The sequence below is a fragment of the Lemur catta genome, chromosome 10 (genome assembly GCF_020740605.2).
Source record: "Lemur catta isolate mLemCat1 chromosome 10, mLemCat1.pri, whole genome shotgun sequence".
Lineage (NCBI taxonomy): Eukaryota > Metazoa > Chordata > Mammalia > Primates > Lemuridae > Lemur > Lemur catta.
In genome coordinates, this window is record NC_059137.1 from 59605962 (window position 1) to 59838144 (window position 232183).

At 37.7% G+C, this 232183-nt stretch overlaps 4 protein-coding genes and 2 pseudogenes across 12 annotated transcripts; 3 read left to right on the plus strand and 3 right to left on the minus strand.

Annotated features, from left to right (window-relative positions):
- Positions 1 to 17275: 17275 nt before the first annotated feature.
- Positions 17276 to 18808, minus strand: LOC123645693 (annotated as a pseudogene).
- Positions 18809 to 69376: 50568 nt separating this feature from the next.
- LOC123646655 lies at positions 69377 to 69627 on the plus strand (annotated as a pseudogene).
- Positions 69628 to 76070: 6443 nt separating this feature from the next.
- On the minus strand, positions 76071 to 76943 carry LOC123646656 (eukaryotic initiation factor 4A-I-like). Its single transcript, XM_045563860.1, has one exon. The coding sequence runs from the start codon at positions 76917 to 76919 to the stop codon at positions 76230 to 76232; it is 690 nt and encodes a 229-aa protein (XP_045419816.1). The 5' UTR covers positions 76920 to 76943; the 3' UTR covers positions 76071 to 76229.
- A 5372-nt stretch (positions 76944 to 82315) lies between these two features.
- Positions 82316 to 114076, plus strand: RANBP6 (RAN binding protein 6). Of its 8 annotated transcripts, none has more exons than XM_045563869.1 (5): positions 93542 to 93639; positions 93907 to 94150; positions 101233 to 101337; positions 108623 to 109608; positions 110724 to 114076. In XM_045563869.1, exons 4-5 carry the CDS (start codon positions 109594 to 109596, stop codon positions 112788 to 112790), a joined length of 2082 nt encoding a protein of 693 aa, XP_045419825.1. In that variant the 5' UTR covers positions 93542 to 93639; positions 93907 to 94150; positions 101233 to 101337; positions 108623 to 109593; the 3' UTR covers positions 112791 to 114076. The 8 variants fall into 8 exon arrangements, with proteins under 8 accessions (XP_045419818.1, XP_045419825.1, XP_045419819.1 ...); XM_045563863.1 differs by having other exon boundaries at positions 93907 to 93961; positions 94052 to 94150; positions 108623 to 114076; XM_045563861.1 differs by having other exon boundaries at positions 93907 to 93961; positions 94056 to 94150; positions 108623 to 114076.
- Positions 114077 to 116330: 2254 nt separating this feature from the next.
- KIAA2026 (KIAA2026 ortholog) lies at positions 116331 to 207109 on the plus strand. 2 transcript variants are annotated; one of them, XM_045563870.1, is made up of 8 exons: positions 116331 to 117279; positions 143472 to 143672; positions 161840 to 163257; positions 174428 to 174507; positions 183044 to 183133; positions 198259 to 198374; positions 201398 to 201585; positions 202807 to 207109. In XM_045563870.1, exons 1-8 carry the CDS (start codon positions 116684 to 116686, stop codon positions 206442 to 206444), a joined length of 6327 nt encoding a protein of 2108 aa, XP_045419826.1. In that variant the 5' UTR covers positions 116331 to 116683; the 3' UTR covers positions 206445 to 207109. The 2 variants fall into 2 exon arrangements, with proteins under 2 accessions (XP_045419826.1, XP_045419827.1); XM_045563871.1 differs by lacking the exon at positions 183044 to 183133.
- A 5538-nt stretch (positions 207110 to 212647) lies between these two features.
- MLANA (melan-A) lies at positions 212648 to 226356 on the minus strand. Its single transcript, XM_045563872.1, has 5 exons — positions 226222 to 226356; positions 224250 to 224351; positions 219358 to 219454; positions 214257 to 214370; positions 212648 to 212948 (listed from the first exon to the last, which is right to left on the minus strand). The coding sequence occupies exons 2-5, from the start codon at positions 224324 to 224326 to the stop codon at positions 212880 to 212882; spliced, it is 357 nt and encodes a 118-aa protein (XP_045419828.1). The 5' UTR covers positions 224327 to 224351; positions 226222 to 226356; the 3' UTR covers positions 212648 to 212879.
- Between the last annotated feature and the right edge of the window lie 5827 nt (positions 226357 to 232183).

Here is a 232183-nt window from a genome sequence, read left to right on the forward strand (position 1 = left end):
TCCATCTTTTTCTGGCATCGGCTGATCTGACGGATCCATCCTGCCTAGAATACAGGCTCTAGAGCCTGTAAACAGTCAAAGGCAAAAGGGTAGCAGGATTGAGAATAGACACAGTCTTTAATAACAATTTATCAAGGAGGCCATCTTCTGATAATATTGTTCAATGGCTTTAACATGTGACTGGTCTTGGGATGTCTCTCAGCATCTATACTAAGATTCTAAGGCCTATTCCCTGTTTTTCATATTATTTACAAGTCAGGCAAACTCAGAATAGCGCAGTAATAAGCTGTTCTCTTAAGGGCCTCATACAAGGGCTTTACCATCAGTCTAAAGTCTGGGATCCAGACACCCTTCCTAGGAACCCCAGATAAGTTAACATAAGTTTACAAATCTGTCGGATTGCAGGTCCACAGATGCCCTGCTATGCTTTCATCAAACAGGGCAGGAGAGCCCTTTTAAAAACTCCTAATACAGTCTAACAGTACTTTGAAGCCATTGCAGTCCCAGGATCTTGCAGTACCATTCAGGTTCTTCAGCTGCAGCTTGTGTATAGCTGCCTCACTGCTGTTTGGCCACTCACCCACTGCTCTCTGCCTGGCTCCCCCAGGCACGGCTGGTGTCTTGGGGCTGTGTCCAGGGGAAAAGGTTCCCCCATTGGACTATTTCTGCCCATGCAGGTGGGCACCAATTGAATACCCACTCTCAATTTCTCCCAGGGCTCCTGTGGGGATGTTTGGATGCAGGGGCTCTGGGCCCACTCCCCACACACCGTCTGAGTCCTAGACTTAAAAAAACCTTGTCTCTCCTGGGGGCATCTTACTATCTGGATGCCTTTGTAACTTTTGGGTAAAGTTCTTTCAAATGTCCTTTCTTTTTACAAAAAGCATACATTTGTCTCCTTCTGATTATGGAACATCCCCTGGCCAAATTGAGTTTTCTGCTTAGAGGAAGACACCGTTTCTGCCCCAGTGAGTTTCCTTGATTCCACCTTCATTATGTTGGACACATGGACCTGGCAGCAGCACATAGATAAAAAATTTTCTTTCTTAAGCACCCTGCTCCTGTTCTAGGCAAACAACAAAGGCAGATAGGAATTCTTTCAGGCATAATGCCATGTGCCCAGCAGGGGCATGGGCTGTAGGCGGTTTTTTTTTTTTTTTTTTTCCCTCTGCTCTACTCCATTCCCCTCCCTCAGCTTGAAAATGGCTGTGACCAATGTTAGTTGCCCCAGGTCAACCCTGAGTTGGGCTATTTCTCCAGCTGGCTGCCAGTCTCTGGCATGGGGTAGATCAGAGCCTGTGGTGCCTTCCCGCAGACCAGCTGTGAGCACTGTGGCCGCCGCTCCGACACCCTCCCAGGTAGTCAGCGTCCCTGGGTATGGGGGCAACAGGCAGTCTCTCCTCCAGCCCCCTCAACATGTGGTGTTCTGCCACCAGGGAAATTCAGTTGTTAAAAGCATTAACTTTATCACAGGCCTTTAAGATCACATTAGGTCATTAAACATGAAATATCCAACCTCAAATAAATCAGACATTTCCTACCCAATAAGCCAACACATATAGGATCTTGTCCTATTTATCTGACCTTTTACAAAATAATTTCAGTTACAAGACAGTAAGATCTAAAGTTTCATTTAACAGCCACTTTTCCTCACACTCCAGCACATACTTTGGATCACAATAAAACTATTTTCCTAGGTTTGCAGCTATAAGTTTACCATTCAGCCAAAATTTTTCCCAAGGGACTTTTAGATGGAACTTTCCTATGTTGTAACAAAAATTTACAAACAAACACAGACAATACAGAGAATTCTCAATACAAAATGCCAGGGTTATCAAACAAATAGGAATCCAAAGGAGACAAAGCCACCCAAATTGCACTTCCACAGTGCCCCAGATGCCCTGCCATAGGGTTGGAAGGTTCAAACCTTCCCCAAATGGTGGCCCAGTCTCCCCAATTCCCTGGGAACCACAAAAGAGCTCCAAGTCCCCCACCCCACTAAACCACTACATTTCCACCCACAAACAGTGCCTCTGAACCAACAGGGAGGTCTTAACCTCCCCATCCAACAGGTGAAAACAGAGTCTTGGCATCCTGGGCGGCTTTACTTACAAATGGTCATGGCTGTCATGATGCTTCCCAAATCTATGTCCTTCCTTAAATCAGTTCGGGTTGGTTGGAGCTGCGTCCATTTGGGCAGAAAGACATGGGGATCCTCAGAACTAATTGCACCCTGACACATGCTAGGAATCCATTTCTTTCTTACCTGAAAAAGTGATGCTCCCACCCATGGCTTGACATGGAGCTGCTCCCTGCCTCTTTCAGCAGTCTCAGGGTGCCATCCTACCAGGAAGCCAATGGGTCCACAGAGGAATGGCAAAATCTGTTACCGAAAACTCGGCCACTTGTCCATGAGGCCAAATCAGAAGAACAAGGACAAGTGGTTTGGGCAGAAAGGACAGAGTTTACTCTGCAAAGGAGAAAAAAATGGTAGACTTTCTCATCTCAAAATCCAAATTTCCTGAAATAGGCAGAAATACAGAGCTCTTAAAGGGAGAGTTCTCAGCTTCAGGTGATTACTGTGGTTGACTATTCTAATCTCTCATCTCTGCCAAAGACAAAGCCTGTGAACTCCACCAGCTGCCCACCTGGGGGGCTGGCACCACCTGGGAGTTTTAATAAAAGACTTAACCTGCCTCAGGGATGCAGGCCAGGCTGCAGTTCCCAAAAAAGAATGGGGGAAGTTTTAAAGAGACAGAAAATCTTTTTGCCATTTTTTTTTCAGGCCATTCCCTCTGTTACAGTTTTATTTTTACTTCCACCTCACATCGGAATTATCTCCCATGCAACCCTCTTCCCCTGTCCATCTCCAAGTCCCCACTCTTCCTCTGCCCCCACACTTTACATCTTGGCTCTCTTTAGAATCGAACTCCTAAACATTAAATTCAGCACTGTTCATTGCCATTGTGAATGAAAATAAAATCTTAAGGCTCCCCCACAACACACACTGGCTGACTGAAGGACCCCCTCTTAGACAAGAGGATTACCCTAAAACTGAGTTGATGGCCATGAGAAGAGAGGTCAAACATGGCTCATCATGCCCCCCTCCCTTCATGTAAATATCCTTTATAACTCATTGACAGGCCTAAGGCTGTATAGGACAAACATGCAGGTCCTCCATTTACACAATAAATGTATGGCCAGTAGCTTGTCTCTGATTAACAGACTTTTTTATCATAATTTAAAACATTCCAAGCCTTTAGACAAAGCTTCATTTCTTTAACCAAGTCAAAGAGTCTTTAAACCCACCTATAACCTGTAAGGCCCTGGTTTGAGATGTCCCATCTTTTCAGGCCAAACCAACATATGCCTTCTATGTGTTGATTTATGACTTTACCTGTAATTCCTGTCTCCCTAAATTGTATAAAACCAAAGTGTAAGCCAACCACAGCGAGTCTGCTTGCTCAAGACTTCTTGGGCATGGCTCAGGGGCATGGTCCTCAAATTTAGCTCAGAATAAACCTCTAAATTATTTTACAGAGTTTTGCTTCTTTTTTCATTGACACCATTTATATTTTCACTTTTGGCTATTGGCTTCTTAATTTACAGCCTTCAGTAAGAGGGTAGTTTATTGTTACAAATTCCTTTGTAATAGGAATTTGCAATCCCCTATTCTGTATCAGTAATATGTAGTTCATCTGCAAATAAAAGCTCTCAGATGCTCTGTACATCTCAGCATACCCGATCTGGAAAGATTGTTATCCGTCTTTCCATTCTTCTCAGAAATCTCACAGAAGATACTTCTTTTATTGCAAAAGCAAATTCTGCACTGTAGATTGCATTTCTTGTTACCTCATGATAAATTTTGTCCCTACTCACGCTCTGTCCATTTATTTTGGCATCTGTAATAAATATAACTGTAGCAGAAAATAAAGGGTGGAGGAGATAAGAAGATGGTGGACTAGAAGCAGTCCACAAGCACACTGCTCTTAAGGAAAGGAGTGTAAATTGCAGGCAGATGCCTACCTACAGATAGATCTCAGAAGGAACATCATGAGATCACAGAGAAGCAACATGGGACACTCAGTGTGAAAAAGAAGGTGATGGGGCCATACATTCTACAAAAAGGGATCTATGGGCAGGCATCTACATGTGGGTAAGATTAGGAGGATAGAGTGCTGGGGTGCTCTTCTCACCCTGCAGGCATTGTGCCCCGGTTGTAAGAGGGCTCTCTCCACCGCCATGTGCCTCTGCACAGACGGAGCAGGGAGAGGCATTTCACTGGACAACAGGTACAATAAGGATCTGGCAGTGGCTGATCCCAGGTTTGTACAGCTGATGGCATCCTGTGCTCTCAGGTGCGTGATACCAGGTCAGCATGGACTCAGCTTTGGAGCAGTAGCATTTATATCACTTCCACTGGGCTTGGGAAGGAGCAGAATAAGTGGAGGTTCCTCTGAGCCATAACCTGTGACTGGAAGCCAAGGTCCCCTCCCCTCCAGCACAACAGGTTCTGAGCAGAGGAGCTGCCTGGGGTGCTACAGGCTCTGACCTGCTTCAGCAGGTCTTGGGAGGGCAAGGAGAACTCCATGGTCCCTGGGCCACTGGAACTGACCCCCACCTGCATGACTTGGCATCTGTAGTCCCTGAGACAGTGGAATAGCTAGCCACGTGTGTGGACCTGGATCTGTGCTCCAGGTCAGAGCAGCCCACTGCCAGCTTCACTCTGCCTTTGTAACAGAGAGGATGGCCTGAAAAATAGGAAAAAAAATGTGTTTTCTGTCTCTCACTAGAACCAGCTTCCCTGCCCAAGGCCAGCAGCTGGGAGGGCCAGGGGAGTATTTTCTTTGTTCTTTGCATTGCAAGAGATGAGGAGGACCAGGAGGCAGTCCCAGGAGATCCTGGGCAGCTCCAGCCTGGCTCCAGACCAGTGTGTGGGAGGGTCCCAACAGATTCTGGAGATGAAAGGATCAGAACCATCAACTGTAGTTAACAACAATACCCTGAACCTGAGAACTCTCCCCTTAAAAGCTCTGTATTTTCCTTTAGCGGGGAGGAAAATTGGATTTGGGGACAATAGTCTACATTTTTCCTCCTTGATTGGCAAAGTAATAAATAATCTCTTTCCTTCTCTTCAACTACTTGTCCTCATTCTTCTGATTCAGCCTTGTGAACAAGTGCCAAGCTTTCAGTCATATCTCTGCCCTTGTGGTCCAAATAGCCCACTGCCTGCTCAGTACTGCCTCTGCCCTCCAGGTGGAAATAGGCTGCTGCCTGCTTGGACCTGACTCCACCCTCCAGGTCAGAACAGCTGCCACCTGCACGGCCCTGCTCAGAAGACCTGCTTCTGGCTACTCCCCAGTCCTGGCTCTCAGGCTCTTATGCCAGAGCCCAAGGCTCTGCCCCTGTGGCTCCAGAGCTCCCACGAGCCCTGGGACACCACACCTGAGACTCCAACGCTGCACCTGGACTTCAAGACCGCACCCCTGAGTCTCCATCACTGACAGCTACAGGGCCAATGGAACTGCTCCAAGGTTCAACACCCCACCAGAGAATCCCCCAGCCTCAAGCCACCATTACCCCGGGACCTGATTCAAATAAACAGCCACACCCTGGGAACCCATGACCTCTGCCTAGATATCCTCATCCAGCCGCAACTGTCACCTCTGTGGGGTGGTCCCAGGAAGAGGAATCCCCACAATGCCAGTCTCTGGGGAGAGGGCCTTACCCAGCCCCAACTTGAACTTCCTACAACTATCTGGGGAACAATCCAACACCCAGCACAAAGATCATCCAGCACAGGCTTAAACGGTGGCAATCACAGGTGAGCATGACTAATCATGCTGCATTATAGGCTTTTAGTGTACAAGCCCCACGCCTGCTGCATTACCATTCAAGAGTAGTGGAAAAAAACACTACCTAGGGACCTCCCTTCTAATTAAATAGGAGAGTTCCCAGAAAAAAACAGGTGCCCTGCAAACCTATCAGCCCTGAGTTGAGAAAAGAGGGTTCAGATGAGAAGAAATGTGCAAAAGAACCCTGGCAACATGAAAAAGTAAAATAGTTCAACATCCCCAAGGGATCACAATGGAGCTATAGTAGTGGAATTCAACCACAAGGAAATTGCTGAAATGACAGAAATGGAGTTCAGAATACAGATGGCAAATAAGATGAATGAAATTGAAGAGAAAGTTAAAAACCAAAACAAAAAAAACAAAAAACAAAAACAAAAAAAAACAAGAAGACAAAAAAATATTTCAGGAAATTAATGAAAAAGTCACTAAAGAGCTAGACAACATAAGAAAGAATGTAATAGAACTTAAAGAATTGAAAGAGTCATTTAGGAAATTTCAAAACACAGCAGAAAGCTTTAGCACCAGACTAAATCAAGGAGAAGAAAGAATCTCAGAGCTTGAAGACAAGGCTTGTGAGCTAACCCAGTCATTTAAAGAGGCAGAGAAGAGAATAAAAAAAGGCTGAGCAATCACTTAGATATGGACTATATGAAGCAAATTGACAGAAATTATAGGTAACCCTGGAGGAGAAGAAGAAAGAGCTAAAAGCATGAATAATCTGTTTGAGGGAATTATTAAGGAAAACTTTCCTGATATCACCAGAGATCCAGACATCCAGATACAAGATGATCATCAAACACCAGGAAGATTCATAGCAAATAGGATGCCTCCAAAACACATAGTAATCAACCTGGCCAAAGTCAAAATGAAGGAGAAAATTCTACAAGCAGCTAGATGTAAGCAACAACTTACCTACAAAGGAAAAACCATCAGGCTAACAGCAAACTTCTCAGTGGAAACCTTATAAGCCAGAAGAGAATGGGGGGACCCATCTTAAATCTTCTTAATTAGAATAACTGCCAGCCTAGAATTTTGTATCCTGCAAAACTAAGTTTCACAATTGATGGGGAAGTTAAGTCATGACCATAATTTGTCATGACCAGACCTGCCCTGGAGGAAATAGTCAGAACTGCTTTATACATGAATCAACACAATAGATACCCATCAGTGTAAAATCACTCAAAAAGGTTCAGCTCAAACTCTTGTAAAACAATACCACAAGAGGGAAAACAAAGCAATAAGGTACTACCGAACATGATGAACAGAACAGCATCCCACATATCAATTCTGTCTCTCAATGTGAACAGTTTGAATGCGCCACTCAAAAGACAAAGGCTGGCTGAGTGGATTAGAAAAAACACCCAAGTATCTGCCACCTCCAGGAAACACATATAAACCACAAGACACACAGGCTCAATGTGAAAGGAGGGAAAAAAAATATTTCACGCACATGGAAACCAAAAGAGAGCAGGTATAGCTATTCTTATATCAGATAAAATTGAGTTTAAGTCAATAATGATAAAGAAAGAAAAAGATGGTCATTATATAAATGTATAGGGAGCAATTCAACAAGAAGATATAACAATGCTAAATATATATGCACCTAACACATGAACTCCCAGATACATTAAAAAATTCTACTAGAGACAAGCAAATCAATAAGTAGTAGCATCGTAATTGCTGAGGACTTCAGCACCCCACTGCCAGAGCTGGACAAATCATCAAAGCAGAAAATAAATAAATAAGCACTGGATTTAATGGGACCCTAAAACAAATGGACCTAACAGACATTTATAGAACATTCTAATCCCAAAACTACTGAATATACATTCTTCTCATCAGCACATCTGACATTCTCAAAGATTGATCATATTGTAGGCCACAAAATATATCTCAAAAAATTTAAAAAAATCAAAATCATACCATGTATCTTCTCAGACCTAGAAATCAATTCCAAGAGAAACACTCAAATCTACACAACGTCATGGAAATTAAACAACAGGCTACTGAACGATTATTGGACCAATAATGAAATTAAGATGAAAATCAAAAGATTCTTTGAACTGAACAACAAAGGGGACACAAGCTATTAAAATCTATGGGGCTCAGTAAAAGCATCCCTAAGGGGAAATTTCATAGCCCACATCAAAAAGACAGGAAGATCACAAATTGGGAACTTAATATCACATCTCAAGGAACTAGAAAAGTAAGAGCAAACCAAACCCAAAGCCAGCGGAAGAAACAAATAACAAAAATCAGAGCAGAACTAAATAAAATGGAAAATAAAACAAAACAAAAATACAAAGCATCAATACAAAAAGTTTGTTCTTTGAAAAGATAAACAAAATTGATAGACCTCTTACTAGATTAACCAGGAATAGAAGAGAAAGGACCAAAATAAGCTCAATCAGAAATGAAAAAGGGGGCTGGATATGGTGGCTCACGCCTGTAATCTTAGCACTCTGGGAGGCCAAGGCAGGATTGCCTGAGATCGGGAGTTCGAGAGCAGCCTGAGCAAGAGTGAGACCCTGTCTCTAAAAAAAAAAGAAAAAAAAATGATAAAAGAGATAGTACAACTGTGAGCACAGAAATATAAAACATCATCTGTGAATACTATGAAAATCTCTATGCACATAAACTAGAAAAGTAGAGGAACTGGACAAATTCCTGGAAACACACAACCTCCAAGACTCAATCAGGAAGAAATAGAAGAGACCAATAATGAGCAACGAGGTTCAAGAAGTAATAAAAAATCTTCCAACAACAACAAAAGCCTGGGACCAGATAGATTCACAGATGAATTTTACCAGACCTACCCATACTGCAGAAATTCTTCCATTATTTCCCAAGGGGGAATACTCCCCAACACATTCTATGAAGCCAGTATCACCTTCATACCAAAGCCAGGAAAGGGCACAACAAAAAAAGAAAACTATAGACCAATATCCCTTATGAATACAGATATAAAATCCTCAATAAAATACTAGCAAAGGGAATTCAACAGCACATAAGAAAAATAATCTGCCGTGAAGGAAGACTGCGGTTGTACTTAGAAGGATATTGTAGAAGGGACTCTTTTTGTAAGTCCCCACAATCTCCAACCCATAAGATTAGAAGGGTGAGCTTGAAACAAAGGGGCAGAAAAATGTTCTGTAAAATAAAATAATTGGAAGTTTTTAGTTTTCTTCTTGGTATGATGAGGGATAGATAGAACATTATGGTTGTTAAATCCAGGGGAAAGAGATAATGAGATAACAACAGGTGGCTGATCAGGGCTTGGGAAAGGTATGACTGTGATGAAATGCCTTTTGGAAAAAACAACCAAGGAACTGAGGAAAATTGAGGTCTTTTACATAGTTTTAAGTTATTTCCTTTTTTGTGCTGTAATGCCCTTTCAGTATCCCCAAACCTGAGCAATCATCTGCTACAAGCTACAGTTTTGTGTTTGTGTGGAAAGAAGGAAGATGGCTGTGTCCACCCTTTGGATAAAGCCCTGAAGAAGCAATTCAAGCAGGCAGGATGCTGAAATGACCAGAGCTAATCAGGAATTGAGCTGTGTGCAGCAGAGGAGCTCAGGAAATTTCACCCCAAAATATGGCTTCTAGGTATAATGAATATTTTTAATTTAAGGCCTGTAGAGATCATCAGGCATTGGAAGGGGCTTTCCCTCTATCTGCATACAACCAGATGGGTCCATCAAAAATAACAGTTGATTTCTCTTCCCCTTCCTATTATCTCAATATATTACAGGAAAGAAGATCCAGAATGCAACTAGACCTGGCTTAGATCATTTTAAATATATTACCTGTCTCTCAGATTAATTTAATTTCCAAAGAGAGTAATTTATGAGCCAATCTATTTCCCCCATCCATTCATTCTCCCAAGTATCTATTCATTCTCCCTAGTAACCATTTATTGCCTCTAAACACAATTACCTATATTCCTCATCTCCCTCTCCCATTTAAAATGAGAGTATATAAATTTCTAGACCCCACTGGGATATTGGGTAATCACTCTGTGAGTCTCCCCATACACATAGAAAATAAATCTCTTTCTCTTATTAATCTGCTGTATTGTGAGTTGATCTTCCAGCGAACCCTTCCAGGACTGAAGGAAGTTTCCCTCACTGGCACAGCAATAAATGGGAGGGAGAGGTGATAAGTAAAGATCAAGGGGGTATTAGCATGCCCTACTGAGGATTCTTACAAATACTAGGGAGATTACAAGGGATGGATACTGTGTCTTTATGATGTATATTGAACCCTTCATTATTACAAAATGTCTCTCTTTAGTTATGCTTCATGTCTTAAAGTCTACTTTGTCCATTATTAGCAGAGCTCTACAGACATACTTTGGTTAATGTATCTGCATAATGTATCTCTTTTCATCCTTGTTCTTTCAAACTTTCTTTCTATTTAAGATATGTTGCTTATATACAGCATATAGTTATGTCTTGTGGTTTTTTTTTGTTTTGTTTTGTTTTTGCCAGTTTGGTAATCATTTGTCTTTGAACTGGAACATTTAGTCTCTTTATATGTCCTATAATTATTGATATTTTTGGATTTACTTCTACTATCTTCATTTATTTTTTCCTATTTTGTCCCTCTGGTTTATGCTTCATTTTCTCTCTTTTCTTCTGTCTTTTGTATGAATTCTTTTTTAAAAAAATTATTTAATTTTCCCATAGCTCCATCATAAACTATAACTGTTATCTCCTCAGTAGAGTAAGACTGCCAAAAAAAATCTAAAACAAAAAAGTGAAAACTTACTAAAACTTCAGCTCTGCTTTTAAGAGGATTGCTGGATTTTGTTTTTGTTTTTCTTTTGTTTTTTTTGTCTCTTCCCCCATCCAAATATATAATTTGGCAAATGTTTTGAGGAAAACACTCATTATATGCAGGTTTAGTGTTCCAGCTCTCTGTTCTCACTGGGATCTTGGCCCTTTGAGTCTCCAATTTTGTCTCTCCAGCCTTGCAACTCCATCAGAGTCTTTTCCAAATTCTTTGTCTCCTAGCAGCAGCCTTCTGCCCAGGCAAAATCTAAATTCCCTGACTCCTGCTGCACACACAGTTGGCAGGCGCCCTTTTAAGTATAATGAAAAGTAGGTATAACTGATAGCTAATCTCTCCTTGGAATCTTAGCCCCTCATCCTCAGTTCTACAGTAGCTTTCTCCTTTTCTGCCCTTTCTGGCTATTCTCAGTGGTAACACTGGACTGCCACAGCTACTCCATTCCACTCAGAAGTGAAAATCTTTAGCTATTTGAGCGGAATACAGATGAAAGTGTGGCTCCAGAAGGCAGGAGAACTAAGGGTTGTGTCATACAGACTTTATTCAAGTGGCCACATAATTTATTACCTGAACTGCAAAACTTCTGAGAATGAAAAAATACTATTATTACTAATTAAGCCAGAATAATAAGTGAACACTGAAATATGGTCACTGTTGGGGTGGAAAGCCTGCTATGTGTTCATGGCATGAGTGGAGAAAGATTTCTCATCCAGAGATTAAGTTATAAAAGTAAAACAGTTTATTTTATCCTTTAGAAGGAAAGAGAGAGAGAGAGAGAAGTGGTAGGGAGAAGAGAGCAGGGAGATGGCATGACATTCCAAAGAAAGAGAAGGGAGATGCCAGCAGAGAAGCCAAGTGGCTCACTGATTTTAAGGGGGACGAAGAGAGAAAAAAATAGTGATGGCTGTCAGTTGATAACAAATGTGGCAGCAGATAGATAACAAATACTGCGAGGATGTCAAAGTCTGAAAGTTGGTTTCCTGCCTTTCCTCGGAGAAGGGATTATCACAGGAGATATGACTCTGTCCTTGAGATTTGGTTAAGCCTGTAGCTAATTCTTCTGCTATGTACTCAAGAAATCTGTAAAAGCAGATTCTCAAAAAAAAAAAAAAAAAATTGAAAGAGATTTACATCTCTTTTCCATCCATTCAGCTTTCTTCAGAATTCATGCAAAACAGAACTCCTGCAGAGTACATTTTAGTGAAAGAACTCATAGGATTGATCTTTAACTATTACTGGGGAAATAGTGAGATTAGGTATTTTCCTGTTATTTTTGCAAGGCTGCCCCTTTTAGTCACCCAGGTTTCATGATCTTTATAGTTCTTCCTCTCTGATTCCCCTGCTACTTCCCAAATCCCAAATATGCCTCACTAACTCCCGCCTTTCAGGGTAGATGCAAGGTATACAAGTGACTACGTAAAATTTTGCTAAGCCATAGGCGGATACTAGATCTGGTGGTGTTATTATATTCCTAAAAGAATAAAGATAAAACTGAAGGTTTGCTACCAATAAACTTTGAAAAAAATGAAACTTTAAAGGATATACTTCACATAGAGGAAGATGAGCCCAAATGGTAGGTCAGAGATATAAGCAGAATTGAAGTGCAAAAAGTATTATAACTATTGAGGTAATGCTAAACAAATATTGACAGCAAATAATGATAACATCGTGTTAAAAAAAAATAAACTAGGGCCGGGCATGGTGGCTCACGCCTGTAATCCTAGCACTCTGGGAGGCTGAGGCGGGAAGATCATTTGAGCTCAGGAGTTCGAGACCAACCTGAGCAAGAGCAAGACCCCGTCTCTACTAAAAAAAAAAGAAAGAAATTAGCTGGACAACTAAAAATATATAAAAAAAAAATTAGCCAGGTATGGTGGCACATGCATGTAGTCCCAGCTACTTGGGAGGCTGAAGCAGGAGGATTGCTTGAGCCCCGGAGTTTGAGGTTGCTGTGAGCTAGGCTGATGCCACGGCACTCTAGCCCGGGCAACGGAGTGAGACTCTGTCTCTAAATAAATAAATAAATAAATAAACAAACAAACTAGAACTAAATACATGACAAAAATAGCCTATAAGTCTGGAGAAATGGTGACTTCCCAAGGACCTTGTATTGGTCAGGAATGGGGTAAAAACATTGCTGAATTTTAGGCTTTGATACAGTGAGTATGTATATTAAAATTTCTAGGAAGAATTTCCGAATAATAGAAACTGAGCACATAACTAACTTCTGAACTATTGGAGGCAAAAAATAGGATGAGAAAAAGTAGCAGTCTATCCAATAGAAATCAAGAAAGGAGGATGAACAAAGCATAGGAAAGGCAATACAAGGAGAAGAAATAAAATGTAAGAGATTTAACACAAATATATCAACAATCTCATTACATGGATTAAATTTTCCAGTCAAAAAAACTAATATCATTAGACTTGAAAAGAAAAGATCCACCTGTATGCTTTTTTAAAAAGACATATACTAAAGATAAAAAAGTTACCAAGTAATGATAAAATATTAAATTCATTGGGAAGAAATAAATATAAGCTAAAAAACACCTATTAACACAATCCTAAGTACATAAAATAAAGATAGTTACAGGGGGAAATACGCATATCTATCATCCCAGTGAGAGATTTAATACATATACATAACCGATAGTTGTCAAGCAGAAAAAACATTTGTAAGAATATAGAAATTTTGGTTGACACAGTTAATGAGCTGGGTCAAGTGGATATATAAATAACACTTAATCCAACAAGTGGAGAATACATACTTCTTTCAAGTACACATAAAACATTTATAAAATTAAACACATTCTTGTCCATCAAGTAAGTTGGACTTTCAATTGATGTCACCAAAAATGGCAAAGTAGAAAACTCCAGAGTTCCATCTCTTCACAAAAGCAACTAATATGCTGGCAAAAAAGCCATCAGAATCAACTTTCACAGAACTCTGCAATCAAGTCAAAAGCTTATACAACCATGGAAAGCCTAATGAAGAAAGGAGAAGCTGATGCATTGCAGTAAGAGAGCACTGTGGCATTTTACATTGCCTACTTGCCATTCTCCATCTCCCATCCCCCAGATCAATGACAGTTATGAAGATGGGAGCCCACATTCCTGGTGCAAGTTGCTACTGCCACAGGAAGCAATATTGAAGATTTGAGCAGTGAGAATCAGTGATAAGTCAATTGGGATTGTCCAGTCTGAGGAGCAGAAAGAGAAAAGAATGAAAAATAAAAATGAACAGAGCCTAAAACTCCTGTAGGACACTATCAGTCATACTAAGATATGTATAATGGGGGTCCTGTAGAGAAAGGAGAGAGAGAATGGAACAGATAGAATTTTCGACAAAATAGTGTTCAAAAACATTCTAAATTTGATGAAAAACAAGATTCTAAACATACAAGATACTCAACTCTAAGCAGGTTAACTCAAAAAGAGCCATATTATAGCCAAACTGTCAAAAGCCAAAGAGAATCTTGAAAGCATTAAGAGGGAAGTTTCTCACCATGTAAAGGGATCTTCATGTATAAGATTACTAGCCAGTTTCTCTTCAGAAACCACGGAGGCCAGAAGTCAGTGGAATGACATTTAAAGGGCTGAAAGAAAAACATTGTCAACCAACAATTTTATATCTGACAAAACTATTTTTTCAAAAATGGTGAAATTAAGACATTAAGAAATTAAAACATTACCAGATAAATAAAAACAGGGGGTTTATCACTAATAGACCTGCTCTATAAGAAATGCTAAAGTGAATCCTTCAGTCTCAAATTAACACTAGACAGTTGACTTCAAACCATATGAAGAAATAAAGAACAATGGTAAAAGTGGCTACATTAGTAAATATAAAAGTGGATATTATAGTATTTTTGAATTGCAACTCTTCTTTTTTTCCTATATGATTTAAAAGACCACTGCATAAAACAATAATTGAAAATCTATGCTGATGGACGCATAATGTATAAATATGTAATTTGTGACAAAAACATCAGAAAGTCAGGGGATGGAGCTATAACGGAGCAGAGTTTTTATATACTATTAAAAATAACTTGGTATTAATTCACAATTGATTATTACAAAGTTAAAATTTTAATTGTAATCCTGAGGGTAATCATCAGGAATAAAACAAAAACATTCAGAAAAAGAAATGAGAAGGGAATAAAAATGGTAACTAGAAAAAAACAATCAAAAAAGAAGATGGTAATGGAAAAATTGAGGGACAAAAAATATATAATACATATAGAAAATAAGTAGTAAAATGGCAGAAGTATGCCCTTCCTTCTGAGTAAATGGGTTAAGTCTTCCCAATGCAAAGGCAGAGATTGGCAAAATGGATAAAAACATGATCCAACTATATATTGTTATATGAAACTCACTTTAGATCCAGTGACACAAATAGATTGAATGTGAAAGGATAGTAACAGATATTCAATGCAAATAGTAATCAAAACAGAACTGGTGTGGCTGCACTAATATCAGATAAAATAGACTTTAAAACAAAATTTTTGTTTACAAGAGACAAAGGACATATAAAGGTGTAAATCCATTAAAAGAATTTAACAATTATAAACATGTATACAACTAACAACATAGCCCCAAAATACACAAAATAAAAACAGACAGAATTGAAGAAAGAAATAGACAATTCAACAATAGTTGGAGACTTCAATATTCCACTTTTAATAATATTTGGAACAACAAGACATCAGTAAGGAAATAGAGGACTTAAAAAACTCTATAAACCAACTAGACCTAACAGGCATATATAGAACATTCCACCCAACAATAGCAAAATACACATTTTTCTCAAGTGTACATGCAGCAGTCTCCAGGAGTGACTACATGTTAGGCTACAAAGCAAATCTTAATAAATAAAAAAAAAAGGATTAAAATCTTCCAAAATATCTTCTTTGAGCACAATGAAATGAAATTAGAAATCAATAACAAAAGGGCAACTGAAAAATTTTAAAATATAAGGAAATTAACACACTTTTAAACAACCAATGAGTCAAAGAAGAAATTATAAGTGAAATTAGGAAATAATTTGAGATGAATGAAAATTAAACACAAAATATCGATACTATGGAATATGGCAAATGCAGTTTTTAGAGGAAAATGTATAGCTGTCAATGCCCACATTAAAAAGGAAGAAATATCCCAAACCAATAACCTAACTTTAAACCATGAGACCCACCCAACTCTTTTCCACTATGGCAGTTTGTCCATCTCACTCCCCTATGCAGAGGCATTTCCCAGTCAGGCTGTCCCTCTAGGATCACATTAATTTTTTCTTGTACACAAGGGTTTATTGTTTGACTGATTCACCAGTGAGTTCCACCCCAGTGTAGGTGATGTTTCAGAGTCTGCAAATTTCCTTGTTTCCTAGATAAATAGTCTTATCTTGAGCAATGTTGTTCACAATCTCAGGGAGAGTAGTTTAGGCAGGAAGTGTTTTTAAGCAAGTGCTAAATTACTTGACAGAATCAGTGGTTGCTTTCTTTTTAGATTCAGGTATCACAGGAGCATGCCTCCCAAGGCTCAAGATTTCCTCCACTTCCTAAAAACAGGATAGAGAGTGTATTACTTTTCTATGGCTACCATAATAAATTACCACAAACCTAGTGGCTCAAAACAATACAAATTTGTAATCTTCCAGTTCTGTAGGTCAGAAGTCCAATGCCAGGCCCACCAGACTAAGATCGTGGTTTTGGCAGGGCTGCATTTCTTTCAAGGATGGTGCTGCATCCTGGAACCAAAGGTTAAGGAAAGGGAGCAGGGGCTGGGCCCAGAGAGCATAGCTCCAGGAAGGGACTATCAGGCAGCTGCTAAGGATTCCATTCAGGGAATCTGCCAACCCACAGAAATCTGGTAAGGAGGAAGCTCAGGAAAGAAAAGCCCTGACCTCAGTGTCCTCCAGTATGCCCCAGTAGTGATTCTTTCATGGGGGGGTCCCTGGATGAGAAGACAGACGTGTGGAACAGATCTGCAGTGTCCCCACACCTGCTGCTGAGCTGTGGAGCCACAGGTGTGCTTCTGACCCTCAGCCCTTGTGTAACACGAGACAGAAAGAGATATTTGTTGTAATAATTTGGGTTTGTTGGCTATGCAGCATCACTTGGTGAAAACTCACTAAATCCCACCACCTTGACAGAGTGCAAGTTTGCCTGGTGGAACAGCCTATAAAGTCAGCCTCTGTGGTCACAAAGCAGGCTTATAGGAGGTGGAGAGTGGGCCTGGAGGGGCACACAGAAGGCATCCAGCCCAAAAGCCAGGGGTTCCCTTCTTTAAGCTATTACCCTCAGCAGTCATGTCTCTCTGAGGGCCAGGAGCCCTTGAATCGGAGCTTGAATCAGAGATGGCAGCATAATCCCAGAGTCACTGGGTGTCTTCCCAGAGTGACATTTCCTCTTGGAGGAAACCTCTGATGATGTCTCATTTTTATTTTTGTATCCTCTGTGCCTAGCACTGCTCATCAGAGGTATAATAAAGATGTAGGTTTTGACCAAGTATAGATGGAAATACTTATTTGTTGTTACTGTTTTGCATCAGTGATTTTCATAAAGAAAATATGCTTCTGAGAGAAAATATGTAAGCTCATTGGTTTGTAGTCCTTTAAACAAAACAATGTGATATTTAGTTGAGGGTAAGTATTGCAACTGTTAAGTGCATCTTCTCTAATACAGTTTAGCAACTCCCCATTTTTAGGCAAAGATGCCTTGCTCTTGTTTCATTTTAGAAGGGATATGTTCACTGAGACTAGAGACCAAACTTTTTCACAAGATGGCTTTGAGTTTCATTTTCTTCTTGTCAGAATCATGCACAATGGCATGCCTAGTGAGACTTTGCTTCATTATTTTGCCTCAGCCAGCATAGTCACACACAAATGGGTGTTTTTCCTCGTGAAAAGAGAGAATGTAGCTCTGGAGATTAAACACAGCCTTCTCTTGGGCATTGACATACATCCATTTGTTGGGCATGAGTTTTCATATGTTGCTTAAGATAATTTTTGCATTTAAATTTTTTTTTACATACTTCCCATGGTATTTCCTCTTCATGGGTTTCTCCCACATTTCTGAAGTTCTGTCCATGTTTTGCCACAGAGGAATCACCCTTTTGACATATACAGGCCTCCTGGACCTGCCCATGTCATTTCAGCCTGAGTGAGGCAAAGTGTTTCCCACATCCTTCCTGGATGCACTTGAATAGTGGTTCCTTGCTATGCTGGCATTGATGGATTTTCAGGTGCTGTTTCTTAAAGATCTTAAAATTTTCAAAATTGCCTATATTACTGTTTTTGCTGAATTTCATGTTTGAGTTCAAAATGTTTCAAGTTTCATTTTGTGTTGAATTTTTGATGACAGCCACTAACTGCACAAACGACTTTTCTCCAGTATGAATTAGGATGTAGCGACTCAGATGGTAAGTCACTGATGGAGGCCTTGTATGTAGAGCACCCTCGACATAAGTGACTCCATCTTAGAAAAAGATTCCGTCTTATATTTCAAAAGGCATCATGCCAGCAGGGACCAGATGTAAGCCTAATCAATAAAGACTACACCCAGCCAGATAAGGGCATAGCCCTTTACTAGTAGTCCTCACTAGAGAACTCAAAGGCCATAAAAGATCAGGATTTCACCAGCTAGACAGGACTGTCTCCATAGATACCGTTTTATTGTCACTTAAGACAGCACCTGGCATCTGCCCTGGAAGGTTCTGCCCAAATCAAGTACTCTGCTTTGCAAAATGTTGACAACAGTCTGAATCAGCCCAGCATACTCATATCCGTGTTGCTCTCCTTGGATTGGTTCGCTAACCCATTTTCCCATCCCCTTTTCCCTTGATGTTAAATGTTACTCTGATGTGGAAATTTTAATTTTATAACATTTATATATTTATTAAGTATACTACTAGTATGGTTTGAAATACAGACTGGCTTGTGGATTGGCTTGAGTCTGTGTATCCTCCTTTGCTCAGTGAATGAGTAGTAGTAAGAATTGCTTCCTTGGGAACTACAGGTAGCACCTGGCTTTTATGATTGAAATAACATCAGTAAAACTCTGACCTTGTGGAAAGACACAAACGTGCGAGGACCTGGTTATGTCTGACCTTGCGCCACTCACAACACCTTGCCACACCTTCATAGTCACAAATGGTCTCGCCCCACATGCTTGCACCGGTGCGCGTGGAGTTTCCAGGCTTTGTTGTACTTTCTAATTGGCTAAAGGGCCCCGCAGTCCCCGAGCAGCAGACGACCTCCCAAGGAGCGCGGGGGGACGGGGCTGGGCTCCCGCTGGCTGCGCTTCAGCGTGGCAGGAGGGCGACAGCGACACGGCCTCGTGTGCAGGAGCCTCAGAGCAGGCGCGCCGCCACGCTGAGCCTCGTAGGGAGCAGGCCCACGCGGCCCACGGCCCCAGGCGGCCCCAAAGCGCGACCCCGGTGCGCTTCCTGGAGCGCGGGCACCACGTCCCCCTCCCGGAAACGCGTTTCTGACCCACTGATTTCACAGGATCATCATATTACACAGTTTTCCTCTTCCTTTAACACCTCATACATACACCTGGGGTTAATCTCTTTGAAAGATTAACTCGAAGAGGCTCTTTTCCCCGTTGTCAAAATAATTTCTTGACCAGAATGACTTGAACAATGTGCTTACTCAGATATCTATTGGAAATGTTTATCTTGAGTCTCCAGCTCTTAGAGTTTATTTTCCTCTAATACCACAGAAACTAGGATTGTTAAAGATCTGTCTTCTTTTAGTGTAAAACAATAGAAACCAAATATCCTGGGTTGAGCCAGCATTGAAAAGTCTGCAGTTTAACTCTGCTAATCTGTATCAGGTGTCACTTTTTCTTTCTTCCAATTTTCTCTTGGCTTAAAGCTGCTGTTGGGTAATCCGACCCTGCATACGGGCTCCCAGATGAAATTGTGGAAGTGGCAAAATGCAAAAACTTACAGGTATGCCCTCCTAAAAGACATTTTAGTAAACAAATGGGGTGGCTTTTATGACCTTTCATTATTGGGGCTGGGCCTTCCTGCTCCCATCGGTACTTCGGTGAAGTACAATGTTTGGTTTCTATTTCATCTCCAAGCTGTAAACTCTTTGGTGGACCTCATCATACTCAAACTCCTATTTCTGTGCCCGACTTAGGCCCTGAACATAGGAGGGCTCATTTCCCTTCAGACTGGGAGAACTTACTTCAAGTTGTTACCACAGATGGTAACATCTCAGTTATGAATTCTCTCAGTTTTCGTTCTCTGAAAATCTTACTTTGCTTTCATTCATGAAAGATATTTTCACAGCATACGGAATTCTGAGTTGACAAATTTCTCCCCCTGTACTTTAAAGATATTATTTTACTGTCTTCTGGCCCCATTGCTTCTTATGAGAAAGCAGCCATCATTTAAATTGTTTCCCATATGCAATATGTCATTTTTATTTGGCTGCCTGCAAATATTTTTCTCTCATAGCTTGACTAGGATGTAAATGAGCATGTTTTTTTCTACTTATTTATCCCTTTTTAGGCCTCACTAGGTACGCTTCATAAATTTGTAAATTTATGTCTTATGCTAAATTTAGGGAATTTGGGCCATTATTTTCCCTCTTAATTTTTTCTCTCTTCTTCTTTCAGGTCTCCAATTACATGCATGTTAAAAATTTTGATATTGTTCCACAGATCCATAAGGCTATGTTAATTAAAAAATTTTTTTCTCTGTGTTCTTCAAACTAGATAATTTCTATTGATCTATTTTCAAGCTTATTGCTTCTTTCCTAAGTCATTCCATTTTATTCTTAAGCTTACTCAGTGAATTTTTTATTTCAGCTATTTTGTTTTTCAGTTCTAGAATTTCTATTTGGGCTTTTAAAAAATAATCTCTTTTCTTCTGCTGAAATTTCCTACCTTTTATTAATCATGAGTATATATTCCTTTATATCACCAAGGATAGTTTTAATATAAGCTTTAAAATAATTGTTGATTGATTCTAACATCTGAGTCATCCCACATTGTTTTCTGTTGATTTTTTGCCTATGAATTGAGCATGTTTTCCTACTTCTTTAAATGTTGTATGATTTTGGATTGTATCTTCAACATTGTGAATGACATGTTGTAGAAGCTCTGGAATCTGAGTGTTCTTCTGAAGAATATTGATTCTTTAAAAGCGTATATTTAACTTTATGGAATCAAACTATAATATTATGTCTCCTCTCTGATGAATATAGCTGAAATTTTAGTTCAGTTCTTTTAGCCTCCACTGATATGCTTTGAGTCTTTCCCCAATATGCATGTTCAAGGGTCAGTCAAAAATGTGGGCAAATTTTATACCCAGAATTTGAGGCTTCCATTCTTTTGCTGTCTTCTTTTCTGGGATTCCCCCTCTCACTTTTGAGTGGATGTGGTGCCTCAAACCCAAATCCTCTTTTGTGATTCTTAAAGCCAGTAAGACTAGGATTTTCTATCAGAGCTTTATCCACCCCACATGGCCAAAAGCCACCCACACAAAATGAGAAATTGACCATTGTTCTCTTCTGCAGAGTGTTGATGTCCCTCACTATCTGTTTTGTTCACTATTCAGTACATTCCAGTATTTGTTTTGGCAGAAGAAAGAATCAGTGAACTTGAAGATAGATTGATAGAGATTATGCTATCTCAAGAACAGAAATAAAAATAATGGGAAAAAATGGCAGAGCCTCAGGGAAATGTGAGACACCATTAAGTGTGGAAACATAAGTGTATTAGGAGTACTAAAAGGAGAGGAGGCAGAAAATGGAGCAGAAAAAATATTCAAAGAATTAATGGTCAAAGACTTCCCAAATTTCATGAAAAGCATTAATGCACACATCCAAGAAGCTCAATGAACTCCAAGTGGGATAAATGCAAAGATATCCATACACAACACATTATAATAAAACTGTTGAAAGACAAAGCAAAAATCTTGAAGGCATGAGAGCTTTCAACGCTAGTCATGTACAATGGAATGCCAATGTTTACAGCGAAATTCTCATCAGAAACAATGAAGGCTAGAGGCAGTAAGAACATTTTTAAGGTACTGGAAGAAAAAAAAAACTTGTCGATCAAGAAATTTATGTCCAGCAAAACTATCTTTTTTAAAAAAGCAATTTCTCAAAGAAAATATACAAATGTACAAATGGGAAATAATACACAAAAAGACTCAACATCATTATCTATCAGGAGATGCAAATCAAAATCACAAGGAGATACAACTTCATACGAATAAGATGGTTAAAATATAAAAGAGACATAATAACAAGTATTGAAAAGGATGTGGAGAGTCAAAGCCCTTAGATCCTGCTGATGGGAACGTGAAATGGTGCAGGCACTTTGGAAAGCAGGCTGGAAGTTCCTTGAAAGGTTAAACACAGAGTTCCAGATGACTCAGCAATTCCACTCCTAGGTAAACACACAAGAGAAATAAAAACAATACATCCATGCAAAAACTTGTACATGAAATTTCACAGCACCATTATTCATGACAGCAAAAAAAAGGGGAAATGACCTGAATGTCCACCAAGTGGTAAATGGAAAAAAAAAATGTGGTCTATCTATACAATGGAGTATTATTTGACAATATAAAAGTAATGAAGTACTGGTATGTACTGTAACATGAATGAACCTGGAAAACATTATGTTGAGTGAAAGAAGCAAGATACAAAAGACTACATATAAATTATCTTTTGCGTGTGAGTCCATTCATCTGAAAGGTCCAGAATAGGCAAATGCAAATAGATAGAAAGTAGATTAATGGTTGCCAGAGTCTGGGGTGGGATGAGGGAAGGAAAAGGGAATAACTGCTAATGTATATGAGTTTCATCTGAGGTCAGGAAAATGTTCTTGAATTGTGATGGTTACCCAACTCAGTGAATATAGTAAAAACTATTGAGCTGTACACTTTTAAGTGGGTGAATTGTGTGTATGTGAATTATATTTAAATAAAGCTGTTATTTAAAAAAACAAAACCCAAAACTAGTGGCTAAAAACAACCACCATCCACAATGTCTGATTTCTTAAGTGCTGGTGCTGTGACTCTTCCTTCATTCTCCTTGGCTTAGGTCCTGTGAAAATGACCTCTCAGCAGCATTTGTCATCGTATTCAGTGGGAACAGTGAGAGCTAAGTTTATTTTTCTGGTTATCTTTTATCTCTCAAATTGCCACAGTTATATTTCAATCTCTCCAGAAATGGTGATTCAATGATAACTTAATAACCATTAGTGCAAAATTAAAGCATTCGCCTTAAATCCTTCTGCTGTGCCTGCTAGAAATTTCGACTACTTATTACAACTCTCTTTTAAAGGGAGAATAAAATCTGCTTATCAGATCCATGTAGGGCACCATATTTTAATACCTTTGAATACTACTGTTAGTTATTTGGGGGAAACTGGAAAGAACACTGGACTGGATATCAAGAAATGTGCTTCCTGAGCCAATCTCTATCTCTTGCTAGGACAGACGGGAGCAATCATTCTTCATTTTATGTATCAATACATTCTTCAAAAGTGGGGACTTCTGATAATTTGTATAATAGTTATGACAGTTGTTAAGATTGTGATGAAAATATATTGGAGGAGATATGTGAAAGCAAGTGTCCATTTACTCCATGCTAGATTGAAACATCAATGGCCATACTCAGAGGGTGGCATATTTATATGTGGGGGGCTTCCTGACTAGCCAGTGCCACAGACTCCCCACTGACCTGGCTCCATCCTCTAGCCCCATTCTTAGAAGAAAAAGACTCTGGCCAGGGCCCTCCCAGAAGGATAGCACCTTTTGGGGGCCTCTCTCCCAGATATAGGAAACCTGGTTACATTTCTGCCTCCAAACCTTTGTGTAATTTAGGAACCATCCCCTCCTCCGAACTTAGGTTTTCTCACCTAAAAAGGATAAGATAGTTGGAGGTGAGAGTCTTTAAAGCATCATCCAATACTAGTATCCTATAATTCCATTTCAGTCTAAACATCTTTAATCATTAATCTTTTCTCATGAAGACACTGTCATGATCTCTTAGTCATTTTTATTTCTCTCCTTTGGATTCCAAATACTTCATTTTAGAGATCCAGTGCTGTGAAAGGTCAAAGGGGCATCTTGTGAAAAGACATATTTTCTCTCTCAACATCCACCATGACTTATCCTGAATCACAGGAAATATGAAATTTCTATACAGACAGATCAAAACAATCTACTCCGTCTTCCAAGTGAATTGTGAAAGTTATGCACAGCAGGATCAACAGCCCATTTCTCTCTTCCAAAGGAATATCTAATTCCCATGCTTAGGTAGAAACTTTTTTTTTTTTTTTTTTTTTTTTGAGAAAGAGTCGCACTCTCTTGCCCAGGCCAGAGTGCTGTGGTGTCAGCCTAGCTTATAGCAACCTCAAACTCCTGGGCTCAAGCGATCCTCCCACCTCAGCCTCCCAAGTAGTTGGGACTATAGTCGTGTGCCACCAAGCCCACCTAATTTCTATTTTTAGTAGAGATGGGATCTTGCCCTTGCTCAGGTTAGTCTCAAACTCCTGAGCTCAAGTGATCCTCCTGCCTTGGCCTCCCAGAGTGCTAGGATTATAGGCATGAAGGAATATCTTTTCTCTGAGTACAGATCTGTATGTATGATTTGAATTAGGTTGTCTCTAAGTGAAAGTTTTTAAAATTTTTTGTATTGTATTTGTCTTCCGGGAAGTATTCTTTCTAGAAATCCCACATAACACTCCCTGTCAACAACTGCTTAACTTCCTCTCCATATCTGACTTCCTTTTTTAATGCATTTCTATTGTACCCTAGTTCCTGAGATAAGCTTGACTGACACACAAATGTCTGGAATGTGTCTATGTCAGCAGTTCCCAAACTTTTTGGCACCAGGGACCATTTTCATGGAAGACAATTTTTCCATGGACTGGTGAGGGATGGAAGTGATGGTTTTGGGATGATTCGAAAGTATTACATTTATTGTAGACTTTATTTCTATTATTGTTACATTGTAATATATAATGAAATAATTATACAACTCACCAGAGGTTTGGGACCCCTGGTATGTTCATGCCCCCAAAGCATAATCAGGCAAGTGCTGGGAGAAGATGTTGGAAACTAAAATTTGTTGAATGCCCATTAAGTGCTGGGTACTCTATGTACATTACATCATTATATATACAACATATGTTATTTAATCTACATGATGTCCATATGAGGGATTATATCATCCTTATTTTAGAAATAAGGAAACTTGAGAATTGGTTAAGGTATTTCCCAAGATAACTTTGCTAGTAGGTGGTGGAGCCAGGTTTAAACACAAGTCTTTCCAACTGCACTACATCTTACTGATTCTGCTCATGTGTTAACACTCTCACTAAAAGTTTAATAGTAAATCACTCTCAGTTATTGGTTAATACCCAATTAGGAAAGCAGAATTACTGCAGGCATTCAAATGGAATAAAATCCAAGAGGGCCAAATGGGGCCGATGATGGCACCCAGAATTCACAAAAGCTGTGGTGATGAAGCTGCCAGGGCCCTTTTGAGGTTGCTGCTGCTACTATTGGAACCACTGCTGCTGTAATCTTCCAGGAGGCTGAGAATCTTCGCTCTTACTGACATTGCAAGAACTTGGGAGCCCACAGTGCCACTGATGCTGTTGGACTCACTGCCAATATACTTCCAGAGCCTGTGGTTGCCTGCTGCTACTGCCATATCCAAAGGCAGAAAATGGGACAATGTGGCTTCCCTTTTCCACCTTCCTTCTGGCATTTTCCCAAGACCTGCCTTTGGCATAATCTGACTGGAAACCACCTAGCAAGGAAACAGAAGAATCTAGTTTGCAAATTTTTAGCATCCTGCAATATAGAGAAGAATGTTGAAGGGCAGGAATGCAGCTAAAAACCAGCTTTCCCAGGAAGCAGTATTGTAATATTGACTGTCATCATGCCCTTGATTTTAGAGGCCTCCTTTCATATAAACTGTGTTGGGATTTAGTGTCCCAGGAATGAGCGACTGGGTCTACATCTCTGACTGACTTAAACAGAAAAGGATTTATTGGAAGGATCCTTTTCTGTTTAAGTCAGTCAGAGATGGAGACCCATCGAGTGACTTGCAGAATTGCAGGAAACCTGGAGAATCCAGTGTAAGAAACAATAGGATCTGGGAACCAGGAACTCATGAGGTAGGGGCTCCTCAAAGCACTCCTGCTCAGAGGAATTCACTCTAAACATTTTTTCACTTTTAAATCTCTACTGAGGATTCAAAGTCCAAAGGAAGAGAACCGAATTGGTCAACCTTAGGAAGGCCTGTGCCTTCACCAGGAAAGGCAATTTTTGCAAAGTAAAATAGAGATCTGTCACCCAAAGATATGGAAATGGTTCTTAGGCATTAAACAAACATACATCCACAAACAAAACCAGCTACCTCTGCAGTCCTATTGCCAGGCCTTGTTCTCTAGTTTCCTGACTATTCCTCTCCCTGAGTCTATTCTATATTCCTCTGGGATAATGGTATCCATTCTTTCTTTTTGGGAATTGTAGCTCCATCTCTCTTTCCTAACATGGTAGCCTGGAATTTGGTGACCCACGCTGGACATATTACCTAGAAACCACTTGTCCCCTGGATAGGTCTTCTGAGCCTCAGACCTGGGATCTACATACTAGTCGAATCATTTAGTTGCTTTAGCTTATAACTTTTGAGAAGGATCCTTGAATGTAAATAGAAGTTTAAATGAAATTTTGCTTCTCATCTTCAATCTGAGAAACATTTCTTGACATCCTTCGCATCCTTGGCAGCTCCCCAGTTGACCCTCTGGTACTCATTATGCCTTCTAATCTGCCTGAAAAGTGAATTAAAAGCTATGAAATTATCTTCCTATCCTTCTTTCCCTCTTTATTCCTTTCAAGGAATGTTTTCTGGCATGCTTCATTCTCCTGACTGGTCTAAGCTCCATAATAAATCTCATCATGGCTACCATTTATTAAGCATCTACTACATGCCTGGGGCTTTATACAGATTATTTTATTTAATCCATACCAGAACTCCAATGAAGTTATCATTACAAAGATAGAAAAATTAAGGCTCAGAGAGATTAAATGGCTGATCCAAGATCACTTATCTGGTTAGTGGTGAAGCTCATATTTGAGCCCAAATCAGCCTAATTTTTAAATTTCCATTGTTTTCATAGACATATAGAATCTGCTCTGCCCCTGTATGGGTACAAGAGATGGAAAAGTGGTCAGAGAGTCTACTCAGACTTTTTGCCAGGTCTTTGTTTCAAAATAATATTTTACACAAATGACAGGATGTGAAAATATAAGCAATTAGAAAAGCAGGAAATCCCCATCTCTATGATGGCTTTAATCAGCAACTCAGGATGAGGTTACACACAGCAACCCCCATATTTCTGGATTTCTTTGGAATTTAGCCACTGCTCAATTTTTCCAATGAAAAATTAAAATTAAAAAGTCTTAAGAAATTACTCTGCAGTTTGACTCAGAGGCATGATACCTTCTCCTTGAGTAAGGGCCAGAGTTAGGTTTGGTTTAGAGGTGATATCCTTTGCTGTTTAGGAGAAATAATTTGTTAACCAAAGGAAATAATCCTTCACAAAATTGCTCTAAATATACAAAACTCATTATTCCAAGAAATAGAGCAACTGCAAGTGTGATGACAGCTGCTTTCATTTAGACAGAGCTTTGCCACTAGCCAGGCACCTTCATTAACTCTTAGGATTCTTAACACAACCTTGAGAGATATACAGAAAGAAAGGATATTCACATTTACTGATCATGTACTATGTTCCAAGCTCTTTCATGGGCACTTTAATTTATCTACATTTTCCCATTTAATACAGCAATGTTATAAGTGCTAATACTATTCCTGTTTTCATGTAAAGTAAAGCTCGAAGAGTTGAACTCAGTGCATCCTGACTCTAAATTTTGGCTCTCCATTATAACCAACTGCCTCTGCTTTATTCATTAAGTTTAAGAAAGGTTTTTATAGAGCCATAGAAAAATATATCATTGAGGACTTATCCAGAGAACCCCAAGAAGTCATCTTTAAGAAGAGACCAGGCCGGGCGCGGTGGCTCACGCCTGTAATCCTAGCCCTCTGGGAGGCCGAGGTGGGTGGATTGCTCAAGGTCAGGAGTTTGAGACCAGCCTGAGCGAGACCTCATCTCTACTAAAAATAGAAATAAATTATCTGGACAACTAAAAGTATATATAGAAAAAATTAGCCGGGCATGGTGGTGCCTGCCTGTAGTCCCAGCTACTCGGGAGGCTGAGGCAGTAGGATTGCTTAAGCCCAGGAGTTTGAGGTTGCTGTGAGCTAGGCTGACACCACGGCACTCACTCTAGCCCGGGCAACAAAGTGAGACTCTGTCTCAAAAAAAAAAAGAGACCATAGTGGACCTCAGTCTCAAGTCATCTTTTCTTCTCATTTTATATATTCTCCCAGAGCCATTTTATCCATGCCCAGATCTACAGTTACGTTTTATAAATTAATGATTCTTAAATCAATATCACAATCCACATGTCTCCTCTACATTCCTTTTCACATATCCAATTGTCTTCTGAATATCTGACTTGGATGATCCACAGGCATCTCTAAAGTATTATGCCCCAAATGAAAGTATTTTCCTGCCCCTCTGCTCCTGCTCTATGTTTCATGTTCCAGTGAATGGCACCACCATCCACTCCAATGCTCAAATAAAACACCTAGGCAGTTTCCTACGCTTCTTACCTTCCCTCACTATTCTCCATCCCACCTTAACCCCCCAGTCTAATCAATGGCCAAATCCAATCAACTCTACTTCCAAATATTTCTGGAATCCACATGCCTCTCTCTCTTAGGAATTCAGCTGAACTTTCAGATATTGGAATAGCTGATTAAAAATTAGCCAAAATGGAAGACCTAGGTCTTTAAAATTTTACTGTGATAGTACAAAGAAAAGGCTAAAATCAGAGGAAATGCCAACTCCCCTTTTCACTTTCCCCCATGAAACAGTGTGCTGGTGCAGTCGACTCACCAACCAGTGAGCCCCAGGCCAGAGGTGAGGAAGAAGGGGAGGGCTAGAAGTAGAAAAATACTGAGTACTAAGTCAGAATGTAAAAAATGTCTTCAAGGTCCCCTGATAAGGAAAAGACCTCCAAATGGAGGTGCCTGAGCTAAAAGTGCAGAAATGTGTAAGAGCATGGCTAGCCAGGAAGGCCTGAGTCCTTGACTGCAGCTCTCTTCAGAGACTGCAATGCCCTGGCTGTACACCACTCTGGTGTGGGGAGGGCTGCTTTTCCTATGAGGCATTCCAGGTAAAGCCTTTGTAATTATCTGTGGCTGGCAATTACATATCTGGACTCCTCACTCCTGAGCCCTTCTTCTGCTACCTGAGCCCAGGCTGCCATCCTCTCTTACCTCCAGAATTGCAACAGCCTCCTCACTGGTCTTCCTGGAGCCAGTCTTGCCATCCTCCAATCGTTTTCCATAAAGCAGCCAAAGGGATCTTTGTAAAGCACAAATATGGCCTAATCATGCCTGTATCAGTCAGGGGCCCAAAAGGAAACAGACTTTAATTCAGATTGTTCAAATGAAAAGCTTTGATGAAGGGGCTACTTACAGAGGTGTGGGCAGGATTAAAAAGACTAGAAATAAGGGAAGTCATATCCATCTGTAGGCTCGAAAGGACAAGAAATAGTTACTCAGTGAAAGCTGCAGTCGCAAAAGGGTCTGCAGTCAAGGAGGGATACACCCACTGTCAGAGATAGAAACTGAAGCAAGGGGGAATGGGGCATAGACACCCCATTGTAGGCAAAGGAGACAGGGTGACAGACCCTGTGGGGATCAGGTTTCCAAGGCAGGAGAAGAGAAGGGCAGGAAATGGATCTGGAGGTATGAGAAACAGAGTAACCAGCACAATGCTTTTGCTTCTCACATTGCATAGAGGCTAAAGTCCAAGCTCCTAGATGTGGCTTCCAGATCCTCCCTGATCTGCTGAGCCTTCCTCACCAGTTTTATCACATACTTCACCCCCCTCTCACTCTATACTTCAGCCACACTCGGTTTACTTTGGTTGTACTTTAGGCCTTTGTAAAGGTTATTCTCTCTCCTAGACATATTTTCTCCAATCACCCTCCCTTTAACCTAAAGACATATTACTGGCAATTTAACTGTCACTCTCTGAAGGAGTTCTGTTATCACATGGCCTTGACTGGGCTTAGTGTTTTCTCATGGGCTCCCATACCCTCCTTCAACATCAAAACTTTCAATATATCGCCTGTCACTCCTACTGTACTGTAAGCTTTGAAGAGCACAGATTCTATCTATCACATTCACTATTGTATCACCAGAGTGTGCCTGGTACTAGTAAGTACTTAAACATTTATTGAATGAATGAAAATTTACTAGATTTCATGAGCTTGTCATTTATTGTCTTTTTCATTGATATCCTTCTATTTCCATTCTATGTAGAGATTATATTAGGTGAGGCTGCTGAATTTTACCAATACATTTTCAGTAAGGATTGATATGATCATGTGTGTTTTTTTTCCTTTAATTTGCCATCATAATGAATGATGTTAAATGATTGATTTTTGACCATATATTTGCACTCCTAAAATATACCACTTAGTAATAATATAGATTGTTCATTGTATTAGATGCTATATTTTATTTATCAGTAATTAATTTATATTTTTTATCTAGATTTATTTGTAAGAGTTTTACATTTTTATACTCTTCATCTGGTTTTGGTAACAGGATTATGCCAACTTTGTAAAATAAATAAAGGAGCTTAAATAGCATCAGATCTATCTGTTATTTACGAGTTAGAGACAGAACAGTTATGAAATATCTGGTCCTGGCACCTTGTTTTAAAGATAGATCTATATTCACCTATATTAGTTTCCTATTGCTGCTGTAACATATTGCCACAAATTAAGTGGTTTAAAACAACACAGATTTATTCTCATATGGTTCTGAAGGTCAGAAGTACAAAATCACTCAGAAGGCTGAGGCAAGAGGATCGCTTGAGCCCAGGAGTTGAAGGTTGCAGTGAGCTCTGATGATGCCACTGCACTGTAGCCCAGGTGACAGAGCAAGACTCTGTCTCAAAAAAAAAAAAAAAAAAAGCTTCACTAGGCTGATGTCAATGTGTTAGCAGGACTGTACTTTCTCTGAAGGCTGTAGAGAAGAATCCATTTCCTTGTCTTTTCCACCTTCTAAGGGCCACCAGAATTACTTGGCCCATGCCCCCTTCCTCCATCTTCAAAGCTAGCAGTGTAGCCTTTGCTTCCATGGTCACATCGCCCTCTTCTGTAGTCAAATCTCCCTGTTATAAACACACCTGTGATTACGTTTAGGGCTCACACACATAATTCAGGATAATGTCTTCATCTAAAAATTCCTAATATAATCACATCTGCAAAATCCTTATACCTGCCATATAAGGTAATATTCACAGGTTCCAAGGATTAGGACTTGAATTTATTTGGGAGCCATTATTCAGCGTGTCACATTCCCTCTATTTATGAGGACCCTTGTGATTACATCATTGGACCTACCTGGATAATGCAGGGTAATCATCCTATCTCCAGATTCTTGTCATAATCACATCTGTAAAGTCCCCTTTGCCATATGAAACAGTGTATGTGTTGACATATTCTGGGGATTCAGACATGGACATCTTTGGATAGCCATAATTCAGCCTACCACACCACCTTTCAAACTTATTCTACAGAAATTGGTATTTTAATGTTTTCTACTGCTTGGGTCAATTTTAGACATTTATATTTTGCTAGAAAATTATCAGTGTCCTCCTAGTTTTCAAATTTTTGCTATAGCTTTGAATATAATTTTCTCATAATTTTTATTTCATTATTTCTTTGATAGATATCCTTTTTCATTCCTAATCATGTGAATTTCTTCTTGTGCATATTTTATTTTTTGCCATAATCAGGCTCATGAAAATTTTTTTATTGGTCTTCTCAAAGGAACAGCTTTTAAGTTGATGTATTCTTTCTGCACTTAAAAATTTTTCTATTTTATCAATTTTAGCTTTCATTTTCTTAGTCTGAGTTTTTGTTTGCTTTTTTTAGTTTTTAAGATCATCATTATGTTATATGTTTCTTTTGTTAAATAGAAATTTATTTTTTCTTTCATGTGTATATAGGTAGTACAGGAGTGTTATGGCAACTCCACAGTCATTGGGACTTAGGGGCTGCTTTTTTTTTTTTTTTTTGATTTCTTATAGTTATTTTTTCTTGACATATAATAGTTGTACATATTTTTTGGTACATGTGATATTTTGATACCTTTGTACAATGTGTAATGATCAAATCAGGGTAATTGGGACATCTATCAACTCAAACATTTATTTATCTTTTCTTTGTGTTGGGAACACTATAAATCTCTTGTAATGGAGGGAATGGCCTAAAAAAAAGGCAAAAATATCTCTTTAAAATGTCTCCCCACTCTTTTTAGCCTATATCCCTGCCTCAGGCCAGTGGTAGGGAGGAGCAGGGAGAAGGTCTTTTGTTCTTATCCCAAGGGGCACCAGCCCCCCCATGTGGGCAGCTGGCAGAGTTCACGGGCTTTGTCTTTGGCAGAGATGGGATGATTAGAATGGTTAACCATGGTAATTGCCTGAAACTGAGAACCCATCCATTAAAAGCCCTGTATTTCTGCCTATGTGCCAGAAATTTGGGTTTTGAGACTAGAAGGTCTACCATTTTTCCTCCTTTGCTAGCAAAGTAAAATCTCTTTCCTCATCCCCCAAACACTTGTCCTTGTTCTTCTGATTCAGCCTCATGGATAAGTGCTGAGTTTTCAGTAACAGATTTTGGTATCACTGGGTGGGCCCATTGGCTCCCTGGTAGACTGGCACCCTGCGACTGGTGGAAGAGGCAGGGAGCAGCTCCAGGACAAGCCATGGGTAGGGGCATTGCCTCTTTGGGTAAGAAAGAAAAGGATTTCCAGCAGCTGCTGGGGCTTTCACTCCAGGAAGTCTGTCTCTTTCTTTGCAGATGAAGGGAGCTCCAACCAACCTGAACTGATTTGGGCAGGAGAAAACAGATTTGGGAAATGTTGCAACAGCCATGGCCATTTGTAAATAAAGCCCTCTGCAACACCAAGACACTGTTTCCATCCATGGGTCGGGGGCGGGGGGGGGGGGAGCGGTTCAGACCTCCCTGTTGGTTTAGAGACAGTTTGTAGGTGGAAATGTTGTGGTTTAGAGGGATGGGGAAGCTGGATTGAATTTGGAGCTCTTTTGTGGTTCCCAGGGAATGGGGGAGACTAGGCCACCATTTGGAGAAGGTTTCTCAGGGAATGGGGGAATTATTTTTCCCCTCTGGATTCCCATTTGTGAAACTTCCACCCTATGGCAGGGCATCTGGGGCATTGTGGAAGTGCAATTTGGGTGGCTTTGTCTCCTTTGGATTCTCATTTGTTTGATAGCCCTGGCATTTTGTCTTGAGAATTCTCTGTATTGACTGTGTGTTTCTTTGCAAAATTTTGTTGCAACATAGGAAAATTCCATCTAAAATTCCCTTAGGAAAAATCTTGGCTGGATGGTAAACTTATAGCTGTGAGCCTACATCTAAGGAAAATGGTTTTATCGTAATCCAGTGTATCTGCTGGAGTGTGAGGAAAAGTGGCTGTTAAATGAAATTTTAGAACTTACTGTCTTATAACTGAAATTATTTTGTCAAATGTCAAGTAAATGGGACAAGATCCCATATCTGTTGGCTTATTGGATAGGAAATGTCTGATTTATTTGAGGTTGGACATTTCATGTTTAATGACCTAATGTGATCTTAAAAGCCTGTGATAACGTTAATTGTTTACTTAAACAGTTGAACTTCCCCTGCGGAAGAGGGGACCAGTAGGCCCAGCCCGCTGCCAGGTGGTTAGGGGATTGGGGAAGACAGTGCCTGTTGCCCCCACCCCCAGGCATGTGTGCCACAGGGCAGGTCAGGGAGGTGTGCGAACTCCCCCAGAGGGGGCCAGGAGAGCGGCTGAGGTGCCTGTGGCCAGATCTGCAGGAAGGTGCTGCAGGCTCTGATCTACCTCTGGCTAGAAACAGCCGAGGCAGGGTCGGGCCTGGGGCAACTAACTGCGGCCACAGCCTTCCGCCTGATCACCCCACCCCTGCCGGGTGCACGCACGCACTAGCAACTCTGTAATATGCTCTACAGAATTCCTATTTGCCTTTGGTGTTTGCCTAGAACAGAAACATGATACTTAAGAAAATTTCTCCTTATTTACATGCTACCACCAGCTCCATGCAGGCCACCTGTAGCTGACATAAAGAAGACATGCTCAGGGTATCAGGGACCGCCCGCCATCCCCCCACCTTGCTTTCTGTGCTTGTTCTGGCCCGTGCAAGTGGTAAAAGCAGCCTGTGTGTAACCCTAGGAGAGCTGTTAGCTCATTGTTGTATGGGAGAAGGGTGGACAGCCTAAACTCCGGCCTGTTGAGCACCCACTGCTGCTATGTGGGGCGGCGGAGATCATGGTGAAACTCTTAAGTCACATGCCCACTAAATTATCACTCAGGATAGGAAAAGTCTCTTCCTCTAAGACCAGACAGAAAACTCAATTTGGTCAAGACAAGTTCTGTTATCAGAAGGGGACAAATTAAAAAGAAAGGACATTAAAAAAGGGTATTGCCCCCAAATTACAAAGACTTCACATTGTAAGAAGCTCCCAGGAGAGAAAAAAGGTTTTAAGTTCAGGACTCAGATGGTGAAGGAGGGGGCCAGAGCCCCCTGCCTCCAAATATCCCCACAAGAGCTCTGAGAGGAATTGAGAGTTGGGATTCAATTGGTGCCCACCTGCATGGGTAGAAGTGGGGTGGGGGACCTGTCTCCAGCACAGTCCCTGGCACCAGCCTTGCCCAGCACTCAGAGAGCCAGGCAGAGGGCAGTGGGGGAGGGGCCAAAACAGCAGTGAAGCAGCTATACACAAGCTGCAACTGAAGCACTTGAATGGTATTACAGGATCCTGGGACTGGAATGGATTTACAGTACTGTTAGACTGTGTTAGCGTTATATTTGTTTCAGGTGGGAACCCAAAAATATGTATAGGACAGAATGTGGTTAAGGCAAAACTTAGTCTTGTAAAACAATAGCTGCAGGAGTCTGGAGAGTCCCCGGACTTTGTAAATCTAACAGACAGCTGCAACCCGCATTCCTCTCCCCTCCCTCCTAGTTAGAGATGAAGGCTATCCCTCCCTAGCTATCCTGATAAGGATGAAGCCAGAGCAGAAGGATGGATGAAACTGGGGCAAGGGTCCTAGAAGTTGGTTATTTGAAGAAAAATTTATTACAAGCAGCTGTTCTGGCCCACTTACTTACCCCCCCCCCAAAAAAAACCCCTCTATAAAACCCAAGGGTCTCCCCTTTTCTATGGTTGATGCTTTTTCGACTCCACCCATCTGCACCCAGATGCACAAAATAAACAGCATTTACACATGCAGCTTCATGTGTCACTTGGCTCCTAACAGACCTAACAATTAGGAGTTCTTAAAATGGCTCTCCTGCCCTGTTTGATGAAAGCATAGCAGGGCATCTGTGGACCTGCAATCGGACAGATTTGTAAACTTGTATTAACTTATCTGGGGTTCCTAGGAAGGGTGTCTGGATCCCAGACTTTAGACTGATGGTAAAGCCCTTGTATGAGGCCCTTAAGAGAACAGCTTATTACTACCCCATTCTGAGTTAGCCTGATTGTAAATAGTATAAAAACAGGGAATGAGCCTTAGAATCTTAGTACAGATGCTGAGAGACATCCCAAGACCAGTGACATGTTAAAGTCACTGAACAATATTGTCAGAAGATGGCCTCCACGGTAAATTGTTATTAAAGACTGTGTCTATTCGCAATCCTGCTGCCCTTTTGCCTTTGACTGTTTACAGGCTCTAGAGCCTGTATTCTAGGCAGGATGGATCCGTCAGATCAGCCGATGCCAGAAAAAGATGGATTTTCTCACTGGAGGAACAGCTTTATGAACAATGAGGGACTGGATGTGCAGTGAGCACAGCAGAGGCACTGCCACCTGGGACTTCAGCCCAGGGAGCTGAGTTGCAGTTATCAAGGAGGAAAAGGTAAACATTTATATGCTTTTATGATTGTACATGTTCATAGTGCCATTTGAAAAGTGTTTACTGACGGCAGGAGATAAGAATATTAAGTGTGGCTCTGAAATAATGGCCTTGATGCAGGCCATGGCTGAGCCCAAGCAGCTGCCCAACATGGCAAAAAGCAATCAGGCCACTGACAGAGCTGCTAAGAAGGCTACTGGGGGCGATCTGTCTCTGAAAGCCACTGGAGGTGATCTGTTTTCTGGGGCCTTGATCCCCCAGCTAGACTTAGATCCCCTTTAAGGCTAATGACTGGGACTCTGTGACATTTGGGATGGCACAGGTATGTAGAGACAAATTTCTCATGGACTTGCTTTCCTACTTGAAACTTTGGTCCAGCCTCTTTTGAGACACCTACACACATATGAGGTGTGATGCCTTAATGGATTTGGGGGACCTCATTTGGGAAAACCCCATTTACAATGGACTCTTCACATGCTTGCCTTAATGGATTTGGTGAGACTTCATTTGGGAAGATCCTGTGTGCAACAAACTGTTTATATGCTTGAGGTGGTCCAAGGACAGAAAGGTGACCCACTGCACAGGAAGCCCAACATGTAGGGGGCCCAACCCTTTCGATGATTGATAGTTTCACTTGGTATTAATAGGTATTTTTTTCAGGCTGGGAATGGAGAGAGCATCTAAAGCTCCAAGATATACTTTTTCCTGTGCAATTCTTTTAATCTTAAATTTCACTCTAGTTAATATTAATATTGACATTCCTGCTTTCTTTTTTGCTTGAATTTACCTAGTGTTTTGTTGTCCACCCATTTATATTTGAAGTTTATAATTTTGTTTTAAATGTCAATTGTAAGCACAATTAACATTGTGTATCTGGGTTTGAATGTATATCTGTTTTTTTTTTCTTTTATCCAATCTAGTTTTTAATAGAAGATTCACATTAGGTCTAACAATTGATATACATAACTTTATTCTTTCCACTTTATTTTTATTGTATTTTATTTTATGATATTTATTTACCTTGTTTCACCTTTTCCCTTTTTCTTGCCTTTCTTGCTGTCGTTACATTTGTTGTTTGTTTGTTTTTACTGGTTGGTTTGTTTTTATTGGTCTAGTTCCTTCCTTTCCCCTTTTCTCCCTTGATTATGGTATTCCTAACATACCTTTCATTTTACTAGCCATCATCCACTCTTTTATGATACTCATAATCCAAAACATATCTCTATTATTATATGAGAGCAAAATACCAAAAATTTCCACATACCTCACTCCTTCCCTTTATAAGATGAGACCTTTAAAGAGTTGTACTTTCTCATTTCCTCCTCAGATGAGACCCTTAGGATGCTTTTACTTCCTACTGTCTATTTGCCACTTCCTACAACCAAATTTTAGGGTTTTTAAAAAATTGTCATATTTTAAAATCCAAACTGTCAAAATATTTAGCTAAGACCCAAATATTTTAATATTTTCCCTTGGAATATGTAGTTTTTGTTTCAAAAATACTTATTTAGCCCCAAAATTACACTTTCCTGTTTACTGTGTAAATAGGCTAAGAGACGTGAAAAGATTTCAGGAGTTTTGCAGGGCTTTGCCTTGAAGGTGTCTGTGGACATGTTAGTTCACAGAATAGAAGCTGCTTCCAACAAGGGGGCATTTTCAGAGGACGTTTGCAAAGCAATGTTTCTTCTTTGCTGCTGGCCATAGCCTTGAGCTTTTTTGCAAGGGAGAAGCTCAGTTTGGGTCCTTGGTGGAGAAGCTGATTAAAATGCCTGCCCAAGGCCGGGCGTGGTGGCTCACGCCTGTAATCCTAGCTCTGGGAGGCCGAGGCGGGTGGATTGCTCAAGGTCAGGAGTTCGAGACCAGCCTGAGCAAGTTTGAGACCCCGTCTCTACTAAAAATAGAAAGAAATTATCTGGCCAACTAAAAATATATATACAAAAAATTAGCCGGGCATGGTGGCTCATGCCTGTAGTCCCAGCTACTCGGGAGGCTGAGGCAGTAGCATCGCTTAAGCCCAGCAGTTTGAGGTTGCTGTGAGCTAGGCTGACGCCACGGCACTCACTCTAGCCCGGGCAACAGAGTGAGACTCTGTCTCAAAAAAAAAAAAAAAATGCCTGCCCAGCAGATAACGTGCAGCTGGAACTATCCTAGACTTCAAGGCTATTCCTGCTTCACTCCTGACTACATGTCTCTGGGTTTAGAAGAAGTAGATTAGAGTAGTAGTACACAGACTCAGTGTTCTCATTTTATACATTTTATCTTTAATTTGTATGCTCAGCTAGTTCTGTTTCTAACTTAGGGCTTAACATGCTTATCTTAGAAAAATGGTGTAACCGTCTATTCTTGTAGACAGAATTAGGTAAGGTTCCCCTGGAAACCTCAAAAAATGAACTGTACACATAATTCTCTACCAAAAGATAACCATTTGCTGTAACAATAAATACTGGTGCAGGACTTTACTTGTGGTCTCACAGTTCACGGGAATACTGGAGACCCCCTAACTCCCCCATCATTTAAACTGCACTTTGTCTCCATCTCAATCATTTCTCTGTCTACATTATTTCTTTCCTTATTTCCTATTATTTCCAAATCCCTTGCAACGTTCCTGCCTTGGGAACTGTTTTGCTGGGAGAGTAGCTAACTCCCAGCAAGTATTCACTTACGTTATTCTACATATAGAGCCAGATGTGTTGCTCATTACTTTTCCTCTCCCCTCACCTTGAAACCTCTATTCTAACACTTGTCATTTGGTAGTGTTCTTCTCAAATGAAGTATGTGATTAATGCTCTTTGAATTCCTGAGTTTCTGAGCTTTTTTTTTTTTTTAATTTTGATTAGGCTAGACATTGAATTATTGGGTTTCAGTCCATTTTTGGATATTGCCTAGAGGAATGATGTAATTAGTTTTTAGATTCCATGGTGCAGTTGGGAAATCTGATGCCAGTCCAATTCTTTTTTGTCTCTTATTTCCTGCATTACTCTCTTCATTCATGTTTAGTTGGTTTTTTAGTACTGAAATTTAAAAATTTCTTTTTTATTTTATTTCATATACATTCTATAGCTATTTTCTTTATGGTTATCATGGCAATTACATTTAACACCCTAAAGTTATAACACTCTAATTAGAATTTATACCAGCTTAACTTCAATAGCATACAAAAACTCTGCCCTTTTAGAGACCTATGGCCACCTGTTTTTTTTTACCTCAGTTGTTACTGTCATAAAATTATATCTTTATACATTTTGTACCCCAAAACATAAATTAATAATTAATTTAAATGTATTAGTCTGTTAAATTATGTACAAAATAAAATGTGGAGTGATAACCTACAGGTCACATTTGGCAGTTTACTTTAAATGTAAACAGTCTTCCTAAATTAAATAACCTTCGGGAGGTCTTGTGATCTATGGTGACACCTTGTAAGAATCATATCTGAATTCCTCAAATTGTTGATATAATGATCAATGCACAATCTACTGACATTGCAAAGGATGCTGATTTGTTTCTGAATCGTGATGGTTTACTGATTGTCTTGCACATAGACATTTTAGCCTATATGTTACAATCTTAGCCAATGATTGTAACTTCTGTATTGTACCCACCAATGAGAAAAGACAGCTCAGATATGAGGAATCTCTTTCCCTTCTAAACTTTCTTAAAAACCTTCTAACTTGTAACAGAATCTGGAACACTTCATCAAATTATTTCTGCCTCAAAAGCCTCAACTTTGGTCAACAGGAATTATGAACCAAAGTTATAGCACTACTGGCTTTTAGACTAATAATTCTTTAACCTATTAATTTCAAATCAGGTAGAAAACAAAAAGTGGAGTTACAAAACATTTCTACGTAATACTAGCTTCTATAATTGCCCATGTATTTATCTTCACTGACATCTTCATTTCTTCATATGGCTTCAAGTTACTGTCTAGTGTTCTTTTTGGTATTTATTTATTTATTTGTTTGTTTGTTTATTTATTTATAGGCAGGGTGTTGCTCTGTCACCCAGGCTGGAGTGCAGTGGTGTGATTACAGCTCACTGTAACTTTGAACTCCTGGGCTTAAGCAATCCTCCTGGCTCAGCCTCCCGAATAACTTGGACTACAAGTGTGCACCACCCTGCCTAGATAATTTTTTAAAATTAATTTTTGTTGAGATGAGGTCTTGCTTTGTTGCCCAGCTGGTCTTGTTTCTAGGTATGTTTGCAAGAATGTTTCCAGAAGAGATTAGTATTTGAATCAGTAGATTGAGTAAAGATCACCCTCACTAACATAAGCAGACATCATCCAATTTGTTCAAGGCATACATAGAATAAAAAGGCAGAGGAAGAGTAAACTTACTCTCTCTTTCTGTTTGTACTGGGATATCCTTCTCCTGCCCACATTGGTTCTTGGGTTTTCAGACTCAGACTGAATTATACTACCAGCTTTCCAGCAGGATTGCAGACAGCAGATTGTGGGACTTTTCAACCTCTATAAATCTAATTTCCATAATAAATTTATTGTTATTTAATTATATTATTATTTAATTGTATTTATTATTATTTAATTATATTATAATTGGTTCTCTGGAGAATCCTGAGTCATGGAGATTTTTGAATCAAGAGTGATTCTAGAGGAACCAAACTTTAAGGATGAGTTTTATAAATTGGTTCTGTGGTTTCTGGAATTGGCTCTCTAATCTAATTAGATTTAAGGACACTAATTACTCTATTTCCGGTAGTAAAAAGAGCACTGACAGTCCATGGTATGAACTATTTATAGAGATACACTAAATATCTGCATTGGATATGCCTAATCAACCACTTATAAAAGGCAAAGAGCTAAGTAACTCTGTATATGATACTTTCAAACATTTTTGGAAAACTAGGAAACATAATGACATTGGTTGGTTGCTCCTAATGTTGCTGCATAAAGTGGTGAAAGAAAAGGATGAGCTCAGAGATTTGAATTCCAAAGTTAAACACTGCACAAATGACCTAAATCCTCAGAGCTTCTAGGTGTACCCTCAAGGAGAGCCTTTTCTCTTGTAGTCACAGGGCTGAAATTGCTCGAAAAGCAAGTGCAGAACCTCATGCTGTGATTGGCTGAATTCAAATGCAAGTTGAACTCCCAGCATCACAGGGTATCTACTATTAAAGTGAAGGCATTGATTGGGAAACAATAGGGTCCTGTAAGTTAGGATGGGGACATATGGGAATACCCTGATGAAGCTGGGCAATCAGACCCCTAAATTGTAATGAGTCTTCTTTGCCAGTGAGAGAGGTCTCCCACCTCCAGTAGAAATGGCCTCCCTAACCCCAGTAGTATCAGTCGTTCTAAAAGTCTTTCTGCCTCCATCTGAGGAGATTAACCCTGTATTGCTTTAGTAAATGGTAATGGCCTCCCCTGAGGAGTTGCCATACAAGACAATATTGATTCTCCTCAGTACCCATCCCTACCTTCCCTCTTTGCTTCTAGAACTATAACTAGACTCAAGTCCCAGCAGGCTCTTAAAGTGAAGTACAAAAAGTGACCCATGAGGAGGTATACTAAACTCCAAAAGAACTATTTAAGTTTTCTAATTTATAAAAGCAGAAGTCTGGGGAAAGCATGGGAATGGATATTGACAATGTGGGATAATGGTAGAAGGAACATACACTTGTGTCAGGCTGAATTTGCTAATATGAGCTCACGAAGCAGAGATTCTATATTTAATGTTGATGTTTGGGAAGTTAGAAGGGACTCTATTTGTTTAGGTGGTTGGCTAAAACATGGATCAAAAGATGGCCCACCATGAACAAATTGGAAATGCCTGACCTCCCTTTGGTTTAATGTAGAAGAAGATTCAGTGCCTTAGGGTGTCTTAGTCTGTCTTCTGTTGCTGTAGCAGAACACTACAGATTGGGTAATTTATAAAGAAAAGAACTTTAATTAGCACAGTTTAATTAGCTCACAGCTCTAGAGGCTTGGAAGCCCAACAGCATGTTACCAGCATCTGGTAAGGATTTTCTTGCTGTGTCATAACAAAGTATCACATGAAATGTTAGAATGGATTTGTCATTTAAGACTTATTCACCCACACTGTTAGGATCCAGAAGATATACCTTTCACCAGGACTGTGAGTAGCAAATTTACGAGAGTAGCCCCATCATCCTTGAAGAGTTTTGTGATTGCTCTCCTCTGTAGGCCAGACCTTAGAGTGGGAAGGTCATTCAATTGGAAAACCTAAATGAAATGGGAATAATTTAGATCCCAGGGTGGCAGGGGTTAAATGATGGCACTCAACTGCCAAAAGCAAGGGGGGGTGTAGTTACTATAATGGACAGCAAAGTCAAAGCAGCGATCATAATAGTCTGACTGTGCAGGCCTATGGCACTGGCTACTTAATCATGGCATTCCTAGAAGTGAAATAGATACTAAATTCTTACTTGATCTTATATATATCTTATACCTGAAGTGGACTGAATGTTTATGTTTATATCTATGTCTCGCCAAGATACATATGTTAAAATTCTAACCTAAGGTATTAGAGGATGGATCCTTTGGGAGGTAGTTAGGTCATGAGGGCAGGGATTAGTGTCCTTCTGGAAAAGGACCCCAGAGAGATCCCTTGCCCCTTCCGCCATGTGAGGTTATAGCAAAAGACCACTGTCTTGGGACCAGGCCCTCACTAGACACTGAATCTGTCAATGCCTTGATCTTGGGCTTCCTAGCCTCCAGAACTGTGAGAAACAGATTTCTATTGTTTACAAGCCACCCAGAATATGGTATTTTGTTATAGCAGCCCAAATGGACTAAGACACTAATTGTGAGTAGCAAACTGTTTTTTCAATGGTAATTGTCTCTTGATGTTGTCCTCACCACACCTGAATAATAATAACTAGATTTTAAAACATTTGGTCTTTGGTAAAGTTTTATGACAATCTGCTTAAGTTTTAATTTTTTATGTATTTTATGCTACTTGGGGTTCATAGAGCTTTTTGAAACTGTGTCATGATATTTTTTGTCAGTGTGATTGACTGTGTAATTGTTCTCAATCATTCATCAATGTATCTGTACTCTTTGCTAACTGACTTTACAGTTCCCCCCACTAGAGACAGAGTGTACTTACCTGCCCCTTTGACTTTGAACGTAGCTATGTGACTTGCTCTAGCCCATTAGATGTTAGAAGACATGATATAAGCAGAGACCAGAAATGTAGTTGTGCAACTAGGCTTGCCCTTTAGCACTTCTGCCATTGCCATGAAAAAAAGTCATATGCTGGATAGCCTGCTAGACCTACCTGCAGCTTGGAATCAAGCCCAGCTAGGCCCCACTAAGCATAGAACGTAGAAGGTAGTTAATATCTGTTGAATGAATAAATCAGTGAGTGAAAAAATGAAATTAGACTGGAAAAGTAAAAAGAAGATTCTGAACCTGTATCTGTTTTCTCACTATTCCTATCCATGAGTGGGCAATTGGGGGTAGTGGGAAAACAATATGAAAAATTATAAAAGTTTATTTTCTTCCTTAGATTAGCATGGCCTCAACATGACCAACATTCTTGAGCTCAATATGAAAAGTCTTGTCTTTACTGCTGAAAGGATGAAAGTTCATATTTGTTCCTGTATCACATATTGATTTAATAGTTGCCAAGTACAACCACAAGTTGTGAAAGCAGGAAATACCCTGCCATAGATATGACCACAATACAAATTTGTGCACAATTTAGGCAGGGTGAAGTGAGCAGAGGAGGTTGTGGAATGAAGGAATTCTCCTGCTTTAGATGTGACCATAATACAAAAGGCTTGAAATCACCTGTTAAAAGGATTAAAGGTTCATATTTGTTTCTGAATCATGTACTAATGGACTAACTGCCAAGGAAAGTAGACAGCTTAGAAAGAAGGAAATACCCCAACCACTTTACAGCAAAGAGCCCCAACTTGAGATCCCTATTCCCTGAAGTCATGGAGGCTATACTCTGCTTGCACAAGACAGGCCTGAAATGTCACTGTTCCTACTCCCCTTCCCACACCCTCTCTCAATCCTCTAGGCAGCACTGTAGTAACTGAGCCCCTTGCATTTGATGGAAGAACTGACCATTTGGAAGAGTTTCTTCTAGGTCTTGTGAGCATTCTTAATGGTCGTGGGGGAGGGAGGAAATAAATGGGGAAAGAGAATATGATAGCAATGGTGTAGTCAAATTGACAGGGCCATGGGGCATTAGTTGGCAAAGTGGACTTTTTAAGACATCAGATGCAAGTCAAGCCCTCACCTTGCATCACTATGTTTTCTAAGCAACTAATTGAGGGTTTGCTAAGTCCTAGCTGTGGCCACAGCCCAGCCTGTGAGAGAAGGGAATCCTTTGACCTGGGAATTCCATTCAGTACTTTGATTGATTTGCCTAGATCTTATGATTTTAAATGGAAAATAAGCAAATGTGGAGAAAATTTTGGGGTCATTTCGAACTGCTACCATCATTGCACCTATTCCTTTACTCATGCATTTATTTTTTCTTTCTTTCTTCTTTTTTTTTTTTAACCAAGTGCCAGGCATTGTGCTGACCCTGGGGAGTTATAAATGAATAAGACATAGTACCCAGAAACAAAAATTCAGTTCAAGTTCAAAATAAGCAGGCTGGAATGTGAGACTTATTCAAGAAAAGCAGGTTCTCTGTGACTTATTAATGGCAGATAATTGGGCAAGTTATTAAACTCTCCATGCTTCAGTTGACCCACCTGGAAAATGGGCATCACAATAATTACCTCCCCATAAAGTTGTTTCAGGAATCAAATGAGTTAAATTAATACTTGTGAATCATTTAAATGATGCCTGACAGATCCTAACCACTCAACAAATGTTAGTTATTACTACTCACTCTCTGAATCATCCAAGCCAGTTTCTTAAAGCCCAGTGCCTCAGTGGGTTTCACCATTTGGTTAGTTTCTCTACTTAGGAAGGGGAGGAGGAAAGAAGAGATTTGATTCAGGTAAGAGACACATACTTGCTCTCTGAGAAGCCTTTTTGATTTTGAAGAGCTCTGTCTATTAGTCGTTCTTCTTGATACTACCTTAATCAAAAACCAACTCAAAGTATCTCAGTCCCAATTCCAAACTCAGGGAGAGAATTGACTGGACCAGGTTTGGCCAACCATGGCTAGGGGAGCAAGGTTATAGCTTGGTTGCTGGTGAAAAGGTGGGCCACTGAAGTCCTCTGAGGAATGTTCCTGGGGAAGTCATTGGCTTGTGAACTTGGCAGACAGCTTAAACATAATACCATTTAACCTCTTATTCCTTCCACCCCTGCAAATATACCCAAGTCTTCTTTTAGGTTAAATGTCCTAGTTTATTGTATAACATGATCACAAATCCTCTCATCACTGAGAGAGTTAGTTTGGGGGTATACTCAAGTTTGGCAAAGTGCTCCAGGTGTGGTCTGCTAGCTCCACGTCAACAGAAAAATTACTGCACTTGTTATGGAGGCAATATAGTTTTAGGGGAAGTGGTTAACTCCAGACAGGCTGTATTTCTTTAGTGCTCTATTGTTATAGTCCACTAAAGCCCTGGGATTTGTTATTGCTGCCTATTTATAGTTTTCCATTCTTCATTCTAGCAGTTTCCAATCCATAGATTGGTACAGACCCAAGATAATGCTCTTACTGGTCTAGGACAAAATGAGAAAAGTGAGGACAATGCAAGATACATATGTGAGTGGAAAGTGGCCACCTATCCCCTTTTGGGCAATACTGACCTTTGTTATGATATTATTCCATTCCTATTCAATTGTTAAAAAAGATGTTTGCAACCCTATGTCAGTCCTCCAAACCTAACAACAACAACAAAATTATAGTTCTGTGAAATCCAGAAATATGACAACAAAAAATTATCTCTAATTAACAAAATTATATCAGTTATTTAAGGGGCCATTAGCAGTGTGTGTTTACTATCTGAATAAGAACCTTCATGATGTCCAGGGAGAATGCCAGTGGGCCTCAAGATTTCTTCCTTTGCCATGGCTAAGAGTACATACTGAGTGGGACCTTACCTACCTGAAGAATAAGGTTCTTTCAAGACAAGGAGAACCCTCCCCTTAGAAAAAGCTATAAGGAAAGGAAGAACAAAGGAATTGATCCACTGGCCTCTTTTTCTGGAAAAAATTCTAGCTTTCATCCCTGACCTTAAAGTAACCTGGTTCTCTGCCTCATTACACTAGATTTCCTGTATTTCAACCAGGACTCCTTGATTAAGCAATAACTGATTCTGTGTCTTTTATGGCATCTATGTCTGACATCATTAGCCAGACATACTAACCGTTCCTGACCACATCCTGCCCTACCCTGCCAGCTTCTCCTCCCCACTAGGAATCCCAATTTTTTCTGTGAGCCAGTCCCAATCTCTGATACCCGTACACTTTTCCTACTTAGTGCTGTGACAGAGAGGAAGAGTGGCTAAAGCCACACTAATGTCAGTGGCCAGATGACAGTCACACATACTAAAAAGTATACATCCAGTTGCCCTGGGGCAGAGAACAAGCATTGTTAATGGTTGGTGAGGATACTTATGAAATATCTTTGGGGGCACCCTGAGAAAATGAGGCGTACTCAGGAACAAAGACAATAAACATGGTGATCACTCCACTAACTTTAACCAGAAGCCACTCTGGCAAAATGTTTTAAAATTTTTACCTAGCTTCTTCTTTCCTTTTGATATCCTCCCAACCCCCATCTTCCTCCTTCCCCTACTACCACCCTCCACCCGCCGCACCTTTTCCACACTTACTTTAAGGAGACTACATTTTGCTTTGGTTTCTAACAACTCAAAGTCTGAAAAGAAAGCAAAATGTTTAGAGAAAACAGCAAAATTAATAGAGAGAGAGATTTCTCCTTAGAGACTAGAAAAAGGAAGCCCCAGGGAAGGTAGGAGAAGGTAGGGTTGCTGTTAAAATAAAATAAATGCAAAGTGTTTAGATAAAGCCTAGCACATAGTAAGGACCATGAAAAGATAAGCTGTTATTATCATCTCAACAGCAGTGTTTTTGGTCCAACAGCCGATTGAGCTTCCGGATGCCTCCAAAGCTATCAGGGAGGCACAGACTGAGAACCAAGTGTACCCACTCCATCCCCCATGTCATTGAACTATATAAGCTTCAGGAATTTTGATACAGCCTCAGAAAAAGAAGAGGAGAATCTCCAATTTGCCAAAACCTTGTTTCTGCTGCTACAATGAAATAAACACTTCAAATAAGAATGAGGCTGAATAAGAGAAAAATAAAACAAATTTTGTTTCTTACACACTCACCTTTATGCACTGGGGTTTGTATATACCCTTGTCTGTCCCCCTGACTAGGTTGTGAGCACCTTGCAGACTGGGACCATTTGTCTTTCATGTGTGTAGTGCCTAGAACACGAGAGGTACTCAGTGGACATTAGGTGAATGAGAGAATGTGGCTACTTTTAATTTTTGTGGTGAAATTCATGTCATGTAGAATTAATCTTTTAAATTTTTTAAAACATTTTTATTTATTAATTTGTTTTTTACAGTTGTAGTAGATGTGGTAAAATACACATAATATGAAATGTACCATCTTAGCCACTTTTAAGTGTACAGTTCAGTGGCATTAAGTACATTCACATTGTTGTGCAACTACTGTTTCTATGTAGTCCCAAAGCATCTTCCCAGAGGAAATTCCACACTCATTGTTACTCCTCACTCCCCTTCCCTTATCCCCTGGCAGCCACCAATCTGCTTTCTGTCTCTATGGCTTGACTTATTCCGGATATTTTATATAAATGGAATCATACAATGTGTGACCCCTTGTGTCTAGTTTCTTTCACTTAGTGCGTAATGTTTTCAAGGTTCCTTCATGTTGTAGCAAGTATTAGTACTTCATTTTTATACGTGGCCAAATAACTTTCCACTGTGTGCATACACACACACACACACACACACACACACACACATATGCAACACCATTTGTTTATTCTTTCATCTTCTGATAGATATTTGGGTCGCTTCCACCTTTTGGCTACTATGAATAATGCTGCTATGAACATGTATTTGTCTAAGTACCTATTTTCTTTTCTTTAGGAGAATTGCTAGATAATGTGGTAATTCTATGTTTGACTTTTTGAGGAACCGCCAAACTGTTTGCTCAGCAGGAATGTGCTTATTGATGAAATCCAAAGCCTTATCACATTGTCCTTCTTAACACCTTATGAGGCCAGGCACCATCTGTGCAATTTCCCTCTAGCCCAATGCTTCCCAGAATTCCTCTATTCTTCTCCATGATCAGCCTGAGCCAGCAAGCAGCTGGGAGAACTGTTTGCTGGAAGAATCCTTGGAACATGATGCCTCTGTCCACCCTGCTCTTCTGGAACTGATTCTTGGCTCTGACCCCCTGGGCAAACCCGATTCTACCATAACCTTCTTCAGACTTAACTATTCTTAGGTATGTTTTGTTGTTAAAATAACACATATACAGAAAAAGGCATAAAACAAATGTACCACTTAATGAATTATTATAAAGCAAGCATTCTTTTAACTACCACCCATAAAAGGAGACAGAATACTGCCAGCCATCCTGGAAGCTCTCCACGAGCTCCCTCCCAAACACAACCCCCTACATCCCACTAAGAGTCCAAACCTTTGGGGACTTGCTTCCTTACTTTTATTTATAGCTTTATCACCCAAATATACATGTAAATCTCTGTCCTCTGTATTTCCTACAAATTGGTAGTTGGATCTAAAGGGTAAACAGAATCAAGGTTGATATATTTAGAATGAGGACTGCTTCACAGATGATATTGAGCTGTTCACCAAGAGGCACATACTGTCTAGTTTGCATTGTCAACAGTCATGGATGCTCAATATTTATGCCCTTAATGTATTAGATATTATAAATTGTTGGTATTCCAATTCTATCCTCTCTCCATTTATTTTTGGCGTATTACATCAAGAGAAACTTCCCCTCATCTGCTATTTAGTTATCCAGAAGTACAGTTCGTATCGTAAAGGAAGGATAAATACTTGAGCTTTGCACTTCACTTACTGATTTTCAAAATAAAATCAGAAAAAGTGATTTCCTGATCCACCTGTAAGTCTCACCCCTCCCCTCTGCCTCCCTCCAGCTCACATGGTGTTATGAGCCAAGCAGAACCTGCAACCCAATGCAGGGGCAAAGGAAAGATGAGGTGCTCTCACTCTGGGCAGGTGAGCAGGAATGTGTGTGGTTCTTGTGCCTTCAGAGGCCTCCTTTTCCTCTCTAGTTTTCCACCCTGCCACAGACACTTACATCTCCAAAGGACATGTCCCAGCTTAGCTAAACCCCCTTCTCCTGATTAAAGGAAAAATAAAGGGACCCATCTCTGGACTCATAAAGATGGAAACCAAAGTGAGGTATCTCTGAGACCTTTACTGGGACACATCCACTCAAAAGAGGTATGCAGTGGTTAAAAAGATAAGGTAAAATTTTATGTATTGACTTGGAAATACAGGTGTCCCAAAAGTCTTAGTGAAGTTGTAAGCTTTATCTCAGAAGTATAAATGCTAAAAATTTGAAAGTTTAATTACTTATATTTCTTTTATACTTAGTTTTGTAAATTTTGAATTCATGACTTTTAAATTTTTTGTTTTAGTCAATGGTTGCTAATTTCAATCAGAGGCACTGCAGCAAAAAATTTAAATTGTTTTTTAAAATTTGTAAAACTATAGAAGTTGACAAGTTAAAATAGTCAAATTTTCAAATGATGCTTTTGGGATTATCTCTGGGGCATAAGATTATGAAGACACTTTTACTTATCTGCACTTTTTAAATCATTTAAAAAATCAATATATATTTTATTTGTAAGAAAAATAAATTTATATTTTGAAATAAAAAGATTTAAAAGGAGAAGGAACAAATTTTGGATATAAAATGGTGGACTCTGTATAATTTACATACCCAGAAGTAAGAATAATAAATTTCTAGTAAGAATAATAAATTGTCTTAATATTTTTCATTCAAGAGCACTATGGGCCATTGGATGTGATTAGAAGTCAAGGGAGGGATATTATAAAACAGAGAAAGTACAGTGATCACAGCCTTTAGGAGTTTACAACCTAATTTTAAAAATAATATAGGAGAAAATTCATGAGTTTTAGAAAACATGGAGCCTGGGTTTAAATCACTGTATGACCAACCACTAGCTTTGACCTTAGGCAAGTCAATTTTTTTTTAAGTCTTTGTTTCCTCAACTATACAATAGAGATTATATCTTCTTCATAGAAGTAGTATTAGAATTAAGTAAAACAATTCAAATAAAGCTTCAAGCAGAGTGCCTAATCAATTCTCAAAGCTCCATATATCTGAAGATGTTTATTTCACCTTCAAAAAAAACTTTGGTAAATTATACAGATCATGAAATTTACCCTTTTAACCATTTTAAGTGTATAATCAGGAGCATTAAGTACATTTACAATGTTGTGTGGTCATTACCACTGCCCATTTCCAGAACTTTTTCATCATCCCATTAAACAATAACTCTCCATTTTCCCTCTTCCCCAGCCCCTGGTAATCTCTATTATATTTTCTATGTCTAGGAATTTAACTATTCTGGGTAGCTCATATAAGTGGAATCATAAAATATTTGTCTTTTTGTGTCTGGTTTATTTCATTTAGCATAATGTTTTAAAGGTTCATTCATCTCATAGCATGTATCCAGAACCTCATTCCTTTTTAAGGCTAAATAATAAATATTCTATTGTACATCTATACCACATTTTCTTTATCTACTTATCTGTTGATGAACATTTGGGTTGTTTACACATTTTGGCTATTGTGAATAATATACTGTGAACATAGGTGTGAAAGTATTTTTCTGACTCCTTACTTTCAATAATTTTGTATATATATCTAGAAGTGGAATTGCTGGATCACATTGTATTTCTTTGTCAAACTTTTTGAGGAACTACCATGCTGTTTTCCATAGTGACTACCCCGCTTTACATTACTGCCAGCAATACACTGGGGTTTCAATTTCTCTACATCCTCACAAACACTTGATTTTCCATTTTTCTGATAATAGCCATACTAATGGGTATGCAGTGGTTTGGACTTACATTTTCCTAGTGATTAGTGATGCTGAGCAGCTTTTCATATGCTTATTGGCCATTTTTGTATCTTCTTTGGAGAAATGTCTGTGCAAGTTTATGCTCTTGTTTGAATTGGGTTGTTTGTTTTGTTGTTGTTGAATTATACGAATACTTTTCATATTTTGGATATTAATCCTTTATCAGATATGATTTGGAAATATTCCCCCTTTTCTATGGGTTGTCTTTTTACTCTCTTGATGGTGTTCTTTGATGCACAAAATTTTTAATTTTGATGAAGTTCACTTTATCTTTTCTTTTGTTGCCTGTGCTTTTGGTGTCATATCCAAGACATCATCACCAAATCCAATGACATTGAATATTTTCCTCTATGTTTTCTTCTAAGAGTGTTACACTTTTAGCTCTTATGTTTAGAGCTTTGATGCATTTTGAGCTAATTTTTGTATATGGTGTAAAGTAAAGGTCTTCATTTTACTAATTTATTACCAGTGTTCAAAGATGTTAAGTGACTTTCCCAAGTCAGCCTTCAAAATATATTCAGAATTCTATCCTTTGTCACCACTTCCACTGCTCTTACCTGGTCCAAGTCACCATCACCTTTTACCAGGATTACTGCTACAGCCTCTTCTCTGGTCTCCCTGCTTCTACCCCAGTTCTCTACAGTTCAGTTAATGCCACTCCTTTCCTTAAACGCCTACAGTGGCTCCTTATTTCTCTTTGAGATAAAACCAAGTTCTTTCATTAGCCTTTAAAGCCCTACCTAACATATCCCAGTTACCTCTCTATGCTTACCGTGTTTCTGTCTACCCTCCCCCTTGCTCAGAATAATGGCCTTCTTGCTATTTCTCAAACGTGCCAGACACATTCTAGCTTTGCGGCCTTTGTCCCAGCTGTTTCCTCAGACTGGAACACTCTTCTCCCAGGTACCTGGATGGCTAACTCTCCATGTCCTTCAAGAATTTGCTTAAATGACACCTTCTCAATGAGGCATATCCTTATCTTCCCATGTTAAATTGCAACCCACTCCTCCATCCCTCTGCATTTACCAACTTCCCTTACTTTTTCTACTCTGTCCTGTTTCCATAGCATTTATGTTCTCATATACTATACATAATGTATTTATTGTGTTTATTTTTTTCTATCACTCCTCCCTCCCCCTACACTAGAATATGAGCTCCACAAGGCCTGGAAATTTTGTTTATGTCATTATCTGACATGGCTTAAGTATTTAGAACAGTGCCTGGCACATAGTGGAAGCTCAAAAAATATTCCATGAATGAACAAATGAAGTCACAGGGCAACAATAAGATAGAACCCAGATAGAAACCCAGATGTAACTAACAAAGTCAGTACTGTCACATACTAGCAGTGTGCAGCATATGTGTTTAGACCACCTGTCACTATGAACCACTTCCTGTCCCATCACCAGCCTCATCCTTTTCCATTGGTCACAGTATTCCCAGGCTTTCCACTCTGTGTGGTGGGAAAGAGTTATGGATATGAAGACATACAATTTCCTCAGGCTCTTCAGGGGCCAGAATCCCCAGGTCAGTCTGGATTGGATATGCCTCTTCTGCTTATCCCAGCAGGCTGTACAAATGTTATCATTTTCTATGGGAGCTGGTCAGTGAGCAGCTTGGCAAGCACTGCTTTATGCAATGAGGCACGTAATTTAGCTTCTCAGGTTCCTTACTGTTAAGCAAGTCAAGAAGGCTACACAAAAGAGGAGTTAAACACTAAAAAGATGTTTTTAAAGTCTCAGAGAAGGCTGGGCGTGGTGGCTCATACTTGTAATCCTAGCACTATGGGAGACCAAGGCGGGAGGACTGGTTGAACTCAGGAGTTCAAGACCAGCCTGAGCAAGAACGGCACCCTGTCTCTACTAAAAATAGAAAAATTAGCCAGGCGTGGTGGCATGTGCCTGTAGTCCCAGCTACTCAGGAGGCTGAGGCAAGAAGATCGCTTGAGCTCAGGAGTTTGAGGTTGCAGTGAGATATGAGGACACCACTGCATTCTACCCAGGGCGACCGAGCAAGACTCTGTCTCAAAAAAAAAAAAAAAAAAGATAAAGTTCAAAAAAAAGAAGTCTCAGAGAAATAGATAGTCTTAGGTATGAAATGGATTGAATATTTAGTTACATCCACAGCAAAAAAATTTAACAAAGCTATAATAATTAAAACAATGTGTATAGTATCTACTTCATAGAGTTATTGTGGGATTTAAGGAGAGAGTATAGGTAAGGTGCTTAGTATGGTGCATGGCTTAAAGTGAGCAATAGGACATGAGAGCAATGTGTTAACTAAAAGAATTCAGAAAATCTTCACCCATTCATTTATGCACTCAGAAAATAATTACTGGAATAAGTATTTGTATTGAGAATACAGGTACAAATCCATGTGGGTTAAGGTTGAGGCTCCTTGGGGAAGCCTTTTGGATAAGACTGAGACCATTACATCTCTTTGCAGTACAATTTAATTCATCTTTGTGCATCTATATAGGAACAGATTACTCAACAACAGCTTTAAGTCAGGAGGAGACTGCAAGAGAGAATTAGTGATATCTGATAATGGCATTTCATGGGTAACTTTAGATCTTTCTATCCTGACCAACCCCAAGACTTTTAGATTACGTCATTTACTAGTAGAAAACAAACTTTAAACAATCTTGGCTTCCATGGAGTTGGAAGAGACTGAGAATGAATAGCTGCAGATTCAATATGAAGCATTCACAATAACTATTTGAGCAAGCACATTGTCCAAGTCACACCATGCTCTGCTAAACAAACATTTTGACAAAGGAGGAAAAAGTCTTTTCAAATTTTTATAAGATTATCCAGTGGGTCTTGGGTGACACGGTCCTCTGAAACGAGTGTGGCAGAAATAAGGGGTTCTATGCATACTCAGCATCTATATATTACATCTCCATGAGCAGGTGCTGAGAACAGAGGGTACAAAAAAGAATTAGGCACGCTTAGGAATTCTTCTAGAAGAAGGGTCAATCTGGGAAGATACCCAGTGACCTAGGGACCATGTGGCTTGCTCTGCCGCAGGCTGGATCTCTGGCCCTCAGCCCTTTGGGCTGGATGCCTTCTGTGTGCCCCTCCAGACTCACTGTCCACTCACCTCAACCCTGCTCTGTGACCACAGAGGCTGACTTTATAGGCTGCCCCATGGGACAAACTTCCATCAGTCAAGTGGTGGGATTTAGTGAGCTTTCATGGAATGAACCAATAACCTCAGATTATTACAACAAATTTCTCTCTCTGGTTCATGTTACCCAAGGGCTGAGGGTCAGCAGCACATCTGTGGCTCTGCAGCTCAGTGGCAGCTGTGGGGACACCGCTGGTCTGTTTCCTATGTCTGTCTTCCCATGCAGGGACCCTCCCGCTAAAGGATTAGTGGCTTTTAGGGCATATTGGAGGGCAGTGAGGTTGGAGCTTTTCTTTCCTGAGCTCCGCCTTTACCAGATCTCTACAAGTTGACCAATTCCCTCTACTGAATGTCCAGTTGCTACCTGACAAACCCTTTTCTTAATCCTGCTCAATTTCCCTGTTTGAGGTACCATGGTTTTCCTGCCAGGACCTGTCTGATTGAACTTTGATATAAAAGCTGGAAACTGTGTCAATACAGCTGTTCTTAATGGGTGAATCAGGACACAGGAGAGGTGTGGTGCCTGGGGCAACAGAACCTGAAGCCTGAGCCAGAAGTCAGCCTTGCCACAGTGCAGCCTGCAAGGCTGCAGCTTTTCCCTTTTTCCTTGTTCCCAGCAGCCCTGGTGCCTGCCCTGCATTGGAACTTCTTCCTCTCCTCTGCTTCGCCTGGACATGTCCAGGTTCTTTACCTGACTGTCCCTCCACTTTGCAGAACACCCAAAGATATAAAGCAAATATTAATAGATCTACAGAGAGAGACAGACTGCAATACAATTGTAATAGGAAACTTCAGCACCCCACTTCCAGTAATGAACAGATCATCCAGACAGAAAATCAACAAAGAAACATTGGATTTAAACTATACTGTAAACCAAATGGACCTAACTGACATTTACGGAACATTTCACCTAACTGCCACAAAACACACACTCTTCTCATCAGCACATGAAGCATTCTCCAAGATAGATCATATGTTAGGCTACAAAGCAAGTCTCAACAAATTCAAAATAGTTGAATTCATATCAGATATCTTTTCTAACCACAATGGAATAAAACTAAAAGTTAGTAACAAGAGGAACTTTGGAAACTGTACAAATACATGAAAATTAAATGTGCTCCTAAATGATCAATGGGTCAATGAAGAAATTAAGAAAAAGACTGAAAATTTTCTTGAAATAAGTGAAAATGGAAAGACAATATACCAAAACCTATGGGATACAGAAAAAGCAGTAATAAAGGGGAAGTTATAGCAATAAACACCTACATCTAAAACATATAGGCTTACACCTGTAATCCCAGTGCTTTGGGAGGCTGAGGTGAGAGGATTGTTTGAGGCTAGGAGTTTGAGAACAGCCTGAGCAACATGGCAAGACCCATCTCTACAAAACAGTTTTTTTAAATACCCAGGCTTAATGGTGCATGCCTATAGTGCTACCTACTTGGACGGTTGAGGAAGTAGGATCGCTTGAGCCTAGGAGTTCAAGCTATAGTAAGCTATGATCATGCCACTGCACTCCAGCCTGGGCAACAGAGTGAGACTTTGTCTCTAAAATAAATAAACAAATAAAAATAATAAATAAATAAAGCACAAATACTTCAAATAAAAAAACCCAACAATACATATAAGGGAAGTAGAAAAGCAAAAACAAACCAAACTTAAAATTAGTAGAAGGAAAAAATAGATCAGAGCAGAGATAAATGAAACTGAAACTAAAAAAAAACAATTAAAAAGGTCAACAAAACAAAAAGTTAGTTTTTTTTAAAAGATAAACAATATCAACAAATCTTTAGCTAGAATAAGAAAAAAAGAGAAAAAACCCAAATAAATAAATCAGAAATGAAAAAGACATTACACCTGATACCACAGAAATACCAAGTATCATTAGAGATTATTATGAATAAATATATGGTAACAAATTGAAAACCTAAAAGAAATGGATAAATTCATGGAAACATACAACCTATGGTTCTATTTCTTCTTGTACCATGAAGAAATATAAAACCTGAGCAGATCAATAACAAGTAATGATATTGAAGCAGTAATAAAAGGTCTCCCATCAAAGAAAAGCTCAGAACCTGATAGCTTCACTGCTGAATTCCACCAAACATTTAAAGAAGAACTAATATCAATTCTACTCAAAATATCCCCAAAAATGGAAGAGAAGGGAATGTTTACAACTTATTCTATGAAGACAGCATCACCCTGATATCAAAACCGGATAGTACACAACAAAAAAAGAAAACTATAGGCCAACATCTCTGATGAACATAGATGCAGAAATCCTCAACAAAATCCTAGCAAACCAAATTCAACAACACATTAAAAAGATCATTCACCATGATTAAGTGGGATTCATCCCACGGATGCAAGAATGGCTCAACATAGGCAAATCAATAAACAAGATAAATCATGTTAACAGAATCAAGGACAAAGATTATATGATTATTTCAATAGATGTTGAAAAAGCATTTGATAAAATTCTACATCCCTTCATGATAAAACTTTCAACAAACTGGATATAGAAGGAACATACCTTAAAACAATAAAAGCCATTTATGATAAGCCTACAGCTAATATCACACTGAATGGGGAAAAATTGAAAACCTTTCCTCCAAGGATCTGGAACAAGACAAGGATGTCTACTTTTACCACTTTTATTCAACATAGTACTGGAGTTCTTAGTCAGAGCAATTAGGCAAGAGAGAGAAATAAAGGGCAGCTGAATTGGAAAGAAAGAAGTCAAATTATTCTTGTTTGCAAATGACAAATAAGATATTTTCTCATATTTAGAAAAACCTTCCAACTTCACAAAAAAACTGTTAGAACTGATTAATGAATTCAGTAAAGTTGCAGGATACAAAATCAACATACAAAAAATAGTATTTATATATGAAAACAGCAAATAATCTGAAAAAGAAATTAAGAAAATAATACCATTTACAATAGCTACCAAAAAAAAAAAACCCCTAGGAATAAGTTTAATCAAAGAAGTAAAAGATCTCTACAAAGGAATTTATAAAACACTAGTAAAAAAAATTGAAGAAGACACAAACAAATGGAAAGATATCCCATGCTAATGAATCAAAATAAGTAATAATTTTAAAATATCCTTACAACCCAAAGCAACCTACAGATTTAATGTAATCCCTATCAAAATACCAATGACATTCTTCACAGAAATGGAAAAACAATTCCAAAATGTATATGGAACCATGAAAGACCCCTCCCCCAAATAGCCAAAGCAATCCTGAACATAAAGAACAAAGTTGGATTATATACTACTAAACTTCAAAATATACTACAAAGCCATGATAACCAAAACCATATGGTACTGACATAAAAGCAGACACATAAACCAATGGAACATAATGGAGAACTCAGAAATCTATGCATTCATAGGCAACTCATTCTTGACAAAGGTGCCAAGAACATACATTGGGAAAAAGACAGTCTCCTCAATAAATGGTGCTGAGAAAACTGGATAACCATATGCAGAAGAATGAAACTAGACCACCATCTCTCACCATATACAAAAATCAAATGAAAATAGTTTAAAGACTTAAAAGTAAAACCTGAAACTATCAAACTACTACAAGACAACATTGGGGAAACACTTCAAGAGATTGGTCTGGGCAAAGGTTTTTTGGGTAAGATCTCAAAAGCACATGTTAAAAATACAAAAACAGACAAATGGATTGCATCAAGCTAAAAAGCTGATGCACAGGAAAGAAAACAATTAACAAAGTGAAAAGACAACCTACAAAATGGGAAAAAATATTTGCAACCTCTCCATTTGGCAAGAGTTAATAACTAGAATAGATAAGGAATTCAAACAACTCAATAGGAAAAAACTCAAATAATCCAATTAAAAATGGGCAAAAGTTCTGAATAGACATGTTTCAAAAGAAGACATACAGGTGGCCAACAGGTATATGAAAAAGTGCTCAACATCATTAGTCATCAGAGATGCAAATCAAAACAACAATGAGATATTTCACCCCAGTTTAAATTGTTTTTATTTAAAAGACAGGCAATAACAAATGCTGGCTAGGATGTGAAGAAAAGAGAGCCCTCATGCACTGTTGGTGGGAATGTAAATTAGTATAGCCACAATGAAGAACAGTATGGAGGTTCCTAAAAAAACTAAAAATAAAACTACCATATGATCCAGCAATCCCACTGCTAGGTATATGGCCAAAAGAAAGGAAATTACTGTGTTGAAGAGCTATCTGTACTCTTGTGTTTATTGCAGCACTATTCACAATAGCCAAGATTTGGAATCAACCTAAGTGTCTATCAATGGATGAATGGATAAAGAAAATGTGGCACATACACACAATGGAATATTATTTGGCCATTAAAAAGAATGAAATCCTGTCATTTGCACCAACATGGATAGAACTGGAGAATATTATGGTAAGTGAAATAAGCCAAGCACAGAAAGACAAATTTAACATGTTCTCACTCATAGATGGGAGATAAAAATTAAAACAATTGATGTCATGGAGATAGAGTAGAATGATAGTTACCAGAGGTTGGGAAGGGTAGCAGGGAGGAGATGATAAAGTGGGGATGGTTAATGGGTACAAAAATATAGTTAGATAGAATAAACAAGATCTAGTATTTGATAGCACAACAGGATGACTATAGTCAACAATAAGTTACTATATGTTTTAAAATAACCAAAAGAATGGAATTGAAATGTTCCTAACACAAAGAAATGAAAAATGCTTGAGATGGTGGACACCCCAATTATTCTGATTTGATTGTTATACCTTGTATGCCTGTATCAAAATATGTAATGGAATACTTATGGAATAAGTATATATAACTATGGAATATATAACTATAGAATATAATGGAATACTTATTGAATAAGTATATATAACTATTATGTACCCATAATTGATTAAAAATAAACAAATTTTAAAAAGAAAAGAATATAGATCTAAAATTATTTAGTTTCCACCTTAGGAAACTAAAGAAAGAAGAGCAATTTAAACCTAAAAGAAACAGAAGAAAAGAAATAATAAAAATTAGAGCAGAAATAGCAGAAATAAATGGTATTTAAAAAGAAAAACAATAGAGAAAATCAATGAAACCAAAACTGGTTCTTTGAAAACATCAATGAAATTGATAAAGCTCTAGTCAGTCTAACCAATTAAAAATGAGAGAAGACACAACTTAACAATGTCGGAAAAGAAAGAGGGATCATCACTACTGATTCTAACACATTAAAAGGATAAAAAAAGAATATTATGAACAACTCAGTGTCTACAAATTTGACAAGTTATTTGAAATGGACCAATTCTTTGAAAGACACAAAATACCAAGACATAAGAAGAAACAAACAACTTGAATAACACCATATCTATCAAAGAAATTCAATAAATAATTATTTAACTTTTGAAAAAGAAAAGGCCCAAATGGTTCACTGGTGAATTTTACCAAACATTTAAGGGGAAAATAATACCAATTCTTTACAATCCATTCTATAAAACAGAATGAGACAGAACACTTCTTAATTTAATCTCTAAGACCACTATTACCTTAATACCAAAATCAAATATAGACAGTACAAGAAAACTATAGACCAATATCTCTCATGAACATAGATGCAAAAATCTTCAACAGAATACTAGCACATCAATTCAACAAGACATAGAAGGAATTATACACCCAAACCAAGTGGAATTTATTCTAGGTATGCAAGGCTTTTTCAATATTCAAAAATCAGTCAATGTAAGCCATCATAATGGCAGGCTAAAGGAAAAAAGTGATCATATTAATTGTTGGAAAAATAAAAAAAGAGTACTTGACAAAATTCAACAGCCATTTGTGACAAAAAAAAATAACTTCTAGCAAACTAGGAATAGAGAGGAATTTTCTCAGCTTGTTAAAGAGTATCTATCAAAACCCTACAGCTAACATCATACTTAATGGCAAGAGAATGGATGCTTTCACCTTAGGATCAGGTACAAGACAAGGATGTCCTATATTACCAGTCTTATTAATATTTAGCATCATACTGGAAGTCTTAGCTAGTGCCATAAGAAAAGAAAAGGAAATAAAAAGTATACAGATTAGAAAGGAAGAACTAAAACTGCCTGGGTTATCTGTGTAGAAAACCTACATAGAATCTACAAAAAAGCTTCTGGAACTAACAAGCAAGTGTAGCAAGGTTGCTGGACTCAATAACAATATACAAAAATCAATTGCTTTTCTGCATACCAACAACAAACAATTAAAGTTTAAAATTTAAAAAAAAACTACCATTTACAACAATGTCAAAAAACAAAATACTTTGGTATAAACTAATAAAGTATGTGAAGGTCTATATGTGGAAAATTATAAAACACTGAAGAATGAAATTAAAGATCTAAATAAATGGAGAAATATTCCATGTTCCTAGATAGAAAAACTCAATATTGTTAAGATGTCAATACTTCCCAACTTAATCTATAGATTCAACACAATCCCATCAAAATCCCAACAAGAAGTTTTATAAATATTGACAAATTGATTCTTAAATGTGTATAGAAATGCAAAAGTCCTAGATGAGCTAGTATAATACTGATGAAGAAAAAACAAATTGTAGAAGTCACATTACCTAATAAGAATATAGCAAATCAAGACTTACTATAAATCTACAATAATCAAGACAGCATAGTATTTATGAAAAAATAGACAGAAATATCAACGGGACAAATTGAGAGTCCAGAAATAAAGCCACACAAATAAATGATTTTTGACAAAAGTACAAAGGCATTCAATGGAGAAAGGGTAGTCTTTTCAACAAATGGTGCTGTACCGAATGAATGAATGTTCATATGTAGAAATGGGACACAGACACAGACCTTATACCTTGCACAAATATTAACTCAAAATGGATCTCAGACCTGAATGCAAAACTATAAAACTTCTGGAAGGAAACACAGGAGAAAATTTATATGAACTTTGGTTTGCTGATGAGTTTTTAGATACAACAACAAAAGTCTAGTCTGCTTTTGTGTTGCTATAAAGGAATACCTGAGGCTGGATAATTTATAAAGAAAAGATGTTTATTTGGCTCATGGTTCTGCAGACTGCACTAGAAGCATGGTGCCAGCATCTGCTACTGGAGAGGGCTTCAGGCTACTTCCACTCATGGTAGAAGGACCCCTCTGACTGCTGGAGGCGGTCCTATCTTTGGATTATTCTTAGCACAGATAAGACAGTTTGTACAACCTTCTGGATAGTCTTTTGGATGTGTGGCCTGAGTATAAGCTTTGTATCCAATGATAGGTTGTATTTCTCCCATAATAAGTTCCCTGATGTAAATTGGCGTAATACTTTCCATCAAATGCTCAGGAACAGGCACTATCGCTTGTCTGTTATAAATCCCACTTTCTTTAGTTATTTTATACTGTTTCCCATCTAAGTCCCAAGTATCAGCATGAAATCCCCAGTCATTTGCTCTTTCTAAATCCACTTCAAAATACTGGGGTTTAAATAGGGATAGGTCCATACTTAGAATCAGCACTAGGGCTCTTGCATTGGGTTCTTTGGTCCTAGCCACTTGCTTTGCTGCTTGATTACACAGATTATTCCCTTTAGCTATATAACTATCAGGTTTTTGGTGGCGCAGGCAGTATACTATAGCCACTTCTTTTGGCAGCGTAACAAAGTCTAACAAATCTAATGTTTCCTTTGCATGTTTATTTACTTTTCCCTGAGGTCAGCAAGCTTTTCTCTTTCCATATGGGCCCACGTGCCTGTACTACCATAAAAGCATACTTAGTGTAAATAGTTACCTTTTTCTTTGTATTTAGGTCTAAAACTGTGTGAAAGCAATAAGTTCTGCCTTTTGGGCAGATATACCTGGTGGTAGAACCTCAGCTTCCAAGATTTTCCAGTGAGTTACTACTGCATACCCAGCTTTCTGAAGACTTTGGTCCATGAAGCTGCTCCCATCAGTAAACATCTCTAGGTCTGGGTTTTCCAAAGGCTGGTCAGTCAAGTCAGGCCTGCTAGAATAAACTTCCTCAATGATTGTATACAGTCATGAACAGGTTCTTCTGTAGTGATTGGAAGCAGGGTGGCTGGGTTTCATGTGGACACTGCCTCTAGTCTTACATTTGGGCTGTCCAGTAGAATAGCCAGATATTTATCTAATATCCCAGAGATAAGCCGATACCCTCCTTTTTGTTCAAGGAGCGGCAGCATGCAGTGTGGCATATGCACTGCAGTAGGATGGCCTAGAGTGAATTTTTCAGCTTCTTGTAGGAGATCATAGGTAGTGGCCACTGCTAAGAGGCAGACTGGCCATCCACAAGCCGCTACATGAATTGTTTAGAAAACAGGCCTCCTGGGGTTGCCTAAATTCTGTGTCAGCACCCCAACACTTACACCTTGTTGTTCACATACAAAGAGATCAAAGGGCTTTCTTATATCTGGGAGGCCAAGAGCTGGCACTGTTAGAAATTTTTCTTTTATAATTTGGAATGCTTTATGACATTGTGTAGTCCAGTTGGGTGATTCACTATCACTTCCCTTGAGGACCCTGTGTAAAGACTATGAGACCAAAATTAGGAATCCAGATAGGACAAAATCCAACCCATACTCCAAAATCCTCTCAATTGTCTTATAGTGGCAGGTATTGCCACTCTTGCCAGAGCCTCTCTTCTGTCTGGCAATAGCTTCCTTTGACTTCCAGATAGCTCAAAACTCAGGTATTTTACAGTCAGTTGACATATCTGCACCTTTTTCTTTGAAATTTTATGTCCTTGTTCTGTCAAGAAATTTAAGGTTAGGATCGTGTTTGGATCTGAAGTTTCTTTAGTTTTACTGGCAATCAGGATATCATCTACATATTGGAGTAAAATCTCTCCATTTAACTGTAATTTCCTTAAATATTTAGCCAAAGCTTCCCCAAAGATAGTGGGTGCATATTTGAACCTTTGGGGGAATAGTGTCCATATACTGTTATTTTATTAGTGTCTGGATCATCCCATTCACAAGCAAACAGCTCTTGGGACTTGGGGCTTAGAGATGTGCAGTAGAAAGGGTCTTTTAAATCTAAGATAGTAAACCAGCAAGTCTCCAGACAGTGTGGTAAGTAAAGTGTAGGGATTTGGCACTACAGGATGTATGTCTTTTATAATTTGATTAATGGCCCTTAAGTCTTACACGAAGTGATAATTTTTAGTCCCTGGCTTCTGCACAGGCAAAATGGGAGTATTACAGGGAGATTAGCAGGGCTAAATAATCTGGTATTCAAGAAACGTAGCTATTAGAGGTTTTATGTCCTCTCTTGCATGCCTCTTTAGGGAATACTGTTTTAAATTGGGAGCTCTTACATCAGGGTGAAGCTTTACCGGTGCTGAATCAGCAGTCTGGTCTGTTCCCAGCCTCCCATCAGCTCACACTTCTGGTCTTACCTCTCGTAGGACCTCTTCAGGAATTTCTGACAAAGGTTTTCCTCTAGTTGTATTAAGGCAGCTTGGAGAGAACGGGCTTGTTCAGGAGGTACCCTACTTTTTCTAGTGAAAAGGTTACTCATGCATTTTATTTTGTTAACAGATCTCATCCCAGCAGAGGTATGGGACATTCAGGCATATGTAGGAAGCTATGTTTCAAATAAGCTTTTCCTATATGGCATTCAAATGGCTAAAGGAAAGGCTTGTGGGAGGTCTCCTCAGATACACCAGTAATAACTGTGGTCTTCAGGGAGAGGGGACTTTGTCTGGTATTTAGGAATAAATTAGAAAGTCTGTGAGTCTCTTTCCCACAGCAATTGTTACTGGGGTTCCTTGTGGGAAATACCAATGGAGCTAAGAGAATATAGAAGAATCCCCAGGTCCTGTCATTCCTGGTCACTATCAGCAAACTGTGGCATCTGGTGGGCTGATTTGCTGGGAGTTTCTTCCTCCATCCAGGAGCAAGGGTTAGGACACTCCCATTTCCAATGTCTTATTTACAATATGCACACTGCTGTAGCCCCAAGAGGAGATGGCCCTTTTGGCCAGGCAGTGGGGGCCCTGGGGATCTTACTCATGGCCATTTGTTTTCTCCAGCGAACCTTCTTATATCCCAGCTGATTGTGGCCAAGAGTGCAGCAGGCAGCACACCTTGTTGTCTCATGCCACATTGTTTTTGCCTATCGTGGATTTGGCTGTGGCTGTTAAATACCTTAAAGGCAATCTTGACCAACTGGAACATTGGCATTCCTAACCCCCTTTCTATTTTTTGCAGTTGTTTTCCTTACATCAGGGAGACTTTGATGAAAGTCATATTAACCATGTTGTCTGGGTGTTCAGGGTCAGTGTCAGTATATTGCCTATAGGCTTCAAAGACCTTCTCAAGAAAGGCAGAGGGATTTTCTTTTGGCCTCTGCTGTACTTTTCTTTTCTTTTCTTTTTTTTTTTTTTTTTTTTTGAGATAGGGTCTTGCTTTGCCACCTGGGCCAGAGTACAGTGGTGTCATCATAGCTCACTGAAGCCTTAAATTCCTGGGCTGAGCTCAAGTGATCCTCTTGCCTCAGCCTCCTAAGTAGCCAGTACTAGAAGCATGTGCTACCATACCCGGCTGATTTTTCTATTTTTTGTAGAGATGGGATCTCACTATGCTGCTCAGCCTGGTCTCAAACTCCTGGCTTTAAGTGATCCTCCCACCTTAGCCTCCCAATGTGCTGGGATTACAGGTGTGGGCCACTGTGCCTGACCTATTGTACTTCTTGAATTTTATTTAGACTTTTCAGTTTTGGGACCCCCTTCTGCATTCCAGCTATTAAACATTCCTTGTAATGATTTAATTTTGCCCAGTCTCCGGGATCATCGGGTTCCTAGCTTGGCTCAGTCCCTGTTATGGCCTGTGCTGCTGGAGTCCTGACTAGATTATTAGGTTGTAACTCAGGTAGCCTCTCAGCTTCCTGACAAGCCTTTCCAGTACCATCCTATGTTCCTCTGGAGTGAGGAGGGTGTTCATGAACCTGACTGCCAGCCCAGGTGGAGTTATAGTAGCAAAGATGGATGTAAATAAACTTTCCATCTTTTGGGGCTCATCCCCATAGGCAGGCAGGTTATATTTCCAATTATATAAATCTGAAGTTGAAAAAGGGAAATGCACACATAAGAATCCCCTGGGCTGGCCTTGGTCACTGAAGCCTGTAGAAACTTGTCTCAGTGGGAATTGCCCTGCCTGAAGGGCCATGTTCCCTAGGCTGAGTTGGGTACTCTGACAGCTGTGTGAAGGGGAGCTGGTTTCTTCCTGACAGTAGTAAAGGGGGGTACAAAGCTGAGCCAGTAGCTTTGGGCCGGGGGTGGAGGATCTCATGCCCTTCCTCATCCTTTTCAGTGGTGCCCCAGCATATGGTGGAGGTGCTGTAGGAGATTGCAAATGAGAAAGGATAAGATCGTCATCTGATTTGGATTCTGGAAGGACAGTATTTTTTTCTGTGGCTCCTCCCTTTGAACCATAATCTTGCATCTCTTTTGTAAATTCTTACTCTGCTATAAAGACATAAAAGATTGTACATAGGGGATCTCATCCCATTTTTCCTCTTTCTTACAGAACAGATATAACTACAAATAGTTTTATAGTTTACAGACCCATTTGGGGGCCATTTTTCCTCTGATCTCAACAAATATTGAGGCCATACAGTGTTCCTCCCAAAAATCATTTTCTTCTTTGTCATCAGCCCATACCTAAACATTGCCCAATTCCAGAGAATATTACAGTTAGGTAATACTATTAAAGTTCCGCATTTTGCATGGAGGCTTCTCGGAGATGGCTGGAGCAAGACCTGAGCTAGGGAGGTGTTTTGGGTCTGTGGCGTGGCGTTTATGAGTATCACTTCCCAGAGATATCACCAGTGGGTCAGATATCACCTCTTACGTGTCTCAGAGGGTCCCAAACACTGGGCAGTGTTGGGTTGCTCCAGATGCTGCAGTGACCCGGCCCCTTATGTGCACCTCCTGGATGAGCTGTTGAAGTTCTCTCTAACCTGGGAATGGGGTATGTTTTTCTGGTGGTATTTGCTACGAGACTGCTTCACATCATAGGCAACAAAACCTTAACTCTTCTGATGGGCTCCTAGCAACACCTTAAAGGGCTGGCAAGAGCAATGTCTCTTATCTTTGGAGTCCAAGGATAATTTAAATATTTCTCCTTTAAATAATTCTCTAATTAGGCTGTTGCTATGACCATTAGGGTGTATAACCTCTGTTGAATCAAATTTTGTTACACAAACCAAGGACACAAGCACACAGACAAACAGAAACCAGAGCCAAACCAAACTGCTTCAGCAGTTATGGCTTTTTAGTATTGTTCTTATTCTTTGGGACTCTAACCCAAACCCAATTCAGGACGCCAACCTGACCAGGATCCCCTGACGATGGAACTCTAACCAGCAATCCTTATGATGAGACCAAGAACAATGTAAGGTATGGATGTATATTAACAAGGTACTTAGCCCTGAAGACATCTGATCCAGAAGCAGTTTCTTTCCTCAAAAGAGCCTGAAACACTGCAGTGGAGAAGCAGAGACCCCCCGCCCCAGGGGTGGGGAACCTGTGGCCTTAAGCCCACATGTGGCTTTCTAGGTCCTTAAGTGCAGCTTGTGACTGAATCTAAAGTTTACAGAACAAATCCTTTTATTAAAAAGGGGTATAGCGGACTATATTTCTATAATGCTGCTTAGCATACAAAGAAGACCTCTGTGAAGACAGCTCTGCTGGGGAAAAACAAAGAGATATAGATTTGGATACTGATACTGATATATTAATAGATAAACATTTCTCTGGCAAATTTTGGAGAGAAGGAGAAAAGGGAAAGGCTGATAAAAAGTGTCAGTGCTGAAAACCTTGTAAGCAAGAATGAGGTAGAGATGGAAATGACAGGGCTTAAATGAGTAAGTCTTCATCAGTTCCCCACCCTACAGCTGCTTGAGGAGAGCTATTCTTGCCTAATAAAAAAAGAGACACAATTTCTTAATCTGTAGCTTATTCCAAAGAGCTTGAGTTTGGCTGTGTCAGGGATTCTCAGGAAACATGATCTTGTGACTAATTTTCACACTGACGTGTAAAGACGCATAGAGGAAAAGAAGGGCCAATACCATGACACAAGAAATCATTTCTCATTCCCAGAAAAGATTGTTTGTTGCTAATTTGATTTCTCTTTAGCATAATTTCTGCCTCAGGGGACCAGCCTGAGATAAGACTTTTGAAATAAGCAAAGTATACCCTCAACATTCTTTCCTGCAATTTCTCTGCTTCTTCCCCCTGTTCAGGTGACAATTGTTCTTGGCCACCTCCTGGCTGTGAGGCTGCCACACTCAAACATTGCCTCCTATCCCACTCCCAGTCTTCTGCTTCATTCATCCCCACCCCACCTGCCCCGTGCAGTTGACACATACTCAGGAGCGTATAATGTGCACAAGTCCCCAGAAGGTCCTGAGGATGTAGAGGAACAAGGGCTCATAGTCAAGTTATGAAAACTTGCAATGCTCTGTGCTCCTTTTTGTCACAGATCTGACAGATGAGTGAATAATATGATCCACTAATCTATGGTATGATATAAACGACACCATACTCCACACTGTGAAGAATATCTGGATTTTAAGAGGATCCCCAGAGATACAAAAGTCATCCCAAAATGATGACTCTCCTAATGGTGGAAATTTTAGTAGGCAGTAGGCAATGGGAGAGATACACTGGAGCCAGAGGTGTATTTCAAACCACATTATAAAGAGAATTATTTACATCAAGTCAGACTGGCAAGTGGTCTCCACAAAACATGGAAACTTTCTGATAAAAATGCATTGGCTAGATCAATAGAAAGATAAATAGAGAGAAAAATGGATAGTAGATAAATGGACAGATGGTCTGAAAGTTTGCTGATGATAACATACATGACATCTTGTCACCTGTTTAATATAAAGAATCATTAACAGGCATTGGAGAACTGACAAGGCAAACAGGGAACACTAAAGTTATGATGGAAAGGGGTATTGAAAAAACAGCTATAATCTCTAAGGATGGGAAAACAAAGTAAAGAATTTGGAAATTAAGTCTCAGAAACTTAAGAAGGAGCCCTTTGGGACAGAGAAAGGAGAAGGAGCCCTTTAGGGCAGAGAAATTATGTAACAAGATTTGGGGAAGTTGATGCTGAGTGCCAGATCATGTGCTGCTTTCCAGGAGTGTCGTCTGAGAGGTCTGGATGACCTGGACTTGTGAAAGGATCAAGATGCCTTTGGCTAGAGATTTACTATATCATCCTTGGAAGAGGAAAAGAAAAAACATAAAAAGAAATAGCTTAAGTTCAAGCAAATTAGCAAGAAAAAATCAAACTATCCCATTAAAAACTGGCAAAAGACATGAACAGAAACTTTTCAAAAGAAGATAGACTAATGGCCAACAAACGTGATTAAATGCTCAACATCTCTACTCATCAGGGAAATTCAACTCAAAACCACAATGAGATATCACTTAACTCCAGTGAGGATAGCTTTTATCAAAAAGTCCCAAAACAGCCGGGCGTGGTGGCTCACGCCTGTAATCCTAGCACTCTGGGAGGCCGAGGCGGGTGGATTGCTCAAGGTCAGGAGTTCAAGACCAGCCTGAGCAAGAGCGAGACCCCGTCTCTACTAAAAATAGAAAGAAATTATCTGGCCAACTAAAAATATATATAGAAAAAATTAGCCAGGCATGGTGGCGAATGACTGTAGTTCCAGCTACTCGGGAGGCTGAGGCAGGAGGATCGCTTAAGCCCAGGAGTTCGAGGTTGCTGTGAGCTAGGCTGACGCCACGGCACTCACTCTAGTCCGGGCAACACAGCGAGACTCTGTCTCAAAAAAAAAAAAGTCCCCAAACAGCAAATGTTGGCATGGATGTGGAGAGATGGGAACACTGCTACACTGCTGGTGGGACTGCAAACTAGTACAACCTATGTAGAAAGTAATATGGAGATACCTCAAAGAACTAAAAATAGAACTACCATTTGATCCAGCAATCCCACTACTGGGTATTTACCCAAAGAAAAAAAGACATTCTATAAAAAAAGGCACCTGCACTCGAATATTTGTAAAGAAGCACAATTCACAATTGCAAAGATGTGGAAACAATCCAAGTGCCCATCAATACATGAGTGGATTAATAAAATGTGGTATATGTATACCATGGAGTACTACTCTGCCATAAAAAATGGTGAACTAATACCTCTTGTATTAACCTGGATGGAACTGTAGACCATTCTTTAAGAGAATTATCACAAGAATGAAAAAACAAACACCACATGTACTCACCATTAAATTGGAATTAATTGATCAACACTTATGTGTGCATATGGAAATAACATTCATAGGACATCCAGCAGGTGGGAGGGGAGAAAAGGGGATGGGTAAATTCACACCTAACGAGTACAATGCACACTATCTGGGTAATGGACACACTTATAACTGACTCAAATGGTACAAAAGCAATTTAGGTAACCAAAACATTTATACCCCCATAATATTCTGAAATAAAAACAAAAAAGAAAAGAAATGGCTAGTTCAAAGTCCAAACTCTTATTTTATGGATGTTAAATGTCCAGGTTGCTACAAGATTACCACAGTTTTCAGCCATAATCAGACAGTGATTCTTTGTGTAGGTGTTTCAACAGTGTTGTGCCAGACTACAGGAGAAAAGGCAGACTCACAGAAGGGTGTTCATTTAGAAGAAAGCGACACTAATGATCTACACAACTTCCTGAATTTGGGTTATATTGCATAAAGCCTTATCATAAGTTCAGAAATTCTAGTTAATGTACCAAGATAATTACATTTGATCTTGTAAGGTATACAACAGTGATCTCCTATTTTGATGTCAGTTTGTTAATAAAGTTTTGATTATGGGCAAAAAAAAAAAGAGATTTGTACTTAAAAACAAAAAGACAAGCATTCTTTAATACCAACAAGTAGTGGCATATAGCCCCACCACCCAGACAATCTCTGATGATATATTAATACTAATGGTTAAAAATTATATATCCATGGTTTAAAATGGCTTAAAATTCAAACTACATAGATTGGTATAAAATGAAAATTGATACATCCTCATCAAACTGTTAGATTTAAAAAACTTATGAGACATATCAACAGGCTATGAAAGTGTATGGATTTAGATTCAAACAAATTAACTATAAAAAACATTTATGATGTATCTCAAACAATCTGAGCACTGGAAATGAAAATTTAATGATATTAAGGTAATATTATTAATTTTTAGATGTCGTATATTTCAGTTATGTTTTTTATAAAAAGAGTCCTTATATCTAAGAGCTGTGCTGTCCAATAGGGCAGCCACCAGGCACATGTGGCTATTTAAATTTAGATTATGATCAATTAAAATTTGAGAAACCTAAAAATTTTAGTTCCTCAGTCAGATCAGCCATATTTTAAGTGCTCAATTAGCCACACGTGGCTAGTGCCTACTGTATTGGACAGTGTATGTATAGAACGTTTTCATCATTGCATAGATTTCTGTTGGACAGCACTGACTTAGAGATACACACTGAAGTATTTACCAATGAAATTACATAGTGTCCAAAATTTGCTTTAAAATAATACAGTGGAGGTAGAAGTAGAATGTGTGGGGGCACAGACAAAACAAGATTAACCACAAGTTGATCATTACTGAAGCTAGGAGATGGGGAAAAAAGGAATTATCTATTCTCTCTACTTATGTGTATATTTAAAATTTTCCATAATTGAAAGTTAAAAAAGAAAGTCTCCACACCCTCTGCCTCAACCTTTCTAGGGTCTGAGTACTTCTCCCTCTAAGAAAAATAAAAATAATCTACATGTGCATATGACAACAGTTTTAGTCCATTGTGTTGCTATAAAGGAATACCTGAGGCTAGGTAATTGAAAAAGAAAAGAGGTTTATTTGTTTCACAGTTCTGCAGAATGTACAAGAAGCATGACACCAGCAACACTTCTGGTGAAGGCTTCAGGCTGCTTCTACTCATGGCAGAATGGAAAGGGGAGCTGGCAGGTGCAGAGATCACATGGCAAGAGAAGAAGCAACAGAGAGAAGAGGGAGGTTCCAGACTCTTTTTAACAACCATGGCTGGTGGGAACTCATAGAGCAAGAACTCACTTATTACTGAGAGGATGTCACCAAGCATTCATGAGGGATCTGCCTTCATAACCCAAATACCTCCCATTAGGCCATACCTTCAATATTGGGGATCAAATTTCAACATGAAATAGGAAAGGTCAAACAAACCAAACTATAGCAAACACATTTCATATATTTTATAAATATGCCTAAAAAATGATACCAATATACTATTCATTTTTCATTGAATAAAATATTATCCTAGAAAGCTTTCTACTTGGCACATACAAATCTGTCACATTCTTTCTAAAGGCTACTTGATATTACATTTTATGGGTGTATCATAATTTATTTAAATAGTCACCCAGGATGGATGAAGAGTAGAGAATGCATTGAGGAGGATCCTAGAATAAGTGGGAATACCTGCAAGTTACCTACATGAGAGAGATGGATCAGATTAAAGTAATTCAGTGGAATAGAGAGAAGAGCTTAGATTCAAAAAAGTAAACAAGGAATACTAAAAGAACTTGGTTATTTCTTACCTACAAAGAATGAGGGAAGAAGGAGAGGGAGAAGAGGGCTCTTAGCTTTGGGAGAGGACTAAGAGGACTCTTAGCTTTAGAGGGAGAAGAGGACTCTTGAACAAACAGTGATGCCAGTCTCTAAAGAGAGAAATGAAATCACTCTCACATGAAGGGAAAGCAGATGAGCTTTGCTTTAGACATACTGAGATTCAGGTAAGTCCTCCCAGTGGAGATGCAGGGTTGGCTATATACATCTAGGGTCAGAAGAGCGGGGAGACATTGAAGCAGGAGTCACCAGCATATACTTGGTGATGGAAGCCAAAAGAGTGAATGAAATGACCTCGGGCCTTTCTGGTCCTCAGTTCTCTCCTCAAAGGATATGATAGGGTTCTTCTAACTCTCAATATCCCAGGCATATGCACAGAGACAGAGTAGAGCCCTTCTAGAGCCAACCCCACAATGCATTGTTGTATGACATGCCAGTGCTCACATTTCCACTAGTCATGAACACAGAGAATGACATGATAAAATCTGTGTCTTAGAAAGTTTGCATGGTGGAAGAGTGAAAGCTGGGAAACTATGAATTACTATTCTAGTCATCTATGTGAGTAAGAATAAAGGCTTCATCTGAATAGGACAGTGGGCACAGAAATGAGGAAACAGATTTCGGAAATACTTGTGCTCATTACTCTTTAAAGATGTAAGGGACAAAACTCCACTCAAATTACTTTAAGTGACATATTGAGAGATTATAAAGATGATGCAAAAATAAATAATAGGAAACTACATATGTAGCAGATTTCACAAAGAAATGGATTGTCATCAGGATATGACACAACTCACGTACCCTGATATTATTTCAATTTACTCATGATTTCCACTTCCTTGCGACTTCACTGCCTCATGACTTTTTTTTTAACATGTTTTTGTGCCATCTGTGTACCTCTCTATATGTCTCATGTTCAGATTCCCCAAGAGAGAATATGATTGGTTGAATAAGCCATTAGCCAGTATGACGTAGCCTTGTGAAATAGGAAGTTTTTATGCCTCTTGTGTATTGCCTGTCAGTCAGATTCCATTTCTTCTTCAGTGGAGCATTCACGTATTATCAGTACAAATACATAATCTGTTGAAGTTCAAAAGAAAAGTTTGGTGTGTTCAGATCTTTGCCAGGTGAGGTTAGTGGTGCCAGCTCCTAAGAAGCCTCACAGACAGTGAAGAATTTCTCACAATCTTTTCCTCAATCTTGCAATCTAAGAAAACTAGTTTTAAAATATGCCAAGATTGGGTTTATCTCTCAATGGTAAACTCTAATTAAATAGATTCATAGAGTCTAATGTATGAACCAGAAAGCCAATTTATCAATTTACAATGAGAAATCTTTTTTTTTCATTATTCAAGTCTTATTTTATTTTATTTTTTAATTCATCTCAAATTATAGAGACCTAAATTGTTTAGTCCAAGTGACTTGTTTGTTCTCTCTCAATGGGAAGACTCACATCTTCTTTCCTTGAAAGAAGAAAGGGAAGGGCAAAAGGCACGATATACATGCCAACTGAAACTGCCACTCCCACCTTCTTAAGAGCTTTTTTTGGAAGCCTCACCCAGAAACTTCTGCTTACATTACATCAACCAGAACTGTGTCACATGGCCGTATACAAGGGGGGCTGGAAAATACAGATTTTGGCTGGGCACACTGCCACATGCAAATAAATTGTGATTCTTCTTAGAAACCAGGGAAGAATAAATATAAAGTTTACAGGCAACCATCAGTCTCCTCACAAAAATAACCCCCCAAAGTAGGAGACCTGGGATCCAAGAATCATGGAATCTATTACAGAAGAAAAGAAGAGATTTTCCAGATTGACAGGGAAGGGAAATCCCAGTATGAGAGCTGTGCAGAAAGCCTAGAAACAGGTACAGATTGGGTCAGGAAGATAAAGGACCAATTGCAAAAGTAAAATGGAGCCAACTATCCAATATGTTTTCTCATGCTGACAATAGATATGCAGCTTTGTGAAAATTTGGGACTAATTAATAAAGATATAATATGCCAAGCAAATGAAAACAAAGACATTTATTACTATAGGAAAAATAACAGTTTTATAGGGGGCATTTTGGAAATATAGCAATAGTGGTGGCATAATTTTTTAATCTCTCTGAATCTCCACATAAAAACAGAGCAACTAGATAGTAAGCCAAAAACTCTTAGGCAGCATTTACAACAAAATGAGATGACAAATTATTCCTATGAGACCTAAAATACAAGTAGCTATAAAACTCCTAGAAGAAAATATAGGGGAAAATCTTTGCAATCTTTGAGGTAGGTCAAAATTTCTTAGATAGGACACAAAAAGCATAAACCATAAAAGAAAAAAAATGATATATGGACTTCACCAAAAATTACCATTAAGAAAAGGCAACCCACAGAATGGGAGTATATGTATAATACCTATATATCTGACAAAGTACTTATATCTAAAATATGTAAAGAACTCTCATAACTCAACAATAAGAAAACAATGTTTAAAAATTTAGCAAAATATTTTAACATTTAACAAAAGAAGATACAAAAATGGCCCTGTACCAATAAATAGATTAAAAGAGGTTCAAAATTATTAATTATAAAAATTAAACCCCAATGAGATAAGACTACACATCCATTAGAATGGCCAAAATTAAGAAGTATGAAAATATCAGGTGCTGGTGAAAATATGGAAAATCGCAATTCTCGTATAAAGGTCATCAAATGCAAAAGGGACAATTACTGTGAAAAACTGTGGCAATGTATTAAAAAGTTCAAGGTATACCTACCACGTGACTCGGCTATTCCATTTCTAGGTATTTATCTGAGGGAAATGTTAACATATGTTCACACAAAAATTTGTACAGAAATATTCAAAGTGGTTTTATCCATAATAGCCCAGAACTGAAAACAATATAAATGTTATCAACAAGTGAATGGATGAAAAAAATATGGTATATCCATAGAACAAAATACTACTCAGCAATAACAGAACAAACTACTAAGCCATGCAACTTGCATGAATCTCAAAATCATTATATTGAGTGAAAGGAGCCAGACACAAGAGAGTAGTTACTATACGATTCCATTTATATAAAATTCTAAAAAGTAAAAATAACCTATGTTGACAGAAAACAGATCAGTATTTGTCTAGGCCAGGGGAAAATGGAGGGATGGACTGCAAGGAGGCAGGAAAAACTTTTGGGAGTTGATTTAGGCACTGATTTAAAGGTGTACTGAACTGACAAAACTCATAGAATGGTACACTTTAAATGGGCTTCGTTTGTTGCGTGTGAATTATTCCTCCATGTGACGGTTAATTTTATGTGTCAGTTTGATTGGGCCAGGGGGTGCTGGAGGTGCTAGTGGAGCTGAAAAGTTCCTATCACCTAGTGGCATCATAGCTGTCATTATACTGTAGTGCAACACATTACTCACATGTTTGTGGTGCTGCTGGTATAAACAAACCTACTGTACTGCCAGTTGTATGTACAGCACATATAATTATGTACAGAACATAATACTTGATAATGATCATAAATGACTATGTTACTGGTTTATGTATTTACTGTACTATACTATTATCATTATTTTAGAGTATACTCCTTCTACTTATAAAAAAGGTTATTCATAACTGAAAAACTGCCTCAAGTCTTTCAGGAGATATTCCAGAAGAAGGCATTGTTATTATAGGAGATGGCAGCTCCATGCACGTTATTGCTCCTGAAGACCTCCCAGTGGGACAAGATGTGGAGGTAGAAGACAGTGGTATTGATGATATTCACCCTGTGTAGGCCGAGGCTAATGTGTGTATTTGTGTCTTAGTTTTTAATAGGAAAGTTTAAAAAGTAAAAAAGATATATATTTAAAAATAGAAAAAATTGGAGTAGCTCACAACCTATTCTGGTTCTGGGAGCTGCTTGATTTGTGGATTGTTCTTTGCTCAGTTAAACTGTTCAATTTATCTTGCACAAAGTTTTTCTTTTGACAGATGGTGTCTGAAGTAGGATTCAAAGGAGAGCTTCCAGCAACCCCTAGGAGCATTACATGACCCTGTTAGTGGTAGGTGCACACAACTGTATGGGCAAGTTCTCTCTTAGATTCTGAAACTCCACGATTTGTGTTATGAGCTAGCTCTCCAAGTTGGTTTGAGGAAATTTTTTTTTTTTTTTTGGCAGTTTCCAAGTCATTTTATTCAGAATTTTGTGTTTGTTTCCTGAATCAATAAATACTATACAAAACAATGTAAAAATGGCTACCATTTTCTCTCCCCTGCTCCCCCCACCTGGGGACAATCCCCTGCACCTCACTTGGGGGTTTCAGGGGTTTTGCCTCCAGATTTGGTCCAGCAAATGAGGTTGAGTGACATATATAGCCCCTTGAGTAATTTTCAAAGGGATTTGGCTGGGGCTGGGAGAGCCTCTGGGATCTGGAGGTTGACTAGGTTAGGGAAACGGATTAGTGTTTTTTGGGAGCAGAGACGGCGCCTGGGGCAAGAGCCTACCCCAAAGAAAAGGGTGTCTAAAATGTTCACGGTTCCTTCTTTTGCCTCAAAAAGTGACATTTATTCAAAGAAAAAAAAAATGACAAGATGTCCATCCCTTGGCTCCCTTCCCTCCCCCCTCCTGCTGCTCCTCAGCCCCCCAAGATTGAACCCTGGCTGGGGCTAGGTAGCAGGACAGCCCCTCTCAGATGAGGTCAGCAACATTGAGGGGCATCTCCTCAATGGAGGTGTTGTAGAAGGTCTCGATGTCTCGAAGAGTCCTCTTGTCTTCTTCTGTCACCATGTTAATAGCCACACCCTTACGGCCAAACCGTCCACCACGACCAATTCTGTGAATATAGTTTTCCCTGTTGGTAGGAAGGTCATAGTTGATGACTAAAGAAACCTGCTGCACATCAATGCCTCTGGCCAGCAGGTCAGTGGTAATCAATACTCGGCTAGAGCCAGAACGGAACTCCCTCATGATCACATCTCGTTCTTTTTGGTCCATATCTCCATGCATGGCAGAAACAGTGAAATCTCGGGCATGCATCTTCTCAGTGAGCCAATCGACCTTCCTTCGGGTGTTGATGAAGATGACTGCCTGGGTGATGGTCAGGGTTTCATACAAGTCACACAGCGTGTCCAGCTTCCACTCCTCTCGTTCCACATTGATGTAGAACTGACGGATACCCTCCAGGGTTAACTCTTCCTTCTTGACAAGAATCCGGATGGGGTCCCTCATGAACTTCTTGGTCACCTCAAGCACATCAGAAGGCATTGTAGCCGACAGCAAAACCACCTGGGTGTTGCTGTTGAGCTTTTGGAATATGTCATAGATCTGGTCCTTAAATCCACGGCTTAACATTTCATCAGCTTCATCCAGTACAAACATTTTGATATATTTGGGAGACAGGTTCAGAAGTCATGACAGGCTGGGTGCGGTGGCTCACACCTGTAATGCCAGCACTCTGGGAGGCTGAAGCGGGAGGACCGCTTGAGCTCTGGGAGGTTGCAGTGAGCTAGGTTGTGCCACTGCGCTCCAGCCTGGATGACAGAGTGAGACTCTGTCTCAAAAAAAGGAAGTCATGACAGAAGCTGGACTGGGTCCAGGATCGGATTGGATCCAAGAATTAACTAGAATGAACTATCCAGTTAGAGGCCTCTGTCTGACTGGGTCAAAGAGAAACTGGCAGTAAATGGAATACTGAGGAGCAAACTCCAGCTTTTGAAAGGAGGAATCCCTCACAGGGATTTTTGCATTCTATCACCTTTGTTCATTTTTTTTGCATGCTTAGGTAGGGAAAAATCATTGACTAAGTCGATCAAGGGGATCTGGAAGCCAAAGGCAAGATTTAATGTAAAAATGGGATCCTTAACTTCAGGAAAACTGAGTACTCCTATTTTCAGCTACACTGGCCCCTACCATTACATGTGCAGTCAACCCTAGGACTTCCAGGACCCTGATGTATAACAAAATCTGCACATACTTAAGCCCTGCAGTGGGCCCTGCGGGATCCACATACACAAAAAGTTGGCCCTCTGTAGACATGGGTTTTGTATCCCAAGAATAGTCTATATTTGACCTGCTTTTAGTTGAGAAAAAAGTTTGCATATAAGAGGACAACCCACACAGTTCAAACTCATGTTGTTCAAGGGTCAACTATGTAAGTATTAGGCCTTTACACTTACAAAAATGGCAAGCTCTTACTAAAGATGATTTAAAATTGCAGTGGAATGTTCCAAATGAACAACACAGCACTTTAAGAAGTGCCTTAAGAATGAGGGCTCCTGAATTAGGCAAACCTAGGGATGCCTACTGATGTGCAGAAGCTTCTTAAAAAATTACAGTATTTGTATTGCCTCTTTTAAAAGACTCTTTACAGGCCAGGCACAGTAACTCATGCCTGGAATCCCAGCACTTTAGGAGGCCCGGGCAACAGGATGACTTGAAGCCAGGAGTTCAGGCAACATAGCAAGAACCTATCTCTACAAAAAAATAGAAAAATCAGCCTGGTGTGGTGGTGCATGCCTGTAGCCCTAGCTACTTGGGAGGTTGAGCCGAGGAGTTCAAGGCTGTTGTAAGCAATAATCACGCCACTGTGCACCAGCCTGGGTAACAGAGAAAGAGCCTGTCTCAAAAAAATAAATAATTTTAAAAAGACTGTATACAAAAGGCAAATAAAAAGCTTACACTACTAATTAATAAGAAAAAATTGAAAAAAAAGCTTATAGAATAAGGATATAAAGAAATAAAATATTTTTATGCAGCTGTACAGTGTGTTTGTGTTTTAACCTAAGTGTTATTATAAAAGAGACAAAAAGTTAAAAAAATTGAAAAGTCTATAAAGTAAAAAAGTTACAGTAAGCTAAGGTTAATTTATTATTGAAGGAAGAAAAATATTTCTTAACAAATTTAGCATAGACTAAATGTACAGTGTTTATAAAGTCTAGAGTACTGTACAGTAATGTACTAGGCCTTCACATGCACTCACCACTCACTCACTGACTCACTTGGAGCAACTTCCAGTCCTGTAAGTTCCATTCATGATAAGTGCCCTATACAGGTGTAGTACTTTTTTTCTTTTATATTATATTTTTACTGCACTTTTCCTATGTTTAAATACACAAATACTTACCATTGTGTTATATTGCCTACAGCATTCAGTACAGTAATATGCTGTATAGCTGTGTAGCCTAGGAGCAATAGGCTATACCATATAGGCCAGGTGTGTAGTAGGCTATACCATCTAGGTTTGTGTAAGTCCACTCTCTGATGTTCACATGACAAAATCGTCTAATGACACTTCTCAGAATGTATCCCTGTAGCTAAGTGACACATGACTGCATATCAGGTTCTGTTTCTCTGGAGAACCCTGACTAATATACTCAATAAACATGATAAGTAAAAATCAAATAGATTTAGAAATACATAAATAAATAATCAACTTAGCATTGTTAGTAAGGCCCTAAGCAATATTCCTCCTGCCTTCCTTACCAGCCATCATCTCTCACCAATGTCTTTCTCATTCTTTACTCACCCCAATATTGGACACGTTTTGGTCCCTAAAATATGCCACTTTCTCTCTTGTTTCTAAACCTTCACAATATTGATCCCTCTGCCGAGAATATTGTTTCCCCCAACTTTTGCTTTCAGAATTCCAATCTAAATACTAAGTCTTAAGTGAAGCCTTCTCTGATCCCTACACCAGGTTAGGTACCACTGCTTACATATTTCCAACCATCTCCTTTGTATGTTCTGAGCATATCCATTTAACAGCTGTCTTTCCTGTGAGACTGGCAGCTCCATAAATGTAAGAACTACGTCTGTCTTGTTTACCACCATATCCTCAGTATCTAAGAGAGTACCTAATCACAATAGGTTCTCATTAACCATTTGTTAACTTTTTCTATTGGTTAATTTATATTTTAACTCTCAAAGAACATTCTTACTTCCTCACATCTTCCCCCAGGTGCTACTTACAAGAGGCTAAGACAGAAGAAGGAGTTTAAAGTCTTTTGCCAGTTAGGGGTTTGGTGGTATCATTTACTAAAGTGAAGGAGACAAAGGATCCTTCTGGTTTGGCATCTTGAGAACATGGGTGTGGGTGAACAGTGAGTTTAGTTTTGTACACAATGTGGTCATAGTGGATGTGGGGCCTCTGCAGAGCTATCTGGGCGGCAGCCGCATTGGCCACACATGGAGTACAGCTGAAGGGAGAGGACAGAGTGAAAAGAGGAGCCAGACCAGAGAGACTCCTTAGGGACATTATTATGTAACAAAGAAGAACAGGAGGAGTACAGAAAGGGAGTTGAGAAAGAGCTGTCACTAAAGAGGAAGGAAAACTAGAAGGATGAGGTCACAAAGTTAACAGATAGGAGAGTCCCAAAACAGGGAGACTTGTGCCAAGTGCCATAGGGACATCAAGTAAGACAAGGACTGAAAAGTAGCGCATTGAATTTGACAATCAGAATGCCATAAGTACATTCAAAATTCATCTTCTGCTCTCTCTCAGAGCCTGGAGGCTCAGACATTTGAAGCTGTTTTAGTCCAGGGCCCCTTCTGAATTTCCCATGGGCTGCTAAGGATTCCTGTCCACAGAGCTCATTTGCTTATTTCCTGTTCTAATGAAATTCCGGAATAGAAAGATTTTGCTATTGAATATCATACTACTTGTATCTTAAATTCCAAAAACTAAGCTTTCAAACTACTCTTTTCTGATGGTCCTCACTGAGGCTGAAACTTGAATAGAATTTATATTTCCCTTTTCAGAATACATAGCAAGGGAATATTTGAATGACAGCTTAGAGCATTAATTCCCCTCCTAGCAATTCATAGTAAATATCATGTAACAGGCTGTGGAAGTCTCGATGAAGAAACCTTATTGTCTTTGTTTAATTCAATATTCCCCAAAGTTATTTGATCCTATAAATTGTTTTTGCGAATAAGAATTGTTAACACCCTTGAGGTAAGTGTTCCTTGGCACAGCCTTTGAAAAATGTCTCTGAAGGCAATAGGGATTACTGAGAGCAAAGAAGGGCCAGAGGTGACGTTTAAGAAGCTATCTTCACCTTGAAGGAGTGGCAAGTCAGATACGAAGACACTACATTAACACCAGGAAGCAGTAATGAGTATCTGAACTCAAACGGTGCTGGTCTTAGCAGAAAGGAGTGGGTGAATTGGGACTGATTAGGTTGAGGGACAAAGGGAGAAGTGAAGGTGGCAGAGATGGAAGATTTGAAGATGGCAACAAAGGTTTCAGGTCTGGGCAACTCTGTGTATGGTGGAGGGCCTGAAAGGGAAAGTCTTAAAGAAGATTAATATTTCTGAAAAAAAAAATCAAGAGATAATACATGGCTCAGTGTTGTAAGTTGAGGAGCCATGTGGTGTGGGTGAAAGTGAGAGGAAATGCAGCATTTATGGGAAAAGGGTAGATTGAGAATGAATTTTGTTATAATAGGACTGCTGGGAAACCATTGTCCTGATTGGTGAGTGTATATGGCAGAAGGGAGGTTATGGGCCGGATGCGGTGGCTCACGCCTTAATCCTAGCCCTCTGGGAGGCCGAGGTGGGAGGATTGCTTGAAGTCAGGAGTTCAAGACCAGCCTGAGCAAGAGCAAGACCCTGTCTCTACTAAAAATAGAAAAAAATTAGCTAAGCAACTTAAAATAGAAACAAAAAATTAGCCAGGTGTGGTGGCGCACGCCTGTAGTCCCAGCTACTTGGGAGGCTGAGGCAGGAGAATCACTTGACCCAGGAGTTTGAGGTTGCTGTGAGCTAGGCTGACACCAAGGCACTCTAGCCCAGGCAACAGAGTGAGACTCTGTCTCAGAAAAAAAAAAAAAAAAAAAAGAAGGGAGGTTATGGTTTCAAGAGAAGAACCATTAGAGATAAAATTCTTGAAACAGAATATGGCCTGGAACTTGGTTCTAGGTCTCTTAAAAAATTAAAAAAAAAAAAAAAGAACGTATCTGTGGAAAGTGAGGCAAATAATGGAAAATCTGACCCACTACCCTTTTATTTTGAAACTCCTAGCAGCCATATTTTGTCCTAGAGAGGTATCAACATCATTGTCATTCACATTATCAGGTACTTACTATACAAAGCACACTGGATCATATGGCTCTTCTGAGGTGGAAAAGAAATGACCACTTTCTGATGAAGCCCTGGGTGAGCTGGTAGGGAGCTTTACTATTGGATGCAGGACTACAAAGTGGAGGGATTTCAGGACTAAGATAAATCAGGAGGGTGTTTGTTCAAGTCAGTTTGAAGGAAATACAGGCAAGCCAGGAAATACAAATTGCAAAGAAAGTCTAAATAAACTGGAAATAGATAATATCCAGCATCAGCCCAAAGTGCAAGTCAACATGGCAGTCAAGTCACTAGCCAGAAGAATCAGAAAGCAGAAAGCAATAGGAGTGGAGAATGGATAGAATAGAGTAGTTTAGGTCTCGGTCTTCGAATTTCAGTGAGGTGAATGCCCCCCTTTTAGGCAGTTCCCAGTGTAATTGCTGAGGTTTTTGGTGGCTTAATGGAATTGTTCAGCCTGCCCAAGAGTAAGGAGAAGAAAGGTGAAAGAATGGTCATAGGAAAATGTATGTGAAGGGCTTGTGCCTGATGAGTCTGTCAACTGAAAGGAAGTGAGGAGAACATGGAGGACGGGAGTAGAGAGAAGTGAAAATTGACCAAGAAGTCAATTAGATGAGACCGGCATGGTAGACTGGAAAGAGTAGATTTCCTTATTTCAGTCTCCCTCATTCTGAAATTTCTTTTAGGAACGTCTGAACTGTGAAACATAAGAACACGAACAAAGGAAGAGAATAGAGCTATTATCCAGGGTTAGAACTCAGAAAGGTGAGTGCATTTCTACACTGACTCAACTCCATCTCGGGTTTTCTTCCAGTTCTCTGGAGGCTGCATGCACCACTTTGTACTGGAACTGAGCAGCAGCTAGTCAAACCCAAGAGGCATAATCTCACCTGCAAAATGGCAGCGTTTAGAAATTATTGTGGCTGCCCCTCCTATGAGGGCAAAAGGCCTAAGTTTTGGGGAATGCCACGAGGTGGTGGACCTCCTGAATGCCTCTGTGGGGAGGCCAGGTATCCCACATGGTTCCCCAAAGTCTAGGTTCTTGAGGACCTGGTATTTCTCCATGAACCCAGGGTTCCGGCCACCAATTCAAGTGGGAATGAAGTTCCCAGATTCAAACTGGGACCTGCATTTTGCTGTCATTTCGGCTAGGTCCATTTCAGAAGAAAGACCCTATTGTAGGAAAATTCAAATATTTCTGAATTTATTTTTCAACTCTTGTCCTTAAGTGACTGTCAAAGGATATTTTTTTAAAGGCAGAATCATGACTCTTGTACAAATATACAATGAACACGTGTCAAAAATTTTACTTAACTCTTAACCAAGGAACCATAGTAAGTTGTTACAACTGGTTTTAAGGAGAATTCAAAGAGCCATGCAAACATACATATATAGAAAATAAGGAATACTGAAACCAATTGCCAAATGAAGCACATATGAATAACAGGCTTATTCCACAGAGGATGGGGATAGGGAAATCAATCATCCCTCCAGTAAACAATTCATTTGCACACCATGAACAAGAATCATTTGCGTTGCTATCAGTGTCAAAATTTATATTTATAAAATAGTTCAAAGACAACAAAAGGCACAAATGTCATAGAATCAGATAACCAGGAAAATACGTGCTAAACAAGACTTAATTTTCCATTGAAAATACTCAGACATTGCAAAGTCTTTCACAATTTTTCCCTGTGTGACCTGCCTTTACATAATATGCTATTTTACTGGCTTGTGTTTTTAAAGCTGTCTCTTTGTTCTCATTGTTCAGATTAGAGCCTTCTGAAATTTGATGCTTTCTGGAATGGAGCTATACTGGTTAGTCAGATTCTCTGTAGGATTGCAGCAATGTTGATTTTTATTTCCTAATCCTTCTCCCCATCTTACTTCCAACCCCATTTATTTTCTGGCTGTAATATGACAGGTGGCAATATTACATGGCCTTGTAGCGTGAGGTTTTCCAGAAGCTAACACTGTCAAGGAGGAAACTGTAGGGGCACAGGACATCATGGTAATAGAGCAAATCTACTAGAAATAATGAACCATGCAGTCTAGTAAAAGAGGAAGGGGCAAAGGTCTGGGTGGAGTGAGCGGAGAGTAGACATAGATCATTAAGATAAGGGTTAGCTATTTAGGAGTAAATAAGTTCTGGTTGAGAGAAGAATAATGTACAGGCAGAGTGGCAGGAACAGCTAGTCCGCCGTGAAAAGGCCAAGGATTACAGAGTGCTATGGGGAAGATACAGAGAGACAGTCTTAGTTACAGAATTCTACAAAATATTTCCTCTGTCCATAGTTCAAATTGAACACAGAAGGTATACACTTTGGCAGTCTAAGTATCTATGAAAACAAAGATTTTTCATAATGTATTTCAAGCCTCCAAAGCTTTAGGAATTCAGAACAAATAAGGCTGTAGTATCAAATTACAATATTGTTTCCTGGCATGCACTCAGATTTCAGTTAAAATATCTGTTCTGGAATGAATTTCCTCCTTTTTATTTGCTACCTCAGATTTCGAATGTTTGATCTGTGATTGAACCTAGAAAACACTTCTCAGGAACATTGCAGGCAGAACAGAGGCCTGAGGACTATTTTAATCCTAACCCCAGTCTGTGGGGGATTGCCTTAGAGGGTCTTGAAATTTGCAGAGCATCTGCAGTTGAGTTTGGAGGACCCAGCAATCTGACTAGTTGCTGTACAGTAAAAAGCCTAGTACTTTGACTTTTGGCTAACTACAGGGAAGTAGAAAACCTTTCTAAAATAGAGCTTTTTCCCAAATGATGAAAATAATGCAAGTGGGCTGGGCAAGGTGGCCCATGCCTGTATTACTAGCACTCCGGGAGGCCGAAACGAGAGGATCGCTTGAGGTCAGGAGTTCGAGATCAGCCCAAGAAGAGCAAGATCCCGTCTCTACTAAAAATAGAAAAAAATAGCCTGGCATCATGGTGTGTACCTGTAGGCCCAGCTCCTCAGGAGGCTGAGGCAGGAAGATCGCTTGAGCTCAGGAGTTTGAGGTTGCTGTGAGCTACTCAGATGCCACAGCACTCTAGCCCAGGCAACAGAATGAGACTCTGTCTCATAAATAAATACATGCATACATACAAGTGTATTGTAGAAAATTTGGAAAATATAGAAAAGTTGAAAGAAGAAAAAAATCCCAAAGCTTACGAATGACAAGGTATATTCATTTTATTGCATATAATTCCATCCTTATTTCTGTGCCTTTAAAAGTGGTTCTGATCCGAAAGTACATATTTTATATACTGCTTTTTTCAATGACATAAAACATTACATTAAAATTTACTAAAACTGGGTATCTACATGAATTAAAATTAATTTTGACCCACAACTCACACCATTCACAGAAATTAATTCAAGGCAGATCATAGCCCTAATATAAAAGCTAAAACTATGAAGCTGATCTCTAAAAGCTAAACACTAAAGCTAAAACTATAAAGAAGAAAACATAGGAGAATATCTTTGCAATCTAAGCAGATTTCTTAGAACAAAAACAGCACTAACTATAAAAGAAAAAAATGATAGAGTCAACAAAATTAAATTTTTTTGCTCATCAGGAGATTCTCTTAAGAAAATTTAAAAAGAAGCAAAATTTAAAAGATTGAGAGAAAATATTCACAATGTATATATATGACAAAATATTTGTATTCAGAATGCATAAATAATCACTGTAAAATTTAATACTATAATAAAAAGCCAAACAGTCCAGTTTTATCACCTAAATTCACATTAAGCAGGTGGTCCAGTGGTCACAGGTAGCTCTCAGAAGGCAGCTAGATGGATTAGTTTGATATGAAGCAGAATTATCCTTGACAGAGGGTTAGCTACAATCAGGGAAAGGAAACAAGGAGTCAGGGAGACTCTGTGACTGCCCCAAGACATACTAAGCAACTAGAAAATCCAATTTAATATAATCAAAAGGTAGATATACTTTGGCTAAGGGGTTTGTATAGGTCAGCTTTTGCTGCATAACGAACCAACACAAAAGTTCAGTGACATGCAACATGCATCTATTTCTCACATGTCTGAGGTTAGATGGAACAACTCTACTTCAGGCTGTGGTAGCTGGGACAGCTCTATTTCACACTTCTTTGGATCAGCTGGGGTGACTGTGCTCCTGGTGTTTCACTGTAGTGCCCAGGAGGGAGCAGCTACCCTGGAAGCATTCTTCTCACAGTGATGTAAGAGGCACAAGAGAGTAAACTTCACTATGCAAACATATTTCAAGCCCCTCTTTGACCTAAGAAAGTCACACTGGTTGAGCCCAAAGTCACTGGGAGAACCGTCCACCTTCAAAGCAGTAGTTCTCAGCTAGCAGATTATCAGAAGTAAAACTAAAAATATATTAACCTGGCCCTCTCAAATCACTTCAAAATTTTGAGTTCCTGATATTTTTCTCCGTGGCTAGGCTCCCACATAGCATTTGCAAAGAGTAAGAGTGCAGGTCCTGAGTGTATCTAAGTGCTACAGTTCTTTATGCTTGTATAATCACAGCAGCAAAAGCATATATCATTGGAGAGTGTTCACGTTATCACTTCTAAAGCAGTTCTGAAAAGAGAAAACTTCAGAAAATATTCCCAGTAGGTCAATCCCCACACATTGCCCAATCTTGCAATCAATCTAAGTTAAATCACGAAAGAGCTGAGAGTTATGGGTCTCCCTGCAGGCTGGGTATCAGGCTAGAAGTGATAGCCGCTATTGTGAAGTTTAGAAAGAGTTCAGGGAGATACCCATGTAGGGGAGGGGTGGTCAAGTCCTTGATATCTGGTTTTGACCATAAATGATGCTTCTAATGGTCAAGATTTTATATGATAGAACCATGGCTGAAATATTGATGTCATAATACATCTTGTCTTTGATGATTCTTGAGCAATTTCATCTGCCTTAAAAACAAAATTGATCAGAAACAAAAAGGAAAAGAGAACAAAGCTATCTCATACTATTACAAAGCTTTGTTGCGAAGCTGAGACATATTCTGTTAATGCCCTAAAATATCACTTTCATCATGATGTGGGCCATTAAATTATGACATTCAGTTAATACTCTTTATTTCCCTATGGAAATGAGAAAGGGAACGTAAGACACTTGTTGCAAATTTAAGGCTAGAGATTTAAAGTAGAAGTCAGGATATTAAGAAGTGAAAATTCCAGAGTATATTAATACATGTAAGGTGGGATTTGGCTGATGTGTGCCTTTGCTCACTACATTTGCCTTTCAGGGGTATATTGTTAGCTGTTAACAATAGGATCCTCTCTAGGTAGCTTAAGCAAAAAAAAAAAAGGTGGGGGGGATTTGTTAAAGGATAACTGGTAGCTCACAGACTCTCTTGGAAGATCAGAGACCAGACTCTGTGGCCACATAGCCAGAGACAATACCGAGACACACTTTGCGTGGGGCATAGAGGCTTTTTCTGGGTATGTCACTGCCATTGCCATTTAGCACCTAGCTTGGAATAGAGTGCCAGAAGTCCTATCTCTGCCTGTACCAGATCAGTCCTGCTGTCTGTGGCCATCTTGACAACTCCTCACCCTGCCTTTGGGAGAAACCTGAGTCTCATGTGGATGCATATGATTAGTAGAACAGAGGTAACATATTTGCACCCTAGCTTTAAGGGAATCTGACCATGTAAGTTTTCCGGTTTCTACATTGAAAAGTTGGTATGCATAATGTAGGCAATTACTAAAATGAGAGAGAATATTTGATGTTGTGTGGCCACTGATGAGGAATATCCACTACAAGAAGAAAGAATATCAAGCTGAAGGAAAAAAATAGTAACCAGTGCTCCACATCAGAACTAGCACATACAGATAAATCACCGGGCTGCAACGCATGCTGTTACAGATCTGGAAGATGAGATGGCGCAGGATTCCCCTTGCTCCCACTAACCCTCCTGACTCTCTGTCTCCTTGTCAAGACAGCTGGCCACTCCCCAGGGTTCGTGGATGTGGCAAGGGCTCACAATTGCAGCCTGGTCTTTGAGAAGATGACAGTTTTTATTAAGTTATTTCTTCTGTTCCTGTAAAATGATTGCTTCATAGTTTGAGACTTATGTCTTTGGCTAAAGGCTTTGGTCTCATGATGAACTTATTTCCAAAAAGGCTCAATATTCTGTGGCTATTTGTCATTTACACCCAAACATGGATGACTTTAAGATCCTTTCCTGCAAGCTCACCACTTTCTTTAATTATTCTGTTACTTGCAACTGAAAGCATTATAACTGATAGAGTACCACTCTTAAACCATCAATAACTCAATTAAAATTACATCATCTTAAAATAAAGACTTGAGTGGGAGAGTGGGTGCTTGTGCTGTGTCATCCTGAACTTCCAGGAATGGAGAATTTATTTCCCAACCTACCATATGTGCTGCTGCCTGACAGACCTCAGCTGTCATATCTCTTCTTTGAAAGTGCCTTGACTATAGAGATCTGCCTCAACCAAGGTCACACTCCCTTCCCTGGAGGCAGCCCACACAGAATAACTGGTCAACATGAGGACATAAGGGCTGGGCTGACTTTTGCCTGCTCGGGACAATGCTCAATGGCCATGCCAGCATCAGAACTCTTTGCATAGTCAGTCAGGGAGTTTACTGTGATTACACCACAGCTCATCTTCACCCCCTGCCAAATCGTGCCTACTTCCCTTCCACAATTATGGGTCCCAAGGACATCTCCTAATATACTTCCTCATGCCAATTTCCATTTCAGTTTGCTTCCTGGGAAACTGCACTTATGATAAGTGATATGTATTAGTTAGGATTAGGTTCAGCTGCAGGTTATCAACAACCAACACAATAATGGTTTAAATAGCATAGAAACTCATTCCTCCCAAGTCAAAGTCCATATCAGAGATCCAAAGGCAGTATGATACATCATGGTTTGATGCAGAGACAAGTTTCTTTCTGTCTTCTTCTTCTTCTCTGTATAGATTTGACCTCATGGTCCAGGAATGGGCCACATTCAGTATCCAAAATTCTTAACAACACGATGGAGGAAGGGAAACAAGAAACAAGAAGAAGAAACAAAGAGTACATTTGCACTATTTCTTAAAGATTGTCCCATGAGTTGAGGGGCCCAATGGGAAAACTCACTTTCCTGTTAAAACTTCAGGCATTTAATACATCTGCTATTGTTTTAGTTTTCTTGGCCCTGTGATGGTCAGGTCGTCCTTGGACCCACATTGACCTCCTCTTTGAACTCATGCTTCCAAGGACACTCCCCTCCGTGCCTACATATTTTTGCCTGAGTCAAATTCCTGTTTTCTACACTTGCCTACCATTTGCTTTGGTCTCATTATCATGTCCATACTTCAACTCACCACCAACACACTTCAGAAACAATATGTGACCTGCAGCAGTCCTGGTGATTATAATTTGTTCTCTTCTGATCCTCCTGTCATAGGCAAAATCATTGATTTTTAAAAAAAGATTCTAACCAAATTGCTGATTCATCAGCAATTACTTTTCTTGCATAAATCACCCAGCTGCCAGTTTGACCATTTTAAGTTGTTTGAAATAATGAGTTTAAATTTTTAGAATTTGTATCTTTTTATGTTATTTGTGCAAAAGTGGCTTCAAAGTAGGAAATGCTCTCACTGAGAACATATCTTAATTCCCTAATCTTTTCACCCGGAAGTTGACAGAGATGATATTAAAAAGCTATATCAAGTAAAAGCACAGGCACTGACCAGTCAGAATGGATGCCAACCATTCGTAACCTGTAGGGATGCACAAGTATATATTGGTAGCACCTTGGTCCTGGCAATGACCATGTGATGAAACTCTCGGGGTTCTATAGTTGCAGGAGGCAGTATCATGTGACGGTCAAACACAAGATTGAATCACAGTCCTACACTTTACTAACTATGGGGCCTCAAGAACCTTTGCCTGAGCCTCATTTTCCTTGTCTGTAAAATAAGGGTTATAAAATCCTACCTTCAGAGCATTTATTGTGAGCATTGGAGAAAATAATTCCAGTGAAGGATCTGGCATAATGCCTGAAACAGTGCAAAATATCCAAGCTACCTTTCTTATTTAGCAGAGACTTTTGTATTCTTGGGCTTTTTGACAAAATTTTTGTAAACATTATTGAGCAGAACATCCAATGTTACTTATCATAAATTCCTCTTTGAGTTCAGTTTTTGATCATCTGATAAACAAAAATAAGTTTTAAGTGATCTGGGTGTCCGGTAAGCTAAACTTAAAGTTTGGTCATGAACACTATGCTAGTCTTCTTTGGATATAATTGTCGCCTCTTTCCCTGAGGTATTTAAGTTTTTATTTTCATAGTATAGTGGTTTAAAACACAGGCTCTGAAAACTGACTAAGTAGGTTTGTAGCCCAGCTCTTCTAGTTCCTACCTAGGAAAATGGGCCAGTTGCTTCATCTTTCTGAACCTCATTTCCCTCATCTGTCCAATGGATATAATCCAAAGCACCTACCTTGTAGATTCAATGATATACTTTAGAACATTTAAAACAGTACCTGGCAGAAAGAGGAATAATTCAATAAAAATATTAGCTATTATTATTTTATTGTTAACTATCTCAATTTCTTTTGTGAAGTAGAGGCAGTATTAATCATAAACTGCAAATAGACCACTAAAGGAGATTTTCATGAATTTTTTAAATTACACACAGTTCTGATTTTTTAAAGGTCTTTAGCTTCTGTAAAGAAAATGTATTTCTTTAGAGTTATATAAATATGGATTCAAAAGTATTCATATTATACTCAGATGTGTAGAGAACATGAGCAATAATTTCTTTTTTGGTATATAGTTAATCTCGTTCCCTTTGTATGCCCCCACTTGCCAGGTAGTAGGAGGGGGGAAATCACTAAATGTTAGGCCACTCCAATAAACTTAATCTACTGGAATAATTTAAATAGCCCCTGTAGATAAATGCTAAATCTCTTATTAGTCTAATCTCTCAAATTTTCCCCACCTTGCTCTGAATTCTTTCTTTTTTTGTCATCTGGGGTCATAGAGCAAGGGCAATAGCTAGATGTTCTGTGACAGCAGAGGTGAGATAAAGTCCTCAAATCATTGTGATGGCTTCTAGACCGCTGCTTGTTCAACTGATGCTGCAGATTCTTCTAAGAGCCTGCCTTTCCCTTACCCAGCCCAGACCTGAGATGGTCACCTAAGCTGTGCCATTTTCACCACTGCAGACCCTATGGCAGGACCACCTTCCTCATGCTATTTCAGAGACATGCAAGAACTTTCCATCTTTGCCATCTAGCAATCAAGGGCAACTCATGAAAACTTAGCTCAGACCCATACTCTGTGCAATCAGAATGTGCCACAGAGATCTTTGCTGTGGCTGCTCCCAGGTTGGTATAGAAGCTCCTTCCGAAGCCCCATTTGTGGAATGAGGCAAAGCTCTCCACTGTAGATATCCCCATTCTGGCCAAAGCTCAGAGCAGGGAGACCAGGCCAGTTGAACTTTACCCCTTCTCTCTCCTCAATCTGTCTCCCTTCTTCCCCACAATCCCCCAGGGCCATAAGAGGCAACATTCAGGGTTTCCACTTCCTCTAAGTCATATTCTCCTTCTTCTGGCCTCCAGCCTCATGGCTGAACCTTAATGATAGGGTGTGAGAGAAAAAATAATCAGCTTACCAATAAATTAACTTAAATGACTGCATTACTAATTCGGTTATAGGTATCTTTTGGTTTAAATAAAAATGCATTGCATTACCATTAATAAATTGTTTATTTTATTCAAGAAGATAGAGTACTACTCTTGTATTGACAGAGAGTAATTCCTGTTTGTGCTTGTAAAACTAAAATTAGAAATGTCTTCCTTAGTTAGCCTGCAAAAAGTAGAAAATGAGGGGTTTTCTGAATGCTATGAAAGATGAATTTAAAGGTATTATTTTCTCTTGTGTTTAGGACAGAAATGGAGGCATTCATGGGAAAAAAAGCATTTTTATTTAACCTTTTCAAAAACATTAAATTCCATAGACACATTTATAACAACCTGGGAAATTTCTTTTGTCAGTGGACATAAAATAGATTTCTCAAAACAAATATCTTCAAGTGGATCTTAGTTAATTAGTTAATAAATCAGTTAATAAACTAATTAAGTCTTCTTTTTTTAAAGCCATAAGAATTTACAAAGATAATAGAAAATATTATCAGACCTGACTCTGATCACCAAAAATTCAGCCCTTTGACATTATGTGATTTGATATATATGTTAATTTTCTTTTTTTAATGAAAAATTTCAAATGTATACAAAGATATAGAAATTATATAAGGAACCCCCATTTACCCATCATCCCACTTTAACAATTATCACAGTCATCTTGTTTCATCTAGACCACCACACACTTCCTTACTACCACCTTCTCCCTCAGATTCTTTTGAAGGAAATTGTTTCATCTGCATGCTGCTTTTGCTAGTATAACCAGCTCTGTTTTGTGTTCATTCCTTGGGATCTTTGTGCAATTTCCATCATCTGATTATCATTTCCTATTTAAGAGTTGTGTCTTCTACTTTTGAACGTGCCATGAGCATCTCATCACGATTGCACCTGACAGGAATTCAGTGCATTTGAAGTATGATGTCTACAGACAAAACACCAGAATGGAGCTAATGGGAAAAATAAAACTCTGACAACATGAGTAAGAGAAGTGATACCACAGTGAGAAACCTGTGTGTTGAAGAAAATCCACAATCTTGTGTTGAATAAATGTTTAGGGAATTGTTTGGGTCCTCAAAACTTTACATTTTTGTGTTATATACAACCTTAAAGAGTAAAACCATTACCAATCCCATTTCATATACTAGACCATGATATCCTAGTTAGTGGATTTGCATCTGATCAGCTAGGCATTGCTAATTGTCACTTAAGACTATTGTAAACTTTCCGTGGCCACATCACCACTTTTGTTTCCTAAGCTTCTCTGTAGTAACTTGTATTCTTGTTCAACCAGCTGGACTTACTTTTCCTTACTTTTAAAGCAATAGCACCACCCTATGGCAGGATTTAAAATGTTTCCCCACACTGGCGCATACAATTTCCATTTTACAGCGTTAACATGCCACGTAACTCTAGTGAACTTTTGGACCACTTCTCTGATTGATGTTTTTAAATATACAATATACAAAAAAATGGAATTACAAAGGAAACCGATTATGTGGAAATACTGTTGTAGCCAGGTGTCCATGAACTCCGGTTAGGAAGCCACAGTGAGACTGGGAACAGGAAATCACAGAAGCGACTCATCTCCGTTGTTGTAATTAGGATCGTTATTCTAGTTGAGTTTGCAGATGAACCTTCAGGAATTACACAAAGGTTTTGGCTTCATCTCTGTGAATATGTACATGCTTTGTAAGAAAGGAGAGGTTATTAGAGACAGAGGGAGACTTTTATGGCATAAAAACAGTCTACACTGTGAAAAAATGCAGGGTTTTGTTATCTATCTAGGTCCTTTAAATACTTAAAATTTGGATACTGTTGCCACGAAGAAAGGATAGATTCCACAGTGTACGCCTGAAAGGGTAGCCTCGGGGCATAAGGGCACCCAGCACGCTTTCACCAGGCCTACAAAGGGAGGCAATTAAGGTGTTTATTCAGGCCTGCTGGGTCAATTGGGCTCCTGACTTCTCAGAATTGAGCTCCCGCTGAGGCTATGAAGTAGCTCCGGGCGCCACTAGAGGGCGCCGCGAGGACTCTGTTGCCAGCAGGTGAGCGGCGCGGTTGGATTGCGGCCCCCTGCAATGGGGACTCAAGGCAGAGGCGGGGTTGCGGGAAGGAAGATGATTAACATTGCAGATTTTAGGTTCCATAACTAACTAGCAATACGAGAGGCTTGCCAAACATTCCAGGCTCTCCCATCTACTGAGCACGTGGTAGGAGTACGTTTCCCGGCTCCCTCGCGGTGGGTGGGGCCGCACGGTTGGCCCTGGCCAGCGAGCTGCCAGCAGGAGCCACCCGCGCCTCTTCTGCGCCAAGCATGTCGTGGGCAACGCCAGACCCCCCGGGTTCGCCGTCTCTTCGACATAGGGGTCAGCAGCGTCCCAGAGGGTAGCTTCAGCCCGGGTCCCTGAGTAACTACGGCGAGCGGAGTCCCGCTGCTGGCCCGCCGCGACGCGTGGGCTGGTTGAGAAATACAGCTCATCTTAAACCACAGCTGCGTGGTGATTGTATCTTACTGCAGCAAAGCTTAACCAAGCTTGGCTATCACAGCCAGGTGCTCAAACAAGTGCTTTGAGTATTTTCATGTTCAGTCCTCTCAACAGATTTATGCCTTTTTTTTTTTTTCATTTTTCCAGATGAGGAGATTGAGACTTAGAGAGTCTAAGGATTTAGCCAAGGTCAGGCAGCAGGGTAAGTCCTTTTACTCTGTATCATGCCCCTTAATTGCTATGTTACACTATCTACCAAGACCTGTTAGAATCTGTATTACATGTTTCCAAGAAAGGAAGGAGAAATGCACGGAACCAGGAAGGCAAGAGGGAAGATTGCTGAAGTCAGCCTCTAGCCTATGGATCCTGAGTCACCGTCAACATTTAGCAGGTAAGAGTTCTGCTAATCTCTCCTATTTTGAACTGGATTTCTCTTCTTTTCTCACAAACTCGCCCCTAGTTTTTCCAAGTCTTCTACCTGCATCCCTTGTCTCCGGTCCCAGTCATCTCACTCCTCTCACTGCCTCCCAGATCATCTTTTAAGTTAATAGTTCTTAGCTCCTCATCAGGACTACCTGGGGAGTTTTCAAACATGCATGCATAATTCATGCATGGCCTGAGCAAGCATATTTTTTCATATTTGGCTACAACCAAGGACCATAATATGGGAGACTATGATTTTCATGTTTGTATACTATGAGGCCCCAGTTTACATTTTCTCATTTATCATTCACACAACTCTCCCCCACAAGTCAGTTGCTCTAGAGAGATTATTATCCCTTGAATAAAACATTAATAATATTTTTCTGCCCCCATGCCTCTGATCCAATTGTTACTGTAACCTAAAATTTCTTCCTCCTCCCCATAGGTAAAAATCTACCATCTTTCAAGTGCTACCTTCTTCATTTATTCTCCCATTGCCCCCAAGTCAGAATAAAGACTTGATTCCTTGGACTCTTCTAGTATTTAACTTGCATCTCTACCATACTTTTTTTTAGTTTTTAGAGACAGGTTCTCACTATGTTGCCCAGGCTGGCCTTGAACTCCTGGGCTCAGGCTATCTTCCCACCTCAGCCTCCCAAGTAGCTAGGACAACAGGCATGTAACCCCACACCTGGCTTTTCTATCATACTTTTGATTATTCTATCTTTATTATTAATACATTTATTTTTACATGTCTGTCTCCCCCACTAACCTGTCAACTCCTAAAAGGAGGGGTCCGGTGGTTTTTTGTTTTTTTTTAAAGAAGGATTGGATTTATTTTTAATAAGAAAGGCTGAATTGGAAGCCTGCATTTTCCCCTACACTCCTCAGCTGGCCTTATTTCAGATATAAGAGTACAAAGATTCCAGGTAAGCTGCTTTCATGATGTAAAAGCAAGACTAATATAAATAAACCAGTTTAAATTCACTGAGAGCCAGAAGAGGTCACATAGCTGGGGCATCTAGTCTGAGCATGTTTTCAGACTCCAGAAATGTCCAGTGTTATTTTATCTTGTTATCCCACAAAGCACCTCTCACAATGCTTGCTATCTATTAAGTGGCCTATATACTTTAAAATACAATTTAATTTGATGAATTTAATATTTATTCACTCATTCCACAAATATGTATTGAGTACTTAAAATGACCCAGGCACCAGAGATACAAACAGACAAAAATCTCTACCTTCATGAAGCCTACATTCTAGTGGGGAGACAAACAAGAAACAGGATGAATAAGTTATGTGTGTAGTATGTTGGAAGTGCTAAAGAGAAACAGAAAGCAGAGATGCTAGATAAGTATCAATTTAAGTGATTAGTATGTACATTAAAGTATGAGAAGCTGTGCTCTAAATGGAGCAACATTCCTTATAGGGATTCTTTACAGAATAATGAATGCAGGTGTATGTCAGACCCCAGACCAGCTCTTTTGGGAATCAGAGCCCTGGTCAGTTTCTTGGAGATTCAGAGGCAAATGCTTACATTACACAGGTACAAACTCACAGTGGAATCATTGTACTTCCTAAGAATTTTTCCTCATATTCTTTAGACAAATGTATGTATATATGTGTGTGTGTGTGTGTGTGTGTGTGTGTGTGTGTGTGTGTGTGTGTGTCTGTGTCTGTGTGTCTGTGCTTACATGTATTGATGTGTGATTAGAGGAAGGGAACTAACCTTGGTTTTTTTTAGCACCTTGCTGTGGTTAGGATGTAGTTTGTCCTATCCAAAACTCACGTTGAAATTTGGTCCCTAATGTAATGGTGTTTAGAGGTGGTGGGACCCTTATGAGGTGTCAGAGTTAAGGAGCCTTCACCCTCATGAAGAGATTAATGCTATTCTCACAGGAGTGAGTTAGTTCTTGTAGGAGGGGATTAGTTATTGAGTTATCGCAAGAGTGGGTTACTGTGAAAACGAGTTTGGCTTCCTCAGCTCTCGCTTGCTTCCTCTCTTGCCAAGTGATCCCTTGTTTTGTGGCCATGTTGTTGAGAAGCACAAGGCCCTTGCCAGATGTGGCCACTTGATCTTAGACTTTCCAGCCTCCAGAACCATGAGCCAAAATAAATCTCTTTTCTTTGTAAATTACCCAGTCTCAGATATTCTGATACCACAATGGAAAATGAACTAAGACATGCCTATTATGTTAGGCATTGTGCCACTATACAGGAATAAACCTTAGACCACAAATAAGGACATATCAGAAAGATTACATTTGCATTTAATCAAATTAAATTGGTTTATACTCCAAAAATGCATGTATTAATTTTTAATCAGGAGAAAGATAAATTTTTAAAAGTCTCTGTGCCCCATATTGGTTAGTCCAGGGGTCGGGAACCTGCAGCCTTAGGGCCACATGTGACCTTTTATATCCTTAAATGCAGCCTTGTGACTGAATCCAAATTTTACAGAACAAACACTTTTATTTTTATTAATACATTTTTGTTTGTCTTTTATATTTTTATTTTATTTTAAAAATGAACATATCTAAAATACCAAAGAATAAAATGAGTTTCAATGAAATAATCCTCCCAGATTGACCAGCATAATTATAATATTAGTAAGCCATGAGGGCTAAATTGATGGCTACTATGCTCATGATTTAGTTCTAACTTCCCCCACCTGACTGGCACCACTACTGCACTAGACTGGTTGTCAAGAGTTTATGGGGGTGGAGTGTGCCAGTCTGTTATCAGCTTTTGACAATGGTGTGCTGTACTTCTGTTTGAAGTGGAATTTGTGGATAGTTTCACAGCTTGACAGTATTTTTTATTTCTGTCTGCTTAACGGCCCATCATGTCAAAGACGACCAAGAGAATGGTTAAGGAGGAAAACTTAAAACATCTTAAAGAAGATGTTTTAATGAGGATTGGGAATTGCAATGTTATCTTGTTACTGCTAAAGATAAGATGATTTGCTTGCTTTGTGATACTGCAATATCAACATTGAAGAAATTCAATGATCATCAGCATTAAAACACTCATAAAAACCACAAACATTTTAAATTAGAAGGAGAGGCACGAAAGGTTGTATTGCAGAAATTAAAAGATAAAAGCAAAGACAATTCTTTCAAGCCTCAATAAGGCCTGCAAACAATGCCACTGAAGCAACTTATGAAGTAGTTTATATACTGGGGGGGGGAAGGGAAGCCATCAATAATGTAGAAATTGTAAAATAATGCATTGTTGAAGTTGTAGGGATGCTTAGACCCCAATAATGTTTCAAAGTACAAACAACTGCCTCTTTCAAGAAGAACCATAACTGATCAGCAGCATGAGTTAGCCTTCAACTTAACAGAGCAACTTCATGCAATACTTCAAAAGGAAAATATATATTATTCAATCACTTTGGATGAATCAACTGATACTGACTCAGCACAGGTTTTATACTTCATTTAGGTCATAACAGAAGATTTTCTTTGTTACAAAGAGTTAATCACTTTGGACACTCTTGAGAACAGAACATGGGGAATAGATGCCTTCAACAGCTTTCAAGATAAATGTTGTGGAGTTGGGCTGAATTTGGTACATTTAGTGAGTGTATGTACAGATAATGCACCTTCCATGACAGGAAAACATGAAGGGTTTATTGCACAGAATTTTAAAAAAGTATTAACTGATCCAGATGCTCTCATTTCTTTTCATTGTATCTTGCATCAGCAAAATCTCTGAGGAGCAGGACCCAAGGTGGGGAAGATACAGAACCAGAAACCATTGCTTTTCATCACACTCCCTGCTGTACTTTTTGAGTTTTAACGTGTTTGGTATTACTTTAATTTTAAAAACTCGAAAGTATTATTAAAGAATGGCTAGACTGCAGGGGTTCTAAGAATCACCTAGGGTGCTTGTTGAAAATTGAGATTCACCAAATTTGTTCAGTAGCTCAGGGTGGAAGATAGGAATTTGCATTTTAACAGATGTTCTAGGTGATCCTGTTGCAGGTGGTCAGGGGGCCACATTTTGAACTGTAATGTTCTAAGTTTCTCTATTACCTACAATGGTTTGATTTTCAACATAAGCATCTTAAAAATTCATTTTTAAAGAAACCCTTTAAAATGAATTTTGAAATTCATTCTAAGATTCTTTATTTATAAAAACACCCTTTATACTTAATTTTCATTGACTTTATATTTTAAATTTTATTAAATGCTTTTTGCCATCTATTGCTATGCTCATATGATTCTTACTAGTTTTCCTGATAAGGTAATAAGTTGCATTATTACCTTTGTATAATACCAACCTTAGATTATAGATAACAAACCTGATTAGCAAACATGTTAACATAAATTACCATACTGTGATAATATTTCTATATTCTAAAATCTGTTTTTGTTATACTACCTTTCTAACCCTTGGCTTTATAAATTTCTGTTTTTCTAGTTTGAAAATTATTAAATCTATTAGTTCTTGTCAGGAACCTGGCAGGAAACAGAAAGCATATTTAGAAAGTGTTACTGAAGAGAGTATACTAAAGGGATTATTTACAGAAATGTAAGAAAACTTAAGAGGACCTAATAAGGCACGAGATCTAGCAACAATTATACACTTTTACTACCTTTAGGCCTAAAGGGAATATGTTAGAGAATGAGCCTAGACAGAGTTTGTAGCATGAAAGAGGGGCCACTTATAAGAAATATAACTGTAGAATGCAGCCGGTACCGGAACTGCAGCAAGGCAGGAGCGAACAGGGTGGAGACATGGGAAATAAATACCCTGGCCCCTCTTCCCAGTCTCTTGCTGATGCCTCTCTTTGGCCAATCCAACCAGAAGCCTGAGAGAAAGGGAGACTGAATGATGCCATCTATGTATGTCAAGAGGTACGGGAATGATGGAGAACAAGGAGCATATAATGATATTCACGGTCTCTTACATTTGTGCATGTCTTCTGAGCAAAGAAATTCTGGACTATCCTTTTAAGGATGTTTGAGTAGTGACCGACCTTGGAAGATAGAGATGATGTCTCCCTCTGGAGCAAAGGGCAGGCATGGTTACCAACCAGAATAAAACGATAATGTCTCCCTTTGGAGCAAAAGCAGTCAGGCTTACTGCCCTAAGATTCCTGTACTCTTAAGTTCAGCATTTCTCTCCTGTAACACAAGCCACAGTGCATGCAGCTGTCATTCTCTTCGCATCATCCTGTGGGAACAGTGGGTTGGGAACTGGTGAAAAAGAAATGCTGATACTCTGACTACTGTTATTGCTGTAATAAACTAAATTTTTAAATCTGTTACAGGAGTCTCATCTTTTACCACCATCCATGAAACTATGGAAGGCTAGCTTGTTCACACTGAAGTAGGGTAAAATCTCAGATCCTTCAAAACTCGTGACAACACAAAAAAAAGAGAAAGCCAAACAAAATTTAACAAAACCATATTTGTAGCATTGGAGGTGGGTATTACACCAACTCCTTACTCTGAAAATTGGTAATTAAAGAGAAAGAATTAAGCAACCCTTCACTGTGGCCAAGTAGCCTTAGATAATAAGAGAGAGAATTCCTTTTTACAGAAGAATGCCAGATTATAAATATAGGAAGAATTATGGAATTAGAAAAATAATCACCTTTTTTTCCAAATCTTAATGAAATAATTCAGGCAAGGACAATCTGCAGTTTGTCGAAGTACCACCCCAAAGATAAATTACTGGTCTAGGAGAAAAACAAGGAGAAAAACAAAATGGAGCAGACCAGGCAGTCAACACTTAAAGCTTAGCAACAGTAATCGTAGGACAACCAAACATTATGTACATCTTGATATAATGCACATAAAGTACATAGACTTACTTATAAAGGATTCTTGTCAAAAATGTTTAACTTAAATCTAATTTAACCATTATTGTTAATGTCTTTTTAGAAGCTATGTTTTTTCCAACACTTAAAAATTGATTGAAATTTAGAATAATCAACTGTCTTCCTTTGCCCGGGAATGTCCCAGGGCTAAAAGTCCTCCATTTCAAGAAACCCTGGTCCTAGGGAAATCAGGATGGGTGGTCACTCTACAGTAAATTTAACTTGTTACACTCATTACAATTCTAATGTATAAGATCTTCATAAATCTTTTAAAAGTATATACACAATAATAACTCAAACATACAATGATACAATGACTGCAAAACAGATCAGCACACTAATGGCAGTTTCGTACTCACAAGAGTTCTAATTTGGTGGCTAAATAATTTATTTTTTATTATCCCATTTTTAGTACTTCTTCCTGGAGATGTACTTTTCTCACCTTACCTAGAAAGTAAAGGTTATTTCTTACATTTGCTGAAGATGCAAATAAAAATGTTTCAGCATCTTCCAAGAAGCTCCTCCCAGTGTACTACCCAATTGGACATGTCCTTTTTATAATGTTTTATTTTGTCTATTACACAAGAAAATGTCCAAAACATTAGTTCTAAACAAATATATTTTCACTTTTGCAGCGTTAATATTATTGTTATAAAAAAGATACTTTTCTGAGTGTTTTTCTTTATAATACAGTTTAATATGTCTGTGAGAATTTTTTTCTATGTCTTTTTAAATTAAATTTATAGCTAATATAATTTATAATTGATTTCTTGGAGTGGAGCCCAATCCGACCTTATTCTCTACCATCCCTGTCCCTGGGCCTTGCTTCTACTGGGCTCTCTCAGCTCTGGGAATAGGACCCAAACATTCTCATTTTAGGAGAACAAAATGAACATCAAATGTCTGGATGGTTGATATCCTCTATCACTATTATAATTTTCCTCTGTCAGTTATTTAATCTATATTTTAATAATTTCTAAAAACCTTTCCCTACCCTCCTTTGTTATGAGAATTAAATCAATTAATACCTGCAAATACTATATAAATATTCCCAACTAGCTGGAGAAGAATCCAGTTGAGTATTCTGGTAGTGAGTTTTCTGTTCTCTCCAATTTATTGTATTTATATTCAACTTTGGATATTCTGAATTATTGCCATCCAATCCTTAAAGAGGATAATAGTGTTTTACTACTGTGTTTCTTATACATCTACAGGTAAGAGGTAATATGCTGGGAAATACACAAAACCACAGGTTCAACATGGCTGTTCTTCCTGGCTTGATCTGAGGAGTTCCAGACAAGACTGCAAACTTTATGAAGGTAGGCATTCTATCTGTCTTATTCAGCATTGTATCCCCCATGCCCCAGCATGGTACCAGGTAGGTATGCAATGAATACTGGCTGAATAAGTGAATGAAGTGGAAGGTGTAGAGAGAAAAAACTTCATATAAAAAAATTGAAAATATTAGCAATTAGAACATCATATTACATTTACTTTAAAGCCAAAATTAGAACCCTTAAAGTAAATGAGATCATAACAAAAAAAGACATTATTAGAATAAATGAATCAGCAAGCAGTGGATCTTTTTACTAGACATTTTTCCAAAGTCACATTTTCCAAAGCAGGTTTAGAGGGTGCAGATTTTATGTCTCTTATGTCTCTTTTATTCCATAATAATCCTCTTTCTCTTTTTGGATGAGAAACTAGGTCATTTCCAAAAAGAAGTAAAATGATGGAAACTATAACTACTTGGGATCAAGATTTACTATAAAGTTACAGAAATCAAGACAGTGTGGTAATGAAGTAAGAATGGACACATAGATTAATGAAACAGAAGTTTCATAAATAGGACTCTCTCTACACACACACACATACACACACACACACACACACACACATATGGTCAATTGATAGTCAACAAAGGTATCAAAGTAATTCAGTAAGGGAAAAGTGGAATAACCATAAATGCATATGCAAAAGGAAATGAATCTTAATTCATACCTCATACCTATGCAAAAATCAACTTGAAATAGATCATGGCTCTAAATGTAAAACATAAAACTATAAAACTTATAGAAGAAAAATTGGAGAAAATCTTTGTGGCCTTGAGTTGGGTAAAGATTTTGTAAATAGGCCATAAAAGCACAAACCTTAAAATTAAAAAAAAAATTATAACTTGAACTTCTTCAAAATTAAAATCTTTTATCTTCAAAAGACACAGTTCAGAAAAAAAGGAGAAAAATATTTGAAAACATATATGAAAAAGAACTTATTTCCAGTATATGTAAAGAACTCTTAAAATGTAATACTAAGAGGACAAAAACTAGGTTTTTCAAAGTGGGCCAAAGATTTGCATAAACACTTCACCAAAGAATTTATACAAATGGCAAATAAGCACTTGAAAAAGTGCTCAACACCATTAGTCCTTTGAGAAATGCAAACTAAAACCATAATCAGATATTACAACATAATCACTAGAATTACTAAAATCTAAAATACTGACAATACTAAGTGTTGTCAAGGATGTGGAGCAACTGGCACTCCTATAAATTGCTGTTATAAATGAAAAATGGTACAACTAATTTGAGAAGCACTTGGCAGTTTCTTATAAATCTATACTTAATATATGACCAAGCCATTCTACTCGTGAGTATTTATCAAGATAAATGAAAACATATTTTCACACAAAAATTTATATTCACATATTCATAGGAACTTTATTCATAATAGCCTAAAACTGGAAACAACCCAAATGTCTATCAATTGATGAATATATAAACAAATTTTAATATGTTTATATGATGAAATACCAGTATATTCATGGTATATGAATATAGAGGAACAAACATACACTAATGTGGATAAATGTCAAAGCATTGTGCTGAGTGAAGGAAGCCAGATACAAAAAGCCACATGCTGAATGATTCTATTTATACGGAATTCTAGAAAAGACAAGGCTATAGCAATAGAAATCAGATCAGTAGTTGCCCAAAACCAGGATGGGAAAGACGATTGTCTACAGAGAGACCCAAGGGAACTTTTTGAGGTAATAAAAATAGTCTAGGCCAGGCATGGTGGCTTACGCCTATAATCCTAGAACTTTGGGAGGCCAAGGTCAGAGGATCACCTGAGGCCAGGAGTTCAAGACCAGTCTGAGCAACATAGTGAAAACCTTGTCCCTACAATAAATAGAAAAGTTAGCTGGGTGGTGTGTACTTGTTGTCCCAGCTACTCAGACTGAGACAGAAGGATCACTTGAGCCCAGGAGTGTGAGGTTGCAGAAAGCTATGATCATGCCACTGCCCTCACGTCTGGGCAACAAAGCAAGACCCTGTCTCCAAAAAAAAAAACAAAGATGTATATGATTACTTGACTATTAAAATTCATCTAGTTATTCACTTGAAATCAGTGAATTGTATTGCACATAAATTATATCTCAATAAATCTGATTAAAATAAAAATATTTCATAGGTGGTGCTGTATATTTCCTATTGCATCACTTAATGGTATATAAGTCAAGGTCCAGTCAGAAAAACAGAAACCACACTATGTACTTCAAGAGAGTTAGTTTTTTTTTTTTTTTTTTTTGGAGACAGAGTCTTGCTCTGTTCCCTGGGCTAGAGTGCTGTGGCATCAGCCTAGCTCACAGCAACCTCAAACTCCTGAGCTTAAGCAATCCTCCTGCCTCAGCCTCCCATGTAGCTGGGACTACAGGCATGTGCCACCATGCCCGGCTAATTTTTTCTATATATTTTTAGTTGTCCAGCTAATTTCTTTCTATTTTTTTAGTAGAGAGGGGGCCTCGCTTTTGCTCAGGCTGGTCTCAAACTCCTGACCTTGAGTGATCCTCCCGCCTCGGCCTCCCAGAGTGCTAGGATTACAGGCATGAGCCACCATGCCCAGCCCAAAAGATTTAATTTAGTGGATTGGTTACACAGGTGTGAGAGAGCTAAAAGAGTAAATAGCACTGATGTAAAATATAATTAAATTAAAATGATAACTGCAGGACCGTTCCCACCCCTAAAGCTGAGGAAACAAGATGGAACTGGTGCTTCTGAGCTCAGTGGAAGGGCTCCTGAGAACTATGAGTGAAACTACTGAGGAAGCGGTGCCCTCAGGTTACTGCTGGTACCTCTGCAGACATGGGGTGTGGTTGGTTTTTTTAGAGTCCTGCAAGAGTCAGGAAACTGCTGCTGCCAGGAAAAAAAGGCCATTGCCTGTGGCCTTCTGATTTCAAGATTCTTCTTTTTTAAGTACCAAAGGAGGCAAGAAAAGCTTCATCTTTCTCTGCTGCAACCCTTTAAATGAAAGGATTTGTTCCGCAAAATTTGGGTTCAGTCAAAAGGCTGCACTTAAGGCCACATTTCGCTTTAAGGCCACAGGTTCCCCACCCCTTAATTTCTCAATGTTCCATCTATTAATGATAGTTTAACATCCATTGGTGACTGTTACCTATACTTATTATTTCATTAGGGGTTACAACACAGCAATTTTCTGATTTAGCATTCTTTATGAATTTATTAGCTGGAATTCTATGAAGAACATTCTCTTGTGAAATATTTGGCTATGCTCAAATACATTTTGTACAGGAAAGGCAGCATAAATCTTCATTATTTCTCTTTATCAATTTTCAGAGTTGGTGACCTAGCAATCTCCAATCAGTTAATGACTTTTTTGATATTAGAAATTTATCACTTTTTGTTTTACATATTTGATGTTTTTTAATCCATTGCAAGCATTATTCTTTTTGATATTCAGATTATCCCATCTTAGGCCAATGGGAGCCTTCATGGTATTTCTGTTTTCTGAATTTTTTTTTTGTTCCCGATTATTCTTTTTAAAAATGTCAGGTATGTCCAATTTAATTCTATCCCTCTCTTTGGACTCTAAATCTCCCAGATCTTGGAAGAAATTTGCAACTTATCTTGAACTTTCCCCACTTGGTAAACTGCTAATAAACACCTGGATTGTTTGGTATTGAGCCACCTCGTGGAAACATTCCTGAGATGGCCTCTCACCAGTGCAAACAAAGCCAATTTTAATTTAAAAATTTAATAAACTTGTTCAGCTCTAACCAAATCTGCAAGTCCAGTCTTGAATCTTGGGCATTATGCATGCTCCTTAGAGGGCAAAAAAAAAAAGGAAGTAATAATGCAAGCAAGCATAAATATTAATAGAAAAGAACTATGCAATCGAAAAATGAAGCATCTTAAGACTTTAATTCAGTTTATGTTTTTCTAAAGCAAAAGAACATAAATAATTTTCCTAAAATGTATCCTATTTAGCTCCTACTGTTGAGATGATGACTATCATTATAGCATGTGGGAGCAACTAGAGAACAAAATATAGATCCTGGCACCCACCTTTCTGGGGAAGCCTCTTTTCCCTCCAGAAGAGTTAGCAGTCTTTTGATCTGCATTGACAGTTCTTTATTTATATAAAGGTAATAAATAGGTAAATAGCAGCACCTCCAATCAGATACCCAGGCCAGAACATGAGGATGTTTTCTAGGCTTCTCTTTGCCCCAAGTGCTACTACTACTACTTCTTAAAACCTCTCCAACCCATGCCCACTTTTCTTTCCTTCTACCATTGCTACGGTTTAGATTTTCAGCTAAACTGGACTAGGTTATTGGCCTCCTAAATGCCTCCAGTCTTCACACTTCAGTTTTTATCCTATCAAAGTAACCTTTCTAAAAATAGATCATTTCACACCCCTTGATTAAAATCCTTAAATAGCTCCTTGTTACCCTTAGAAGAAAATTCAAATTTCTTAATATGGAATGTGATACCCTTCATGATCTAGTCTCTCTATTTAACTTTCTATTTTTCTCCTTCCTGCCTCCTGTGTCATCCCCAGGCCCCCTCAAGCCCCATACCCAATGCTCCAGCAATACTGAAACACTAGCACAACTCTCATCACAGAGTGCTCAAAGGCCTCTCTACATTGGAACAAGCTATTACTTCTACTTAGAACAACCTTCTTCTTTTTCTTCAAAAGGTTAATGACTTCAAAAGTCACCTCTGATATCACCTCCTCTGGGAAGCTTTACCTGATCTCCTCCACACCCAGAGTAGATTAGTTGCCTTCACAATCCCATGTGGTTCTGTGGCAGATTTACCATTACCACAGTGATCACCACACTATGTGACATTTATTAATACTGTGACATTAATACTACCTCTCACGAGCACCCTCATGTATTTAATCTTTATCCCCAGCACTTTGCTTGAGTATACCCTCAATGAATGTTCGCTGAGAGAATAAATGAACAATTGCATAATCTTAACCTAGCATTTTTCAAACATTTTTTTCAAAGTGGTCGTACCAATTTAACTATACTCCCAACGAAAACATAACCAAGTCCCCTGTTGTTCCACATCCTCGGCAACCCTTGGCATTGTCAGACTTTTAAATTTAAAACATTGTGATGGGTCTGTGGTGGTATCTCCTTGAGGTTCTTAGTATTTCTTTAATATGGTAATGGTGCAATGCTAAGAGAAAATTTTTTTTCTCTTTTTTTTTTTTTCACTATGAATCTACTCTAAGAGGAGAGAAACCTTTTTCTTACATATGCTTATTAACATTTCCTGAAACAACAAATGCAAAGACCCTGCAATGAGAATTTTTTTTAACGATTAATAGAAGATTTATTTAAGTAAGAATACATACAGCCATCATTGCCAGATTTAATATGAAATGTTAAATGTTCGATCCAATTTTCCTTCCCGGATAAGTTTTACTTTCCTACACCTGCCAGTTTTGAAAACATAATACCAGAAAAAGAGGAGCCCAATTCCACAGAGCTCCTGAGAGAGAGGTCTTGGGACGCTGGGATAGACATTTGCTGATCTTGCATAGGTCCAACGAATCGAGGCAGGATCTTCGACGAGCCCTCGGCGGCTGGGGTCGTTGTACTGAAGCAGGCACTCCCGTTTAAGCCGGGCCGTTATGGCCAACCGCTCGCCTTGCGCCTGCCGCGTTTCCGGAGGTACGCCATGTTCGGCTAGGTCGAGGGTCGTGGACAGAGCGGCCAGGCGCCACGGAGTACACTGTTCGCAACCACATCCCGGCAAACCAGCGCACAACTGCGCCTGCGCGGCTCTGAGGCCCTCCCTCTTTATTCTGCCCTTTAGCTTCAGGAAGTGCGCCTGCCTGCAGTGACAATTTTTAAAGGGACAGTAAGAAAACTAGTGACTACAGAAGCGTAGTCAAGGTCTTGGAATCAGAACCAGAAGTGATCTCATCAGTGGTTCTCAAATTTTGGTATTTATGTAAAAACCCAACGTGCTTGTTAAAATTGTACATTCTTGGGTTGCAGCCACCAGAAATTCTGGTTCAGTAGTTTGGAGCTTCGGCCCTAACATCTATATTTTAGAGTAAGTATCCCAAGTGATTCTGATGCAGTTGGTTTTTCAGTCCACAGAATAAGAAGTGCCGCTTAGAGAATAGCGATTCATACTGCTTTGTCTATCATCTGGCTAATGTTTGTCTGTCTATTCGTGTACTTTGTCTATCATCTGTCTGATGTTAAAGCTATGATTTTCTACTTGTCTAATATGCAGCAGCATTTTTGAAGGTTAAAATTAGGCTTGTTTGGAAAAGTTTAAGTCAGACTGCAATAAGTGAAGGCCTCTGATTATGTTGGCAAACCAAGAGTAGCTATGGGGAAGTAGTATGGTGAAAAGAGCATCAGTGTCACTTTCAGAAGAGCTGGAATTGAGACTCTAATGTGTCATCTTAGGCAACTCCTAAGTAAATTAGTATTAGTATTATACCTATCCTACCAACTTCACAACCCTGTATAAGGATCAAAATGAGAATGTGGCAAAGTGCTAATACAGAAGTAAAACCTAATCATTATAAAAGAAATGGTAGTTGTTTTTGATTGACACAGCTGACTGATTTAAAGAAACAATATTTAGCCTCAGGGACATCTGCTTCTTGGAATAAACTTGGCGGCTTCCTACTAAAGGGTAGTTAAGATTCTAATAACTGAAACCCCTTCATGTTACAGTTTAGGTAAAATGCAAGGAAAATCTTGAGTGACTTGACCTAGGATACAAAATTAATTTAGAGATAAGACTAGAATTCAAGTCTTCTGATTAGTCCAGGTTACTTTTCACCATATTTTATCCAATAGTCTATCCACAGGTTTGGTGATTCTGATACACACCAGAGTTTGAGCGCCATTGTTCTTCATTAGATGTGGTAGTGGAACAATGACCATTGTTTTTATTCTTTTATTTTACTTATTTTATAAATAGTTTTATTGTGGCATTATTTATGCACCATAAGATTCACCAACTTATATTGTACAACTCAATGGTTTTTAGTACAATCACAGAATTGTGCAACTGAAACTGTGTTTTGCAAATTATTAAAGGGGTGCAAGGCAAGACTGTGGTAAGGGCTAAAACTTTTCAGGGGCACAAGCCTAGCTGAAAGTAATTATAGTAATCTGCCACTGTCCCCCTGTTTGCTTCTCTATAATTGCTACTGTGGAGTCACATAGCTGGTGGTCATAAAGATTCTTAACTTTTTTCGTAGATAACATCACCTTTTCAAAACCTAAAGGTAGTTTCTGAGATAAATGTCTTCCAGGTCTGGAGTTCCAGTGGATTGGATGACCCACCCGGACCGGCAGCCCAGACCAAGAAACTGACTCAACTGGAATTGTAACCCCAACCCAGTAACAAAGTCAACACAAGATTTTGCCCCGATTGCCTAATCCTTTGCCCGCCAAGCTATCTTTAAAAAACCTTGTCTCCCAAATTCTCAGGGAGGAAGATTTGAGGAATTACTCCAATCTCCTGGCTTAGCGAGCTGCAGAATTAAACCCATTCTCTGCTGTAACACCTGCTGTCTCAGTGTATTGGCTTCCTCTTGGGCAGCATGGCAGTGAACCTGGTTGTGCAGCAACATAACCATCACCACAATTTTAGAACATTTCATCCCTCGGAAGGAAACCCCCCAACTGATAGTAGTCATTCTCCGTTCTCCCTCCCTACCCTCCAGCCTCTGGCAACCACTAATTTCTGTTTGTATGGATTCACCTATTCGACAACTTTCATATATAACGTAATCATACAATATGTGCTCTTTGTGATCGCCTTCTTTCACTTAGCCACACTTTCAAGATGTACTTACTGTTTTACAATTATCAGGATAACACCAGTATGGTTTAGAAATAATGAAGGCACTCATTATCTCATTCTAATACAAACAAATCTTTTTTTTTTTTCTCCTTCTGCAGGTGCCTTTTCATTTGATTGGAGAACAAATAGAGCACGCTATCGCCCTCCACCCGCTCCCGCCTCTCTCCCAAACCGACTCCCCGCTTCAGGAGCACCGAGCGCCCCCGCCCATCCCCGCCGGCGCCTTGCTTACGTCACCGCTGCGAGCCGCAGCCTCCCTCCCTCCCTCTCTGTCGCGGCAGCTTTGACAGAACGCGATGGCGGCGGCCGCGTCTGCAGGGGTGCCGGCGACTGTGTCGGAAAAGCAAGAGTTTTACCAGCTTCTGAAGAACCTAATCAATCCAAGCTGTATGGTGCGGAGGCAAGCGGAGGAAATCTATGAAAATATCCCAGGTCTGTGTAAGACTACATTCCTCTTAGATGCCGTCAGAAATAGAAGAGCAGGTTATGAGGTGAGACAAATGGCTGCCGCACTGCTACGACGGCTTTTGTCCTCTGGGTTTGAGGAGGTCTATCCAAATCTGCCTTCTGATGTGCAGAGGGATGTCAAGATTGAGCTGATACTGGCTGTTAAGTTAGAAACACATGCTAGCATGAGGAAAAAACTTTGTGATATTTTTGCGGTGCTGGCCAGGAATTTGATAGATGAGGATGGCACTAACCACTGGCCAGAAGGTCTGAAGTTTCTTATTGATTCAATCCACTCTAAAAATGTGGTTCTATGGGAAGTTGCACTTCACGTTTTCTGGCACTTTCCTGGGATTTTTGGGAACCGAGAGCGACACGATTTGGATATCATCAAACGGTTGTTGGACCAATGTATTCAAGATCAAGAACATCCAGCAATCAGGACTTTATCCGCTAGAGCTGCAGCTGCATTTGTACTTGCTAATGAGAATAATATTGGTCTTTTCAAAGACTTTGCAGACTTGCTTCCTGGAATCTTACAGGCTGTGAATGACTCATGCTACCAGGATGATGATTCAGTGCTAGAATCCCTTGTTGAGATTGCAGATACTGTACCTAAGTACTTGGGTCCTTATTTAGAAGATACTCTGCAGTTGAGTCTGAAGTTATGTGGAGACTCTAGGCTTAGTAATCTCCAACGACAGCTGGCTCTCGAAGTAATAGTGACCTTGTCTGAAACTGCAACTCCAATGTTGAAAAAACATACAAATATTATTGCACAGGCAGTTCCTCATATATTAGCAATGATGGTTGATCTACAAGATGATGAGGACTGGGTAAATGCTGATGAAATGGAAGAAGATGATTTTGACAGCAATGCAGTTGCTGCTGAGAGTGCATTAGACAGACTGGCTTGTGGGCTTGGTGGAAAAGTTGTTTTACCAATGACCAAAGAGCATATCATGCAGATGCTTCAGAGCCCTGACTGGAAATACCGACATGCTGGATTAATGGCCTTATCTGCCATTGGAGAAGGATGCCATCAGCAAATGGAATCAATTCTAGATGAAACAGTTAACTCCGTTTTGCTTTTTCTTCAGGATCCTCATCCAAGGGTAAGGGCTGCAGCCTGTACTACACTTGGACAGATGGCTACAGATTTTGCACCTAATTTCCAAAAGAAATTCCATGAAACAGTGATTGCAGCTTTGTTACGTACCATGGAAAATCAAGGTAATCAGCGTGTGCAATCACATGCAGCTTCTGCTCTTATTATTTTTATTGAAGACTGCCCCAAGTCATTGCTAGTTCTATATTTGGATAGTATGGTGAAAAGTCTGCATTCCATCTTGGTGATTAAACTTCAAGAGTTGATTCGGAATGGAACTAAGTTGGCCTTGGAACAACTTGTGACAACCATTGCATCAGTTGCAGATACAATAGAAGAAAAATTTGTTCCATATTATGATATATTTATGCCCTCACTGAAGCACATTGTTGAGCTTGCCGTTCAGAAGGAACTCAAGCTTCTGAGAGGAAAAACTATTGAGTGCATTAGCCATGTTGGTCTTGCTGTTGGGAAGGAAAAATTTATGCAAGATGCATCAAATGTGATGCAGCTATTGTTGAAGACACAATCAGACTTAAATAATATGGAAGATGATGACCCTCAGACTTCTTACATGGTTTCAGCATGGGCTAGAATGTGTAAAATTCTTGGAAAAGATTTTCAACAGTACCTTCCACTGGTTATTGAGCCTCTTATTAAGACTGCTTCAGCTAAACCTGATGTTGCTCTCTTAGACACACAAGATGTGGAGAATATGAGTGATGATGATGGCTGGCAATTTGTAAATCTTGGAGACCAGCAAAGTTTTGGAATTAAAACTTCAGGACTTGAAGCGAAAGCAACTGCCTGCCAGATGTTAGTTTACTACGCTAAGGAGTTAAGGGAAGGATTTGTGGAATATACAGAACAAGTTGTGAAGCTCATGGTTCCTTTACTGAAATTTTATTTCCATGACAATGTTCGAGTGGCAGCAGCAGAGTCCATGCCTTTTCTCTTGGAATGTGCAAAAATTCATGGCCCAGAGTATCTTGCACAGATGTGGCAATTCATATGTGATCCCTTAATCAAGGCTATTGGTACTGAACCGGATACAGATGTACTCTCAGAAATAATGAATTCTTTTGCAAAGTCCATTGAAGTAATGGGAGATGGTTGCCTTAATGATGAACACTTGGAAGAACTGGGAGGAATACTGAAAGCAAAACTTGAAGGGCACTTTAAAAACCAAGAATTGCGACAGGTTAAAAGACAGGAAGAAAACTACGATCAACAGGTTGAGATGTCTCTGCAAGATGAGGATGAATGTGATGTTTATATTCTGACCAAAGTATCAGATATTTTGCACTCATTATTTAGTACTTACAAGGAAAAAATTTTACCATGGTTTGAACAGCTACTTCCATTAATTGTAAATCTAATTTGTTCAAGTAGGCCATGGCCAGATAGACAGTGGGGATTGTGCATATTTGATGACATCATAGAGCACTGCAGTCCAACCTCATTTAAATATGTAGAATATTTTCGGTGGCCAATGCTACTTAATATGCGAGATAACAACCCTGAAGTCAGGCAAGCTGCTGCTTATGGCCTGGGTGTTATGGCACAGTTTGGTGGAGATGATTATCGTTCTTTATGTTCAGAAGCTGTTCCATTGCTGGTAAAAGTTATTAAGTGTGCAAATTCCAAAACCAAAAAAAATGTCATTGCTACGGAGAACTGTATCTCAGCAATAGGGAAGATTTTGAAGTTTAAGCCTAACTGTGTAAATGTAGATGAAGTTCTTCCACACTGGCTATCGTGGCTTCCGCTGCATGAAGATAAAGAGGAAGCTATTCAGACTTTGAGTTTTCTCTGTGACTTAATTGAAAGTAACCACCCAGTTGTAATTGGTCCAAATAATTCCAATCTTCCCAAAATAATCAGTATAATTGCAGAAGGAAAAATTAATGAGACTATTAATTATGAAGATCCTTGTGCCAAACGCCTAGCTAATGTTGTACGTCAGGTACAGACTTCTGAAGAATTATGGTTGGAATGCATATCCCAACTTGACGATGAACAGCAGGAAGCCTTACAGGAGTTGCTAAATTTTGCTTGAAGCCCATTAGTATCACTTGAATATCTACCATAAAAGTAAAATACAAATAAGTGTTGTGAGTGGATTCTATTACAAATGAGAGAACTGTTTTCTCCCTGCTAAACAGTTTATATTTCTTTGCCCTGTTTCTCCAGGTTTAGTCAGTGTTACAGCCTTCTGTTTACCTTGCATGTTTTATCTTCTAAACACAGATCTTGGTGATAACCTGTGCTTCCAGTTGTCTTAGAATGTTTGTCACCTTTCCCCTAGTTGATGTCAAGTATATAAAGTGTTGCTATTTGTTTGAACTATTATTGATGTTGGGCAAGCAGTATACTTGGTGTCAAGATGTCATGCTGACTATCACAGGATGCTGAGTCAGGAAGATAAGATAGAATTTCCGGGATGAACATCTTTGGAACTGTGATGAAGGATATAATGGCAGGCTTATCCCTCCTTGATAATACTCCTAGTATTCATGGTAGTAATGGGAGGATGCTGGAAGTGGGAGAGAGTTTTGAGATACTGCAGTGGATGTGGGAGTTTTCTCTATAATGTATGTGAAATGTTCATAATGTACTCCTGAGAACTAGGTGGGACATATCCATATTCTGGTTCCTAAGGTGTCCTGCTGAGAGTTATGAGAACTTTTAAATCTCTTTAGCTAGACTGGTCTCTATTTTTTTAAGTTATCTAAGACTCCAAGAATCATGGTTACTGAAAAGGGAGTCCTGGTATGTCTAACATTGGTAGCATGTAACATACTGTAACACAGTGTTTGACAAATAATAAGCAGTCAATATTTGTGGGAGTCAGTTTGGTGTTATGTGTTTCAGCAGTGTATTGCTTTGTATATGTATGCCATTTCTCCCCCCCTACAAAGCAGCTCAACAAGAAGAGAAGCCCTGACAGAATAGGACTTAAATAGATTTCTGTTTTAAAGAATTTCCTAATAGATTCTACAGTAGCACTGAAGAGTATTCTACTGTAAAAGTGAAAGGGAAGCAAATATAATTTTATCTTTAAACATGAAAAAGACAACAGCTTCAAGACTAGTAATTTAGCAGTAGATATGGAATGTAAGAAAACAGTTCTATAAATTTAGGGTTAATTATATTAATTAGAATGTCTTTAATGTCGAGCTTTTTGTAGGGTAGAAAAAAACTTTCTACTCAGCAAATCATTGATTCAAAACTTAAAATTTACAAATCTATTGTGATTTCCTGGGGCTATTGTGAGTACTGTGTATGTGAAGTATTTAGAAAATATTTAAGACCTAGTAAGTGCTCAATAAATTGTAGCTGTTACTGCTGTTGTTTATACCTCTGTTGTGTTCTTTTTTATATTGGAATTCCTCTTACATTAGAATTTTCCCCCTGCCAGTTCAGATGGGCAAGGCATTTGGGCTATTGTGGACAGGGGTATAAAGTTGAAATTTTAAATATGCATTCCATACAATTATTCATTATAAATGGGGAAGAAAAGAAAATTAAGGACATTATGTATAGTACAGTCACAATTTTAAGTATATTTCAGATAAGTATAGATGAATGAATAGAAAAATCCCACCTCAAAGTATTAATAGAGGTTTTCTCTGGGTGGTGGAATTAAATGGCAGTTTTTCTTCTCTATCTATATTTTCTAATTTACCTACAACCAACATATTTATTGTATAATACAGTTTTTAAGATTAAGGTCTTGATCCTGCTTTCATAGTAGCTAGGATTGCTATCATTCTTGGCCTCTTCATGACCTGGAGTTGAGGTTCCTTCTACTCACCTGCACCTTTCTCTTTTATATACTTTCATTAAGAAGCCCTTGATCAACAGTTCTAGCAATTCCTTATACTCTTGTGCATGAGGAACTGGAAATTCTTCCAGATGATTTGGAATTAGGCACATGGAGTTTTTGAAGTATGAGAGACCTAGATATTAACAGCAATTTCAGCAAATGACTTTCTTAACCTAAGTGTCAGTTTCCCCATCTGAAAAAATGATAATACCTAGCTTATAGGATTGTTGTGAGAATTAAAGGAGATAATGAATACAAAGTGCTTAGTAGCACAGGGTTCAATACATGGAAGCTATACTGTCTGAGAGTCATGAAACAGGGTTGGTGGCTAAAAAAGAGGAGGGCAAGGGGATATTTGCTTGGATAGGGTAGGCTCCAGACTCTTGGGCTTTGCCAAAGGAAATGAAGGATGTCCAGTCAGACACCTTTTTTAGTTGCCAGTTGCTGAAGTGGCAACTGGTCTCTGCCTTCTTGTGAGCTGGGGTACATCTGTGGGCTCTAAGGGAAGAGAGAATCCTGTAAATGCCTAATGTATGTCTGATGAGATGAGGGGAGACCTTGAATACTAGATAATGGGAGGAAGTGTGGAGGAAGGGAGTTTCAATACCCTAAAAACTCAAAAGTGTTCCCACTTACTGTTTTATCTAAGACTGATACATAAATTTCAAGCAACAGAGTTCTATGTATATAGGAAAAGTATGTGCATGTTTCAAATAGAACATCAGAGAATAGTAATATCTGCTTTATGGAACCATTAATTCCTTCCCCCAACTCAACATGTAAATTAAGTGAATGACGAGTCTACTTTTTAGCCATTATTTAACCAGAAATTTAAAAATGTGTAGTGAGATTGATTGTAAGGCCATGCAAACGACTGTTTAACTTTGTAAGCTGAGACTTGAAGTATTTGGAGACTGCTTTCAGTCCCAGGAATTTTTTTTAAATAAGGTGCCGTTCCCTTTCCTTAGTCTTAGCAGATCTCAAGAATCGAGAAGGTGGAAATTTTTTAAAAATTTTAATGGAAAACATGGGATTAGTTTACCAAATATGAATTCACGTTAAGCTGGGGACAGGACTTTTAGAAACTAGTTCTATTAATCACCCCCTTTGCTTTTGCATGTGAACATATGGTCGAGTCCTTGAATTTCCTCTCTAAACTTTTTAAAATTCTGGTTTATATAAAAGACCCGCAGTCACAAGGGAGGAGAGGTCCTAAGGGGATGTCACTCTGCTGTCGCCCTCCCAGGAGGCGGCGAGTAAAGCTACGCAGGCGCCTTGCTTCCCCCTCCACTCCGCCCCTTACATTCGTCCACGAGCTGATTACATCATCGGTCCGCGCTACCTACCTGGCCTCCGGGCCTGTAGCTGAGCTGAAGCGCTAGCTTTCGCGCAGCGGGGAGGAACGAGCGGGGCGGGGATTGCCCTGCTACGCATGCGCACCGGGGATGGCGACGGTGCCTCTTTCTTTGCCTCTCTCCACAGCTCTCCCCAGCCGGGGGGAGCTGAGTGCCCTCCCCTTCTCCCCTGCCCCTCCCCTTTCCCCCTCCGCCCCCGCCCAGCGGGGCTTCTAACTGACAGTTGTCGCCAGGCCCCGTCCGTGCGCCGCCTCCTCCTGCCCGGGTCCCCCGCAGGTAGAGAGGGGCGGGAGTGGGTGTGAGGGAGAGGAGGAGCCGGAGCCGCCACTGCGGCCCCCACTGGGGAGGCGAGAGGAGACCCCCCCCTTTCCTCCTCGCCCCCTCCCAGCCTCCCGCTGGCCCGGGAGGGGGTGGGGCGCCGAGGCCGCCGCGGCCCGGTCGGGCCTGGCCGGTGACGAGCGGGCGGGCGGGGCGCCGAGGGGTGAGGCAGGCCAGGGCCGCGCGCGCGCCGCCGCGGGGGGAGGGGAGAGGAGGGCACCTAGGCTCTCCTCTTCTCTCCCCCCTCCCCGCGCGCCATGTAACCCCGCCCCGCCGGCGGCGAGCTCGAGACCCCCGCGCGCACCGAGCCGAGCCGGCGGCTGGAGAACCGGGCCCGATGCGGCAGGGGCTGCGCAGCTCGGCCGAGCCGTGAGCAGCGGCCCGCGCTCACTCGTCCTCCGGCACCTCAAGCGGTAGCGCCACACCGTGTAGCCTAGGCCTGCCGGAGGCATGAGCGTGCCGGAGACGCCGGGAGAGATGGAGCCGGCCGGGGAGGAGGAGCGGCCGCCACCGGCGGCCGAAGAAGACGACGAGGAGGAGGAGGAGGTGGCAGCGGCGGTCCCGGCCTCAGGGCCGGCCCGCGGGAGGAGTGCCTCCTCGCTGGAGGACGCAGACGACCAGGAGGAGGAGGTGGAGGCGATGGTGGTCGGAGGCGGTGGCTGCAAGGAGCAGGAGCTGACCTACGAGCTGCAGCAGGGCTACCGCATCCTGGGCGAGTTTCTGCAGGAGAAGCACCGGGGCCTCACCGCCCCCTTCCTGCAGCCCTTGGGGGGCGTTGCCACCGGGGAGGAGGAGGTGGCCGAGGGGCCGCGCAGCGGGGGCCGGGGCAGTCGCGCCTTCTCTCAGCAGCCGGGGCAGGGCCTGTGTCTGCTGAAGATGGAGGAGAAGTTCGCCAGCGGCCAGTACGGGGGCATCACCGAGTTCGTGGCGGACTTCAGGTTGATGCTGGAGACGTGCTACCGCCTGCACGGAGTGGACCACTGGATCTCCAGACAGGGCCAGAAGCTGGAGATGATGCTGGAGCAGAAGTTGGCGCTTCTCTCTCGGTAAGCAAGCTCCGTCCCCGGTGGGACTGACAGACTGACACAAACACACCCTCACACGTGTCCGAAGATGGGTTGGGCCAGGGGCCGGGGGCGGCGCTGATAGGTGCTGAGTCGGTGCTGGAGAGCCCCGGGGGGAGGAGCAGCGCCGGGCTGGGGCCGGGAGGGGTGTGGTGGGTGTGGGCCGAGCGCCGCTCACACCCGGGCGAGGAGGAGCTGAGGAGGAAGCCCCTGCAGAGCGCCTAGGAACGGGTAAAGTTTGTAGATGGAAAGTGAGATCGGGTAAAGTTTGTAGATGGAAAGTCAGATCGTTTCCGTAGGAATTACACGTGTAGGCAGCGGAAAAGTTTTCGTGGGATGAGAATTGGACCCGCAATTACATGCTAAAACTTTGAGAGAGTTTTAGCATGACATTTTTAAGAGTTTATTGGATGGACTATATCTAGAAAATAACTTCGATGCATGTAAAAAGGCGGTTGTTTCAAACTATTAAAAAATAATTTTATCTTTTTCTATCCTTTTCGACCGTCGGAGACTTATGGAATGTTACTAAGTGGCTTGCGATTGCTCTGGCGTTCTTCTGATATTTTCCTCTCTGTTTTATCTGAGGACACTGGATTTTTGCAATAACAAGGAATGCATCAACACAAAATTTTAAGAAGTTTAGACATTTGTGTTTATTCTAACAGAAATCATAGGCAATTCAGATGGTACTGTACTCTTGGTATATGCCACCTGTGTATCCGATTATTTTTCTTTAATAAGAGGAAGTGATGTCACACAAGAGGATACTAAAATAAGTGTATTGTTTTGTAATCATATAGTTGGTAGCCAAATTAATTTCTCAAATGTAAAGTTTTCAGGAATAGAAAAATAATTGAATGTTGTTGGAATTGGTAGTTGAAGTGGGATAGTATTTTGACTAGCTGAGTGAGCTTCACCAAGTCACTTAATCTTTTTGGCCTCAGTTTCCTCATCTGTAAAATGGGGATAATAGTACCTACCCCACAGAGTTGCTGCGAGAATTAAATGAGTTAGTAAATGTGAAGTCAACAGTGCTGGTTGCATAGTTAGCCTAGTGTAAGTGTTAGCCTTTATGAGTAGTAGCAGTAGTTGAATAAAATGAGTATACATTTCATATTTGAAAATGACCATTATACATGTGCTTTTACAGAATAGCTCCTAAAAATTGTGCTAATTTTTTGGTCCTTGATTTATAATTGTAATTTAAAAATAATGTATTCATCACTGCTTCCCATATGCTGTTTTCAAGACCATCAGTGATTTTTTTTTTTTTCGTCACTAAAAGCAGTTAACATAGCGCTTGACTCATTAGGGGAGCTCTCATTAAACTAAGGAACCTCTTCTTGAATCCTTTCATAAAGTAGAATTATTTGGTAGGAGAACAATTATTCACACATTTGCTTTTAAATTATTTTTAATACTTTATTTAGTGATTTTATGCTTCTGCAGTATGTTTGTTACTCTTGTCTCCACAGTACATTTTTGCTATGACTCACATTTAAAAAAATCCATTCACATGTCATTGTTTTTAAGTAGTACAATATACTCCAAATCGATAACACAAAATTTTAGATCTGAAAGGAACCTTAGCGTTCATCTAGTTCATCTAGTATTACAGATGTGGAAACAGGGATTTAGAATGAGGCAAGAGAATGGCTGCATGAAAGTGCTAAGAGATAGCATATGGGTTTAAATGAGTTACAGGTGTTTTCAAAATCTCTGTGTATATAATAAATATTTCTTAGTACTACAAAAGAGTGGGAAGACTATTTCTCTTTTACATACAAGTAAATTTGTAAATGCTTAGAATCATTCACAATGGCTAATGCTCAGAATACTGTATTTCCCTGTGATCTAATAGCATCCATACTTAGAAATTAAACTTACAACATTGTGTAGTATATAAATAATGTATTTCTGACATTCTTAGGGCAGCGGATAAAATTTTTGCATTTTAGTAGCAAAAAAGTAATATGATGGTCTCAAATAGATAAAGATTTAAGTTCTTCACTTTTTTGTATTTGATGTATTAATATATGCAAACACTTTTTAAATATGTTTGCTTGATCACACTTGTGGATACTAGGAAATCATTTCTTTTTCTATACTATACTAAAATCTGAGTCATTACTAAATAGGTGCTTTGAGTGGGCATGATTCTGAGAAAAGCATAGGTTACAACTGTTTGGAATGCAATTAGGATATATTTGTTCCAGAACAATATTCTATAGACTGTCCATGTGAATACGATTTTCAGCAAATAGATAACTCAGATACCTTATTTGTAAATACCTTAAAATGGTATGTGGTATTTTAGTAAGAAAACTAGTGAATCACTTAGATATTATCATTTAAATTTTCTGTTGTCTTCTGGAATATATTTCTAAAACACTAATTTAACTCTTAATGTTCAAATTGTAAGAAGATTTTACAGATGCTTCATATACTACGGAGCCTTCAAGTAAGCAATAAACGAAGTACATTAGGTAAAGAGCATCCACAGTATATTGGAGACTTGCCCAGTAGCATTGGTACCTTAGACATGTCATATAACTTGAATCTCAGTTTCTTCATCTGTGCAATGAGGGTGTTAGGCTAGATTAATTGATTTTGCAAGCATTTAAGTATCCGCTAGAACTAGGCATTCATGTTCCTGAGATCAAAAGACAAGTTCCCTGCCCTTAAGTGGTTTACAGTTGAGTAGGGAAACAACACTTAAAAGGATGATGATTCTATAATGGATGTATGAACAAGGTACAAGAGAAATTTAGAGGAAGGTGATCTAAATTTGAAGGGGAAGGGGTGGGCGTCAGGATAGCAAGTGAGAGGAGGGAAGAAGGGGAAAGAGACTAGTTTAAAACTGTCATAGAGATACTTATACCGATTCTTGAAGATGTTGAATATTACTACTGGAATTTCTAGGATGATATGACGGGGACATTCCAGAATGCACAGTGCAAGGCACGAAACAGTGTAAGTGTTTTTGTATGCTTCAGTATGGTCTCCAGAGTAGTCTCTGCATCCTGGGAAGTATGCAGGATGATCCGTTGGGGTGAGAGAAGAAAGTATTAGAACTTATGTATATTCTATTGTTATTTTTCTTTTTAAATTTCTGGTTTTGATTTACTTTTTGTGATGTTCGTACTAGTAATACATACATATAATCTGTAAATAATTTCTAAGTATTTATAAAATATATTTTTTTCCAAAGAACTGAGACTAAAATTTAGGTGTGCTCTTTCAGTTTCCAAAGGCTGATTGATTTCCCAAATGAATTCCAAATTGAGGTACAGGCATGTGTATTATCTTTTTCAAAAGTGACACTACATTTTGAAGATTCTAACACATCTTTTTTAAAATTTTAATGTTAAAAATATAGTTTGTAACCACTGATTCCCGTGGATACTATTTTTTCTATTAGACAATGTATCTATTCCCAAGAAAGTTATATTTTAGAAGGGATCTCATTTGTCCATTTGAGGCAACTGTGAGAAAGTAGCAATTAGCCTTAGAAACAAAATCATCTAAGTGAAAAGGAATAGAAAATGCTTACCTCTAGGATGCTGTGAATAGAACTTTAGAAAATGTCAAATATTACAAGAATTTTGCCTCTTCCAAAACTGATTTTAAAATGATGGTATTTTCAAAAGCTTTAGGAATATTCCTTAAAGCTTTAAAACTAGGAAAAGATAGCTCTTCCTAGTTTTAAAAAGCTGCATCCCCAGTGACCTTAATAGGCTGTATTTAAATTTTTTATTTTGACCATTTAAGATAATGTTTTGGTGAAATTAAGCTTGACTATGATATATCTTTGTTAAAAATTATTTTTGATTTCTACATTGTTACTGTTTTTTTTTGTTTGTTTGTTTGTTTGTTTTTGAGACAGAGTCTCACTCTGTTGCCTGGGCTAGAGTGCCATGGCGTCAGCCTAGCTCACAGCAACTTCAAACTCCCGAGCTCAAGCGATCCTACTGCTTCAGCCTCCCGAGTGGCTGGGACTACAGGCATGTGCCACCATGGCCGGCTGATTTTTTCTATATATTTTTAGTTGTCCAGCTAATTTCTTTCTATTTTTTCAGTAGAAATTGGTTCTCGCTCTTGCTCAGGCTGGTCTGGAACTCCTGAGTTCAAATAATCTGCCTGCCTTGGCCTCCCAGAGTTCTAGGATTACGGGCGTGACATTGTTACTGTTCTAAAAAATGTTACATGTATGGGATAAAAAGACTTTCTTAAAATATAGCTAAAGGTTATTTAGTTTTGTAGTTGCTTTTGAGTTGGCAGAATATTTTTGAGGGAGATGAGAGTATAAGACTATCCTCATGAAGCCTCAGAAATTTAGAAATAGAGGTTGCCAAGTACAAGTAGTAATCAAATTAAAAATGAATTTTGTAGACTGATTTTAATCCTTAAGTTAAATTTGAATTTTTATTGAATCACTTATACTCAAGATCAAAACTCAGAAATTAATTGGAAATTTTAACAAGATGCTATTTCTCCAATAATTTAACTCCTCCCACTTCCCATTGGATTCTGTAATTCTCTATTTTTTGTATAAATCTTTGAAAATTGGGCACCTTTGGTAATAGAATCTGGATTTGCCTCTTGTTCAGAACTATAGAATGTTAGAGTTTGATATTCCATATAGTTCTACTTATTGTAGTAGCTATTCTTAAAAAAATAGTGTTTAGAGAAGATTCAGAAAGAGTTTAGTTGCAAGTGATGAAAGTATGAAGTTCAATTGACAAGATATTTATTGAACCCTTGCTTTGTTCTAGCACTTGGGGCACAGTTTCTGCTCCCAATAGCTTTAAAAGATGATAGAAAGAAACATATATACATGTATGGTAAAGGTAAAATATGTTTAAACCATGATTCTCAAACTTGTTCCATTGTCAGAACACATACAAATAGTCCTATTTGCACAACACCCTGAAATATGATATCATTAGTTGTATCATATGATTTTTTTGCTAGATGGTCTAAAAGGTTTAAAAAAAATTATGGGAGGAAGCCCTTAATTAAAGAAATTCTATTACATTATTTGTTTTTTCCCCTACAAATTGGGAAAACATAATCACTTTTGGATTTTAGGTGCTAAATCTTGGTTCAGCTTATGAAATGACTATTCTAACGGAGCATACTTTGAGAACTACTACTGTGATGAGCTATATTATGGGGTGTTTGGAGAGTGCAGAGTAAGCATAACTACTAGGGGAGGGCAGCTGGGATTAAAAATATCTTACTAGATTTTATTCAAGAGGTTATAGTTTTTGAGCCAGGTTTTAAAGAGTGGGTAGAATATTGATAGGTGAAGATGAGGAGCTCATTGAACAGTTATTTGAACTATTTTGGTGCTTGGTAATATGTAAAGCTCTATAGATAGATACAATGATAAACATGACTTTGTCCCTTACTTCAAGGTGATAGGTAAACAGAAACACATAATTAAAGGTGTACAGGCAGGGGAGTATGGGGTATTCTGGGAGAACAGTTTATACCCAATGGTTAGAGAGCAGAATGATGAGGACCTGTAGTGGCAGATAAGTCTAGAAAGACAGACGGGGGCCAATTATGTAGGACCTTGAATGCTTGCTGGGAGACTAGAATCTAGGCAGTGTAGATCCATCACAGATTTTGACTAAAGGTGTAATGTGATGATTTTTACTAGTAGTATTTTGAGTTTGAAGGCAGAAATGAAAGAGAATAAAGGAAACTAAAAGGTTATTGAGTTAATTTCATCAAGAGAACATAAGCAGTAGGAATAGAAAGATGGATGAGGGTACAAAAAGGGTAAATTCAGCAGGTGCAAGTGGTAAATGTCAAGCTATTAAATGTGGCATGTGAAGGGGAGGATCATGTCCAAAATGAATTGGAGTATTTGAGCCCAGTTGATGGTGGTGCTGAGGGAACAGAGGAGGAGGCATTCATTTGAGGAAATCCAGCTAAGAATTATTAGAAAGGTGCATATGGAGCTCAGCATAGTGATGAGAGATAGCAATGATTAATTAGGGGTTAATCTGCCAAAGGATGATGGTTAAAGAAATGGGAGTAAATGAGATTGTCCAGAACAGAGTCTATCTAGTAAAAACACAAGGGGCCAAAGGCAGAACTTTGTGTAAGGATTGACTGTCTTCAAACTGCAAAGAAAAAAAGATTAGAACAATTATGATTAAAATGTATATAATGTACATTGATCTGAAAGGCTTAATTGAACAAAGGCAGTTAATGAAACGGAAGAGTTTATTCTGGAATAAGTAAAAAATATTATTTGAAGTATACTAAACTTACACTTTAATTATTTAAAGAGATTTTTGTTCCATTTGAAAATATTAATTTGAGACTGATTTAGATTTAATATAATAAAAATGCCCTAATAGATCCTAATGTATTTTGCCTTATAGTCTGTTTCTCATTGTATTTGTACCCTTGTATTTATTTTTATATCTCAGAAGAAAAGTGCAGCACAGAGGAAAAACCATGTTTTGGAGAGAAGATTCAGTCCCTTTCATAGTTATATTTTAGCTTTCAAATTATCTTCAAGCTATCTCTCCATAAGGTTAGTGTTGCCCGAAACAAATAACAGCCATTTTCATTTCCCAGGAACTTAAATAATAATATGAATCTTTAAAATTCATTTTAAATTACTTGAAGTTCTTTTTTTTCTTTTTAATTGGGAAAGACTAATAAACCCCAGTGGTAATATTATCTATCACCAAACCCTTTGTTATATCATCTTCCCCCTGGGACCTGTGAATGTTCCAGAATTAATCATGCTTTAAAATCAGGATATTAAGTACATGCACTTTGAAAAAAGATCTAAGGAAAACCAATAAAATGTTAATAGTGGTTATTGCTACGTAACCCCAGGCATTTTTCATTTTCTTCTTTTAACTTTTCTGTATATCCTAGATTTTCTACAATATGCTTATTAATTTTATAGCGAAAAATACATTTTATTGAAAGGAAATTAATATTTACAATTTTGAATAAACTTTATAGGTAAAAAATTGGGTTAAAGTAATGTATCATTAAAGCTGTAATACAGTAGTAACTATGGGTGATTTTTAATTTTCCCTTTCACTCTTTTTAGTTTTTAATTTTTTTCTTCAATAACAATGTATTTACTGTTATTTTTTATAATACTATTCAAGGTCTAAAATCCACCAATCTCCTAGGTGCAGTTTTAAGGACTTGGAATAGTTAATGCTGAGAACTCATCCCAAACTTTAGTATTTAAACCTTTTGATTACAGCCATCTGAAGGTACCTTCAGACAAAAACAGCTTTCAATAGTGTCTTTTATATATTTTTAAATGTTAATATGTCTTAGAATTCACCTCTGTTCATTTCTATGTAGTTATTCCACTAAAAGATAAAATGAGAATACATATTGAGATAAGCCAGGTTAAGGTAAAACTGCTTGACTATAAACTTCGTTATACTCTTTAAGTACTTTACTAATGATGCTTTTCTGTGAGAATTTAAGCCTTCTGTGTTAAAATCAGTGAAAAAACATTGCCAAGATATAATGCAGAAAGTATTTGAATTGCTACTTAGCACATGAAGCATTTTGGGGATCTTCTCTTTCGAAGAAAAGATAGCTCCCTCCCTCAGATACATCTCATTCGCTAGACAAATTTTCTTTCAAATGATAACATCCCAATTATAATAGCTAGAGTTTTAGTTTGCAGAAGCTTTAAAGGTTAGCAGTTTTAAAAAAAAAATTATAATCTACTAGGCTAGTATAATACATTGACTTTTATGGTAATGGTACATTCTCAGCTTTCTGAAGTCAATTATCAGAAAGAAACTCTACCAGAGAATATGCACTCAGATAGCATATTGGAATTATTCTCCCAGTGGCATTTCATGTTTTATGTTTTTAGAACTGCTTTTCAATTTCAGTGGTAGATTGCCTAACAAATATGCTAAAGGATACCAGAGTTCTGCTAAAGATACAATTCCTAGTGAATTCAGGGAGTTTTCTCATGTTTGCTCTAAAAATAAGAACTAAGTCCACTTCATTTTGCATGGAAGGAGAGAAACAGACCATCTGGAAAACTTATTATTAGGTCATTAAATATGAAATGTCCAATTTTGAATCAAAGGTTTAGTTTATTATATCTCAAACAAGAAGCAGTACAATTAAAGTATGTGCCTAAGCTATCAATACAGTTTTGCCATCTTAACCGTAGCTGGCTTATGCCAGCAGCAAAGAAGCCTAGAGAGTGAGTGGCAATGAAATCGTGAAAGGCATTTTCCACAGCTTGTTGAGAATTGAGTATTTTTCCTTGCAAGAAGTGGTCCAAAGTCTGGAAGAAGTGGTAGTTTCAGTTGGTGCAAGCTCTGATGAATACAGTGGATGACAGAGAGTTTCCAAGTCCAGCTTCTGTAGTTTGAACAGTGTTGTTTTTTGTGACATGTGATCTTGCAAGAGGTCTTGCAAGAGGCCTGTTTCTATTGACCAATCTCTGCTGCTTAATTGCAAGCATCCTCATCATTTCATCCAACTAGTTGCAGTAGATATTCACTGTAATTGATTGACCAGGTTGCATGAAGCTGTAATGGATAATACCAGTGTTGAACCACCAAACAGACACCGTTAGTTTTTTTAAATTAATATTCGGTTTTGGACTGTGTTTTGGCACTTCATCTTCATCCAACCATTGTGCCGAACACTTGTAATTTTCAAAAAGAATCCATTTTTCATCACATGTCAGAATATGGTGTAGAAATGGTTCATCTTTATGTGTGACGGCAAAGAAAGGCTAACTTCGAGGGTGATTTCTCTTCTGACACTTGTTTAATTCATCGGTACCCATCTATCCAGCTTCTTTACCTTGCCCATTTGTTTCAAATGGCCCAGTATTGTTTGAACAGTACCATCAAACCTTGCTGCTAATTCACACATAGTTTGAGATGGATTTGCTTCCACTACACCTTTCGGTTCATTATCCACCTTGGTCTCAGGTTACCCACATGACTGATTTTGAAGATTAAAATCACCAGAATGGAACTTCTCAAACCATTGATGTACTGTGTGTTCATTAGCCACGTCCTTCCCAAACACTTTGTTGATATTTTGAGCTGTCTGCGCTGCATCAGTTCCATGACAGAACTCATTCAAAAATAACATGAATTTTTGATTTATCCATGGTTTCAAAAAATTGCTCCAAAAATAAACTTTGAAAGGTAATCACAAGCCAAAATGTACATTTGAAAGAATGAGGATGTACCTTCACAATTTTAAAAAAAAGTGTCAAAGTGAAATGTCAGCGATATCAACTGTCAAACTTACTACTTAAGGAAATCGGACATTCCATACTTAATAACCTAATACATAGAAATATTTTCCCTTAAGGAAATCGGACATTCCATATTTAATAACCTAATACATAGAAATATTTTCCCACAGAAGCAGTTACAAATATAGATTGTTACTCTGTTGGCCCAAAAGCCAAACATTTAACATATGAACTACTAAAATTGGAAGGTAAAATATTAGGAAATAATCAATAAACAAAATTGAAGTCATGTTTTATATTTGTCTTGAATACTTTTGCTTGTACTTGATGGAAAGCATGTTTAAATTTGACTCTCTTACCACAGATACACTCTTTTCCTGGCTCCCTCGCTTTCTTCTCTGATGCTGCCTTATCTGCAAGCTTTTCCAGATCACCCATTCTAAAGTAATATCCCTCTCCCTGGTCATTTGTCTATCCCCTTTAACCTCCTTTATTTTTCTTCATAGCATTTATTGAAACTTAAAATAGATTATTTAATTATATATATCTATTTTTCTCACTAGAATATAAAATCTATGAAGGCAGGGACTTTTCTGTTTTGTTTGCTGCCTTTTGATTTTTATGAATGTTGACTTAAAATTAAACAATAGATGGTTGTAAGTTCTAAAGGACATTTTCAAAGGCTTTGGGGGCATGTTTCTCAAAGGATGTTTTCTAGATCCTCCAGCATCAGAATGGTGTTAAAAAACAGATTCCTTGGCCCCAGAGTAGCATATTCAAATATAACTCAGAATCTCCAAGTGAGTATTAGGAATCTACAGTTTTAATAAGCTCCCTGAATGATTTTTATGCACAGCAAAGTTTGAGGACTGATGCTTCAAGATGTACTACCTCTGTTTCATGTTTGATTTCAGTTCAGAGTTTAGAGTTTCTCTTTCACCGCAGTATGTTTTCAGCACGACTTTTATACTTCATCAACCCTTATTAGCATTGTTTTACCATATCACAGCAAAAAATGTTTTTCTTAATAACAAATATCCAGTCAGTGTTCGTATTTCTAATTGTTTCAAAAGTTAGAATTGTTAAATTTTTTATATAGTTTGATTCGTAATACAGTAAGTCTGTACATTGTGACTGATTTGTATGTCTTTTAATTTGTAGATCTCCCTTCTGCCTCTTTCCTTCTTTTCCCCCCTCTTCCCTCCATACCCTTCCTTCTTCCCCTCCACACTCCACCCCCTTGCAGTAAAATCATATTGAAGAATTTGTTTGTCTGGCATTTCCTACAGTCTTGGATTTTGCTGATGGTGTACTGTTCCTTCATCCTCTGTATTTCCTATAAATTGGTAGTTGGGTCTAGAAGAGTCATTAAATTCAGGATCACTTTGTGGGGAGGGGCAAGACTACCTCAGGTAATGTTGTGTTCATCAGGTTCTGATTTTACATTTTAAATCAATTATGAGTTATTCAATTTAGCATGACTTAATTTTGTGAAATTTGTTGAATGGTAACTTTATATAAGAAGGGTTTTGTTTATTTTCTGTACAGTTAAAATTCATCTATTGAACTTTATATGGCAAGTAATTTTTTTATAGTTTCATTCTCCAGTGGAGTTTATAATATGAATGTAATTTCCATGGCAAGTTACTTTATCTATAATCTGACAAAATTGGTTTTAATTTAGAGTCATACAAAAGCATGCATTCTATGAGTAAACACTATTGCATAGGGCCAATATGTTAAATAGCATCAAAAGTTATTTTTAAAAAAGACTCTGGGCCCTATTCCCAACCACTTGTATCCATTTAAACTTGTTTGTGTGATCTTATATATCAGCCTTGGATAATAATGCTACTCTGTTTCTCATGTGATTTTCGGGAGCAATGAAAGAGATCCAAGGTTAGCTCTTATAGCAATGCTTTGCATATTGTCAGCTAAAGTATATTAATTGACCTCATGGCCTTTTGGTTGATTTTTAAATTTTGTGTTTCTCTTTTATAGCTCAGGATGAGTTCCAAGCCTTTGTAAGGTTTGAAGTTTTTAATCAGGGTTCTATAACTGCCCCCTTCTCCAAATATAGTATGAAAAAATGTATGTGTGTGCGTGTGTGCACACCCACATGCAGTGCACATTTTAGTTTTTCTAGGGAGAGGGTGAAAAACTTTATCAGGTCATCAGAAGATTACAGATCCAAAAAAGGTAGAAGTTGAGACTGTGGAATTAAGTTTCCAATAAGGTGTTGTTTAGTTAAAGTGGAGAAAATTCCAATTAACTAAATGAAAAAATTAGACCTTTAACAAAAATAACAACAGAGAATCTGAACAGTACTTGGAGATAAATATTCTTATGTTATGCCCATATTTATACTGTTGGGTATTTAGACTTAGCTTAAGTCTGACCTTTAAGGAATAGTTTTTCTCTGCATTAAGTTAGAGGATGAAGGTCTTAGAAATAGCCCTCTTGGTATTCTAGAACTCTGAAAGAGTTAATATATAACTTACTGTACTGGAGCCATCATACCTTTGTGAGTAAAGTGAGTTTAATTCTTGTATTGCCAGTGACACTTGTGTGTTGAGTAAGATAATGGTTTTCTCTAGAATTGCATTCATTGGCCATTAACTTCATCAAATACAAAACAATTTCACAAATCTGGAGTGCCCTCTTCTCTCCTTGGAAGCCTCTTTCCTTTTTCTAGGTCTAGGGGAGTTCTAATCATTTGAGGACCAGCTCAGATGTTACCTCCTCTGTGAAGCCTGATACAGAATTAATTGCTTTTCCCCCCTATACTTCATGATTATTATTCTTCCTCTTCCTACTCCCCCTCTCCCTCCTCCTGTTTTGTTTTTTTTTTTTTTAAGGTTGGACCTTGTGGGTGGGGCCTCCATGATTCTTTGTTTTACATCTGTGTATAGCAGCGGTCCCCAACCTTTTTCGCACCAGGGACTGGTTTCATGGAAGACCATTTTTCCACGGACTGAGGGGTGGAGGGGATGGTTTGGGGATGATTCAAGTGCATTACATTTCATGTGCAGTCAGACCTCTCTGCTAATGATTATCTGTATTTGAAGCTGCTCCCCAGCACTAGCATCACCACCTCAGCTCCACCTCAGATCATCAGGCATTAGATTCTCATAAGGAGTGTGTAACCTAGCGTGTAACCTAGATCTCTCGCATGTGCAGTTTACAATAGGGTTCACGCTCCTGTGAGAATCTAATGCTGCCACTGATCTGACAGGAGGCAAAGCTTATGTGGTGTTACAAGCGAGGGATGGGGAGCTGCTATAAATACAGGTGAAGCTTCTGAAGCTTCACTGGCTTACCCACTGCTCACCTCCTGCTGTGTGGCCAGGGTCCTAATAGGCCACGGACTGGTACCAGTCTGTGGCCCTGGGGGATGGGGACTGCAGGTATATAGCACTTAGAAACAAAACATTGTGTTAGGGATGAATCTGTCTCCCCATCTGAATTTTTATCTCTGAATTGTGATCTCTGTGAGGACAGAGGATATGCCTTATTCGCCATTGCATCTTTAGGGGCTTGGGTATACATAATAGTTATGTTGTAATTCTTGAATTAATGAAATGATGAGCATATAATAAAGATCATATGAAATTGTGTTACCATATTAAGTCAAAATTCCTGCATCTTCTTTATAACTTAGCGGAGTTGTTAACTCTTTGGGAAAACTTCTGTGCCCATCTCTTCGTCCCTCTTCTTTCGGCATTGGTGAGGTGTATTCCTCTGCTCTTACAGTACCATTTGGATTTATATTTGTATTGAAGTTTTTGAATACCATGGTATTGTTCTTAGCTGTCTACATGTCTGTTTGCCTCACTCAACTTTAGGATTTTCTTGGGCATTTTTGTATCTGTAGAAGCTGGCTCTTCAAGTACAAAAGAGCTCAGTAGATATTTATTGAGTTGAACACAGACGCCGTACCCTCCCTTAAAAGGTGAATACAGTATTCAAAAGCATAATAGAAGGTAGTATGTGGTTAATGTGGTAAGACAGGTACAAGTTCATTTTAGTCAATATGTGTTCACAATGATTATTATTTGATAGGCACTATAAGGGAGATTTAAACATGAATATGGGAAGACAGAAGTAGATAAACTAAGTTGGTATAGAGGATATTCCAGGCAAAAGAATAGCATATTCAAAAGTGCAAAGGCAAAAAAGCCACTGTGTATAGCTAGGGAATGGCTAGAGTGTAATTATATATAGAAAAGTAGTGACAGGTGTGACTGGGAGGGCCAGATTATGTAGTCAGATCACAGAAGGCCTAATATGCTGTGCTACTAAAAAGAGCTTGATATTCCATATTAGGGAATTACTACACTAAAGACTTTTAAGCTAGGGAATTATAAGGGACACATATGAAATGAATTAGAGAAAGAGAAAACAAGACTCAATTTGATTTTTTTCCTCATATCTTAATTTTCAATTTCTATTCTTTTGATTTACAAGTTTAATAAATTGTATTTGACTTTGTTTCTTTTAGATTTGGTGAAAATTTTTATATATATATAAATGTATCTGGAAAAATTTTTTGTATATTACAGAAATCCTAGAGTAATGCTAGAGAGAAGAGAAAGACTACTTTCTTTTGCCAACTTTAGATAATATGCTACATTTACATCTCTAAATAATTTAGATTGGACTTTGTTTTGTTTCTTTAATGGAATAATTTCAGTCTTCTCCTAATTCTGAGGAAAAAATTATGTTAAATACATAATTTTATCAATTTTTTCTACCAAGTTATTTTTAGCAACTTTGCCAATAACCAAAAAAAAAAAAATGAACTATGGCAAATATAATTAATAAATTGTGAACACATATTGACAATATCAATATGCTTAATTTGACAGCTTAGTTTTTATAGACACAAATCTATATCTGTAACACAATTTAATACTTACAAGAACATAGTCTTATGTAACACTGCTAGTAGAAGATATTTAGAAATAATTAAATATGATACTATTTCATGGTGTTCCACAGAGTACCAAACAAGTAGAAGAACCATTTATATTCTTCAGTTTATCTAAATCCCTGATTATAGTGCAATTGCTAGAACATTAATGAATTCCTCTACTTATTAATTCCAAAAGAAGGAGTTTGGTTGATAGTAAAATTTAAGTTAAAGGCTATTAGTTATATTTAAGACTTTTTCATGGAACGAGTACATAAATTATAGGATAACTGAAATCTCTTTAACTTTTTTATTAGCAATTTAAATACTTTTTCTACTAATAGTTAACATTTATTCATTTCTTTCCATTTGTTAAACAAACATGCTTTTTGAAAATTTGGAAAAAATAGAAAATTGTCAAAAAATTAAAATAAAAAATTACACATCCTATCAGAGGTAACTACTTGTTAGCCTTCTTTATCTGATATATACACATATGTTTTATTTACAGAGAAAAATATTAAATACAAAATTTGGATTTGCCTTATATATATATTTTTATATCCTATTTATAACCTATTGATTTTATTTCACTTATATGAATATTATTACATGTGATTTTTGTTTCAGCATTTTCTGTTAAATACTAACAGGATAACAATAGTAGGACCATGTAGAAGAACAGCAGTAAGATCCTGTACTGTTGTGTTTTTTTGACCTTGTAGTTTTTTCTTCTAAAAAATTGACTTTCTCCATGTGGATTATTTTGTTTTATTTGGCTACCAACAAAAAAAATAAAATGAGAGAACCACTTTCATTTAAAATTAGTCTCACTCATTAAGAAGTAGGTTGAGGCCATCAGAGTTTGTGAGTTTTATAGTAAGACTATACCTTAAAAGTATTTAATGTGTAAGGTCACACAAATTAGCTAGCTTTCTAATATTTTCATTACTGTGTCATATAACTGTACATTTCAACAGTGATGATGATTAATTTACCAATATAGAGCAAAGAATAGAAAAAGAACTTGTCTTGGTTGTCTTTAATACACAGAAGCCCAGCAGAAATTTTTGTTTGTTTGTTTGTTTTTGAGACAGAGTCTCGCTCTTTTGCCCTGGCTAGAGTGCCATGGCGTCAGCCTAGCTCACAGCAACCTCAAACTCCCGGGCTTAAGCAATCCTTCTGCCTCAGCCTCCTGAGTAGCTGGGACTATAGGCATGCGCCACCATGCCCAGCTCATTTTTTCTAGATATTTTTAGTTGTCCAGTTAATTTCTTTCTATTTTTTAGTAGAGAGGGGGTCTCACTCTTGCTCAGGCTAGTCTCGAACTCCTGACCTCAAGCAATCCTCCCACCTCGGCCTCCCAGAGTGCTAGGATTGCAGGCGTGAGCCACCGTGCCGGCTCCAGCAGAAATTTTGAAATTACTTTTTATTTATCTTAATTTTAATAATAGTTAACATTTATTAAGCAGCACTCTATACCAGTCTGAAAGGCTTTACTCATATTAAATTATTTAATCTTCATAATAGCTCTTGAGATAATTAGTAATTCAGGTAACCTGTTTTACAAATGAAGAAACTGAGGCACAGAAAGATTAATTTGCCCAAACTAATTAATGGCAGAACTTGGATTTGAATCCAGGCAGTTTGCTCCATAGCCCGGGCACTTAAATCACTGTGCTAGTGCTGCTTATGAACAAAAAGCTATAAGGATTGAGAGAAAAGAGTCTTTTTGCTGAGAAACAGACTGAAGAGAAAAGGATCTTAAAAGATTTCAAGGACTAGGGGGCATTTAGACACTTGTGGTGGTAGGACTGACATTATTTGCAATATAGATTATTAAACATCATTTTGAGGCTGCACTTGGTGGTTCACACCTGTAATCCCAGCACTTTGGGAGGCTGAGGTGAGAGGCTTGAGGCTGGAGTTGAAGACCAGCTTGGGCAACATAGCAAGACCCTGTCTCTAAAAACAAACAAACAAAAAAAAAAAACCTTTCCATATAAATGACATTTAATTTATTCAAGTTGACTGATGAGGAAAAATATGTATATATAAATCATTATGTGTGTAAAATATAACTTTTGGAAATCTAAAGGATATAGTTGAAATGTAACTTCGATATACATGGACTCAGTCCAGTGATTAGTGTTTGTATTCTTTTTTTTTTTTTTTTTTTAAGAGACCATGTCTCACTCTGCCCAGGCTAGAGTTTAGTGTCACAATCATAGCTCACTGTAACCTCAAACTCCTGAACTCAAGCAATTCTCCTGCCCTAGCCTCCCAAGTAGCTAGGACTACAGGTGTGGGCCACCACACCCAGCCAACTTTTTAAAAAATTTTTTGTGGGGACGAGGTTTGCTGTTTGCCCAGATTGGTCTCAAACTCCTGGCCTCAAGTGATCCTCCCACCTCAGTTTCCCAAAATGCTGGGATTATAGGCATGTGCTACCATGCCAGGCCAGTGTTTGTATTCTTAATAGTTTATTAATTTAAAAAATAATCTGTGCATCTGGTGACACATATTAAATCTCCTTCTCTCACTAGTCTCCAGGTCTCCTACTGTTAAAAGACCACTACTGTTAATAGTTTCTTATATCCATTTGGGTGTTTTAACAAACTTTAACATGTTCAAAACTGAACTTTCGTTTTTTTTGTTTTGCTTTTTTACTGAGCTTAGTCTTAGTACATTCTACCATCTACCAAGTTGCTCTGGCCAAAAAACTACCATTTTTTATTGATTCTTCCTTTTGCTCTCCCTTTTCACTTATTTCCCATATTAAGCATATCAACCAGTTCTGACCTGTCTACCTGCAAAGTGTATTTTAAATCTTGTCTTTTTCTTTCTACTATCACAACTTCAGTACAAGCCATTATCATCTCTTGCCTGGAATACTGCTGTAATTTCCTGACTTGTTTTCCCCGCTTCTGCTTTTTCCTCCTAAAGTCCATTTTCTACCCATTAGCCAGAGTGAAATTGTAAAAATGTACATTAAATGAGTCAGTACTCTGCTTAAAGTTAAGTGCTCATTGACACTTAGGTTATAGTAAGAAGTTTGCCTTTCTGTATTTCCTGCATACTTGCCAAACCATTTCTTACCTCAGGGCTTCTATACTTGCTCTTTCTTTTATCTAGAGCGTAGGACCCCAACCTTTTTGATACCAGGGACTGGTTTCATGGAAGACAGTTTTTCCACAGACTAGGTGGTGGGGGGGATGGTTTCGGGATGATTCAAACTCATTATATTTATTGTGTAGTCAAACCTCTTTGCTAATGATAATCTGTATTTGCAGCTGCTCCCCAGTGCTAGCGTCACCGCCTCAGCTCCACCTCAGATCATCAGGCATTAGGTTCTCATAAGGAGCATGCAGCCTACATCCCTTGAATGTGCAGTTTACAATACGGTTGATGCTCATATGAGAATCGAATGCCACTGCTGATCTGACAGGAGGTGGAGGTTATGCTGTGATGCCAGTGATGGGGAGCAGCTGTAAATACAGGTGAAGCTTCACTGGCTTCCCTGCCACTCAGCTCTTGCTGTGTGGCCCGGTTCCTAACAGGCCACAGACCAGTGCTGGTCTGTGGCCCAGGGGTTGGGGACCGCAGATCTAGAGCACTCTGTCCTTTGCAGAACTTACAGTATGTAACTTATAGTTAGAACTTATGTATTATGTATGCATTTGTTTACTTTTTGTATATCTTCTTTATATCACGTAAGCTCAGTGAAAACAGAAATCTTGCCTATAAGTGTTGATACCAACACCTACTTCACTACCTCTGCTTTCTTAGTAAATATTGAATGAAGGAATAAAACAAGGAATGAAGGAAAACAAACAAATGAATGGATCTGTCTGGAATTTGTTTTAGTGAGGAAGTGAGATTGAAATCCAGCTGTACTTTTTTCCTCAAATATCCAGCCGGTTGTCGCAACATCACTTTTCTCCTTTGTTTTGAAATACCATCTCTATAATACGTTCCTGGTGTATTTGGATCTATTTTTGAAGTTTCTCTACTGTGCCACTATTCTAATGTTCCTCTTCTTATATTAAACTTCCTTATTACTATGACCTCAAAATACTTTTTATTATTGTTATCTGGTAGAATGAGTCCTCTGTCAAAACAGTTTTCTCCAGGACTTTTTCATGTTTTATTTCTTTATAAGATATATGGCTTTTTAATAGTATAGTAGGATCAACATTTCCATCACCCATGTTTTGGTCACTTGGCGTAAGAAATTATGTGAGAAAACAATAGAAATTACTAGTTTGTGGGGAATACGAATGATATTCTTCTCATTCATGAAATGAAAGATGAAAAGAGAAGTTGATAGTGTTACTGATTTTCTAAGGACAATATAGTATCCACTTGCACATCTTCCTAACTTCAATTATGTCTTTAGCTCTTGCCAGGTCTCTATATCTCTTTGTTAAGACCTGTTATTTCAGGTAGGCAGGGACAAGACTCACCCCAGCTTTTCTCTCTTTCCTCTTTGTGTCATTGTCTGAATCTGAAAGTGTCCTGAATTTATAATATGCTGCTTTAAAGCCTCATCAATGGTTGACAAATAAATAGTGGAGCTGGCCAGGAATAGGAAGCCAAGGTATTTACCGGCCTACTTTGCAGACTCATCACAGCTTTAGCATCTTCTAGGGAACATGAACATATCTGGACACTATGAGAGTTAGTGACCTAGGGAACTTCTGTTCTACTTGCACTGAGATCTCCTGAGTTGTTCTGTGTGGTAAGGAATAACTGTAGCAGTAGTAATATGTTCAGCAGAGCAGCCTTAACTTATTAAAAATGCATGTCAAACTTGTCAAAGTTGATAAGATACCTTTCAAATACTATTTCTATGTAAATAAAAACTTTACATTTGCCTTTGTGACTTCTTTAAATTTGAAAAACAAAAAGCATTTATTCTAAGCCAAATGTTTGATTTTTTAAAAATTAGTTATGATGGTCTTTCATTGTTCTTTTGGGCATTATGTCATTTATTTGGTGCCATTTCGGAAAAGAACAAAGGCTTTGAAAGGTTTTTTAAACTTACAAGGTTCTTTGCAGTTGATTCCTTATTGAAGTTGCCCTCTTGAATTTTACTAATGAAAGCCTTCTTCCTTAATACTTGGCTTTTACTTGGTCCTTTCTCAGTCTGTCTGGAAAACTAAATAGTTTTGATCACTTAGTACCTAACTTTTTTCCTTTGACGTATATTGTGCCATTTCTTAACTTACTTTATTTCTTAACTCATCTTGTGAGTCTTCCTCCTCTTTTGCTGAGTTTTTCCTTGTAACTTTCCCTAAAGTTATTATATCTTAAGAGCTTGTCTCCCAATATTTATTCCTCTGGAGGTATCATGTATTTTTCATGGCTTTAGTTGTCACTAAGACTCCCAAATCAATATCTTGAGCCCTCCCTTTTGTTTTAGTTTCATATTTCTGTCCATAGAACTTTTCCAGTTCATTGTGTAACTGTTATCCTAAAATATTAAAAACTAAGTATATTTCTAATCCAAATCTCCTTCCCAATTTACCTATTTTTCATTTCAGCTTTCACATTTTTGTCAGTGGTGTCACCGTTGTTTCAACCTGAATTATATCAGTCATCTTTAATGTTCATATTTTTCATTCCATATATACAAATTGTCAGTATATTCATTGCTGAATCCCTGTTTCTCAGTAAATATTTTGAATTAATGAATTTGAATAATATGAATTGATATTTTTGTCTTTATTTAATATTCCCTCTCCATTCTTTCCTACCTATCTAAAGCTGTTCTTTCTGTAAAGTCCAATTCAAGTTCTTGACAGAAGAATAAATAGATGCTATGTAGATGTTGAGTAAAATAAGAACTGAAAAATATCCTTTGTGTTTTATAACTGGTAGATCATTTGGGAAGAAGAGTGATTTCAGTAGAGTAGCTGCAGGCAGATGCCACATTATAGTAGATTGGGGCTGGAGGTGGCTCTCACCTGTAATCCTAGCACCTTGTTTATTTTTTCTTCAATAGACATGGTCCCTAAGGAATTCCAGCACTTTGGGAGGTTAAGGTAGGAAGATTGCCTGAGGCCAGGAGTTTGAGACCAGCATGGGCAATAGCAAGATCCCCCATCTCCACAAAAAATAAAAAAATTCCCAGCTACTCGGGAGGTTGAGGCAGGGTAGACTGAGGCAGGAGGATTGCCTGAATCCAGGAGTTTGAAGTTACAGCGAGCTATGATCATGCCACTGCATTCTAGCTGGGCAATAGAGCAAGACCCTGTCTCTGAATAAATGGAGGAAGGAAGGAAGGAAAGGATGATTGAGATGTGAATGAAAAATGAAGTGTGTTTAGCAGTTTAGATGTCACTTGGGGATGGTTTGTTTTTAATATAAACTTGAATATGTTTATGCAGAAAGTAATTAATGAAATACAAATTCTGAAGACCTGTGTAGTGATTCGTTTTTCATTAGAGGCTTAGAGGCACAGTTTTCACTGAAACAAAAAGTGAGGATGGGCCTGGATTCAGGTATTTGAAATTTTGGTTTTTGACAAACAGGAAGTTAATGGAGTTCTTAATTAAAAACTACCGTTTTTCTCTGTGAAATAAGTGGTAGGCAAAGTCAGCTGCTAATTGATGTTAGGTAGTGGAGCAAAGCTTTTGAATAATGAAATTGCTATTACGGAGAATGAAAGAGGGAGTTGGCCACCTTCAAAGAAGTTATCTTAGGCACAGTAGATCCCAGTTGAGTTTATAGATGACAAGGTGGTAATTTTTTCCTATAGTACTCAGGAGTGGAGGTATAGGAGTGAAGGAGCTTTTGGCTGAGATGTGAGAGAGAGCCTACATGCCTGAGACAGAAAGATAATTGGTCAAAGGTGATAAGGTAAGAGGTTAGTCACGTATTATGGGGCCCAACTAGTTCTCTATGTGAATAACTGATAGAGGCTGAATGAATTATGTTAGAGCAAATGAAAGAGTCAAACAAGGAACTGGAAGTCTGGATTAGAACAAAAAAATTCAGGGGGAATAAGAGTAACAACTAGGAGAACAGAAGATAGAGATCAAGTGGGAAATAAAGTTAATAGTCTGTCACAAATCTTTTTTGTGGGTATGAAGATCTTTCTTTCTGAAAACTTTTTTGGGTATCAGGTAGCTTATAGGTGCAGATGAGAGCAGTAGTCTCCAAACTTTTATGATCTGACTTCCCAAGCGGAAAATATTTTGAATATGTACCTTCAATTACGCATATTTATTTATAATCATATGTAGACACTGATATACTATTATGTTTTAAATATTATAAAACGTAAACTTGATACTTGAAAGAATAAACATTTAAAAATATTTTTTAAACATTATTTATTCATGGTACAAAAAGTTCTTTTTGGTGAGGGCATTGTGATACTTCTTAGTTTTGAAAATCTTGGTTTAATACTTGGCTGTAGCGCTATTTGAAAGGCTTGTTTTAAGTTAGGTTTATTTGATACTTGGCTGCTGTAGCTCAGAGTTCATAAAGATACATAAATCTAGATGGAGGAAGTGTAATGCAGGCTTAGCAGACTACATCATGATGCCTGTCGATCAAAGATGCAAAATTTTTTTGTTGAAATCTACCAGTAAAATTTCTATTTTTTCTGATTTCAATTAGTTGTTCTTATAAACTAATACTGAGGTTGCATTGTGCTGTTACTCATTTGCCCCTCCAAATGCATTCTCTACTCTGTGCACTGTTCTGTGCCCCAGTTGATTTCTAAGGGGAAGGTTGATTTCTAAGGACTGCATCAACTGGTCTTTCTTGTCCTGTCTTCTGATTGGGTTCAGCCAATGGGAAGCACTTACGGGAGGACAGAGAGATGAGTATTTATTCTAACAGCTTCCTCTTTGCTGTATTACTGTTTGTCAGTAACTATGCTCCATCATTGTATGGCGCTCTTCTACAGTTACAGCTCTTCGGTTCCAGTAACTATTCCCTCCACTTTCCCTGTTGGACCTAGAGTGGTAATACTTCCCTGGTATGGCTAGCCCAGGAGTGCTTCACCATCCCTACTTTCTCTTAACCTTGCCTACACCATTTGTAAATAGTTCCTTCATTAAATATCACCTCTTTGGACATATTATCTCTTTCTTGCCAGGACCTTGAAGGCCATAGTTGCATTTTTTTTAAATGAATGGATTAACGAAGTGATTGAAATTCTTCATTTAGGATATTTTTAAGCAGATTAGGTAATTCTGTTTCCAAGTTTTAATTATGCAGATACAATTTTATAAGTAACACATTTACATTGTTTTTGATAAACAAATCACACAATAATGGAAACCTTCCAAACGTGTTTGAGGGGAGGGGGGGCAATGTCAGTTCATATATTAACTGTGAATACAGCTTAATATCAATATACTTCCTTGTAAATACTTATTATAATAATTTTAAACAGAATTGAGCTTCTGAATTCTGAAATTTGGAATATGTTAATACTAGGAAGACTTTCCATGCTTTGTTTAAAAAAAAAGGAAAGAGAATAACTGTAAAACTCACTAAGTCAACCATAGTTATTGCTTAACTTTTGCTTATGGTTGACAATATATTATTATTTTTCAAACTATTGTTGGATTGATTTCATGAAATAATTTTCCTTATAGACAGAAAAAAACTTGAATTTTAGAAAGGGAGAGTCATTTTAATATATTGTTTTATCATTGATTAATTATTTGACAATTCCTATTTGGAGATGAGATTTATTTTTTTATCTTATTTGCTCATAAATGGAACTCAAGTAGTTAGTAACAGATGTTTAAGCAGGATTCTTTTACTATGGACAAAATAGATGACTGGAATTTTTAAACTTTAATTATGTACATAGATTTAAAATGAAAAATAAACAGCTTGAATAGTATCCTTCCAAATACTTTCTTTGCGCATACAGATATATACATATATACTATACAGTTTGAGTATCTGATGATACAGTCATTAACAAAATAAAGACCCTCTTCTCCTGGAGCTTTCATTCTGGTGCAGAAATGGATAATTATCAAATAAGTAGATAATCATATAATACAATGTAGTAATAAGTGACATGAAGAAAAAGAAATTAGTTTAAGAGAATAGAGTGATAGGATATTTTTTAATTAGATTTCATGGTCAGGAAAGTCCTCTCAGATATGGTTGCATTTGAACAGAGACCTGAATAAAGTGATAGTACCTAGCCATATGAATATCTGGGGGATGAGTGTCTTACAGGAGAGAGAGCAAGTGCACAGATGCTGGGAAGCAGATGGTGTTTGTGTGACTGAGAATAAAAAAGAGACTTTTGTGGCTGGTATACAAACACCTAAGATCAGAGTGGCAGAAAATGAGGTCTGAAGAAGTAGGTGGGGGCCATGTTATAGTAAGTCTTATAGGTCCTAAGAACTTTAGATTGTATTCTAAGTATAACTAGAAGACTTTGGAAAAGACATGATCTGATTTGCTTTTTAAAAGGATTACCTGGGTTGCTATATGAATAGACTGTAGGGAGATGAGAGTAGCGAGGCCAGGAGACCTGTCACGAAGTGATTACAATACTTGAGATGAGAGTTTGAACTTATGCATGTACATAGACACACTACTGGATGCCACCTGTATGTGTACATACATATACTTCTATATAATTCTTTTTGGGTTAAAAAATATTTTGTTTAGAAATTTCCTTTTTACATTCAACAATATAATATGGACATCTTTTACAGTGCATACATACACATATTCCTGATTCCTTTTAATGTGTGGATGCTATTCCTGTTGTAGTGTACATTATTTAATCTGTCCTGTATTGAAGGACATTTATGTTTTCCAGTGTTTTTTTTAAATAATAAGTAATACTCTGTATACGTGTTATTGCTCATAGTTGTAAGAGGTATGTCTGTAGGGTAAATTCCCTAAAGCATGATGTTCATGTTAAACCTTAATGATTATTACCGAATTGACTTCCAGAGAGACTGTGCCAATTTACATACCTACTAATGTTGCATGAGAAATTTTATTTCCTTATGTCCTTTTCAATACTGAGTAATATAAGTCTTTTGAATCTTTACATGTTGATAAGAGAGAAACAGGATAGTTTGTTGGGCTTTCATTTATTTTAATTATGAGTGATAATTATCAAAACTTATAAATTTTTATTTCTAATAGGTAATAAAGGATATTACTTTGGTCTTTAATCTGAGAAAATACTGTTTTAAAAAGTAGTTTATAACTTTATCCTGTCTACTTATAAAACTAATGTTAAAGGGTAAAATAGTTTCTGACTTGTTTACATAAAAATTTAGCCATGTGACTTACTGCTTCCCTCAACTCTCCTTATGTGCGCTACGTACTTATTGGGTCATTATTCCCAATGCTCTAAATACCCTGTGACCCTTGAGATGTAATCATTTTTCAGTGTAATACTGTCCATTGATGTTCTCTTTCATTAGTATTGATGAAATAATTAAAATTACAGAGCTAGTTAGTTCACCTAATAAAAACACTATACTATTAGCTAGGTATGGTGGCATGTGCCTGTAATCCCACCTACTCGAGAGGCTGAGGCAGGAAGATTGCTTCAGCCCAGGAGTTTGAGGTTGTGGTGAGCTATGATGATGCTGCTGCACTCCAGCTGGGGCGACAGACAAGAACTTATTTCAAAAAAACCCAAGTACACTCATTGAGCATCTGTTGTTGTCAGTCATCTATTTATCTTGGGCCCACAATTCCTTACCTCCAGCCCAATTAGTCATCATACAGATGTATGCTGTTGTTCCCTAAAGGATCACAGCCTGAAATGGTATGCTAGATTAGCCCAAAATTTTTAGTATTACTGGAAAACCAGTTTAACATTCATGCCTTACTTAAAGCTGAATTAGTTATAGTGTCATTTCCTTGGAACAGAGAAAACACATAATGGTACACATAATGGTCCTGCTGTTCAGTAGAACCTTGCCGTCAAACTATTCAAAGGTCCTAGATGGCCTTGAGGGTAAGCCTTATACAGTTATTCTAATTTAGAGTAATAAGCCACTGTGGACATAGTTCAAAAAGGATAGGACTTTGACTATATTTTGTGCCATTAAAGGTTTATATTTTAGTGAACTTTTAGTGTATTTTATATGAAAGAAAGCCTGTAGAAAACAATGAAATATAACTATAGGGTCAACTTTTATGTAAATTTTTATCCAGTATATTGAATGCTTACTTTGAGTATTGATTTTGCCATTGTAGAAACAACAACATATACAAAACCTTCAGAGGCTCTGGCATATTTTATAAAGGTAGAAAAACAGATGTTTTCCCTGAAATTTTTACAGTTAACCCTCATATAGATGCAAATTAAGAATAAAAACTTGAATAAAATTAATGTAATGTTTCTTTTCACAGTATACGTGGTTTTAATCAGTCATTTCAAATTTATTAAGGGGACTTATGGATAATTAAGCAAACTGCTAAGAAACTATTTTTCATCATTTTTAAGCATCAGATTAGTATCTCAGTATATTAATAAAAATATCATAGAGTAAGGAGACATTTATGGTGAAGTTGAAGATGAAATCTAGATTCCTAGATTCTTTTAGAGTTTAGTCAGGAGGTTTCCAAATTTCAACTTAAAATTAAAAATATATGTTGCAATGCATCATTTGTTTATAATTTTTTCAAAGTGTTTATGTATCATTGTATATTTTCTTTCCCAAATTGTTTCTTATATTGCACATTTTCCCAGTATGAAATATATCGCAAATAATAAATTTTTCTTCTATTAAAGTGATAGTGCTTTAGTCCTTAATTTTAATGCTTCAATCTTATTTTTTTAATGTAGGGAAGGTATTATCACTCATACTGATTTTATGACATAATTAAGGAATATGAGAAAATGTATAGGGAGCCTAAAAATCTGGAGCATAGCTAATAACTAAACACTTTTTATATAGTTAGCAAAAGTAGTTCTTCTTAAAATGCTTATTAAGGGGGTTTATTGCTTATCCAGAAGATTTGACATTGTGAATTGACTTATTCTTCTCCAAGGCACTTGAGAGAAAAGACAACGATAGCAGTTACATCTAGAGGCTATTATGGATTGGAGGATGAGAAGGGAACTGCATGTACTTCAACAAGGCGTCGGTCAACACCACGAAGTTTGGCAGGCTTGACAAGTGGAGTTTTTGAATCTATAATGGTTCAAGTTTTGAGACAGGAAGAACAGATGAGAGCAAAAGAAGAAAAAAGGTAAATGTTAAAAAAAAAAATTAAATTTTACGATTTCAGCTGCATAACTTTTATGTGCCCATGTCAAATTTCTGGGCCCATTTTAGTAGTGTTTCAAAATGCATTGTCACCAAAGTATTAATTCATAATGAAATATCACAATGCAATTTGTTTAACAATATAGTGTTAAATTTTAAAACCAATTATCTTGAAACTATACGGAATAATTTTTATAAAAGATTTCAGAATGATTTCTAGAAGTATTCTCAAGTGAACTATAAATTTTAAATTAGAGAAATTTTATATAGGTTTGCAGTTTTAGAATACAATCACAGACCTTTAAAATTAGGAGAAACTCAGAGTTTATGTAGTTCAAGAATAACATAAATTCACCTCTGCCATTTCTTTCATTGGTATTAATTTTCTGGATAACTGTGCTTACTATAGGCTCATCAGGAGAAAGCACTGTGCTGAATTAGAGGTACCTTCTAGAGTCTCAGAACATAGAGTTATAGCATTTATATAACACTTTATTTATAACAAAAGGGAACTAGGGCCCAGAGAAGTAAGTGAAAGTCAAGTTTCTATACTGGCAGAAAAAAGACTGATGATTTATTTTTATTTTTATTTTTATTTTTTAGAGACAGGGCCTTCCTCTGTCACCCAGGCTGGAGTGCAGTGACACAATCACAGCTCACTGCAGTCTCGCACTCCTGGACTCAAGCAATCCTCCCACCTCAGCCTCCGTGTAGCTGGGACTACGGGTGCATACCACCATGCCTGGCTAATGTTTTTAAAATTGTTTTTTGTAGAGACAGGGACTCTCTCTGTTGCCCAGGCTGAGGACTGGTGATTTTTATAGTAGTAAATCAAATCTCAAACTCTGTTAGGAGTGATTGCTTATGTAATAGGAACTTCCTAATGCTAGTCAAAAGCAATTTATAATTTGTTGCTCCTCTTATAGTAATAAATGTAACATGCTTGATGTTTGTAGGATTAAAACTCAACCTTGAGACTTTCTACCATCATACTTTTTAAAACAGTGATTGATTTGGGAAACCGCTGTGAAATATTTTTTTTCCTTGTGCAGAGCTTCACAGAACTACTCCTACTATAGGAAAGGAGGGCTTATGGAAAGGCATAAAGATTAACCTGACAAGAGTGCACAATAGATTGGAATGAGGAGAATTGAAGAAAAGGAAGGCTTGTAGGAAGAAGGCTATAGTAGTCTGGAGCTCTGTACTGGTCAGCAGAAATAGGGAGAGATCAGATTGTTCTAGGAACAATTAATAGGACTTAGTACCTTCCTTGATATAGGGAGAACAACGGAAGAGACAAAGATAAGTCAAAAAAGTAGGCCAGGCACGGTGGCTCATGCTTGTAATCCTAGCACTCTGAGAGGCCGAGGCAGGAGGATTGCTTGAGCTCAGGAGTTTGAGACCAGCCTGAGCAAGAGCGAGACCCCATCTCTACAAAAAACTGGAAAACTCAGTCGGGTATGGTGGCAGGTGCCTATAGTCCCAGCTATTTGGGAGGCTGAGGCAAGGAGGATCAATCACTTGAGCCCAGGAGTTTGAGGTTGCAGTGAGCTATAATGACACCAATGCACTCTAGCCAGGGCAACAGAGCAAGAGTCTGTCTCAAAAAAGAAAAAAAAAAGGTAGTTGTAATAGTAGTAGTAACAAGAAGAAGAAGATAAAAAAGAATGGTTAGCATTTATTGAGGTGGACTATATGCCAGGTTTAGCTCTAAGCATCTTACATGTATTCAACATTTATCCTGAGGCACAGAAAGATTAAGTAACTTGACCAAGGTCAGGCAGTCTTTAAGTGGTGAGTTCAAGATTGGAACCCAGGTAGTTTGGTTCTAGAGCTTGTGTTCCTAGGCAATATACCGTTCTTGTGACTTGTAAAATCATAAAACCAGCAAAAAAAAAAAAAAAAAAAAAAAAGCTTAAAAATGTGAGTCCAGAGTGGAGATAAAGCAGTGAACTCATTTTGAATAAGTTGTTTAAAGTTAAGCTTCCAAGTAGGAATGGCTAGTAGGAAACTAGAAATATGACTCAATCTTTTTGCTTTCTCCAAGTTTACATGTATTTGTGTCCCCTGACATCAAATAACAGCGAAATAAGCCATGGTAAGAAAATGCTCCATTAAATATCCTAGTAACTATGATAATTTAATGGAATTAAGGAGTCTTTGTGAGCACATTGTTAACTTTTTCTTTTTTAATTATAAAATATTTTAAGCATAGAGCAAAGAATAAATAAAATTATAATAAAGCCCTATGTACCGACAACCTAATAGTTTTTAAGGAAATTGAACATAGATATGATCAAGTTTCCCTGTATTTTTCTTCTGTTACATTGTTATGACTTTTTTTTTTATCATTACCATGCATTTTACAACTGATTTGTAAGAATTCTTTATATAGTCTGGAAACAAGTACTTTGTCAGATACATATGCTTTGCATTTATTTTCTCCCAGTCCATGGCTTGCCTTTTTATTTTCAGTGTTTTTGGAGGAAGAGAAGTTTTTACCTTTGAAGTTCAATTCATTGATTTTTTTTTTAATGTTTTGTGTTTTTTGTAACCTAAGAAGGCTTAGCTTACCCAAGACTATGAAAATTTTCTCTTTTTTTCAGAAATTTCTAAGTTTTAGTTTTTGTGGTTATGGCTATTATTCATTTGAAGTTAATTTTTGTATGTACTGTGAGGTAAGGAAAAAGTTTTGTTTTTCCATCTGGATAGCTGGTTGTTCCCATATCATTTGTTGAAAAAAGCTATTCTTTCACCACTGAATTACCTTTGCATCTATATTGAAAGTCAGTTCAACATATATTTGTGAGACTTTCTGAATTCTATTCCGTTCCATTTATCTATAGGTCTGTGTTTATGCTAATCCTATATTGATTTGATTACCGTAGGTTTATGGTAAGCTTTGAAATTAGGTAATATAAGTCTTCCAACTTTATGTTTTGTTTTTTCAAATTTGGTATACTAGGATCTTCACATTTCTGTGTAATTTTAAAATCATATTGGAAATTCCTACAGAAAATAAAAAAGCCTGAGGAAATTTTGATTGAGATTGTATGGAAGTTATCAACCAATTTCTGGATAATTGTTTTCTTTGATTTTTCTCAGCTGTATTTTGTAGTTTTCAGTGTATACATTTTTCACATATTTAGTTATCTTTTTCCCTACATAATATCCTTGCTGCAATTGTGAATCATTTTTAAATTTCACATATAATAACTTATTGCTAATGTATGTAGAAATACAATTTTTAGTGAACTTTTTCTGTTTCTTCTCTGAGTTCTGTTAGATTTTGCTTCATGTAATTTAAGACTCTGCTATTGGATGTATAGATAGTTATGACTTTTTTGGGTTTTTTGATGGATTGACTTCTCTATTAATATGGGTGTCCTTTTTATCCCTGGAAATATTTCTTACATTTTTTTAGTATTCTATTTTATCTCCACTCTTGGCTAATGGCTTATTAGCTGTATGTCATTGTTTGATTTTTTTTAAGTAGTTTCTTGAGGGTTTATGGGATGTGCTTTATCACTGTCAATTTCAAATAATGCTATACTGCTTCACAGTATGCTTCTGTTTACCGCTCCCCATCCTTTGTGCTGTTGTCATATATTTTCCTTCTACATGTGTATAAACCCCCAATATACTGTTATTGTATGTGTTATAAATAGTTATCTTTCGAAGCAATTTAAGAATGAAGAGAAAAAGCATACATTTATATTTTATATTTAATCCATGATACCATCTGGTATCATTTTTATACTACCTAAAGAACTTATTTTAAAATTTCTTATAATGTAGGTCTGCTAACAATGAATTCTGAGGGTGTTTTTTTTTTTTTTTTGTCCAAAAAAGTTTTTATTTGGCCTTACATTTTGAAGGATGGAATTACATAGATTATACAAGATTTTTTCTGTCAGCATTTAAAGCATGGCATGTTTTACTATGGATAGTTTTTGAAGAGTAATCTACTGATCTCCTTATCTTTGTTCCTCTATATGTAATGTACCTCAATTCTCTCATTGCTTTTAAGATTTTCTCTTTATTACTGGTTTTTAACAATTTGGTTGTGCCGTGCATTCAGTGTGGGATTGTGTGTATGTGTGTCTGTGTGTTTATCTTGCTTTAGGTTCATTTTGCTTCTCTTATCCGTAGACTTTCAGTCATCTTCTCTGTGCCAAGTCTTCAAGATTGCTCATCTTTTCTTCTGCAGCGTCTAATCCAGTGAACTTTTTCTGTCATGTATTTTTTCGTCTCTAGCAGTTATATTTAGTTTTATATTTTTTCGCATTATATATACATATATATGTCTTCATTTCTTTCATTATTATGTTTATGTTTTAATATCCTTATCTGCTAACTCCCTCCATCATCTTTGTCATTTTTAGGTCTTTGTATTGACTGATTTTTCTGCTGGTTATAAGTTATATTTTTGTGTTTCTTGGCATGTCCAGTAATTTTTGTTGAAAATTAGACATTGTGAATGTTATTAATACCTTGCTCAGTATCTGGATTTTTATTTACTTCCTTCAAAGAGATTGGGCTTTATGCTGGCAACAGTTAAGTTTCTTGTGGAATAGTTTAATGATCCTTTCAAATCCAGATTTTAGGCTGTTCTAGGGTAGGTATAGAATAGCTTTCACTCCAGTTCAGCCCTACTATAGCGTGATCCCTCTAGCCTAGGGTCTCCACTAAATGCCCCAAAGTGAGGAATGAGGACTTTCCACTTCAGCTGGTGAGCACTCAATTATCTTCCCATTTTGTGTGACTCTCTGAGTTGTTAGCTTACAATTTCTTAGTCAAACTCAACTTTGTGGAGTTTTACTCTGTGAAGTCACAGGCTAAGACAATCAGTTCTTGGTATTTGCAAGTTCCACATCCACTGACTGATTCAACCAACCTCGAATCAAAAATATTTTGTTTTTTTTTTTTTTTTTTTTTTGAGACAGAGTCTCACTTTGTTGCCCGGGCTAGAGTGAGTGCCGTGGCGTCAGCCTAGCTCACAGCAACCTCAGACTCCTGGGCTTAAGCGATCCTACTGCCTCAGCCTCCCGAGTAGCTGGGACTACAGGCATGAGCCACCATGCCCGGCTAATTTTTTTGTATATATATTTTTAGTTGGCCAGATAATTTCTTTCTATTTTTAGTAGAGACGGGGTCTCACTCTTGCTCAGGCTGGTCTCGAACTCCTGACCTCGAGCGATCCACCCGCCTCGGCCTCCCAGAGCTAGGATTACAGGCGTGAGCCACCGCGCCCGGCCTGAATCAAAAATATTTTGAAAAAATTTTTAAACAAATACAACAATAAAAATAATACAAATTTAAAAATATAACTATGTAGCATTTACACTGTATTATGTATTGTAAGTAATCTAGAAATTATTTAAAGTATATGGGAGGATGTAGGTAGGTTATATGCAAAAAATATGCCATTTTATATGCGCATGTGAGGATTTTGGTAGCCATGGGGGGGGGGTCCTGGAACCAATCCCCTGTGGATATCAAGAGACTACTGTACTCAGCAACATCTTAAGGGGACCCTTGTGTAGATTTCTGAAGCTCTTTTTTGCACAGCTTCCTTCTTTTTGGAGTTATCTCACAGCTTCTAGGTGCTTCATCCTCCCTGAATGCCATTCCTCATCCTCTGAACTTAATTCCATTAGACTCTTTGTTCCCCTTTTTTGTGCTCATAGTCTAAAAAGTGCCTTCAGTCAGAAGGCTGGGTATCTTAGCCCGTTTAATGTTGCTTACAATGTAATGCCTGAAACTGGGTAATTTATAAAGAAAAGAAATTTATTTCTTACAGTCATGGAGACTGAGAACCCCAAGGACAAGAGGGTGTATCTGATGAGAGACTTCTTGCATCTAAGTTTTATCTATGTCAAACTATTTCATTCTAGTTTATTTCAAGTGCTATTTCATTGTAGTTTATTTCAAGAGTTATTAATTATATAGTATCATGTGACTATATTACAGTGTATCCAATTACCAGATATGGACATTTTGGATTATTTCTAGTGTTTTGTTATTATAGAATGCTGCAGTAAACATTCTTATATGTGTCTCCTTTGAGGATGGAAATAGAGATAGATAATGTGTGTGTGTTTATATGTGTGTGTATTCATTTTGATTTTAACCATATTGTCAAGTACTTTAATGTCTTATGGCATGTTGCCACAGTAATGTAATCCTCTAAGAGTATTTGTGAGGTTGTATTGATAAAGTAATTACTATCACGTGTTCTATATAAAGTGTTCAATAAATTATAGCAACAAAATATTTTATTGTGCATCCTTAAGTTAAAGAGTAAACTTAATATATCTAATCTCCTTTCTGGCAACACATGAATTTTTGAACTTTTTAATTGCAGTCACTCTTTTTCAGTCTTAAGTGTCAAAGTTATCAAATATTTTAATTTCATCTCATTCTTAAATGCCTAGATGTTGCTACATCTTAAGTTTTTGTCCTAGAGCCTCTCATTTTCTCATGTTATACTTTTTTTTACTCTTTACCCAGGCTAGAGTGCAGTGGCGTCATCATAGCTCACTGCAACCTCAAACTCTTGGGTTCAAGCAATCTTCCTGCCTCAGGTTGCCAAGTAGCTGGGACTACAGGCATGTGCCACTATGCCCAGCTAATTTTTTCTATTTTTTGTAGAGATATGGGGTATTGCTATGTTGCTCAGGCTGGTCTTGAACTCCTGGCTTCAAATGATCCTCCTGCCTTGGCCTCCCAAAATGCTAGGATTACAGGTGTGAACCACTGCACCCAACCTCATGTTATACTTTATTTATAAGTGATCTTATCCATGGCCTTTTATCACCTATATGCAGAAGATACATGTCTTTTGTCCAAATCTTTACGTTTCAGATCTAATTGCCTACTTAATATCTTCTCTGGATATGGACTCTATCAGTGTCAGTATCAGTGTCTCTCATCTGTCAGGAAATGTGGCACATTCAAATTAGGATATTTCAAGGAGGGTTTATTTCAAAGGGGTTGGAATCTAGCAGAACCTTAAGAGACTAGGGCAAGCAGAGGGAGTAGTTTCTGGTGCCCAGGAGACAGTTACAGAGATGAGACTGTTCTGAGAGGACACCTTCTGTTGAAGGACACTACCCACGGCAATCTCACAGAAAGAGAGCCAAAGGAATAAATACGTCACCTCATTTTCCTGTATCTCTCTGCTCACCTGCCAGGGCTCTCCATTGACTGAACCCAAGAGAAGCCAGAGGATGAGATTGTCCGTTGATAGAGATAAACCTTTTAGTAAAGGGTGGAGAGTGGATCTGTAAGCAAACAAAAGATATTTGATACATATATCTCCCTCAAATTGATCATATCTAAAATTAACTATGAATGCATAATCTTTCTCAAACTCAGTCTTACTGTAGTGCTCCCTAGCTTGGTGAATGGCACTGCTGTCCATTGGATTGTACAAATTAAAAACCTGGAATTCATCCTTGATACCTTCCTCTCCCTCACATACATATTGAATCCATCCCCAAATCCTAACAGTTTTATTTCCTAAATCTCTCTTAAATCTGCCCACTTTTCTCTATCTTCTCTGCCTCCATCCAGTTTCTTCATCTCTCACTCAGCTTAATGTAATTTTCTCTTAACTGGCTTAACAGTGTCCATACTTACCTTATTCCAGTCTATTTTTCACATTAAAGCTAGAGTGGACTTTTCCAAATCCCAATCTGATCATGCCGCTCACCTCTCCCATTAACAACTACCTCCCCAAAACAAAGCAAGAATTCACAAAAACTTTAATGGTTTAATATAATTTATAAGACCATTTTTTCACCTTTTGGCCTCTCCCTAACTCTATAACCTTGCCTTTCTATCATTTTCTCCTTGATTTTTGCCACAGTAGCCTTCTTCCCCTCTGTTCAAAGCCAAGAGAGTATTATAGAGTTTATATGCATCTAAATTTAGAGTTCACATAAAAACACATATGTGCCAAAAATGGTGGAACTTTTCTTTTAACCTGTGTTTTCTAAATTTTCTAAAATAAACATACTTTTATGATTGAAAACATAATAAATATTAAAATTTATAAACTGCTACATAGCTAGTGGGACAGGCAGATTTTAAGTCTTTTGAGCCTATCTCAGTATTTTTTTTAGTGTTCTCAGAAGGAAAATGTGATATTTAGGTAACAATATACATTATGATACATAAGAATGCCAAATAAAGCCTCCTGTCCTATATGCAATTATCCTATCTTCTGTCATGATACCTGAATTTCTGTCAGTCTGTCAATTCTATCAATTCAATACCCTGTCAAAAGTTGGATACTAGCTGAGAGTATAAATATTATAAATTTAGGTCTGGAAGGTACTTTGAAATCATAGGAAAGGTCATGTTGGAAGACAGGTGAGGGTGCCAAAGATCATATGATTATTGTAGTTGTACTTTAGCCCTAGGCATAGGCTTTTATTTTTTTTTTAATTAAAACCTTTTGCATAAGTAGTAGGGGGAAAAGTCTCCATCCTGTTAAGTAGGTTAAAATACCTTTTATATCAGAATTTGGGATCAAGATAGCAGCAAGCTGAGAAGTTCTAGTACAGATTTTAATATGTTAGCACTTTAATTATCTGATGGATATCTGATAATTCATAGCTGATTATCTGAGCAAACACAAATCCAAAAGTAAATTATTTTTTAAAATCTTTAAAAGTTTAGTCTCTAATTCGTGATCTATTCCAGTTAGAGGAAGGGAGCTCCCCACTCTATATTTTAATTTTTATACAATAGGCAGTTTCCTTTTTTATATAGTATATGCCATAAAAATAATGGTTCTTTAAATCAGCTTGCCAGAATTCAAAACCCTGACATTCCTCTATTGCTACCTTTATTTGTTTGGACAGCATTAGAAACCAACATAAAGGAGATGGCAGGTAATGGCCTGCTGAACAGAGAGGAATGGTAAGGTTTGGTAGTCTGGCCATCTTCAGGAAAATGCTGATAGGACAGCAGACGGTCTTGGGGGTACTGCTGTAGAGAGGCCCTGTTGATTTTGGAGGTAGCAAACATTACAAGTGAAAGTCTAGGAAAATTCAGTGAAAGAGCTGGTTAATTGATAGTTGCTGAAATAGTCTTTAAGCTAATCACAACCCCTACATTCTGTTTATAATGGTGACTTGGAGCCATTAAGGAAAGATTAGTTATGTTTTGTATACCTTTTTTATTAAGCAGCAAAATAGTATATTTTAGATACTTTTTAAAAAAGTAAAATTGACTAAAAATAGAATTTGGCTCTCCTCAAGTAAATTTTTGTTAACCTAAAATATGACATTATTAGGTAGCAGTTTTGGTAACTTAAGTCTACTTCAGTTATATTAAAAATCTCAGATCTGTTCACTATTCCTTTGTGTAAAACTGTTTGGATTACCAGAAATAATGTGTATTTTTTAATATTCTTTATTTTACATACTTATATAAACTTATTGGTATTTTATTGCTTTGGAAATCACTGGAGTTAAAACAATAAATGTTTTCTATACTTTTGTAAAATAAAAACTGTGACTTTAGTGATTTATTTTCAGATTCTCTATAATACAAAGTAGCAGTGACTTAATGAAATAGATATTTGTCATTTGTGGCCACCTTGCCTTTTCAAATAGCTTTGCTACATTTTGGTAATTTCCCATATAACAAGTCTTGACTTCCCAAGATAGATGCCAGAAAATTTATATTCTCATACCCACTCACAGGTAACGATATGACCAGGCATACACTTCTTGCTTGAAATTGTATGGGAGCAACAGCAGGTGGCCATCTTGGGCAAGAGAGTTTATCTTTTGGCAAAGGTGGTGGTACGAGCTTCTGGTTGTTCCAGGTTCTTAGTATCAGAGGTGCCAAGTAATGCTGGTAGTCTGATTTTTTTCTGGAGAAGCTCCTAAGTGTGGTTGGGATTGTTTTCTGTCCTCATGTCTTCTATGTTTGGCTCTCTAACCCTTAACAGAGCTTCTGTAAGCTCCCTACTAATCTTTAAATAAATTCCTTTTCTGTTTTAACTAGCCAGAGGAGATTCTGTTGTTCACAGATAAGAAGCTTGACTAATACACTTGATATGAATTGTTGATTTTCCTGAAGTACAGTATTATGTATTATTCATTTTAGAACATGTAAATGAATGTGTTACTTTCCTTTTTCATGCCACTTGTTTGCATACATTGTATTGTTTCCTCAATGAATGGATTATTTTGGATTAAAGCTCATATGTTTTTTATTAGATTGTAAAGTCTTTGGAAGTGGTGTCCATGTTTTCTCATCTGTTTGTATCCTCAAACATGGCAAGCATTCAATAAAAGTTTATAAAACTAGTAAAGATAGGATAGTTGGAAACATAATTTTCTTTGGTAAGGCTGTTAACTCATTAGCAATGTTTCTGCCAAATTACACATGACCAAAATAACCTTAGGCACAGCTTCTATTAGTATTTCACACAGTAACAGGTAAACACTTCCCAAGCCAGTAAAGAGCAACATGAAAAATGAGAGCTGATCCAGAAAAAAAAAAAAAAAAAAAAAACTTGGACCACTTTTTTTGTTTATTCAGTATTGTTTATTCCCCCTCTACCTTATTTTAAATTAGCAAATGTGATTTTTTTAAATTATCGTTAGGCAGTCTTTTGGTATTTCTCCAACACTGAAGGCTTAATTTTTTTGAACTAATATTTTAGAAACATGCACTACTTAATCTGATTTTAGTACTATACTTTTGAACAAATTTTTAAGTTGAGAATAACTTTGAAAGCTGGTTTTTTTATCTGTCCATGTCAACAAAATGTGGTTTGCCTCAGCATTTTTAATATTATATTTTTAATTGTTTAATTATATATTAAGTGTTAGAGTTTTTCAAAATTGGCAGATTTTATTCATTAATCTAGAGCTCTTTGGCAAGCTTCCATTCCCTATTCACCACACTACAGAGGATCAGGACAGAGATTCTATAGTCCTATTTCTAAAGGGCTATTATAGCCTATACCAGCCATGTACTTTCCTTTTCTTCCTCACATCTCTTTAATATCCATAGTCTGACCCTAGATTCCATTATCCTCCCCTGAAAGATACAGTTTATGAGGAACAGCAGTGTGAGTGAATAGCAGCCCTTAAATTGCCTTCAGACAGTGTGTGCAGATGGCACCACCATACATACTTCAACTTCTTTCCAGATACCTGAGCTAACAGAATATGTGTATTATACCATTGCTTAATTTTCTTCCTCTTCCAAAAGTAAGCCAGTTGGTGCTAATTCTGTCCTACTGGGCAAACTGTTTACTTCTGGCTCTTACACTGACCTACTGTGAAAGCCTGTAGAAGTTACCATCTCATCCTTCTATATGTCCTTAGTGTCCCCATCTATAAGATAAATAGGTTTGAAATTACCATATCACCAATTTATATTGTCCAAAGGTTGCTTTTCACTGCTTTAGGCAAAAACAAGTCCATAAAAAGCTTTTTCGTCTGCTCCAACTTCCCCTTTCATTTTCTTCCCAAAGCACTAGTTGTTACACCTTCACCTCTGTAGAAACATGTAACACTGTTCTCTGTGAGAACATAAAGTATTTCATTAGTATTAGTCATTTATGCATTGCCTTTAGGATCCGAAGATTCTTTTTTGGTATCCTTTTCCATAGTTGGTACTCTTTATATCTATTCTAGTATTTGGTGCTTCCTAATACTGTGATCTTATTCCCTTTGGAAAAAACAAGGTGTCACATTTTAATGTTGAAAATAAAAACCTACCGTAAACACCATTGTATTTTACTTGTATGTACAAGCAACAAAGAATTTCTAGATTTATGGTCTGAGATATTTTCTAACCAGTATGTGATTTTACAGTGAGCTCATAGTCAGGTTTGATTATAACAAGGTTGACCAAAATCAATTTTGTGTACTAAGGGATAGTAATAAATAAACTCTCTTTTTGATGGTTTGTATTCTAACAGGTACAATATCCTATAACAAACTTTTAAACAAATTCTGAATTAAATGTTATGGAAAATAAGTTGAAAACTTTGTCTATTGTTAACAGTAGAATATTGAAGAAAAATATTCTACGCTTCTCAGTATATAAAGTGTAGGGAAACTCAATTTCATGCTAAGAGACACAGGATCTGTAAGTTTAACATAAACAGGATCTTTAAAACATCTAATACTCTTGAGCTTTTGAAAAACTGCTTTAAGAATTTGTTTATTTTATAGACTATCTGGGAGAAAAGTCTTATTCCAACTCAACTTTAAGCTCATGACTCAGAGTCATCTACCTTTAAGTTTTAGCTATTTTTTCTGTTATGTCCACATTTATAAATAAATGTTTACATTGCTATTTCTTGATTTTTCAGTTTAGCATTATCTATTGACATCCATCTGTGGAATTCATTTATGACTATTTTCACTGATATGGAGGTTATATGCTCTATTTCTGTTCTTAATTTTGATCTCTTCTGCCTCATCCATCTTACATATTATTGTTGATTAATATTTAGGTGTATCATTTTCTACCCCTAAACTAGACATTATTACTGATTTTTGTAATATAATGTTTATTTGTATTTATCTATATAATTGAAAATTCATTTGTTTGTAGTTCTTGCATCTTAGGACATTTTTCTGATCTTTTTTTCCCGTAAGTATATACTATGCAAGTATTTTCTCTATATATTTCAATTTGAAATAGTTTCTGTTGCCATCTTCAAGTTCACTAATCTTTTTTTCTGCTATGTCTAATCTGCCATTAATCCTATTCAGTGTATTTTTATGTCAAACATTGTAATTTTCATCTCTAAAAGTTTAGTTGGGGACTTTTTTTTAATATCTTCCATGTCTCTACTTAACTTTTTGACCACATGAAATGCAGTTTGAGTAACTACTTTAATGGCTGTGTTTGCTAATTCTGACATCTGTGTCATTTCTGGTTCAGTTTTGGATTGATTTTTCCCATCATGGGTAATTTTTCTGCTTTGTTGTATGTCTAAGTAGTCTTAGCTTAGATGCCAAACATTGTAAATTTTACCTTGGTGGGTGCTGGATATTTTTGTATCCCTATAAATCTTCTTGACCTTTTTTCTGGAATGCATTTAAGTTAGTTGGAAACAGTTTTATCATTTGGGATCTTTTATGATTTGTTACTTGGATCTAATACTTAGTCTAGGTCTAATTGTTTTCTACTACCAAGGCAAGACTTTCCTGAGTATTCTACCTAATATCCCATGAATTATGAATCTGGTTTTCTAGTTTGGCTGGTGGAAACAAGCACTGTGTTTTTTCTAACCATTTCTGTTTTTCCCCCACCTAGCCATGGATTGTCACCTTATATGCATATAGTAATCAATACTCTGAATACTTGAAGGGGACTCTCTGCACATCTCTGGTGTTCTCTCTTTATGCATCTCTCTCTTTGGTACTTTGTCCTACAGATTCCAACTGTCTTGGTCACTGCGGACTCTTGGCTTCTTCTCAGTTAAAGGAGTATGCTGGGCTTTGCCTTTGCCTCGGTGCCCTCTGTGTGCATTCATGGCCTGGAAATTCTCAAGGCAATAAACTGGAACAATGTTGGGCTGACTTCATCTGTCTCTCTTCTCTCAGGCATTAGTGTCATTTGCTTGATGTTTAGGCTCGTGAAAACCATTGTTTCATGTATTTTATCAGAATTTTTTTAGGTGGTTCAAGTGAAAGTCTAAATCTGAATCCTTGGTACTCCATCTTGGGTGGAAGCAGAAGACACTTCAGAAGTTTCTGTTTTAGTCTCCTTGAAAATGGCTTTAATTTACTCTCATCAATGAATGATAGTTTAGCTGGTTATGCAATTCTAGTTTGATAATTATATTAACTCAGCGCTTTGAAGATTTTATTCTATTGTTTCAGGTTTATTTTGTTGCTATTGATAAATATTCTCTCAGTCTATCATTCCTATATATGTAGTCTGCCCTTTTTTTCTGTCTACTTGTAAGGTTTTTTTTTTGTCTTTGGTGTTTTATTGTTTTATTATCATATGCCCAAATATGACTTTCTTTCTTTCCTTATTTTCTTAGGCTTCCTGAATTGAGGATTTGTATCCATCAGTTCTAGAAAATTCTCAGCCATTATATCTTCAAATATTGCCATTATTACTACCCTCCTCCCACCTCTTTATTCTCTATTCTTATTTTCTGGAACTCCAATTTGTTGTATGTTAGATTTTAATCTGTCCTTCGTTGGTCTTTGTGTACCTTTCTTACAATATGTTCCATAGCTTTGTCTTTTTGCACTAAAGTCTGAAACTTCTTCAGCTCTTATTTCTTTTCCTATGATAGCTATTTAACCTATCCAGTGAGTTTTTTATTTTTGTGATTATATTTTTTATTTTTAGAAATTATTTTTGTTTTTTTTTAAACCTGCCTAGACCATTCCGATAATTTCTTATTTAATTCCCTCTTTTGCTTCTTTAACATACCTGTTTTATATTTTCTTTCTAACAATTTCATTTTTTAGGTGAATTCTTTCAGTGAAGGCTTCAGGACCTCAGTTTTTCTATGTGAGGAAGATTTTTAATTATGTGGTTTTTAAAATAGAGGATTATTGAGATTTTTATTCTTTTTGTGTCAGTTTCATTAATTTGTGTTATTCAAAAAAATTGCCCATTTCTTTTCAATTGTCTATTGGCATAAAGTTGTTTATAATGTCATTATATTGTTTATGTCTATAGGATTTACAAGATATCCCTACAAATATAAATAGCTGGTATAGGGCATGTGTGTTGTATGTGTGTATGTGTATGTCTTGATCCTTCTTGCCAGGGGTGTATCAGCTGTATTTATGTTTTAAATAACCAACTTTGGAATTTGATGATTTTTCTATTACACATTTGTTTTCTATTTGATTGATTTCTGCTTGCTTGCTTGCTTTTCTTTCTTTCTTTCTTTCTTTCTTTTTTGTTTGTTGTAGGATTTCAATGTGTTGTCCTTTTCCTAGTGTTTTTGAAATGAACACATATATTTGATTTTCAACTTTTCTAAATAGGATTTCTTAATGTATAAATTTCCCTCAGTATACTGCTGTAGCTGTATCTCACTATTTTTGATTATTATATCTTCATTATTTAAAATATTTACCACTTTATTTTATATTTCCTATTTATCCCATTTTTCTCCTCTTTATGCCTTCTTTTATTATTTTTCCTTTCCATGTTCCATCTCTACTAATTTGAATATTTTATAAAGTGTTATTTTAGTAGCTACCCTAGAAAATTTCACATTAATTAATCAATATTTTTACCCTCCTTCCAATTAATACAAGGACCTTGAAACACTTTCAAATTTAATCATATTTTGTCTAGCTTATTTGCTATTGTTAATTATTTTAATTCTATCTTTCTAAATTCTACAGAATTATTTTTATCATTTTTATGTACCATGTCTATATACATTAACCTATATAGCACCACTTTTTTACTCTTTTCTAACCTTTAGTCAGGGATCACTGTCCTTCCACTGGAAGTACATACTGTAGAATTTCCTTTAGGTAGGGTCTTTTAATCACAAATATTGAGTTTTTGTTTGTCTGAAAACATCTTTATTTTTGTCTACTTTTTTGAAAGATATTTTTGCTCTGAATGGAAATTTACATTGACAGTTATTTTCTGAGTATATTAGTCGATTGTGTGCTGGCTTCCATTATTGTTGTTGAGGAGCTAGCTGTAAATCTGGGTTTTTTTCTTTTAATTTTATTATTTTTTATTTCTAGAAGTTGTTTTTAGTTTGTTTTCAAAACTGCTTTGTCATGTTTTGTAATCTTATTCTCTTATGTTTTCAATTTCTTTTCTCTGAACATTGTATTCTTGTGTTCTATGATTCTTACATCTATTGTCTTTTAGGGTCAGATTCTTTTCTTTTTTCCTGTCCATAATGCCTTGATTCTTTTTATGTTTTTGTTTTTAATCTTTGTGCACTCATCTCATCAGTCTGTTTATCAGTGGGAGTTCCTGAAGGTCTAGGTATCAGATGCATTCCCTCAGAGATCTGATTTTTTTTCTCTTCATATACTTGACAACAGTATTGGCATGAGACGACATTAAACCATTAAACTCATTTTTTAGTGTAAAGCTTTCCTGAGCATGCAAGAAATGCGACTTTGGGCAATAAATTCATATAAGTCAGCTTACAGTAATAAATGCTTAGGAAAGATTTTTTTCTTGCCACTACTGTTTCCATTGTGAACATAAAAAATTTTCCTTGCAATCCCTAAGTTGAGGATGGAAGGAAGGGACTACTGTTTCTAACATACCCATCTGTGGAGTATAGGTGCTTGTGGAGTCTCAGCTCTGTATAGCGGAAGCCAAAATTCTACCAGCCCACTACCACCACCATTCAGTAGGCAAAACTCTACAAAACTGTAAGCACATTTGAAGAAAGTTGAATTGTAAGAATATTTAATATTGTCTGGGTATTCAAGTATGATGAATATTTATAAATACCAAATCAATAATGATAACTTCTTCATTAATCTTATTTTATGAACTAGGACTGCTAAATCAGATAACTTGTTACAGCTGTAATAGCAAGGTAGTCATAATATGACCTTTTAGCCAAAAATATAAAAGTAGGCTTATTCTATAAAAGAGGAAGTTGTAACATTTGCCAAAGTAGTGTTCTTGCTATGTGCTTGTCTTAACAGATTACAATATGACTGTATTTGTTTTAACAGATTACAATTTGATTGTACAGAAAAATAGCCAATGTCAGACATTGATTTTTTTTTTTCCACTTGCTGGCTGTTACGAATAATGCTACTATGAACATTCATGTACAAGTTTTTGTATGGACAAAGATTTTCATTCTCTTGGGTGTATACCTAGGAGTAGAATTGCTGGATTACAAGATAACTGTTTGTTTAACCTTCTAAGGTTAAACAGACTATTTTTCAAAGCAGCTGTACCATTCACAGTTTATGAGGTTATCAGTTTTTCCACTTTTTCACCAATACTTGTTTGCCTTTTATAATAGCCATCCTAGTGGGTGTAAAGTGGTATCTCATTGTGGTTTTGATTTGCATTTCTCTAATGGATAATGAGTTTGAGCATCTTTTAATGTGCTTGTTATTTATTTGTATATCTTTAGAGAAATACCTATTCAAGTTTCTTTGTCCATTTTTAAATTGGGTTATTTGTTCTTTTATTATTGAGTTGTAAGTACTCCTTGTATATTCTATATAGAAGTCTCTTATTTGCTATTTGACTTGCAAAAATTTTCTCCCGTTCTGTGAGTTGTCTTTTAACTTTCTTGATCATGCCTTTTAAAAGCATGAAAGTTTTCAGTTTTGATCAATCCCAGTTTATTTTTTAGTTTGTTGCTTATGTTTTAGGTATCATATTTAAGAAACTATTGCCTAATCTAAGTTCACAAAGATTTATGCCTATCTTTTAATTTTTTTTGATTAAGAGGTTTTATAGTAGTGCCAATAAAGAAACCCTTAAGGGGAAGAAGCACTCATACTCCCATTAACATAGTTATTTTTGCAATACTGTCATCTCCTTATTCACTTCATGCATATTTTCATCATTGTTATTATTTGTTATAAATACTGTCATATTCTGACATTTTTAATATATATGTTATATAGAATTTTAATTTTTAAGGCTACATAATATAGCCAGTTTACTCCCAATCGTAATATAATTTCTTTATAGTTTTGTTTTTCCTGTATGATAAAACTCCAGTTTATATTGACAAGTACATAACTGTTTGCTTCTATTGAATTATTTTCTTAGTGTAAATTTCTAGGAATGGAATTATAGGATCAAAAGATTTAAACATCTTTACAGCTCTTACATGAAGTCATATTACTTCTAGAAATTATTATAATCAAATCTACTGTGCTTTTGTTTAATAAGCAAAGTTTATAGGCATTATAATTTGAAGAAGTTTACCTTGAGGGCAATGATGTCAGTAATAATCTTTCGTCAGTAAAACTCAGGGTGAAGTGATATGTGTATTTCTTCATCTGAAAAAAGTGGAATTTTTATGGGACACTTTGTACTGATACTGAAAACTGAAACAGTTGCCTTGTTGACTGAAGACAAATATAACATACTAAAAATTTAATGTTTTATGATACTCTCTACTTTACATAATAATAGTATAATTTGTTACATTTTCTTTAGGCTTCGGGAGCAGGAAAGAAAAGAAGCTGAAGAAGCTAGTCAAAAGGAAATAGAAGAATGGGAAAGAAAACTTCTAGCTCAAGCAGCTCCAACTTGTATGGAGACCATGTGGGAAATTCCAGCTATTGGGCATTTCCTTTGTTTAGCCCAACAAATTCTAAATTTGCCAGAAATAGTCTTTTATGAATTGGAACGTTGTCTTCTGATGCCTCAGTGTAATGCTTTTCTGTCTAAAATAATGACTTCTCTGTTAAGTCCTCCTCATCGCAGACCTACCTTACATCGAAGACCTACTTTGCCTTATAGGACCTGGGAAGCAGCACTGAGACAGAAAGTGCAGCAGTGGTATACTGCTGTAGGACAGACTGAAAATCAAGATAACTGTGCTGAAAAACTTGGGTTGTGTCCTCAGTTTTTTAAAGTTCTTGGAGACGTTAATCCATTGGAAGAAAAACCTTTTCACGAACTACCTTTCTACCAAAAAGTATGGTTACTTAAGGGTCTTTGTGACTTTGTGTATGAAACACAAAAAGAAGTTCAAGATGCTGTACTTGGACAGCCTATCCATGAATGCAGAGAAGTTATCCTTGGTTACGATTATTTGGAGAATGCTTATGTACATTTTCCACAGTTCTGTGGTGCAGATGTACGGATTTATAAACAGAGACCTTTTCAGGCCCCAGAATTTCCAATTCCACCAATTAAAATACAAAGAGTACCTCGGATTAAACTGGAGAAACTGAAGTGTGACTATGTTAGTACAAGTAATGGAGAACATAGGTGTAGTAGAGAAGGTCTGCCCTCTGCCTTCAAGAAAGAACAGGAAATTAATTTTGATCTAGCTTGCTGCCCTGCTAAAATGAACTTGGATAATCATGACATCTCTGTTGAAATGGAAGTAAAATCCAACTGTGAAATTAGAATTCGCAGGCCCTGTGAAATTAAAAAAACTGATTGTTGTAAAGAAAATTTAGAGAAACCAGGGAGTCCAGGGGAAGTTACTGGCTTTGGAGAGCCTCTCAGTCCGGGTGAAATAAGGTTTATAGAAAATAAGGAAAAATATGGTGAAGCTTCCAGAATAAAGACTGAGCCCAATCCATTAAGAGAAAATACTCTAAAATCTTGCCAAATACATGTAAATGGAAGTCACAGTGATCATCCAGAAATTAACTGCCACAGAGTTATAAGGGATATTCTATTAGAGCAGTCATTACAGAGCCACAAGAAACTCAAACTAACTAAAATGAGGGCAAAAAAGAAGAAAAAGAAAAAAAAGAAATTGAAAGATGTTTTAAATGAAAATTTACAGAGAAAGCGTGAAGGTCTTCATTCTCTTGCATTCAAGTCTTACAAACCTGAGATCCAGAATAAGTTATTGATCATCAAAAAGAAAGCAAAACACAAGAAGCACAAATCTGGTAAGCCAATACAAATGGGTGAGAATTGCAGTTAATCATAATTCAAATTATTCTTTCAGTTGTGCCTCATGCAGACTCCGATTGACAGAATGAAATGCACATATGCATGTGTGTATGTTTAAGGGCCAAGTTTTATTTTATATCCCATCATTTAAAAAACCCAGAGCAGAAGAAGTTTTATATGCTAAGAAAAAAATACTGGTGAGTATGTTTGAATTGAATTCTCAGTTGAACATATTTGGTCATTATGTTTTTATATTTCTCTGGACCAATTTCTCCATAAGTAATGCTTCCCATCACTTATGGGAAGTGGTTTTTTCCAGGTTAAGGGCAAGACAGTGTAGTGGAAACAGTACTAATATCAGGAGATATTATTTCTAGGACTAAAGTTCATGGCAGCCAGCTTCTTAAACTAAGGCTAATCAGATTATCTTTCTGAGTCTATTTTTCCCCACATGATATATTTTTCAGCACTCTGTTTTCAGTATATATTGATATAGAGAAAAAATGTGAAATACAAGAAGAAAATTACATCACCTAATGAGACATGAAGCATATTTCTGTAAAAGGATTTATGTTTGTCTTTCACCAAACTTATACTCCTTATATATTTGTCACTAGCTTATTTAAACAACAACAAATCCTATTAAAGTCTTCATTGGTTGGTTGCTCTGTTTCTGAATTAGTCAGGTACTTTTGCTTTTCGTGTTGTCTGTCTTTTAATCACTTTATGTCTCATTTATCAAGAGAGACAAAAGCAGATGACCAGCTTTATTACCCTTAATAAAAAGTTGCTTGATTGGGAAAAAAGTTAGGATTGTTTACTAAAATGAATTGTGGTTCATCATCATTATTTTTGGATTTCAGTTTTTTACTCCCACCCTCAGTAACAAAGGTACAAGATTTGGCAATACTTTGATAATGAGTTTGCAAATGAAGGAGTGAATGTTTTGTTTAATATAGTTGGTATTATATTTTAGTTATTTAAATCATTAAATACAATTAAATATGTTTTAAAACATGTATATAATGCATCATTGATAAAGAAGTAGTATAAAATTTACTACCAAAAACAGCCTTAATTTGTCAGACTGAAAGTTTCAAAGTGGTCCACAGTGACCAGATGATGAAATGCTACAATTTTTTAAAAAGTAACTTTTAGAAATAAGCCTTTTAAATCCATTAGGTTTCTGTAAATTTAGTTTGACGAATTTGTTAAGTTCACTTTGAAATGTTAGTCTAAAATATTAAATAATATTTTAAAATTAGAAATATTTTCTAATTCTAAAGTATGTAATATTTTATTAATACCATTGTGGCCTAAAACCTTTTATTAAGTATTTATGACACTACTATTCATATATTCAAAGGTACTTGTGACTTATGGTGGTCTGTAAAATAAAATAGACACTGATTAGCTTATTAAAAGGATTTGTTCTGTAAAATTTGGATTCAGTCAAAAGGCCCCAATTAAGGATCCAGAAGGCCACATGTGGCTCCAAGGCTGTAGGTTCCCCACTCCATTAAAAACAGTGCTAAGAAATAGATTAAAAGGAATTTATATTATAAGCAAATAAAGTATCGTTACATTTTTTAAATCAAAGTTCAGGATGTTTGGCAATGACAGAGAAAATTTGTGAGAGTTTCATGTCCAATTTTAGACAAATGAAAACACTCAGAAGACAGATTCAGCAAGTACTTGTGTACCCTCTCTAAGCCTGTTTAGTTGGGGAGAGAATGTTTACACACATGAAGTAGAAGAAAATAATACATTTGTCTGTATACTTTCTCATTTTATTCTGAGAGCAAATTCTAGAAAGTAGAGTCTTCAGTGACAAAAATGTTTGAGTCTGACAGATACAGTTTCTCCCTTATTAGTACAGGGTAAACATAGGTCAATTCCCTTTTCTCATCAGGTACTGAATTTCTCTACTAAAATAATGATGTTACATAAAATGTTAAAATAACAACTAAACATTTATTTTACATCATTTTTAGTCCACTTGTCTTTCTGAAGCTTTGTCCTGTTCTCCTTTATTAGGTGTGAGACATTGTGGCCTTTTATAGTCAATTTGGGGTATACCTAATCCAGTATTTCCTTTCTCACTCTTTTAAAAGTGAGTTCCATGATCATAGGTTTGGGAAATGTTCCTCTTACAGATTCACATTGTGTATTAGTACAGGTTCACAATGCATTTTGGAAAACTTGTATCAGATTTCTTTTGAAATTTGGAAATTTTCAGATTTTAGGAGGATATTATGGTATACATAATGTTTATTAAGTTATATCCCCAGTGGGGCTTGGGACACCCCCATAATCAAATGTAATTTCAATAGAAAATGTATGAATAATCAGACTAAATGAAATGAAGACCATAAAAACCTCATAATGATTGAGGTCAGATTTTGTTACCATATAAATGATTTTTAAGATTTTAGTTTTCAGAACCTCTTGGACTTGTGAATTTTGTTTAACCTAGTATTTTTTCAAGTTTATTTTAGCACAGAGATTTTTGTCAAGTAATAGTTACCAATAGCTCATGTATTCTGTATAGTACACTTTGGGTTAAGCTATGTCACCCATGACTGATTTATGAACCTTCACTTAGGGTGAACTAAATTCTACATGTGGTTAATCTGGCCCATTTTATTTGATTGCCACAGGATTTAATTTTTGGTAGTGTCTCCAAATTTAGTAAGCCTTCTTTCTGTGTTGCCAGGTGATTTTTAGTAGAAAGCACAAAGACAAATTGGTTGAAAGTGATTTGATAATTTTAATGCACTATGAAGCAGTTTTGTAACTTCTAAGCATTTTTATTTTTTTTTTATTTTTTTTTTTTTATTTTTTATTTTATTTTATTTTTTTTTTTTGAGACAGAGTCTCACTTTGTTGCCCGGGCTAGAGTGAGTGCCGTGGCGTCAGCCTAGCTCACAGCAACCTCAGACTCCTGGGCTTAAGCGATCCTACTGCCTCAGCCTCCCGAGTAGCTGGGACTACAGGCATGAGCCACCATGCCCGGCTAATTTTTTTTGTATATATATATTTTTAGTTGGCCAGATAATTTCTTTCTATTTTTTAGTAGAGACAGGGTCTCACTCTTGCTCAGGCTGGTCTCGAACTCCTGACCTCGAGCGATCCACCCGCCTCGGCCTCCCAGAGCTAGGATTACAGGCGTGAGCCACCGCGCCCGGCCTTCTAAGCATTTTTATTTTTCAGAATTGTGGGTTTTCTTTGTCCTTTTTAGATTCTGAATTCATTTTTAGTCATTTAGGCCTTTTCCTTACTGTAGGAAACATAGAATAAATAGAAAATATTGAACATAATATAATGTCCATTACTTCATGCTCTACCTTATATGTTTTATTTAATGCATAGAATAAGAAAAATATGACCTGGTGATTAGAAATTTTTCCTTAGTGACCTTTTTCCAAAATTTAAAAATTTCTGAAAACTTTGTCATTTAAGTAGAGCAAGCAAGATGAACTGAACAGAGATTAGAAATCACTTTTTAAAAGAAGAAAAGCAAAGTAAAAAAAAAGATCAGATCCTTTGGCTTTCTTTTATTGTTTTTCTTATTATAAAAGCAATATATTTTCTTTATAGACTATTCTTTTATCACTTCCTTAAGGAAGCCTCCCATTATCTTTCTTTCTAGTTAAAATTTTCCCTATTATTCATGCTTATAGCACCAGGCACTTCTCCTTCATAATGCTTATTATAGTTACATTTACTTCTAGGTTATTTTGATGATTGTCTCACCTCTATTTTGTAACATTCTTGAGGACAGAAGGATTCTTTCTAGTTTTGTATTCCTAGCACTTAGCACAGTGACTGATGGATTATGTGGGAATCTATTGAATAAATAAGTGAACATATATAATATGGTTCACCCATGTGTAATTAAGATTAACCCTTAATATGTGTCTTTTATATCTTTTTCAAGGCATATATATTTTTGAATAGGATTATACTATACATACCATTTTACAATCTTGTGTTTTTCCCACATATCAGTATGCCGTGAACATCATTGTGTGATAAATATGTCTCTGCAACATCATTTTAAATGGCTGCATAGTATTCTGTAGTATTTTGTAGTTTATTTAACCAACCTCCTTATTGGACATTTTGGTTGATTTCAGTAATAGATTGTTATGAGTTATATAGAGCAAGTAGAGTTGGCTGAAATGAATTAGAAATTTTAAAAATTAGGGGACTTTTTATAAAACCTGAAAAAAACACAAAAATGATTAAAGGTGCAGTCACAGTTACAAAAAGCTTATGGTGTTTTAAGTTACTCATTTTCAACCAGTTTGGTTTGGTGGGTTTTCCCCCTCAAATAGTCATTATTTTCAACCAAATCATTTTATAGTAATGCCTCTAAACTGATTAAAGTAGATAAGACAGATGGTCTTATTCTCTTATAGGTGAAGAAACTGAGGTTAAAAAATGATCAATAACCTCAACTTAATAATAGTTAAGTATAGGTAAAAACATCAGAATAAAAAGGTCAAGCACAGGGAAAATCAGTATGTGCTGTGGTAGTCTGGGAAGGTTTCACAGAGGATGAAGAACTTTGAAGAATTGTGGGAACTGGATAGGTGAAAAATGAGCAAAAGCATGGAGGTATAATTAAGTGAAGTGTCATTGAAAAAAATTAGCACAACTAAAGAAAAACTTTCATGGAAAATTGAGACTTTAGAAGCTGTTTGATGGGAGTATGCCATTTTTGGGTAATATCTTTCTAGGTGTGTGGTGCTATTTTAAATAATTGAATCAGGAGTCCAATGCAGTGAAATGAGCTTGAAATAAGATATATCAGATATGTAAAAAGCAATGAGCTGCTTTATAGGAAATGACTGAGAGAGTAATATAATCTACAATGTTTGATTGTTTTCAGATCCATATTTGTGCAAAGGTTATGTAGTTCTGTGTTGATAGCACTATAGAACCTAACTTTGTTTATCTTTGTGGAGAAAGTTTTTTAAGAGTACCAGCTGGAGATTCCAAAACATAAGAGGGTGAAATGAGTGACTGTACGCCATGTCCTTTTATTTTTTTAATCCCTTCTACCTTTACCCTAAAAATATTAGTACTCATATAATGCTTATTGTATGCCAAGCATGGTTCTAAGACTTTATACATATTATTTCATTTTACCTTCATAAAGACTCCAAAAAATAGATACTGGTATTATTCCCAATTATGTAGATTTTGTAAATTAAAAAAATTGAGGTACAGAGAGGTTTATTTACTTGTCCAAGGTTACACAGCTAGTGGGTGGCAAGATTAGGAGAAACGATCTTGCAAGATAATTAGAATACCATTAAAGAGCTGTGAAAAGAAGCTGGCAGGGGTTAGATGAAGGGGTAGAAGATAACTTTAAGAAGAAATTCTAGGAGACAGGAACACTCATACACTGCTGGTGGGACTGCAAACTAGTGCAACCCCTATGGAAAGCATTATGGAGATGCCTTAAACAGATTCAAGTAGACCTACCATTCGATCCAGCAATCTCATTATTGGGCATCTACCCAGAGGAACAAAAGTCATTTTATAAAAAAGACACCTGTACCCGAATGTTTATAGCAGCACAATTCACAATTGCAAAGATGTGGAAACAACCCAAATGCCCATCAATTCATGAGTGGATTAGTAAATTGTGGTATATGTATACCATGGAGTATTACCCAGCCATAAGAAATAACGGTGATATGGAGTCCCTTTTGTTCTCCTGGATAGAGTTGGAACCCATTCTATTAAGTGAAGTATCCCAAGAATGGAAAAACAAGCATCACATGTACTCACCAGAAAACTGGTTTCCCTGATCATCACCTAAGTGCACATTTGGGAATAACACCAATTGGGTATCGGACTGAGGTGGGGGGTGGGGAGAGGGGATGGGTGCATAACTACATGATGAGTGCGTTGCGCACCGTCTGGGGACTGGACACGCTTGAATGTTCTGACTAGGGGGGATGGGGGGTGGGGGGAGGGAATGGGGTATAACTACATGATGAGTGCAGTGCGCCCTATCTGGGGAATGGACACGCTTGAAGTTCTGACTCGGGGGGGATGGGCGGGACATGGGCGGTGTATGTGGCCTGAACTTTTGTACCCCCCATGATGATAAGCTGAAATAAAAAAAATAAAAAATAAAAAAAATAAAAGAAGAAATTCTAAATCCAGTTAAGAACTGATTATGTGACTTTTCTATCACATTTGTAAAAGGAAATTTCATTTTGAGAGAGATGTTGCAATAAGTAGCAGAATTTGGCAACTGATTCAAATTCTAAGTTAAAGGGAAAAAAGAAATGGGCATTCAGGAGTTACTGAAGTATGCGATAGGGTTAAAGAATTACCAGTATGATGAGAAATTTGCTCATAGACAAGGGTAATAGAGGGAAAATCAGCTGTTTTTGTTAAGGTCAAATTACTTAAGGGAGCATTCTTAGAACTCCTGTACACTGTTGACGGGAATGTAAATTAGCACAACCTCTATGGAAAACAGTGGAGATTTCTTAAAGAACTAAAAATAGAACTACCATATGATCCACCAATTCCACTTCTAGATATCTACCCAAGGAAAAGAAATCAATATATAAGAAATATACCTGCACTAATATGTTTATCACAGCACTATTCACAATAGCAGAGATATACAGTCAACCTAAGTGTCCATTAACGGAGGATTGGATAAAGCAAATGTGTTATATATATATATATACATGGAATACTATTCAGCTATTAAAAAAAAGAATGAAATGTCATTTGTAGCAACATGGATGGAACTGGAGGCCATCTTAAGTTAAACAACTCAGGCAGAAAGACAAATACCATATGTTCTCGCAAGTAGGAGCTAAATAATGTGTAGACTGGAAGCAGAGTGTGGGACATCGTACAGTGGAGACTGGGAGGGGTTGAGGATGGGGGGGCTGGATGATGGGAGGTTGCTTAGTGGGTATGATGTGTGTTGCTCTGGTGAAATCTGTGCTGAAGCCCCTGACTTCATTCACCACAATGCAGTATAATATCAATGTAATGAAATTGTACTTGTTCCCCTGTGAATATATGTAAATAAAAAATAAAAGAGCAGAAAACTGGGGGGGGAAAAACATTCCAGAAACTTCTATAGACTATTAATGTTAGCTCAAGATGTACAGATTTTAAATAAAAGTCAAATATAGACTCCAGTTTTATAACTTTACATTCCAGATACTTCCTTGTATTTAATAATACAAATGCCCTTGGTTTTTTTTTACTTTTAATAATGATTAATGTCTTAGTATCCAATTAAAATGAAAGCCCTGAGGGATTACTGAATGTGTTAGGATAATTTTAAAACATGGGAAGGCTAAATCTAGGAGGGCTTTTAAGTGGAAAACTGAGTGGCCCAATGGGACAAGAAGCGAAGACAGACGGGGAAACTGGATGAAAGGGAGAAGTAAGGATGAGAAATAAGAAACTGAGGAAAAGGGCTTTGGAATGGGGATGATCCTTCATTTCTTTAGTAAAAGGTATATATACAGATTCTAGAAGACTACAGTTACAATAAAAAATATATCTTTAGTTATAATTTTACCTCTCAGGGTGAGCATCCTTTTCTTAAGTTCTAACCATAGTGTTTTAGAAAGCTTCATTAGGGTGTACTTTTGTAACATTAATTGCTAAAGTTTATCAAGGTTCATTATTAGCATTTCCTCATCCATTTTCTAGACACAAGCTGACTTTTTGAACGTCTTTGTTTTAGGCTCAAGAATAATGTTGAGATTCTGTGTATGTTTTAAACTAACTTCGGACTTCAGCATAATTTTAAGTTTCAGAATTATATTCTATTTTATACAACCAAGTGACTCAGGGCAGTGGGAATAAAAGGCCCAGGATATGATCAGGTTAAGTGATAGGGGAATGGAAGCCCACAGGGGGGCAGTATGTAACTTGACCTCTGTGTATCTTGACCTGAAACAAAAACATGACCAAATAACAGCTCAGTAGTATCTCATGCTCCATTTAAAAAATAATATTTAATAAGAAGTAAGCATTTATTTTGTTTAGTGAAGAACACAGGGAAATTTGTACTCATTTTTTTTTTGAGGATACAGACTGAAGGTATTAAATAACAGTGAATGAGTAAATCTTCTAACCCTAATCAAAAGGAATGCTCTGAAGTCAATTAGAAGCAGGTTACATACCTGCAGAAAATTTGAAAGAATACAATATCTTACCATAAAAAGAGCACAGCTTTGACGTGAGACAGATCTAGTTTCAAATATGTGCTCCAGTGCATATTAGCTACAGGTCCTCCATCAGTTTCTTTAGCTTTTATACCCTATTTCTTCATCTGTGAAAAATGAGGTAATACCTGCTTTGCTGTGTTGTTACAAAGACTAATTAGAATAGCAAGTGTATGGCACCTAACATGGAGCCTGGCACATGGTAGGAATCAATAAATGGTAACTATGATTTTTGTGAGGTAGAATTACATAATGCAAAGACCTTGGACTTTGGAGTTAGAATCCCTGACTGTGGCGCCTACTTAATGTGTGACACTAAGTTAATTAATCTTTTTGGTCTTTGTTAGCCCACATTACAGTAGGGTATTACTTATCTGGGAGGGTTGTGTTGAGAATTAAATGAGATCATTTATACAAATCACTTTACTAAGTATATGACACATAGTAAGTTCTCAATAAATGTTAATCTTCTTACTACCACTACTAAGTCATATTGTTAAAAAACTCTTTGGTAAATTGTGTAAATTATTTAAAGTCATTGTTAATGTTTTCCTCACTGTAAAATAGACTTAAATGGACTCTCAGAATTGTAAATAAGTACCTGCCCCCCTTTATCCACTCCTAGACTGGCCAAATTTCTGTTAAAAAATAGGATTCTTACATTTATGGATCATTTCTCAGAACTTACTGTGTGCTAAGTGCTATAAATACAAAGTGAATAATGTGATTTATGACACCAATAATGTACATATAGTAAGGAAGACAAACATAAACAGATACAGTACTCTATGGTAAATGTTACAATATATTCATTTATTTGTGTGTACAGTGGTAGCTTAGAGTACTGAGAGTTCTAGAGTAAGTAAAAAGAATTTGAAGAAGGTTAAAATATAAAGATTTTCTGTTTAGACTCTTCTCACTATAGCTTAGCTAAAGCAGATAACAATAACTAACATTTATTGAACGCTTACCATGTGCCTAGTAGTAATCTAAGCTTTTTGCATATTATAACTTATTTAATTGTCATGAAGTAGGTAATATTAGTATACCTGTTTTACAGATGCAAAGAAATAAGGCAATTTGCTCAAAGTCATGCAGTTATTAGGTGGTTATAGCAAGTATTTAAACCCAGGTAGTTTAGTTCCAGAGTTCAAGCTTATAAAATATTAAATTCATGGTACTATCAGGATGACCTCTGTTGTGCTTATAAATGAATGCAAGATCGAATGTTTCTTTTTTTAAGCTAATTAGAGCAGTGCTGGTGGGGAGGGGTTGAGGAAAAATCTCATTTCCTTCAAATTACTGTTTTTATAAAGCTTTCCCAGGCTTAGGTCAGCAGGACATTAAATCTTTTCATGTGAACTTTAAAAAAAAGGCAAAGATAGTGTATAGAGGGAAGGCATTGTGGTATTCAAACTCTGGAGTCCTCTTGAGCAATACCTATGGCACTCAGTTTAGAAATCACTTCTCCCTGAATATTGCTTGTTTAAGCAGCACACCCACTTACCTGTTTTGTAGGAGTTTAGTTCTGTTATAAGGTACTATGTAAGCACAGAAGCAAATAACAGCGATAAGAAAAGAAATATATATTGGGTTATTTTATTTTAATTTAATTAAAAGTAAATGTCAAATGACAGCAGGTTGATACTTATTAAAACAAGACAGTAAAACCCATGTGAACCTCAGCAGCTCAAAATTTGCAGTTCATAGTATACATGCATTTTATTGAGGCAGAAGTTGGAAATTATCCAAATTATAGTTCTGTGATATGATTAAAAAGGAAGACAAAAAATAACACAATTATATACTGGAATTGTGTCAATTGACTTGAATAAAATGTGATCAAATTTATATCTTTCATGCAAGATCATATCTATATAGGAAACTGGAAAGTAGTATTAGGATTTTGTACAGCAAAGTTACTTCATGTACTTACTCAGTTTTCCTTTAAAAAGAAAATACAGTAACTTTTAAGCTAATTTTGGCCTGCAAATGATTGTAAAGTAAAATTAACATAGAAGTATTTCTGATTAATTTTTATGCCCGTACATAGATCGTAAACTCCTGGAAGACAGGGTCTCCATTTTATAATTCCTTGTTGTCCCCGTAAATTATACAGTGTCCTGTATCTAGTATTTGTTGAATAATTAACAATCAATTTATGAGTTGCTTTTGCTAAGTATAAATTGGAAAAAAACATTAACATGTTTCTTACTAAAAATAGAAGTTTTATGCATGTATGTATTTTTTGTCAAGTTAAATAGAGAAAGTAGATACACTTCAGTGTGTACTATGAATTGGATTTCTTTAAGAATATGAGATTTACTTTTCTCAGTGATTTCTGATTCCACAAACAACTAGGTGCACTTTAAAGGGAGATGTTTACCTTCTTTTAAAACTTTGGATATTGAATACTGCCAAGGGCAACCCATTAGGTGAGTGCAGAGCTGAAGAAATAGAAAAATCTTGTTTCCTAAGCTACCAAGGGGATTTTCACATTAGGTTGGCTAGAGACCATAATCTTCAGATATAGCTATTATGCAAGTTCCTGACTGCGGAAGTCATTGTTAAAGGTAAGGTTTTTTTTCTTGTAGTCTTATGTTAATTTGTGAATGTAAATTTCAACTGAGCAGCAGTAATGTGACTTTTTTGCCTAATCTTACTGCAGTAAATTCAGATACTGTACAACACATTGGGGATCGTAATAGTTTGGTTCTTATATAAACAAAACAACATTTGTTAATATGTCTGTTACAGGTAGTTATAGTTTAATGTTTGCTTTTTCTGGGGCTTGTTTTGATTTATCATTTTTATTTGACTCGCTAGCAGCCATCTGTTAGTTATAATTTAACTTTCAAGGCTCTGTGTGACTGGGTTTTTGTTAATGAAGTGCTATAAACAGCCTTATGAAGCTTTTCTCTTTTAATCTTGAAAGGAAAAAAATCCATATCTAAAAAAGCAATTACAAAGAAGAGGAAAACTGTCACAAAGTCACCTACTGTACCAGAATTTCAGGTAAATGTTTCAACTTTGTCTCAAAATTTTTAAGTTTAATTTTTTGTTTCAGTGTTCATATCATTCCTAGAGATATTGGCTGAATTACAAGAAACTGTAGCATACATACTTTTAATGAAATGTTTCTGACAATGACTTTTTTCCCCTGCACATGCAGATAGAGCCAACATTTAATCTGCTAATATTTCACAGTTTTGTACTTCTGTTTTTGTCTCTTGACAGTCAAAAACCTCTGTGGTTTTTTGATATGCTAACCTATACTAAGTTTTATAGAAGTAGTTTAATAGGAATATATGTATATATTATATATGTGTGTGTGTGTATATATATATTTTATGTATATAAAACCAAATGTGTAAATGAAATTCTTCCAAGGACAAATCGTAATTTAAACATGATAATGTTGCCTAGGTAATCCATTTTTATTTATTTGAACACTGTAGAAATGGTAGATTAACTTAAGAAATAAATCTTTTAGCTATATATGAGCTTCAGAGAAGATATTAAGTAAAGGTTAATTGAAGTGGTCTTTAAACATTTCTGCAAAAAGAGAAAAGTAATTATAAATATTGTCATATGATTAAGTGAAGAGGTTTTTTTGTAGCTGATACTAAGAATAAGCAGATGATCTCAACCTAATTAAATAATGCCTTTTTATTTTCTACTTTATAAAAGTTATGTTTTCTTCAACAAATGACATTTTCTTTAAAAATTTCTTGTCATTAGTCCAATCCATTTTCAAAAGTTTTATAAGCTCATACTTAATTACCAAATGATAAAAGTGATGTTAAAATAAATTTGTGAGTCTCAAGTTGAGATGAAAATAAAGGGGCAATCACTATGAAAATATTGATAATATATGGTGAGTTTAATAGTTACATATATCCAAAAATGCGGACACATCTATTTTCAATAAAAATCCTATTTTGAGGAGTGTTTTTATGGAAGTTACTAACTGGTAAAAATTTAATATTTTTAAATCAAGACTGAAAGAAAATAGACATGTTTTGTCTCAGTATTTTAGAATATTTTAATGATATTCGTAGGATGATTTACAAACATTTCTGCAAAATCCTTTTGTAGATAACCTTGGTTCCAGCATATTCAATTTAAAAATGTGATTTTACTATTTGCTTAGAGGCCTTTCAACCATTGTTGGTAACATATTATTTAATGCTTTAGTATTATATCATCACGTTTCCACTGATATTACACTAGCGTTTGCTGTTTCTCCCACTCATTTTTCCCTCAGTGCTTCAAAGCATTAGTCCTGGGAATACAGATCTTAGGACAGATCTGGCCCATTGTTAATGTTTTCTCCATACCCATTCTTGTAGATGGACTTTTAAATGTAATAAGTGGCATAGGCTGCATAGATAGTGTTTTTTAAAATTGCAGGTGGTATTCATTAGTGAGACATGAAATCAATTTAGTGGATTGGATTGCATGACCAGCATTTCTTTTTTAAGCTAACAAAATTAAGATAGAAAAGAAATTATCAGATTGTGTCACATATAATAAGTGTGCCACATACAGCAACGTGAATTTGTATAGTCACATATATTGTTTCATGAAACTTTGGTTTCAATTGTGTATGTACGTGTAGGACATGCATTGTAAAATGTATTTTTGACCATGAGTCATGGGCAAAAAGTTTGAAAAACACTGTCTTAAGTGATACTTTTGGTTATTGACCATTTGCTTGCCACTCCCAGAAACTTAGGGTCAAAAGTACGTGTTTTGCTAGATTGAGCTGTTCAAAATAAAGTTCTCTTCCTGGTTCTTAAGGTGCCTGAAGGAGAGGGGGAGAGAGAAGGAAAAGAGAAAAGGGGAGATGAAGAGAGACAGACAGTGGCTAGAGGTGGAAATAGTCTCATGAGAATAGTGGTTCTTATGCCTAGTTTACAATATGAATACCATGCTATTACTCATAAAGAAAATTGGCAGCTATGTCCAAGGGGAATAGGTCATTTGCTTCAAATAAGCACATTAATAAAATAGGGGATAGTATTAGTCACTAGTAAATTTTTTTTTATAAATGTAAAACTTACATTTTTAACTATCAGAATAATTTTGTCATTTGTTAACTTTATTTGTTAACACATGTAAGACTGATTATTATATAATAAAATGAATGTCCCTCCCCAAAGTTCTAGCAACACGATATTTTACAGCTCAGATTCTGCAAATTATTCATTTTATCCAAGTCATTTTAAATATCACATTTCCAGTATTAAACATAAAAATACTTTATAGAAATATTAAGCTAGAAGATTTTCTTCATACTATTCATTATAGAATATCTTATTGCTGAAAATAATGAAGCTGTTGGTTAATAGATATTAGATCCTTTTTGAAAACCTGACCTGTTTGCCAAAGAGCTGGTCGTCTTTAAATTGACAGAAAACGTGCTTTGATAAAGAGAAATGTGTTAAGGGATTAAATTGTGAAGTGTTTTGTGTTTTTTTAAGTCCAAATGAATTTTTTAAAATCCTATTTTGACCTCAGTTACTTTTTAGTTTGACAGTGTTTTTGCTGACTTTTTTAAAACTAGAAATTGAACTTACCTCCCTGTTTGCTTCAGGAAGAATCCATGTTTATATGCACACCTAATATCTATACCTCAGATTGAGAAAGTTATCATCTGACTCCTATTTAGAATATGCACTATGGACATTCAAATGGTGGACTGGATTTATTTTTTTGTCTGTACAGTCAGCCCTCTGTATCTCTGGGCTCTGCATCCATGGATTCTCAACCTCAGATTGAAAATATTTCTCCCTAAAATTGTGTCTGTACTGAATATGTACAGACTTTTTTCTTGTCATTCCCTAAACAATAAATAACAACTATTTAATTGCACTTACATTGTATTCGGTGTTATAAGTAATCTAGAGATGATTTAAAGTATAGAGGAGGAAGATGTATGTAAGTTATATGCAAATACTACACCACTTTATATCAGGGACTTGAGCATCTGCGGATTTCAGTATCCGCAGGTAGGGGTTTCCTGAAACCAATCCCCCGTGGATACTGAGGGACGACTGTATATTATAAAGGGACTAACCATATGTGTGCCACTTTTTCATAAGACTATGTCAGTGGTTCTCGAAGTTTAGATAGTATAAAAATAATCTGATACCTTTATTAAAAATGAAGATTCCTGGATTTCATCCTCCAAAGACCTTGATTCAATGGGTCTAGGTGGGTGCCAGTAATCTGCATAGTAGTTAAACACTTGAATTCTGGAACCAGGCTACTTAGGTTTGAATGCCAGCTCTACCACTTACTAACTCTATAACCTTGGGGTAAATTACTTACCTCTCTGTGATTTCAATTTCTCATCTGTACAATGGGGTAATAATAGTACCTACCTTGTAGGATTGTGAGGATTAAATGATATGGCTTACTGTTTTAGCTATTCTTATTATTTATGTTTTCAAATAAGCATGCCAGATGCTTCTGATGAAAAATACTGCATTATGAGTAGGAAAATTGATTAAACATTGGTTTAAGAGCATCTATTATTTACCCTGAGCACTTTTTCCAGCTCCTGAGGACCTTGAAATCTTGGATTTGGTCTTATGAAAGTGGCATATGATTAAACCTATAAGAATTTGAAAAGTGAAAAACCAAGTAATATTATTTGCATCACTGTATTTGACCAGAGTGAAAACTTATGCTCATCCCCAGTCTAGTGTTATGGTGGGTTATACGTTTGGCATGTAGGGGAAATTGTTGGATTTTATTTAAGTTAGTAATAATTACAAAAAAATTGGGAATATTTTTATTTTGAGTGTTTAGCATATTGATGATTTAAATTTTATATCAAATTTAACAGTTATGACTTTGTTAAAATGACTAAATTAGTTTATGTCTTTATCAGTTTTGTAATAAAAGAAAGACTGTTAGACCAAAAAGTGAATATCAGGTTTCCTAATAAAATTAATTTTCCCCAGAAGTCTTTTCTTTTCATTTGTTTAACATTTAAGAGAGAAATCTAATATTTTATGAATTCTGTCCTGTACCTAATCATGATAGAAAGTCATAGAAAGTATTTTTAAAACTTAAGTGTCCAGTCTCAACAAATTTTTAAAATAATTTAACATCCTCAGTTACCATGACTCTGCTTTTCATTGGTAACCAAAAAAAAAATCTTTCATGCAGTGTATACTTTTGTTCATATGTTTGATTTATTCTAAAGGCTGATTTGCAGAGGAAATTCGGAATCCAGCTACTAAGACTTACATTACATTGTTTTCATACGTAAGGATAAAGTCACTAATCCTTAACATAGCTCTGAAAAAACATATTTCTCCATCTACACAATGGAGAAACTAAGGAAAAAGAAAAAGTACTACATTCAATATAACAAACTGAGACCAAAATTGAGGGTTTTTTTTTTTTTAAACTCCTTCACCACATTAGGACTTTTTGATTATATCATTATTTTGAATTGCTACTTCTTAAAGTGAATATTTTCAACTTTGGCTTTTCCCCCCCCCACTTTTAACAGCAGGAGTTTTTACTTCCCCCTTAAAATTCAAATTTTTAAATATAGTGCATTGAGAGAAACATCTGTTTTTAATCATATGGTAGTAAAAATATTTTGTTAACTTGTTTATCAGACTTTTTTAGTTTTATGTCACAAATGATAACCTTTGCAGGTTTTGAAATAGTCCTTATTGCTGCAATGGTGATTGTAAGAAATAAGAAGGAATTTTCCTATCTACATAGTTTTAGCAGATGTTATAATAATTTTAGTTTAAATACAATATAAATTTTGAATGTAAACCATACATTTAATGTTTTCCTTATAATTTTTATAATAAATTATAGGAAACTTTTATTAGAATGAGAGTGAATGTGATCGCTTTTGTTTGGACCTATTCATTTTTACTTTTCTACGTTGTTTTCCCTTTGCTTTGCTTTTTCATATGATCTACCATATTGTTTGTATTTTTGTATGCTACTTTATGTCCATTTTTGGAAAAAATACATATCTTTCAGACCTATTGAATGTCTACCCAAAGGACATAATTTCTAGTTTGAAGTGGTGATAAAGTAAGAAATGATTTATTATGTAATTTTTCTGAAATGTGATCATGGAGTTCTTTTGATCTCTACAGGTCCTCCCCAACGCACTACATACATACATTGCTGTTTGAGTCAAAGAGAGGGCCTTTTAATGTTACCAATTAATAAAAATAAAAGCCTAGATATAAATTAAGCTTTATTTAAAACTGTAATATATGTTCAATTGTTAGATTTTTGTTTGTTTCTTTTTTTGTGTTTAGAAAGACCCCTTAAAGAATGTGGTATGGTAGGAGGAGTCCTGGGTTCTATGGTTTCCTCTACCAGTGTGTCATCTTAGGTCACTTTACCTGTTAGTTTTAATTAGCTCGGATATGAATTGGAGATAGGCCTTTTTAGCCTAGGATAAGGCTTGGACCAAATTACATGTTTTTATTCCCTTTCAGCTCTATGATGTATGATTTTGTAGCTCTACTATGGGTTATGTCAAGTGAAAGGTAAAATTGAGGGAGAATGTGACAGCCTTGGGTTCTTTCTGGGGGATAAAACTCTTCTTGTAACCTCTGCAGTGTGATTGAAAATCTCCTCTCATGAGTGTTGGCAATGTGACCTGACTGTAATTTGAGCTACTATGGAGCTTTCCTTTTCCCCCCTGGAGGCTCTGTGCCTCAGATATGTTTTTCAAGTTCCAGATAATGAGAAGGAGGTTTTAATAAGGTGTTTTGCTTTGTTCAAAGAAATGCATCTGTTCTCCTTATTAAGGTGAATTTTATTTAGTAGATTGATTCTATTTTTAAAAGAACCATATGAAATTGAGTTGAGTTTAAAGGCCACATATATGCCTTACTTTGTAAAAGACAGGGAATAGAGTTGTATGTGACATAGAGTTGGCATAAATCAAATCAATTATGTTCCTATACAAGATTTTCTAATAGCTTAACTTGACTCTGTCTACTGAGTGTATATATATTAGGTATATGTGAGAGATATATAGAAAATATATATTAGTGTATAAAGAGTATAAATTGTTATGTAGATATTAACTCATTTAAATATAACTTCAAAGTAAATATTGCTAAAAATATTTTGAGCCTCAAATTCAACAAAATTTATATTTGAATTATATTTATTTTAAAGAGACAATTGTCTTTATCATTGTACATTTAATTCAATATGCCATCTCCTATTTAGAAATTCATCTTTTTGAATTTTCGTACTCATTAGCTCCATGGTACCAGACTGTTTCAGTAGCCATGCTGATTTCTAATTCATAATCTTTTAGTTAGTATCTTACTACTCAAAAGTGTTATCTGCAAACTATACCTAGAAACTTGTTAGAAATGCAGAATCCAAGGTCTCACCTCAGACCTACTAAATCAGAAATAATGTTTTAATAAGATCCCCATGCAATTCTTACACACATGAAAGTTCGAGAGGTGCTGATTTATTACAACTTACTAGGTAAGCCACTTGAAAATATTATTTTATATAGCTCTTTAAGAGGAAATCACTCATGATTTGGCCTCAGAACTAATATCCATTCCTTTAAATATAATATAAATATTTGTTGATATTATGATTAATTGATAATTAAAAGATCTTAAAATTTTTTTAGGGTATGTTTAGTTGTAGGGGTAATATGTCTTCATTGTTCCTGTAATTTCCTACAAACTGCATGTAAAACTTACCCTTCTTCCTTATTATATAGTGAGACAGCTAAGATGCAAGTAAAAATTCCTCTGAGCTTTGCCATATGTGCAAATGAGAAATCTATGCTATGATGTTAACTGGTACATCAAGTTCTGTGAAAAGATGTATAGCCATCCTTCTGCAGCCTCTGGGGCAAATTTGACATGGCCATAATAGCATATTATACTACGGGAAGTTTAATTCTCACTGAGTACTTAATAAAAATCTGCTATAGGGTCAACATTGTTCAAAGTTTAATAAATATAATAGAAGTTGAAGAAATTATTTAGCTCTAGAGGCACTTACCTGATTGGCCAGTCCACTGCTTGACCATCAACATTCCTTTCATAAGTAGATTTGTCAAATTGAAATGTGTAGTTTCTTACATCAAGCTGCACTCTCTTATTTTGTCACTGTTTTCTGCTCTGAAATTGTTTGATTTGGATTACTAAAGTACATACTTTCCCTACTTTATCAGTTCTATCAGTTTAAAATTTTATATAGATATTTCTAATATGTAATTGTTAACACTAATTATAACAGTATCTGTGATAATTTTTTCTTAGTCTGCTAGTTTGAACCGTATTGCCATTTTTGTAGATCAAAAGTGTATCAGTGATTTTATATGTTTCAACCCAAAAAAGGAAATTTAAGGGACTCCCTGTCTATTTTTCTCACTCAGTAGCCACCAGGAATTATCTTATGACCCACTTTTGCTTTTGTTGTTTTGATTTTCTAATAAAAGAAAATATGCCTTTGAGGAAAATGATGCCCTTACATAGCAATTAATGAATGTGACAAACATGGGACTGATGAAAGTTAATGGTGAATTAATAATTTATAAGTAGAGTATTTTTTTTAATTATCATAGTATAAACATTGCAACAAGACTTTTATTAATCTGAAGTTTTCCTCTATGTGGTTGCAGTTTTGTTTCGGAAATCATCTATTTTTTTTTCACATTAGATTTTTTAAAATAGTTTAAGTTATTTTAGGAAAAAAGTATATTGAATTAATTGGAGAAGTTCAGTATAATTTTACAAGAACTTATGTGTAGTTACTAATTTTTTTAATTGTTGCTGACACTTTATTGTTTAAAAATTTAGTAATTAAACCAAGCTAGTTCAGTTATTAATAACTAAGAATCAATTGTTTTGGCCATTTGCCAACATTACCAAGATGAAATAAAAAGAACCATACAATTATGAAAGGAAATAGATGCCATTTGTGGAGATGGTCTTATTAAAGACTAATAAGCTCATATTAAGAGTGTGTACTTAATTTCATCCAAGTCTTTAATATATTACATATACTTGTAATCCTTTGTTACTAGCAATCCCAACAGTAATAACTAAGGTTTGTTAAATTGTGTAGTTAGCAAACCAAACAAAGGTATAAGGACAGTTCTCCAGGGGTGCGTTTCTTCACCTGATAGGAGGCTGTCTGGTGAAGCATTTGTTAAAGGTGATTCAGTAACCTGTGAAATCTAGGGTGAGTTTCCAGATCTTTGTCATTCTGGGCTGAAAGTTAATAATGTTAAGAAAGTACCTGGATTATAAAACAAACTGAGAGGTGGGGATGTGGGATGAAACCACCAATGTTGAAATTTCAGCTTCTTTTATACTAATCCTGAAGTTCATACATCATAACAAGTAAATATCTTTTAAAATATAAACTGCGAGCTTTCCTTGCCTTTTACTATTACAGAGAAAAATAATTGTGAATTCAGTGTGTGTTAAAACAACTTCTGTTACCACATTTTGGGTGTTTTATATTATGTGTTATCAAGCTGTGTTTTTGTGTTTTATTTTAGCTTATTTGCACTAATCTTGATGAACTCAGGGAATTAATCACAAAAATCGAGAATGAACTCAAAGATCTGGAAAACAGTAGAAAAAAATCGGTAGGTGTTGATCCAAAAGTTCTATATATTATTGTCAGCATTAAAATTTATTCCTGCTTTTTTCTAAAGCCTTTTTTTGATTTTGTTCTGGATTACATGAAAATTTGCAATGAAAGATAGAAACATTGTTTCTTTTATTTCTCCTGTGTGGTCTAGTTTTCATTTTTAATAGACAAAAATGGTGCCAGGGACAATTAAATTAATTTTGTTTTCCTGGTTTATATCAGGTATAGTTTTAGATACTTCCCAATATACTGGCTGGTTGTTTTCTGACTGGTAGTTTTTTGGGTAAAGCTTACCTTACAAATATTCTTAATTAATAATTATATGCTTTTAATGGAAGTTTATGGCTTAGTATAACAGAAAATTTTAATTAAGTGTAACATAAAAGCAATGAAAATTTCTTAATCCTGCCCCAGATAATTTGTATATGTGTTTAACAATATAACTTTTTAAAGAACCTTTATCAGCTGAAAGTTTTTTTTAACTTCCACTATGTATTCTAAATTCATTATTAATCTTTACTTTCATTTTCTAATTTTTTTGTTCTTGAGAGACTAGAGTATAAAAGCATTATATTATTCACCCAACACTTGGTAAAACACTCAATTTTGCTACTGACTAAATCAATAACACCACTTAACTGGCATTTATAGTTGGGTTATGCACAAATTTGAAACACAATTACATACCAATAAATAAATGGGGAAGGAAGGCTTTAAACACTGTATAAAATGAGTCATTTAAAAAAAAAAAAAAAAGAAAAAAACAAACCTTTGTTTTATGCCTTAGGAATGTCATGAAGCCATTTTTAGGTCTTTGCCCAGAACCTGTTAATATAAATATGTAATATGGTTTGTGATGCAACAAGTTTGGTATCAGCAGATTTGTAGTAGTCATTTTATATGCTGTTAGGAAAGATGTATTTGTAGCACTCTGAAGGGAGGAGATTGAAATACTGTAAAATTACAACCTTCTGAGGTTAGTTAACACCAGGGTAAAACAGCCTTAAGCATTTCAGAAGTCTTTTGTGTGATGCACTTGAGAGTATTGCTATAATTTAAGAAATAGAATAATGTTCTTAATGATAGTCATCAATTAGCAAGAAAACATTATATTCAGTATACAATCTGAGAATGTAGAAAGCTGTATATTTTAGAAATAATTCCATTAAAAATGGTTTAGACCCTTATTAGACTTATGTTTTCATATGTATACTTTAGATATATGGACAGTCTCTTGATGTAGAAGATCAAGTATTAAAATTTACTGCTGTGATATATTCTTCAAATAAACATTTATATTAATATAATATGTTCTCTGCAGTAAAAAGACTTTTTTTGTTTATTTGATGTTTTATGCTCAGAAAGGACTGATTCTGTTCTTTAGTAGGAAAGAATAGTCTTTTGAAAATCAGGATTTTATTTATAGTTTTTGCAGGAGCTATTTGTTTTTAGTGAGGTGTTCATTGTATTTCATTCTAAGCAAAATTCTGTTAAATAAATTTGCTGATTTTTTATGCTACAGTTAAATATAACTTACTTTAATTTGTTCCCATATTATAAATTAGGGTTTTTATTTGTTTTCTAATGGATAGTTTTAAGCATAGTTTATTTAAGTACTTACTTATGGCATGTATGACAGGAGAAAAATACTTTTGCAGGCACCCTAAAATTTTTCTTTAAAGCCATCCACCTCACTTCCATTGGTGTTATGAGGTATAAGCATATTGCCTTCCTTCACAGGAACAAGTAGAAGAGTAAAAGAAAAACAAACTACAAATACTTGACATTATATTACTTAAGGACATGCATATCAGAAAATTTTAGATTATGTAAAGGGTTTAGTTGAGTAGCTTGGCTCTATAAATTTTTTACTTATCCATGCCCCCTGATATTTGCATATTATTAATAGTTTTAAAATATGTTTTTCACTCTTCAAGAAATAGAAATTCTTGGAATTATACTTAGCAGGAATAATCTTACTGAGATTACCAACATATGAGCTATATCCTCTTAAGTTAAACTGTCTAAAAGATTGCTTATGTGAACAGATTATCTCAATGAAATGGCTACATAGCATAAAACAGATAGTGAAAGTTTGCATCTCAGTATCATTCCTTATTTTGTATAAAAGTTAATATTGAGCGTGAAAAATAAAAGTTATGGAAATTAATGTTATTGAATGTTTATGTTAATATTTATAATTAATACTAGTTTGTTTGGCATCATTTGGGAATAAGATGTTCCACTTAATTGAATTTTCTAGACAACTGAAACTTAAACCTTTGATACTAAAACTCCTATTTTATTTATTTATTTATTTGTTTGTTTATTTTTTGAGACAGGGTCTCACTCTGACGCCCGTGCTGAAGTGCAGTAGTGCTATCATAGCTCACTACAGCCTCAAACTCCTGGGCTCAAGTGATCCTCTTGCCTCAGCATCCCAAGTAGCTAGGACTGTAGGCTGGTGCCACCACACTCAGCTAATTTTTTATTATTATTATTTTATTTTATTTTTTTAAAGAGACAGGGTCTCTCTGTGTTGCCCAGGCTGTGGTCTTGAACTCCTAGGCTCAAGTGATCCTTCCCCCTTGGCCTCCCAAAGTACTGGGATTACAGGTGTAAGCTACCATGCCCAGCCATTAATGAAATGATGAACCATTAATGAAAATGATTTCATTAATCATTTAATGGAAAACTTGCCTGCCTCCTTGTATTATACTGAACATAATTTAACCCTTTCTTGATGACTCAAGGATCATGATTATGAATATCAATTGTATTGTTACTCTGAAAATCTGTTGATATCAGTAGCTCTAATTAAACATTCATCAAAAGGCTTTTATGCTGCATATTTTGAAGGATTTTGTTTGTATTGTTGCTTTTGTTCTGTCTCTTTTTCATTACCAGGCTGTCTGTCACCTGTCATTTCTTGTGTGTCTCCATATACTTGCCCTAGCTGATATACTGTGGATTAAGAAAGCAGGTAACCATACTTACGAAAACTGGGCTCATGGTGAGGACCCAAGGGACTTTCTTAATAATGAAGTATATGAACTTGGTGATAGTGATAGCTATTTTGACTGATTTCCTTGTCTTATTGGCTTCCTTAACTATTTTCAGACAAATGAAATATTAATATTGATCTTCATAAGAGGCTATCACTGTCAAAGCTAAAATAGTATTTAGAGTGAAGACAAATCTATTATTCATTGTCAATGTTCATATCTACAATAATGGCTCCAGTATATATATCCAAAGAAGATATATTCCACATAAACATTTGGTTGTCATAAATGTTATAATAAAGATAAAAATGACAAATGATACAAGATTTAACATGGATTCATATAAACACCTAGCTGCTTCAGGAGGCTTCTCTGCAGGGCCTTTCCAGGTAGTTTTTCCTACCAAAGCAACAAGGAAGAATGATCCCATTTCCCCACCTAGGTCAATATTCCATTTTAAAAGTTTTTTATTTGTTTTTTTTTTAATTAATAAACTTTATTTTTTAGAGCAGTTTTATGTTTACATTAAAAAGCTTTTTTAACCTCCTAGAAGTTTTGCCATTGTATTAGATTTACAGTCTTTTAAAATCTAAATTCTTACAAGACAACTAATTTCATTTATGGTTAATAATGAGAAGAGAGAAAAGTGCTTTAATTTCTCAACTGAGTTCAGTTGACCCATTACATTTAGGGGCTTAGTCAAATAAGACTCAACATCCTTTAGATCCTGCAAAGCTATACTTAATTATCTACCTGAGATTTGTTTAAATTGAGACCCCTGGTTGAAATAAATATATAGATGACAAAGTCCTTTAATTTTGTCTTTCTCATCATTATTTAGATCATAGGATTCTTTAGTGATCTAAAGGAGAAATCACAACATTTTATTTTTGTGGTTTTAATTAAAAGATAAAATTTGCATTTTTCTTAATTATTTGAAAAGTATCCTTTTTAGTCCAAGAAATTTATTTTCAAGAAAGATAGAGCTAAGATATTGATAAATTTATCTGATCTTACTGTATTTGAAATTTGTTAGACATTGTTGCTTCCTAAATAATAAAAATTGGAAGATTTTGCCAAACTTATATGTTTAAGGTTTTCATAAGATCCCTTTTTCCCTCATATCTGTTTAATTTCCTTATGCTTTATATCATAGTTTAGATTTTCAAAAATATTTCAGTCTTCAATGAGGAAAGATCTGTGTAAAGATTGGGTAATAGGAAAAGTGAAAATTTGGCAATAAAAAGATGCTGTATATATAAGTAAAGAAATATCATCTGGAGCTTATAATGATAAATGAAAGTCTTAATATTGATAAATTAAAATTTTAAATATAAGACTATATATTTTATGATACATCTTTTGGCAGATAAGTACCTCAGCATTGAGCAGTATTTAAGACAGATTTCAATTATTTCTAAATTTTATGTTCAGTATGTAAGAAAAACTATAAAACTGCTTGTACTCTTTTATCCTGTGGTGCTATTTGGAATTTAGCTTTTATTTTTCCCATTTCTTCCCCCCATCCCCTAAAAATAATTTACACAGTGGTATATTTATCAGACTACCTCTAATAGTAGGAATTTGGAAATAGCCCATATGTCCAAAGTAGGGAGATGACTTGACACACTGGTATATAGCTAGTAAAATGAAATACTGGTAAGTCATTGTTACAACATGGAAATATTTGTGAAATGGTACATTTTAAGAACATACAAAATAATATGTGTATAATGATTATAGTATGTATAGAAGCATGTTAAAAAGGAATTTCAAGTAGTGGATAAAATTAATCTTTATTTAAAATAATTAAATTCCTAATGCAATAATAATACTTTTCTTACTTAACCAAAGGATGTACATTAGCTAGACCAAACATTGGAAAAGTCAGAAACTTAGATCAGAAATAGTAATACCCCATTTTTTGGTCACAGAGTTCTGTATAAGCCAGTGGTTCTTAGGGCTTGATTTTGCTCCCCTTCCCGCAGGAGACTTTTGACAATGTCTGCAGACATTTTTCGTTGTCACAATTTAAGAGGTGGTGCTGACATTTAATGGATGGAGGCTAATAATACTGCTGAACATCCTACATTGTACTGATCCTACAGTGTACAGGACATTCCCCCACAGCAAAAAATTATTGGGCCCCAAATGTCAGTTGTGCTGAGGTTGTGAAAACTTGATATAAGCCTATATTTGCTAAGTGTCCTATTCTGTCATTCTGTCTACTGCTGCCAACTTAGGGGGAGAAAAACAAGTTGGTGTTTTCAAAGTTAGGTAGAAATCATAATACTAGATCCCATAATTGAGAGTATTCTATTACATCATATGCCTCTAATTCAGACTTGTATTTGATGGAATTTGTGAATGTCACTGTTAACCTTTACCCTTCGTGATTCCATGAGATAGTGAAGAAGGATTCTTGACATTAGTTTCAGATTTGTCTTTAGCTATCTTCAATCCATTATGATTTGTGGCCTCTTCTAAGAATGTTTACCATTTATCTTTTACCTTCTTTAGTATGGGAAATGAAGAAACTACAAATAACATGGTTGTATATGTACTTCTTTATTCATTTTTAGAAATAAAATGTGATATATTCTTAAAGTGAAGCATAGTAAGGAATGATACATAGGTAAATGGAAAAATATTGTCAAATCATTTCTAAAACTTCACTTATTACATGTATTTATATGGACCAAAAACATAATTGCCTATAATGAAAGCCTGATAGAAAGCAAAGAAATTATTATGCATTAATCTTATTTTCTATCACCTACCAAAAAGAAATTTTACTCTATTATAATGAAGGATGATGAGATTTTTCCCTCTTAATTTCATATCCTATTTTCTTATAGTGAGGCATCAAATCAATATTATTTATAGTCAGATGTTTATAGTACAAAATCTACTTTACTACAGTGTAAGGAACGTTAAGTACATTCTGAGTCCTTAAGCACTAATTAACTTTATTTAATGGCTTTGGTTGTAGATATGGTTGCCGTAATCTCACATTATTCTTTTTTTTTTTTTTTTTGAGACAGGGTCTCGCTTTGTTGCCCAGGCTAGAGTGAGTGCCGTGGTGTCAGCTTAGCTCACAGCAACCTCAAACTCCTGGGCTTCAGCAATCCTACTGCCTCAGCCTCCTGGGTAGCTGGGACTACAGGCATGTGCCACCATGCCCGGCTAATTTTTTCTATATATATTTTAGTTGTCCAGATAATTTCTTTCTATTTTTTTAGTAGAGACGGGATCTCACTCTTGCTCAGGCTGATCTCGAACTCCTGACCTTGAGCTATCCACCCGCCTCGGCCCTCCCAGAGTGCTAGGATTACAGGCGTGAGCCACCGCACCCGGCCTCACATTATTCTTAAAATTAGGTTTAGTTAAGGCTTTAACAATTACATCCTTGTGTATAATGTGCTTTTTAATTCTAGATCTACTGGTAAACAAGTTAATAGTTAACAAAAGTGAAAACTGTATCAGCTGTGGGAGGAAAATTAACCTATCTTTAGTTATATTTAAAGCTTTTAAAAATTAACATGACCTATTGGAAATGCTGCAAAACAGATAAAGTAAGTTTTCTTAGGTTTTCTTACTTACCTTAGTTGTGAATACTAGTCTTACTCATCAGGTAAATGTTTCCTAAATGTCTTCTGTAATGCTATGTATAGTACTAGGGACTTGCTAGGGATCCAAAGATTAAACCAAGTTCCTGTATTCAAGGAATTCACTTAAAGAGTTTAAGATTTTATCCTCAACCCCAGGGATAAATTTTTAATTTTAATCAGGGTTGATTGGGCTATTATCCTTTCATTAAAAAATTTAATCTTTTATTTTCAAGCTATGTTTATTCAGAAGTCACCAGACACATTAGATACTTGCTCACATCTCTTAGTTACATGTCTATATGTTGTTTGGGAGTAGAGTGGAAGGGCAAATAATGTGGATTTTATGAAGAATCAAATGTTAACTGACATGTTCAAAATCATAGAAAGGAAAGCTAGATGACAGGAAATGTCAACCAGAACATATATGTCTGGTAAGGCAAACAAAGCTTCAATCAACTGTAGTCACTGAATTTATCTGAGAATATATTATTATTGTCTTCATTCATATCCTACTCTGCTCCACTAAGAACCAGATTTCAGCCCTTGTTAGTAGTGCTCACTGTTTTTACTTACTGCAGTGTGGCATAGTCTGAATCCCATCAGGGAAACTTTCATGAAAACACCAATGAAAAGGCAAAGAGATTATATGGTGTTTTTACATCAGGCAGAGAGTTAATGCTATATATTCCCAGCATGGAGTACTCTTCAAGAAGACTTGAATTAGGTGGCAGATCTTTCCATAGTCAGAGCTTCATAGTGTGGCTTTTACCTTTTGCCTTAAACCTTTTTGAAATACTTACCACACATATTATTCAAATATAAGTAACAATTTAAATGTCAGATATTTTTCAAAGTCCCAGTAAATTTGTATAATCTTCTGTTTAACAGTTACTATCTTCCACTGCTCTGGAAAATTGAATTTAAATCTATTGGGGGGAGGGGTTAAGGCCAAAACATGAGCTTTACATCATTCTGGATTTTTATATTACAGAAGATACCGAAATCTTTGGAAAGACCTTAGTTCAGTGCCTTTTATGAATTGGGAAATAATATCATCAAAAACTTGAGAGGACTGAACATTAATAAAATTTCCCCACTATTTTACCAGACTGTAGAAAAAGGGAAGAAAATGATACATTATATATTGAAGGAAAAGTAACTCAGAATCCAGCAGCAAGCAAAAAGGAGCCTAAGTGTAGAGGGCACAGAGTCCACATGTGGATGCTCCAGTACTTTAAAATGGAAAAAGGCTGTATGGGGACCAATTTCTTTTAATGTAACAAGTAGTAGCAGCTGCTGTTAATTAGAATAGGAGACAGTTAAGGCACATTTATTGACAGCATGAAACACTAATAAATTTTAAAAAGACAATTGAAAACTTAAGAAAGCACATCTTAGGAGTCTAAAAGTATAATAATCAATAACTGTTTAATATAAGAATATAGGTAATAGACCTAGAAGCCTCAGGGCTGCCTGATAGTCACTGTATAAAAACATAACACAATAACTTGTTCATAGTGATGACCCAGGTCTCAGGAGTTAAACTATATTCATTGTGTTGTCAGAAAATCTGAAAGACTTATATTTTAAGAACATTTCTTAATTTTTTTTAATCTAAAGAGGAAAACTTTTGCATCTAAGGAGGAAACGTCAGTTATCTGAGAAATTTACTTATATATTAACACATTAACTGCCATGTGAGTTGTACTTAACTCATGCTAGTTTTGAGCCCAGGGCCTCGTTAAGCATATATAACTCGTGTCTCTTCACCTTGGGAGCCATGAGGACTGTTTTTCAAGTTGCATATAACTCATGCACAGAAAACAACAAAAAATAACAAATTTTTCATTAAATTAGAAAGGATTGTTTTGTTTTCAAAGTTTTTATCCTGTTTTCGTAATAAAACACCAGGGCCCCAAGGAAAAAAAATTTTTTTCTAGTGTGCCAGTCAATGTGTTAATAGTTGAATAACTATTGTGGGCCTTTTTTGTGTTAGGCATTGTGATAGAGTATGAAAAAGCAAAAATAAGTAGGACCTGCTTTTAAGGTATTTCCAACCTTAATTTCACTTAGGTGGAACTTTTTATGCCTCTGTGATGCCAAATAAACAGTGTTATTTAGTCATTTAGATTGTCCTGTGAATTGCTTGAGAACCCACCTTTCTGATAGCATGTATAGATGTGATAAAATTTTATCAACTTGTTTGCTACCACCATTTCACTAAAAACAATCAAATTCAGATACTCAGCCAGTGGTTAATTTCCCATCCAGAATTCATTCTTCTTTGTAAATGAAAATGATAGCATATCATCTGTTAAATGTACATTGTTAGATTTTTCTTCCCCAGTGATAGTCTGTTTTTCCTTCTCTACAAAGTCAGAAGACACAGCAACTTACAGTGTTATCATCATTATTGTAGTTGTTTGCTTCCATGTTTTCTATTTAAATGCTAACTTAGAAATATAATGTAAATGTTGTATATAATATTCAACGTATTCAGTGTGGGATGCCTTTACAATAAAGCACAAACGCTTTCCTATTAAATTAGTCAAGTGAAAATTGGTGAAAGTATCCTAAGAGAAAATAATAGGGTAGAATATTAATAGTTCATGTTAGAACCTCTGGCATTATTAAAATACTTTTTAACTTTTTTCAAGACATTTTACTATACTGTCAAACTAGCACTTTTTTAAGGGACTGTATGCCAACAAGATGAATGCAAATGTTTTACTCCCAAAACTGTGAATATGCAGAAATATGTGATTATGGTAGTAGTTTGTCTAGGCAAGCAATAAGAAAGAAAAGTGAATACTTATTGAATATAGTATTACCTTTTCATTTAGTAGTATTTAGACTAAGGAGAATGTCAAATAATTAGTTTATTAAAATACTTAATTGCAATTAATTTTATTTGTGCTATGTTTTTATACACATGGGTTTAGATTATATGAAAACTACCTTTGGATATTGCTAGTGATTTTAAATGAGACATCTTTAGCGCCTGACTGGCTCAGTCAGTAGCACATGAGACTCTTCAATAAGATATCTTTGTGTAGGGATTCACTTGGCTTTTCTAAAAAGTATTTGCATTTTATTTGAAAAGCATAATATATGAATATTTAATTCCTTTTCAAACACAGAATTTATGTCTGTGACAAGAATCAAGCCTGTAACAAAAAATGTTTTGTGATCCATGTTTCTGTGATCTAACAATCTATTTGTAAATAAAAGCGTACAGAAAAGTAGTATTCATACTTTGATTATATACATCATGTTTTTGTACTGTTCTTTTTAATAAAAATGGTTTTGTCATCTCCACAGTGCCTTCTCAATTTAAAAAAAGCGTTAGTGTATTTTTATACGATTTTAATTTTTCTTCATATGACTGCTGGTACTTGTTTTGTTTAGATAAAACATTACAGGAAAATCTATGTGAGTAACCAAATGGCTTGTGTAAACAAGTGACTTTTACCCAAGTTTAACATACAGAGCATCTAAATTTATTAAAATGTGCAAAATATATCCATGGTGATGAGACATTTAATAAATCTACAATTTATTTATTTTCCTCTTTTTTTTCCCTTTTAGGTGTCCAATGTCCCCAGCATCAGTAGATTGCCAACTCCCTCTCCTTGCAACACCCCAGCCAGCATTATGCTGGTGCTGTCATACCCACCCCAGATTACTGCAGCAGAATGGAGTTGTTCTTTAGTTGTAAGGTAAGTTTCCCTCCCCTACTCATTTCACACACAGAGACACAGCCTTTTTTTTTTCAATATTGTGTAGTTTTGTAAGTTTTTCTAAAGTTTCATTTTGTTTATAATTCCTTACGTTATTAATGTATTGCACTCAAAAACTTATAAAACTGCATAATATAATAAAGGACTTATCTTGTGACCATAGACCAGCTCCTTTTTGTAGTAATCCCTATGGAGTAATAAAACCTCCACTGTTTGGTAGTTGGGGCATCTCATGGAAAGGGAGCTGGCAATCTGCAGCTGCAGTGGACATTGGATGAGAAAGCAATGAAAGGTAAGCTTCAAATTTAGACTATACTATATGCCTTTGGTTCCATGGTGCATGCTTGAAATTCATACTTTATGTTAAACTTTATAGTAGGTTCATAAAAGAAAAATGTTACTCTCCTCTTTTTTAAAGTGACCTTCCATAAATATTTGAATTATTAAGTTCACATAATATGTTAGGATTCTCTTAGAAAATATTTTTTATCCCTGAAAATAGTGAGAATTCTAACATTGGAAGCAGTTAATTTATCCCCGTATTCACATACCTGTTTATAAAGTGAGGACTAAAATTATATACATGAAGCTTATTAAATATATTTTTATGAGAGAAAGTTATAGAACTGCTCCACAGATGATCTTTTATGAAACCAGCTACCTGCTGTCATTATCTTTGATTCTGTATTAATCATTGTGGATAAAGATTATAAGAGCCTTACTGATTTTTATTACATCTGGATTCTCTGTGTTTGAAGATAGAGGAATTCACTGTTTTATTTTTGTTTTGATTTACTTTTAAACTTTAGGTCACTATAATTTTAATTATCATAACTTTTAAAATTAACAAAATAAATTTTAGATTTTAATTGTTGCGTTACAGAGATACCTACATGTAAATATAGGTACTTACACAATATAATATTTCTTCAGGAATTATCTATTTGAGGACCAATAGAGACAACATTGTGTAGTGAAAGGAGAGTAGATTTTACAATTCAGGAGATACAGAATTCTAACGTCTACTTCTATTTAAAAGTACAGTTGTCTCTCGGTATCTGTAAGGGATTGGTTCCAGGACCCTTACACGCCCACCCCCATGAATACCAAAATCCACAGATGTTCAAGTGCCTTATATAAAATGGTGTAGTATTTGCATAGAACCTGCACACATCCTCCTGTATACCTTAAATCATCTCTAGGTTACTTAAAATACCTAATACAATGTAAATGTGATATAAATAATTATTATACTGTATTGTCTAGTGAATAATGACAAGGAAAAAAAACTCTATGTATTCAGTATAGATGCAACCATCCATTTTTTTCCCCCAAATATTTTCAATCCATGATTGGTTGAATACAGAACCCACTGATGCCGAGGACCACCAGTATGTCCCTGTGTAACTTTAGACAATTTTCTTTAATAATTTCATCCTAGAAGAAACATGATAATTGTTCTTGGTATTTCCCTTCTCTGTGTATATAAATAAAGTTGACCAGGCAGAAAAGTTATTACTAGCTTTTAGTTAATGATCTGATTTAAAGTTTAACAATTTGTTTTGATTTTTAAATATATTTCATATTAGACCCAAGATAAGGCAGATTGTTACCATCTCTAATTTCTTTTAAAAAAATTATAACTTGTCTTCTCTTTGCATTAGTTCCATTGTGTACTGTTAAACTCTAAGACCACCACTAAGGAGAAAGGGACGATGTCATTATTTTAATTCCATTTAGGTGGTAAGCATGTTTTGATCAAAGAAGATGATATATGAAACAAGCACTATCAGTTTCCCTTTTACTTTCAGTGGCTAAAGCACCTTACAAATACCAATCCTAGAGCAGCGATTCTCAACTTTTTTAAACCTATACCCCCTTTAAACCATATAAAAACTAGACTCACATACCCCATGGCAGGGCATAGGGGTGCCCTTTGTTGAGGTCATTATATTCTTTATGTATATCTTCTAGGCAAAACGTTTCATCACTCATTACTTTCCTATAATTTGTGTTATGAAAATAATAAACTTTTTAGTCTTTTCTAAATACAGAAGGATTAAATATGCATTTTCAAATTATAAATGAAATACCATACCACCACTACCCCAAGTTGAAAGTACATCATATAAGGAAAGGGAAAAAGCCCGCAAAACATACATAAAGTTAAAAGGCCATAGACATTTTAGAACAGATTTGTGGGTAAGATAGAGTTATATGAAAGCTAGAAATTTGTTCTCCAATTAATATTTAAGTTTGTTTCCTTGTATATAGTCTGATAGTTCAGTAATATATTTCTCCATGTTGGAGTAATGAAAAGTTAGTAATCAAAATAAAATAAAAAGATAAAAACTTTATAATCCTTTTAAAACTCTCATCTACAAAAATTAACATTTTAATTTAGCAGAGACACAAATACAGCTAACAAGTGTCTCAAAATAACAGCATCTCACTACACAGTCTCCCCTTCCTGTGCCTCATCTACCTAGACCTAGACTAAAGTCTTCTGTCCTATATTACTACTAGGAGTCCTTCTGCATCCCCTACCCCATCACTACATGCTAATCCAGACAGCAACCATACTGCCCAAGTTAACTTTGCTGCTGTCAAAGTCTCCTTGTAACCCCCCAATGAGGAATTCAGCATGCCGGGTGCTCCCTAGCCTTTGAACACTTTTCCAATTAATTCTACCACAAAGCATTTTCTCCCTACCTTCATTCTTAATACCTTCTTTCTTCTCTCTTTAGCTTAGGAAAAATTTACTTCCACTCTTACCATTTCATTTGTGAGCCAAATAGTAGTTGGGAAGTAGAAAAAGAATGTTGTTTCCATGCCTTATTAAAGGGAAAAATCTACCTATTTTGTGTTTTTTATTGAAACAACCCTACCTCATTCCGCAAAGGATTTTAGGTAGCTGTCATCTGCCTTTTCATCTTCCTCCATTTAAGTTCACTTTCCCTAGATGAAAGTCATTTCTTGTTCAGTTTTATTGTTATCCGTTTAATAAGTTTTGTTTTCATGGGTTAGAATAAGACTTTATACTATCTTATAACATTTCTTTGAGAAAAATAAACTTTTAAGGTCTAACTCATTGTTAACTTGGGTCCTGTGTGTACTTTCAGAACTCATTTAATACAAAAGAGGCTTATGTATGTTAATATATTACTTGAAATAAAAATTACTTTTCTTGGGATTTTTTTTCTTAATACTATGATTTGTCATGCCACTAAAAAGACAAAAATTTGTGGTTGAGCTTAGATTCCATATTCATTATGTGTGCATACACATATAATACCACATCTTTCTACTTTCCCCTTCTAAAATATAAAGACCTCAGAGGTAGAAATATAACTGTCTGTTTTTATGTGCATAAACATTCTGTTTAAAGCACAAATTTTTTTTGGTAAAACTGTACTATTAATCATTTAGATTTATATGTGACTAAAATTTCCATGACTTAAATGTTGAAGGTGTGTGTGTATGTGTGTGTGTGTGTGTGTGTATATATATATATATATAATATATATATTTGGAAAATTTATGCACATATTTATAATTTTGTTCTAGACAGTGGTAAATTTTCTGCCTTAATGTTCTACATATATGCAAATTGTCTGACTTAACAATTGCTATAGGATAAAGTCTAATTTTATGCATGTTAAATGTGATCCATAACATATGTAGTTGTGTGTCTGTTAGAAATAAAACACATGGATTGTATGGTATATGAATTATATCTCAAAGCTATTACAAAAAAAATACAACATCATTATGTAACAGTAGATGATAATGATAGATGTACACTAACATTGTAAAAGAGTGGGGATTGGCTTAATTGCTATAAATTTATTCCTATATTATTCAAATAATTTTATGTACACTGGTAAGGTATGTGTTTTGTAGAGGTGTTTATAGCCTGTGTCAGATTGAATTTATGTGATGCTGTTCTTAAGAGGTAGTGATGTAGTTATAAGGTCTTGGACTTCACAACCAAGCAGATGTGGGTTTAGGTCACCAGACATTAACCAACTCTTGAGTCTCTCTGAGCTGTAGTTTCATCCTTTGTAAAGTGAACATAACAATGCAAACACCCCAGAAGGGTTTTCATAAATGCTAGAGCTCTTTCTAGATATAGATATTTAGGGGGATGGGGGTGTGTGTGTGTGTGTTAAATACCTAGGGTAATACTTAACAAATTGAGGGGACATCAGTAATTATTAACTCTTAGTGTAGCATTGTAGTATTGAAAACAGTGACTGCTTTGGTTGCTTTTCTGTGCTAGAAACATTTTAAAATAAAAATAAAATATCCTAAGGAGGTTTGTTAAGAAGACTGCTTTTAGGTATAACAAACCTAGCTTTTCTCCCCTTTTCCTCCCTTTTTGGGAAAATTACAAAAACTTTACTGAAATGACCCATATTATTTGCTTATTTAATGAATTTATATAAATGATTATATCATGATGCATATTTAGCAAATGGTTTATTAAAACATAATTGATATAATTAAAAAAATTTTTTTGAACTTTTGTCTCCCAGTTGGATGAAAGGGGTTTCAGATTTCTCTAGTAGAATTTAGAACTGTTAAATATATTGAATAAGATTTATTACAGGATATTTTCCCCCTTTCTGCAAGCTTCTGAAGAAGAAATATGTTTTTGATGGGTTATTGGCATCTTGATTTTGTTTTTTAATCATAAAATAAGGCTTGACATTGACTTTTAGATTAAATCTAAGGGATTTACTTTAAAAATTGTGTTTTTAGGGCAAATGGTATCATCGGAGGCAAGCTGTAAAAGAATTGCATAGTACATTGATACGTCTTTTAAATGAATTGCTGCCATGGGAACCAAAGTTAATGAAGGCTTTCCAAAGAAACAGGTAATTCAAGCTTTATAATCTGTTTTACTTATGGTCCTTAATTTATGATTTGAAGAAGATGTCCTGGAATCATTTAGTGGTTTTCCATTCATTTGTAATTCAGATATTTTTGAGTACCAACAAGTATGCAAGGTACTTCCTAAGCCCTGAGAAAATAATGTTTAAACAAAACCCCCTACTCTGTGACATACATTCTAGTGGAAGAAACAGACAAACTCAAGTATCAGATGGCAAAAAGAGCTATGAAGAAAAATAATGCAGGGTGAGAGGGATAAGCAAAAGCTGGTTTGGACAGGATGAAGGTTATTCTCACCAAGGTGTCAGGGAGTTTCCCTGACGAGTTTGAACAGCGACCTGAAGGAGATGAAGGAGAGAGCCATGTGGATATCTGAGGGAAAAGCAGAGGGAATAGAAGATACGAAAGCCCTAAGGTTGGAAGTATGTTTGGCATTTAGAGGTTTCAAATGCAAAGAGGCAAGTGTAACCACAGCAGAATGAGGGTGAAGAACATGGTAAGAGACAAGAGTAAGAAAAGTAATGGGGAAGGTAACCAGATCCTGTAGGTCTTTAATGATGAGTTTTTTACACTGAGTGAGATGAGAAGCCCTTGGACGGTTTTAAGCAGAGAAGGGACATGATCTGACTTATGTTTTAAAGCAGTCACTGTAGCTACTATGTTGAGATTAGTGTAATTGGACAAAGACAAAAGGAGGGAAACTAATTACACTATAGCAGTGATACAGGAGAACAGTGGTAGTGGCTTGAACCAGGATAGTAGCAATGCAGATGCCAAGTAGTGGTTGAATTCTGGATATATCTTGAAGTAGGATTGGCAGAATTTAAGGATTGAATATGGGATATGAGAGAAAGTAAAGAGTAAAAAAGATGATACCCAGTATTTTTGGTCTAAACAACTGGAATCATGGAATTGCCATTAACTGAGATAGGGGAAACTGAAGGAGTAGCAGATTTGGGAAGCAAGAGAGAATTGGAGAGTTTGGATTTCAACATTAAGTTTGATATGTATTTTAGACATCTAACTGGTGTCATTAGTAGGCAGTTCAATATATGAGGCTAAGTTCAAGGGAATCAACCAGACTGGAAGTGCAAATTTGGGAGTTGTCAGCATATTGATTGTCTTTAAAGCCATGAGACTGGTAGAAATCACCTAGTATGTGAACATAGAGAATAAAAGAGAACTGAACACTGGATCTTCCAACAGGTAGAGGTGGTCAAAATGAGTTGGACTTAGTAGAAGAGACTTTGAAAGATTGTTCAGTAAGCAAGGAGGCTAAGAAAGGAAAAATGATGTCTTAGAAACCAGGTAAAGAAAACATTTCAAAAAGGAGGGCTGCTCATGATGGGTTGAGGAAGATGATGACGAAGAATTCATTATTTAATTTGGCAACATGAAGATCATTAATGACTTTGGCGAGCTGTGTTGGTAGAAACATGAGTAAAAGTCTTAGGAGTCTGTTCAAGAGAATTAAGAAAGAAGAATTAAAGAGTCATCTTTCATGGAGTTTTGCTGTAAAGTGGAATAGAGCAATGGGGCAGTACCTGGAAGGATAAGCTGGGGTTAAGAGAGAGTGTTTTGGTATTTGTTGTTGTTAGTTTTTATTAATGGGAGAAATAACATGTTTTTTATACTGATGGAAATAATCTAAAAGACAAAAAATGCATTTAGGCAAAGGAAGGGACATTTGGTAGAGTGTTGTCCTTCATTAGGCAAGAGAAGATGCATTTAAGTAGAGGTATTAGCTTAGGCAGAGAGAAGGAGAATATGAGTACAAATTAAAGTAAGTTGCAGACGAGGTGTAAGCATGTGAAAGTTCTCTTCTGATTGCTTTCATTTTTCATTAAATAAGAAGCAAAGTCATTAGCTGAGGCTAAGAAGACTGAGAGTGAGAAGGGAGGAGAACTTAATACTACCCCCGTGTAGATATTTTTTCATTCCAATCTTACAAATTGAACGGGAAGTTCATTTTATAATTATCATTTGGTAACCCATTCTAGTATCTTACAGCCCTCACTGCTCCGTAAAACTCTTAAGCAATAATTTAAAACATAAATAAATGGAAAGTATTTATTAACTAATATTTGTAGAATATTTATGTGCCATACATACTATGAAGTAAGTACTATAATTATTCTCATTGTACAAATAAGTAAACTGATACTTAGCAAGGTAAGGAATTTTCCCAAAGTCTTAGGACTAGTAAGTGACGTAGGTAGAACATAAAATCTGATATACACAAATAACAATTTGTAACAAAAATAATTTGGAGAGCATATATTCAGATGTATTTTTTAAACAAAAAAAGAAACTAAGGGTGAAGTTTGAGGGTAAAGTAGAGAACTTAGTTGAAAGCAAGAGTAATTATAAAGGATCTGTAAAATACCATGTTTCTATCTCTCTTTAGTTTCTCAGATATACAGCTATTATGTCTTTATATAAAAGATACCTGTGAAGGTTAGATTACTTTTTGGCTTTGTTAATAAAAAAAAATATGTCTAGTAAGACCAAAGGTTTAGATAGGATTACTTCTAGGATTAAATAATGGGTTTGTTTGTTTGTTCCTTTCTGTGTAATAGTCACAATAATAGATACTGTTGTTTAGAATTTCTTGATTAACTTTTTTAAAATGACCTTTTAAATATTATTGTAATCAGTGATTTTGATATTATCTTAAATCTTTCTGTCAGTGCAGCTAGAAAAAAATTACCTTTCTCTCATTTAATCGGTCTAAGAGCAGCCTTTAGAAAGACAAACAGGTGGTATGTCTAAACACTTTATTCTAAAATTTGCGGTATGATTTTTTTAAGTTTGTGACTACACCCTAGGTTTTGTCTTCTTGAGCAATGAATCATTGGCAAGACTGAACTAAGCATTTTAGACACACATAAGATTAAAACACAATTTATAGTGACTTAATTGAAAATATTTCAATATGTAGTTTCAAATGTTAAAAATTAGTTTAGATTTCAAGAGTTTAATATGTATGTATTATTTGTTATTTCAGGAGCCGTCTAAAGAGAGACTATGATGACTTTAGAAGACAACCTGATCATGATAAATTTACTAGAGAACTATGGACTACTGAGGAAAGTGAAGGAGATCTGGAAAAAGACTCTCCTAAAGGAGAAATCATTAAGTCTATAGACTCAACAGAACCTCTAGATATCCTGGAGAAAGATCACTTTGATTCCAGTAGGCATTAAACTTTTTTTAAATCAACCCTAAATACACAAAGAGAAGTTTTTGTTGGCTATGAAGGCAAAAGATAATCTGGTCAATGAAATATATTAAATGGGAAAATCTGGTATGTTTTGAAGAAGTACTGTCCATATACTTATAAGTTTCTTGGGAGTCATTATCATATTTCTAGGAGTTTCTGGACCCAATGCCTGACTCCAAACTGTAGGCATGTCATTGCTCATTACAGGCTGTGCATCTTTGAGCTGTAATCCCTTTGAATTGGGTCATTCTCTTCCTTTTATTATTACTATTTCTGAAGTTTGTTTTAAATAGAATTTGAGAAGTCCCTAATATTCTGAAGATTATTTATATGAAGAATGACCAAGGTTGATGGCCTGAGACCAGAATAAACACATCATTCTAATAAGGATAGGAGTCTGGATTAGATTACCTGTAATTCATTTCAACTCAACAGATTATAGTCTATAAATCTAGTTTAATGACTTTCATTATATAAGAGATTAGTATGAAAGTTTGTGGTTTAGAAATGTTGTTTTCCATATCTTTGCTGAATTGTAAGAGTACTTCTTATTAACCCAGTTTGACCAGATATGAACATAATTTTTTTTACTATAAAGATAAACATCAGAAAGAACTGGAAATTTTTTTTTTAGAGTCTCTAAAAATAGAATAGACTGGAGAACTATCTCTCTTTGGTGTCAGGGTTTCCCTATCTAGAGGAAGAGAATGAGACTGGATTCCTTCCCCAATTAACTTCTGAACCCTAATTGTTCGCTTGAATATCTCTTTAAAAGATAATAATTAAGCCAGGCATGGTGGTCATGTCCCAGCTGAGGCAGGAAGGAGGATCACTTGAGCCCAGGAGTTCAAGTCCAGCCTGGGCAACATAGTGAAACCTGGTCCCTTAAAAACAAAGAAAAGAAAAGAAAAAAAATTTTGCACTTACATTGGCAGCAGAATTAGTAGGATTTGACCAAAAATAATTTTCTCAATAATAGGTTATTCTTGGTCATGGTTATGATATCAAGATTGCCATGTCAAAGGTCATCTTGCCTTTATCTCTGTCAGTGGTACTGAGGCTTTTGAATCATCCTGCAGTAGATTTCTTAATAAATTGCCAGCTCAAAGATTGACTTTCTTTTTTATGATTGGTGTTATTGCTATTCAGTTGCTGTTTTATATAATCAAAATGCTTGTTTTTATAATTTTCAGATGATATGAAATTGTCAGAAGTAGATTTTCCTATGGCCAGAAGCAAGCTGATGAAAAAAGAATTGCCTTCTAAAGATGTACCGAAAACACTGCTTAAAACATTTAAACGACAGTCCAAACAAACTAATTATCTGGATGATAGCACAAAAGAGCTTTCCCCAAGGAAGAAAGCAAAGTTAAGCACAAATGAGACAACAGCTGAGAATTTAGAAAGTGATATGCAAATTGACTGTTTGAATGAATCAAAGCATACAGAGCCATCATTTCCAGAGTCATTTGCCTCATTGGATTCAGTACCAGTGTCCACTCTCCAAAAAGGGACCAAACCTATTCAGGCCTTGCTTGCAAAGAATATTGGGAACAAAGTGACCTTAACAAATCAACTGCCCTCTTCCACAGGTAGAAGTGCTCCTACTGTGGAGAAGCCAGTTATATCTTCTCCAGAAGCAAACTCCATAAAGCCAGCATTGACCTGCCACACCAGTACAAAAGGTCCTTTACAGATGGTATACAAAATGCCCTGTGGCCAGTGGTTGCCAATAGATCTTCACAATAGCTCTGTAAAGATTCAGATGCAACCTGTGGTGGATCCTAAAACAGGAGAAAAAATCATGCAACAGGTTCTTATTCTGCCTAAGAATTTTGTGATTCAGCATAAAGAAGGAAAAGCAGTTGCAAAAGAAACACCGCCACTTCAACAAAAAGGTACAGAACAACATTGTTCATCTTTCCCACAGACAACAAGTGTAAACTCTTCTTTAGCATCAGTTCTTGTCAACCCAACAGGAACTGTTTCTACTCAACTACCTAGTACAGCTTTCAACAAGACGATTACACCTTTATCAAATGTGAGTAGTGCTAGACCACAGCCTTTGTCATCTGTAACCTCTGTTAGTAATTTATTAACACCACCAGTTAAGACTAGCCAGAGTGAAGCAGGAAAAGTCAAGAATGCAGTTTCAGCAGCCACATTCCCCCTGCCCAATGCTTCATCTACCGTTTCCTTAACAAGTCAGCCTCTGTTATCAGCAACAACACTAAAAGGATCTACAAATCCTGGTAGTTCCCTCGACTGTTTTGCACAACAACCTGCTGATTCTTCTGAAACAAAGCAAGAGCTAAAAACTGTGTGTATAAGAGATTCACAGTCAATTCTTGTTAGGACACGAGGTGGGAACACTGGAGTTGTAAAAGTACAGACCAATCCAGATCAAAATTCACCCAACACTTTATCTTCAAGTTCAGTTTTCACTTTTGCTCCTCAGCTTCAGGCATTTCTGATGCCAAAATCAACAACTTCATCATCCTCTGCATTTTCACCAGTAGCTGGAACGACTGCTACATCAAATCTCCCACCTTTTGGCCAAACACCGACTTCTGTTTCCATTCCAGCTAGTTTTAATCCATCCATAGGGAAAAATCTCAAACTTACATTAGGTCACCCCGCTAGCAGTGGTAATTTGGGCCATGTGATAGATAAAACTTCACACATGCCTCCTTCTCCCTTGAAGTCCTCTGTTTCTTCTAGCACTCTACTACCATCAACAGCAAGTAGTTCAGTAAGTGTAATTAGCATATCAACAGGAAATTTTGGACAAAACAATGCAAATGTTATTCATACTCCAACTAAACAGCAACAAGTAGATTATATCACAAAAAGTTACCCTGTTACAAGATCAGAAGCAACAGTAGCAACAAATGGAGATGTGACCACTGGGACTCCAGTTCAGAAACTTATGCTGGTATCAGCTCCATCTGTTCTTTCTTCTGGCAATGGAACTGCAGTTAATGTGACACCTGCACCAACATCTACTGGTGTTTCTGCCCAGAAACTAGTTTTTATTAATGCTCCAGTTCCCAGTGGCACTTCAGCCCCACCTATTGTTGCAGAATCATTAAAACAAACTCTTCCTCCCTCTTTGAGTAAAACGTACGTTAAAACTCCAGAGCAACCCCAAATAGTACTGATTCCATCTACAGTGGGAGCACCAATAAAAATAAATTCATCACCAACTGTGTCTCAGATAAAAGATGTGAAAATTGGGCTAAACATAGGTCAAGCAATTGTAAATACTTCAGGCAGTGTACCAGCTATACCACCAATTAACATATTGCAAAATGTAATCCCAAAAGGAGAAGACAAGAGTAGCAAGGGCTATATTTTGCCATTGTCAACAAGTGGTAATTCAATTCCAGTAAGCTCAAATTTTGTGAGTCAAAATATTACTCCTGTTAATGAATCAGTGGTTTCTGCCACAAGAGCAGTAAACATGTTTTCGGTAACAGGAGCAAACGTATCTTTGGGTTCCCTTTCAGTGACCTCAACCTCTGCTTCAGTTGGGACACGACCTCCTGTTTTAGTCAGTGGAAATGATACCTCTTCAAGAATTATGCCTATTTTGTCAAATAGACTTTGCACGTCAAATCTCGGAAACACTGTGGCTATATCAACTGTGAAAACAGGACATCTTGCATCATCTGTTCTGATTTCAACTACACAACCAACAGTGTCTCCTAAATGTTTAACATCAGCTCTGCAGATCCCTGTTACTGTTGCCTTACCTACACCTGTGACTGCATCCCCTAAAACAGTCAACACAGTTCAACATTCAGCAACAGTACCAGGAGCCACATGTTCTCTTTCTAAAAGACAATCTCGGACTTCTCTCCAGTTTCAGTCACCAGGGATTTCAACTACAGTGCCAACAAATGTAAATGCAAATAAACCTCAAACTGAATTGTCATCCCTTTCACCAAGTCCGGGTAAAATAATTAATATTTCCAATTTAGCTTCTCTGCCAAACCACCAAATGCCCCCTGCTTTAGTAAAATCAACCCCTAGTTACAGTTCTGCTCCAGGTGGCCCTGCCATTCACACTGCTACAACACCATCAAATGTAACTAGTCTAGTAGGGAGTCAGTTCAGTGAACCTTGTATTCAGCAAAAAATAGTCATCAACACCAGTACACCTTTGGCACCTGGTACTCAGATCATGATCAATGGAACCCGGTTTATTGTTCCACCACAAGGTCTTGGAGCTGGCAGCCATGTTCTCCTTATATCTACTAACCCGAAATATGGACCTCCCTTAGTTCTTAACAGCAACCAAGGCATTCAGCCTACACCAGTAGATAACCCTGCCCAGAAGATCACACTAGCATCAAATAATTCTTTAAGTGGGCAACCTATAAAACATTCTATGAAAAGCTCTACGAAAATTGTAAACTCTTTTGGGAATGCAAGTTCCCTACCCACAGTACATACAGCACCACAAATTGTAAACACAACTGCTAAAGTTTCTGTTCCACCTGCTGCACCAGCAGTATCATTGACTTCAGTAATTAAGTCTCCTCCAGCTACTCTTTTGGCTAAAACTTCTTTGGTTTCTGCCATTTGCTCCAGTAATACTCCACTGCCAAGTAACACTTCAGTATTTCATTTGGACACATCTGTCAAAAAATTATTGGTTAGCCCAGAAGGAGCCATTTTGAATACCATAAATACTCCAGCATCTAAGGTGTCTTCACTCTCTTCATCTCTCTCGCAAATTGTCGTATCTGCCAGTCGGAATCCTGCCTCTGTCTTCCCTGCTTTTCAATCATCTGGTTTAGAGAAGCCTGACACAGCTGCATCTTGAATTTAGACTAAAAGAGCCAGTTTTTGAATAATGGGGCATTGTTTTGACTCCCATAAAAATTTTAACTGTTTATTATACTGTTGAAAATATACATAGTTGTGTGTGTGTGTGTGTGTATGTGTTTTAATGTATCTTCTCATTAGCTTGCAACAAGGCTTTGTTTTCTTGGGGAGGGAAAAATATGTTCCATTTAACTCCTAATTGGTATTAGGATGTTTTCAAAGGTTCTTTGTTTAAAGTACATGGTCAGGATTTACCTGTCTGTATAACATAAATTGAAAAAGGTCAAGTTTGACTAGTTTAGAGTAAGCTAGCCTTTTGCACACTTATATTGACATGTTTCTTCTTGAATTTGGACTATTGCAGCATATCTATGATATGGTATTCTGTGTCATTAGTGAAATTTTATTTTTGTTTCTGTAAAAATATATATATATTTATGCATTGTGAAAATGCAGTCCATGGTGTAAAATTGTACATATTCCTAAATCCCTAACAACCTGTACTAAATATATGTACAAAGAACTATGCTGTCTTATTTATGTTTTGTTTACATAATGTATAGTTTTTTAAGTATTTTAGTAATTTTGGACCAGTGAACTGTTAGCAACAATGCAGAAGAATCTGCATGTAATAAACTGAGTTGCTCTATTTCTTTGTTTGAATACCATTTTTAAAGTGTTTTCCTGTTCCATTGAAAGAATACATGATATAAATGAAGACAGTGCTTTATAAAAGAATGAATTAAGGCTAGGAAATTTGAATTAATTAAAGCTAGCATTTGTACAAGATTTTACAGTTTACACATTTTTCTTTAACTTATATCACTTGATTTTCATAGAACTCTTGTGAAGTTAGGTAATATGCCCAAGGTTACCCAGCTAGTGGGTGGTAGAATCAGTACTTGAACCTGGTGCTTTAAATCCTTTTTCCATGGTTCTAAATTGCTTCTGTTTATAAAATTTCACTCTAGATTTCATTGTTTTAGCCTTTTTTTTAAATCCACCACCAAAGTCTACATTAACCAAAATAAGTGATTTTTTTTCAGGCCAGTATATTTGGTCTTTATTTATATACCCCAAATGAGTTTTGCAAAATGTTTAATTTTAAAATAATTTTGGATTCACAAGAAGTTGCAAAGATAGTACAGAGAGGTCGTATGTACCCTTCACCTTGCTTCCCCCAGATATGTTTATTTTTAAATTGAGGTGTTAGTTCATGGAGACTGATTTCTAAAATGATATTTAAGAACATGATTTTTTTTTAGTTTAGAATAAAAAGTGAGTGTGGATACCTTCAATTATAAGTGCTCTCAGCCTTTTTTCCCCTCAATTACAGCGCAATCACTTAAATTCCATTGTAAAGCAAATTTTATGACTCAACTGATTCTCAGGGTTTGGCTTTGTAGTATTTTAGAATATGCCTCATTTTAAATAAAAGGTAGCTTTTATATTTATTGGATCTTCATTCCATTATCTTGGGATACTCTATACTCATGCACATTTATAATAATACTGTTAACTTCATCAAATGGAATTATCAGGTTGAAAATGATAGGGAAGAGTAGACCTAAAGATTTCCTTTGAAACTACATTGAAATATATTCATTATCAAAGTGGAGAGGGTAGTGAAAGTATACCTGGAAAGTTGCTCAAGGCTCTCAAAAGTTTATATTTATGCTCTAAGACAGTACTTTTGCCATTCATGTCTATGCTCTACTCAGTCACCCACCCTCCCCCTTTCCCTGTCAGTTCAGAAAGCCATTGGATCTCAGGGGAAGTGGGTGGTTTTGAAGTGCATTGCGTTGTGTATAGGTGTGGCTCAATAAATTTACATACTCAGCTTTTTTTTTTTTTTTTTTTTTTTTTGAGACAGAATCTCACTCTGTTGCCCGGGCTAGAGAGTGCCGTGGTGTTAGCCTAGCTCACAGCAACCTCAGACTCCTGGACTCAAGCGATCCTCCTGCCTCAGCCTCTAATAGTTGACCATTTAGTCCAACCTAAATACAGGACTTACGTGGATCTAATTCCGGGGGTCTAATGAAGTCCAATATTCATAAGAATTTAATAAAACCATATAGATTCATAAAACTATCTTAGGAATTAAGAGTCTATCAAACTTGAATTTGAAGAAATGTAGCATCAATTAAGAAAAAGCAGTTAAACTAAAAAGAGGTTATTTTTAAAGAGAGAAAACATAGATGTCCTCCAGTGGATATGTAGGAGTTGCTATAAACTCAAGTTAAACCTGGTGACCCAAATGCCTGAACCTTCACAACCTCCCCTGTACCCTTCCTGGGGACCTGAAGATGCAGGGTATATCCCCAGATACTCTTGGGTCTCTGCCCAAAGCTTCATGTGGCAGAACAGGAACCAACTGGAATTTAAATTCTGCCTCAGCCAATTTTGTTGGTTGTGATCCTTTTCTTTTCCTAGCTCAGTGAGCTTTCTCTCCATAAGCCAAGCTGCCATCCAACTTTCTTGAGCTTTCTTTTTTTCCTCATGGGAGATGATCGAACTTTTATAGAAGACAGTGCTTCTTTCCAGGACTTTCTCAAGGCATCTTCCTGTAGGAACCATACTTTTGAGATATCTAGCTGATGTTTTCATATGCTTTGGGAAGTTGCTTCGCAATTTCCAAGCAGTAAATTCCCTTGATTTTCTGCAAATTTGCATTACGTGTTCTTGATGTAATTGATGTTTTAGCTGGCAGTATTTGATGTTTTAGCTGAAGTTTTTGAATCTCATTTTCAAATTATCTTTTCAGACTACAAAAATGCTTATTCAGTTTGACCATTTATTTGATTTTCTTTACTTAACTTTTTAAATAGACATCATTTTCTCCTTCAAGCCTTTTTAAGGAAACATTTAACAGCATCAACGTATTTCTTCAAATTGACTTGAAGTCTAGAGGTTCTCAATTTTCTGATTTTCTCTTTGTCTCATTTCAAGTTGCCATCAGCCCTGTAATGTACTCTAAAGAGGGCAAGCAAACTATCTTGAGTATGGTCTGAGAGATTTTAAAGGGCTCTCTTTATCATTTACAAAAAGCTTTCATTCATGTTTTCAAGTTGTCAAGCATTTTTTTCTGTTCCTTCATTTCTCACACTTTTTCTTCTAGGTCACAGCTTCTTGGGATAGCAGTTTTAGGTTTTCCTAAAAATGAATGTTTTCTTCCAAACATGATTTCCCTTTGAAGTTCTTCTGAGATGCTTTTAAGATGTTTTTGGCATCAGTCACTTGAGATTGCAGTATTTTGATACATCGAGTGACTATGCCTTAAAGTTGAGGCATGAAATGAAAGTTTAGGGGACTCCCTCCCGTTCTTTTTGAAGAAGGTCTTCAATATCCTCAAGTGACAGTAGAGCTGTCCAGATACTTACTAAGTGCTGCCGCAATCAGCATTTGTAACTTCAGAGGACTAGTCTCCACTGGAGGTAACTTGAAGGCTTTGTTGATTTGTGTAATCAATCTAATCTTCTCACTGCCTTCAACCTGAGCAGAAAATCTTTTCCAGCTCTTTTTCCCTCCTTAAAGTATGCATGTTCTTTACTGTAAAAATAATCAGAGAGGTCATATCAGAATCTCCCAGCGAAAACCACACAGACTTGAGTCTTGTCTCAAACAGGAAACACCACTGAGGACTGGACAGGAAGGAGAAGACCAGTTTCTATAAAAAAAACAGTGCTCTCTAACTTTACTCTGCTCACTGCACAAATAAGACAGTGAGATTATGTGTATAGGGCATTTGAGCAAGTGGGGAATGTTGATTGCAGCCAGAGGACACCAGCCATGAGCTCTGACCACTCTAGTCGCAACCTGGCCCTGCAGGAAGCCTAGATCAAAGCAGTGCCATGTTGCCACCCATTTTCTGCCCATGAGCATGTCAGGGTGTAATGGGGGGCACACTGTGCCCATGCTTATGGGTGAGGCTCATTCTCCTGAATTCAAGTTTCCTTCAGCAGCGGGGAGGCCTGATCCTACCTACAAAGGTCACAAGGATCTGCTTTCCCCGAAGGCTCCCCTCATTTGTGTTTAGTCAGTCCAGATGGCGGGAGCACAGCGCTGAAAGCCCTCAATAAATGTATTAACTATTGATAACAGCCTTGTATTTCAATATCAAAATGGCAATGTCTTAACATTTCATGAACTTTTGGTGACGCCAGTTTGTCTCACATTTAAGCCAAGCATTCCTAGATGGGGTCAGCTCTCCTTCATTGGTGACTTAGTGACCCAGGCTCCTTGAGTCAAGTGACTCTTACATCTTTAGCACATGGCTCCCAGGGTTGCCCTGCAATTGGTTTCCAATCCAGGGAGTCATCTTCAGAAGTGTGGCTGCCTCTGTGAAGGAAGTAGGTCTTTCTTTCTGAATCTGGCACCTTCTTTTTCTTTCCACAAAATCTCACTCTCCTAGTTTCTCTCTGGCAGATTCAGTCCAAGCCTCTTTGCCTATCACCTGGAACACTGTCTGGGGGACTCTGTGAGGACAGCCTTTTCCACTGGGAAAGGGGAGAACCCTCAGTGGATGACAGTCTGGGAAATTTGGGGGAGGTTTAGGGCTCAAGCCACAGGTCCCTCTATAGAGGTGGAGGATTGAGGCTCAGAAGAGACCTTGTGGTGAGACGGGGAGGTGCCCAAATGCCTGCTGAAGTTTTCTTTGTTTAGAATTCATTTATTTCTTTGAAAAAAGGAGGGTAGGGCTTATTTGAAGTAGTAAGATTTGACAGAATCAGGAAGTGTAGGATGATATTTTAGTATTTTGTTGGATGTCATTGTTTTCAAAGTGTGTAATAAGTCTCTTCGTTCTGTGTTTTTTCTCTTCAGTGCAATCTTGTCTTCGGTAGAAAATAGTACAGTTATTTTACACTGGTGTTTCCGATGACACAGGTGATTTACTGACTCACCATGAAATAACAATGAATCACATAGTGAGAAAGTCATTTCTTTAAAACTCTCATAAGCCTTCTGATCATGTCAAAGACAGCCTTAACTTTCCTCTGATTTTTGCTCTTCTCCCTCTTTTACGAAGAGAGCAGGTCTCAGGTTCACAGCCTTCTGTGACAATGTCTTCCTAGGTCTTAATAAAAATAATTTACTTTTATTATCTTCATTGTTATAGTTATCCTCTACTTATGGAAAAGAATACTGGTTTTCCATTTAGGGTAGTAATAGAAATTTAAGACAAAAAAGTTTTTTAATGAGCTGCCTGAAAGAAAAATATTAGATAAATAGTGTAGGCAATATGTGGATATGACCAAAAAGGAAATTGCAGTATTGCCATGCAGATAATGACACCATTCCAGAATCTCTGGTCCTTTATGATTTCTTCTGTATTTTCTTGTGAGGGGAATTTGGGAACTCAAAGGAGCTAAATTACCACCACAGGGGCATTTAAGGCAATACACAGACATCAGCCAAAGTACAGTAGCTTTTACTTATTTAAGTCCTTATACCACTTTCCGGTTTAACAGAATTTTTTTTTTTTTTTTTTTTTTTTTTTTTTATACAGAGTCTCACTCTGTCTCCCAGGCTACAGTGCCGTGGTGTCAGCCTAGCTCACAGCAACCTCAGACTCCTGGACTCAAGCAATCCTTCTGCCTCAGCCTCTGGAGTAGAGGGGACTAAAGGTGTCTGCCACCATGCCCGGCTACTTTTTTCTCTTTTTAGTAGAGACGGGGTCTTGCTCAGGGCTCAGGCTGATCTGAAACTCCTGAGCTCAAGAGATCCTCCCACCTCAGCCTTTGCCAGAGTGGTAAGATTACATGTGTAAGCCACCTCGCCCGGCCTAGAAAATTCTTGTCATTAATTACGATTGCATTGAGCCTTGCAGTGAAATGTAACTAGACTGCATTGTATGTCTTACTTAAGATACAGGATCTTTATGGTATGTTATTGTAGTATGAAATTTTAGAACACAGAAAGACATTGTTAACATTTTCCTGATCAGATAAATAGGTCAATGAGCTCTTTGTCTTAAACCTGTCAAGCTTTCCTTTGTGAGCGCTCCATAGCACAGACTCAGCCACAAAATCCTGTCAACAGTTCGTGTTGGTCAAGAGGTTGTATCTTCAAAAATCTGAATAGTTGGTTCGTTACTGGCCAAATTTCCAGGAAAAAGAAATTGTATGGTCCTAGAATACCCACTCGAATTATGTCCTTCAGAAAATAATAGCATAGGTTTATTAGCATTACCACTTGCACAGATAGGATCATGCATTGTAACATTTATTGACAGAGTTTTTCCCATTTTAATATTTCTCATCATTTCCTCACTTGATTAGTACTTCTCGTTGCCCTAGTAAGAATTTAACGTTGGCTTTTTATTAGAGAGGATATACATTGTTCCTACAGCATTCAAAGCAGAACATTAGGCATTAAATTCAAGCAAAAGCATGAGGGAAATCATTCCAGCATTTCTCAGGTGTCTTGCTGGCTCTTAAGGTGAATAAGGTGGTGGTGACTGTTCTGCAGAGAGTTTTTCATAGGCAGGCGGAGCGTTGGGAGCCTGTGAGAATGAGAAAAGGAGATTGTGGGCTTGACAACGGTGTATATGTTTCTGGGAAGGAATTAAGTCCAAACCATTAGCATCATATATATACTTTTGCAGTGGACTGAAACTTGTAAGTGTCTACATCTAATTTCCACCCAATGAGGTAATTATTAAATTTCATAAGTGTTTATGTCAAGACATTTTTAGGAGAAGGGTAGAGAAAAATAGAGCTAAGGGGTTTCCCCAAATCTCAAAGGCTTATCTATACCCGGATTCTCCATGGCAGAAGTCCCAAGCCCTGACTAATGAATTCTTGAAGCCTATTTACAGACACTAACATGCATTGCATCCCTACCACATAGATGCTTGTAACTGTGTCTAAAGGCACATGGATACTACCACCAGAGCACAAATATGTCAGGCCTTTATTTACTGCTCACAATAATTCTAGGATTATTTTCACTGTTTTCATGTTACAGAGTGGGAAACTGAGGCACAGAGAGGTTCAATCACTTGCCCCAGGTCACACAACTAGTGAGCTGTGAAGCTAAGAATCAAACACAGTAATTTGGCCCCAGAGTCAGTGCTCTCAACCACTGTGCTATCCTGTATCTGTACTAGTGCTTCGAATAGTAATATCATACAAGTCAGATGTGTAATTTTAAAATTTCTAGTACCTACGTTAAAAAAAAAACCAAAAATATATAGGTAAAGTTAGTTTTAATAAAATATTTTTTAACCCAATATGTTAATATCAAAATATCATTCCAACATGTAATCAATATAAAAATCATTAAAGAATTATTTATATTCTTTTCCACACATTGTGTCCTTGAAATAAGGTATGTATTATAGTGCATTTAATTCAAACTATTGTTTCAAGTGCTCAGTAGCAACCCCGTCAGACAGCAGAGCTCTGTACAATTAATAACAGGTACTTTTTTCCCTCCCCTATATATCTACATTTATGAAAAAGGCAAATGTAACTAAAAATGTAAAACAAAAGGATATTGTATCCAGAACCAAGATCTTCCTTTGGATCTTACATATAGGGCTCTCATTATTTACCCCAGAACATATGGATATTAGAGGACACAACTTAAGAAAATCTCTGTGCTTCCCTTGTTTCTTGTTTTTATTATTATTTATTTTTTACTGTGGCTAAATATTCTAAAAGTTGCCATTTTAACCATTTTTAGGTATATAGTTCAGTGGCATCAAGTATATTCACATTGTCCTTGCTTTTTAAATGAGATTGATTATGTTCACTTGAGTTAAAAACAGCCATACATGAAAATACCCGGATGCAAAAACTCAACCTACCACAGGTTCACAATTTTTCTCTTGAAAAGACAGTTTGCTGTCCTGATGACCAAGCCCTTCATGTGGGCATTGTCTTGTTAAGGTGCTTTGTTTACCAACATGAAGGCTTTTATCCTGAAAAGTAAATTGATAAAGGCGAGTGGGTAAGAAGAAATAATTGAGTCCATTAAAGAAAAGAGAAGGAAGCCAAAGTTTTAGGAATGAGTTTTAATCTAGGTTCTGCCACTTACTTGCTGTGTGTCCTCAGGCTAGTCACTTTACCTCTCTGAATTCCAGTTTTTCCATCTGTAATAGGAGGATAAATACCATCTGCTTCTCAGAACTTTTGTGGGAATTAACTAAAGGTAAAGCACTAGTACAGTGCCTGGCACCCAGCAGTTAGTCAAAGAATATTGCTGAAGGGAAGGAGAAGAAGAGTGAATCTACAAAAAGAACCTCTTTCAAACTTATCCTTCAAAAGTGAAGGAGAAATAAAGACTTTCTCAAACAAAAATTGAGGGAATTTGTTGCCAGTAGACCTACCTTGCAAGAAATGTTAGGAGAAGTTCTTTAGAGAGAAGGAAAATAATATAGGTCAGAAACTCAGATCTACATAAAAAAAGGAAAAGCATCAAAGAAAGATAAGTGGAGATAAAATAAATACTTTGCCTTATTCTTTAACAGATAATTTTGATCTAATAGTTCAAAATAATAATAGCAACAATGTATTTGGTTATGTATGCTTATATATTTATATATGCTTATATACATGTAAAATGAATGACAGTAATGATACAAGGGAAAGGAGGAAGGAATTAAGATTGTTTTGTTATTATAAGGTACTTGTACTACCCATGGTCTTATTTGAAAGTTGGCTTGGATTAGTTTTAAATGTATACTGCAAACTCTAGGACAAGCACTAAAAAAAAGTAAAAAAAAAAAAAAAAGTAGTATTAGAAAGAAGAGAAAAGGAAATCATATAAAATGTCCAGCTAAAACCACAAAAGGCAGAAGAAGTGGAAAATAAAAATAGGAACAAATAACAAGGGTCACAAATAGAAAACAGCAACAAATATGGTAGATATTACTCCCACTATGTCAATAATCACTCTGAACATCAATGATCTAAATGCACCAATTAAAAGACAGAGATAGATTGGATCAAAAAATAAGACTCAACTGTGTTGTCTACAAGAACCCTCTTTAAATATAAAGACACATGTACATTAAAAGTAAATGGATGGAGAAAGATATAACATGCTAACACTAATCAAAAGAAAGTAGGAATTCCTATATTAATTTTAGAAAGAGCAGATTTCAAAGCAAACAAAGTTATCAGGGAAAGAGAGAGACATTACCTAATAATAAAGGGATTGATTCTCCAAGAAGACGTAGGAACACTTAACATATATGTACCTAATAACAGCACATCAAAATACATGACAGAAAAACTGCAAGGAGAAATGGTTGAATCTATCATGGAGTTGGAGTTTTAGTTGGAGATTTTAGCACTGCTGTATCAGAAATGGACAAATCTAGCATGTGAAAAATTAGTAAAGCATAGTCAAACAATAAAACCATCAACCAACAAGATATAATAGACATCTATAGGCTGCTTCATCCAACAACAGCAGAATATATATTCTTCTCAAGCCCACATAGAGCATTCACCAAGATAGACCACATTCTGGGCCATAAAACATGTATTAACAGATTTATTTATTTTTTAACAGATTTAAAAGAATAGAAGAAATCATACAATATTTGCTTCTTGACCACAATAGAATTAAAATAGAAATCAATAACAGAGAGATAGCTGGAAAATCCCAAAATACGTGAAGATTAAGCAACACATTTCTATATAGCACATGGGTCAAAGAAGAAATCTCAAGAGGAATTTAAAAATATTTTGAACTAAATTAAATTGAAATACAACTTATCAAAATTTGTGAGATGCAGTGAAAGCAGTACTTAGAGGGAAATTTATAACATTGAATGTGTATATTGGAAAAGAAGAAAGATCTAAAATCAGTCGTCTAAGCTTCCACCTTTGGAAACTAGAAAACGAAGAGCAAATTAAATCCAAAGTAAGCAGAAAAAAAGAAATAAAAATTAAAGCGGAAATCAATGAAATTGAAAACAAAATCAATAGAGCAAATCAGTGAAACCAAAAGCTGGTTCTTGGAAAAGATCAGTAAAATTGATAAGTCTTAAGCGAGGCTAAGAAAAAAAAAGAAGACACAAACTACTATTATCAGAAATGAAAGAGAGTAATCACTACAGATCCCATGGACATTAAAAGAATAAGCAAGGAATACTATGTTCACAAATGTGAAAGCCTAGATGAACGTAATAAATCTTTGAAAGACACAATCTGTCAAAATCCACACAAGTAGAAATAGACCATCTGAATAGGCCTCTATCTACCATAAAAATTGAATCAAAAATTAATGACCTTCTAAAACAGAAAGCACCAGGCCCAGATGGGTTCACTGGCAAATTTTACTAAACATTTAAGGAAGAAATTATACCAATTTTCTATGACCTCTTTCACAAGACAGAAGCAGAGGAAATACTTTCTACCCCATTCTATGAGGCCAGCATTACCCTAATACCAAAACCAGACAAAGACATTACAAGAAATGAAAACTACAGATCAATATCTCTCATGAATATAGATGCAAAAATCCTCAACAAAATATTAGCAAATCAAATCCAACAATGTGTAAAAAGAATTATATGCTATGACTAAGTGGGATTTATCCCAGTTATGAAAAGCTGGTTCAACATTAGAAAATCAATTAATTCATTACACCAACAAGCTAAAGAAGAAAAATCATGAGTGTATCAATAGATGTAGGAAAAGCATAACAATCAAACTCCCGTTAATAATTAAAAATTTTCAGTAAACTAGGAACAGAGGGAAACTTCCTCAACTTTGCTAAGAATATCTACAAACATCCTACGGCAAACCATACATACATAATGATGAGAAGCTCGAGGCTTTCCCACTAAGATCACGAACAAGGCAAGATGTCTCCTCTCATCACTCCTTTTCAGCGTCATCCTGGAAGTCCTAACTAAGGCAATAAGCCAGAAATAAACTGTATACTATTGGGAAGGAAAAAAATAAAACTTTCTTTGTCAATTATTGTTTTTTTTTCCTTTTTCTTAAGTCTCTCACCTGCCACAGGACAGGAATGTGATCCACACTCTCAGTTCACTGCTAATTCTCTGCATTTACATTCTAACTCAGGATGCATGTTAAAATGCAGATTCCCCCACCCTACGACCAGAGACGGTCCCAGAATCTGCCTTTTAGCAAGAATCTTGGGTGATTCCGGTGCAGGTGTCCCCCGACCATGCATGGAGAAACACAGTATCTTGAGACATGAGCATAAACTGAGCTGTCAGCAGGAGCCTTAAAATTCTTCTCCAGGAATGAAGAAGTATCATGTCCTAAACTTCCTAGTGAAGGTGTAAAACTGGTAAATATAAAAGCCCACGTTCAATTCCTTGCAAATCATCTCTCACTCCATTCTGCAGAAACATGTTACTGCTAAAAAGCAGTCTTTCCTTTCAAAAGATGTTTTTCAGGGCTCAGGGAAATTGTTAACCAAGGGAGAAATTTTAGATCTAAATTCCAAACATCCTCACTACCATCCTGTGGTCAATGGAAGTTGGAGGGGGACAGTTCAAAGCTTAATGAAGGCTGCTAAAAGTGGAGTAATTCAGGTACCAAAAGCTTGTATTTATTGTCATTTATGTTCTTTTGCTTTAAAATGGAAATAGAATCACCAAAGAGAGAAAGGGAGGTGATTATGCAATTAAATGCACTACTTAATGCACTGTTTTACATAATTTTGCCTAAATTTCTTAGACTGCTGATTCCCAACCTGGCTTTTCTGGAGATATGAAAGTCTCAAAACAAGATTTTAATACTAATTTTAAAAAAATAAATATGATAGGGAGCATTTTTAGGCAGTAGGGGAACCAAGGAATTTAAAAACATTTCTTCTATCTCATAAAAATTTCAGAAACTCTACAAATCATTGATCCAGTCACAGAGAAATATAGACATGGTAGCTTGAATTTGAACCTTACCAAGCAAAATATCCACAGTGTCTGAGTACACATTAAGTCCCTCTGTTATTCTTTAAACGAATGAATTTAAGATGAGAGCATTGAAGCATAAAGGAGAAACATCATTGTCTTTGTGTCCAGTGGCATCAAGCTAATAATTGTAGTTAGTAAGGGAAGTGGGTACCAGTATGTTGAGCGTGTAGAGCCTTTACTCCCTGAAAGACTAACTCATTGTGTTTTTGATATTCAAGTATATAATGAAATAAAAATATAGAAGAAACTATGAAATAAAAACCGATAGACATTGTGTTATCAATATATCATGTGTTTCCACCGTGGCTAGGTGTAGAATAGCGCCAACGGGGCTTGGAGAAGTTAACACCTAAGATCACCACGCGAGTCAGTGGCAGACAATGAGACCAAATGCTGGTGTCATACAACCGTATGACCTCTGTGTGCCAGGCACTGCGCTAGGCACAGTGGTTTGTACTTGTATTCACACTCTGGCAAGACAGGCACTGGGGAAACGGAGGCACGAGACTGCCCAGGTTTCTTGGCAAGAAGGAAAAGAATTTGAAGCTGCATCTGTCACCTTCCCCTACTCACCAGACTGCCCAGCTCCCACCCCCACCCACCCTGACCCTCTGTCATTCTCTCCTGCCCACGTGACGCCTCCCACTATGATATGACACAGCAAGAAGGCCCTCACCAGATGCAGCCCCCCAATCCTGGACTTCCCAGCCTACAGAACTATGAGGCAAACAAATTTCATTTCTTTATAAATCACCCAGTCTCTGATATTCTGTTATAACAGCACAAAACAGACAAAGACATAGGGCAAGTTCCTGGTTGGGCTGCATGTCTGGGCAGAGGCAAAGGAAGCATTGCAAGAAGTACAGTACAGCAAAAGCTTCATCAGAAGCAGGAATCCAAGCTAGAGGTGATCATGAGAATGTTATTTCACTCCTCGGAAATCCAGAGGAAGAGGTGGAAAGGTTGTGCTGAGTCTGGAGGGATCCTGGCAGGGAACTCTACTCACCGTCAAGGTTCTGTATCCACTTCGTCTTCTGCAGTACCAGCAGCCGATGAGCAGTAAAATTCCCAGGATCACTGTCAGGATGCCAATCCCCGCGGCCCTGACCCAAGAGACAGACAGATCCGCCTTGTCATAGAAACATTGTCCCAGATTGTGACGAACCGTAGATCAATCCTCTTCTCTCTTCGTATGGGCTTTGACGGCCCAAAGAAGCACCTCCCAGTCCCCAAGTATTTTCCCACCTCTCATACCCGACCAGAGCTCTAGTACCTGTATCCAGGGACAGGTCCTTGTCTAGGAGCCTGTTAGGTGTGTGCCCACAGGAGCACCACTAACTGGCAAGGCCCAGGAACCCAAGTTCCAGGAACAAGAAGTGCCATAGCAACTGATCCTTATGGGGACAGTGTATTTATTACGGCTGAATTATCTCTTCTCATCAAAGCATTTTTCCAATTCAGTCCACAAAAACAAAGTGAAAACTAGCACTGACTGAATATCTACCATAACCTAGATGCGGTGCTAAACACTCTACACACATTAGCTTATTTGATTCTCATGACAACCCTGCAAGGTAGGGACCATTTGCCATTCCCATTTAACAGATGAGGAAATAAAAGCAGAGATTAAATGACTTGCTGGTGGTCATGCAGTGCTAGCACAAGACAGAGCTAGGATTTGAACCTGAGTCTGTCTCAATCGTGTTTGTGCCCTCTCTTCCCCAAACCCAAACTTCCCCCTTTACTCCTTGCAGCCATGGGGAGAAGTGTCTGAGCCGAACCTAGAACAAAGGTGTAGCGTCACCCATTGCGAAGGATCTGGTCCCAAGCAGCGGGATGCCAATCTGGGGTCTAAACCAGCCGTTTTGGCCTAGTGCTCAGTGACCCCTGGGAAGCATCACAGTTACCACAAAGGCCCTGGAAATAGGGTGTGGGGCTGTGCATGCCCTGGCTGACATCTGCCTGCCCACCACAGCATGGTCAAAATTGAGAGTACTGAGTCTGTTATCTGTGGCCATCAACTTGTTAAGAAAGGCTCTGCAGAGCTGAGTGACTTACAAGAGGTGGAACAGCTACAGGAGAAGCAAGGTTGAACTAAGCCTTCTCCTGGAGACTTTTGTCCAGTACCATCTACGGACCACATCTGTCTCAAGGCTGCTGAGGCGTCAAGCTCGCCCTGGCCATCTCCCAATGGGATGGAGAGAGAACCACAGATGACACTGCTAGATGGAAACTCTGACCCAGTTATGTAGGCCGATCCACCCATCTTATAGATCATGAAGTTGAGACCAACCAAGATTCATCAATGTCACCACCACCATAGTGACTACTCTCCATTCACTGAGCACCAGCATGGGCCAGGCACTCTGATAAGCACCCCACACATATGCTTTTATTCCATCCTGACAACAGTCCTCTGAGGAAGGAGTGATGTTCATTTTGCAGCTGCCATCAGGCTGTTAAAATGCCCAAGGTTTGTGCAACCATTAAGTGGCAGAACCAGCATTCACAGCAACTGGCATTAGAAACGCAGTGAGTGAGCACAGGAATTTGGGCCAGATCCAGGTCTCCCATCTCCCCGGCCGGTGCTTTTCTTGCAGAACCACTCTTTCCTAAAAGGAAGCCGTCACAAGGAGTATTCAAGGGCTCTTGTGACTGGAGGCAGGTGATCCACTCCCCACATGCCCGTGCTGCAGTTTTACCCTGTGGCTGTCCCTTTGAACGTCTTGACACAGACAGAGCTCTGTTCCAGCTCTTTGCGCACAGTCATGTTACACTCACGACACACGCAAGGGACTGAGAGTGAAAGGCACCAGAGTATGCCACACACACCAGAAAAACCCATTGCCCAACGTAGCAGGGCTCCTCAGAATGTCGCCTAAATACCACCCTCAGCAGAATCACCGGAGATGCATGTTAAGGAGCAGATTTGGGGGCCCCACCCCTGGCCTATCAAATCAGCCTCTGGTGGCAGTGCCTAGGAATCCGCATTTTAACAAGCTCCAGGGATGACTGATGCCCCACTCAATTGTGAGAGCCCCTTTCCACTGAGGTTTCAAAGTGACAGGCAATACTCAAAGCAGGTGTGTTGCCATTTTTGGCTGGGTGTGGGGACTTATTTTGCATTGTTCTTCCTCAAGCTACCCGGTGGCACTATTTTGAGAAGGATAAATATCCTCAGATCTTGGAGATGCATTGTTCCAATGAAGCTGTCCTCGTTCCCCCGACACTACTGCACCTGTCTGAACAAGCAGCCAGCTGGGCAGGGACATTTCATGAGAGGAATGAGTCTTTTCACACCGGGCCTCGTGCACAGGTCGTTATTTCCTGGGCTGCCCTTCACTGCCCTGCACGAGATCATGATGTTCCATGCATTCAGTGCTTCCTTCCCTCACAGACTGAAGCTAAGTGTGTCCCTGTGCTGGGGGCTTTGGTCATCTCACCCCCCTACACACAGAAAAATGTCAAAAGGAATGACTTTCTGCTGACAAAAGGACAGCTCCCACACATATAGGTCGCATGGGTATTTTTCTTTGGCACTGGAACCCAGAGGCTCCCTCGTGTTCTCAGGGAAGATGCCGGAGAATCTGCCTGACCCTGCACAAGCACCTTGTTCAGGCTGCAAGACGCCGAAAGCTTATGCCTTCGGTCAAGGGCTTCCTTCACATGATAATGGTAAGAAACCCTTGTGCCCTTTATTAAGCTGTTGTCCCTCAACTTCCAGCCCACCTTTCTATGCTCTGCTCTGTGATGCTGGGGCTGCACTCTGCAAACCCCACTTCTCCTTGCCCATTGGCTCCCATTAGGGTACTCTGGCAGGGCGGGGAGCTGCTCCTTCCAGTTTGCTTCCTGTTCCTGCCTGGCATCACCCCCGCAACAGGGCTTCACGCAGTCCATCAGTCCCAATCACCAGCTCTTTACCTGGCACTCCCAGGGCTGGCCGCATCGGGCCCCTCCCCAGCAAGGGCACCAGCCGACCTGTGCCCCCACCGCAGAGCTCAGCGTGCTTGATTCTCGGGTCCCCTCTACACTCCTGAGGCACCTGAACCAGCCAAACAGAAACCCCTCCTTAGAGACCTGGGTCCCATCTCTGTGGGGTTCTCCCACCTTCCCTTTATTCCCCCACCCCAGGGACTGCCCTTGAGTTAACTGTCTTCTTGGCCTCCTGGTGCCTGTTTAACCAATTCCCTACATTAAAGTCTTTATGCTGAAACTCCTAGTTGGTCTCCATCTTCCTGGCTAGTCCCTCAAAGTAACCCTGTTAAGGCTGTGGATGCACCGGGACCCTTCCCAGCTGGGAGCGATGGCACCAAATGGCAAAGGACACCTCAGTTTTCAGCCTACCGAGCTGGCAACCTCCTGCCTCCAGCGAGAAGCTGTTCGACCTTCAGCTTCACACAGACACGCTGATCTCTGCCCCAGCCTCTCACTGGATGGGATTGTGCAAATATTTGCGTCTTAATAGCAAGGACTCTGGAGGCAAACAGACCCGGATTTAAATCCTCGTGCTACCATGTTGGGCTGTATGTGTCCTGATTTCTCTAAACCTTTCCTCATTTACAACACCGCAAGGATGATACTCACCAGGGTGGGTGTCACCATGTGGGGAGTGAGCAGAAGTAATGTGTGTCACTTGAAAGGAATGGCCCTAGCCTCTCCTTCATCCCCGCTCTCCTGCTGGCGAGACATGGAGATAATGGTGCGCCATTTTCAGCCATGGAGACAAAAAGCAACTTCCAAAGGGAATAACCAGCGAGAAGAAAACTGACAGGGCTTGAACTTTTTACTCTTGGATTCTTACGTGAGAGATAAATAAAATTATATTTTCAAGAAGAGTCAGAGTCTGTTGATTCATTATGTAGAGGCTGAAATGATATCCTATCTAATACCATGTGCAATTGCTTCCCCTCCCTCAACGAGTCCTTTTTTGCTCTCAGGGACATTTTATTAGAAGATATTGCCACCCTCATCCGCAGTTGGCCACACGGGGGTATTAGAGAATCCTGCACTAGGGTCTTCTGAGGAAATGCTCCCGGCCTGAATTCTTCCTTAGCACCTTTCGTGGGTTCTCCATCTTGCTTGTCCCTGCTGGTTGAGTCTGTTAAAGATTTTTCAACAACATAAGAAATAGTCCAAGTAAAAACCTGGCTCCTTGTCCTGCTGGAGTCCTACTCAGAGGGTGGCACCTCCCCTCCCACCACAGCCTTTCCCACTCCTAGCACGTGCAGGTGTGTCCCTGTGGCCTCCGGTTTCCCACTACTGCGTTACATTTGCTGACAGTGTTCCCATGCCTCACTCTCCCACTAGATTGTGGGCTTTCTCAAAGATAAGAACAGTGGCTTGGGCCGGGGGTATACAATGCTTAGCACTCAGAAATGTTTAATCATATAAATATTTATTTTTAATTAACTCTGAATACCAAATGCCTTTCTCTAGGATAAAGTTATGCTGCACCATCTTCACCCTGGAGTCAGGCTGCAGGCTGAGCCAACACGCCTGCCTTTGTCCTCACTGGCTGTGGAGCGACTCACCTTCATTCTGTCTGCAGACCACCTTTAGGAGCTTAAGTGAAGTGGACAGAATGAGGCTTGAGGAAAGAGGCATCTTGATCCTGGACACATGTTTTTCAGCTTGGGAACCTACAGCTAAGGCCCAATAGCCAGGAATGCAGACACAACGGCAAGATCCAACCTTTTATCTTTCCTATCTTCCTGCCTGTTTGTCCTCAGAAGCCTGAGTGAGACCCTGTAGGACCACAGGGTCTCCTCACCCTGTTGCCAGGGATTTTACTTTCTGGAGAGAGAAATGCTAGGGAGACTTATGCACCGGCCTGTGCTGGTGCAAGTCAGCCGGCTTGCGGCAAACTGGAAACCCTACTGGGTCTGGTTTTGAACTTACTCTTCAGCTGTGATGTACACATGGCGGTGCCCCTTCTTGGAGTAACCATAGATGAAGTGAGTGTTTTCTTTTGGCATCTTGTAGGGTCAGGGTTCAGGACACCTAACAGAGGGGCACAGGGGCATCATTTAGTGCATCCAAAGCAACCTTATTCAGCATCTCATAAGGACCACAAAGGCATCATCACTAGGGGTTCAACACTGACAGCCAGGCCAGGCGCGGTGGCTCACGCCTGTAATCCTAGCACTCTGGGAGGCCGAAGCCAGTAGATTCTTTGAGCTCAGGAGTTCGAGACCAGCCTGAGCAAGAGTGAGACCCCGTCTCTAAGAAAAAATAGAAAGAAATTATATGGACAGCTAAAAATATATATAGAAAAATTAGCCGGGCATGGTGGCACATGCCTGTAGTCCCAGCTACTCGGGAGGCTGAGGCAAGAGGATTGCTTGAGCCCAGGAGTTTGAGGTTGCTGTGAGCTAGGCTGATGCCACGGCACTCTAGCCCGGGCAACAGAGTGAGACTCTGTCTCAAAAAAACAAAACAAACAAACAAACAAAAAAAAACCATTGACAGCCAGGACCTTCTGGTTTCTCTCTGTGACAGGATTTGTACCTGCTTCCTTCACTGATATCAAGGACTTTAGAAATAGCTCACATTTCTAAGCCCTTCCACTAAATGAAAATTAAGTTCGAAGAAGAAACTCCAAATGAAAGCAAAAAACTTTCAAATTGAGTTATTCTTTGGGTGTGGGGGAGAATGCTCTTCATTTGCCTTCAATTTGACTCTATGCCATAATCTTGCAGAGAAACAAACAAACAAAAAGCATTTTTACTTACTCTCCCCCTTCCCTGGCCCAGGGCTATGGTTAATAAAATAAGAAGAGTTATTTCTCTCCAAAGTTATTATTTGATACCCATCCCTGGACAAACAGAAGGCTATGACAACCTCATGTGTGTTCCCGGATGTCCTTCACCTGAGCCTCGCTGGGGACACAAGGCCAAGCAGCCAGTACGGCACCTCCACCCCCACCTTTCAACAGAGGGGATCACCCCTACATGGGGGCTTCGGCTTGTCCACATGCTCTTCACCCAAAATAAGCTGAGCAAGCCCAGGGCCTGGCTTGGTCTAACTACTTCCCTCCCACCTGAATCAATGCCTGCTCCTCTCTAGTCCAAGTCTCATGGTTAGAATTCAAAATAATAATAATAATAATGATAAAATACAAATGGATTTTTAAAAAAAGCTCATGTACTGCAGTGGTCATAAAGCATGCTCATTAAAAACCAATAATGGAAGCCCCTCTCCTTGCTAGCGTGTACCGTTCTGCCCTCTGGCTGCTCCTGTGCATCTCAAAGGTCTGATCCCCGTGGAGCTTTATTAACGAGCTCCAGTTTCAAACAACAGGGAGAAGGGGGAGAGTAGAATGAAAGTTTCACCACGTGGCTCCTTTCCATTGGGGCATTTTATGTGTAATTTGCCCTTCTCTTGTAAAAAAGAAATTACAGCTGAACTCACTGATCATCTCAGGTGAATAATGCAGGGATGAACCCTGTGTTCAAAATTCCGACAACAAACTCAATGCTGCATTAAATGGGTTTCCTACGTCTCCACCCCATGCTCGGAGCCGTGGCAAACCGTGCAGGGACGGCAAAGGCACCTCATCTCGCTCAACCCAAGAGAAGCAGTCCCTTCAGTAACGGGAGAATGCACCGAACTCGGGGAGGCTGCTTCTCCCCGCGGCTGCCACCCTGCATCGTCGCTTATTCTTCTTGGCAGTCTGGGAGGACTGCGAGAGCATCTAGGAGATTCTGTGAACCCTCGGAAGTTGGAGAATTACAAACATCGAGGAGAAATTCTGTTGACAGTCAAGCATCAGGCAGGCAATGAGGGGAGGGCAGAGGAGGTCACCAGAATTTCCCAAACCCTGTTCTGGAAGAAGAGGGCTATGATTATGGTGAGACGGCAACACACTTACCTCCCGGAATGAGACAATCCCCCGTCTGCTGGCTGGCTGTGTGTGCGAAGATTGCCTCTCTGGCTCTTAATCTTTTTTATTTATTTTTTTCCTGGTCTTGAGTCCCATGATAGTCACGGGTTTGGATTCTGACGGGGTCGTCTGTGATTGCTTAATTGGCATGAAAGAAACAGACTTCATGCCTCCCTTCAAAAAGTCCCAGCTGGCTGCAGGCTGTTTTTCCCCATCCCAGTGCTTCATCCCAGGGAAGCCATTTATTTTAAACACGGGTCCCTCTGCAGAGGGTTGCCAGATAAAATATAGGATGACCAGTTAAATTTGAATTTCAGATAAACAATGAATAATCTTTTAGTGTAACTATGTCTCATTCAATATTTTCAGTATAAATATGTCCTACGCATTGCATGGGACATGCTTATACTTAAAAAGTTATTTTTTTTTGTTTATCTGAAATCCAAATTTAAGTAGGTGCTCTATACCCTCCCTCATCTCCATCTCAACCGGTTGAATAGCCTTTAGGCTCAGTTTTGGAGATCATCTAGTCCCAAACTCTCATGACCAAGAAAAGGAAATAGAAAATCCCTAAAACCTCCTCAGCTGAGCTCCCTGATTTCTTTGATACTCTTGGAGTTAACTGTCCACTGGGTACAGTGGTTTTCCCTTTCAGATCCCACGACTTTGCAGTTTCCACTGTGGGCCGTGGACAAAGGCCGTCCTGTGCGAAGGCAGGAACAACCCGCCGGATACGGGACAGTCATCACTGGAAACGGTAGAGGAGAGAGAGAACAGAGAAAGAAGGGTTGGTCCTTTTTAAGTGAGACAGGGAATAAAAGCCTATCTGAAAAGTAGGGAAAATTTAAACAGACCTAAATGGGAAGGAGGAGTCAGCTATGAAAAGACGAAGCAAGAGCATTTCAGAAAGAGGGGACAGCCCGTGCAAAGGCCTTCGGCAGAACAATAGAATGTGCCTCAGTCTGGGAACTCTGGCTCAGGAGATTTTGCACAAAAATTGGGACACATACAGGTACCTGGTGTCAACAGATTTGGAGAGAGCAACTTCAACCTGAACTTCAGGGTTATGCCCGGTAACTCCCAGAGAGTCCTAGTGGTGAGAGCTAGCGTACAAAGAAGGATGCAGTTCTGGGCTGAGAAGCGCAGGGTTTGCGCCAAGCTGGACGTGACAACTAGCCTGGGCCCCTGGGTGATCGGCAGCAAAACCACAGGGGAGGGAGGTGCCAACCTGCCTCTCAGGGCGAGGTGAAGCTCCCAGGTGTCACTCTGGTCCTCTGGTGATATGAGCTGACCCGGGGGCTCGAGTGAGCTCTGGCCTTGCCCCAGGATGGAGACCACATGCAGCGGGCATCATCACCTCCCCCAGGGAAGGGTACAGGACCAGACCCCGCATGCTGGGGACACTACGACCTGTTTGGAGGCATACTCTCTAGCTAGCTAGCTTTGTGAAGAGCTGGAGTCCTGACCAGATCTTTCGCGGGCATCTCTTTGAGTCTTTGAGTTGTTTGCAGCTTCTGAGGTGCCCCGTCCTTCCACGGTTACATGCCCAGGATGAGCTGGGAGTGGCTTCTTCAAATAAGGGTTCCCTGGAAACCTCAACCTGAAAACCCTACAATATCCTTTTTCCTGGAAGCCCCCCAGAAGTTCCCTCTGGCTGGATTCCTAGTCTCCATCCTTGGACTGGCCGTGGGCCTCAGGGTCCGCCCCAGAGCCAGCCCAAGCCAGGCCTGTCCCCGCCTTCTACACTTCCTAGTGACTTCCTTTCCCTTCCTGCCGGTAGAGCCCTAAGCTAATGGCAGGAACTCTAGACTCCAAACTGCCTGCACGTCATCTCTTAATGTGTGTGACCTGAAAATCACAAACCTCTGAAAGCCCCAGTGCACACATCTAAGAACAACAGAAACAGTGCTAAGAGTTCACTGTGAGAGTTAGAGGAGATAATATGTACAAAGTGCTTGGTACAGTATCTGGCACAGAACATGCTCAGCCACAATAGCGTGAACTGTTCTGCAAGGCTGCCCAGCTGCTACCCTTTGGCCCAGCTCAGATGGAACTGTCCCAGGGTTAGAAATTGCACCTCGAGGGCCTATGATGGGTTCTCCGCTGCCACCTAGTGGGCCTTGGCCCCCTTGCACCCCAGGCCCACCTCTCCAGGGGGCCAGAGGTGCCTGATTGGGCTTTTCAAAACCCTCCTGTTTACAGTGCTCAGGGGCAGAATCCTCTTTACTCATCCTCCTTGGGACTTGGAACCTTCTTCGGTGCTCCCCACAAGACTGTGAGCTTTCGCTCTGTCTCACACACACCCCAAAGGCATATGGGTGGTTGGTGCTGCTGCCCTTTTGTAGGAGAAGCTGAACAAACAGAATCGGCCCTTCAGAAGGCAGAGAAGGCAAGTAGACTCCTCTGTAGTGACTGAGGCTGGCTGCGGACACCACTCCGTCCCTACGCCTCATGAGAGCCTTCAACCCCTGCTCTTATTATTACCTGTGTGGCCTTGAGCAAGTTACTTAACCTCTCTGAGCTTTGGTGTCCTCGTCTGCAAAACGGGCATAAAGAATGATGACAAAATTGCTGTGAGAATTAAATGAGATAATATATGTAAAATTGTCTAGTGCAGTGCCCGGCAAGTTACTGAAGCTGGAGAAAGGCTAGTGCCCCCGGGAATTTCCTGGGAATGTACAAACAGCCGGAGAGGGATCGCAGGGGAAGCCTGTGAACTGACATCACTGCTAAGTGTTAATCAGCTAACAAGGCGCTCCCTGTGGAGCACAGAGAGGGGCAGCGGGGAGCTAGAGGGGGGACCAGAATGAAGGCGTGGCCAGGTGGGGGCTGAAAGGGAGCTCTAGCTGCCAGGGGGCCGCTGGAGGCCAGCAGGAGCCTCCCGCCTCCCTCGGACACCCCAGAGCGAGCTGCTGGTCTCATGCTGGACTCGAGTTTGGCTCCTTCTCAAGCAGGAGCGGGGAGGACCCCATCAGTTCCCCACTCCATCAGGAAAGTTGCTCCAGGTGAACTAGCTTCGGCTCAACATTCGCACAGAATTGGCTCGAGCTGTGGGAACGTGGCCCCATTCCCAAGGCTGCTCAGGTGAGCAGAGAAGAGCCCTCGTGCATCGGAGATGCGTTAAATCCCGCAGCCGCTCGTGCCTAGTCACTGTGAAGAAGGCTGGGGTTGCGGGACTGGATTGGAATGACCTTTGGGGTGGAAAAAATACCGACGGGTCAACCACGACGTTCACTACAGTATCACCGCTGATTCTTGTCCGGGGTACAGCGGGGTATTGGTTCTCCTTGGGAGTGGAAGGCACAGGAAAGGTTCGAGAGGAAGATGGGCTGGAAAGGTAAGGAGGGGTTCACCAGTCACAGCGTGGGGTGAGGGCAGGCAGGTGACCTCACTCAGGGGCCTGGAACAGCCTGGTGGGTTTGGGGAACTGTGAGTAGTTCCATATTACTGGAACTCCAGGTACAAGGAAGGGGGTGGCAGGCCAAGGCCCAGGTCCCAAGCCTCAGGGGGCCTAGAACACCTCGCTGAGGCTTTCGGAATGACCTGGCAGGTGTGTTGAGTCACCGAAAGGTTTTGAGCAGGGAGAAAAGTGGGCTGACCAGGCTCACAGTCAACCTACTTTCCTATGTTGTGAAGATATGTACCTCCCAGGAGGGTTTGAGGAGTGCCTTGTTACTGTGTGTGAAAACATTTGGTAAGCTGTAAATCATAGCGATGTGAGAGCTGGAAGCGTGTCCTTGAATGGCAGGATATTGGACTGGTGACATCCAGGGATGAGGAGGAGAGAGCCGTGGGTTCTCATTCTGATTCAAACGCTTGCTCCAGCCTTGACTGGTTGTGTGTCCTTGGTATATAAGACTGTCGGCGTCCGTCTCTCCATCTGCAAGGTGGGAACTTAATCTCTCTCTCAGGAAGGCTGGAAGGTGAGGCCTAGCGTGCCTAGCATGGAGTACACTCTTGTAGCACTCCAGGATCTTGGTCGTGAGCAACAGAAACGCGACTCTGGCTACTTGCAGAAATGAGGAAATTAATGGGAGGTTAAGAATATGTCCCATAGAACTAAAGAAAAGTCTGAGCAAACCAGGCCTTAAGAAGAAATAGGAGGAAGTCGTTCTGTGAATACAGGTGGCAAGAATGAATAGATGATCTTTCAGATTGCCGCCACCGGAATGAAATCAGCTCCAGCCATGTTCATCTTTGTGTACAAGATTCAGGTGCCCTGGAGAATCTTGTGTCAAGCTAAATAACAAACAGAGGGAGGCTCTCTGAAAGAAAACATGGGCCAGGCATGGTGTCTCACATCTGTAGTATCAGCACTTTGGGAGGCTGAGGTCGGAGGATCGCTTGAGGTCAGGAGTTTGAGACTAGTCTGTGCAACATAGTGAGATCCCATCTCTACAAAAAAAAAAAAAATTAGGTGGGCGTGGTGGCACACACCTGTAGTCCTAGCTACTGGGGAGGTTCACCTGAGCCCAGGAGTTCAAGGTTGTAGCGAGCTATGATCGGGCCACTGCACTCCAGCCTTGGTAACAGTGAGACTCTGTCTCTAAAAATAAATAATAAATAAATAAAAATAAGAGAAAAGATGTTTATTTGGGAATAGAGCATTGCAATGGGAACACGCATGTCATAGTAAACTATGTGCATATTCAGGGAGGTAAGGGAAGACAAAGGTTTTTAAAGGAAAACTGAGGAGGATGACATCATTGTTGTGAAATAATTGTTTTAGGCTACAAAGATCAATTAACAAGGGTGACTCCAGTACGAGGTTGGACAGGCAGTTGTTGGGCAGGCAGTTGTCCTTGCAGAAGTACTTTGTGTGTAAGGTTGTGATGGCCTTTGTGCAAGATTGTGGTTTTTGCAGTCTTTTTTGGATAGGTTTTGTTATCACACAAGCATGAGAACCTTATCTTCATGGCCTTCCCCAGCTCTATTTGTCAGGGTTTTCTTAACATTAGTGACTCCATTTGATTCTGACAACCTTCACACTTGTTTGGCTACCTTGGGTCTTGTGCCCAGTCCTTGCCCAGGCAAGAACTGGCTGCAGGTAGGGGATGGGGTTTGTCTGATGTCCCATCAAGGCTGAAGCAACAGGGAAGGAGAAATTGTCCAGAAGGAACCTAGGTTGCTGTTAAGAAAATATTAAGGAGGGGATGCAAGAGAGACAAAAGCAGAGCTGCCCGCTACAACACTTGGCAAATGGTGACCATCACAGTTAAACAAAGTTGGATTCACTGAGCTCTGATTTGTCCCTGAGAAGTCTTCCCATTCTTTACTGTTTCCTAGTAAGCACTGTGAAGGGAACAGGGTTGTATATCCGGAAATCCTGCAGGGAACTATGGAAGGCTTCTGGGAGCTCTCTGTTCATACTGTCATCGTACCACTTACTGCATGACATTGACGTTGTCTGTTCATGTCTCATGCATCCACCGGTTCCCGGATTCCAAGAGGGCAGGAATTACATCTCTCCGTCCCTCCGTTGCCCAGCACAGAGCCTGGCCCATGGTAGAACCTCAGTGAACTACACTGGCTCGGATCTCGCCTCCAGTGACTTTGTAAGAACTAGTACTGTCAGAAAACAGGATGATATTGCAATACTAAGGACATCAGTATATTTTTCTGTTTTTTATTTTGAAAGAAATCCCCCTTTCCCTACCCAACCACCCTTACCCAGAGTGTGATACCTTCCCTGGCAGGTATTGCCAAGACTTGGTGGAGGTCGAATGATGGAAAGGGCTCAATGGCTGCTCACAGCCTGCAGTAGCTCCCACCAGGCACAGTATTCAGAGGGCAGAAGGGCTCCTGAGTGCAGGCCTGAGGGTGACTTGGGTCCTGACACCACCTGGGGGCACAGCTATGGCCTCCAAGCCTCCCCCTTTCCCCTTCGGCATCAGAGAACTAAAGGGGTTAGGAAACATTTTGCGTGTCAGGATGCTGACCTCCCCTGTGC

What these genes read in the sequence shown, in the direction of transcription:
- LOC123646656 (XM_045563860.1), bottom strand. Translation starts at nt 76,919, where the DNA reads ATGTTTGTACTGGATGAAGCTGATGAAATGTTAAGCCGTGGATTTAAG.
- RANBP6 (XM_045563862.1), top strand. Translation starts at nt 109,473, where the DNA reads ATGGCGGCGGCCGCGTCTGCAGGGGTGCCGGCGACTGTGTCGGAAAAG.
- KIAA2026 (XM_045563870.1), top strand. Translation starts at nt 116,684, where the DNA reads ATGAGCGTGCCGGAGACGCCGGGAGAGATGGAGCCGGCCGGGGAGGAG. An exon ending in CTACTGTACCAGAATTTCAG is followed by an intron (nt 174,508 to 183,043) that starts GTAAATGTTTCA and finishes GTTTTATTTTAG; the next exon opens with CTTATTTGCACTAATCTTGA. An exon ending in AAAACAGTAGAAAAAAATCG is followed by an intron (nt 183,134 to 198,258) that starts GTAGGTGTTGAT and finishes TTGTGTTTTTAG; the next exon opens with GGCAAATGGTATCATCGGAG.
- MLANA (XM_045563872.1), bottom strand. Translation starts at nt 224,326, where the DNA reads ATGCCAAAAGAAAACACTCACTTCATCTATGGTTACTCCAAGAAGGGG. An exon ending in GTGTACATCACAGCTGAAGA is followed by an intron (nt 219,455 to 224,249) that starts GTAAGTTCAAAA and finishes CTCTTGGGTCAG; the next exon opens with GGCCGCGGGGATTGGCATCC. An exon ending in AGAAAAATTGTGAACCTGTG is followed by an intron (nt 212,949 to 214,256) that starts GTAGGTTGAGTT and finishes TCATTCTCACAG; the next exon opens with GCTCCCAACGCTCCGCCTGC.